Source organism: Sesamum indicum, linkage group LG5 (assembly GCF_026168435.1).
Source record: "Sesamum indicum cultivar Baizhima isolate 11 linkage group LG5, ASM2616843v1, whole genome shotgun sequence".
In the NCBI taxonomy this organism is placed as follows: domain Eukaryota; kingdom Viridiplantae; phylum Streptophyta; class Magnoliopsida; order Lamiales; family Pedaliaceae; genus Sesamum; species Sesamum indicum.
In genome coordinates this window covers 3,510,579-3,757,037 of record NC_142661.1, presented here as the reverse complement: position 1 = coordinate 3,757,037, position 246,459 = coordinate 3,510,579, and the positions used below count along the sequence as shown (strand labels likewise).

The 246,459-nt window shown below is 35.9% G+C and overlaps 42 protein-coding genes and 1 long non-coding RNA gene across 60 annotated transcripts; 26 read left to right on the top strand and 17 right to left on the bottom strand.

Moving 5' to 3' along the window:
• The first annotated feature begins 8,396 nt into the window (after nucleotides 1-8,396).
• On the top strand, nucleotides 8,397-11,712 carry LOC105162487 (protein trichome birefringence). Its single transcript, XM_011080516.3, has 6 exons — nucleotides 8,397-9,553; nucleotides 9,958-10,150; nucleotides 10,234-10,427; nucleotides 10,522-10,680; nucleotides 10,875-11,229; nucleotides 11,412-11,712. Exons 1-5 carry the CDS (start codon nucleotides 8,550-8,552, stop codon nucleotides 11,227-11,229), a joined length of 1,905 nt encoding a protein of 634 aa, XP_011078818.2. The 5' UTR covers nucleotides 8,397-8,549; the 3' UTR covers nucleotides 11,412-11,712.
• Nucleotides 11,713-14,692: 2,980 nt separating this feature from the next.
• LOC105162488 (uncharacterized) lies at nucleotides 14,693-17,070 on the bottom strand. The gene has a single exon (XM_011080517.3). It carries the CDS (start codon nucleotides 16,239-16,241, stop codon nucleotides 14,949-14,951), a length of 1,293 nt encoding a protein of 430 aa, XP_011078819.1. The 5' UTR covers nucleotides 16,242-17,070; the 3' UTR covers nucleotides 14,693-14,948.
• A 537-nt stretch (nucleotides 17,071-17,607) lies between these two features.
• Nucleotides 17,608-19,425, bottom strand: LOC105162609 (peroxidase 15). The gene is made up of 4 exons (XM_011080683.3): nucleotides 19,174-19,425; nucleotides 18,868-19,062; nucleotides 18,356-18,521; nucleotides 17,608-18,162 (listed from the first exon to the last, which is right to left on the bottom strand). The coding sequence occupies exons 1-4, from the start codon at nucleotides 19,390-19,392 to the stop codon at nucleotides 17,744-17,746; spliced, it is 999 nt and encodes a 332-aa protein (XP_011078985.1). The 5' UTR covers nucleotides 19,393-19,425; the 3' UTR covers nucleotides 17,608-17,743.
• Nucleotides 19,426-23,803: 4,378 nt separating this feature from the next.
• LOC148788024 (uncharacterized) lies at nucleotides 23,804-25,467 on the bottom strand. The gene is made up of 3 exons (XR_016065589.1): nucleotides 25,402-25,467; nucleotides 24,822-24,888; nucleotides 23,804-24,058 (listed from the first exon to the last, which is right to left on the bottom strand). It is a non-coding gene; the product is annotated as an uncharacterized LOC148788024 (long non-coding RNA).
• Nucleotides 25,468-29,161: 3,694 nt separating this feature from the next.
• LOC105162489 (putative protein phosphatase 2C 43) lies at nucleotides 29,162-34,010 on the top strand. The gene is made up of 5 exons (XM_011080518.3): nucleotides 29,162-29,629; nucleotides 30,383-30,779; nucleotides 31,907-32,271; nucleotides 33,311-33,547; nucleotides 33,633-34,010. The coding sequence occupies exons 2-5, from the start codon at nucleotides 30,476-30,478 to the stop codon at nucleotides 33,867-33,869; spliced, it is 1,143 nt and encodes a 380-aa protein (XP_011078820.1). The 5' UTR covers nucleotides 29,162-29,629; nucleotides 30,383-30,475; the 3' UTR covers nucleotides 33,870-34,010.
• Nucleotides 34,011-34,998: 988 nt separating this feature from the next.
• LOC105162490 (actin) lies at nucleotides 34,999-38,666 on the bottom strand. 2 transcript variants are annotated; one of them, XM_011080519.3, is made up of 5 exons: nucleotides 38,509-38,666; nucleotides 37,395-37,467; nucleotides 36,865-37,258; nucleotides 35,598-36,211; nucleotides 34,999-35,298 (listed from the first exon to the last, which is right to left on the bottom strand). In XM_011080519.3, exons 2-5 carry the CDS (start codon nucleotides 37,452-37,454, stop codon nucleotides 35,233-35,235), a joined length of 1,134 nt encoding a protein of 377 aa, XP_011078821.1. In that variant the 5' UTR covers nucleotides 37,455-37,467; nucleotides 38,509-38,666; the 3' UTR covers nucleotides 34,999-35,232. The 2 variants fall into 2 exon arrangements, with proteins under 2 accessions (XP_011078821.1, XP_011078822.1); XM_011080520.3 differs by lacking the exon at nucleotides 38,509-38,666 and adding an exon at nucleotides 38,387-38,489.
• A 3,124-nt stretch (nucleotides 38,667-41,790) lies between these two features.
• NUDX23 (nudix hydrolase homolog 23) lies at nucleotides 41,791-45,957 on the top strand. Its single transcript, XM_011080521.3, has 7 exons — nucleotides 41,791-42,374; nucleotides 43,618-43,749; nucleotides 44,498-44,574; nucleotides 44,736-44,871; nucleotides 44,951-45,091; nucleotides 45,187-45,245; nucleotides 45,672-45,957. Exons 1-7 carry the CDS (start codon nucleotides 42,093-42,095, stop codon nucleotides 45,730-45,732), a joined length of 888 nt encoding a protein of 295 aa, XP_011078823.1. The 5' UTR covers nucleotides 41,791-42,092; the 3' UTR covers nucleotides 45,733-45,957.
• A 641-nt stretch (nucleotides 45,958-46,598) lies between these two features.
• On the top strand, nucleotides 46,599-50,864 carry LOC105162492 (putative plastid-lipid-associated protein 13, chloroplastic). The gene is made up of 7 exons (XM_011080522.3): nucleotides 46,599-46,970; nucleotides 47,644-47,765; nucleotides 47,842-47,925; nucleotides 48,948-49,044; nucleotides 49,374-49,590; nucleotides 50,300-50,352; nucleotides 50,568-50,864. Exons 1-7 carry the CDS (start codon nucleotides 46,710-46,712, stop codon nucleotides 50,661-50,663), a joined length of 930 nt encoding a protein of 309 aa, XP_011078824.1. The 5' UTR covers nucleotides 46,599-46,709; the 3' UTR covers nucleotides 50,664-50,864.
• Nucleotides 50,865-52,531: 1,667 nt separating this feature from the next.
• Nucleotides 52,532-52,972, bottom strand: LOC105162610 (VQ motif-containing protein 17). The gene has a single exon (XM_011080684.3). The coding sequence runs from the start codon at nucleotides 52,970-52,972 to the stop codon at nucleotides 52,532-52,534; it is 441 nt and encodes a 146-aa protein (XP_011078986.1).
• Nucleotides 52,973-56,200: 3,228 nt separating this feature from the next.
• On the top strand, nucleotides 56,201-57,083 carry LOC105162494 (11 kDa late embryogenesis abundant protein). Its single transcript, XM_011080523.3, has 2 exons — nucleotides 56,201-56,361; nucleotides 56,451-57,083. The coding sequence occupies exons 1-2, from the start codon at nucleotides 56,275-56,277 to the stop codon at nucleotides 56,838-56,840; spliced, it is 477 nt and encodes a 158-aa protein (XP_011078825.1). The 5' UTR covers nucleotides 56,201-56,274; the 3' UTR covers nucleotides 56,841-57,083.
• Nucleotides 57,084-58,051: 968 nt separating this feature from the next.
• On the top strand, nucleotides 58,052-58,967 carry LOC105162495 (late embryogenesis abundant protein 46). Its single transcript, XM_011080524.3, has 2 exons — nucleotides 58,052-58,270; nucleotides 58,373-58,967. The coding sequence occupies exons 1-2, from the start codon at nucleotides 58,184-58,186 to the stop codon at nucleotides 58,739-58,741; spliced, it is 456 nt and encodes a 151-aa protein (XP_011078826.1). The 5' UTR covers nucleotides 58,052-58,183; the 3' UTR covers nucleotides 58,742-58,967.
• A 206-nt stretch (nucleotides 58,968-59,173) lies between these two features.
• Nucleotides 59,174-63,199, bottom strand: LOC105162496 (zinc finger CCCH domain-containing protein 14). The gene is made up of 3 exons (XM_011080525.3): nucleotides 62,838-63,199; nucleotides 62,083-62,143; nucleotides 59,174-60,137 (listed from the first exon to the last, which is right to left on the bottom strand). Exons 1-3 carry the CDS (start codon nucleotides 62,899-62,901, stop codon nucleotides 59,384-59,386), a joined length of 879 nt encoding a protein of 292 aa, XP_011078827.1. The 5' UTR covers nucleotides 62,902-63,199; the 3' UTR covers nucleotides 59,174-59,383.
• Nucleotides 63,200-63,752: 553 nt separating this feature from the next.
• LOC105162497 (enoyl-[acyl-carrier-protein] reductase [NADH] 2, chloroplastic) lies at nucleotides 63,753-67,469 on the top strand. The gene is made up of 13 exons (XM_011080527.3): nucleotides 63,753-63,914; nucleotides 64,604-64,901; nucleotides 65,043-65,152; nucleotides 65,249-65,304; nucleotides 65,391-65,475; nucleotides 65,557-65,604; nucleotides 66,008-66,082; nucleotides 66,182-66,293; nucleotides 66,379-66,430; nucleotides 66,509-66,560; nucleotides 66,647-66,704; nucleotides 66,823-66,921; nucleotides 67,068-67,469. The coding sequence occupies exons 2-13, from the start codon at nucleotides 64,625-64,627 to the stop codon at nucleotides 67,223-67,225; spliced, it is 1,182 nt and encodes a 393-aa protein (XP_011078829.1). The 5' UTR covers nucleotides 63,753-63,914; nucleotides 64,604-64,624; the 3' UTR covers nucleotides 67,226-67,469.
• A 2,809-nt stretch (nucleotides 67,470-70,278) lies between these two features.
• On the top strand, nucleotides 70,279-71,689 carry LOC105162498 (uncharacterized). Its single transcript, XM_011080528.3, has one exon. The coding sequence runs from the start codon at nucleotides 70,434-70,436 to the stop codon at nucleotides 71,463-71,465; it is 1,032 nt and encodes a 343-aa protein (XP_011078830.1). The 5' UTR covers nucleotides 70,279-70,433; the 3' UTR covers nucleotides 71,466-71,689.
• Nucleotides 71,690-74,004: 2,315 nt separating this feature from the next.
• On the top strand, nucleotides 74,005-77,449 carry LOC105162499 (uncharacterized). 3 transcript variants are annotated; one of them, XM_088880801.1, is made up of 3 exons: nucleotides 74,005-74,698; nucleotides 74,791-75,504; nucleotides 76,278-77,449. In XM_088880801.1, the coding sequence occupies exons 1-3, from the start codon at nucleotides 74,285-74,287 to the stop codon at nucleotides 77,361-77,363; spliced, it is 2,214 nt and encodes a 737-aa protein (XP_088736927.1). In that variant the 5' UTR covers nucleotides 74,005-74,284; the 3' UTR covers nucleotides 77,364-77,449. The 3 variants fall into 3 exon arrangements, with proteins under 3 accessions (XP_088736927.1, XP_011078831.2, XP_011078832.2); XM_011080529.3 differs by having other exon boundaries at nucleotides 74,009-74,667; nucleotides 74,802-75,504; XM_011080530.3 differs by having other exon boundaries at nucleotides 74,510-74,648; nucleotides 74,802-75,504.
• A 1,346-nt stretch (nucleotides 77,450-78,795) lies between these two features.
• Nucleotides 78,796-80,717, top strand: LOC105162500 (uncharacterized). Its single transcript, XM_011080531.3, has 2 exons — nucleotides 78,796-79,292; nucleotides 80,092-80,717. Exons 1-2 carry the CDS (start codon nucleotides 78,926-78,928, stop codon nucleotides 80,412-80,414), a joined length of 690 nt encoding a protein of 229 aa, XP_011078833.2. The 5' UTR covers nucleotides 78,796-78,925; the 3' UTR covers nucleotides 80,415-80,717.
• A 91-nt stretch (nucleotides 80,718-80,808) lies between these two features.
• On the bottom strand, nucleotides 80,809-85,510 carry LOC105162501 (protein EMSY-LIKE 3). Of its 3 annotated transcripts, none has more exons than XM_011080534.3 (9): nucleotides 85,352-85,510; nucleotides 84,286-84,488; nucleotides 83,817-84,173; nucleotides 83,537-83,725; nucleotides 82,579-82,647; nucleotides 81,944-82,144; nucleotides 81,793-81,861; nucleotides 81,652-81,709; nucleotides 80,809-81,200 (listed from the first exon to the last, which is right to left on the bottom strand). In XM_011080534.3, exons 2-9 carry the CDS (start codon nucleotides 84,382-84,384, stop codon nucleotides 81,058-81,060), a joined length of 1,185 nt encoding a protein of 394 aa, XP_011078836.2. In that variant the 5' UTR covers nucleotides 84,385-84,488; nucleotides 85,352-85,510; the 3' UTR covers nucleotides 80,809-81,057. The 3 variants fall into 3 exon arrangements, with proteins under 3 accessions (XP_011078836.2, XP_011078834.2, XP_011078835.2); XM_011080532.3 differs by having other exon boundaries at nucleotides 85,281-85,496; XM_011080533.3 differs by having other exon boundaries at nucleotides 80,809-81,182; nucleotides 85,281-85,495.
• Nucleotides 85,511-86,403: 893 nt separating this feature from the next.
• Nucleotides 86,404-87,213, bottom strand: LOC105162611 (uncharacterized). The gene has a single exon (XM_011080685.3). It carries the CDS (start codon nucleotides 87,186-87,188, stop codon nucleotides 86,580-86,582), a length of 609 nt encoding a protein of 202 aa, XP_011078987.2. The 5' UTR covers nucleotides 87,189-87,213; the 3' UTR covers nucleotides 86,404-86,579.
• Nucleotides 87,214-91,007: 3,794 nt separating this feature from the next.
• Nucleotides 91,008-91,619, top strand: LOC148788023 (uncharacterized). Its single transcript, XM_088880709.1, has one exon. It carries the CDS (start codon nucleotides 91,008-91,010, stop codon nucleotides 91,617-91,619), a length of 612 nt encoding a protein of 203 aa, XP_088736835.1.
• Nucleotides 91,620-91,745: 126 nt separating this feature from the next.
• On the top strand, nucleotides 91,746-92,480 carry LOC148788022 (uncharacterized). Its single transcript, XM_088880708.1, has one exon. It carries the CDS (start codon nucleotides 91,746-91,748, stop codon nucleotides 92,478-92,480), a length of 735 nt encoding a protein of 244 aa, XP_088736834.1.
• An 8,059-nt stretch (nucleotides 92,481-100,539) lies between these two features.
• LOC105162502 (myb family transcription factor RLI1) lies at nucleotides 100,540-103,192 on the top strand. Of its 3 annotated transcripts, XM_088880413.1 has the most exons (8): nucleotides 100,540-100,681; nucleotides 100,763-101,545; nucleotides 101,634-101,829; nucleotides 101,911-101,987; nucleotides 102,087-102,132; nucleotides 102,251-102,305; nucleotides 102,486-102,555; nucleotides 102,694-103,192. In XM_088880413.1, the coding sequence occupies exons 2-8, from the start codon at nucleotides 100,967-100,969 to the stop codon at nucleotides 102,904-102,906; spliced, it is 1,236 nt and encodes a 411-aa protein (XP_088736539.1). In that variant the 5' UTR covers nucleotides 100,540-100,681; nucleotides 100,763-100,966; the 3' UTR covers nucleotides 102,907-103,192. The 3 variants fall into 3 exon arrangements, with proteins under 3 accessions (XP_088736539.1, XP_011078839.2, XP_011078838.2); XM_011080537.3 differs by having other exon boundaries at nucleotides 100,540-101,545; nucleotides 102,087-102,126; XM_011080536.3 differs by having other exon boundaries at nucleotides 100,540-101,545.
• Nucleotides 103,193-103,970: 778 nt separating this feature from the next.
• LOC105162503 (UBP1-associated protein 2C) lies at nucleotides 103,971-107,068 on the top strand. Of its 2 annotated transcripts, XM_011080538.3 has the most exons (7): nucleotides 103,971-104,309; nucleotides 105,278-105,398; nucleotides 105,605-105,748; nucleotides 105,879-106,075; nucleotides 106,159-106,234; nucleotides 106,389-106,729; nucleotides 106,891-107,068. In XM_011080538.3, the coding sequence occupies exons 1-6, from the start codon at nucleotides 104,155-104,157 to the stop codon at nucleotides 106,704-106,706; spliced, it is 1,011 nt and encodes a 336-aa protein (XP_011078840.2). In that variant the 5' UTR covers nucleotides 103,971-104,154; the 3' UTR covers nucleotides 106,707-106,729; nucleotides 106,891-107,068. The 2 variants fall into 2 exon arrangements, with proteins under 2 accessions (XP_011078840.2, XP_011078841.2); XM_011080539.3 differs by lacking the exons at nucleotides 103,971-104,309; nucleotides 105,278-105,398 and adding an exon at nucleotides 104,401-104,838.
• Nucleotides 107,069-108,150: 1,082 nt separating this feature from the next.
• On the top strand, nucleotides 108,151-112,235 carry LOC105162504 (transcription termination factor MTEF18, mitochondrial). Of its 4 annotated transcripts, none has more exons than XM_020693657.2 (3): nucleotides 108,151-110,339; nucleotides 110,699-110,866; nucleotides 111,820-112,235. In XM_020693657.2, the coding sequence occupies exon 1, from the start codon at nucleotides 108,426-108,428 to the stop codon at nucleotides 110,166-110,168; it is 1,743 nt and encodes a 580-aa protein (XP_020549316.2). In that variant the 5' UTR covers nucleotides 108,151-108,425; the 3' UTR covers nucleotides 110,169-110,339; nucleotides 110,699-110,866; nucleotides 111,820-112,235. The 4 variants fall into 4 exon arrangements, with proteins under 4 accessions (XP_020549316.2, XP_020549315.2, XP_011078843.2 ...); XM_020693656.2 differs by having other exon boundaries at nucleotides 110,693-110,866; XM_011080541.3 differs by lacking the exon at nucleotides 110,699-110,866 and having other exon boundaries at nucleotides 108,151-110,329.
• Nucleotides 112,236-113,422: 1,187 nt separating this feature from the next.
• Nucleotides 113,423-115,115, top strand: LOC105162505 (uncharacterized). Its single transcript, XM_011080542.3, has 2 exons — nucleotides 113,423-113,852; nucleotides 114,370-115,115. Exon 2 carries the CDS (start codon nucleotides 114,408-114,410, stop codon nucleotides 114,828-114,830), a length of 423 nt encoding a protein of 140 aa, XP_011078844.2. The 5' UTR covers nucleotides 113,423-113,852; nucleotides 114,370-114,407; the 3' UTR covers nucleotides 114,831-115,115.
• A 9,630-nt stretch (nucleotides 115,116-124,745) lies between these two features.
• On the top strand, nucleotides 124,746-127,958 carry LOC105162507 (squamosa promoter-binding-like protein 17). 2 transcript variants are annotated; one of them, XM_020693848.2, is made up of 4 exons: nucleotides 124,746-124,917; nucleotides 125,330-125,645; nucleotides 126,916-127,055; nucleotides 127,149-127,958. In XM_020693848.2, the coding sequence occupies exons 1-4, from the start codon at nucleotides 124,902-124,904 to the stop codon at nucleotides 127,727-127,729; spliced, it is 1,053 nt and encodes a 350-aa protein (XP_020549507.1). In that variant the 5' UTR covers nucleotides 124,746-124,901; the 3' UTR covers nucleotides 127,730-127,958. The 2 variants fall into 2 exon arrangements, with proteins under 2 accessions (XP_020549507.1, XP_011078846.1); XM_011080544.3 differs by having other exon boundaries at nucleotides 124,768-124,917; nucleotides 125,232-125,645.
• Nucleotides 127,959-128,846: 888 nt separating this feature from the next.
• Nucleotides 128,847-131,673, top strand: LOC105162508 (outer envelope pore protein 16-3, chloroplastic/mitochondrial). 2 transcript variants are annotated; one of them, XM_011080546.3, is made up of 3 exons: nucleotides 128,847-129,002; nucleotides 130,068-130,430; nucleotides 131,290-131,673. In XM_011080546.3, exons 2-3 carry the CDS (start codon nucleotides 130,100-130,102, stop codon nucleotides 131,433-131,435), a joined length of 477 nt encoding a protein of 158 aa, XP_011078848.1. In that variant the 5' UTR covers nucleotides 128,847-129,002; nucleotides 130,068-130,099; the 3' UTR covers nucleotides 131,436-131,673. The 2 variants fall into 2 exon arrangements, with proteins under 2 accessions (XP_011078848.1, XP_011078847.1); XM_011080545.3 differs by lacking the exon at nucleotides 128,847-129,002 and adding an exon at nucleotides 129,066-129,192.
• A 392-nt stretch (nucleotides 131,674-132,065) lies between these two features.
• LOC105162509 (uncharacterized) lies at nucleotides 132,066-136,957 on the bottom strand. The gene is made up of 9 exons (XM_011080548.3): nucleotides 136,347-136,957; nucleotides 136,070-136,210; nucleotides 135,463-135,843; nucleotides 134,788-134,892; nucleotides 134,366-134,506; nucleotides 133,743-133,946; nucleotides 133,420-133,512; nucleotides 133,199-133,310; nucleotides 132,066-132,415 (listed from the first exon to the last, which is right to left on the bottom strand). The coding sequence occupies exons 1-9, from the start codon at nucleotides 136,845-136,847 to the stop codon at nucleotides 132,372-132,374; spliced, it is 1,722 nt and encodes a 573-aa protein (XP_011078850.1). The 5' UTR covers nucleotides 136,848-136,957; the 3' UTR covers nucleotides 132,066-132,371.
• A 5,009-nt stretch (nucleotides 136,958-141,966) lies between these two features.
• Nucleotides 141,967-146,279, top strand: LOC105162510 (FT-interacting protein 3). 2 transcript variants are annotated; one of them, XM_011080549.3, is made up of 4 exons: nucleotides 141,967-142,302; nucleotides 142,827-142,891; nucleotides 143,327-143,391; nucleotides 143,649-146,279. In XM_011080549.3, the coding sequence occupies exon 4, from the start codon at nucleotides 143,678-143,680 to the stop codon at nucleotides 145,994-145,996; it is 2,319 nt and encodes a 772-aa protein (XP_011078851.2). In that variant the 5' UTR covers nucleotides 141,967-142,302; nucleotides 142,827-142,891; nucleotides 143,327-143,391; nucleotides 143,649-143,677; the 3' UTR covers nucleotides 145,997-146,279. The 2 variants fall into 2 exon arrangements, with proteins under 2 accessions (XP_011078851.2, XP_020549568.2); XM_020693909.2 differs by lacking the exon at nucleotides 141,967-142,302 and adding an exon at nucleotides 142,339-142,467.
• A 766-nt stretch (nucleotides 146,280-147,045) lies between these two features.
• On the bottom strand, nucleotides 147,046-149,745 carry FTIP1 (C2 calcium/lipid-binding plant phosphoribosyltransferase family protein). The gene has a single exon (XM_011080550.3). It carries the CDS (start codon nucleotides 149,481-149,483, stop codon nucleotides 147,114-147,116), a length of 2,370 nt encoding a protein of 789 aa, XP_011078852.1. The 5' UTR covers nucleotides 149,484-149,745; the 3' UTR covers nucleotides 147,046-147,113.
• Nucleotides 149,746-157,980: 8,235 nt separating this feature from the next.
• On the top strand, nucleotides 157,981-163,238 carry LOC105162512 (bZIP transcription factor TGA10). Its single transcript, XM_011080551.3, has 11 exons — nucleotides 157,981-158,628; nucleotides 158,713-158,810; nucleotides 159,165-159,253; nucleotides 159,380-159,514; nucleotides 159,672-159,737; nucleotides 159,875-159,934; nucleotides 160,087-160,164; nucleotides 160,245-160,320; nucleotides 160,441-160,715; nucleotides 161,263-161,502; nucleotides 162,830-163,238. Exons 1-11 carry the CDS (start codon nucleotides 158,309-158,311, stop codon nucleotides 162,977-162,979), a joined length of 1,587 nt encoding a protein of 528 aa, XP_011078853.1. The 5' UTR covers nucleotides 157,981-158,308; the 3' UTR covers nucleotides 162,980-163,238.
• Nucleotides 163,239-166,378: 3,140 nt separating this feature from the next.
• LOC105162513 (polygalacturonase inhibitor) lies at nucleotides 166,379-167,538 on the bottom strand. The gene has a single exon (XM_011080552.3). It carries the CDS (start codon nucleotides 167,497-167,499, stop codon nucleotides 166,507-166,509), a length of 993 nt encoding a protein of 330 aa, XP_011078854.1. The 5' UTR covers nucleotides 167,500-167,538; the 3' UTR covers nucleotides 166,379-166,506.
• A 3,353-nt stretch (nucleotides 167,539-170,891) lies between these two features.
• Nucleotides 170,892-175,188, bottom strand: LOC105162514 (alpha/beta hydrolase family protein). The gene is made up of 5 exons (XM_011080553.3): nucleotides 174,317-175,188; nucleotides 173,454-173,538; nucleotides 173,211-173,380; nucleotides 172,088-172,362; nucleotides 170,892-171,259 (listed from the first exon to the last, which is right to left on the bottom strand). The coding sequence occupies exons 1-5, from the start codon at nucleotides 174,690-174,692 to the stop codon at nucleotides 171,083-171,085; spliced, it is 1,083 nt and encodes a 360-aa protein (XP_011078855.1). The 5' UTR covers nucleotides 174,693-175,188; the 3' UTR covers nucleotides 170,892-171,082.
• Nucleotides 175,189-178,500: 3,312 nt separating this feature from the next.
• Nucleotides 178,501-181,302, bottom strand: UVI4 (uv-b-insensitive 4). Its single transcript, XM_011080554.3, has 3 exons — nucleotides 181,044-181,302; nucleotides 180,151-180,558; nucleotides 178,501-179,213 (listed from the first exon to the last, which is right to left on the bottom strand). Exons 2-3 carry the CDS (start codon nucleotides 180,544-180,546, stop codon nucleotides 178,827-178,829), a joined length of 783 nt encoding a protein of 260 aa, XP_011078856.1. The 5' UTR covers nucleotides 180,547-180,558; nucleotides 181,044-181,302; the 3' UTR covers nucleotides 178,501-178,826.
• A 1,836-nt stretch (nucleotides 181,303-183,138) lies between these two features.
• On the bottom strand, nucleotides 183,139-185,062 carry RABA4D (RAB GTPase homolog A4D). The gene is made up of 2 exons (XM_011080556.3): nucleotides 184,479-185,062; nucleotides 183,139-183,864 (listed from the first exon to the last, which is right to left on the bottom strand). Exons 1-2 carry the CDS (start codon nucleotides 184,706-184,708, stop codon nucleotides 183,432-183,434), a joined length of 663 nt encoding a protein of 220 aa, XP_011078858.1. The 5' UTR covers nucleotides 184,709-185,062; the 3' UTR covers nucleotides 183,139-183,431.
• A 1,672-nt stretch (nucleotides 185,063-186,734) lies between these two features.
• LOC105162517 (receptor protein kinase-like protein ZAR1) lies at nucleotides 186,735-190,316 on the bottom strand. The gene is made up of 2 exons (XM_088880819.1): nucleotides 188,502-190,316; nucleotides 186,735-187,505 (listed from the first exon to the last, which is right to left on the bottom strand). The coding sequence occupies exons 1-2, from the start codon at nucleotides 189,742-189,744 to the stop codon at nucleotides 186,886-186,888; spliced, it is 1,863 nt and encodes a 620-aa protein (XP_088736945.1). The 5' UTR covers nucleotides 189,745-190,316; the 3' UTR covers nucleotides 186,735-186,885.
• Nucleotides 190,317-191,449: 1,133 nt separating this feature from the next.
• Nucleotides 191,450-194,886, bottom strand: LOC105162518 (OVARIAN TUMOR DOMAIN-containing deubiquitinating enzyme 4). Of its 2 annotated transcripts, none has more exons than XM_011080557.3 (6): nucleotides 194,733-194,886; nucleotides 193,354-193,984; nucleotides 193,027-193,148; nucleotides 192,619-192,659; nucleotides 192,112-192,210; nucleotides 191,450-191,872 (listed from the first exon to the last, which is right to left on the bottom strand). In XM_011080557.3, exons 2-6 carry the CDS (start codon nucleotides 193,943-193,945, stop codon nucleotides 191,701-191,703), a joined length of 1,026 nt encoding a protein of 341 aa, XP_011078859.1. In that variant the 5' UTR covers nucleotides 193,946-193,984; nucleotides 194,733-194,886; the 3' UTR covers nucleotides 191,450-191,700. The 2 variants fall into 2 exon arrangements, with proteins under 2 accessions (XP_011078859.1, XP_088736382.1); XM_088880256.1 differs by having other exon boundaries at nucleotides 193,354-193,956; nucleotides 194,733-194,883.
• Nucleotides 194,887-196,030: 1,144 nt separating this feature from the next.
• Nucleotides 196,031-199,942, top strand: LOC105162519 (Cornichon family protein). Of its 2 annotated transcripts, none has more exons than XM_088880234.1 (4): nucleotides 196,031-196,341; nucleotides 197,761-197,942; nucleotides 198,570-198,692; nucleotides 198,795-199,489. In XM_088880234.1, exons 1-4 carry the CDS (start codon nucleotides 196,267-196,269, stop codon nucleotides 198,886-198,888), a joined length of 474 nt encoding a protein of 157 aa, XP_088736360.1. In that variant the 5' UTR covers nucleotides 196,031-196,266; the 3' UTR covers nucleotides 198,889-199,489. The 2 variants fall into 2 exon arrangements, with proteins under 2 accessions (XP_088736360.1, XP_011078860.1); XM_011080558.3 differs by lacking the exon at nucleotides 198,795-199,489 and adding an exon at nucleotides 199,496-199,942 and having other exon boundaries at nucleotides 196,041-196,341.
• A 6,212-nt stretch (nucleotides 199,943-206,154) lies between these two features.
• LOC105162520 (transcription factor bHLH48) lies at nucleotides 206,155-212,918 on the top strand. Its single transcript, XM_011080561.3, has 7 exons — nucleotides 206,155-207,407; nucleotides 207,807-207,941; nucleotides 208,045-208,110; nucleotides 209,004-209,072; nucleotides 209,650-209,721; nucleotides 212,268-212,478; nucleotides 212,592-212,918. The coding sequence occupies exons 1-7, from the start codon at nucleotides 206,958-206,960 to the stop codon at nucleotides 212,627-212,629; spliced, it is 1,041 nt and encodes a 346-aa protein (XP_011078863.1). The 5' UTR covers nucleotides 206,155-206,957; the 3' UTR covers nucleotides 212,630-212,918.
• A 778-nt stretch (nucleotides 212,919-213,696) lies between these two features.
• Nucleotides 213,697-216,502, top strand: LOC105162522 (Pentatricopeptide repeat (PPR) superfamily protein). The gene is made up of 2 exons (XM_011080564.3): nucleotides 213,697-214,247; nucleotides 215,030-216,502. Exons 1-2 carry the CDS (start codon nucleotides 213,773-213,775, stop codon nucleotides 216,469-216,471), a joined length of 1,917 nt encoding a protein of 638 aa, XP_011078866.1. The 5' UTR covers nucleotides 213,697-213,772; the 3' UTR covers nucleotides 216,472-216,502.
• A 509-nt stretch (nucleotides 216,503-217,011) lies between these two features.
• Nucleotides 217,012-217,559, top strand: LOC105162521 (uncharacterized). The gene has a single exon (XM_020693851.2). It carries the CDS (start codon nucleotides 217,043-217,045, stop codon nucleotides 217,388-217,390), a length of 348 nt encoding a protein of 115 aa, XP_020549510.1. The 5' UTR covers nucleotides 217,012-217,042; the 3' UTR covers nucleotides 217,391-217,559.
• Nucleotides 217,560-219,463: 1,904 nt separating this feature from the next.
• On the bottom strand, nucleotides 219,464-222,008 carry LOC105162523 (zinc finger A20 and AN1 domain-containing stress-associated protein 8). Of its 2 annotated transcripts, none has more exons than XM_011080565.3 (2): nucleotides 221,852-222,008; nucleotides 219,464-220,285 (listed from the first exon to the last, which is right to left on the bottom strand). In XM_011080565.3, exon 2 carries the CDS (start codon nucleotides 220,270-220,272, stop codon nucleotides 219,754-219,756), a length of 519 nt encoding a protein of 172 aa, XP_011078867.1. In that variant the 5' UTR covers nucleotides 220,273-220,285; nucleotides 221,852-222,008; the 3' UTR covers nucleotides 219,464-219,753. The 2 variants fall into 2 exon arrangements, with proteins under 2 accessions (XP_011078867.1, XP_088736562.1); XM_088880436.1 differs by lacking the exon at nucleotides 221,852-222,008 and adding an exon at nucleotides 221,085-221,767.
• A 3,150-nt stretch (nucleotides 222,009-225,158) lies between these two features.
• On the top strand, nucleotides 225,159-228,571 carry LOC105162524 (chaperone protein dnaJ 6). The gene is made up of 8 exons (XM_011080566.3): nucleotides 225,159-225,429; nucleotides 225,953-226,051; nucleotides 226,153-226,254; nucleotides 227,112-227,171; nucleotides 227,260-227,366; nucleotides 227,436-227,518; nucleotides 227,937-228,027; nucleotides 228,123-228,571. Exons 1-8 carry the CDS (start codon nucleotides 225,307-225,309, stop codon nucleotides 228,313-228,315), a joined length of 858 nt encoding a protein of 285 aa, XP_011078868.2. The 5' UTR covers nucleotides 225,159-225,306; the 3' UTR covers nucleotides 228,316-228,571.
• Nucleotides 228,572-232,416: 3,845 nt separating this feature from the next.
• LOC105162525 (serine/threonine-protein kinase Nek6) lies at nucleotides 232,417-237,096 on the top strand. The gene is made up of 14 exons (XM_011080567.3): nucleotides 232,417-232,696; nucleotides 232,790-232,914; nucleotides 233,372-233,438; nucleotides 233,959-234,024; nucleotides 234,156-234,202; nucleotides 234,329-234,374; nucleotides 234,463-234,543; nucleotides 234,628-234,670; nucleotides 234,760-234,809; nucleotides 235,038-235,119; nucleotides 235,212-235,261; nucleotides 235,377-235,450; nucleotides 235,558-235,609; nucleotides 235,696-237,096. The coding sequence occupies exons 2-14, from the start codon at nucleotides 232,796-232,798 to the stop codon at nucleotides 236,878-236,880; spliced, it is 1,962 nt and encodes a 653-aa protein (XP_011078869.2). The 5' UTR covers nucleotides 232,417-232,696; nucleotides 232,790-232,795; the 3' UTR covers nucleotides 236,881-237,096.
• The last annotated feature ends 9,363 nt before the right edge of the window (nucleotides 237,097-246,459 follow it).

Here is a 246,459-nt window from a genome sequence, read left to right as displayed (position 1 = left end):
TTTGGTGTGACCGGGGGAAAGTTTCTGGGATATATGATCAGTGAACGAGGGATAGAAGCGAACCCAGAAAAGATACAAGCCATTATGGGCCTGAGATCGCCGAGTTCGATCAAGGAAATGCAGAAGCTTACCGAAAAGATCGCATCTTTGGGCAGGTTTATATCGCGATCGGCAGATAGAAGCTTACCATTTTTCAAAGCCTTGAGGAAACCCAAGAGTTTTCCGTGGACTCAAGAATGCGAACAGGCTTTGCAAGAACTGAAGGAGTATCTCACCAAACCCCCGTTGCTCGCAAATCCTAAAGATGGGGAGACGTTATTCTTGTACCTTGGAGTGTCCGAGAACGCGGTCAACTCCGTGCTGGTGAGAGAGGAGGCGAACAATCAGAACCCAGTCTACTACGTCAGTAAAATGCTCCAAGGGGCTGAATTGCGGTACTCAGAGATGGAGAAACTCGCCCTCGCATTGGTAGTAACTGCCCGAAAACTACGGCCATATTTCCAGTCGCATAAAGTGGTGGTGCTGACGAACCACCCCCTTAAGCATGTGATGTCGCGACCGGAAGCCTCCGGAAGATTAATCAAATGGGCGGTCGAATTGGGGCAACATGATATCGAGTACCAGCCCAGGACGGCCCAGAAGGCACAGGTGCTCGCAGACTTCATCACAGAGTTGTCCAGCGATCTGAAAGAGCCCGATGCCCCCGACCACACCTGTTCGAAATGGATGCTGCATGTAGATGGATCTTCCAATGCGAACAACGGAGGAGCAGGCGTGCTGATCCAAGGACCCAAAGGAGTCGAGATAGAAGTCGCAGCTCGCCTATCATTCCCAGTGACAAATAATGAAGCGGAATACGAGGCGTTGGTACTGGGGTTGGAGCTAGCATATGAGGCAGGAGCTCGTGACCTGGAGGTTTTTACTGATTCACAGCTGATCGCTATGCAGATTGAGGGGGCGTACGAGACGAGAGAGAGAACCATGACACGGTATAAGGAGATCGTGCAGCAATTGATGGGAAAGTTTAACGGATGTTCCGTTTTACAAGTTCCCCGAGCAGAAAATGACAAAGCAGATGCCCTGTCAAAATTCGGTGCAGCAATGGATGGAATTCGAGATCGCAAAATCACTGCCTTAGTGCGCGATCAGTCGGTGCTCGCGAGTGGAACAGAAATTCAGGTCGTCTCAGAGGCAGAATCGTGGATGAGCGAGATCATACGGTATCTTGGAGAGGGCATCCTGCCCAACGACCCACAGGCAGCAAAAAGAGTCAAATTTCGCGCCACCCGATTCACGTTGTTAGATGGTCAGCTCTACAAACGAACAGCGGATGGCCCACTCCTGAAATGCTTGGATGGAGAAAGAGCCTTGTACGTGATGCGGGAGATACACGAAGGAAGCTGCGGTAATCATTCGGGAGCGAGATCGCTAGCTCAGAAGGTGATGCGGCAAGGGTATTTCTGGCCCACCTTGGTCGAAGATTCCAAGAACTTGGTGAGGAAATGCGAGAGTTACCAGAAGTACGCTTCTTTGATACATCAGCCGGCAACACCGATGGAACCGATCAAGATAGCATGCCCGTTCGACCAATGGGGAATTGACATCATGGGACCTTTTCCGCCCGCACAAGCCCAAAAGAAATTCATCATCGTAGCGGTCGAATATTTCTCCAAGTGGGTCGAAGCAGAAGCAGTAGCCAAAATCTCGGAGAGGGAAGTCACCAACTTCATTTGGAAGAATATTATATGCAGATTTGGTATACCCCGGATATTAATATCTGATAACGGCACGCAGTTCCAGGGTAGGAAAATTACAGAATGGTGCAAGGAGCTGAAGATCGCACAACACTTCACAGCAGTTGCGAACCCTCAAGCGAACGGGCAGACCGAAGTGACGAACCGAACGATCTTGCAACATTTGAAGACTCGCCTCGAGAGCAAGGGGTCGTGGGTTGACGAACTGCCCGGGGTCTTGTGGGCTTACCGAACAACGCCACGAACCGCTACGGGTGAAACCCCTTTCTGCCTGGTGTATGGAACCGAAGCCATCATTCCTGCTGAAATAGGAGAGGAATCGCAAAGAGTTATGCAGTATGAGCCCGAGGCGAACCGAGCCGAACGAAGCTTCGACCTAACCGTCATCGAAGAAAAAAGGGAGTCCGCATATGCTAGAATCTTACATCACAAGGGCCTAATGATGAAGAGCCACAATCGCAGAATTCGACCCCGCCAGCTGCAGGTGGGAGACCTCGTGCTGAAGAAGGTGGAGGCGTCAAAACACGTGGGAAAGCTGGAGCCGCCTTGGGAGGGCCCTTACAAGGTGATCGAGATTAGAAAGAAAGGTACATACAGGTTACAAGATATGCAGGGTCGCGATCTACCACGCCCTTGGAACATACAAAACCTGAAGAAATTTTATGCCTGAAGGAGCCTGTGAAAGGCCATCAACGGACTGATCGAACAAGGAGCCTGTGAAAGGCCATCAACGGACTAATCGAACAAGGAGCCTGTGAAAGGCCATCAACGGACTGATCGAACAAGGAGCCTGTGAAAGGCCATCAACTGAAGGATCGAACAAGGAGCCTGTGAAAGGCCATCAACTGAAAGATCGAACAAGGAGCCTGTGAAAGGCCATCAACCGAAGAAGCGAACAAGAGGCCGGCAAAGGGCCATCAACAGGAAGACCGAACAAAAAACTACACGGGGAGAGTTCTAACAGATTACTAATTGTATATTCCCAAGGTTAGGAAGATCGCATCCATGTTAAGCATTGTATTATCAAGTATTTACAACTCCTGTAATTTACCCAGCGAGATTTATCAAAGTTTCTTTGTTTTGTGCTTATATTCGTGCGTACATTACTATCATTATTCGCTTTTGAAGCGTCCAATATGCGATCTGAAAAAGACGCGCCCAAGCAAAACGCGAACTGAAAAAGACGCGTCCAATATGCGATCTGAAAAAGACGCACTCAAGCAAAACGCGAACTGAAAAAGACGCGTCCAATATGCGATCTGAAAAAGACGCGCCCAAGCAAAACGCGAACTGAAAAAGACGCGTCCAATATGCGATCTGAAAAAGATGCACACAAGCAAAACGCGAACTGAAAAAGACGCGTCCAATATGCGATCTGAAAAAGACGCACCCAAGCAAAACGCGAACTGAAAAAGACGCGTCCAACATGCAATCTGAAAAAGACGCACCCGAGCAAAATGCAACTGAAAGAACGCAATGCGCAAATGTAGCAAAATAAGCGAGCTGACAAAAGTTCATTTTCATTCAACAAAATGTCATATACAGGGGTTGTCAAAAATTCCACCCCGCCCTCCTGTTTACAAAAAATGATGTCCTAACAATCTCTAGGATGTACATTTGGATCAATCAGCTCAAAATCCTACCACAAAAATAGAAGAATCGGGACTGATCAGGCGTCAGCTTCCGCCTCCAGTTCGTCCCTCAGGACCATAAATTCATCGTCTTTCAGCTCAGGATCTGGAGGAAGAGGTTGAAGGTCGCCATCAAGCGAGATGTCAAGTTTGCTGCGGTCAAAAGACTCACGAAAGCCACCGAGCTTTTCGACTTGAGACAGGCAGATCTCATAGCCCTTGGTGAATGAGTCCGCAGACTTGATCTCAAGAGCGGTCGTGAAGGTGTCAGTCTTCAAAAAATCACGAACCGCGGACATCCGGGAATCGGCCAAGGCTCGCTGATGCTCTTCAACTAGAATGCGACCGGCTTGGCCTTCCTCCACCCCACGCTTGTGGCCCTCCACGAGGCCGACCTCACGCCCGGCATCGAACGCCTCTTTCTTGGCCTCCGCCAGAGCCACCTCTTGCTCAGAACGAAGAATCTCCCTCTCCTTCTTGGCAACATCGAGCTCGGCTCGCAACTTTTGCACCTCATCTCCCAAGGCCAGCAGGTTATCCTCCTGCTTGCGTTCTGTCTCGTCCCGTTCGGCCAGTTGAGACCTAAGGTCTTGCACCTTCTGATCAGTCTGAATATAACTCTTCCGATAATGGGTGCATTTGAGGCTTAAGCTTCGAAGAAAGGTCATGGCCTGCAAAATCAAATGCAATGAATGGCACAAAAGAGGGGAGGTCGAAGGAAACCAGCCGATGAAATACCTGGACTAGGGAGTGGGATGCGAACTCCTCGAGCCGAATAGGGTTATTCGGTACAAGTGCTCCCTGATCGCGAACGGAGACGAATGAGTTGTAGATTGCAAAAGTATCCCCTCCAGCCTCGCCATACAGCGACGAGCTCGACATATCCTGCCATTCGGGAGGCGGCACATTGCCTCGAAGAGCTGCCCGGCTGTCCTCCCAACATGTGGCGAGCTGCGCCACCCTCAAAAATTTGTCTCGATCTTCATCAACACTAGTCTTATCCGCGGCTTCCTTAGCCATCCTGCTCAGCACGCTCGGGCTATGCGATTTTGAAGGAGGTGGGTGAGAGGCCTCAGCGGGCTCCTTCACCTTGCCCTTATCGCTAGGCCCTAACTTGGACTTGGGCCCTTGTCCTTTCTTCGGGGGAGATCGCCTCCTTTTCTTAGATCGCTCCTCAGGCGGACCTGGGCTTCCCTGGTCGATCCCATGGCCCCCGCTAGCCTCGTCCAAACCCAGTTCTAACTCCGAGGAGTTGTAGCCGAGATGATCATCATGGGCGAAAGGTGTACCCTCGCTATCAACTGCAATGGGCTGTTGCCCATCAGGAGTGGCAATTGCGAGCGTTTTGGAGGGAACCGAGGGAGGTGGGATCGAAGATAAATCTTGAGCACTAGCAACTGCCTTGCCCTTCCCTTTCGGATCCGAGGAACTTGCGATCTCACCCCCCTTCCTTGATTTGTTCTGGGCCGCGATCCTCCGCATAGCTGTGCGCGTGCTCATGATGATACTGTCTGCGAGCAGGGAAAAGTTTAGGGTACGCGAACACTACAGCGATGAAAGCAAGTGAGACCGAAAGAAGAAAATCACCTAAATACTCTTCGATGTGAAGGGACGCTGGAGAGAGCCCAGATAATTGCAAAACTTTCTCATTGAGAAGCTTCTTGGGATCATACTTATAAAATGTCAGACTCCTTATTTGGTCACCCTCCAGCCCCCCACCACAGATTTTCGGAAGGGGTTTATACTTAGTCCACTCGTTCTTGAAAGGCCAGACACCACTAGGAGATCGAATGAAAATGTAGCGATCTAACCAAGCTCCTACATTCGACTTCAGGGCGCTCAGATACCCGCAATCTGGTTTGGCCGAAAGATAGAAAAAACCTCGACTACCAGATCGCTTCGAGGTGGTGAAGGAATATAAACTCCAAAAATTATCGAAACTGGGGTCTAAACCTACATATCGCATCATTACGACGAAAAGGATTATATGGGTAATGGAATTCGGGGAAAGCTGCATAGGGCATAACCCCAACTTATTCAAAATCGCGGCCACCGGGGGAGCCAGAGGAAATCTCAACCCAGCATCGAGGTGTTTGATAGAAAAAGCAGTAAACCCCTCGGGAGGACGATGCATACGATCGAAGGTGGCAGGGATGAGAACGTCAAAATCGGAGGGGATGTGGTACTTTTCCCTAATCTTATTTACAGGAACCCTAACTTTACTGACCACAGCCTCCCAAGGGTTTTTGGCGAGCCGATCCTGGAACTTGGCGAGGACCGAAGGCCCAGCCTGTTCATCCTTAAGTTTGGTGACCGGAAACTTCTTATTCCTCTTGGGAGAGGTAGAATACGACCCATGCGAAGACCTAGAGACAGACCTAGACCCGGACCCTAAGGACGAACCAGAACCAGACTCGGGAGAGGACCCAGAAGCAGATTCAGAATGAGATGAAGATGACCCTGAACTAGATCGTGGCTTAGGGCCAGATCGCGACTCAGAATTCGAGCTAGAGCTGGAAGGCATCGTACCTTAAAGCAGGATGACTCTGGAAGCCGCAGATCGAATACGAACTCGTGGTTGAGAGTCTTGGTCGCTGGAAGTCTTTGCGTGAGGTGGGCCGAGAAGTCAAATGAGGGGGTATTTATAGGAGATCCGCTCTGGAACAACGCGCCCGGACGAACCGAGGGGATCTTGCCACGTGTACGCAATCAACGGACGCGACGGTTCGACTTCCTCAAAGGCAACGAACTTGCACTTTGAAAAAGTGGGGGAGTAATGATGGGTATATGTATAATCCCCCTGCAAAAAGACTGAAAAGCCCTTCATTAAGGGTAGGATGGTCATTTCCGCGACCGGATCTGCGTACCTCGCAGCGGGCGGGTCGCAGAGGACCCGACCCGGGTCGTAGGAACCGATAGAAGACCCGGACAATGACGACCATTCGATCAGAATGGGAATCAACCAGATGAGGCCACGTGGCCCAGTACTTGCCGTACAACTGTATACTATAAATAGACCCCGATACGCCGTAAATGAGGTAACTGATATACATTAATTGTGATCGAACTTTGAGATAGAATACATTTCTCTCGATCAACCTAACTTGAGCGTCGGAGGGTCATTGTCGGGGACATACCCGACGAGCTCACGGTTCGTGTTTTATTCTCAGGGGATCCAAAACCTGTTTCGGAAGAGTTAGTCGATCAGCGGTGAGATCGTCTCAGGAGATCGCATAATTCGACCCGGATCAGTATTTATCTAAAATTTTATCTTCAAAATTATAATGAAAATTTTTAATTGACAAGATAAAAATTTATTTTGTTGGAAATATCATATATTAAATATTTTTTTTGTACTTATCTTAAATTTTATTTTGTTCTTTTATGGCCACTAATAATATTGCTATATTTGCGATTTAATTGAACTTAGCCATCTTATTTCTTTTTCATTTCATGATAATGTACTTCTTTTTTTATTTAAATTGTTGAAATGATATGTGTAGAAAAATATATTTTTTAATAATAATCAAGATAGATTAAAAAATTAAAACTATTATATTTTCCCTTAAAAATGATAAAAAGAATTATTTTACAAAATCGATCCTTATATTAAGTGATATATTATAAAAAAGATTTATTTAATTAAAAAAAAGAAAAAGATTATTTAATTATGCATAGCATGGATTTAACGCTAGTGTATTAATGCTTGAAGACGTATAAGTATAAATTAATTATAAAAAAAAATTATTTAATTTATAATAAATTAATTAAAAATAAATATAATTTTTTTATTAATATTAATAAATTTGATAATTTTTAACTAATAAATAAATTTATTTATTAAATAAAAACAAATCTCAAAAATAGAATTATATTAGAATTTTGTCTTCACATTCACACCACCGACGCGCAATCACTACTTTAATGATAATAGAAAAAAAAAATAATAAAAAAATGGTAAGACGAGGGTGAGGTTGACACCAGTAGTCCAGAGGTACGGATGATGAGAGAGAGGGGGAGGGCTAATACGTACGCGTCTTCACGCAATTACTTTACAGCCGCCCTCCTTTTGTTATTATACCAAATTTTAATTCCCATCTCAAATTTCAATTAATTACATATTTACATTTTTTTTATATAATTATACTTAAACATCTTGTGATTTAATTATTATATCTAATACCTTTAAAATTTATTTATATCTAATAAATAAGTCTCTCAATTAGTTAAAATTTATTGAATTTGCTGATTTATGTGGTTGTAATTTTAATTAATGGATGAGATAAAAACTCTACCCTCCTCAAGATCAATGAATAGTAATTTTTATTAAATTTTTTTGGTTAATATTAATAAATTTAGTAAATTTTAACTATCGAAGGGATTAATTGTTAGGGGAAAGCGAACCTCAAAAATATTAATTAATTGAATATTTTAATTATTAAAAGGTGTAATTATATATATAAATTTAATAAAAAAAGTTAATATAATAATTAAAGAAATATACGGGGTTATATTACTTATCTTTATAAATATTATTTTAACACCCGTTCTATATTTTGATAATTATAGAAACATCTTAATGGCATCTTTGTTTTTGAAAAATTATTTTAAAGGTTAACCTAGTCAATATGGGTTTTAAAACTATTAGGGGTGGTTTTTATAATTTTTCAAAAGATAAAGATAAATTGTGTAAAAAAAGAATAGGTGAGAAGTGTAAATATATTATTATTATTGAAAGTTAATAAGTAATAATCTTATCTAATAACAACCAACAAAATTAGTTATAAAAATGTTATTCAAATAGAAGCTGCCTTCCCTCCTCATCATTTTGTCTTTAAATCAAATTTGATATAAACAGGAGAGAGGATTTATAAATAAACATTCTTTTACTTATATTACAAATAGCCCTATATTTTGTGATGAAATTACAATTTCCCCCATAAACGTAAGTTTAAAGTTCAAAACCACATCATCAAATGTAAATCTCTGCATGTAATCATTACTTTCCAGACACTACCTTGTGTTTTCCAGTATACACATATTTCACACCCCACACCAACTCCACCTCTGGATTTACAACACACCTTACCTTATCTCTCTCTCTCTCTCCAAGAAATTCTCTTCTCACTCATTTCTGTAGATTTCCCACTCTCTACTTCTCTACATGGCAGATATAGCAAAGTATGCACCCATCAATGGCGGCACTTTGATCTCAGACTTCAAAGCCCACTTCTCCATCTTCAGAACCAAGAGGACCGTCGCTCTTGCTTATGCCTTCGTCTTTGTCTTCATCGCCATCACCATTTTTCTTGCCTTCTCCCCCTCTTCTAACTCTTCTTCTCCCTGGTTTACCAACATATTCAGCACCACCACTGCAACCACTTCTCCCATAGATGACTCTTACAGATCTCATTTTTCTTCTATTTTCTCTTATTTTTTCCCCAACCCATCATCCTCCACTTCACAATCCCACAATTCCTCCACCACCGACACTTCTCGATCTCAAAACATTGATTTTTTCCCACCCAATTTGAGTAAACCCCCTTCTGTTCTTGAAAATCAGACTAATACTCATAAAGTTGAAGCCTTGAACCCCCTTGTAAACCAAACTGCGAGCAACAACACCAACCCCTCTCCTGAGTTGAGCAAAGGATCCCCTGACGTCAGTAACCAGACTCAAAACAAGCAGTTGGATCCTAAAGGTGAAGTCTTGCAGCAAAATCAGACTCAGACTGAAGAGTTTCAGGGTAGAGTTCAAGTGTTGAAGGCAAATCAGAGCACAAATGCGGCCACGAACTCTCCAGAAACTACGAATACGACTGTGGCTTCATCACCAAAGTCTGCCTCCGAGATGAAAAATGTTACTGCAAATGGAGACAAGGGAATAGCAGAGAATGGTGCAGTTAAGAATTTAACTTCTTCTCTGATGAAGAAACAGAACAATGGCACTGATACTGCCAAGGCGAAACAAGGGATTGATGACCTGATAAAGTCCCTGATGAACTGTAATCTGTTTGATGGGAATTGGGTGAGAGATCATTCTTACCCACTGTATAAACCCGGTTCTTGTTCTCTGATAGATGAGCAATTCAACTGTTTCCTCAATGGTAGGCCTGATAATGGCTACTACAAACTTAAATGGAAGCCAAAGGGTTGCACTTTACCAAGGTATGTTGCAGAATGTTTGTCTCCTTCGTCTCAATTATTGAAAAAGCACTCTGGATTCCGTGATTAATAATTCTTTTTTGAAAAATAGAAAGTGGGTTCTTTAATGCTGAATCCATATGCGTAGGCATTGATTGAGATGGCAATTTAACTGATCCAGCAGTTTGATAATCACTGGCAAATGTTTGAACGATCTTATATATGTTCATTTCGAGTGATTTTACTCTTTGTTTATGCAAGTGGATGATGACTGCCCAAATCTCATTTAGTTATTTCCAAGGAGATCAGTTTTTTATTTCATGCAATCCGGTTGCTAATACTTGATATTATATCCAATCCTGTGAGATATTATCAGTTTATTATTAGGCCATACGCCATATAATTAGTTATTCGTCTTGGATATTCAGGTTGGATGGAAGTCATATGTTGGAATTGTTGAGAGGAAAAAGACTGGTTTTCGTGGGGGATTCACTGAACAGGAATATGTGGGAATCCCTTATTTGCATCCTCAGGAACTCTGTGAAAGATCAGAAGAAGGTGTATGAAGAATTTGGGAGGCACCATTTTCGGACAGAAGCTTCTTATTCCTTTATATTTGAAGTAAGTCATTGAGTTAGTCCTAGTTCGTCATCATGTAATTTTATTGTTGTATTTATCTTGATGACTTCTTTTGGTCTTTACAGGACTACAAGTGCACAGTGGAGTTCTTTGTATCTCCTTTCCTGGTTCAAGAATGGGAACTTGCCGACAGAAATGGAACAAAGAAGGAAACACTTCGGCTAGATCTAGTCAGTCGGTCTGCTGATAAATATAAAAATGCAGACATCATTGTGTTCAACACTGGACATTGGTGGACTCATGAAAAGACTTCCAAAGGGTAAAAATCATGGCTTTAAATATATGGGATGAATGCGATGATCGTATTGCTGAGGGATACTTACTAACTGTATGTAATTGTCTGACTTTTTCAGGAAGGACTATTATCAAGAAGGCAGCCATGTCTATGGTGAGTTGAATGTCCTCGAGGCATTTCGGAAAGCTATTACAACATGGGGAAGATGGGTCGACGCCAATATCAATCAAACGAAAACACTTGTGTTCTTCAGAGGCTATTCAGCATCTCATTTCAGGTAATCTTACGTAATGAGGAATGACTAAATAATGTTTCTTTGTGGCTTGAGTGTTGAATACTTCTCTTCGTAGATTTGGTATCTTCATCATTATGAAACATCATGAAACCGAAAAATTTATAGCATGGAGCGTTAAGATAAAGATCAAAACATTGAATGAAATTGCTTCATTTATCAATTGCTTTTGACGGCAGCGGCGGGCAGTGGAATTCTGGTGGGCAGTGCGACCATGAAACGGAGCCAATAAAGAACGAAACATATCTCTCACAATATCCCCCCAAGATGACTGTCGTGGAGAAAGTCCTGAAAGGAATCAAGACCCCGGTAACTTATCTCAACATCACAAGGATGACAGATTATCGCAAGGACGGCCATCCATCAATGTATAGGAAGCAACATATGTCCGATGAAGAAAGGAGATCGCCCTTAAGTTTCCAAGACTGCAGCCATTGGTGCCTCCCGGGGGTACCCGATGCATGGAACGAAATCCTCTATGCAGAACTCTTGGTAAAACTAAACCAGAAGCAACAATCACAGAAGAGACCATAGGTAAGTGTTGGACCATATGTGGCTGCTTTGGCAGGTTCACGGTCCCGTGACCACCGAGGGCCGCCCATTTCCCATATTTCGAAAGGCGCCCCGTGAGACATGGGGAGATGGAAAGCATTGAACAGTGAGCTAGCTGAAACTTCTTCAATGTGCATTAATTTATTTTTTCTTTCATTTTTCAGTCTGATCGAATATAGACAGATACAACCAACCTGGAGAAGATCCAAGAATTAGTACCTTTTTTGAATAATGGTAGTATACATAAATTATGACAGGAGGGAGAGAGAGAGAGAGAGAGAGAGAGAGAGAGAGATTATTGAAGTTAATAGATGTGGAGAAAGAGATTTGTACTGAAATGAAAGAGATGAATGTTATTTTTATTACTTGGTACAAGAGTTTGGTGCTCGAAAAATGTAAAAATGTTAATTATGTTGTTTGGTGTTGTCGATAATAAACTAATGCATGTCTGTATTCTTTGCCTTATATTAATACTATATGATTACCTCAAATGTTGTGGATCTGCTTTCTTTACACCTAAGCTTCTCTTGCATTTAATTAATTTAGTATTAGTAATAGTTTGTACTGAAAAAGCATCTGGTAATTGTTGTTTAGTATATTGTTTGACGCTTTTAGTCTCATTTGCCTCCTCCTCACATGGGATGTTTTTGACTATTGGGTGCGCTGATCTGCAATATTTAAGTGCACTAATAATGCTCTTCAGGTTGTCCAAATTGTCGGTGTTGTCCCACTGTAAGTTTTAATTTAAATCGAATTTGGTCCGATTTTAACAAATTAGATGGTAAGTGCATGTATTATAGTTTCCTTCTCTTTTGCCAGGTTGAATAAAAATAAAATGAATAATTGATCACAATTAATAAAATAAATTAATTTTGAATATATATAAATAAATAAATATAGTTATGCATATTTGGGCACCAATGTTTTGCAACTATGGTAGTTTTCGTGAGCAGGAAAATATTATAATTAGTTAATTAAGATGTTTTAGAGTAAAAAGGAATGTAAAAGGCAGCAAGAGAATGAGCAACTTTGTTCTTCCACCTCCTCAGGATAATCAACCTCTCATGCTCTTTGCTGCATCCCCAACCTCAACACTCAACACACATCCCACTTTTTTTTTTTTTTTAGTCAGAACACCCGAAGGTGGGGATGCTTATCGAAGTCCCCATCCCATCTTCATTAAAAATAAAGCACAGTCAGAATTACAACATAAACGCAACAAAAGATAAATGGAGGAGTACTACTCCTTTACATTGTGATACGACATCAAGTTTTTTGTTTCTTCCATTTTTTCTTGATTCTATCTGTCTTAATTCTTGGACCGCACGAGCCACTCCTCTGTTTCATAACTCGGGTTTTCAACACACATCCCACTTACTTAATAAGATGTTCATCATTTCATTTAGTGCATATAAAACATGCATTTCATTGAGTAATGTTGACAAAAAGCATTCAAGGGAATGATGACTTCCATTTTCTTTAGCATGATGACAATTTTTTTTTTGCTAAAAATAGGTCTCAAATACCCTTCTCTTTTTATTTTAAATTCAATGATTAAATTCAATTCAAATTCAAGTTGAGTTAGGCCTTCATATACTCAACCCAATATATCCAAATCTTACTGACTCACCGCACAATTAATAGACAATAAGGGTAACATACCATTCAACCCAGTCTTACTAACCTATTGACAAGACAATTCCCAGTTACAAGATCCTACCCATACAACACAACTGTCACGCCTGTCATACTCTATACATCCTAGAGTACATCGCCCTAAAGGGTACTAGTAAGCACATTGTTGCCGGGTGGATTAGTTGATGGAAGGTACATAAGTTAGTAACCTCTATATTCTCGATTGACCTGATAGAATTCTTTTCGTTGGCAAATCTCTTAGAGGATAACTCCGACCTAGATTAGCATCACCTCACCGACTCCTGAATCTCTCAAAACTTGCTCATAAATAGGAATTTTGGTAAGTCAACAAGGTAACTAAGCTCACTCACACATCAAGACTACTATTTTCTCTCATTTTTCTGCACTCTATACATCAATTTCAGCATTCTTTTCTATACTTTAGCACTCCATATTTGGAATAGATAATTTATCTTATCCAATCTCACATACTTGCTTGGGTTTCTTGTAATATTTTTTGAATTTCTTACTGACTTAAGTATCAAAAAGGTTAACCCCTATTTTATAGGGTAGTCTTTTAATAACTTCAAAATTATCAAGAAAATTGTTTTAATTCTTATGGTGTTGTTGGACTCTGATATGCATCACTTTTATTTTTTTTATTAATATTTATGCTAATCATTATTAACTATATATAGTAGCACAATAAGAAGTAGTAGTTAATCTACTCCCAATAATTTTTTTAAAAGAAACAATTAACTATAGTAGTACCTGTATATAGAAAAGGAATAGACTAAAAAATTCAAATAATTTGAAGCCATAAATATTAGTTTAAATACTTAAAAATAAGGGATAATTACACTCCCCTCCTTGGTGGTTTGATAAAATTATATGTAAAGCCACTGTAATTTGAAAAATTACATTTAATATTTTAAAGTTTGCTTACGTCTAACAATCAGATCCCTCAATTAGTCAAAATTCACTAAATTTATTGATATTAATAAAAATAAATAAATAAAAATTGATATACATGACTTATTATCGACTTATAAAGGTAAAATAAATCTTTTATGACTAAACTATCCTTATAATGATGAATGTATAGGTCCTCACATATATTAATGAAAATGTATAAGGGTAATTTAGTTATAAAAAATTATTTAATCAGCATTAAATTAGTAGTAAGTTAATCGGGGGTAAATATAAACTTTTATTCAATTTTTTTGTTAAAATTATCAAGTTTAGTGAATTTTGACTAACGAATGAGCTTATTTATTGGATAAAAGTAAATTTTAAAGCTAAATGTAATTTTCCAAATCAGATGAGATCTACATATAATTATACTAAATTTTAGGAAAAGGGAGTGTAATTATCTCTTAAAATAATTGAATCATGAAAAGTCCATGGCCGGCTGGGAGAGTTTTCCAGGGAAACATACTTTGAGCGAAGTAAGAGGCTGGACCCTGACCCATATAGTCAGCAGCAACAATTCTACCTCACAAATTTGGCCCACTAATAATAGGTGGGGCATTTAGTCACATCCATTTTCACATTTCTTGGGCTTTGAAACAATGAATGCAATTCAATTGGATCCGGCACATATGAAGTCGAATATACAGAACAACCTAGGAACGATGATTTTCAAATTTTTAACAGGCTTCGTCTGACTCTGAAGTTGGTTATCTTGTTCTGCTTCTTGGTAAAAGCATCCAATACAAACATACAATTATTTGTTAGAAACATACATAAAGAAAAGGAATTTGCAAAGGTTATTTACAGGCTAGGTAGGAGTAGGAGTAGGAGGAGCAGCTGCTAAACCAATCTCGGTTGCTTCATTACAAATTTGATATCCCACATTAAGATTCAACCACATTCAATTACAAGGAACGGAAAAACAATATCTTAAACTACAAACTCTAGTGAACAAAACTTGAAACATGTTCTTAGATACTACTAACTGTAGGAAAAAGTTCCACTCTTGCTGGAAGAATGCAACTGAATGAGTACTTAACTGTGCTCGACTCCTACGGGTATCGATGTTTTTTGGTGTTGTGAACTCTTGATTATCAGTTTAGTCTCCTCCTCCTAGGAGCACGCGAGTCTCCGCTGTCGACGTCTGAAATTCTTGACGCGTCGTTTCTTCTTCTGGAAGATGAAGTAGAAAGGGAAACTGTGGAGTCGATTTCAACAGCGTTATCCACTGTCTGGCTCTCTGAATGTATAACAGCGGCGATGCTGGACACAGAGTCCCTGTCATCAACCGGTGGAGGCAGTTCCTGATTTCTTTCTACCGGATTGCTGTGGAAGTACGATTCCACCAACCTCTCGGCGGCTAGACTCTCAGCAGAGTTTATTGCAGAAGTTAGGTTAGACAATGTGGCCGCCCGATGAGAATTCGATCTGCGAAGCAACAGTGATGAAAGCCGGCGGGTATCTCTGGCCTCGTAGTTTGGAGGGCTGCTCTCTGTTAAGTCGATCACATCATCGGACGGTACAACAGGAGTCCGTTCCCTACGCATCCCTCTAGAAGTCAGAATTCGGTTGAGCAGTGGGGTGTTTCTCTCTGGTGATTCCCGAGGGCCATCGGAATTTCGAGATTGTATTTGGGCCAACTCCCGACTCAAATCAAATGTACTTCCAAGGCGCCTAATCATTTCCTCCATCGGAATAGTGAATGCAGTCCTCTGAATAGTTTGCCTCCAGCTCTCAATCCGACGCGCTTGGGGCCTAAGAGGGATCTTTAGGCTAGAATCCAAATCTGGATCCCTTGTATTATTACCACGACCATAAATTGGGGTGACATTTTTTGTCGTTACCTCACCCTTGCAAACAGGACATTCCTTGGCATCCGAATGATGATGTAACCACTTATAAAGACAGGGCCAGCAGAATAAGTGACCGCAGCAAGTGACGACTGGATCCTTGGCCAAATCTAAGCATATATTGCAATCAAAGAAACTCCCTTCATCACCGTTATTTTTTCCACCATCTTTCTTCTTACCCAGGGTTTCGTCTTCCACATGACCAGTGCCGTTCTCACAGATTTTAGCCGCCTCGTTTGGTCTTTCCTCAGACGCAACACTGCCCTCACCAGTCTGTGGGTCGTTCCCACCAATTAATTCCAGTGCAAGGTTCCGAGTTTCTGGGGGAATTGGAAGCTGCCTCCACAGAGAACGCCACCTTTGATTCCTGTGCCTGACTACTTCCCGAACCCTATGAACTGGACTATCTAACCAATCCTCCAAGTTCATAGCAACATTAGGATAAGATCCTGATGCAGGCTCACTATCAGCACTTGAATTATCCACAGGTCCTAAATTGAGATCAAGGTTCATTGTACTAGTGTTCTCTTCCGCCATTGAAACTTCACCTGTCCCAAACTTTCCTTACAGATAAACCCCAATCTTCATATACCAAATACTTGACAAATCCCAACTTGCACCTCTACTAAATAAAATTGGTCTGCAACCCTAGTTGCGCTCACAAGAAACACAATTTGCTACTGTTATATTAACCCAATCTTTCAACTCGTTATTGAAACAAAACTGAAAGAACGCCAAGAGAAACTCTAATTGCTAAAGAATTAAAACCAAATTCAATTGTCAAAGGAAATCAAAACCCAGAATTGATTCTGGTCAACAGATAAGAGGAAAAAACCCTAACTTTTTCAGGTGAGTCAACCAAATCAAAAACCCACAAATTCAACTCCGGAAAGGGGCAAAAAGAAACAAGAGGGCAGCTGAAGTTAAAACCAAAGCATAAAATCTTTTCAATAATAAACACGAAAGACGTATAAATCAACACTCTCCGCCCACAAACAATACCGAATAGATGAAGGGCTCCACATCCTCGCTGAGAGAAAAGCTGCAAGATTCAAACTTTATGCGGCAAAGAAACAGTAAGCTAAGAAAGATTGAGATAGAGGGAGTGACCTCAGAGAAAAAGATTGAATTTTCGACGAGTTGACAAAGAGAATGATTGAGGCTTTAGGTCATGAACATGAGTGGGAAATGGTGGGGTGAGATTCTTGGAATGGGATTTTCCATTAATTAAATTACCCCACTTCTTTCAGTGAAGCCTGAGAGAATAGGGATCTGAGGTTTGTGGTTTTTGGGGGTTTGGGAGGGATGAGATAATTGTGTGAATTGGGTTCAACTCTGCACGAAGCTGGGAAGAGAGAGAGAGGGAAATATTCTCTGCAAGTAGTAATTCTGGTGCAGCTGGACACCAGTGCTGGTGGGCCAGCATTACCGCCATGTAAGCATGCTAGTAAGATATGGGCCCACCTATGCCATTTCACCAGATAGTCTGGACCAATATTAGCCCAATACAAAAATGTCTGATTTTGGGTTCATCAACCCAAGTCCATTCAATAAATTTTATACTTATTTTGGGCTGGGCTGAAAATGAGGAAACCCACAAATTAATACTCACCACAGGATAGGAATTAGAGAAAATTGTCTGCAAGCCTAAATTTTGACCAAGTCCTAGTCTCCTACATAATACAGCTCAAACTTCCAACCCAAACGTGTAGAATATTCTTCAATATATGATACGATTTCAGGGTGAAAAATTCTAATTTAATTGGATTTAAATTAATTATATGACAGATATAATATATTTACAGTGTGATTCATGAAAAATTTAATGGATCATATATAACGAGTGTATGTTTGATTGGTTTGATTCGATAAAACTTTTGTAAACTAAGGTTGAAGCTCAATGTAGTTAATTATGGGCATGATCATACTTCATCATTTCATTTTTATCAAATATAAAATTGGACCAAAGTACAAAAAGATTACAATTATTAATTTCCAAGCTTTTGAAAACTCAAAAAATAATAAATGTATGTATATAGCTAGCTTCCATTGACCCTCCTACAATTTGCTCTGATCTCCCCATTTGAACCCGTCAACGGAGTAATGTTTCCCATTTTGATCATCGACTGCACGAAGCTCTCAAAAAATGCACTCTGATTACTGCTGAACAGGTTCACGATCGGTATCGTCGGTGCTCCCGAACTGGAAAACAGTTCTTGATCCGACTGAAGAAGCCCTTCATTGCTCTGCAGATTTGAGTAGTAGTTGTTGTCAAACGTGTCAGGCGTCCTCAGATCGAGATTCGCCACCACGAATCCGCTCCCGTTCTGCGGGCAAATCTGGCGGAGCGTAGCTAAATATGTTGTGTTCAGAGTCGGGTCAGGGCCGCCGCTGCCGCTGAAGTTGTACAACCTGTTGATGAATAGTCTGCATTGTGCACGTCCAAATGTGTGTGCACCTGTTGAGAAAAATGTAACAGAATTTACCCAAAAAATATAACACAAGTGTGATGATATAAACAAGTGTCCAACATTGATTGCAAAAAAGGTGTTTGAGTGGTTTATAGACCTTCTTCTGAGCGAGATGAATTTTCAGGACAAGCCCGTAATAAGATCATGAAGGAGAAAATTGGAAAGAGAAGGAATGTATACCTGACAATGCAACCAGATCAGTAACATTGAGACCTACAGCAGAAAACTTGGCAGTAAGATTGGTTAAGGGCTCGAAGGGTGCAGGAATGGAAGTATTAGCTCCTGCCTGGTTTGCAGTGCGACTATCTCTTCTTCCTAACAATACATTCCATGACGGCCCTCCTGCCTGCAATTACATGCCAAATCAATTAATCTTGTGACGCATTTTTTGTGTAAAACGTCTATGTTATTTACTTGTTATAATACTCCACGAAAATGAGTTGATCATCTAATATAGTACGAATTTCAACTTATAGAAAAATAAATAAATTCATATGCCAGATTTTAGATAAAAGATATCGTGGATATGTATACATATATATATATATATGCAAAGATGTATTAGATATATTACATATTGAATATTTTTATTCTCTAATGATTAATTTATATAAACTTTTAGGTGAAGTGATGAATTTTCAAGAAATGGAAACTCTAAATAAAGAAATTTGGTTAAGTAATTAGGTACCCACCAAAGAAACAGCGGATTGAGCAGCAAGTGCCAAAATGTCGGCACATGACACAACACCGGGGCACGAATTCTCGACAGCAGTCTTGATGTTGTCCACAACATCAAACCCCCTGGTCGAATTCGTGTTTGGAGCTGCATCCTTCTCACTTTGTATACTTCCATTGTTGTCATCTAACAAAATCGATCCATCACACCCCTGTAATTAACAAATAACAATAATTAGATTTAAAGAAAAAAAAATATGAAATTTTGATTTCTCATCCATTAATGCATGTTCAAGAAATTAACCATCAATGATTGTCGAGACCTGAACGAAGCAATCGTGGAAATGGAGGCGAATGAGGCTTGCGCCAATCCGTGGATCGGACTGTAAAGCCTGCTGGATTACAGTAGTAACAATGTTGGAGACGTTCGGGCACGTAGAAGAGTAAAACGTTGAATTCAATTGAGCTTGAGATGGACGAGGAAGCAAAAGAAAGGAGGTGATTGTGAAAATTAGCAAGAACGAGTAAGGAAAACAAAGCATCTTGCTTTATGTTTATGTTATTGATTAGGGACTGTGAATAATTTGCATATATATAGTGAAAAAAAGGAAAGGAACCCGCGTTTCTTGCATGGTTGAATATGCAAGCAAGCTAGCTAGCTGCTGCAGGCATCATTTGATGATCAGACAAGACAGGATTTAATTAAGATTATTTGTTACTTTAGTCAATGAAGGAAATTGAAAATCATGTCGGATGGTACTGTTGTTTTCATGGAAAATATTATCAAATAGCATGTAAAATTGTAAATTTAGTCCTATAGAATATGTTTATTTCATATTTGATAACTCGCTTTACAAAATTTTAAAAATGGCCCATGTTATGTATATTTTTGGTTTCTAATTGTGTCTTAACTGACAGTATTGATGATTGTTTGAATTAATGAACTAAAACCTTTTGAATATGAATGTGAATAAATCCGCAATCAGGGCAAAATTATTTGACTTTGGAGAAAAGGGCTCGGAGTGATCAAATGAAACAATTAGTATTGGAAGAATCTTCTTATGTAAATGGACATAATTATTTGATCAAAACAAATTTCAATTCAAACCCTTAACTTCTTTATAATGTAACATCACACTCCCAAATCATAACGCGTTCCGACAATTAAAATTAGTTAATTCTCAAGATTTCTTGTTTATAAAAAAAAAAAATAAAGGAGGATAGACATACATATATATATATATAGAGAGAGAGAGAGAGGGAGAGTAATTATCTTTTAGAAAATGACATGCATGGGTTGGTAAGAGTGGTTGAATGTTGACCATATATAATGCTTGAAAATCAAGCCTCCATTACAACTAAAAAATAATATTAAATCAATAGTATTTATCATCATCAAATAAAATTTATATGAAAATTTAAATTTTCATCACTATTAATTATTTGTTATAATTTTGTCTATGATTAAAATATTTATTATAATTTTTTTTATAGGCTAATATTTTGATCTTACTTATAGAAATAACGATTAATACCCATTACGGAGTAGTGGTTAATTAGTATTTTTTACGATTTTTAATTTTGAACTATGATAATAGATCATAACGAAAATTCATATTTGTTCTACTATGATAAGAAAAGATTAGTTCTCTGACATGGTGGCTTTGTCCAATAGGATTCAGACCCTTGTTTGCCCATACAAGTTACCAAGTGCTTACCCTCTTTAGGCCTCATATATAATAGGATAGGTGGGTGCAATCACCCCATCATATCTTATAGTGGGCCGCTCACACAAAATATAGGCCCTCCCCAATGCTGAGTATCTCCCACTGAAAAATTCAAAGACCCATCCATGCTCTACCAACACACATGCAGGAACAAGAATCAGAAAACACACAAGCTTGTCTGGAGTTGATCGTCCACAACACTCCTGCACGATTTTTGCTGCTCAATTCATCTACAATTTAATAAAATTGATCAATCCCTTGATATTTATTATATAATAATTTGATTTAATCTAACCTAATTTGAGTAAAAAAATTTATTGTCAGGGTGTAAGGTCATATACATATAACAATAATTTTGAGATTGACAAATATTGAAATTTAACTAAGGGTAAATTACAATGGGCTCTCATAAAATTTATCATAATTATAAATATCCTAGCAAATAATCCATTGTGACAGCTTATTGTAGGAGGATAATTGTTAGGATATTTGTAATTTTAGGGGGTATTTATAATTTTTTTTAGAAATAAAAATGTATATATCATTAATACAAACCTTGTAATTTACCCTTTAATTAATTGTGAAAACTATTATATATATGTTTTTTTTCAGTGATTTATACATTTCTGCTCAGCAAATACGTACTTCAGAATTTATCGACCCTTTAATCATACAATATTATTGTTATTATTTCATTTCCATGAATTAGAATGTCTCTTTCTAGCAAATATTCGTAATCGTTAATTTAGGCCGCCCTTGCAGTACTATATTTGTTGCAAAATTTTGAATAAGACAATTGGTTTTGGATGAGATTTAATCAATAAACATATATATATATATAGTATATATTTTTAGTTTGAGTTTTAATTACAGGTACTCAAAGAAATACACAATGGATATTGTAGGATGCATGTTTAGAACTTGGATACTGGCCAACTAGGCTTTACGAGTCGGGTATTTTTAATCCACCATGAGATAGGACGCATGACAGTTGAACAAGTGCGAACTATGCCAAAGGCATTCCCCTCTTATACGCCAACCTACAGAGCCTCTTACCACCATGCTGTTACCATGCATTTTCTCCGAATGAGGCATAGACATAATGAGTCCTTTACGCTGCCCCTGGTCAAAGAGAGTTCCTCCTAGTGGCTATCGACGATTTCACAAAATGAGTTGAGGCGGAACCCCTCGCTCGAATCACTAAGGGCGAGGTGATGAAGTTTGTATGGAAAAATATCATTTGTCGCTCTGGGCTCCCTCAAGGGATAATCTCTGACCATGGTCAGAAAATTTCAAGGCCATAATATACAGGAATGGTGCAAGGGTTTGCACATCAAGTAGAGATTTACTTCAATGGCACATCCTCAAGCTAATGAGCAGCTCGAGGTCACTAATCGCATATTAGTATAGGAGATCTAAAGGAGGTTTGACCGAGCAGGAGGAAGTTGGACAGAAGAATTGATTAGTATTTTGTGGGCATATCAAACAATCCTAAGGGATTCCACAAGGGAGAGTCCTTTCACCTTGGTATATGGAACAAAAGTCATCATTCCTGTAGAACTAGGAGTGCCATCTTATAAGATTCTACATTTTTTAGAAGAAAATAATACAGAACTTCTTAAAGAAAATCTAAACCTAATTGAGGAACTAACGGAGAAAGCATTTATCCGCGTACAACGATATAAGAACATAGTGATCAGTACCCATAATAGAAAGATACAAGCACGAGGGTTCCAAGTTGAAGATTTAGTCTTGCGAAGGGTCAGTACCCTGAAACCAATGGGGAAACTGGACCTCAATTGGAAAGAATCATACAAGGTCATGGGAAATATAAGTTGGGGGGCCTACAAATTAGAGGATGGAGAAGGATGCCCCCTGACTCTGTCGTGGAACGTACACAATCTTAAAAAATTTTATGTATAATGAGATGGATCATTTTTAAAAATCAGTTCCCCTCAGAGGGATATCCTTATCAAAAAAATAAATGCCCCCCAATGGGGCATCCTTATAAAAATTAGTGCACCCAAGAGGGCCATCCTTATAAAAAATCAATGCCTCCTCCCCCCCTCCCCACCCAAGAAGGGCACCCTTCTAAAAAATCAGCGCCCCCCAAAGGGGCATCCTTTTCAAAAATTAGTGCTTCCTAGAGGGGCATCCTTCTCAAATACCGAAACCTCCAAAAGAGCATCCCTTTCAAAAGGTAAGTAAAGCATCCCCCATGAAAGGAGTTAAAAGTCAGGTTCAAGGGAGCAAAAAACATCAAGGGGGGATGTGTTGTCTCCAAAACAACGGGTGCACAGCTCGCATGTTGGCACAAGACCCACGCCAAGTCAGCTCGCATGTTGGCACAAGACCCGCTCCAAGTTAGTGCTCAATCGGTGCTGACTCAGCAGTCGGTGCCAACGACCTTTTCTGGGGACTTTGTTGGCCAAATTACAGCAAATGTGTGTTTTCAAGCTAAAATTTTAAAAATTCATATCTCATTCATTATAAAACCATTTCTGGTGATTCATATAACGTTTCGAACCTCTTTTCATACTCTACAACATAGTAGAAAAATATTTTGATAAAAAAATACAGAATCAGGTTCGTTTTTCTGGTAAAAAATAAATTTAAAAACTAGAATTTGATTTTACTCACAAACCACTCATCCAATTTAACCACATGATCTACATATAGTAAAAAATCAACGAAAAACTCCATGCTTTCATATTAGGGTAAATAACAATTTACCCCCCGTGATATTGAAAAATAACACATTATCCCCCTATGAAAAAAATATAGCAATTTATCCCCTTATACTTTTTAAAATGAAGCAATTTACCTTGCTTCATTTTAAAAATCATAAGAAGATAAATTATTGTATTTTAAAAATATAGGGAAGTAAATCGCTATTTATTTTTTCATAACAGGGTAATTTACTTATTGCGATATCACAAGGGAGTTGCTTGCATTTTTCTCCTTTCATATTTAAAACGAATTTTGCCAAAAAAAAATCTAGCATAAAAAATTCCATGATCAGTCAGGCAATTCTAGCGAGACTAAGCCACAATAGCTCTAATATCACTATTGAAGAATAAAAATAGATAATTCATATATTATCTCATAAATAAATCTCGCATGTAATTAAGCGATTATGTAACACCCCCTTTGCTACAAGGGCTACACCTACCCTAAACGTCATACTTATTGTAATCCCTGTGTTTATATATATAAATGCACATAATAATTTAATCCATGTGTATACGTAACCCCAACGTCATAATAGGTATTATCAACCCACAACATTATATATATATACATATCACACACCACAAGGTGATTCGTCACAAGTAATCTGTACGCTTATATTCTCTCTGTACAAACAAAATGTGCTTTGTACTCTAACTGACAAAGAGGAGAAAACTGCATACTGGCCCGACCTGCCTGGATATAGCGCGTGGACCTATTCTTCAACAGTCAGACACCTCAAAGTCTATTCCTGAAAGAAAATGTCAGCAGGGGAATGAGCCTGCCACTCAGTAAGCAAATAACCAGTCCTATCTATATATGCATGTCAACCATAGCCCAAACAAGATAAAGAAGCAACACGAGTGGAATACAATCAATTTAATTCCAACATAATCAACTTTATTACACCACATGACTATCTCATAATGAGACAACTAACCAAACTCCATTTTTTCTAGTTTGCTTACCAGAAGGTGATATTGTGTTTTTCCCGCCAACTCAATCTCACCGTTATATAAATTCAAGTGAACCCCCTTGACAGCCGGCTCATCAATCTCGCACATAGCTGTTTCATTTCGCACATAGAATTTTCTTTGCGCACATAGCATCGCATCAAAGCTCTTTTCATTGCGCACATAGCATTTTCTTTTCGCACATAGCACTTTCTTTTCGCACATAGCATTTTCAACACGTCAAGGGGTATTCACGCCACAATTATATTCAATTTCCACCACTCCCTCATTTCCACATATCACCATTCTTGTAAGCAACTAGTAACGTAAAACAATATATCATTACATTCTCATTCTCAGACACCCACAACACATCAAACAACACACATAGTATTTCAACGTATTTCCTCATTCCACGCACATAATATCGACAATCTAATCAAATCATTCATCACTTATATAATTTCAGACAAATCAATGACAACATTAACCACAAATTCATATAACAATAAAACCACAAATACAAAAAGCATATATAGATAATACTAATTATTTACTTACCTCGACCTTACAACGTTTCTTTCTACTCTGTCACTAATTGTCAGTCCTTTTACTTCACCCCCGTATCCTATAATAAGTTATATCATACACAATTAATATATCGAGAATATCGTAATTTCTTTAAAATATAATATTGAATATCATTTGTACAATTTCTAATAATTCTTTAATATTCCATTTCTATCGAAATACAAATCTTTGTTTTTCCTCTTTATTAACATACCATTTATTAAATATAATTTTTGGAATATTTCCATGAATTTTCTACCAATTTCTCGCTATTATATAATTTAATTAAGCAATAATACATAGAATTGCGTATTTGGTTAATCATTCCGATGGAATTACATAAATTGGCTATAGCAACATTCAAATCTAATAAATTTAATAATCTAATTAACCAACGATATCATTTTTATATCCGCTTTGGTATTTAAGTCGGTACTAATTTAAATAGTTAAAATCATAAAGTACTCCGATTAAATAGTATATCACTTAATATAATCAACATTTAATAAATGAACTAATTAAATAATATAATTACACAAATTAATAAAAATTAAAATAGCAATTTTCTTACCTCCGTCTGTTTTTCTTCTCTCGCCAAAAAAATTGCAATTTGCTGTGTGTGTTGTATGTGCATATGTTTGTGTGTATATTAAAAACAACATACAAACTAAAATAAAAAAAAAGGCAAAGAGGGAGTGAGGCGGTGAGAATTGGGCCCCACCTCCACTCTCAACTCTCTCTCTCTCTACTTATATATATATATACATATTATTTTTATATATATAATATTATTATTATTTTATTTATTTAATTAAACTTTTCTTAAAATACCATTTACGTCCTTCCTAATTTTCTTAATTAATATAAATTGTCCCAAAATATTATAACGAACTCCAATTTAATCCATTCAAGTGTTATTATATTCAATTATGGCCCATAATTTATTTACTAATTAACTAAGTTTCATAAAAATTTACCAATTGATCCCCCAATTATATATTATAATTTTTGGGCGTCACAATTATGTGCAAAGAGATGTTAATCATATAGGCACATAATTATGGATCAAATTAACCTTAAGTAGCGAAACCATATCGATTGACGCATGAGGATCAGCATCGTCTACAAGTCTATGGCTTTTATGGATCATGAACGCATCATCTTTTTCGTTGATTCGAAGTCACCCCACAAACATTTTCAAGATCTACCCTATGTTGGATCTTACTCCAAATCTTGTGCACACTGCGAAACATGCTTTACTCGCCTTGGTGGATTACTATTAGAGTAACATTTACACACCACAAATTCAAGGAATTTATGGTGAGGTTCCAAGGAAGAATGTAAAGAGAAAGAGAGGGGGAGAATTGAAGAGAGTATTGCGATCATCTCATTTTTTATCACATTTGTGTTTCTGTGTTGTAATTTGATCACAACCATGTACCATATTTATAAGTGTACATAACCCTATTTCTAAAAGAAGTCCATATTCCAATATATAATTTGAATACTACAAACTCTATCGTAGATAGGGTTTTTATCCCATAGGAGTCATTATCTCAACATGTATTTGGAAGACTCAAACTCTATATCAAATATAATGCATATTTGGTCACAATCCCACTAACCCAACCCAATATCCAACACACACAAACACACAGTATACTATATTTTTGGTTTCTAATTGTGTCTTAACTAACAGGATTGATGATTACTTGAATTAATGAACTTAACCTTTTGAATTTTAATGGGAATAAATCCGCAATCAGGGCAAACTTATTTGACTTTGGAGAAAAGGGATGGGAGTGATGAAATGAAACAATTAATATTGGAAGAATCTTCTTATGTAAAATTATTTGATCAAAAGAAATTTCAATTCAAACCCTTAGCTTCTAAGCTTGTGTTTAAAATGTAACATCACACTCCTAAATCAAAACGCGTTCGCACAATAGAAATTAGTTAATTCGCAAGATTTCTTGTTTATAGGATATGCATAGAGTGATCATATCTTAGAAAATGACATGCATGGGTTGCTTATAAAAATAACGACTAATAGCCATTATGGAGTAGTGGTTAATTAGTATTTTGTACGATTTTTAATTTTTTAACTATGATAATGAATTATAACGAAAAATTATATTTCTTCTAACGTGACAAGAAAATATTAGTTCTCTCCTACTGTGGCTCGACCCAATAGGATTCCAACCCATGTTTCCCTATAGAAGTTACGAAGTGCTTACCCTCTTTAGGTATCATCTACTTTATTTGATGGAATCAAGGGGTTAGAAAATTTCATAATTAATATTGGAATATTTGGTGAGATAATAATTTAATATATTTTATTTATGTTGTATGAAAGTATTGAATAATTATTGCGTGATAATTTTATTTTGTAATCATTTTTGCAGTTACTATAAAGAATAAAATATAAAATCGACAAAATCACTCCAACACTGTCACCCCTCTCTGCCCCCACCATCTTTTTCCACCAAAACCCCTCCCCTAGTTCCGCCATCTTCTTCCACCAAAAAATCTCTCTACCGTCATCTTCCTCCCTTCTCGCCGCCCCCAATGCCACTTCCTTAAACACCCTTTCTGCTCGCCAGCTCGTGGCCACGACCCCATTAATCACACAGCAAATATTAATAATAATCATTAATTTAGGGCGCCCTTGCAGTACTACATTTGTTGCAAAAATTTGAATAAGACAATTGGTTTTGGATGAGATTTAATTAGTAAACATTGAATGTATTTTTAGTTTGAGTCATAATCATGCGTGGTCCAAAATATCACAATTCTCAATTAATATATATATATAGGTATAGACCATTTGGGACCTTATTTCTGTTTGTTTCAGGTGGACTGAATTTGAATGTCTGCAGCTGCCATATGACAATTTGTCGGATATGTACCTACTTTACGTATATTGTCAAAATATATCCAAAAACTAATATAATAATACAACGTTTGTTGTCTTAAATCCAAAATGATATTGCACATGGACCCTTCAATTGCCAAATCCATCTTAAACAATTATCTTTCTGTCTTTAATATCCTTTAATCACAACAAATTTGACATAATCACAAATACTATTGATTATTTGAAAAATTATAAATACTCTTCAAATAAAAAATAATTATATAACTATAGACAGTGAGGTAGACATTACTATTTTATTCTTGTTGGTTTTTTTCAAAAACATTTTGAAAGTATATATATATAATTGTATAATTTTTAATTCAACAGTGTATTTTGGTCAGTTCAGCACAAAAGTTAAATAAAAACTTAATGAAAGCTAATAAAATGAACCCGTTATTAAACAGATATTAAAATTAATAGAGATATTTATAATTTTTCATTTTCTACAGTAAAATACACACGTACAAAAACTACGAGTTCAAGAGTTGTACGTACATATGTATGTATATGTGTATTTATTTATGAAGAAGAGGAAGAAGAAGTTGGTATGAAATGATTAATAATTGCATTTTGCAATCCTAAAAAGAAAATATGGTCACGAGTTGTGTGTGTAATTGGTGGATCTTGAAAACAACATTACCTCTACCACATCTTCCCTCATTCATTTGCGTAAAAATAAATAAAAATTATAATTCGTAATTTATTAAAGTATTGTTGTTCGTCCATTATTAAAAATGAATAATAATCTAATTACTAATTATTAAACAGACGTTAAAATTAGGAAAATATTACTAATTTACGATAAATATTTAAAATTACACCAAATATAAAAAAAAAAAATTGATGTAAATTAGGGTATAAACAATGTATGCACTTTATGAGCTTTAATGAAATTGTATCATAAGTTGCTTGCCAATAGTAACCAAAAAGAAGAGCAGCCTTCACATGAATGCATCATCAATCAACATTTTTCACTTTCTTCACATCTACCATCTATCTACATTACACATTACACATTCCACACCAATTTTAATTATTATTTTTTACCATTAAAAAAATAAGAATTAATTTGTACGTGAAGGAGACGTGATAGAGTAATATTACACAAACTCTGGTAGAAACTTAATGATTATTTATGGGATATCGTATGATAAATTGATATTATTTTTTTTATTTTTATTGTAGAATATGATTATTATTATTATTATAAGATTTATATATATGAGTGGTATCAGCAACTCCACTTATCAATCATTACCCACAAAAATAGATATTATTGATTTTGATTGAAATCAAACTCAAAATAGATTTTAAGGGAAAAAAGAAAAAAGAAAAATCATTTAATAAACTGTATTTTTAATTATTTATTTAATAAAAGTGAAATGAGAAGCCGCCCTCGTCAACTTTTTTCCCTTCCTTTCTTCTCTCTTCATTCAACAACCCTTTCTGCAAGTCCACACACTTTCTTTCTCTCTCTACATCTATACGTACATACATACATACATACATACCACCACAGAACTACAATGTATAATACCTCAATGAATTCCCTTATTCTAATTCAAGAGCCCAGATCCATTTTCTCTCGTCTTCTCTTCCTTCTTGTTCGCTGTTGCAAAATATCTTTGTTTTTTTCATAAAATTTTCAACGCCCTTATGCAAATCTTGTTCCATCTTTTCACTATTTTTCCTGAAGAAAAATATCTTCTCCACGACATAATCTGTTAAATTTCTTGCCGGATATTCTTTTCTTATTCTTTGTTTTACTGAGAAAACGGAGTTTTTCCGTTGTTTTTGCTGCGCATTGATCAATTATTTTCTGGGTTCTTGATATCTTGATCTCCAAGATACTTGTATGCGGTAGCGCAGATTTGCTGTTTTGGTAAGTTGTCCAAGTTGAATTTTGACTCTTTGCTTAATTCTTGATATCTCCCTCGTACAATCTGGAAGAGAAGAAGTCTATGTTTAATTTCTCTTCAATTATGGTGATTATTACAACTTATGTTGCACGCATGTTTTTCACTTTCTTAGTTCTATCTACAATTTCTGAATGATCACAGCTTCCTTTCTTTTGTTTCCTTTTCTCTTTCTGGTTTTTACAGATTTCTTTGTCTTGGAAATTGAAATTAAAAGGAAAGATTTTTATCTCAGTAATAAAATGCCAATTCCTTTTCTTTCAACCATTTCTGTACTTTTTTATTTCCTTCTCCTGTCTCTGCCAATTAAAATTGAATTGTATGCGCAGCACTCATGACCAGCTGTATCTTCTACAGATTTTGTTGATAAACTGAACACTCCTCTTTGTAATACCTTTATCTCAAGATTCTTATGCTTATTGAGAATCTGTCTTTGGTGTCTTGTTATTTTCATTTGAACCCCTTGATCATTGGTCTTCAAGTTTGTGCCTCGCATATTTATTATCAGTTCTAGCCTTGATTAACTTTTTACTCTGAGGCCACTGTGTTTGAATTTTTATAATACCTTCAATGTTCGAGTGCATATTGTCTTAGATTCACTGGATCCATATGGTCTTACTTTCTCCAATTTGCAGCAAGCTTTACTTAATTGACAGTTTAGTATTTATAGTTTTCTAATGAACATGAAGTCGTGATTGTCTTTCTGTTGTCTTATTCAGCTTCAGTGTATTGCACACAATTGGTTTCGTGGGGTTTATTCTTCCGCATCGACCTCAGAACCTTCTTCGTGCTGAACTAGAGGGAGATGAGGGATGTGTTCTTGGCTGGGAAGAGCAGTGTCCTCATGCTTCCGCCCTTTAAGTCAATATGCCCGTATGAACAAGGATGATTGTGAGGGTTTAGGAAGTGAGGATGATGTATTCCTCTGGTCCAGAGACCTTGAGAAACATTCCCATGGCGAGTTTTCTTTTGCAGTGGTCCAGGCAAATCAAGTCCTTGAGGATCAGAGCCAGGTAGAGACTGGTCGACATGCCACCTTTGTCGGAGTCTATGATGGCCATGGTGGGCCTGAAGCCTCAAGATACATCTGTGACCACCTATTTCATCACTTACTTAGTGAGGCTTGTTTCCCATGCCCTTTCCTATCATTTAATTGTAGTTGCCGTGCATATCATTGTTGCTCTCCTCTAAGTGTTTTGTGAATGTGATTGTTGAACCGGGAAATGAAGATAATACCAGAGAAAGCAGCTATGTTTTCATTTTATCCTGTATGCGGGGATTCTTACATTCTGAATGATAATGTTCTTTTCCTGAGTCTGGTATATAGTTGCCATGGCTGGTTTCTCAGAAAATGGCTTATGACTCATTAGAATGATGATATACAAATGTAGAAGTAGTTCCATATAAATTGTACATAAATAGTATCGATAAGTCATGATATGACTGTCACCCTGCATTTATAGGTTGACTAGTTGATAATTATAAGGTGGCAGTAAAAGGACAACCCTACATACGCAAATGTTGTGGTGATCATGATGAAAATCTTTCCTGTAATTGTGTTATCAATATCATGTTTTAGCCGTACATCTGAACTGTTGTTGGAATAAAAAAAAGCCCTCAAGGGATGGTGGGTCAATTCTTCAAGTTAGTTGGAAGTGATTGTTATTTGGGTTATTCAGTCCATCATTTGCAGATTGCTTCACTTTTGTAACAATTGGGACATTATTTCTGCAGTATTATGAGATTTTCCGGTTTCCAATGCTGCCTGAGATGCCATAGAAAATGTAATGAAGGAGTAAACGAAAAACCCAGTTGGATGGTAGTCTTGCTTCTGGAGAACTAGTTTCTTGAGATTTTTGGGGAGAAAAAGTTTTGACAATTGAGATGGGTTGGATATGTTGGCCTGAAGGCCTTGATGTTTATTGAATTTGCCTGACATGATGTGTCAACTAATTCGTATTGTCAACATTGTCTTCCTTGCCTTTTGTTACTTATGAACACGAGTACAAATGTATATACATGTTTGATGTGTGTGTGTGTGCGCATATTACATATTTATATATGTATGTATGTCTGTATCTATGTATTGACAGGTCTTTGTGCTTCTCTTTTCCATCTCTGCATGGATCAAGTCTTATTGTACACTGTAGGAACTTTGGTCTGCATGATGCATCTGTAGTTTTATTATTCCAATTTGTTGATGAATTTGGTGTTGCACAACATGACCCTTCCTTTTCTTACAGGACTTGCACGAGAAAATGGGATAATGTCTGAAGATATTCTCAGAAATGCATTATCTGAAACAGAAAATGGTTTTCTAACTCTTGTTAGGAGAGCTTACGAAATTAGACCAGTAATAGCTGCAATTGGGTCTTGTTGTCTGGTTGGAATTATCTGGAAAAGGACATTATATATTGCTAATCTAGGGGATTCTAGAGCTGTAATTGGTTATTTAGACCAATCAAAAAAAATTATTGCTGAGCAGCTAACCAAAGATCACAATGCCAGCATGGAGGAGGTTAGGAAAGAATTAAAGGCTTTACATCCAGAAGATTCGCAAATCCTAGTTTTGAAGCAAGGGGTTTGGCGCATCAAAGGCATTATACAGGTTTGCCAACTGCAAAATGTTTCTGATAATCTGTGTTTTGACCTATATCCCTTTACATTTCCTCCACGTAATTCAAAGCTCACACTTGAAATATTGCATATATCTTAACTTAAACTTGCTCCTCGACCAGAAATTTATTTCTTGCATAAAATACATTTGGTAGCTGGACTCACTGTAGTACACAAATAGGAGGCCTAAATCTAAAAACATCACCTTTTATGGTTGTTGATTAATTATTTGATGCACATACTGCTCAGTGATCAAACTACCGCATCTTATAAAAAAATGTTGTGTTTTGCATATAGCTGATGTCTTTGTCCAATTGAGAACTTTTTCTGTTTCGCCATGATTGTGTTGGTTACATATAAAATGGTTCTTTAGTTCTTCCCTTTGTTCTCCTTTTTTTTCATCCTTTTTTTTTTTTGGGTTTCTACGCTTCCTTTTTGGCATAAGCCAATTTTGGTAGGCTATTCCCTGTGGTTTAATCTCTGGAAGTACGAGAACAACGTGAACAAAGTCTCTGGTTTAGTGCTTCATCAGGTCTTTTGTAAAAAGCAATCTTTCTCTTGTTGGATATTGATGAAGATTTTGCTGCTGCATGTTGGCTTAGCTCTCCATGCAGCAAATAGTGCAATTCCTTGTAATACTGGAACTCTGGTTTACTCCCTCAGCAGCAGAGAGCTTATGGTCTTTTTTCCTTTCCCGAATGAGAATTTCTGTGTGCTTTTTCTTATTGTTAACTCCTTGGATCATCATCATTCTGATAAATCCTCAAGAAAAAACGAGCATACTTCTTCCCCAACTTGTTTAAAGCTGCATTTTTGTATCAGTCACTTGTTCTTTAGTTTGATGCTCTGTGCAATTTATGTTTAGGTTTTTAAGAAGTTTTCATGCTTCGTTAACCTCGAAACATTATGGTAATGGTGCTGTGTGTGGCTCCTGATAAACTTTAAGTATTTGCTTTACCTTACATCTGAACAATCCATTTCCAAATGTTTTATCTCTTCTGTACTGTTTATACTTAAATCGTGATTTCCAGGTATCTAGATCCATAGGTGATGCTTACCTAAAGAGGCCGGAATTCGCTCTTGATCCATCTTTTCCTAGATTTCACCTTCCTGAACCTATTCGTCAACCAGTTTTAAGATCTGATCCAGCCATATGCACCAGAGACTTAGAAGCAAATGACAAATTCCTCATTTTTGCATCTGATGGTCTTTGGGAACACTTGACAAATCAAGAGGCTGTTGAGATAGTTCACAACAACCCAAGAGTGGTGCGTCCTAGGCTGTATTCTCGTTCTCTTGCTTAACATTGTTTATCGTATGCAATTCTGTTTATGTTTTTTCCTTGCATAGCAGGGCATAGCTAAAAGACTTCTAGTATCAGCCATGATGAAAGCGGCCAAGACAAGACAGATACCATATACTGAAATAAAGAAACTTGATTCGGGGGTGAGGAGACATGTTCATGATGATATTACTGTTGTCGTTGTCTACATAGATCATGGAATGTTGGATGATAAAACCTCTACACCTGAAATATCCGTACGAGGATTTGTGGATACCGCTGGACCATCAAATTTTAATTTTTCGTAGATTACGCTTGAAAGAAGGTCCAGTGTAGCCAATTTTGAGCCATGTTTTGTATCCTTAACTTTGATACTTTTTATCTGAATTTATCAAATTCTGTACACAGCCAATTAGTTTATGCTAATATTTCCGTTTATTTTCTGACAACCTCGTAGTTCCACAACTGTGTTGGCATATGTAACTTACACCGGATGTGGGATGTATGCCCACCAAATTGGATGGAGATGATGAAGATCAGTGTTTCAAAACCCAGTCCAGCAGGAAGCTTCAACCATCGATCGGGCCACAAAACAGGCCGATTGAGCCAAAAAAACTGCCTTTTTTTTTTTTAATGAAAATTGTCTGATTCAAAGATTCAACCGATGAATTGTGTGACCCAATACTAGGTTGATCAATCTAACATCCTACTGGAGACGAATGCATTGCTTCTTATAAACATTAGAATTCCTTGATTTCCAGATAGCCTCAACATTCATAATGGCAAAAAATAATGAATTCTTCTTGATTCAGAACTTTTTGGATCAAGAATTTGAGAGGACTACTGTGAAACGGAGATGTTTCCCGCGAGATTCACATTAAGCTTCGTTCGGAGCCACCAAGATTGAATTGCAAATGGACAATGGAAAAAAGTATGATCGCAAACTCGCGGACAGCCACCAAGATTGAATACCGAATGGACAAAGGAAAAACGTATGATCACATGTTTCAAACTGGTGGTTACACATTGCGCGGACAGTTCTCCAGAGGACTCTGCCTATGCCTAACACAAATCTTGTAGCTTTCCTGATTTTTCTTAAATAATTCAAGATTTTGTGAGACTCTACCCCAAATGTCTGTAGGCAGTACCATTGTGGTTTCTTTGACATATAATTCCATACAATATCCGATTCTGTAGAACCCATTTGTTCATTGAGTTGGAGGTTTTATCGATGTTTCTAACAGTTTCACAAACTCAGAAAAAACCCAAGAAGAAAAACATTGTTTCAACTGTCAAATGCTTCGAGCAAGGAGACGTGGCATAAACTTCACATGATTTTAATCTAGTGGTGCAAATCCATACTATTATTAACTAAATCTATGTAATTATGGACTCAAACAAGCTATAGAACTTCTAACATACAAGTCACAAGTAGCCTTCATCAAAACTCAAATCATAACACCATGTAAAATACACAACTCTTACTACAAATTAAAATAAATGGGAAAAATGAATACTGTTTCCTTGTCCAATGTCGCAAATCTTTAAAAGTGAAAGACCCAACGAGCAGAAAGAAGAAAGTACCAAAAAAAAGCAAATGAGAAACAGCATCCTCCACAATCATATGATCTGCATAAATCTCTTCACTCACCCTTTTAGGCAAGTCTTGACTTAGAAGCATTTCCTGTGAACAATCGATGGCCCAGATTCATCGTACTCTGCCTTAGCTATCCACATCTGCAGTTAAATGCGAAAATAATCAATCAGCAGAAATTCTTGAGTCTACCCAACAGATTCTCTTTCCCTTCAATCTCAATAGTCATTCCAGGCTACCCAAATTATTTGGCTGCATGCCTTATCTTTGGAATAATCAAACTTAAAACTATTGCTCAGTGATAGTTTTGACCTTAATCATTCATTTTATAAAAGCCACCAGCTTCACACATTACACCAACCAAATGTGTATCCTAATTTAAGCTTTGTTCTTGGAGGTGTAGACAAAAGACTATAGAGTTTCTTGACAAAATTAAATGTACCTGCTGGAATGTGCTGAGAGAGGCCAAAATGGAACCTCCAATCCAGACACTGTATTTCCTCTCGGGAGGAGCCACCACCTTAATCTTCATGCTGCTTGGTGCCAGAGCTGTGATCTCCTTGCTCATCCTGTCAGCAATACCGGGGAACATGGTTGAGCCACCACTGAGAACAATATTGCCGTAAAGATCCTTCCTGATATCGACATCACACTTCATGATAGAATTATAGGTGGTTTCATGAATTCCAGCAGCTTCCATCCCGATCATTGATGGCTGGAAGAGAACCTCAGGACAGCGGAATCTTTCAGCGCCAATAGTGATCACCTGTCCGTCGGGCAGTTCATAGTTCTTCTCCACTGCAGAGCTGGTTTTTGCAGTTTCCAGCTCTTGCTCATAATCAAGAGCAATGTAAGACAGCTTCTCCTTTATGTCCCTCACAATTTCCCGCTCAGCAGTTGTAGTGAATGAGTAGCCTCGCTCAGTCAATATCTTCATGAGGTGGTCAGTGAGATCACGCCCAGCCAGGTCGAGACGAAGGATAGCGTGGGGGAGTGCATAACCTTCGTAGATGGGAACTGTGTGGCTGACACCATCCCCAGAGTCAAGAACAATACCTACCAACAAAGAGAAGAAGCAGACAAGTAATTTGACATAGGATCTTAGTCCTCTGAATATTACAGCAGAGAGTACAAGCTTCTTGTGCAATTCCAAGAATAAGTTACATCATCTGCTGCTGGTGCTTAGGCTAATGGCAGTTTCTAGAGCATGGAATGCAATCATGATATTTGGTTAATATTCAAGCCACAATATAGTTACAGTTACTCCATTAATCATTACATGAATTGCCAAAGGCTTTTGATTATACGGTCATGTTTTCCCATCAAGAAACAAAAAACAATATGAGAGACTAGCATCAGTGCTCTGCCATGGCAATCACTAGTAAAGTACCTATGGGCAATCAATCATATCAAAATCTATTCTGCAGTATGCACATAAAATGAGGTAAATTTCAGCTGATATTTTCAAGACATAGTTTAACTTCTGATTAAAGATTTTTGTCTTAGCAGTGACATTGAATAGCGTTTATATTTTATACAGGTCAAAAACACGTCCTTTTCTTTGTTTATGACAAACAACTGGTTGCTCTTATCTAACATCATGTAGCATCATTGTTAAAGCAGTGTCAAAGAAAAGAAGGGACCCTCAGTGATTTCCTGCATAAGTAAATACAAAAATGATGAAATAAAATAGTCTAGTGTTTCCTTACCGGTTGTACGACCACTGGCGTAAAGTGAGAGAACAGCCTGAATTGCAACATACATGGCAGGGGCGTTAAATGTCTCAAACATGATTTGAGTCATTTTTTCACGGTTAGCCTTGGGGTTGAGAGGAGCTTCTGTCAACAGAATTGGGTGCTCTTCTGGAGCCACACGAAGTTCATTGTAGAATGTGTGATGCCATATTTTCTCCATATCATCCCAATTGCTGACAATTCCATGCTCAATTGGGTACTTCAGTGTCAAAATACCTCTCTTGGATTGAGCCTCATCACCAACATAAGCATCCTTTTGTCCCATGCCAACCATCACACCAGTGTGACGAGGGCGCCCCACTATGCTGGGAAAGACAGCTCTTGGAGCATCATCTCCAGCAAATCCAGCCTGAAAATTCCAGATGACATAAAGTTAAGCCTCTAAACTTATAAAAGTGATGAAAACTCTCATTTCGACAAGCAGTTGAATTACAATCATTACAGGTACAATAATGAGTTTTACAAAGAATTGGAAGATATTTTACCTTGACCATTCCGGTTCCATTGTCGCAAACAAGAGGCTGAATATCCTCAGCATCTGCCATCTCTTAATGTGATCTGGAGAGAAAACAATGATCTTCAGTTTTCAGCAGAAACTACAAAGGCAATTTCATAAAGCATCTACGGCATCTGAAGTCAAAATAATTGTTCATGAACAACAATGTGTCACCCTCAGAAAATAATAGGAAACTAACAATGACAAATCAAATCAGATTGCTATGAAGACTGACTACATACTTGTCATGCAGAATCAATCCAGGAAGGTACATTGGCACCACCGGCATTACAAATTTTCCACAAAAAGAAAATTTAACCAATGACCCCGTGCAAAAGGAATCTCATCATATTGCTGCTAAATCTCATTATTGTTCTCCCCATAGAAATAATAACTGACTTCAATATTCAGAAACTGAAACGGGCTACCTCTCGAATATTTCCAATCATTACAAACAAGTTAAGGAATTTTTCCATATGCTTCGCAGATCAGTTCAGAAAAACGACCTTTAAGCACAAAAGCAGAAAAACAAAGACACCGGTGAAAATTCTTCCTCACTCCTAGAAGTTTACATACATCTTTGGTCAGAGTCAATAATTCCTAATTGAGTTTGGTTGTTGTTTCAATTTTAGAACTTAAACACCCAAATCTCGGAAATTTCAATATGATTAACATCAGAAATCACAGGGAGATGTAATTAATCAAACAAAAGCAAGTCACTGTATCCGTGTTTCACCTCTAAATCATTAACAGCCCTAAAAAAAGTCTGTAAAAATTCTTAAGTAATCTTGAAATCCCAAAATAACTTGGGTACAACAGAACATAAACCCTCCACCAATAATTCAGAAAACTCATTCGCAGATCCATGAATCCAGAATCAGAAGAAGCAGAAACAAACAGATCTCACAACAAAAACCAAACAAGAAACAATTCTTTCCACAGATCAAGAGAATCAGAACCGGTAAATGACAGAGACATTACACGATCCAGTCTTTTCTCTTCAAAATGGAGATACAAGACTAAATCTATCCTCCAAAAAAAACTGAACACAGAAACCGAGTCTTTAGTGAATGCGTAGAAATGTTTGATGACTAAGATCGTACCTTTGAGGCTTCGTAGGAAATGGGTCTCTCTGTTTTTCTACTCTGGTGTTCAACTCTCTTTCTCTCTCAGTCCCACTCTCTCTCTCTAAAGAGACCTCTGTTTTTCCTTTTGTCTGAGGTACCGCCCTCGTGTTTAAAGAAGCGGAAATGAAGCTCAGCCTCAGATGAAATTCAGCTTAAATGCACCTCAAATTCATAGATTACAAGATCACAGCCGTTGATGTTGTCATGATTAGCAACCCCGTGGTGTGTGGGGCCCATGACAGCATCACGTTCCTGGCAGATTTAGCTGGCTGGCTTGTGCCTTATGTGCAGTCGTGCTGTGAGGACATATTTGGCCCTCACTCCCCCATATGTCCTGATGCATCTTCGGAGGTCAATTTGGGACTTTTGTATTTTCACAATATATATATATATATAAGTTGAGTCGAGTTCTCATGACAAGAAAAATGAAGAATGTTATCTACTCAATTTGGTCCATCTTCTTTTCTCATCCACATCATTTCCTTTTTTTATATAACCAGTAATATTAATATCAGACAAAAATATAATTAAAAATTCCAGAATGACACAAGGGACATGGTTTGTCCAAGAGTACACACTTAAGGGCAAAACAGACATATCAATAGGAAAAGGAAATATTTAATGTTTTTTCTTTTTATAATTAAATAATAGTTCGTGCGGGGTTAGTGGGTGGGTGGTGGGTGGGTAGGTGGATGGGCAATGATAAAACCCTACGTGGGTTTACGGAAATGTGGGGCACTGTCTACTCAGCAACACTTGCCAAATCATGTGCCCCTACCTTTTCTTTTAAACTACTTCCACATAAATAGTTGACTATATAATATACATAAATGAGTAGAATTAAAGTTTCCAATAACTTGTTTTGATGTAAAAATATTGTAGAGAAGATATACTAATTATTGCCATTTCATCTTTCAATCTCTTAATTTGAGAATTGCAACCGTATCTTGTTCTGTAAGATTTGGATATTCCACTGTTTTAAATCATTCAAACTTGGATTCCAATTCATTTCATTACGTTAATTACAAGGATAATATTTATAAATAACATAATTAGTCAATCTCCATATCAATAGTAAATATTACAAATCTAATAAGTCAACTTGACAAAAATTACAATCTCCCAACCCTGAGATGTACAAATTACGCGTAACTATATAATTGTACAAAATTAAAAAAAATAACTATAGCCGCCTATAATTATTTAGACATTAATTCATGGCAGCTATAAAGAGTTTGATGAGTATATATGGCGTAGATGGCATCCTTGAGTCTTCCCATTAAACCTAGTGAGAAACACATATTTCTTGTACAATTCAGTATGTTTATTTAAATAGTATTGAAAAACTCTCCCAAAGAGTTATATCATCATGTGCTTAGAAGGTATATTAATGACTATCCACCAAGCCCCATACCATTTCAAGAGGTGGGACACCCCAATCCCATCTCTTACTACTAATTTTAGTCCAATCCACATTAATCCAAGATGTAAACATGCCCTAACTAAGCAATGGAGCTGATAGGGGTAATAACCCCTTTTGAACATAATAATGGAAACGCCCCTTGAATGCATACAAATAACAAAAACGGCACAAAATCCGCGCAACTATTAGCGGGTTGAGAATTGAATTATCAACCGTTGGATCTTTTGGCAGTAATTTTTTCAGATGTTGCCACGTGGAACTACCTAATATGGGTATTGAAATCTATAAATACGACTAATCATGAGCATTTATGGTATGTTTCATTTAATGTTCTTTCCATTGCATTCAAGCCTTCCAGTTTCGATCTCACTTATTCTAACTTAGTTGGGGACTTTCGAACAAGCCCAACGTACTTCTTATTCTCAAGATCCACATCTCAAGAAGCTTTGGATCACGCGTAACCCGACCTACAACCATAAAAGGTCATAAACCAACCCGTATAAGCGACCTGAATCAGGAGCAAACGAAAAAGCTTGCAAGGAAAATAGCACAATAGAGAAGACATGAAGCCTTGATGGAAGTGCACATTTGTAAAACTTGATCAAATAAAATTTAATGGCAATATTCGATAACAAACAATGTAGCATTCTCATAAAAAGATTGAAAATTAACAATTTCAAATTAAATCAGATTGCTTCCAACATTGACAACATATCATGATTATATAAATGGAGTTGGGTCAGATTGGCCCGATCGAATTGTCAAATAAAAAAAATAGATTGATTTGATTCAGGTTTTTTTGAGATTAGGCCGGTCTCAAGTATTGATATTCAAGATTGACTTAACCCAATGGCTTAGGACCACCTAGATCTGGGATTGGTTCTATTGGCCATTTTTTTCTTTTAGCACATATAATTTTTATTTTATTCTTTTAAGTTGATTATTCTAGTAGATTTTCTATAATTTTGAAACTTTATTTTTTTTTTATTTTTTATTGTTCTGATTTTAAAATTTTAGTGTATTAACTCATTAATACTTTTTGTTTATTTTTTTAATATTTTTTTTAAGTTCTTTTTGTATTTGTTTCTCGGGTAAATTATAATAACCTCTCATGAAGTTTGATATAATAAAATATCCCCTTATTGTTTGAAAAATTATCAATACCCCCTTGATTTTAATGGTTGTCTAACAATTAGTCCAATCCGTTAGGTTTCATTTTATTTTTTATGCTAAACTGATCAAAATTGCCTTGTGGGTTAAAAATTATAATTTTATTTATTTTTAATTTATTTTTTCATCCACCCCATTTGTCTTCTTTTTATAAGTTTTTAATTTTATACATCCATCCAACGATTACATAATTTTATTAAACATGAGGGGGCATTTATAATTTTTCAAACAATAAGGGGATTATTCATAGTTATGACAGATCTCAGTGGAGCTCATTGTCATTTACCCTTATTTTTATCTAAATTTTTTATTAATAAAATATTATTTAAATTGAATATATAGTCAGGAGAACACCTCAATTTTATCAAATAAATGAAACAAGGGCTTTCGAACTTGGTCGGAACTTGGACTAGGGCTGATTCGAGTCTCAATTGAATGTTTTCATGTCTTAGGTCGAAATTTGAAAAAAAAGCCCAATTATAACCTATTTATTAAAGACATAATATCACCCCAAGATTGGTTATAAACAGTGGTGAAGCGATTTCAGACCCAGCTAGAAAGTCAACAGCATAAAGAATTGCAAGATGAATAAAGTCAACATCATAGTGGCCAAGAATCAATCCTCGAAAGCGAAAACCATTTTCACCTCTCAAAATGCTCATGGTTAAAAGTAGTGAGGAAGAATCCAACGCCGTGGGACAGGTAAAATGGTAAATTTCTTTCCGGCTCCAAGCAGCCTCCGACTGAAAAATTACACCAATAATTTAGCAACAAGCACACAGTAAATCTTCAGGCTGGCCCATTCTTTTGGGGATTCCGGGCCCAGAATTGCTTCATCACATTTTTCATTTTTTTCACAATTTTCATCTTTTGATTTCGAACCTCCAAAAAAATCTTGCCCAATTTCTGTATAGCTACGTCGCCCGCTGGAAAAGTAGGAATCGCAATTTAATTAACTACTAGTATAATGCTAAGAGCTATACAGATTCTTGGTTCTTCTCCTTCCTCTTCCGGGTGTTTTTCCCTTCCCCACAAATTAAAGAAGCCCCATTCGAATTTTTCTCTAATATCAAGAAAACCCATAGAAGCAACAGTTCCAAATTTGTCAAGAGCACATTCTTTGGCTTTTCAATTTCGCCAAGGTTGTTTCTTTCGAGCTTTCCAAATGTCATATCATCATTCTGAGTCAACCCTTGATGGAGGTTCACCTTCTTCATCATCATCAACATCTATTGCAATTCAGTCAGCTGTGAGTGCTTCTTCTTGATTTTGTTTTTGTTGGTACTGTTACTCAGTGTTTTGTTTTGAGTTAATTGAATTTTTCTTATCAAGAACCCTCTTCTGGATTGACATTAGGTGCGTTCTGGTGGTTTTTGGGCTTTGTAGTTATATGGGTATTTTTATTGTACTAAATTGCAGGATCAGATATTGATTATTTCTTGTTTCTCTGTGCTTCACAGGATTTACTGTAGGACGGTTTTGTTTGATTTGTTTCCAGCATGCAGTGCATTAAATTCTCTATCGTTAGTTGGGTGTAGTTGCTCTATGTTTGCCTCTAAGTTAGTTTTAGTCTATTTGTTTCTCACATTTCACGGTATTGTGTTGACTGAACTTAAACTGGGTAAACTTAGTTTTTAGGCCAACAATTTATGTGTATCTCTATTTTGAATATGTACAAGAAACATCTAGGGAGAATGATAGGTTTATTCTCTGAATTTCTCTTGTAGAATCCCTTACCAATTTGATAAGAGAGATTTTAAACACTTATTGTATTTTACCTATTACTTGGACACCTTTTGGCAATTGCCTCTAACGGGTGCTTGAACCGATGTTAGTTGCTTCTTATGGGGATCAACTCAAGCCAATTATGCTAATTTGCTTAAAAGAGAAGTCCGTGTTTTCAACCTCTGAGTGGTTCTTCTTTTGAAGTGACCTCCCTGTTATGCGAGAACCACGGATGGAATAAAGTAAGTTATATGAATGTTCGGTTCATGAAGTGACTGGAGCTACTTTTTCATATGTGATCACTCAGGAAACTTTGTGCAAGGAGATATCTTCCTCTCTAGTATCAGGAGGTTGTCAGTTGAGGGATGTCTTACGTACTTAAAGAACTTTAACTGAAGTTATAGAAAGAGATGAATAGGTGCTCTTTTATTGTCGGAGTCTCATATCCGCAAGATAAAACTTTTTACTAAGTGCTTGCTGCAGTTATAATGCATCTTTGGAATTTGGAGAATTCTGGTTCTTTTGACTGTAATTCTGACATATTGCAGCACATATGTTGTAAGTTTGTCGACTGCAGTCTTTGTGTTAATAGGATATTTCTTGTCTCTTCATTAGTGGCTTTATCTGTCACTTATCATGGTTTTATGAATATACCTTGAGCTTACAACAAACTTCATGTCTGGGCTTGTGTTTTACATTTACAGTCATTCCTGTCTTTTCGTTTCGCTTGTTATTTTAAATTAGCCCTAGTTTCTGACAATTTTCAGGGTAGTACTCGGAAAATCAATTTCTGCCAGTGGTGTGGTGGCCCAACAAAGCATGAGATACCCGACGGGGAGGAAAAGGCAAGAGCTATTTGCACACACTGTGGGAAAATTACTTATGAGAATCCAAAAATGGTGAGTTTTAAGGGATGGTTGAAATAACAAGAGAATTACAAGGTTCTGTTTGTGAGTCATTTCCGTCGTCATTTGGATTGCAACAGTTGCTACAACAATGCTTTACATATTTGCTGCAGATCACATTGCATGCAGTGCAAGATTGAGTATCGAAAGAACTCGTTCATGAGAGAAAACAAGAAAGGGTGGACACAGAGATTGCATGCTTTAGGATAGTACAGAATTTTCAAGGGAAACATGTTAACGAAAGATTTTGATTTGAAACTTGAATTTTATCTACTCATAGAAATTTATAAAATAACATTGAGAAATTATGTGGGCTTTAATAGATAAACTTGGTTGGCTCTAATTATTGAAGGGTTATCCTAATTTGTTTCACTGAAACAAATTTTCAATCTAGGCCTGTCATCAGGGAAAGTTTGTGTTGAAGCTGCTTGCACGTTTCTACTGTTTGCATGACTGTCGTGGAAATTGTTGTGTGCTCTTTGCGCACTGAGTCTTTATTCTAGCGAAATCAATAGCAGCAAGGATTAAAAAAGGTTCAATTTTTTTTCCACTTTGTAAATGGAATTGAAAACTCATTCTCTCAGAAATAATGAGACTAAAGTGGTTATTCAAGCCAGACTTAAGAGACTTCAAGAAGTTTCAGTAACTCTATAGCTCTGGTGTCTAAAATGAAACCTAAGATCTTCTTACACTGGTTACTACTAGTATCTATGATTTGATGTTGGGTAACTTGGGTTAATAGGTGGTCGGCTGCCTCATCGAGCATGAGAACAAGATACTGCTGTGTAAACGGAAGATTCAACCGTCATATGGCCTTTGGTAAGCATTGCTAGTAGAAGTATCTCTTGGAAAAGAGAACCTCTGCTCCTGGCAACACCTTTTTATTCCAGATAAGCATAGATTTTGAGGAAAGTTCTATCTTCCGACATTTCATTTATTGTTATTATTATTCTTTATCTTATCATCCACTGCATGAGTAGGACGCTTCCTGCTGGTTACATGGAGATTGGGGAATCTGCAGCTGAAGGGGCGATTCGGGAAACATGGGAGGAAGCAAATGCAGAAGTTGAAGTCCAGTCACCATTTGCTCAGTTGGATATCCCTCTTATTGGCCAAGTAGGAGAATTTCTTATTTGAATTACATTATTTATCTGCATTCTGGACCTCCTCTTATATTCTGCTTCTATGTTAACAGACTTACATTATTTTCCTGGCAAAGTTGAAGAGACCTCACTTTTCGCCGGGCCCAGAATCATTGGAATGCCGGCTTTTTGCACTTGAGGATATTCCTTTTGATTCTTTGGCATTTTCGTCCATGCTCGTCACTTTAAAATTGGTGGGTTCGCTTCTCAAATTCTCAGACCATTATCTCTGTTGATAATTTATCCGTCTAATACTTATTTATATTTGATGTATATATTGTGGGCATAGTACTTTGAAGATAAAAAGGTTGGAAGACCCAAGTTTCACTATGGCATCATAAACAAAAGGTGATTCTTCATACCAATCTACTCAATAGATCTATAGTGCTTACCATTATCTGAAGTTCTGTTGAGAGACAGCTGTGAGTTTCAAAGGATTTCGAAACATGTATATGATTAAAAAAATTGATGATATTCTACTATAACGCTAACATAAATGAAACAAAGTGTTAGGTTTGTCTTTCCAGTACTGTTTTTAAAGCTGAGGAAGAGCTTGGGTACGAGTAAACATCCAGAAAAAAGGGAACAGATGATAGATTGCCGGCTTAGATTTAGGGAAAATAGAGTCATGTAAATGCTTGCATCAGAACTGTATGCAACCTGCCGTGTGGTGGTTCAATCAATCAAGTTTCTTCACGATTTTTATCAGCTTTCTTACATTTTTCTGACATGTACTAGAAATAGTCGTATCCTCTCCTAACAGAATGTTGACAGGCCTGGTACGAGCCCATCGGAGATTCACGCCTACACTCTGGATCATCACTTGAAGTGTTGACAACAGGTTGATTTCCCCTCCCGTTTCTTCAGCCATTCAGACAAATGAAATTGTAGATTGAGTTGATCCGTCTGTCCTAGACAGACACATTATCGTCCCTGTACAAGTCTTTGCTTTTCGTTTTATGATAATCCCCGTCATGGTCGATATTTTCTGTTCCCAGGACTGAAATGCATGAATTATGACCGGCATTATCTCAATTATGCAATCTTATTCGTATTCAAATTCAATCTATTTATATATGAATTGAGCCTGAAAATATCAAACAATATGGATACAGAACGAAGAGGAGCAAGCTTGATGTAGAGTTGATGGTGAGAATGGACAGAAAACACTTCCCGACCAACGAAACAATCAGATAAATTTTAGAAAACAGCAAAAATATTGAAAATTCTTACTCAATTTCAGTTTGTCATAATTAAATCAATTGCATAATAAATGAGAAATGTATATTTATATTTGTTTTGATTGCTTATTTTTCTTGAATTTTATATGAACAAAAGCTGATAATTAAATGTCTACTTTAATAGGAAAAATTATTAAATGATTATTACTTATATAATAATGGCTGTCATTGACGAGCCCATTTCAAAAACCAAGTTTTTATGTTATTATTATTAAGTTATATAAAAGGTGATGCTATTAAATTAAATAGTTCTTGGAAAGATAAAGTCTTATCCTCGTCATTTTTATTTTTATTTTTTTTACCAAAAAATAATTTAAAAAGAAAAAGAAAAAATGGGCCCCGTATTTGCATAATTGTACCCGCCATGGCAATTCTTATATTTAATTTATATTTGTTTTAAACAGTAAAAGATGTAAGACTTGGACGAAAATGCCCCTACCATCTCTCCTCAAGAAATCAGCAATCAACTCTCCGTCTGGTACCCACAACAAGCCGCTGACCACACAACATTTTCAAGAAGAAAACTTGCAAGTTTGTCAAATCGTTTTCACCCGCTTCTGGAAACTCAACAATGGCCTGCTCGATTTCAGTTCACAGGCCGGTGATCTACTCTAAGTTGCATTCTCCCCCTGCACCCTCTTTCCCACCATCGACCTCGCTATTCTTTCTTGAAAATGTTTACAGAAATGAGAGTTGCACGAATTTTAGTAGTGGTAGGAGAAAATTTAGCAGAAATTTTAGAGCAATGGTGCAGCAAACCGTGCAAGGGCCTTCAGCTGCTTATGCCAAAGAAATGGAAAGACTCTCTGCTAAAGAATCTCTGCTTCTTGCTGTAAGATTCTCAATTTGTTTTAAGAAATTTCACTTCTTTTTACTTAACCCATTTCACTGTTTAATTGGTTCTGTAATTTTCTTGGGGGTATTGGACTATGGGTTCGATTTGTTTACTTCAAATTTTTAATCTTAGTTTGCTTGAAGTTTTCACTATTATAATAAAATAAGAAAGTGGTTTGCTTTCTGAAAGAGATTATACGTTTCTGTGGCTATTTTCAGTCACAATTTATTCAAAGCTTTTTCCTTTAACTTAAATGTTTCCAGTTTTTCTGATTCCCCCCTTCCGATTTAGTGAATAAAAACTCAGGTTTTCTGAAAGATTTTAGCTTGATGTGACTAATGTGTATATGCTAATAATTCTTACCGTTAATCCCCCATGGCCGCCCCCCCCCCCCCCCGGGTTTGTATGTTTTCAAACTTTTGGTGTTGTTACTTTGAGGAATATCATAATTTAGGTACAGGAAAGCTCAAAGACAGGGATATAATATCAAGCATGTTATTTACTTATGCTGCATTCCTAATCTTATGTTTGAATGGAAGCAAAATTTGCCTTTTGTTTTGCATTTTGCAAGAATGAAATCATTTTGAGGCTAAGCAATAACCATTGAAGTTCTATCATTTGTGCTTGAATGTGCTTGAAGTTCTATCATTTGTGCTTGAATGTGTTTCAGTTCAAGGATGCTGGGGGATTTGAGGCATTGGTAACTGGGAAACCAACGGATGTGCAACGGATAGATGTGAATGAGAGAATAGTTAGTCTTGAGCGGTTGAATCCTACGCCGCGACCAACGACGTAAGTTTTTATTCTGTCAGTGTGGGTGTAGGAGAGTTTAGTATGAGATGTTAATTTTGTGTTTTCGGTTATTCAGGTCTCCTTATCTGGAAGGCCGATGGAATTTCGAGTGGTTTGGACCAGGGAGCCCAGGGCTCTTTGCTGCTCGGTTTTTATTTGAGTAAGTTATATTTCATATCATGCTAATTTACGGTGTGCTATAGAGAAAGACATTATGTTAGATTAAGCAGGTAAATAATTCTATGGGTCTCCTCCTACAACAAGGGAAACCGTCTCTTTTATAAACTTATTCGGGTGGGGGGGGGGGGTTAGGATTAGTTTCATAAAAATTAAAATGAAAAGAAAATTTCAACTACCTAGTATGCTATATTGAAGACTGAGATGAAATAATCCATTCACTGTCTGAATACTTACTGAAATGTTTTAGCACACAGAAATGGAAGACAATCAGGAAGGATCGTATCATCAGAGCTGAAATTCCGAATGTCTTTGACGCCAAATAAATGATCGACATTACTGTAACTAGAATTGTCACGACCCCTCCAACTATGAATGTTTTTAGCCCTACCTTTTCTATTCAGATCTTCACTTTCACTAGTAGGATGGTGACGAGAAATAAAGTAATCCATATAGCTGCTCTTATTACATAATGCATGTAACCCCAACCAAAACAACATAGAGCATATTCTTGCATAAAGTGGGTATGGCATAGTCGGACAATTGAGATGTCCTTCTGACATAAATTGCCCCAGCTGAAACCAAGAATGAACCAGAAGAGCAACAAGACATGTTGCACCCAAATTGAATTCCCACTTGCTCACTTTTGACACTAGTGCTAAAACTGAAAACCCTGCTCAAGTACATGACAGTGTCTAAAGTGCTATCAGGTTAAGGTAACAACCTCGAATAGATATTTGGGCTAGAGCAGAAATGGCTCCAACAATTATGTCTTAGCCTCTCTTCTCCAGCAGTGATGGCCTATGGTGTGATTTGCTGTCATCTTCTACAATTTTATATGTGTGAGATGCATGCATAGACACTTTGTATTTTTGTTACTTGCAAATATTTTCATTACTCTAATAGTTCTCAGCAGAAACAGGAATTCAGTTTAAAAAAGGGGGGGAAAAAGGAATTCGATTTCAAGGAAGTAATAGTCTGATGTGAATTACATTGTTTCGGCAGGAGGTTTCCTCGAGAATTGGCAAATTTATCAAAATTGGATGTGGTGATCAAGGATGGATATGCAAAAGTTGCAGCAAGTGTGAAACTATTGAATTCGGTGATTGACTTCTTTTTAATTAATTTTTATCTTTGTTACATGTTGGAATATGATGTTCCTCCTGATTATGGAACTTCTCAATAAGTTTGGTCCTCTTTAGCTGACGAGCGGCTATGGAACTTAGAAATTTATGGAAATAAATCATTCAACTGAATTCCTGAAAGTATTTGAACAATGGAGATTCTTAATCATTTTTGTTCAACACACTAAGAATAGAAATTAGTGAACTGAAGTCATTAGTTGACTGCAGCTCTTCTTCTCCTCCTATTCCTTCATCATGTTTTCTTATTCTTATACATGCGCTAACAGATATTCCTGATGAAGTGCAGATAGAAAGCAACTTTATCATCTCCAGCAAGTTATCTGTTGAGGGGCCACTTCGAATGAAAGAAGAGTACCTTGAAGGATTATTAGAATCCCCAAAAGTTGATGAAGAATCCATACCACAGCAGCTAAAAGGTGCTTTTGGTCAGGCAGCTAGTACACTGCAGCAGCTCCCCGTTCCTATTAAGGATGCTGTGGCTGGTGGAGTGAAGGTCCCTCTTGGTGAGCATTTCTAAATACCTATAGCACTGGAATTGCCAACTGTCTTATGCGAGAAAAAGTATCAAATTTTCACCTTTCACTAGTGTATCATCAAGCAGAACAAATATTAGTTCCTTTCGGGTTGTACGTGATTTTTCTTGGGTATTTATAACTTTGATTTCTTTTCGAATGGTGCTAATTTTCTTTTGAAACATTGATAGGTTTCTTTTAGGTTCCTTATTCTTTTGGAATTAGTACTTCTCGTCACTTCTCGACTAGCTTTGGTAATTATATTGCTTCATTACGAACTCAGCATACCCTCAAATGTTTTAAACTGGCAGAAGACTTTGCGTATGCCTTAGCACTTGTAAAGCCAAGTCACGCCTGATAAGTTGGCACATAGAACACTGCTAGTTCAAACGACTTACAATTTTGGCTTCGGCTGAATGTACATAGTAGTTCTCTAGTTCTGGGAGTTCTCACGTCAGCAGTTGCTGATCAGGTTCATCTGGAAATATCTCTGCTATTGTACTATTAGATTCTTATGGAGGAAATCGTAACTACATCAACCTGATTGTTTCATCCAATTCCGTCCTATTTAATTGCTTTTTTATTTTCTTTCAGACAGTTTCTTGCAATGTGACTGATAAAAATTTAGAAATTCGAGAAGTTTTATTTATCGACTTATATATATATTGCTTATTTCATACTCGCCTTTCTATGACCCCAGGTGGGACATTCGAGAGGTGGTTTATGATTTCTTATCTCGACGACGAGATCCTGGTAAGTTCTTCCATCATTCCCTTTGCTCTTACTTTACAAGAAAGAATGGTATTAGTGCTGCGACTTGGCAGTCATTATAAATGCATATACGGGTTGCTCCCAATGGTAGCCTTTTCTTTAAATTTGTGGTAAAGTTTCTTGGACATAGATTAAATAAACTGTGTTGGAACAATGTCATCATGTATTACGGCTCAAATTTGATGCACTGGATGCAGATATTAAGAGATACAGCTGGAGTGCCTGAAGTTCTTACAAGACTGGATCCAGGACCATCACCTGCGTTCGAACCAATAACCGAGTATGAAAGTTGAAGACAATTAAAAAATGGCGTAGTCGTACATTGTAAATTCTTACAGAAATGACACGTATACTTCTCACCGTTGCCATCCCAAATAAAGCAAACTTCATTTCTCTCCTTCCTTTGTTGTTCCGTTTTATTACTCAATTGGCAGTTGTATTTTTACAAATTTGACAAGTTAATAGTAATGTTAACTGAGGAGAAGTGGTTGATATGATGCAGGTAACAACTGGTAAAGGGTTGTTTCTGGAAAGTAGATATGAGTTGGGGTGCTGATGTCTGTCTGCTTCACTTTTGTGAATGATGTTTACATGTTATGATCCTCACACCACTTTTTCTAATATTATTGTCAAAAACTCAGACTTTGGTTTACAATACTTAAAGCTACCTAAAGAATCCGTTGTTGCAAATTGTTACTCATTAATTAATTGAAAATGATGTACGTAAGACTTTGATATTTATAAGTCAATATATCAGTGGATATATATATTATATATATATGCATTATTGAAATACTTACGCTGTCTCCTTGAAATTTACTTAGTCATAAATTTTTTATAATTTGAAAAATTATACTTAGTACTTTATAACGTTTGTTTCATTTCAATAAATAGATCCATCTATCAATTAGATTTACGAAATTTGTTGGCATCAATAACAAAAGTTGAATGGATATTCATATCTACAGTCGATTGATTTATCACAAACTTATTGCAGCTCAAATATATATTTTCTGACCAAATTATTCTTATATGTCTTTGCATTCTAATGCAAGCGATCAAGAGGTACATCTTCATCTTTATAAGATAGTTTGTTCAGAAACGATTGGTATGACGTATAATAAGTTTATAATAAGTCAATTAGAAATATATATAAATTTTTATTCAACTTTTTTATTGATGTTAGCAAAATTCGTGAATTTTACCGAATCAATATACTTATTTTTTAAATAGAAACAAATTTTTGGGGTACAGGTATAATTATTCCTTAATAATTTGCTCCACATTTCGTCATTCACATTCTAGAACAAATGAACAAATACATATATATATATATATATATATATATATAAGGAAGTTATCTTGCACGCAAAGAAACAACAATATTTATTAATTAGATGTATAGGATTAAAAAAAATTAGTTGGTTTGCCAAACCAATTTATCTTCTTGCATCGAATTTCATGACCTATTCAGTGCTACATTTTCATACATTTTCTTTTTAAATAACATTATAAATATTTTCATATTTTTTGAAAATTTATAAATACTTTCATAATATTTGATAAAATTATGTAATTATTGGATGGAGATATAAAATTGTCAAGTTTGTCTTTACTGTATTTTTTTAAAAAAAGAATTAAAAACTTATAAAAAATTGAACGGGATGAATGAAAAAAGTTTTAAAATTATAAAAAAAGTATCACTTAGTCCATAAAATTATAATTTTCATCCACAAGTGCATCTTGGTCAATTCACCATAAAAAATAGATGAAAATATAACAGATTGGGTTAATTGTTAGACGACCGTCAAAATCAGGGGGTATTAATATTTTTTCAAATAACAAGTAGGTATTCGTAATTATACCGAACCTCAAAAGCGGTGGTCGTAATTTATTCTTTTTCTTTTGTATTTTCATGTGTGTATGTGAGAGAGAGAGAGAGAGATATGAAAATTATTTGAGATTGAGGATATAAATTGAAAAATTGATCATATATAACAATATATGTATTAGTACAAGTAGAATCAATAATTAGAAACTCACTAAACTAATAATTAAGAGCAAATTAAGCACAAGATGACATACTTAGAAGAAGGAAGAAAATATGATTAAACCTCCACATGCAGCATGTTGTCTCATTAATATTTAAGCACGTTGTGCATCAGACCAGTTGTAGATCCATAAATGGAAACTCATCATCATGATGATCACCAATCTCCTTCATCAAACCATCAAACTCTGCAAAAACTGTATTCCCACCCCCACAAACCTCTTCTTGATCATCTCCCTTTATGTTCCTCATCTCCCTCACACCCAATTCCCGTTTCCTGTCTGAGACAAAGATTCTTGGCTCCTGTCTTGTTGGAACCCTTCTTGATGTTGACCTAATTTTCTTCGTGCTGCAAATGTTATGATGAGATTTAATTGGGTTTCCAGTTAGTCTTTGGACAAGTTCTCTGAAGTTTGCAGCGTCTGTTTTGATGATCTCTGGTGCAAATATGTGGATTATTCGGATTTTCGGCTTCCGTCGACTCCTTTGGGAGTTGTTGTGCATGTCTGGTGATACTGCTGCTGCTGTTTCCTGGGCAGATAATCTTTTCATCGTAACCAGCTTTGGAGAAATTCACAGAGAGCAGTTGATGGCGTAATTGTTTGGAAAGAATTGTGAATGTTTGTAAATATGTATATCATGTTATATATATAGGCGGATCCGGAGAGTGGAGAGGGAAAAGACTTGTTTCATAATCATGGGAAGGAACAATAAAATACACATTAAAATATTACACCTCAAGTTTTCTACATATATTTACATTATTCATGAATATGGACATATATATGAATTTTAATTAATAAAAGAGTAAATTACAATCGACTCTCTTAAATTTGTTATAATTATAAATACTCTTTCGTTATTTGAAAAATTATAAATATCTCCTAAAAATAATTACTATTTAACAAATCCCCCTATAAATAAAGGCCGTCTAACAAAATACTCCTTATAATGGGTTGGCTGCATCTCAACTGAAAACCTATTTTAATCCGTTTCTTTTTCTTTTAATTAGTTAACACACTCAAGTGTCAAACCACATATCATTTGTAGTAGCTAACCTCCGAATTCCATTCCAAAGCGGCTTATACATAAAAATTTATAATACAGTCATAACAGTAACTTTATTCACTTAAACTTTTACACTTTTTGCTCTCAATCAACAACAAGGCTACGAGTTCATTGCTCACTTTTTGCACCCTACAAGCATTCTTTATCTTATATTCCAGGGTTTTTATCGCTCCATTACCATTATTACGTCATATCTTTACGTTTTTTCAAGTATTCTCTTTTTCATTGTCGATAAATCAATTTTACCGATTTAAGTATCAAAATTTTATAAAAGTCACAAATAAATATAAAATATCATAATTTAATTATTAGAACTTGTCAAATTAAAAAAATTATAAGAGATTATAAATATATTTTGAAATATAGCATAAAATTTATATGTGTCATATTAAATAATTATTTAAAAAAAATATTATATATATATATATAATAAAATAACAATAAAAATAATTAAAATTATTCAACCATCATAATCATCATTATCATTATTATTATTATTATTATGATCTTTAGATTAATTCATGGGAATCGTCAAATTTTGACATAAATTTATAAGTAGTATATAAAATAGATAGCATAATGCATACTATGTATTTTGATATAAATATAAATTCACAAATAGATATGATCCGGGTCCCTTAGTATCTTCTCTCGAGGTGAGGTTGAGTGCATCCTAAACCACCCAGAGAAGCGATTTTTGAGAACAAAGTGAGATTGTTAGGCTAAGTCAGTAAAGATTGAGGTCGAAAGCGATCTAGAAGAGTTAATATTATCGAAAATATAATTGATGTAACATTGAAGGTGCTTAGTTGCCAGTTGGGACCCCAAAAGGTGCTTCCATGTCGAAATCACTAGAGGTGGGAGTTGGGACTTTTGCTGCTCCCGGAGAACCCAACAAAGCTAAGAAGAGGAAGACGAAGAGCAAAAGTAAAAGCACAAGCCACAGTAAGAGTTCCCATCCGACTAAATCTAGTAAGCACAAACGTCAGAAAGCTCGCGAAGTTGCTGATCTAGCCAGTGAAGATTAGAACAGGAATACCCTAGGAGACTAAGAAGGAGTTTGGTTGGAGGCCAGGGAGACCTTGAAGTCCCCAATAACAGCAGGATTGTCGAGATGGCAGGAGAGAATATTGTCCCCGATTGGGCCATCTCCAACTCCAGCACTGTCTTAAGGTCATGCGTCAGCCAAGATTCCTGAGAGTTATACAAAGCTTCCTGTCTAGAACATGACCAGGTGATCCTAGTTCAAACTTCTTATACCGATATCAAGGAGCACCTAGCTCATAACCTTGAACAGGTACGACCTTATTTCAAACTTCTTTTTATTGTACCTTTTCCTTCACGCACTCTTTTCTTTTCATGCAACTTTCCAAGTCACTGTCTTTGGGCACAACCTCTCCCTGAAATGCTCAATGTGGCATCATGAGAAGATGGCGATGGATGCCAAGATACTAGATCTTGAACAAACTTAAAGACTTCAAAAATCAAAACAATGAGTTGGCCGATTTGAAAGCGAGCTTGGAGACGAAAGCACGCGACTTGGAACATAAGGCTTATTTGAACTAAAACTGCAACAATTTATGGCAGAGTCAGAGAGGGCCTGTAAGGCTTCTTTTGAGAAGGGCAAGAAAGAAGATTTTCCCGCTGGCCAAGAAATTGGGCTCACTGAGGGTCGCATTCATATCTCCAATCAGATGAATGTAAGAGAGCTATCTGAGGCTCGTTTGAGAGGAGCTCGCAACTTTATCAAGGCTATGCCTTCAGAATTGTTGTCGAGACATATGTTTAGATTAAATATACATGAATGAATCAATTCAGGGTCGCCGTGACATATAAGAATTATAGAATAAAAATAAAAGGACCTTTCTCAGTTGATTCATTAAAAGTGACTTGTCAAAGATCCCTCTATTTACATGACTTTTCTCATGCTAAAGCTCTTTAGGCCCTCCCTCCGACGGAAGAAGAGAGTGGGGGGAGCTTAGAACTAAATAATAAGGAAATAATGAGGAATAGACACAAGGGGACTACTACAAAAGCTGTAGGTTTGATCAAATCTTTTGATCACTTAAATTTTTGATCAATTTTCACTGTACTTGATGAAAGAAAGGGGGAGCTTAGCTCGAGCTCGAGCTCGAGCTCACTAAAAATAGTCGAGTTCAATTCATTTACACTCCGACATCAGATATATTAATGGATCAAGGAAATGATTTTCAAACAATTTTTCAATTCCCTTTCCTATAATTGTTGGTATTTTTACTTACGCCGTGAGAGAATGCAAATAAAAGAGATCATCTGGCGGTGGAGAAGACGATCACAAGTTCACAACCATAAAATCTGCACATGGATGTCAGAGTATCATCTCATCATCCAGATCCGTTTCCATATCAGAAAGCCCAAAGAGGGATCTTCTGACTGGCCTCCTATGCTCACTGGGCCACCAAAGTAGGAGCTCTTTTGGGCCAAGTTTTCTACACAAGCATCAAACTACAAATATTTCTTTCTTGGTGGTTTATCAGCCCAACTCATCTGCAATTACTTCCTCGGCCGCCAAAAACTACAGCTGCTGCAAGAGAATATCAAAACAGCGTCATCCCAACCATCTATTGACAGCTGACACCTGTTGGACACGCGTCAAGAGCCCACCAACCTTCCCCTCTTATCTCCACCTGTACATTACTCAACTCCCCTCAAACCCCCCTATTTATACCACGCAAATCCTCCCTTTTCTTCTCACAGAACAAGTTCAAACTAAAGTAAAACGTCTCATTAAGTTTTCTGATAAAAAAATGCAGTCTGCTAAGGAAACAGCGTCCAATGTGGCAGCCTCAGCCAAGGCTGGCATGGAGAAAACGAAGGCCACCGTTCAAGAAAAGGTTTCTTTCTTAATCTTCCCATCATCATCTACTACTGGATTCTTCTTGTTAATTGATTTCATCAGTTTAATTTTTGATGAACTTAACAGGCTGAGAGGATGACGACCCGCGACCCTATCCAGAAGGACATGGCTACACAGAAGAAAGAGGACAGAATCTACGAGGCTGAGCGCCAGAAGCAGGAGGCCCGCGAGCATAACGCCGCCGCTAGGCAGACTGGCGGCGGGGCTTATGGTGAGGGCTACACCACTGGCACTACTGGCGGGGTTCTTGGACATGACTACACCACTGGCACCGGGGGAACTGGAGCAGGTGGCTACACCGCAGAGGGGGGACTGGGGTCTGATTACCCGCAGGAGACCATGGGCGGGATGACCGGGACGGGCGCCACCACGGGTGGAGGCGGGCGGGTGAGGCATCAGCACCCGAGCACCGGTGGTGGTGCGAGGACAGGACATGGGACGGGCAGTACATATTAGTGTGTGAGTGTGTGTGGAAGGGAGGGGTGAATAAATAAGAGGCGTGGCTGTGTATGCATTTGTGTGGTCATCATAGCCAGTCTTATGTGGTGTTTTTCTTCCCTGAGACAGCCTCATTAGTATGTTGTGTTTCGAGGCTTTCCACTTTCTATGCATGTGTTCTCTGTTTCGGTTTTCTTTAGCTATAGATTTGGTTTGTTCGGGTAAATGTTAATTTTCTTCAATAAAATAATTCTTAACATAGGTACATAATCTACTACCATGTTAATTTCCATAAGAAAATATGAAAAATGAATGACAACGATCTCTCGTTACAATTACGATTCTTTTGTTGTTTTTATAATTTTTACATCTACCTGTTTGATTTTTTATAAATTTTTTTAATTAAAAAAATACAGCTCAGAGTTGATAATACTCTCATTCAAAAATTAATATAATTTTAATTATATTAAATTTGAGGAGAGTTACACCAATACAAGAGGGAACATGAAACGTGATGCACAATCAATTTGTATCCATATCCAGCGGAGTCTTCTTTGTAGTCCCTGATCAATTTACCATGCAATTAAATGAATCACAAATCTGCTCAATTGTCTAATGCAGTGAGCAAGAGTAGGGAAATGGAAAGAATAAAGGAGCACGACTGTAATTAAGGTAGGTATTGGATGAGTACACATAAGGGTGAAGGTGTTGTAGTTCATGGTGGAAAGCCTCTCTAATATATATAAGCTAAGCACAGGTGCAGCATGAAATCATATCAATGCACAGATGGTGTTGAAGCTGCTGCTGCCGCCTGTCGCTGTAATGAATGTCCCTAACCAACACAAAAAGATGCACATATCAGATGCATCATCTTCTTCACAATCCTGTAATTAATACAGAGAATGCATAATTATACAGTACCATTCTTCCCTAAACCCCTTTGAGCCAACTGATGGATCCCACGGCCACCCCAGCCCAACAGGAGCTTTACACTCTTATCAACTTGAAACGCGGAGCATGCATGTACAACCACCCCACTCGTTCTACACTTAACGGATAACAAGAGAACTTGTACGACTATTCAAATCTTAATTTTTACAGTTAACCAGCTCGTTTCCTTTCCCCACGTCCAAACAACAGACACCTGTCGGACACGTGTCTCAACCCAAGAGTGAAGTGGTCGTCCTTGCTCCACCACGGCGCCGCCCACCATTTTAGGCGGTCCCAGATCTATATTAGTCCCTCTCCCTCTTCATCTTGCTGCACATTGTCCACTCCTACCATCGAGATCGTCTCCGCGCTGTGTCTCAGGACAGAAAGAACACTGTTAGTTCCATTTGCAGTAACAGAAGAGTTTGGAGATGCAAACAATGAAGGAAACTGCTGCTAACGTCGCCGCCGCAGCAAAATCAGGCATGGAAAAGACCAGGGCCACCGTTCAAGAAAAGGTTTGTTTTCTCTCTTACATTACTCTACATCTACAAATTAAACCCCTTGTTCCAATCTTTTCTGCTTGATTATATACGTTTGATTTCTCTTGTGTTTAACAGATGGAGAGAATGACTGCCGACAGCCCTCAAGAAAAAGAAATGGCAACTGCAACAAAGGAAGACATATTCCACAACGCAGACCTCAAAAAGCAAGACGCCTTCGAGCAGAACGCCGCCGCCAAGGAGTCTGGCGGGTCGTATTCCTACTCCACCACTGGGGATGTGGGGCAGCCCACCGGCGGTCACCAGATGTCGGCGTTGCCTGGCCACGGCAGTGGAGAGCCGGCGGGGCAGGTGGTTGAGGGAACCATCAAGTCCCATCCTATAGGAAAGGCCACCGGCACAGGGAGGCCGACCACCGCGCATAACACACATGTGGGGGCTGGAGCAAATCAGGGTTATGGCACCGGTGGTGCTTATAGTGGTTAATAAAATTAAAAAGATCAGACTAATGGGATCCAGCCGTATGAAATCTGCTCACGGAAGTGTTTGTTTTTAGTAGGCTTTCATGAGAATGAGTTTGTGTTGGGGTTTGTTGTTTCAGTTTTCACATTTTTTATTTTATCGTGCACTTAAAATTTCATGTGTTGTATGATATTAGCCTCAGATTTTTTTTCAGTTCTGAAGAAATTTATAATTGAGGCTGAATTCGATCTGATTTGAATTAAGAACTATAATATATATTTAATTTTTTAGTGCATAGTTCCTAAAACGCAATCAATCGTGACAAGTACATTACATATTCTCTGTGTTTCCAACTAAACTATAGCAATGCATCAATTCTGCAGCCATCAGAGAAACAGGGCATCACTTTTTTCCACGAAAAGGATTAACCAGTGACGAATCAACATGAAACAGGACTGGAGAGAAAAAAAGCACAAGCCAAGAAATGATCACTCATGATACAAGCAGCAAACCTGCAACAACTGATTCTGTACTAGTCCAAAATACTATGAATAACTGAGTAACCACACGAGTATTGGTTCTTCCAACTACTAAACTTAGACGGAAAAGTTCACCATGAAACCAAAGAAAACACCAATTGCGTCGTGCTAAAACGAGAGGTACTACTCATATCCCGCTTTTCCGTAGCTCAGCTGCCCCATGTGCAAAATGGCACCTGTCGCCAAAAGTGCAGGAGCCTTTGGAGAAATTCTCACATAACTTGGTCTTGAAGTTGCTCCCTGGGGCAGGAGGGCCGCCAGTAGCTCCCATTGGTTTCCCTGGGCCGGCTGCTGAGCCAACGCTAACAATAAGTTCTCTCACCATTGCACTTGCTTGCTGAATCTGTTCAAACGAACCCTCGAGCTCTATGTTTCTAAGATTTGGATCTGATTCGTGGTCTCGGATGGCCAGCTTGGCTCCTGTTTGCCTGCAGATCTGTTTGGAATTCACCCCTCCTTTCCCAATGACGGCTCCAGCTAGAGAAGCATCCACACTGATCTTGGCCGTGGCTGATGCGCCAAAACTGGCTGCTGGGCCTGGTATAGGTGCCTCCGGTCTACCACCAAAACGGTTAGGAATAGCTCCCATGGAGTGTGGATCTTCATGAGAAGGTGCAATAGGCTTGCCGAGCTCCCATTCACCATGAGCAAAGTGGCATTTGTCACCGAATTTGCAACCTTCTGCCGTTTTGTATTTGTTGCATATTTTGGTTTTAACAGCAGCTGCAGAGGAACCATTCTGGACAGCTAGCGGACCTGTTAACATTCTAGAGGTAGGGGCAGGGGCAGGGGCCAAGTTCATCATCTGGGCAACCGCATTATAGCCACCAGGAACATAGTGAAGGAAGTGGCAATTCTCACCAAATGGACAACCAGCAGTGCTGCAAAAAGTGGAGAAATAAGTTATATACTGCAGCATGAAAAAATTGGACTCCAGTTTAGGGAACCGACAGGTTGTCAGCAACCAAAGTTTGTCGGAAGAGTTCATATCCAACAATTGCATGGAGAAATAACCCTTAGCACCAGGAAATAAAATACTAACTATGAAGAAATTAACTACTAGTGCACTGGGACAACGGCAAAGAGTTGTTTGTATGCTAACTACCCATTACCAGCGCAACATAACTGCCTGTGGGATCGACAGGGGTTCTAGTTGGCTCATGTAAACTACAACAATCAATTCCCTATTCTCATAATCTAATTCTTATAGAATACCTAATTGATAAATGGCAACACTTGCAGCACGGAAAAGCACTCGGGATCAGACAGAAGTATATGGAATGTGGCACTCTCAACCTTTTACCAAAAGCAAGTATGCCTTCCAAATTCCTTGCGAGTGTATTCTCATATCCATTTTTAAGTTGTGCATTTCACATAAAACATGCATAGTACAGCTTTAGTTCTTCTTCTAATGGGACATTACAGGATTGTTTGCTCTCCTTATCTTTCTGGTAAATTTATCAGATATGTACCAGAAATCAGATGGATTTAATCTAAGGATAAAGGAATTATCAATGCCTTCGGGGGTGAAAAAACGTAGATGTTTTCCTATTGGGATTCACCTTCAAAACTTCAGAATATGAAAGGACTAACTTATTATTCAAAACTCCCATGAAAACTTCTATAACAATACTGCAATGTAGCCCATTATACAACTTTCCTTCAAGATTTAAATCAATTGGTGATTTAATCAAACTTTTTTACTAATGCCATCAGTTCAAGCTCGCCTGTTGCCATATTTAACTGATTGAGTAAGCAAAATGACATTTTCAAAGCAATAGAGGAAAAATGCTTCAACTGTAAACAAAAGAGATTTAGGTCCATTTTTGTTGTAAATGTCAAAAACCAAAAGACCAGCTGGATAGATCATAACAGCTTCAAGAAGCAGCTAAAATTTCTGTTACTTAGCTTTAGAACATAATTTGCAGGTAAGACCATTATTCAATTACCTAATTTCTTAAAAAAAACTGCTCCCTTATATTCCCTTCAAATTTCTCCAAGCCATGGATAGCATAGAAAGCGTAATAGCATTACATAAGAGCTTCTGTTGGTTTGACATGGAGAACTAAGAAGAATTTAAAATGTGATGTCATTTTATAGATCTCCTCACGAAGTGTCAGTAAATGTTAACCAAAAAGGCCAATAGTTTTAGGTTTACATTCGTTTCTTACATGGAAACCAAAGTAAAGCGAAAGTTTTTAAGTGTCTATACCTAGATCTTCTAATCACGAACACAGAAACATAACCTTTAAGTAACAAGTCAGCTGTAGTAGGATGAGATACGCACAATGTGCATAAATCTGAGGTGATGCGATAATTAGATACTGAAAAACTGATCATATACTTGCAAAATTAGAAACTGAAGACTCTCATGCAATAAATGATGTTTTTAATTACCCATGTGCTAGATCTGCTAGACAGATAAGGTAACTAACAGCAATTCTGCCATACTATAAGAATGAAGACTCTAAAGAATTTTTACGAAATACAAATACAGTCAGTTCATACCCAAAGTGCACATTAAAAGTTTATAAGCATAAGTAACGATTCCCATTGAGACCTATAAGTTAAAACACTAAAGTGATTAACTTTTTCCTCTATGCACATCAAATTGGAAAATTGTCGATGATAAAATTTGTTAGCGTTCAGAAGGAAATTGATTATCAATGAACTTCCAGTATTGCATAACTCATGTTTCCACAAGTTAACCTGGTCAACAAGTTCCACTTATTCATGAAAAATACTAGAAACTTTTACCACAAATAACACTAGTGCATTTGAACATTTGAATTTCAAATATTATATTAGGTAAGTTGAGATTTGAACCTGAAAAACTTCGTGCATGGCTTCGATTTGCTTCCTATACCACTTGAAAAGGAGTCGATTTCTGTTGCAGAACATTAATTACTTTTTCTCAGTTAGACTTTCTGCTGATTCTTACCATTACTTTGAGAGGTACTATTTTTACTCACTGCAGCAAAAATTTTAAAAAGCAGCCTTAAACATGAATTAACAAGTCTTAACAGCTACATGCTAAGACAATTTATTCAACTAAGATGTCCCTTTTGTAAGAACTAACCAGAAATTCCATATAAGTTCCATATACACATAAAATCCACAATTATTTCTTAACTGAGCAATTGGTAAAGTTAATAAATACGTATAAAACCAACTTCTTATTGGGATAACTATCTCCACAATTAAGTACTTCAATAAAATTTCCAGGAAAAGCTTAATAATTAATACAAATCCACAAATTTCTTTATTAACCCATTTTTCCATCACATCCCGGCAGGGCAAAAGACAAAATTCTTTTTGAACTTCTCTAAACGTTACAATCCAATAGAATTAGCACTTGAAAGCAATAAAAATATGAAAATTCCAAAATAGGAATAATAAACAAGAGCTTTTAACCTCAGCTTCACATGCCAATTCAGGCAAGTAATTGAGAGCAAAAAGATAAATAAAAGCTCATAACTAAGATTAAAAAAAAAAAGAAAAAACTTCCATTCCCTCTACAAATATCATGTAACTAAACACAGTTCAAGCAAGAACTGAAACCTAACTCGTAGAAATATAACCTGACTTAGATTTCTTCGCACCGCCGTTAGCAAATTCGCCTCTGCCTCTCTTACGCGTGTCCATAGCTCACAGATCAAGATTTAAATCGATTAAAGAAAAATAAAAGTAGAACGATACTGAAACGACAAAATTATCGGTCAACAGAAAACCTCAATTCCACGAAAGTTGAAAATTTTAAGAACAGCAGCTACTAAGCTAGAAGGTAAAAGAGCAAACGAAAGCACAAATGAACCAGTCGAATCCTAATCCTACTCTACAACTAGGGTTTTTACTCGGAGCTAGAGAGAGCGAAGAATCAAGAAGCTGAGCTTATAAATACTGAGGCCTACACGAATGGCAATACTGATAAGATTGGGGAGTTTATTTGTATATTCCCTTTTTATTGGGCAAGTTTCGAAATCTGGCGAGAAAATATCGAAGGGCGTTTGGAATGTCACGTGCTCTCGGATGCAGACTTTGTTCAGATCTGTCCCTGAGTCACGTGCATCTAAATGGGCTGTCATGGGCTTCATATATTATAATTGAAAATTAAATTAAATTATTCGATATTTGATTTATTAAATTTAATAAATAAAAAAATTGAATAATTTTTTTCATTGGATAAGGTTTTAAACTTGACTTTTTTTTATTTAATTAAAATTTATTTGAATCGAATTAGGTTAATAATTAAATTAAATTTAAATATAAATTTTTAAATTAATTATTAATTTAAACAAATTTGAACAATGCTAGATGTGACTCGACTTGAATAATTTATAGCCCCAATAGGACTCCAGCTTTGGACTCGCAAAAAACATTTGGGCCCATTTTCAGAAATGGCCCAATCTAGGCCCAGAATCCACAGCCCACAAACAAGGGGTAAAACCGTCATTGTAGGAGAAAAGAGCAGCTGCCAAAAGGGAACTCCCACTTCTCACTCTCTGAACGGCACTTTCAAAGCTCCCCAACAGTCCGAACCAACCAACCAAACACATACATACATTGTTTTCATCGAAACCCACTTATTTACAGACAGGAGAAGGCCGTCTTCAGTTCAGCAAAACCTTTGCACTCTCTCAGAAATCCTTTCAAGAAAGGTGAGTTCTCAATCTCATTGTTTGTAACTAAAAATGGGGTGGTTGAATGTGGCCTCGGATGAGTGATTGATCCGTTCTTGTTAGAATGTATCTGCATTTCAGTATTTTCCTTCTGTTTTTATGGTATTTATCCTTCACGGGAATCTGTTTTCCTTGCTGTATGGGATTTAAATGGCTGTTGTTCTTTGGACTTTGTGTTCTTGGGCTTCTGCATTTTAGCATCGACCTTCTTGTGGAGGTAATCTTGTTTTTCTAACTCTGTAGTTTTGATGCTGTGGGCCTCTACTTGGAGGTTGATTGAGATATACAGACTAATTTGCAGTCAATGAACAAGTATTTATTTACTTTTCGTAGAAAATTCATTTGTTGCCTTAAAAATGAAAATAATGAAATGAAGAATTCCAAACTTTTGCTGGCTTTGTCTATCTCAGAATGAGCATCTGCAGATTTTTTGTCTGGAACCCTACACTGAGTTGGATCTCCTAATGTCTGATTGCTATTGTTAGTCAAAATGAGTTTCTATGCAGAACATATTTAGTTTCTGTACTTCAAAAACATAAATGATCAACGGGATTTGGTGTAATTGTTTCTTCTGATGCATTTGTCGTTAGACTCTCGGCTTTAATTAGTTACATAGTTTCTTGTTTAATTCCACAATCTGTTGATATCTCTCGGAAAACTATTTGCAGCGTCCTCTAACTTAACAAGAGATGGCTGCAACAGCAACTCCAAGCACACAGATTGCGACGCCAAAACCATGCATTTCTGCATCCTGTAAAACCTCCAGATCAAGAATTGCATGTTTTGGTAGTGAAACCAAAGGCACATCTTGGACAAAGCTTCGGAGCTCGTCTCTCATATCTGCAACACAGTCTCTTTCCAAAAGCTACGACTGTAAACCATTTAAATCTGAAAGGCATGTTGTGAAAGCAATGTCAGGAGCAAGTGATAAACAGCCTTTGCCCGGATTGCCCATTGATCTTAGAGGTTGGACTTTCCCATGTTTTGCCTACATTGTTTTCCTTTTTGTAATTGTAACATTCAAATTTTTTGCTCATCAAGTATAAGGACGAATTTATTGCTTGTATCTGATAAAATCTATTTGTTTTTATATTGCGTTATCTGCAGGAAAGAGGGCATTTATTGCTGGTGTAGCTGATGATAATGGGTATGGGTGGGCAATTGCAAAATCTCTTGCAGCTGCTGGTGCTGAAATTCTCGTGGGCACATGGGTTCCTGTATGTATTTGAATTCTATATTTTTCCTCACTGCATCAATAGTATTTTAACTGTCTGGAATTATGTTCTTTTTCTAATGACATTCTAATCTTCTAGGCACTAAATATCTTCGAGACCAGCCTAAGGCGAGGAAAGTTTGATGAATCCCGCGTGTAAGAATTGATCGTCTGCATCTGCTAACTGCAATTATTTTGCTGTGCTTTGTTTATGAATCACCATTTTTGGCATTGGTGCCTAGGTTGCCAGATGGTTCTTTGATGGAAATTACAAAAGTCTACCCGTTAGATGCAGTTTATGACAGTCCCGAGGATGTCCCTGAAGATGTAAGAAAAAAAAAATCCATGATATTCCCAAGTTAAAAATATGTTTTTTCTATGCACAAACTTATTTTTAACATGATACAGGTCAAAGCAAATAAACGCTATTCAGGATCCACAAAGTGGACTGTGAAGGTCTTGTCTTCTACACACTTTCTTCTTCCTTAGTTATCTTTTTCAATTTCCCTGCCAGGGGTTTCTTATTGTCATTGTATCTCATTTGAGCTTAAGCATGGTCCAAAACGTAGCCTAGCATTGCCATTACTTTCTCACCTCAAAAGGGATAACACAGTCACATAAGTTGAATCATCTGAATCTGTCAGCCTATAAATCAATATAACTAAATAGTTGTAATGGCTATCCTCTTGCTCTTTTAAGACTCTTTGGCTTCTATCTTTCTGGCACAAGTTATGTCTTTCCTACTCTAATCACATTTCCACTCACACAAAATCTTCACGTCATTTATTTTTATCCTTAATTCCTCAGCATATGCAGATAGTCAATAATTTCACATGCTGAAAGCTGTCCTGTCCTGCAGGAAGTTGCTGAAACAGTGAAACAGGATTTCGGCACAATTGATATTCTTGTGCATTCACTTGCCAATGGACCAGAGGTGTGTATTTGTATATATTTGGCTCTCTCTTTCTTTTCTTACCATTGTGGTGTTTTCTTGAAATCACGATTTTTCTTAAATTTCGTGGCATTCATGTAGGTTAGCAAGCCGCTTCTGGAGACATCCAGAAACGGTTATCTTGCAGCCATCTCGGCATCAAGTTATTCCTTTGTTTCCCTTCTCAAACATTTTCTCCCCGTCATGAATCCAGGTACAGTGTACTTTCTCTAATCTTGCTTTTTGTAATCCTGTGAATGAAAATCAGTTTAAACTAGTCTTTTCCCTCTTGTCGGCAGGTGGTGCCACAATTTCCCTGACATACATTGCATCTGAGAAGATAATACCAGGGTACATATTCTCTTCATCTTTTTAGTGGAATATGATGTCTTAACTTCCCATGTTGAGTCTCCATTGTCCCTTCTGCAGATACGGTGGTGGCATGAGTTCTGCAAAGGCTGCTCTTGAGAGCGACACAAAGGTTAGTCCTCCCTATTCATGGTTTTATCTCCTTTTCCCTGTTCTTACATTTACCATGATGTCTTAAGAATTATCCTATCGGTTCAGGTGCTTGCATTCGAAGCTGGAAGAAAACACAACATCAGAGTCAACACCATATCTGCAGGTACATCAAATTATAGTGTTTGCTGATAAGTTTGTACCTCAGGGTGATGAGGTAATAAACAATTTAACTTAGTGATGTTGCAATCTCTACATCTTATATATGGATGATCACATTCCAGGCCCGTTAAGAAGCCGAGCTGCAAAAGCTATTGGTTTTATTGACATGATGATCGACTACTCGTTGGAGAACGCACCCTTGCAGAAGGAGCTAACTGCTGGTGAGTCATCTTCTCCTCCAAGTCAATCCCATTTCTTTACAATTACTGCAATTTGCAGACACTCCACAGATCATTCGAATGTCGACTTATTTCTCAATGTAAAGTATTTGTTCTGAACTACTAAACCTGAGAAATGAATGAAACAGATGAGGTGGGCAACGCTGCTGCATTTCTGGCATCCCCATTGGCATCGGCTATCACCGGTGCGGTTGTTTATGTCGACAACGGTCTCAATGCAATGGGAGTCGGAGTCGACAGCCCAGTTTTTAAGGATCTTGATATTCCAAAAGCCCAGAAAAGTTAGAGTCACACAGTTCAGCAGTGTGACAACAACACTTCAGTGAAAATTTTGATCATCACTCATCAGACATCAAATAAATGTTGGGTTTTCGTTTTCTTGATTTGATGTATTCTCAGAGACAGATGAGCATGTCATTTTCAGTCGGGAAAAAAACTTTTTTTGTTTTCTAGGAACAGTTTAAGACTGCTGAAGTTCTATGTTGTATTACTATGAATTTATGATTGAGTTCTGCATATTATAGACTGCAGCAAGTTAGTATGTGTTTTATTGCAGCTCCTACAGAGATATATAATTTACTAGTTAGTACTCAGTGCCAAGACAAGGGAGGATCGTATTTCTATATAAATAAATAACTTATAAATAATCTACAAAATATAAATTTAAAGTAATTAAAAAGTATAAAAACATAAACATACATTGAAAATTTAAATTTGTTATTTTACTACCTATATTTATTTAGAAAAATAAGTGATTTTTTTAATAAATATAATAAATAGTAAACTTATCTAAATTTAAACAAAAAACTTAAAAATAATCTTTTAAGTATCAATATGATAAAAAATGATTGCTCCAATCCACGGTCCACATACAACAGCCTAACACGAATCAAAGAAACCCAACGAAGTAGAAGGCCCAAAGAGGGCCTCGAGAGCTCCCACTCAACTAGGGCCCAAGGAGGATAAAGCCTAAGGAGGTAGTTTGTCAGTCCAAGGGGGCAAAGGGTCCAATGCCAACCTGTCCGCCAAAATAACACTCGACCATGTGGTGGGAAATTCTTCGGGCAAAGGTGATGAGGACGCACACATAGAATGTAACAAGGAACTGGCAAAGCCTCACACGTGGCCAACCACCTCTAGAAAATTGGGATGTGACTAGCAAGACTCTTATCCTACTTCGATATGCACCAGTCATGTGGGGATCTCTTGGATCTCTCCAACTAATATTGAATTCTTAGGAGGTCTGTGGAAACACAAAATTAAGTCGTGAGGATTAATGGAAACCCTAAACAACGATCTAAGCAAGCAAAAGATTGTAAAAGCATTTGGGAGCACTCAAGCCCTCCGTGGTGGTAGGGACACCTTTGACCCCTCCTCCAACGATAGCAGGATCTTCCAAGCTCACCAAGCCCTTGGCGAATCCCCCACGTAATAGCATTTCATTAGATACCTCATTCGAAAGGTTGCTACAAAGCTATTGGAGACTACGAAGTAGATATTGCCTCAACAGTGTAGGTGCAATTTATGGTTGTAACTCAAGTACCTGTGGTGGCTCTCGAAGCCGTTGAAGCACCAGGTGGCAAGGAGGCGCCCCCGGCTCAAGGTCCAAACAGCTCTCCTAGGGGAGTAGGGCAGGCCCCCACAGCCCCTAGAGGGGGTCCCTCCTTAGTAGATTACTCATCTAGAGTGCTTGCAGAAGGGGCTTCAAGACGTTCAATACCAAGTGGGGAGTATTGATGAAGGAACAATGTGGCATCCCCTTCACTGAGCGAGTCATGATGGATGAGTTTAACTTAAACTGTCGGACCCAACCATCACAGAGTATGATGGCACCATGGAGCCCTAGGGGCATTTGTTTCATTCCGAGAATGCAACCCTCTTGCACCATTACATTGACATAATCAAGTGTCAAGTCTTCATCACCACTTTTGCTAGGGCTGACTAGCAATGATTCAATCAATTGTCAGCTGGCGTGATTGGGAGCTTTCAAGAATTTCAATCCTTGTTCTTGCATCGATTTGCCAGCAACATGAAGCATAAGAAGACAAAATTCAAGCTTTTTGTGATTCGTCAAAAAGAGGGGGAGTCCTTGAAGGATTACCTCCACCATTTCAACACGGCCGCTCTAGAAGTGCCTTTAGCCACTCAGAAGGTCAAGGTTAGTGTCTTCTCCCAATGACTACTGAATGGAGATTTCTTCAAGTCTTGGGCTAAGAAGCCATCTCAAGATTTTGACGGCCTCTTGGCCAAAGCAATAAAGTTGGAGTACCCTATCCCGCTTCGATCTCTCCCAAGTAAGTCGGATTCTCTTGAACCTCTCCAACTAATATTGGATTCTAAGGAGGCCCATCCACAGCAACCACCTCCCCGACTCGTTGAGGGACGAGACTCCTCACCCAATGGGGGACTTCAACTATAAAAGTAGGTTTGACCTCCCCAATTAAGAGTAACTCTTTTCTTACTTACACAAGCACTCTTTCTAGCACAAACTTCTTGATCATCTTAGCATCATAGCTTGTCATTCATTACTATATTTTTCTTTTCAAATTTTATTATTCTAAACCTGTGTATTGATTAAAGCGTCGGAGTAGCTAAATATTTCTTTTGCTAGGATTTGCTTTTGGCTTATGAAGAAATTTGTCCAATAAGATCTGAAGTTCACAAATCTCATCATATATGCTGCTTTGCATGCATCAAATATTATTAGATATCAAAATAAATTTAAATTATATTACTAACTGACTTATCAAAAATAAAAATTGATAATCTTTTGGATAAAAATAAATATTATATACTTATTTAAATTTAAATAGAAATAAAAAGTATCTCGATTAATATCCTTAGATAAGGATTTAAATTTGTCTCTCTTATTTATTTATATTTTAGGAAATGATCCATTTGGAAGATATAATATCATAAAATAAGGATTTAATTTTTCCAATTATTATTTAATTGATCCATTTAAAGTCTTATTATATCATCATAAATCATTTAAAAATAGTTCATTATTTTTAAATATAAAATTATTTAACTAATTTTATTATAGTGTGAGAATTTTTTGAATTTTGATTTTCCGCCAATAATTATTTTGGTGCTAAGGAGAAAAGAGTCAGCAAAATTTGATTAGATCCAAATCCAAAATATTTGAATTTCAAATAAACTTAGAGCTGCCTCCCACATTTCAATTTATTTCTTAATTTGTTACTGTTGTACTCTTCTCAACCCCTGGAAATCCCAATTTCACCCCTACCATTCATTCAGATTATCAAGAACAAACACTTTTTCACATGAAGTTCCTCAACAGCAAAATTGTCATTTCAGCAGTTTCAGATATGCCAAAACTTCAAGACTCCAGATCAGCCCCAAATCTCTGATTCGCCTCCTCCGCCACCTTCTCCACCAAAATTTCCGCCTACTCTTTACCCTATATATCACACACAAATTCTACACTCTGAGCAGCTGAGCCCACTTCAGAAATCAATCACTCCATCAATATGAAGGCTTCAATCAAGTTCAGGGATGAGCAGAAGCCATTGCTCAGAGCTAAAATCCCGTTGAACATTCTTAACTTCCCGTTTCAGTCTGGGGTTTCCGCCGGAGAATCCAAAGAATTGTCTCTTAATCTCAGCACCTTTTTTGATTCCGGGCCTTCGCTCAAGTTCTCTTACCGCCCCAATGATTCACAAAACCCCTTCAGCTTCATTTTCAAAACCGGGATTGGGCATTTCGGATCGCCCATCAAGAGCCCTTTAACCATGAGTGCTGAATTTAACCTCATCGGCAATCAGAACCCCAGCTTTTTCATCCACTTCAAGCCCGATTTCGGCGATTTTTCCCTCAAGAAATCGCATTCCTCTGTTTTTGTCAAGAATTCTGGGGAGAAATCAAACGGAGAGGTCGTCGATGAGGAAAGCTTTGTGAATAATGGGTATTTTAAGGGGAGAGGTTTCCTCCCGGCGACGGTCGAATCGAAGGCCGCGGCGGGGCTGGTGTTGAATGGGCTGGTTAAAGGTGCAGAGCTGAGCGCCAGGACGGCCATGCCTGTAAGGGATTTTGCGATGGTGAACTTTCGGTGGGGGCTTAGGGTTCCGCCGCAGGAGGCGGCGGCGGATGAAGTGGACGCGGTCGTGGTGGGGAGGAGGGATGACCGGACGGGTGGGATTAGGCTGCCCCTGTTGGTGATGAACAAAATAGCAATCGAACACGTGTCAAAAGATAACTCGAAGAGTGAGAAAGCAGGGCCCAGTGAGAAGTATGACAAACTGGCAGAGGCGTGTTTGGAAGTCAAGAAACAGCTTGATGTAATTCAAGCTGAGAATGGGCTTTTGAGCAAGGCTTTGAGCGAGTTAAGATCAGACATAGCTGCCGGAAAAATGGACTTCTTATCCGAACACCAGCGCAACAAATACTCGGGCAGTGGTGGAATCGACCGAAGGGGCGGTACCGACAAGAAATACTCGGGTGGTGGAGCTGATCGGAGGGGCAACAGTGACAAGAAATCATCGGATGGTGGGGAAAGCAAATGATGGATTAAAGATGGCTTAATCTATCGATTCTTGTTGTTGCACTTGATTCATATACGAGTATGAGTGAAAGATATTAGTTTTGTTTAAGGTTGCTTGGATGTTTATGAATGGTGTTTTTGGAGTTGTAAGGATATGGAGTGGTGGTCTGTTTTGGTGTAGTGTTGAATTATAATATGATGGTGTAAATTGCATAGTTATGAGAAATATTGTGAATGTTGTTGTGAGTTTTCATGTGCCCATGAATGCCAATCTTGATTCTTCATTACTACTTATGGTCTCAATTTGATGTTTCCTCAAATTTGATTGCAAGTATACTAAAGCAGGTTGTTTTCTTTTTGAATTATTAGGACAAATGGAGTAGATGACAACAATCCCACATTTCTCCTTTTCAATTTGCTTAATCATTGCCCAACATTAAATTTGTGGGAAATTCAAAAAGTGATGCCCTTTCAAACTTTTTTTTAAACAACAATAATTCAGTTAATTTAATTAATGAAATCATCTATTATTAATAGAAAAAAAAGGTCATAGGTACTAAACATAATTTTTTAATACCTCACTCGGTAATAAAAATAACTGTTTTTAATGTTATTCGTATTCTTTTTTTAAAAAAAAATAAAATAAGAAATCAATTCAATATAAGTATTGCAATCTCATTCCAATTTTAATACCACTGTATAGTGTAAATTACATTGATATTTTTTTAATATATATATTTAATTATAAGAATATTGATTGTCTTTCATAAATTAAAAGCTTAATAAAATTTCTTTGTATTTTAAAAAGTTCGTTAAAAACTCATCTTTATTTAAAAAAAAAAAAGGTAAAAAGCTCCTTCATATTTTTTAAACGTAGCTCAGTCGCCTCTTTTCGTTAAATTTAACAACAACGTTAACTTTCTTGTAAAATGATGGTTATACCTTACTTAATATATATTATTTTTTATCTTAATGATCGTTGAATCTCTTTTTATCGTGTTAGATCTAATCAATTAATTTCAATCATTAGATTTTAAAAAAATAAATGATCTAAATTCAATAAATTATTTAAAAAATTATTATTATATAAAAAAGTTAAGAAAAAAAAAAAAAACACTAACTAACCCCCACCCCTGTTGCCTACCCTCCTCCCCAATCACCGCCAGCCCCATCCTACTGCTTCCTCGACCCACGTCACCCTTCTATGCAGGAGCCGCGGCTGTTGTCCCTATTTTTTTTTTTTTTAACTTTATAATTAATTTAATTATTTAATTTAAGATTTTTTATTTAATTAAAAATAAATTTAGAAAATTAAATATATATTTAAATTAATTAAGAATATTTTTAAATAATTATTGTACTTAAATTAATCTATAACTTATAATTATTATAATTGCTTAATATTTATATTCATGTACATATCTGAATTTAAAAAATAAAAATTTAGTATATTTGTCTTTGTAATGTAATTTTTTGTATTTTGATATTTATTTAGACGCGTGCATCCCATTTTTCATTAATTTCCAATGGAGGGGTTGGTTGAATTTAGTAAAACACATGTGGTTTTTAGTCTATTTTTAAAACACTGAGGGACTTTTAGCTATTTCAAGAAAATACAAGGGGTAAAATGAAATTTAGCCTAAATTAAAAGTACACTCACTAGTGTTGTTATTGTAATTTACATCGACATCATTTTAAGAAAAGAACCTTAAAATATCTATATAATTCGGCATAATTTTTCATCAATCCTTAAAAAAAATATAGGGTGAATTACATTGACACCTCATGAGGTGAGGCTAAATTACACGAATACTCTCTATATTTTGTAAAATTACAGCTATACCCCTTGATGGGTGTTAGTATAATATTTTTTCGAAGATATTTGTGTAAGTTTTGCATTTGAATATAGGATGTAATTGTAATTATAAATATAACTTTAAAGGGTATAACTATAATTTTATAAAAAAAATGAAGAAATATTTATATATTTGAATTTAATTTGAGAAAGTGACAATGTAAATTACATAAATATCGGGCGAACATGAAATGATTGGGACTGGATGTTTGTGTGGCTAAGGTTAATGAATGTAGTTTTTAAGAGTGAGGTATGGCCTCAAAATGATCCATTCAAATAAGCCCAAATTTCAAAATGAATTATTATAAGTTTGGAATTTACGTATTTCACAACCATACATAAATGAACCCTAATACTCCATAACAATACCATCCTTGTTCAAATTAAGGAAAAGTGAACTTGAGATATCAAATCTATTGCATCCAATCTAATCGAAAATCTAAAATTTAAGTAATAAACCCTAAAAAATACAAAACGAACCAAGAAAGAAAACCGTATGTTTAGTTTGAACGACAATTATAAGATTCAAACAAAATAAGCTCGACCCATATGATCGTATCTGATGATGAAGGATCCAAATTCAGTTATTAAATCAACATAATCATATTCATTAAACAGACAATCTTGAAATTAAGAATTGGTGGTTGGTTTTCATATGATTGTAGGAAATGGGGTTGATTAAGTGGAAGAGGGAGGGGAGTGAAATTGGGTGTAGGAGAGAAGGGTCCATAAGTGGAGAGTGAGTATAAAAGGGAAAGAGGGAGGGAGGGAGGAGTGGAAGGGTAATATTATGCAATTTCATTTGAGAAGAGAAAGGGTCTGAAGGTCTCTCCTACAAAAACACAACCCTAGAGTTGAGTTAGACCTCTGATAACACACCACCTCTTAACCATCCCTTAAATATACAAAATATTTCTTCCAATACAAAAAACTATAAAAACACATTTCCAACTCTACGCACCGCATCCTTAAAACTCTTTTCTCCCATGACCAAACCGGACGGAATCGCGCCCCCCACTGGTGCTCCTAAGGACCACCTTTCCCTCCCTTCCTGGGGCACCTGGGAGGAGCTTCTCCTTGCCTTCGCCGTCAACCGCCACGGTACCGCCTCCGCCGCTTGGGACTCTATTGCCTCTGAACTCCGCAAACGCACCTCTGACCCTAACCTCTCCCTCACCCCACACAACTGTCGCTTGAAGTATCTTGACCTAAAACGCCGCTTCGTCGCTCCCAATGATGATTTCGACGACGATGAGCCTCGCGACGATAAATCCAACGTTGAGGAGTCCGTGCCCTTGCTGGAGGAGCTCAGGAAATTGAGAGTCGCGGAACTCCGTCGCGAAGTCCAACGTTACGATCTCAACATCGAGTACTCTTTTACGATGTGTATATATTTAATTGTTGGAGATCTGAACGTTGAAAATTTGTTGGAATGGGGATCATTTTTCTTTTTCTTTTTCCCTTTTTCAAAATTTCCCGTTTTCTGATTTAGTGTTTGTATAGGTCGCTGGAGTTAAAGATGAAGAGAATGGAAGAAGAGCGAGAAAAAAGCCTGAGGAGAGAGAAACACGAGTCGGATCTAGAGAAGATGAGTGAAGAGAAGAGATATATTGAACCGGAGTCTGAACCGGCGACGGCCAGAGAACCGGCCGCCGGCGAAGAATTGGCAAAGGATCAATTATCGGTGAATGAATCAAACTCCACAGATCCCGGGGCGGAGAAGTTGACAACTGGCGAGAAAGAATCAGAACCGGCTCAAACGGGAGGCGGAGAGCTAAGGGAGGATCGAACCGGTCAGACGAGCGAAGAGCCGGCTGAGCTGAAGTCCGAACCGGATCAGAAGTCGGTCCGGGAGGACTCCTGCAACGGGAGTTCCAATAGCATAGAGGAGTCGGAACGGAAGGCAAAAGCCGAGCCTGTTAGTGACTCGGCAGATTTAGTTGAATCGGAGGCCGAGTCAGATGGCGCGGGAGCGGAGGCGACGAAGGAAAACTCGGATGTGCAGAGTACAGCTAGTAGATCGCGGAAGGAGGAGGGAAGTGATAAGGGACGGCGCGGGAGTACGAATGGCGATGAGCGTGAACACGAGGATCAATCTCGTGCCGTAAAAGAATTGTCTGCCGAATCGCAGCCGTTGGTTGACTTTCTGCAGGGCATCCGGGCTCATAAGCTCGGCTCCACGTTCCAGCGGCGGCTCCGGAGCCAGGTGAATATTTATATTTATTAATTTCTGTATATGCAAAATTTGTATTTTGGTTTATTAGCTAAGCGTTAATAGTAATAATAATTCCATGGTTTAATGATTGTGCCCTATACTAAAATAGACGTGTTTTGATTTTTTATTGTAGCTTTTTAAGGGCAGAGATTTATTTTTTCCGCTGATGATTGACCAGTCAACTATAGTACTCTGCATTAATTAATTAATTTTATCAGCGATTTATTCATTTCATTGATGTAAAATAAAAAACGTCTTTACTCAATTATGATAAATACTAGACTGGTGCTGTTTTCTTGGTCCATTAGAAATTTTGGAAGTGCAGTTTAAGAAAGATGGCCATTCATATTACAAACTCAATTTAGTGCATTAAACTTCATCATTCTAATAATATAGTAATAGCTGTCAGGTTGTGTTTTGCCGTCAGACAGCTTGGTAAGAAGCAACTTTTGGGCAGCCAAACAATGTGTGCGCCTTAAATGGTGACACTTTTTGGGCTGCCTAACACTGTGTTTTACGATGATCAGTTAATATGGCTGTATTTCTATCGGCAGAAATGTTAAACCTATGAGTCACTAGAATTTGACTTGAATGGCCCAAGGCTTATTGTATGAGACCGTGGATGGGACTAAGTTGGTGTGTATCCGTTTCTGAAGATGCTTTTTCCCCTTCCATCTTATGCTACTTGATACTGTAGATTATGATCATCAAATAAGTGTGATATCTACTAATCTTTGGCCTATGACATGATGGCTCTTTTACAGGAATCCTCGAAATATCACAAGTTGATCCTCCAGCACATAGATCTTGAGACAGTTGAAACAAGGTTGAAAGAAGGATGGTATTCAGGCTCCAAGAGCAAGTTTTTTCGCGATCTTTTGTTGCTTGTTAACAATGCTCTTGTCTTCTTTAGCAAAAACTCCCCCGAGGCCAATGCTGCTGCTGAGATTCGACGGCTCATTTCGAAAGAGTTCTCGCAGATATATGCCAAGTCAGATTCTTCATCTGGCAAACAAGTTTCTCTACAGTCCCTGTCATTGCCCAAGAAAGAAGATCTTGAGTCTTCACATTCTTTGATGCTAAAGCCTCGAATATCAGGCTCCTTGATAGTCTGTCGTAAACGCAGTTCGATTGCAGCAAAGGCATCGGCATCGTCTTCAGGAGCTGATAAGAAGAAAGAGCAAACTTCATTGCTTGCGGAGGAGAAGGAGGCCAAACTGCAGCGTTCCCAGCCGTCTGAGGAGCCTAAAATCACGAAGAAGAGGACGAGGGATAGATTTTCCTCAGCTTCGGCCAACTCAAAGAAAAACAAGAATCAAACCAACAGCAGCAGCAATAAAAACTCGGTGGTCGAATCAGGGAAACAACCGGTAAAGGGAGGATCATCGTCACAGCAAGCAGAGCCCAAGGGCGAGAACAAGAAGAACCAGCCAATATCAGACTCGAAAAAAAGAGGGGCAGCTAACTTCTTGAATAGAATGAAGCAAGGCTCATCCTCAAACAACGGTGTCTTGCTCGATGCATTGAAGAACACACCGTTGACTAGTGAAAGCACAACCAGCAAAGGAGGATCTGAATCAAAGAAAAACGAAAATGCAAAACGTGGCGAGAAGAAAGAACAGGTTACTCGGAGAAGTTCAGAAATGAGGCAGGCGAAGGAGAAAGAGAAAGAGAAAGAGAAAGAGAAGGAGAAGGAGAAGGAGAAGGGGAGTCCAGCAAAGAGGAACGTTGGAAGACCGCCAAAGAGAGGGGCTGCGCCGCCTCCTACACTTGGGAAGCGGGGTAAGGAAAGAGCGGAAACGGAGGCTGCAGCTTCAAAACAGCCAAAGAAAAGATCAAGGAAGTTATAGCAATGGTGAAAGAAAAAGGGGTAGACACATTTGTACTTAGTGTATGGATTCATGTTCCTTCTTTATAGATTTGCTTTTGTTTTTCACTTTGAGTTAAAGCTGGTTTTAACATAAAAATTGAAGATATCCTTTCCAACTTCTTATAAACTAACATCTCTTTATTAAAACTAAAACAAAAGCTATATTATTATTTAATGAAACAAAAATCATTATCACCACTTATTCATACACAACAAAAATTATGGGTTAATTATATTTGAAATCTTTTTAAAAATGTAAACTTATATTTTTTTTTTCAAAAAAAATTTGAAATTATATTTACACCCTTCCAAAAAAAAATTTGTTTATAACTAATCCCCTTTAGTTAGAGATTGTATGAAAAATATTGATGTTCGAAAAAAAAATCACATTTAATTTTTCAATTTTGTCTTTTATTTGATATCTCCTTGTATATTTTTGTACTTATAAAGAAATAAATGTATAAATATATAAAGTGAGGTTAACATCGTTACATTTTTTTGCCTTTATAAGTACAAAATTATTACATGAGTAAAATTAAAAATTTATTTAATTTTTTTTTCCTATGTCATCATTTTCTTTCAAAACCCTAACCAAAGGGAATTATGGGCGAAAATAGTGTATTTTTTAAGGTTGTATAATTTTAAAATTCTAGTGGAAAAAGTATAATTTCACATATAATTAACGCTAAAAAATTATCTATAAAATTAGGGATAATTGCACTCCTCTCTCCGAAAATTTAGTATAGTTACACGTAACCCTCCGTAATTTGAGAAATTACAATTTTCTGGAATTCTAAAAAAATTTGAGATATTACATCTACCACCTCTGAGTTTTGTTTTCGTCTAACAAATAAGTCCCCCCGTTGTCAAAATTCATTGAATTTGCTGATACTAATAAAAAAAAGAACTGAATGAAAATTTATATTTACCATTGATTGATTTATTACTGTCATTGATTTATTGCAGGTCAAATAATATTTTTCGGACTAAACTACCTTTATAATATTGAAGATATACCTCCTCACATGCATGAATTCGTGAAGACGTATGAGGATAATTTTGTCATAAAAAGATTTATTTGACGTGCAGTAAGTCAGTAATAAGTCAATCGAGGGTAAATATAAATTTTTTTTGTTAATATAAACAAATTTGGTGAATTTTATAACTAACAGACGGACTTATTTTTTAGATGGAAGCAAATTTAAAGAATACTTGATGTAATTTAATGACAAGAAATTTACTTTTAATTATACTAAATATTAGAGAATAGAAGTGTAATTATCTCGTAAAATAAACGATGTAGTGAAAACAAATTAATGTACGGTGGTGCTCCAAATATGAGATATTGCATATATAGGTCGTATATATATATTCTTTCAATCTCAATTGGCACAGGGGAAAAAAAGCCCTTAAAAATTTTCCCAACTAACAATTAAAGCTTTTCAACTACTCACAACAAATTACACATATATACGGTAATGATAATGGTATCAACGATGTCGTCCTTCAATCCCATTACCCTCCCCAAGAAACAAGGAAAAGATGAGCAGCAGAAGTTCCACCAGCAGAGAGACTTGTGCAATCGAGTCAGCCGGGGGCGTAACCCTGGACGCCAGAATCTACAGGCCCGCCGCCGGTCACTCGGAGCATCAAAACTCCAATTTGGTTGTGGTTTTGGTGCACCCGTACTCTGTTCTTGGGGGATTCCAGGGATTGATGAAGGGTATTGCACGAGGGCTGGCCGACAGGGGGCTAGTAGCTGTCACCTTCGACATGCGGGGCGTCGGAAAGTCCACTGGCCGGGCATCGCTCACGGGTTTTGCCGAGGTTGACGATGTCGTTTCGGTGTGCAAATGGGCCTGCTTGAATCTCTCCGCCCAACGCATTCTCCTAGTCGGATCTTCAGCTGGTACTTCTCTGTTTTCTTTTTTGGTGAAGGAGCGAGCTAATCGCATATAATCTTGGTTTGAATCTATTGTCAATTAAAATGTGCTTGATTTTGATTTTGTTTATCAAAAGATTTTGCTTAAAAATCCAGTATGGTTGACTCTTGAGTAGTTTGATACCTTGATATGCTTAATATCATTTCGTTTGTCGTATCTATTCAAGCTTTATGAGAAAATATCAAGTGGGCAAGTTCAAATTCAACTCTTTTGAACTGAATCCTATTGAAATGAAGTTATTTGAACTTTTGAAGCACATAAATGACACGCAACACTTAAGTTTGATGGGTATGATCTGCAACTCCTGTTAGCAGCATGCTTTTCATACTTCATAGCTGGCCACTTTTGTTACTTTTCGAGTCCTGTATCAAATTATGATGAATTCTTGAGCATAGTATTACGAAAACTTCATCAAACTAAGATGCTCAATGAAGTATGGTGCAGTTCCAGCTTCCAGTTGATGCCAAAATGCTAGCATCTGCTGTTCTTTGCTTCTTCAATCAATATGCTATTCTTGAACTGAAATTGAAATGACAATTAGAAGTGTTTCCTCTTGTCAGCTTGTATTTTCAGATATTTCAACACGCTAAGAGTTTGTTTTCTTTTCTGTTATGCAATGGACTGATGACTACATGTTTTTGAATTTTGAGCTAGACATATTGGACTTGGTATTTGCATTAAACTTCTGCCCTCAGAGGGTGGAACTCGTTTGGATTAGAATTCTTGTTTGTGTCTAAATATAGTGTCTGTAACTTTGGCTCCCAGGTGCACCAATTGCCGGCTCTGCAGTTGATCGGATTGATGGAGTTGTTGGCTATGTTAGCTTAGGTTATCCTTTTGGATTAACTGCCTCTATTCTCTTCGGTAGGCACCATAAAGCTATACTACAATCTCCAAAACCTAAACTCTTTGTAATGGGTACAAGGGATGGTTTCACAAGCGTGTCACAGCTCGAGAACAAGTTGAAGACTGCAGCTGGCCGCACACAAACGCATTTAATTGAAGGAGTAAGCCATTTTCAAATGGAAGGGCCAGCTTATGATGGGCAGATGGTGAATCTAATCATAGAATTTATTTCATCATTGTGAGGTTTATAAATGGTTCGCCTGCTGCTGATGCAAATTTATTTCTACATCATCCTCCTAAATGATGGTAATGTATTGCTTCTATATGCACTGTGTTCCAGCTGTTTGCTGCATTGTATGAAGTAAGAGGTGTAACCTCATTTTCTTGTGTCGAGAGTTGAGCAGGGATTCACTTGGCAGAATACCTTTCAAATTTGGAAACCCATCTTGCCAAATATTACTGGAGTCCTGGCATCAATTCTGCAGATTCTAAACTGTAATGCACAGACCCTGTATTTTATAGAAACTTTGGTGCTTCGTCTTGTATTTCAAGTTACATATAATGCCAATTATGGGGGGAAAAAAAGCACCAACGAATCATATACGCTTACTGTGCATATGTGAAGTGAACACAAGATTAAACAATAAATTGGAATACAGCCTGAGAAGCGACATCAGGAAGAATGCAACCTAAAATTACAGTTACTTCTGAATCACACAGAAGGTAAAATGTAGACGCACATGATTCTTAATGTGTAGTATACAGGAAACATCTATGTTATTAACTCCATTAAACTACAGTTAGGAATCTGTCTCTACCGGGAAAGGGGAGGGGGGAATTTAAGCTATAGACAATGGTAACATCTTGCTTGAAGTCTGCAGCGCCTCAACCTCTTGCCAATTCATAACTACTGGCCCTTCCAGTAATCTCAGGCTCATGGCTTGGGCCACGATGGTCAACATTATGTTGTGTGCCTGTTGAATGTCCAGGTGCGGATGGACGCTCATCATCTGATGCAAAAATCAAAACTGAAAGGTGAAGAAGAATCAGATAAAACCAAAACACTAGATTATAGCTCTTGCAAGCAGACAAAACTGTGCTACAGTTTTACTGTTGCCTAGACAAGGCATGTATTTGTAAGTGCAAGCAATAAAAATGCAGACTCCTATTGAGGGCTAGAGAATCAGTGCATCAATAAAGCAACACATGGGCACATTTTTATACGGCTAGATTTCAGTTGCTATACATATCAAATTTTCGCATTATTGAACATCAAGATGTTTCTCGCTAGTTACACCCAAAGGACAGGTTGCAGCCAATTGAGAAATGAGGAAGAGAGCCAAATTGGTGGGGAAACTTTATTACGAGTCCATGTCTGATAACGTGCGATTCATGCAGTAAAAATAGTCAAGGAACATATACTTAAATTGCATGATATAATCAAACTGACATATCAGATTTTGGAAGTATGCTTAATACCGCTATCACAGGCATCAGCAAGTTTCTGAATGACTTCAATCAATGTTTGTTCATGTTCCTGCATCACCAATTATAACCAAAGTTTTAGGGCAAACGGGTTAAGACATAAGCTAATAATTTTGTATTAAAATTGATGATAACCTTAAGCATTTTTTTAGCCTTGTCAATCTCTAAGATATCAGGATTACTTGCATCAAGCACCTTCTCCACCTACCACAACAAAGGCATGGAAAATAATAGGTAAACTTGCAAAGGTCCACGAGATCTCAACAAGGTCGACATATAGAAGTACCTTCTTAATTAATGTGTCAGTGTGCAATATTTCAATTTCCTCATAATCATCCTTCGTAACCCCGTTTCGTGAAGGCCGAATTTCATTAGCAAATTGATTCATTGAGGATGCTCTCCCTCTTCCAAGGTTAGGTGCACCTGCCTCACCTAGTCGAGATATAACAGGTTCATCACCCACCCACCGGATATCCTCTGGGGGAACCTGTATTAAGGGTCAATTTATAAAAAAAGCTCCAAATCTGTTCGCATACAAAACAATAGAGCAAAAGTACCAAAATATAACTTGAGATCAATTAGGAAGTTAATAATAATGGTCGCGAACACACATAGGGGACGGAATTATGAGAATGAAAGCGGCTGTCTTAGCCTTGATATTCAATCACCTTGGTGATTGGACTTCTCAAAAGCTCATATTTTCAGGACAGGAGAAAAAATCACTATGTTAATCAGGTTCAGCATGTGTCAACCATTGGGTTATCGGCAGTTAATGTCATTTGAATAGTTTCAAACAAAACACGCAAATTTGATGTGGTTTGAATCTATGATTTGTACAAACTATAAAACAAATGTCAAGATCCCATGAGGCACTGCATCCATAAAAGAAATATTCGAGCTACAGAAATGAGAGATGGCCACCTCTTTGATGTTAACCCATTCCACGGTCGCATTCGGCGTATTGCTATCATAAACCAAAGAATGGCGGCCCTGAAAATACAAGGAAAAGTAGCTAAAATTAGAAAGATTTTGGGGGGGTTCTGATAGATTAATGATCCGATGATTACATTAGATGTCAAAGAAAGGTGACAAGTCCTACAATAATATGTACTAGCAACTTCCTATTCAAAATCCAAAATCATAGAAAGGGAAGATGTATAATTTCAAATCTCTTTAGACGGTTTTAACAGACACTACAACTGTGACAAACAAACAGCTATAGCGTATAGATTTAAACCTGTCATGAAAGAGAAAAGAATCGAGCGCCATCAGAGATGACCTACCTCAACATGCCATTTTCTATTATACTAGCAATTGTGATTCATATATTAAACGACGCCGTTTAAACTTGAACATGCAAAATGGCAACATCACACATTCTCAGTTACGGAAAGTTGAGCATACATGCCAACAGTAGATTTGAGAAAAATCTTAGTTTTCTTCTTATTGCCATAGAACAATGCGTTGCAAAACACATAATCCAACAGAAGCACTGTCAATCAAAATAAAAGGTCAAAAATCAAACAAAAACATGAGATCGACGAGCAAGAATAAATGAAAATCAATTGCTACACTTTATGTTACGCTTGAGAATTCTGAGTAGATCTTGAACTAGTTTGGCACAAGAAAAGTCAAAAAAAGAAACAAAGTTCCAGCACCAAGGTTCTAAAGTTTCCTTCTTGATTTACCACACTTTAGTGAATAGGTCTTAGATTCTGTATGTATCATTCTTCATTTCTATACTTCCCATACATGTCAGGAAGGTACACATAAATTCACGTAGATCTATATCATGCCATGAAAAATCCTAGTAAACACACTTCAAAGAGATTCTCCAAACCACAGGGCCACAAAGATAACGAAAAGGAAAAGAACATACATCTACAGGATTGTATTCATTTATGACAGCCTCATAGAAGTTATTGTCTGCAGGCCATCTTATCATCACTCTCCTACCAATTAACGGGTCGCGCAAGCTTTCAGAAGGGTCATCCATTGGAGCCCCAGAAGAAACATGATCAGTAAACTGATATTGCATGGGTTTCGATGGGGTGAATGCTGGCTGACCCTATGAAACAACCGAAATATAGATAAATTAATCACAAAGTTAATGTTTGATGTCCATCTCTCTATTTCTTATTATAATTGTTCGAACGTACGGCATTAGGCCTTCGGCCACCAATCCCTGAAGTAGGGACCCATTTCCCAGCTGAAGATAATGTCTGTGTGGTACCAGCCACGGACGGGGGGTGTAGAGATTGAGATGCAGAGCCGAATGGATTTCCTGACATGGATGTCTTCTGCCTTTTACGAGATGCTGAAACTGTTGGACTTGGTAACTGATTGTTAACATGCTGGGGAACACTGGGTGCTACATTCCGGTTTCCACCTGCCTCTCTCCACTCCCTAATCCTGCGAATGAGGTCATCAGCATTGACCTCAGTGAGTAGCTCTCGGTGCTCATCATCTGACACCCTTAGTTCCTTCCTTAGTTCTGTTATTAGACCTTCTTTCTCCTGGGTAACATTCATATAATGAAGCATTATGCAACTGAGCAAGAGGCATACTTCTAACATCAGAACTAAGAACCCAAAGCAAAATAATTTAAATAAACGCAAAACAATATACCCATGTAAGTGCATCAGATTGAGCTTTGAAAGCTCGTAGAACTGCTCCATAAGCTATTTGCTCCAGATTGTGGATTTCAGATTCAATATCAGTCTGCATCTTCTGATACGGGGCTGAGGCTACAAATGATCTTCCGTTCCCTGCGACGCGACTTCCTACTGGGATTCTATTATATAGTGGTTGGGGATTATCATCATCAGTACCTGCACTTGTTTCAACCAACAGATGAAGTACCCAAAGAATCCAAACAGGTAACTGCAACTAGATCTAAGCATTTGGATGCAATAGCTGATAGAAATAAACAAAGTTTACTTAGATAGCTTCTAAACAATATGTTAACCGACAATGGCATGGCTACAGTCTCATTAAACAATTGAACCGCTTTCAGATGGCACTCAGCACAGCGTGTCAACTAAATTATTCAACAAGAATTAAATCCATTACGGATTATATATGTTGCCTCTCTCGTGAAGCAGAATGGAAATAATAGAAAGGAACTTATGCCAAGTATTGGCCAAACCCCAATTTATATTTGTTCTTATCATTCACACTCCAACTCTATTAAGGGTGAAAAGAAACCTAAGTTTTTGAAATAAACGGAATCGGAGCACTTAATTCATGAAAACTGGGGAAAAAATTGTGGCACCACAACCCCAGGTAAAAAAATTCAATTCTCATCCGAATTTCAAGCACAAATTTAGTTTAATTCTCAAAACCCTAAACCTTAAACATGCAAACCCAATTTCTCGACCGTACCTCTGACAAAATCAACGAACCATAAACTTTTTCGGAAAAATTGCTCACAAAACCCTACAAGATTAACAAAGAAACACCAAAAACACATCCAAGATCTGAAAATTCTAAAGCATCCGCACGCCCACACATCCATGAGAAACATCAGTTAATGAATAGAACACAAAATTCAGCCTCAGAAACGACATAAAGATGTTCTTTCCGTTGCATGCAAATAATTCAAACAAGAGAAATGTACTCACCGCTGCTGTCTACAACTCCATATTCCATAGAAAGACAATGTCAATCCAACTGCAAATATATCGTACAATACCTTCAGAAATTTTCTTTTGCTCTTTTTCCCCTTCTTCTGTCTTCCCAGAATGCCAACAATCTCCTCACACAAACACAGACACACAGAGAGAAAGAGAGAGAGAGAGAGAGAGAGAGAGAGATTTTGATAGAAAGAAAGATGATTTATGAGGACGGACAGATGCGAAAAAGCAATCTTTAACCCCTGGCAGGTGGCAAAGAGGGAATGCAAACGGAAATTGAAAGAAATTGGGCCGGATCGGTGCCCCCTATGGGCCCATCTTCAAGCATTTTGGGCCTACTAAATCTCTTACAGTGGCCGAAAACATTTGAGAGCCCATAACCAAAATTGTCTGAAATATTTTGTTTTCCTAAATTAGAAGACAAATTAAGAAAAAAAGAAATACTACAAGTCATTTAATTAATATTTATTGAGTCTCATCCTCTGCCCTTTCTTTTCCAATTTTTTCGTAATTAATTATTTCATATACATACATATATATATATATATATACAAGTTGTGGCCATGATGGGCTCAAAATCTAACAATTTAATTTTTAGATGAATAGATATTTAATAGATATAGAATAGACTTAATTACAAATCACCACCTATTATTTGTGTTTCAATATTTATTAATATATAGTCTAATACTTCACTTCTTAGATGGTAACCTTATAATTACAGCATTACCAAAATAAAATAAATCGCTTTACCCCCCGTTATGTAGTTGCATTTTTTATGTAATATTTTAATTATGTTTAGACCCCATTTGTAAATACGAGGTTATCTTTTTCTATAAAAAATTTTTAAAATTATATCTATATTTTTTCTTAAAGTTCACTGTTTATACATTACCCTCTTTTATTTGGACAAAAAAATATTGACATCAGGAAAAAAAAAACTTATATAAATTTTTAATTTTAACACTTATCAATTTAATATTTTCATATATATTTTTGTACTTAGAAAGCGATAAATATAAAAAAAAGAAGTAATTAATTATTATATTTATTTTATTATTAATTTAATTTAGACAAATTTAATTTGAATAAAAAATTTCATAGTCCTATTCAAGAGCTAGCTAGCAAATTAATTTATATATAAAGCTCAGCACTGAATTTGCACAAATCCCACAAAGCTTTCACCAAAACCCCAATTACAAAAAAAAAAAAAAAAGAAAACCCCATATGATCAAAGGCAAAGCAAAAGCTATAGCTAGAGACCCTCAACTTGTACATACTCACTCATCATACACTTCTAGCCATCATTTCTTGAAACCTTCTATAAGACTCCTGTTTTTCCAACCTGAACTTCTCATGGCAGTTTGCAATGAACAAATCAGCAAGTTTGTCAATCTCATTGCAGCTCCAAGCTTCTTCACACTGATGATCACCCTTGTCCTCAAGCCACTCCAAGTACCTCGAAAGCTCGTCCTCATCATTGCCATGCTGATCTTGCATCCGCTGAGAGTCGGACGGGTTGATCACAGTGTTCCAACTGGAATCATAGTACACATGATCATGGGAACAGCTTTCCGCGCCTGCTAGAGGCATCACATGGGACGAGCACCAGTTGTAGTGCAACCTAAACGACCCGAAAACGATCGTCTTCTTCTTCTTACTCTTGTTCTTGTTTTTCTTCATCAATGGGAATGTTTCCATAATTTGCAGCAAGTGTTTGAAGTGTATTTGTCTGATGAGTTTGAGTAGAAGTGAGTTGGCGTTGGCGACGGCACGTGCAATGGGGTAGATGTGGGAGAAGATGAAGGTTTGGAAGAGGGTTTTGAGCTTGATGGAGGTGAAAGAAGAGAAAAGATTGAGGGAATTGTGAGGTTTGAGGGATGAGGGGGCAGCCATTTTTGCGTTTGGAGTAGAAAATATGATATGTGTTTGGACTATATAGAGGTGAGGGAGGGGGGTGGTGGTGTTGGGGTTTCCATATTGTGACTAGTTAGTAGGTGATTTTGAATAAAGTGGAAACTACTTTGCAGATTGTGAAGTCGGACTTTTTCTTTCTTGGGTTTACACTTCACTACCCACACCTAAATTATATTTTTTATTTTATAATTATATATTATTAATTTTTTTATTTTATAACTTATTTTATTTATATATTTAGTTTTTTTTTAATGAAATTTAGTCCGCATATCTCACATTTCATCATTTTTTTTTGACAAAATTAGTGTTGACAATTTGTGAATTAGATTTCATTTTTTGTCATACAATTATAGGTCGTTAGCACTAACACTATCAACACATAACTAAATTTGTTAAAATAGGACCAAATATAAGATATTCAAAACCAAAAGTGCTACCAACCTATAATTACAGAACCAAAAATATAATTTCGACTTTATTTTTGGTGTGGAGATTTCTTATCTCGTGTATATGTATATCACACTATTATACTATTAATATGAGTATTTTTTAAAAAATTAAAAAATATAATAAAATTGAGCTTAATTCAAAATGAGTCTACATACAATACATCCATAAATAAAAATATCAATATAAAGATTTAAAGTCACCTGTTTGGTGGGCCAATTTGAAACTGATCCAGAGGATGAATTTGTCCACAAATATTAAGATACCTAGACAGTAAAAAACAAGAAAATTGCCCATCACCAAACAATCCCCAAGAAATGATTTCAATTCTTCAGACAGCCCGCTTTTTATCTTTGAACTTGAGGCGATTGTGAGTGTAAGCTTATAAGACAAAAGGTGCTTCGGGTTAGCAAGAAAAAAAAATATAGAAAAAAGAAAAAGTGGTCCATGACAGATTTTAATTTCAGTAAAATAGAGGGTGCAAAAAGCAACTGTACAGTAATATTTGGGTTTCTTGCTGGGCTTTTAGCAGTCAAGCCAGAGTGTGAACACAAACCCCATTCTCGAAAATCAATCATATTTGTCTCACTTTACGTGAATATTTATTTTATTTTATGTGAATATTTTAATATTTATTTATATCACAAAACAAATCATAAAAGCCATAAATTTAATTATGTATCATTTATGAATACGGCTCTCATATTTACAGAAAAAATCGAGCACATGTACGTATACTAACAGAGACATAATAATTAATTTTAAAAAATAAAATAGATTAGATATGATGATCAACAAATTATGAGCAGAATGATGTGGAAGTAGAAGATAAAATTAATATATATTATTAGTGTTGATAAGGAGTTAATTAGGGAAATTTATATATAATTTATGTAAAAAAATAGTGGATGAAGCACTTTAGTTCACTACTAAAAGTTGAATTCAATGTGAAATACAAGATTGGGATACAAATACATACATATATATATATAAATATCACCTTTCCTTTATTGTATTCCCTGGAATCATTAGTCACAATCAGCCACAGTTCCGTGCAACTTCAACAATTTAAACTTTAATTTGAAATTTCTCCATTTAATTTATTTTAAATTACATCCGTGTTTTCGTCCAACTTATTTTCGAAATATTTAGTCTAAGTAATCACTATTTCCAGGGAATTCATGCTCGATTTGATCGAATTTAAATCAATTATATAATAAGTATAATATACTTATCGTGTGATTATTGTACATTCAGAAAAAATACTCAATCATATAATTGATTTGATTCAACAAATCTAATTTGAATAAGAATTTTTCTTATTTGCCGAGCATAATATTCCCGTCTAAATATTTACTAACTCTAACATGACAAGTAAAAAATGGAAATTTACCAATCATGAAAATTTGAATATTTTTTTTCTCTTTTTATCATCTATCACTAATTTCCTACCAAATATAAGCATCATTCCTAATTTTTCTTATATTCTTTAAGACTATAAGAAAAAAAGATAATTATATAAATTAATTATTTTTAATCCAAAGTTATAATCATCTTCTTTATTATTGTTTTCCTTTAAAACCAAACAAAGACTTATTTTTTTTTTCCTATAACTTTTTTCTTAAAACGGTAAGTTGCATGATTCTATTAATATATCAATAAACGGATCACCAAAACATACATTCAGTGGAATTCAAACCCATGACATCAAATTTATTCGTTGGCTCATTCTTAATCACTAGCCTCAATTTGTAGTAAACTGATCAAGATTCGAACATAGTTTATTATTATTTTCATCTAGAATCAACCAACAATCCTGAGATGAATATTTATTGTCAATATATATATATATATATATATGTTTTGGGTGCACCTAAACATTAATACAAAATGTATGACCATGATTTGACATCATGAAGATCTTCAAATTGCTTGGCTAAGAATTTACAAATATTGAATGAGATCAAGATTATGACAAAGCAAAATATTTGGCTTTAGGAGTGCAGAGCTGTCAAGATCCACTGAATCTCAACTCTTTCACAATTAGCTGCACCAAATATTACAAGAATGAGCTGCCAAACAGCCCTTTTGTTACTTACCTTATGCAATGCTACCAATTATGGGAGAAAGTGAAACAATCATGGGAGAGGGAGACCTATCTATCTAACTCACTTCATGTCTACTTACATTATCATCAATAATTGGTGCATCCTAATGTTTTCAAGATGCATGTCTTGCGTACATACCAAGATTTCTGTTCAATCTATGTACGTATGATGTAGTTGTATACGTATTCTGGATTTATACATCATAGCATGTACTTTGATGAATCATCATTTTACTTGTATTCCGTGTTCATTTTCAATAATTAAAGAGTCAAATATGATTCTACATAATTTGCATTGTCTTTTCAATTACATTCAACAACTACATATTGTGAATCTATTTGATACGTCCTCAATTATTTTTCTTCAAGTTTGATGAGTATACACATGTTACCCCTGCAGAAAAGACTAGATTAACCTTCATTAAGGGTATCTTAGTCATTACGCGATCAGGATCCGCGTGTTTTGTAGCAGGCGGGTCGCGGAGGACCCGACCCGGATCGCACAGACTGGCCGAAGACCCGGACGATGACAGCCGTTCGATCGGAACACACGCCGATAAGATACGGCCACGTGGCCCAGTACTTGACGTACAACTGTGTTCTATAAATAGACCCAGATACGCCATAAATGAGGTAACTGTTATGCATTAATTGAGATCGAACTCTGAGATCGCATACATTTCACTCGATCAACCTAACTTGAGCGTCGGAGGGTCATTGTCGGGGACGTGCCCGATGAGCTCACGGTTCGTGTTTTATTCTCAGGGGACCCAAAACCTGATTCGGAAGAGTTAATCAATCTGCAGTGAGATCGTCTCAGGAGATCGAATAATTCGACCTGGATCAGTTGGCGCCGTCTGTGGGAACATCTGAGAATTCTTTATCATTATGGAAGGTTCATCGAGGAGAAATGCTGCGGAAGAGGAAACACCCAGGAAAGGAACAGGAACCACCATCCAACTAACTCCTGACGAGTTACAGAAAATGATAGAGGAGGCGAGTCGAAAAGCAATTGTAGAATATGAAAGGAGAATAGCGACCCCCTAGCCAAGGAAACGGCTAGGAGGCAGTTATTCGAAAATGTTGAACCACTGAGGGAATCAAGGGTGCAAGGTGAACAAGAACGTCGCAGCAAGCGACCAGCGTCGTCCGACGTAGGCTCTAGCAGTCATGGACGTGCGAAGAGAAGGGAGCCCGCGATATCCCGGGCCGAAGTAGAAAGCGTGGGCAAACAGATACACAGCATGACCAAACAGATCGACGAACTGAAGAAGCGAGGGGAGATTGTCTCGCAAAACAAGAATTTCCCTTTCTGTAACGACATCCTCATCCAAACAGTCGAGCCGGGGTTCAGGATACCCGATCTCAGGAGATACGATGGGATGAGAGACCCGCAGGAGCATGTGGCTGCGTTCGAAATGGTGATGAATCTTTATGGACAGTCACCCCCGATAATGGCGAAATTGTTTGCGACCACACTCACAGGGAAAGCTCAGGAGTGGTTTACCAATCTGCCTCGGGGAAGTATTGAATCTTATGAACAGCTCGTGCACAAATTCAATTTTCATTTCGCGAGTAAGAAGAAGCAGAAGAGATCCGCCACCCATCTATTCAACATCCGGCAGAGGGAGGACGAAACTCTGAAAAATTTCATTGGCCGGTTCAACAACGAAACTTTGGAGGTGCAAGAGCTGAGGATCGATATGCTCGGGAGTATCCTCATTCACGGGCTTAGAAAGAGCTCCTTCGCATCAGCCCTCGCACGCGACCCGCCCACAGATGTCGAGCAACTGATGGCGTTAGCACAGAAGTACATCGACGAAGATGAGATGAACGCGATGAAAGATTCTGAATGAAGGGAACGAGATTACGTACCCAGGCGAGCCCAGGAGAACAGGGAAGGAGGGCACAAGCAACCAAAAACAGAGAAGCGGAAGGAGCCCAAATACATCCCAAAATACCACAATTACACTCCCTTGGCTATGTCGCGAGAGAAAGCCCTGATGATGGTTGAAAATGCCGACCTACTGAAATGGCCCAGGCATACGAGGTACACCCCCTCCAAGAAAACTTCCAACAAATACTGCCGATTCCATCGGGAGAGGGGGCACAACACCGAGGAGTGCTATCAGTTGAGAGATGAGATCGAAAGGCTCGTCCGACAGGGATACTTTAGGGATCGCGTGCCCCCAAATTGCAAAATCGACGGAGAAGGAAGGAGAAGCAGATCGAGAAGCCACGATCGAGACAGAAATCCGAGGCCATCAAAACCCGATAGGGCCCCGATGGGCGGAAACAACGCACCTACCAAGGGTGTCATATACACGATCGCAGGAGGACCGACCGCGGGAGATTCGAGCCGAACACGAAAGAGATGCGCTCGAGCGGCCGGCTCCATCCGGGAAAAAGAATTTGTGCTGAAGGTTGAGGATGAAGAGGCTATCTCGTTTAATAGTTCGGACAGACTGGAAGAGGGTGGAGAACAGAACGACCCGATGGTCGTCAAGCTAGATATTGCGAACTTCACTGTTCACAAGGTGTTGATTGATAGTGGGAGCTCAGCTGACATCATCTTCAAAAACGTGGTGGATCGGATGGGGCTGGAGAACGCGAGGCTCGAACCCGTGAAAACCCCATTAGTCGGCTTCGGGCGAAGCGAAGTGGCCTCACTGGGAAGCGGAGTGCCCCCATCTATTGGGGGTCTATCCCCCACCTGAGATTCTTGTGGAAGTTGGTTGGGAATGGTTGGGGATAAGGGATAAATCATCCTTATTTGTAGTTGGATGTGCATTAGTAGGAGTCCTCTTCAGTTGGGGGATACCGCTCATCCATAGTGAGTCCTAGCAACTAGGGAGGTCCTCCCCGCTCGGGCTGATGCGGTCCAAGGTGGTTGATACTTGGGTTGATGACATGTCATGCGGAGGAGTGGACTGCCACATGTGTGGCCCTTTTAGGCCGAATGTTTTGTTGGGCTTTAATTATGGTCCGAGCCGGGGGATGTCCTAGGCATCCTCCCTTCTTTCTGGGCTACTTAGGTTGTCTGAACCTTCCTTTGCCAATCTGTTCTCTGGAAGATACTCGCCAGGGCCGTTTGCCAGATCCCTTTGTGCCTTCTAGGGTATTACGGGCCTCTCATGACTTGGGCCTCTTAGGGGGTATCATGGGTCTTCTATTTCTTCTTTTTGGGCCGCTTGAGTCTCTTTAGGCAGCCAATCCATTTTTATGTATATAAGTAGCCCCCCACTCTAATAAGTAAAGATTTCGACACTTATTAGAGTAAATGTCTTTAAAGGTGAGGCTAGAGGAGGAGGTTTTTTCTTTTTCTTATTTTTTTGAATTCTTTCAAAAAAATGTTAGTAGCATAAACATGTTTAGAAAAATAATAGCTTACTTCGTGCTTGTACGGAGCAGGGTTTTTTTATGAAGGTGTCTCCACAGGAGAGCTTAATAGTGTGCCTTTTTTTTCCCTACTTGCATGTAGGTCTTTATTTTTTATAATGGAATGTTAGATAAGAAAGACATTTTTATATTATAAATAGGTCTGGCACGAAGCAAAATTATTGTGCTTTCTCGGAGGAGGGTCGTGTCCTTCTTGGAACAGGAACTAAGAACCTCTCCAGAGGAAGAATAAGATGTCTGCAGGAAGTAGGACTTAGATGTCTCCGCAAAGAAGAGTTTAGGTGTCTGCACGGGACAGAGCTTATAAGTCCCATAGAGAAGGACCCAAGTGCCTGCCGGAAAAAGGGCTGGGGTGCCTCCATGAAAGAGGACCTTTGAAAGGGATCCCTTGCTGCTCTTCCGAGGGCGCTCCCGCAATCTGATACTGGACGTCTTGAAGGCCTTTCTGTAAGCGCTTTAGGCGTGCAAGCTATTGAGGAGGGACGTCCTTTTGAGTTTGTGAGCAGGTCCCTGGTTTTCTGCGACCGGCGTTGTAGGGGGTACCCTTTTACCTTTCTCTTTTGAAATGTCCACGTCAGGATGGGGTTGCTGCACTAGTTGGGGCTAGTATCGCCATTTGCTCTCATATGGTCGCCATTATCATCTGTTGTATGGTGCATAGGAGTCTTGGGGGGAGCCCCCCAGAAGATGTATGAGGATGTACTATGGCATGGAGGTTCAGTCAGTATGCCGGCAATTCTAGGGGTCCTGGGACCATCACCCCACTAGCGAAGGTTGCCCCACTGGTGGGAGCTAGGGGTGTCCCTGGCACAACTTGCAGGGCTTGGGTGCTACCAGCTATATCCGCGATCTTCTCGAGATTATATGACTAATATGACTAAAAACAGTACCTAATCATAATAATCAATATAAAGTAAAATAAATACATACATATTTAACAGTGGTTACAATTTGAAGTTGGTTTGATTTACGTGATGAAGTTGTCACCAACGTGCGTACCATGATTTGGGTTGCGGGTCTGATTTAAATTACTTGCATAAAATTAATCTCCTTCTCGAGAATTATTGGTAGTCCAAATAAATTGCATTTACATTATTAAATTAAAATGTCAAAGTAAAACTTTCTTTATAAAAATAATAATAATAATTACATTATTATAATAAAATATCAATTGATAATTAAGTATTCTAGTAAGTTAGGATTCTTTCTTGTCCTATCATCCCTAAACATGTCTGCACTGTGCAAGCAACCAACTTTTTTAATTAATTCGATTAATTAATTAAAGGGTCAATTACAACCACTCTTTCAGAAATTTATCATAACTATAAATACTTCCTCATTATTTAAAAAATTATAAATATCTCTTGATGTTTGATGAAATTATGTAATCTAAAAGTATGAAATTGTCAACTTCGCGCTTATTATATTTTTTATTTTTTCATAACAATTTTTCAAAACGATGAGGAGGTATTAGTAATTATACCAAATCTCAAAGGAGATAATTGTAATTTACTCTTAATTAAAATACTTAATTCAGATGTTCATTAGCACTTTTCTTTTATATTTATTTATGCTTTTATTTTCAATTCTTAATTTTTGAAACAGTAATTAAAGTGAAAACATATTTGATTATATGTATTTTTATTGAAAATATATTGATTTAACACTACAGTTCAATATAAAATATAATTTAATTAACTAATTTAATTAACTAAAAACTCAATTAAAATCCGAGGGAAGGAAGAGAAAATTATATGTTTTGGAAAAGAAATGAAGAGATAAAAAAAGAAAAATTTCGATGGAATTAATTTAGAGCGTGTTTGGTTAAATTTATTTAAAACACCTTATAAGTGCATCCATCTTATAAGATGTGTTTTGAACTAGCTTATAAGATGTTAAATATCTTATTTTAAAAATAAATTATTTAAGTCTTCGAATAAAATAAAATAATGTAATTTATAAGATGTTAGTAAATGACAAATTTGTAATTAATTTAATAAAGTTTTAAAAATGAGTTTGAACACTCAGACATCTTATAAGATATTTAAAGCTGCTTATAAGCTCACCCAAACACCCTCTTACATTAATGAACCATCATTGATGGACGTTGCACATGACACGAGAAATTCGACTCAAGGTCCGGTGCTAATAGGAGTTGCTTACTTTCCTAGTAGCAAGGAAAAGGGCATGGCTTTTTTCGTAGTAATAGTGGGCGGGTCTCATGAGATCTATGCTGGCCGTCTCCATCAAACGAAGGTCAAAGGACCATCCAATTCATTAAGGGGCGTAGCGGCGACCTCGCCTGGCGCCATTCCCGGACTACAATTTACTTTTTATTATTAAGTTGTATAAGCATCTCAATATATCCAAATAAGGTGTTTACTTTTCATTATGCAGACCCGTCTCTAATCCAAGAGTCTGGTCTTGTTTGGATTGAATGATTCAAACTACTTATTTAGATAGGTTGAGTTGACTCAATCAAAACAACCTAAGTAAACATAGTATATTTAAGGGTAATTTACAACGAATTCTTCTAAGTTTTGACATAATTATAAATATCACCTCGTTGTTTGAAAAGTTACAAATATCCCTTAATGTTTGAAGAAAATATGTAATCCTTCAACAGAGGCCTAAATTACCAGCTTTGCCCTTGTTGTATTTAAAAAAAATTATAAAAAATCAAACGAGGTAAAAGGAAAAAAAATTTGAAATTTTTCAAAAAGTAAATAAAATTATAATTCATAAATTATTATGGTATTTTGGTCAGTTCACCATAAAAAATAATAAAAACCTGACAAAAGTTAAAGGATTGAGTTAGTTGTTGGGCGATATTTAAAATGAGGGGGTATTGATAATTTTCAAACAACAAGAGAGAATTTATAATTGTGACAAACTTGAAAGATGACCGTTGTAATTTACTCATAATTAATACAATAAACTTCTTTTATCTTGTCATCCAAATAACTCATATTACAAAATAAACGAGGCCTACAAGTGTACAAAAATTTAGTTTTTGTAATCCGTCTTCCTTAATTAATTTATATTTATCGTACGACAACAATTATTCTTACGGTAAGGTTACATTGGAAATGTAGTAATTGAGCTACTGAGTACGATTAAAAATTTGAGTGGCATCCTTGCTAACAGTTATAAGTAAAAGTTACTCGTAATTAATACAATAAACTATTTCGTGTTTTTGGAATGATTTTGGGACCTGAGAAAAGAATATATTGTTAAGTTTGTTGGGAGGTTCTCAACTAAAATTCTCGAATGCAAAGGAGTTCGAGTTAGAGGAAAGCAATCTCAATATATTTAATGAGTTTTGGTGTAATAAATGTCTTACTATAAATAAACTGTACATGAGGTATTTATGATTTTGGTATAGGTTCACTTACCTTATGCCACGTGTCGTAATCCTATTTTGTAGGGTATCAAGCGAATCAACGGCCCTAAGCAATAGGTCTTCTGATTCGGGTCGCGGGTCCGAGTCAGATTGCGAATTGAGAGGGCACGGGTCTTTGGACTAACCCTGTAATAATTAAATGCCTATTTTGAGGGCATTTGTGTTATTTTATTGCTAATTGCATTAATCCCCATAAAAAACAAATTAATTGTATTTATACCCTCAGTCTATGGTCTATTTATATACATTATTCTCATTTCTTGAAAAAATTATATATACACCTATCAGAAACATCAACATCATTTGCATAAAACTACCTTTGTTTTTTGAAAAATTACACATCACCCTCAAAACATGAATATCATCACATAAGCTACTTTTACTTTTTGGTTATTGCAGGAATAGTTTCTCTACGCAAATAATAAGAATAATTTATATAAATAAATTATAAATTAAAGGGCGTAAACATAATTATCCTAAAAAAAGAGAGGGAGAAAAAAATATGCTTAAGCAAGAAAAATTACAAGTTCTTTCAAAGTTCTTACAAGTTACAACGTAATTACCAAGAGAACTATGTTTGGGTCCAACTTACCAGCTCTACCCAAAATGACAAAGTATAAGAGATTCCTTCATAACATGGTCACTAATTCGAGTGATTTTAATTCATTTTAAGTAGAAATAATTATATTTACGTCCTGTGATTTATAATCTATTTATGTAAATAATTATTGATTTTTGCATAACTATAAAAACCACCTCGAAGTGAAAAAAATATAGGAGTAGTTTGTGTAATGATATTGATATTTTTAGGGGGGTGTATATAAATTTTCAAAAAAAAGGGATAGTTTGTGTAAACAATGTTGACATTATTGATGAGTGTATGTGTAATTATTCGAAAGGTATGAATGATTTATAAAACAAACCATAGGCCAGAGGGTGTTAATATAATTATCTCATTTAAATATAATTATCTTGACAAAAATTATATTGTAGAATTTCCAACAATTAAAATTGAGTATTTATAACGATAAAACTAAAACAAAATATTTGTATAATCATTCTCAGTATAGAAATGGATGTGTAAGAATCAGATTCGAAAATAACCACTATGTTTGTTTTCATTTCCAACTTATTTTCGAGACAAGTCAAAACAAACCCAATGTTTGTCATCATTCAAAAACACCTTATTTAAGTGTTTTTAACTGTTTTAGCATAAAAACATACATATATATATACACACATATCTACATAAATATATATAAAAAAGGCATGATTTGACAATGAATAGTAATTTTTGTCTCCCAAAATACAACATTAAATATATAATACTTATTTTAAATTATCTCCAAAGACATGATTTGACAATGAATAGTAATTTTTGTCTTCCAAAACACAACATTAAATATATAATACTTATTTTAAATTATCTCCAAAAACAAATCCAAACATACATACTATCTCTAACACACACTTATTTATCTTTGTTTTTCTCTCTCTATTTCCACAAAACACAACAAAACACTCAAAAAACGAATCCAAACATTATGAACATGTTTTGTCTGTTTAGCATGAATCTTTTCAGTTGTCATTCTCAGTGCTCTAAGTTCAGCAAAATTCGGATCATAGACTGAGATTTGAACAGTTTCCGTGTAAGTAGGGAACCTGCGATGATCACGAATAACAAAATCTTATCGTACATTTGCTGTCCTTGAATGTGGTGTCCGTATTCACCTTGGTCCACCCCAGTGGTGGGGGCAATTTAGGGATGCAAACGAGCCTAACTCGGCGAACTCAGGAAATAAAGGCTTGAGCTCGATTGACACGAGTCGAGCTCGAGCAGCTTGTGAGCTAGAACTCATTAGTGAATAAGTGCATTTAGTTGTAATGCATTGAAATTATAACGATAAAATATATGCATTATATTAAATATTTATTTACAAAAAAAAATAATAATTATCTAAAGGTACTAAACTGTTGATTAAGCTTGTTTTTAGATAATATAAACTAAAATATTATATTTTAATATCATTTAAAACCAAAATATGATGTATTGACTAGCAATTCAAATATATGATGAATTTTTAAAATAAATGTATTTTGTTGTAGTGGATATTGAAATTATAACGATAAAACTCATATGCATTATATTAAATATTTATTTAAAAAAATTATGAAAATGTACTAAATTATTGTTTAAACTTCTTTTTAGATAATATAAACTATTATACTATATTTTAATATCATCTAAAACTAAAATATGAGATATGGACTAATAATTATAATATATAGCGAATAAATGCATTTTGTTATAATGGATTGAAATCATAATAATAAAATTTATATGCATTATACTAATATTTATTTACAAAAAATTATCAAAACATACTAAATAGTCTAATAAGTTTGTTTTTAGATAATATAATATAAAATATCATATTTTAATATCATCTAAACTAAAATATGAGATATTAACTAATAATTCTAATTGATAATGAATTTTAAATATTTATTTACAAAAAAGGATCAAAACTCACAAAATTGTTGCTTAAGCTTATTTTTAAATAATATAAATAAAAATATCATATTTTATTATATGAAATTAAAATAAGAAATATATTGACCAATAATTTTAATATACGATGAATTTTGAATATAAATTTGATATAATATTAAATATACACATATATAATATATATATATATATATAAATTAAAAAGAGGGGTGAGCGAGCTTACGAACACAACGTATAGAGCTCGAGTTCGAGCAAGCACGCTAGCTCGAGGGCTGGCTTGACTGACCTTGCACCCTTAGGGGGCATCCACTCACAATTAGTTTGGGTCTTGATCCCCTTAGTCTTTCTTGCATTGAGGTATTCGATTGCGTTTTTGGCAATGAATCTTGCCACCTCCTCTACTGTTCGGGCATTCTTCCCATGAATTCCACCATTACGTGCTCTCTAAATAGCCCAATCCTCTGTTTTTTGGTTGGCAGATGGAATGCCAAGATTTAAAGGCCAGGAAGTGCTTGTTGCTTTGAGATGTTTCGGGGTTTCTAACATTTCAAAGTTTGAATTATAAAATTATCATTTAATATAGGATAAATTTCAAAAGACTCATTTGATATTTGTCATAATTACAAATACCCTCTATAAAAAATTACAAATATTTTTTTATTATTCAAAAAATTACAAATACATTCTGACAGTCTATTAATGAACGTCTAACAATTAGGGGGTATTTGTTAGCAAGTACTTAATTTAAAGAGATTATTTATAATTTTTTAAATAATAAAAACTATCTATAATTAAGATAAATATCGAGAAAATTCTTTATAATTTACTCTTTAATATATTTATGAAAAAGAATTGCAGATTTCAAATCATGAGATGTCCATTTGATGATTGATATGACCATCGTACCGAACCAAAGAGTATGACAACGTAGTTGTTAAAAGGATATTTGGCTAAATTTATTGAAAATTTCTTACAAGCCGCCGCATAACATATGAAATGAGCTACTACACATTAAGATTATTTTATTTTATCTTTTAATTGTTTGTTTGGTAACCTTCGTCCTATAGCCTCATTGGATGTTACAAGAATCGGTTTGGATTCATTTCTTCGTCCTTTCAACTTGTTTTTGTAGATAATAATCAGATCAAAAGAAGCTGCCATTTCCAGCAGCTTTCTATGACAATGACAACGTATTAGAGTTGCAAGAATCCAGCCATCACCATTATGACAAATATATATCGACAAACCTTAGTTTAGTATGATGAAATTAGGACGGATAAACCATCATATCATCGATATATTTATTGAGTGATCAGTGTACAATTTAAAAAAATAACTCTTCGAGCATAGGCTTGGAAACAATATTCCTCAATTATTGCCAAGTAAACAAGAAATTGGAGAATCATATATACACACATATATAAAGAGAGGGGGAGGGTGGGTGGGGGAGGGGGGGTGAGGGGGTTGACAGGAGAGCTTTTACATGTCTTGATGGGAAAAACAAAGTGCTATTAACGTTAATCGTTTACTAAGCATGATGTTTGATTTTTATATACTAAATTTGGCTTTGGTTTTGTCAACAAGTCACTGTTCATTCATATCCAGTTGAGTTGTTGACATATTCATATTTATATTGCAAGACTTGCAGCATAAGTATAATTAATAAAGAGATAATTTTATCACAGATTCTTGATAATGAACATTGCTGCCGCTGCGGCTATTCATATATCCTGTCTCCATTCCGATCACCACGTGTTTGATGCGGGCTCCTTGAGAAGGTAGCCAACAAACAAGAAGCATAGATTCTGCTGCTGATGCGTTTTCTTGTATGATTCTTCAAGATTGAATAGGTCCCGTTTCTGCAAAAGCTTTTCAGTTGCTCGATATAAATGAAGGGAATGCAAGATAGTGATGGGTTCGGCTGCAATTACGCATTAGAATTTCCTGATTGTTTTCCACAGAGTTATGCTGCTCAGCAGGGATCAGTACCTATGGGACTATTTGATCAGTCAGCAGCAAGAGAAGGCGGCTTGCAACGGCACAACTTTTGGCTGAGTAATCCGTCCAGCCCCATGATCAGCAGGATAGCATCACCGGCACCTGCTTTTTATGCTACCGAAGTTTACATGGGCTTATCTCAGTTTGATTTCCAAGGAAATAAGACCACTTGTTGCTCTCAAGAATTCAGGAATCATAATCTAAGTGTACCGCCGTACCAACAAAATCCAACGGGTTTCTATGGAGATTTGTCGCCAGAGACTGAACCAGATACCCACCTATCATCAGTTATGGAGACTCAAACATCAAGCGGCAGTGAATATATCAGGCCAGAAGGATCCTATGGGAATCTGTTCTGCAACATTGAGAGTGATCAGATACTACACCTGAAAAAAAGGCTACTTGGTGATCTTGATGATGAAAATATGGGAAGCCCTTCAATTCCTTTGGATGCAAATCAGGATCTGGGAGTAAGTCTTTCAAGATTTCACTTCCTTTTGCCATTTGATGCAATGACCGTTTCAGTTAATTTGATCATTCTTCATGGCGTTCACACAGGTGTCCCAGAGTTTATACACATCTCATTTAACTAATGCGCAGCAGCTTGGAACGCCGCCTGGATGCCTTCCAACTACATCAAGTAATAATTCTGGATCCCCTGGAGCAGTTCCATCGAGCAAGACTCGGATCAGGTGGACTCAGGATCTTCACGATCGGTTTGTTGAGAGTGTGAATCGACTTGGTGGCCCTGACAGTAAGTCATCTCTGATATCAGCCTCTGTTTTTCAATCCAAGACCATTACAAATGCTGATTAGTTGTCACATCATAACATAGAGGCAACTCCCAAGGCAATACTAAAGCTGATGGAGACCGATGGACTTACCATTTTACATGTCAAAAGCCATTTGCAGGTACTGAACAAAAACCATAACCTTTTTCGATTTCTGTTTTTGTTTATTCTTAGAATTCTGAGTCAGTAGTTTCCTTCTTGTTGTTATTTTTCTCTGTAGAAATATCGGAATGTGAAGTCCGGGCCAGAATCAGTGGAAGGTACAGGTACACTTTCTGAAACTTTTGGCAATTCATGTAAAAAATTACTAAATGTTTTTCCTCTCAAAATTTCTAGCCACCTGGAGAGTTGCATCTCATTTATTTCCTATTTCTGCTGCTGCAGGAAGATCTGAGAAGAAGACTAGCACAAATAACGTAGCACAGATGGACATTGAAACGTAAATTACTATTCCGCTTGCTTCCTGAATTGTAGTATGATATACAATCATGATGGAGTTTTGGCTCAAACCTCGCTTTTAACAATAATCCTTTGCAGTTTACAAACTTAATTTCCGTTGCACTTAAAATTTTTCAGATACATTTATTTGACCATGTACTTAATTTGTTTCCTTTTGCAGTGGGATGCAACTGAAGGAGGCACTGCAAATGCAACTAGATGTCCAAAGGCATCTCTGCGAGCAACTGGAGGTATCTCTAATGTTTTTCTAACACAAATCCTTCTTGTCTGATTAAAATGGAGTGACAACATTGTAAAATTGATGGAAGTTTCTCCTAGAAGTGGAAAAGAGTGCATTGATCTTTTCATCATTTTTGTTTCTGCTCTAGATTCAACGGAACTTACAGATGAGGATTGAGGAACAAGCGAAGCAGCTGAAAGAGATGTTTGATCAGCAGCAAAGAAGGATACGGAATCTAAAGGAATCAGCAGATTCTAAGAGCACATGTCCTAATAATTTTTCCTCTACTGTTGAAGATCCAGAGGTTTTGGTCTCAGAAGGGTCTGATGATGACATGCTATTTCCCATCAAGATAAACTAGCAGGTTCCGTCAGCCCAGCCCGGAACAAGATTTTTGGTTTCCCTTAATTCAGCACCATGAGCAGCCATGCATTCTGTCCACTTGTTACATAGTCAAGAATTATATGCAATCTGATGAATCTGAGTGAATCATACATCACATTTAGAACATAGGCATACAACATATACTTCCATGTCCGGTCATCTTCTTGTCTGCATATACAGTACAGAGTACACTATTTGACAGTGTTCCAAGAAACAGAAGTTTTTCATCATCACCTTGAGTATATGTCTCGTGCCCACGGGTATGTTAGCGGGTTTTGTTTTGACTTCTGAAATTTTCATTGTTGATTAGCATAGCAATATAATACCACATATTTAACCAATTCACTTAAAAAAACACACAGAATGCCATAAAATATTCAAACAGTCATATATCTATTGAATTCAAATTTATGCGAATTTTAGATCCTTCTCCTCCGATCCTAATCCTCATAAATGAAATTGAATCTTTAGCGAAATTGCTAAATTCAACTCGAACTCTACTCCATGATAACATGGCAAGAGAGTTCAAAGGGTCTCTATGCCGCTGCCCCCCCACCCCCCCCCCCCCCCCCCCAAAAAAAAATTTAAATGGATCCATTTCGAAAAAATTGTAATTTACATCCCATAATAGTACTTTTTGCAATTTTGGTTCCCATCATTTTATATGCACCAAATTTGATCTCATAAGTAAAAAAAAAATTATAATTTTAATTCCAATCATAAATTCCGTTAAATGTTTAATAGAGCACGTGTAACTCACGTGTTCTCTCTTAAATGAGCAGATGATTTACTCCGTTAAGTATTTAACATAATTGTCTTGTCTCGTGGGACTAAATGTTTTTAGAAGTAAAATAATGAGATTAAAATCACAAAAGAGGGAAAATCGTGGGATGTAAATTGCAAATTTTCAAATCCATCTACAACAATCCTACAAGCCCATAAATAAATCTTGGCCCAACTTTAATTACTTGGACATTCATTTCGGCCCAACTCACCAAAGAGTAGCGTTTTAACAGATGTAATGCGACTTTAACTCGTACAAGAGGAACATCGGAATCCGGATAATTCTGCGACAGGAAGGGTTTCAGTTTCAGCCAGCGAGCGGCCAGACGAACGCTTGCACAGCCGCGTCCTTCCTTTCAAGGTTTCAAGAGGGAAGAGGTAGAGGAGACGGAGAGGGGCTTCTACAGGAGAAAAGGAAAGAGATACCTATAAGCTTGGAAATATGGAGGATTTGAAGAAGAGGAAGCTTGAAGAAGTTGGAAACGGCCAATTGCTACCCAACTTGAACGAGTCGGAGGCGTCTTCAACCGTGGAAGAATTGCGTGGGCTCCTTGACCCGCTTTCTAAGCCGCAGCTCGTCGATCTTCTTGCTCGAGCGTAATTCCTAACCCTATTCCCACCTTGTATATACATTTTCAGGCGTATTTACTATTTAAGTTATCTGCTCTCTCTCTCTCTCTCTCTCTCTCCCCCCCCCCCTCTTCAAAGCTTCTGGGTTTGGTTAAGGTTTTAGTTCTTTGCGAGGGATTCATAAAGTTGGGCTCTCGTTGAGGGATTTTGTTGGAAAGTTGGGTGCTTTCGAAGTTGATAGGCAGTAAATTTTTTAATTAATTTTTAGTCGTTGTACTTGTTGCTTTTGTGTATTCGGGGTTGTTTAAATGAAAATATAGGCTTGCTGCATAAATATTTTTTGGGTAGAATGGGGTAATTTTGTGAAATATATCGCAGTTTGGGAGTTGCTAAGTAGTGAAATTGGTCTTGGTTTTCTACGTGAGCACTGAGCAGATATAATTGGTGTTTGCTAATATGTCCCATTTCTATCATGCGTAGTTACTGGCTTTTAACTGCGGACTTGCATGCAGGGATTTCCAAGTGCAATGAGCTTCTGGATCAGTTTATTACCATAGTATGTGGACTCCTCAAAGAAATTAACATTGATGTTCTTTTAGATGAGAAAATTAAAGAGTAGCTCACAGCATAGCGAGCACTTATAAATTGTGAGATATACTTGGGTTGTTGAAGGTATTGGTGCGATGTCATTTTGTATGCTGTTTCTTTTCTTCTCAAGGGTTGAGGGTTCTTAGTAATTTTAGAATCTCTCTGCTACAACTTAAAGTTACAGGTTGCAAGCCTCTATAACATTTGTTGTGTGATGGCTTAATCTTTCTCTCCGTGTACATTTAGACACACGGATATTTGGTTGTGCTTGTGTGTGATATGTGAGTGGATGCTGCTTGTGCATCTCAATGTTTTTACAGTTGAAGGCCATTTCTTGTTCATCCTTGCTGCGTGCTGTGTGGATTGACATTGAATGTGTGTGCTTGTTTGCATGTTCTGGCGTGAAGAGGGTCCCAATATCCTTCTATTGCTGAAGAAATTAAAAGTGTTGCAAGTGCTGATCCTGCCCTTCGAAAGCTTTTTGTTCGTGGTTTAGCATGGAATACTTCTTCAGAAACTTTGTGTGCTGTGAGTGAATTGCTGCTTGCGGACTGTATTTTGTGTTCTCATGGTGACTGTACCCTGTGATACAACTATTGGTTACTGAATTGAAATATCTACAGTTTCCATGGGCTTTTCTTCAACTTCCTATTTTTTCATGGCATGTTATTCTTGGTAATGGTAGGATAATAATGTGAACATTTTAACTTTGTTGAGTGGATGATTGAATGCAGGCCTTTCAAGAGCATGGTGAAATTGAAGAGGGTGCTGTAATCTATGACAAAGCAACAGGAAAGTCACGTGGTTATGGTTTTGTCACTTATAAAGATATGGAGTCAGCTCAGAGAGCTCTAAAAGCACCCAGCAAAATGATAGATGTGAGTATTCTGGTTTGTTTCGCACCAAGAAAATCAGCAATTGTGTAATGAATGTGTTATAAAAGACCTCGGAACAAACCCCACCCCTGCATTCTTCATTCTCAATTATTCTCCCGCATATTTGCTTCAGGGTCGTATGGCTGTTTGTAACCTTGCAAGTGAAGGCTTAAGCAGCACCAGTGTTACACCTGATCAAGCCCAACGCAAACTATACGTTGGAGGTCTGTCACCTGAGACAAACAGTGAGATGCTGCTCTCCTTTTTTTCAAGGCATGGGGAGATTGAAGAGGGATCTGTTGCCTATGACAAGGAGACTAACAAATCTCGGTAAAAGAGTCAATTCACATTTTACTCTTTCATGTATGGAGCAGATCTTTGTGCATCTTCTGATGAATTTGGTTACTGTGCAGTGGCTTTGGCTTTGTTACCTATAGGACGGTGGAGGCAGCAAAAAAAGCTATAGACGATCCCCAAAAGATGCTTGGAGTAAGTAGTCTAATATCTTTCTAGTGAAAAACTGAACTTTAATAAACTTAGCTGGCGTCATAGTCTTCTGCTTCCCTCGATGTAAAGGATGGAGTAAGTCAAGGTCAGGTTCGTTAAGTTGTATGCTAAATGTTTTCTTTTTGAGCAACTGCAGGGAAGAAATATCACAGTGAAGCTTGCTGATAACTACAAAGGAAAAGTCCCCCAATCACAGCTACCTGCTTCTGTGGTTCCAGTACCAGTACACATGACAGCCGGATATCAACAGACTGGAGGTGGAGCCCCTATTGGATATACGTATCCCCAACCGATGGCATCATACCCTACTGCTTCTTATACAAGTCCACCAACAGGAGCTGCTCCATACTCGGCACAGCCGCAATATTCTTATCCACAGTACGGTGTTAAGAAGGAAACTCCACAGCCACAAACAGCTCTTGGGGGATACCCTTATTACATGCCAAAGCAATAGACCCTGGACACAATCACAGCATGGTATATTGCAAAACTGCATTTACGGAAGATACATTGTATTATTCAAATACGCCAACCTCCTTGTTATTTTTCTGGCTATCTGAATCTCTATTTTTCTTTGCCCGATTTTTCATTTGTACCCCTCATCTTGCTAGTGTTTTTCATGCACATGAAATATGCAGGTTGTAGCAGGAGGAAGAAATGCTGTTGAGCAGCTATTGGAAATTCCAAGTTGAAAATGAACTACAAACTCCATGTTTAAGTTCTTGCCAACGCTGATGTCAATTAGTGTATAACTGTTGACTTAACTAGCTTTTACCACTCCCATTTATAATACTATCAATTAATGACTTCTCTGTATTATCATTTCTTCAGTCTATATTTTTCTGTCTCATTCTTTACTTGATTTTTGGAGGGTGTGGCTGAGGGCAACGAATCGATCCTCCCACCATTTATGCTTGTCTTGCTCCTCCATGACGACCAGATTGCGATTGCTTATGCATTTCTTGGATGAGTATAGATAAATTGTCAAGTTAATGCTGATTCAATTTCATGCGGATGGCATTTAAGATATTATAGTAGCAAGTTTGGTTGGCTGTTTTCACGTCAATGACTATTTTGAAGACATTTACAGCAGTGAAGGGCTCTAAATCTGAGTCTCATACTGTTGAAAGTTTCTGGCTTTGTGGATCCAACCGTCCATCCTTGTGCACTACTCCGTACCAACTTTATGTAGAATAATTGTAGCTCTTTTATGGAACTCCTCTCCGAGCTAAGAAATTATCGTTCCATATATTTGTCTCTGAAACTTCACCAAAATCCTACCTACTAAAATATAAGGGGTTGAAATTTTAACGTTTAGTCCGATTTCCTTTCCCCTCCAAAGTTAGAACAAATAGCCACCAAATTACCAACAATATACGAATTATAGATGTACAAATGAAGGGTCAAGTAAACTTATATATTTTTTTAAAAATGTGAGGTTATATTTTTTTAAAATAAATTAAAACTCCCCTTTACACTCTTGTTATGGTTCAAACAAAATGCTTTTGGTAGCAAAAAAATTATATAAATTATTAATTTTATCATTTATATAACATTCTCATGTAATAATTTGTACTTATAAATAAAAAAATATAATACTGTCAATCTCAATTTATACATATATGTATTATATTTATTTCTTTATAAGTATAAAAATATACATGTAAACATTGAATTAGGGATAAAATTAAAATTTTATATAATTCTTTTTATTGATGTTAGCATTTTTTCTCTAAATCCTTATAGAAGAGGGTCTAGTGTAAATGAAAAAAATTTAAAGAGGGTGCAATTGTAATTTTATTATTTTTTTCAAGAAAAGAGTTTCTAATTTTAAGTGAGGTTTAGTTGTAATTAACCCAACAACTGAAATGCCCATTTCGGTCCATTATCTGCATGCCCATATTCCGTCCTCTGCCCCCTCTCTCTCCTCTTGTCGTGGGTTTTACAAAACCCAATCGTCAAAACTGACCCTGGAAGTCCCTCTTAACCTTAACCTTTCCGAGAGAGTGTACAAGAAAAAGCAGAGAAAACCCTTGTCTGGGAAGCTGCTCCTGCAGTAGCCTAGCACCAATTTCCCTGGGCAACCTTCACAAATCTCATGAAGGCGAGAAACCCATTTCACGCACCTCAAATATAGTCAATCTTTTACCCTTCTGCGCCCTTTGCGTTATCCATGACCAGTTTACTGAAACTTAGGAAGCCTCATTTCCTCAAATGTGTTTCTTTATATTGCTCAGGAAACAACTCTTCATCACCAAAATCGAATCTTTATGTTAATGGGTCACTCCACATTTTACAACTCTTTAGATTTTGTAGAGTAGAAAGGGCTGTGAATTTGAGAAACGGCGGAGATCTTGGTGAACTAGCTAAGAAGTCCCGTGTTGTTAGAAGGGAAGCTCAAGCTGCTTTGTTAGACTATTTGCATTCCACTAGGAGTTTGCAGTTTATGGATGCTGAGAATATGAGCAAGAACACCCCCGAGTTTCTGGATAGGTTGTTGAAGAAGGTGGATATTAATGATGGTGACGTTAGCCGGTCGTTGACACGGTTCTTGAGGTACCATCCTATTAATGAATTCGAACCCTTCTTTGAAAGCATAGGCTTGGATCCTTCTGAGTATTCATCATTTCTTCCCCGCGATTTGATGTTTTTAAGTGATGATCAGTTGTTGTTGCAGAACTACTGTGTGCTGTGTAATTATGGAATTGCGAGGAATAGGATTGGAAAGATTTATAAGGAAGCTATGGAGGTTTTTAGGTATGATTATGGGATTTTGCAATCAAAGCTTCAGTCTTTTCAGAATTTGGGGTTAAATCAGTCTCTTGTTGTTAAGATAATTGCTTCAAGTCCTTACCTTTTGATGGGAGATGTCAACCCGGAGTTTCTTAAGGTCTTAGAAAAGTTAAAGAAATCAGGGATTGGGTACAAATGGCTTGAGGAGCATTTATCTGAAGGGAATTCGTATAATTGGAAATGTATGCTTGAGCTCATCTGTTTATTCGGTGAGTTGGGCTTGACTGGAGATATATTAGGAGAAGTAATTACACACCATCCTGACCTTGTGCTTGAGCTCTCTGGACGTATTACCTTTTGCTTATTTGTGTTCTTGTTGAAATTCGGATCCACACCGAGTGATATACAAAATCTGTTTCTTCAGTTTCCACATATATCAGTTGTGAAGTTCACAAATAATTTATGTCAGTGCTATAAGTTTCTAGTTGAAATAAAAATGTCTGTTCAAGATATTGGTTGGATGGTTCGTTCATACCCACTACTGCTGGGTACATGTGAACTCAAAAAAGTTACAAGCTTATTGGGTACATTGAACTGTGGACTGAACCAGCTCTGTCAAATGGTCAAGGATGATCCGTATGTGTTAAAGAAATGGGTCCTTGGAGTGAGAGTTGATCGGCTACCAGGGCCAAAGAGGGTTTTAAAAGTAAGAATGTTGAAGACTAAGTTTCTATTAAGCCTAGGCTTTGTTGAAAAATCAAAGCAAATGGAAAGGGCCCTGAAAGTGTTTCGAGGAAAGGGGGTTGAACTCCAAGAGAGATTTGATTGTTTAGTGAACAATGGTTTGAGTCGTGAAGATGTCATAGAGATGCTGAAAGTATCTCCCCAAATTCTTAACCAGTCAAAGGATGTCATTGCAAAAAAAGTTGAGTTTTTTGTAAAAGACATGGGATACCCAGTGTCTGCTCTGGTTGCTCATCCAGCACTTGTCTCTTATAAAATTCAGAGGGTAAAGCTTAGGCTTCTGACTTATAAATGGCTCAAAGATCAAGGAGCAGTACACCCGAAGTTGGCCTTAAGCACTCTCTTCTCATGCTCAGAGGAAATATTTGTCAGGAGTTATGTAAACTCTCATCCTAGAGGGCTTGAATTTTGGGAGAGCCTGAAGAAAAAGATATATTAACAGTGAGTGGAAAAATCAGTGTTTACTAGCTTTGTTACTAGAGCCTCCATGGAAATGCAGGGTTTTCCTAAAGCTAAGTCTTCTGCAAATGAACTGTCATGCTTTTCCGTAGCTCCAAATTTTGAGTTCAATGAACATAATCTGGAGAAGGCAAACCAAATGTAAGATCAGGTAACTGCATTTTGATTACTCATATATGCTTAGCCGGGCATAATAGTTATGAGTCAATTGAAGTTAATGCGAGTTGGAAATTGTTTGATTTAGTTCCTCTGGGACATTTATTTGCTCACTTGTTTGGCTTCCGTCTTTGCTATGCTGTTGTTCTTTGTTGTCAGTGATGTGACTTAGAAAATCCTACTGGCTGTTTGTGTGTTATAGGACTTATTTTTCAGTTGTAACCGCATGCTTGCATTTGTTACCCTTCTCTTCTGTATGGTCCCTACAGTTGTTTGAATGTTCAGTCTCCTATTCTTCTGGTCATATTTCTGATCAAGTTTGTTTCCATCCTTACCATACTGAATAAGTTCCAGTTTGAGGTCAATGGATGCAGCACAAGAAACAACCTTATCCTCAAGGATGTAAAATAATGGCTGTATCAGGACATAGTTGACAATGTTTTCACATTATAATAATTATTCGCAACTAATAAGGAGCACTAAATCGAGACACACCACAGAATCCCTGAGAGACAACCTAAGGTATGTGTAAACCAAATCGTTGATATATTTGAATATTGTATTAAAATATTTTGTCCTTTATTTTACTACCATATAACTGCATTCAGAGATCAAGAGCATTCATGTGCTATAGTTAAATAGTCATGGTCTCGGAATTAATAGTCAAATTGAAAACTAATGAAAAATTATCTTTATCTTTTTTTCTTTTTGAAGTGGAAAGTTAATAGTTGGCATCATTTGAGATCATTCTCTTTGCATCACCAGGCTTTCCGAGCTACATATAACAGATGAACTTCATGTGCTCCACTTTACACGTTTAACAGTTATGCATTAAGGTGCTGGACCAAAGGACTCATAGAAGTTTTGGGAAGAAATGCTTAGGAAATAGACTGCAGAACTGATAAAAAGGAAGAGTTGGCCAATGCTTTATTTTAGCAATAATTTTTTACTCGATCTTTCATGACTCGATGGTTGTGTCTTTTTTTGGCATCTTTGGACAGCATATGCCCTTATCCATTACTACTGTAGGAAATTGCAGTGGTAAGTAAACCAAAACTCCAATTTAGTGCAATAAGGATATTGAATTCGCCTCTGTAACGGCTTTTTTCCCGTTACAAGTAGTTCCTCTTTCCTTCTTCCCCTTGCATTTATGTTCTCTTTTCTTTTCTCATTGAGAGGAGCCTAAGGCTGCTTAAATATGTTTTGTGGTTTTGCAGTTAATTCTCCTGAAGTTGTCTCGGATGTAATGACTATTTCCATTTTCCTTGGACATGTTCTTATTTTACCTTTGCTTGTTCACACAAAGTTCTCTATCACATGATTTACCTTCTAAACATTCAGCAATTATGCCATAGATGTCCCTGAAATATCACTTAGTACTGAAGTATTTCTGTCCTATTATTGTGCATGCCCGTCCATTAAACCGTACATATATTATCTTCGTTCTGACATTATCTTTTTTAACACCGTGGCAGGGAATCGACCAACGTTGTTGCTGACTCATTTAAAAGACAACGCTGTGGTTGCAAAGATAAAATCTCATTCTCCGTTGCGCAGAAGAGCGCTTGTGATTAGGAAATGGAGGAACACATTACCTCGGCATTCATCAAGCTAGGACGGGGATGATTCTTTCGGTCATGAAACATCCTTGTACAGAATGATAATTGAATCAACAGCTACCAAAATCTTATCAAGAATATATGATTGTCTGAAGAACAAAGGGGGGAATAGAGTTGTACAGTCTTCCCTCTGTTTCATTCTGATAACTCTTCCTCTTTCTGCTTCACAGGAGAATACAAATCTGGTCGTGAACTATATTTACAGTTTTGACAGGCCAAGAATGTCCATACTAGAATTCCCCCATTCTTGAATTCAAGATTCATTCTCTCTCCATGTTGTCCAATTCATGATGAAATTTGGGCTTTTATAGAACAGTTGTACTAAAAGAGTTGGACAAGCTCAACATTGTAGGAACAGACAGACAATGGCCCAATGAGAGGGTCCAAATCCAATCATGAGTTTGTGGCAACCAGCTGCTTAAAACGTGTGGTCCCCTTTCAAGAAAAAGATTGAGACAGCCCAACAAAGCGATAGGGGCTTTTCGGTCATTTACCCACAAATTTTATATCTATATATATAGATTGGAAAATTTTCAACTATATAAAGCAAGGAATATGATTGTCATAATTATTTTTCATCATCATCTAATAAAAACCATGGCCACACCGACCTAGTACCACAACATACCCCAAAGTTTGAAAGAACAAATCTTTTTATAAAATTTTGACTCTAATCAAATTCAATCGTATAGAAATTATTATATATTTTATAATAAAATAATCTTTTACATTATAATTTGTGATTTGAATTATGCTATACCATACAGGCAACAATTTAAAAAGAAATTTAGTAATATAAAAAGAAGATAATATTACTGTAAAGAATGGAGAAAAAATTGAATTTTGGGATAAAATTGTCAAGGACTTAAACACTCATGGCCTTATCCATATGTTTTTGCCAAAAGAGTCAAATTTGTGAAAATAACTTTGTGGCGGTGGGGTGTTATTTTTTTAGTGATAAGTATATAATTACCTTAAATTTAAGAATATGTCGAGTCCATCTACGCATATATAATTAAGAACAACAGACTAAATTTATATAAAATGAGATAAATAGTACCAGAAAATCTATTACTTTTCGCCTCAAAAAATGTAGTATATGTAAAGAATCATAACAAAGAGAAATTTCTTCAAATATACAAAGATTAATTTTTCGGGTCATTTGAAATTATATAAAATAATTTCCATTTTCATTCTTCAACCAAATAAAATTACTAGACATAAATAGAAATAAATAAATAAAAAGCAGTTTGACATGCGCGAATGATCACCTTCGAATTTTATTTCATTTTAATTAGCCAAATTTTTTATTTATTATCTGAAATTATTAATTTTCTTTAAAGAAAAAAAAATAATTATATTGAATAGTTATTTTACCTTCATTTATAGTTCACCCTAACTTCCCAAATAGCCCATCAAAAATAAAATAAATAAATATCCTTTCACCACTTCCCACTTAACTACACACGTTTTCTCTCTTCTCCTTTTGCAGTCTTTGCCTCCTTCCCTCAGCACCTCATTGGCTTAGTTTCTTCAACCTTTGAACACACAAAAAAAAAATCAATCTTTTCAAATCTGAATTCATTTCCAAATCTCCAATCCATTACCCTCTTGTTTATTTGATCTGGGCCTTCATTTTTTCCTGCAGCAGATCAAACCCTTGTCTGTTTTTTGTTCATAGTACACCAAGACTTCACCTTTTTCTTTACTTATCTTTGTTTAAATTTCCATTACTATTGGAACTGTTCTCATGCAGGTAGAAAAACTCATCTCAATACTGGGTCTTTATTTGGTTCTTGATTGGTGAAGCTGTTCTCTTGATAAAAATGGTTGCTTCGATTTTGGATGCAAATCGATGTTGTTTGAAGTTGTGAAGTCAGCTCCACTTGGTATGTAACTCGCTTGCTTTTGCTGTAATCTAATTTACCACCAGAAGTGACAGTTTGATCATAGTTTTAATGTTGTTTTATTGCAATCTCATGTTTTTAATTTATATGGGATGTTTGTTTCTCCGTTAGTTTTCAGAAAGAAAGCTCATTTTAGATTCCTAGTTATGTTATACATGAATTGGATTTGTACTTTTTGGCTTTACTCAAGTTTTCGCTAAGTAGAGCATCCTCATTTAGCATAGTGTTAGTAATCCATGAAGTTCATTTTGATGTTGCAGTACTATTTTGTAGGTAATTTCTGTTTAGATGTTTGCTAAATCTCAACATCTGGATTTCAGCTGGATGAGAATAGATGGGCTTTAGATTTATTTAGTCGTAGAGTTTGCTTTTATCGGTTTACCTCTCCATAGTTTGTGTTACTGTTTTAGGTTTCTTGCCTCGTTTTTCTTGAAATTTGTCAACAAAACTTGATACGGGCTACTCTATGAGTCTTATGTATCCATATTTGTTATTGCAGAATAGTTTTTGTTTTGCTCGAATTGCTGATTTAGAAAGATGGGTAGAGGGAGAGGGAAAGGGAAGAAAAAGTCTGCTACTGCTGCTCGCGATGATACTGGAAGTGGTGAGGATGAGAAGTTGCCTATAAGGAGAAGAGGGAGGCCACAAAAACCAATGAAAGATGAAATTGAGGAGGAAGATGGAGTTGATAAGATAGAGGATGAAGACAATGACGTTGAGGATAACAAAAGTTCAGTTTTGAGTAAAAGTGGCAAGAATCAAGCTGTCATGGAAAACGGCAGGAAGAGAAAGAGGCCTTCAATGACCAAGGACAGTACAGATTCAGTAACAGAGGAAAATGGCATGGGAACCAAAACTAATGCCTCTGTCCTGATCAAGTCGGTTGGCTATAGGCAAAACGGAAGCAGAAGGAAGAACAAGCCCAGGCGGGCTGCTGAAGTTGGCGTTGAATGCAAATGAATTTTGTACTGCACACTGGGAGCAAAAGCCTCGTCAAATTATATTGGCCTTTTAGTAATTGTTTTTTGAGTTTATGTCCTTGATAATGCCTTTGAGAAATTCGTTTTCACTAGTGGAGAAGATGGCAACAAGTTTCTTGCACTTCTTGTTGTTAGATGTCTGAAACTAGTTTATTTAGACAAGTACTTCGTGTCAAGTAGCTAGAACCTTTGCTCCACTAACACTATAATGTTTCCATTCTATTCTGTACTATGGTTCAAGATTCATATAGTAATTTTAAGTGAAGGTGTCGTTGTCCATTTCTGCTATAACTTGAGACTGGCATTACAAAGAGAAGCCGGATAGAACGCGGATTAGCTCCTCCAGAGTCGTCTTCTCATGAGATTCAGGTAAATTTTGAGCTTTCGTCATTCCCTCAACCACAATGAGTTGATTTCCCTTTGTGTAGTGTATTTCAAATCTTTGGCCTTTCTGTTATACATTGCAGTCATGCTTACTGTGATGGATAAGTGAAGGTTCATTACTGGGATTTGTGTTGTGAAATTCTTGATTAGGTTTGATTCAGATTCCTTCTCTCCCACCCATCAACCATTCTGACCAAGTAGTTACAAGAAATTCTTGTCTGAACATGGTGCTGTTGAACAAATTATATGGCAAATGAATTACACTTTATCGTATGATTGGCGTACGAGGTTAGAAAAATAATGAATCACATCAAAAGTAGTATAAAACATGTTGTATGATTCATTGGATACGGCAGAATATAGTTTGGACAAGAATTTTATAAAGGTTTATGATGTGGAAGTTGAGAGACAACTCTTCTTAAATGTGTTTGTTTTGAATGTTATCATGTCAGTACAAGAAACAATCAGAAAGGAGGATTCAGAACTACTTAGTACACTCGCCAAGAAGGGCTTCTTTTGTCTAAAACGGATTCGTGCAACATTGGGTACTCTTGTGAGGTCTTCGACTTTGGACAATCAATCACACCCACACGTACGGTTTGTCACTCTGAGAGTTAATTATACACGAATTACTGTAGTTACATAGAAGATGGCAGTTCTCTCAACGACTGTACTTGTGATGTTGTAATAATCATTACACTAATGATTGTGATTGCTTTCAACTCAAAATCTTGATGCCTTGTAAAAATAGTGAAAACGGTGGCACGAAAGGGAAATGAAGCAACTGTTATACATGTTAATTTTTGAATGCGTGAGAGCCAGTTGAAGATATTAACAACAGTTAGCCCACCAAGCCCAGATGTACAGAAGTGGTGGCAGTTTGTTCTTACTTTTCACAACTATTGGGAAACAAATGTACTGAGTCAGGGTTTAGGAGAAGTAACAGCCCAACACCCCTCATGCCTTTCTTGCTCTCAAACTCAACCACTCATTTCCAGAAACTAGTACGGCTCTTTACCCACATTTTTAATTTAGTGTAAAATTGAAAAAAGTTGGATATTTTATCAATTAAACAACATTTTTGGCATAGTAAAAGGAGTTAAAATCCCCACTTTGTGTTTACAATTACAATTAAAAAAAAATTAATCACATAATAATTACAATAATACTTGAAATCTGATTAAATTGAGATGTGCAGGCTGAGAATCTTGTGCACTGAACATCCAACATCAGGAATATCTAATATATTTTTATGCTTAAAATAATAATTTGTCTGAAGAAAAGTGTGTCTGAATATATTATAATAATTTGGTTAAAGCGCAGCAAGTTGCGAATATCTTCGATGACTCACTACTTTTGACTTCTCTAATCATTTCTTGGAATTAATCCTCCTCCCAGAATTTTTTTTTTTTTTTTGAATAAAATCAAATGTGGGTTATATCATATCAGCGTATGCATCCTTTATAATATTTTATATTTTCATATTCGATTCACACTAATTAAAAAAGAAAAATAATAATCGACCACCATTTGAAAAGAGTGATATTAGTGTTAGGAAATGGATCGGGTTAAGATGGATAACAGGTGGAATATGAAGGCGATAAAAGACACACGAATTTGTTAACCCAGTTTGGATATAAATCCTACGTCTGGGGGCGATACCAAGCCAGGAGAAAACACTCAAAGAGGAGGAAAATTGAGGAGTACAACACACACACACTTGTATGCAAGTCTTCACCACACGTGAAAGACAACACTCACCCTCGTCTCAACTCTTTCTTTTCTCTCTACTCTATTCTACTTTGCTCTATAAAACAATGCTAATAAGAGTAGTATATATATAGCCATGACTTATCCTTTTTCCAACTCAACTTGGGATTTCTAAGTTGAATCGGGTTATCCTTCTCCAACTCAACTTTGAATCGGGTTATCCTTCTCCAACTCAACTTGGGATTTCTAAGTTGAATCAGGTTATCCTTTTCTTCTTCAAATCAATCTTCACAACTTAACAATCTCCCACTTGAAGATTGATTAGCTTTTCTCCACTTCTTTCTTGGTACCGCCGGGTTTGTCCACTCTAGTCATCAAGGCCAGTCGAAGCCGTACACAGCTTCAACTTCTCCATCGCAACCGCCTTGGTCAGCATGTCCGCAGGATTCTTTTCTCCTTGGATCTTCTCCAGCTGCAGTGCCTTCTTCTCCAGAAGTTGTCGGATGAAATGGTACTTGATCTCGATGTGCTTTGTCCGCGAATGGAACGCGGGATTCTTTGCCAGATGGATCGCACTCTGGCTATCGCTATGAAGAATCACATCTGTCTGAGGTTTCCCTAATTCACCCAAGAAGTGTTGCAGCCAAATGAGCTCCTTAGCCGCCTCAGTAACTGCCACGTACTCAGCTTCCGTCGTGGACAGTGTGACAACCTTCTGCAGCTTTGAGACCCAGGATACGGCTGTACCGCCATATGTGAACACGTACCCTGTAGTGCTCCTCCTTTTGTCATAGTCACTCCCTGCAAAATCAGCGTCAACAAACCCAAACAAGGTAAGCTTGCCCTTACCAAACACCAATGCTCGGTCCTTAGTACCCCTTAGGTACCTAAGAATCCATTTCACAGCTTCCCAGTGCATCACTCCTGGATTGCTCATAAAACGGCTAACTACTCCCACTGCATGTGCTATATCCGGCCGAGTACAGATCATAGCATACATCAGGCTCCCAATTGCTGAGGCATACGGTGTGACTCTCATCTTTGCACGTTCGGAGTCAGTCTGGGGCGAATCACTGTTGGATAGTTTGAACTGATTTCCCAATGGCGTTCCAACCAGTTTTGCATTTTCCATCTTGAATCTGCATAATACTTTCTCAATATAATCAGATTGAGATAACCATAATTTACCAATACCTTTGTCCCTTGTGATTTTCATGCCCAATATCTGCCTTGCTTCGCCAAGATCTTTCATGTCAAACTTCCTCGATAACTGATCCTTGAGCCTATTGATCTCCTTGACATTTGATCCTGCTATCAACATGTCATCAACATACAGGAGTAGAATGATAAAAAACTCATCGAACCTCTTCACGTAGCAGCAATGATCAACATTGCATCTAGAGAAACCTATCTCTAGCATGAAGTTGTCAAACTTCCTGTACCACTGCCGCGGAGCCTGTTTCAATCCATACAGGCTTTTCTTCAGGCGACACACCTGCTGATCATCTCCATTATACCCCTCTGGTTGTACCATGTATATCTCCTCCTCAAGATCCCCGTGTAGGAAGGCTGTCTTTACATCCATCTGTTGTAACTCCAAGTTCTCTGCCGCTACCATGCTCAACACAAGACGAATAGTAGTTAACTTGACAACAGGTGTAAAAACATCAGTAAAGTCAATACCGTATCTTTGTTGGAATCCCTTTACTACGAGTCTTGCCTTGTACCGCTTCTTCCCGTCTGATTCTTCCTTAACCCGATAGACCCATCTGTTCTGTAGGGCCTTCTTTCCTTTTGGGAGCTGACACAATTCCCATGTGTTGTTTTTCTTCAACGAGTTCATCTCGTCGTTCATCGCAAGCTCCCACTTGCTCTTGTGGACATCATTGACTGCCTCTGCGTAACATTCGGGTTCTCCACAATCAGACAAAAGCAAGTAATAAAGAGAGGGGGAGTACCTATCTGGGGCCCTTCTCAGCCTCGGTTCTCGACCCAGTGCCAAGGGTGTGCTGCTTTCAGTAATCGGTTCCTCCGATACTGGTTCTGGCTCTATCTCCGTCTGTTCGGTTTCGTCCGTCTGAACTCGCACTAAATCCGTATCTGCTGGTCTCATGATCCCGGAATTTGAAATATCGAGATCAACAAATTCCCTTTCCTTCTTGTCATCGTCCGGGCTTACCTTCCTGTCGTTGTACATTACATCCTCATTGAATATAGCATTCCTGCTACGAATTATTTTTCGGTTTTGATCATCCCAGAATCTATACCCAAATTCGTCAGTCCCATACCCAATGAATGTACATTTAATCGACTTAGCATCCAGCTTAGTCCGATCATCGTTCAAAATATAGGCTGAACAACCAAACGTACGTAAGAAAGAAAGATCCACTTTCTTACCACTCCATACCTCTTCTGGTATCCTGTTGTTCAACGGGACAGAAGGCCCTCGATTGATCAAGAAAGCAGCCGTGTTGACTGCATCTGCCCAAAAGATCTTTGGTAGTCCGCTCTTCAATCGCATGCATCTCGCACGCTCATTCAGTGTTCTGTTCATCCTCTCAGCAACGCCATTTTGCTAAGGTGTCCCCGGGATTGTTTTCTCCATTCGGATTCCATGGTCGGCGCAGTAATTCTTGATACCTTCACTGCTGTACTCGCCACCATTATCCGATCTGAGACATTTCACTTGTAGACCTGTCTCATTTTCCACTAGTGCCCTCCATTTCCTGAATGTATCAAAGGCATCAGATTTTCTTTTTAAGAAATACACCCATACCTTTCTAGTGGAGTCATCGACGAATGTCATGTAGTACGTTGATCCACCAAGAGATGACACTGGTGCTGGTCCCCACAAATCGGTGTGAACAAGCTCCAACTTTTCTTTCCTTGGAGTTCTTCCTGTGGTCAAGAAGCTCACCCGCTTCTGCTTTCCGAACACGCAGTGTTCACAATGACCCACCTCCACCGATTTTAACTCAGGCAACCGTCCTTTTGACTTCAGCACGTTCATTCCTTTTTCGCTCATGTGGCCCAAGCGATTGTGCCACAGGTTAGCCTGCGATACAGTTCCTGCAAAGGGGATGTTTGAACTGGATCCTCCCGCCATGTAGAGCGTTCCCGACTTTAGTCCTCGAGCCAAAGTCATTGCTCCCCGACTGATCTTCCACTTCGCGTCTCCAAACGTCGTGTGGAATCCATCACTATCCAGCTGTCCGACTGAGATCAAGTTCCTTTTCAGTCCTGGTATGTGTCTCACATCATGTAGGGTCCAGCATGACCCATTCGTTGATTTGATCCGCACATCTCCCTTTCCTACAATCTTGAGGGGTTTGTTATCTGCAAGATAAACTAAGCCAAAATCACCTGAGGTGTATGGCTCCATGATGTCTTTGTTGCTGCATGAGGAATGAGGCCCCTGAATCCACAACCCAATCATCGGAAGAACTGCTCACACTCAACAAGAGTGCATCCATGACCTCTTCCGTCGCGGCATTCGCTGTCCGGCCCTCCTTTTCCTTCTTTGGCACCCGACATTCGCTTTTCATGTGTCCGGGCTTCTCGCAGTTCCAGCACACCATCTCCTTCTTGCCCTTGTTCTTCCCCCTGGACCTTGACCTTGACCTTCCACGGTATTTACCCCGTGTGTCAGGTCTCCCTCTGGACTCTGTATGTAGTGCAGAGCCAGATGATCCACCCGTTTGCTTTCTACGGGTTTCCTCGTTCAACATCATGTCCCTGATGTTGTCGAACTTCATCTTCTCCTTCCCAGACGAAGTGCTCACCGAAGTAACAACCACATCCCAACTGTCAGGTAAAGATGAAAGCAAAATTAACGCTTTTACCTCATCGTCAAACACGATATCCACAGACGCCAGCTGTGTCGTGAGTTGGTTGAAGTCATTGAGGTGATCGGCCACCGACTTCCTCTCCTCCATCTGCAACCTGAATAGTTTTTTCATCAGCATAACCTTGTTCATTGCTGAGGGTTCTCGTACATATCGGCAAGAGTCTGTAGGACTTCCTTCGTGCTCTTTGCTCCCTTCACATGATAGGCGACATTCCGAGAGAGCGACAGGATTATTGCGCTCATTGCCTTTCGATCGAGCACCTTCCATTCTTCATCACTCGTCTTCTCGGACTTCTCTGCAAGTGGTTCGTACAGGTCCTTCCCGTACAGGTAGGCCTCCATCTGCATACGCCAAAATCCAAAGTCGGAACCATTGAACCGTTCGACTGGAAACTTTCCCTCCATCTTAACTCCTTGAACCAGGCTCTTGATACCAGTTGTTAGGAAATGGATCGGGTTAAGATGGATAACAGGTGGAATATGAAGGCGATAAAAGACACACGAATTTGTTAACCCAGTTTGGATATAAATCCTACGTCTGGGGGCGATACCAAGCCAGGAGAAAACACTCAAAGAGGAGGAAAATTGAGGAGTACAACACACACACACTTGTATGCAAGTCTTCACCACACGTGAAAGACAACACTCACCCTCGTCTCAACTCTTTCTTTTCTCTCTACTCTATTCTACTTTGCTCTATAAAACAATGCTAATAAGAGTAGTATATATATAGCCATGACTTATCCTTTTTCCAACTCAACTTGGGATTTCTAAGTTGAATCGGGTTATCCTTCTCCAACTCAACTTTGAATCGGGTTATCCTTCTCCAACTCAACTTGGGATTTCTAAATTGAATTAGGTTATCCTTTTCTTCTTCAAATCAATCTTCACAACTTAACAATTAGTTCATTTAAAAATTGAAAACAAGATAGGAAAAGTCTGTTAGGAAATGGATCGGGTCAAGATGGACAACAGCGGAATATGAAGGCGATAAAAGACACACGAATTTGTTAACCCAATTTGGATATAAATCCTACATCTGGGGGCGATACCAAGCCGGGAGAAAACACTCAAAGAGGAGGAAAATTGTAGAGTACAACACACACACACACACACTAGTATGTAAGTCTTCACCACACATGAAAGACAACACTCACTCTCGTCTCAACTCTTTCTTTTATCTCTCGATTATACAGAGAACTTATATGTTTTTCTCTCTACTCTACTCTACTCTACGAAACAATGCTAATAAGAGTAGTATTTATAGCCATGACTTATCCTTTTCCAACTCAACTTGGGAATTCTAAGTTGAATCGGGTTATCCTTCTCCAACTCAACTTGAGATTTCTAAGTTGAATCGGGTCATCCTTGACTTCTTCAAATCAATCTTCACAACTTAACAAAGTCATCATCAAGAACGACGTTTGTCTCGTACGAAACTCTAGCAGACAATACCTCACACAATGGGACGGACACCGGTCAAGTGGTAAGCCACATCATTTGTTGTTGTATGTGGAAACAAGGCTACGTGCCTCTCATCTGGGGACTAATATAAGCAAGTATCCCACATTAGTTGCAGATAAGAAGCTTGAGTGTCTTATAAGTCTCACATATTAATTGCAAACGAGAAGTTTGAGTGGCTTATAAGCCCCAAAATTTCATCTCCCTAGTAAGACGACTCATATGAAGTCAAAAACTGACAATATCTCATACAACGAGATTCCGTTTGAATTCGAAGTAGGAAGAATAATCCTACAAGGAGAGATGCATGGGATGAAGAAGGGGTCCCTTCCCTTCTCACTTTGTTTGTTTAGGTAGATTGTTTTGAATGAGGTCTGACAGTACAGAACAGTACTGCTTCCTCCACAGACACAAACTGCCACGAAATATTGAATGAGGTATGGACCAAAAACATAACATGATGGATGGGCAATTGGGGATGGACCAAACCCCTTTCACTACAAATTAAGACAGCTTGGCTTTGGCTTTTGTATCAACCAACCAATTTCTTCTTGGTCGGTGTTTCAAATCATCTCCTTTTTTTAAATTTTTCGGTAATTAGCATCATTTGATTACTGGCATGAAAAAGTGGTTGTGGTGATGGAATTTTACTTCCACATTTGCACAATTTTTCACATTGTTACTGCACCACACTTTTCACATGCATAACTACTGCTTCAATATAACATCATATGCTTTTGTCACATCAATTTCTGCTCAAATCTTTATACCAACAAAGACCGAACATACAAATTTCATTTTAGTCTCATAATTCAATGTTGTATAATTTTCATGTCTTTTTCCTGAAACTTAAGCACCACATAGAATACGTGGGATGACACGTGTCAATGCGACCGTTATTAGCCCAAAATATGTGGAGGGTTTTTTTGTGATTTGGTTAAACGAAATCTGATTTGATTTCAAATTTTACGAGTCAAGATTCATATAAGTATATAATCTTGAATTTTCAGATCTTATAACTAGTTTGAATATCATTCTTTATATATTGACTTTTATGTTATTATTTTGAATATTTAAATTTACAAATTAATCGACCCGCATCTTGAACTTTATATTAATTAAAGATTATTGTGTTAAAAAAATAAAATATTTACCGTTACGATGAATTGATTATATGAAGCTACGAACAGAAAAAATTTATTACTCATCAATACTAATGTTTTTTTGCATGGTATTTAAAATTCCAATCATCATAGAAACAAGTCAAAATAACCCATAATAGGTAAATTACTTTCTCTTCTTTTAATGCACCCAAAATTGTTGCAAACCAAAATACCCCCCCGCAGTTAGCAGCAAATAGTTCACTTTATGAAGCAACCACATCATTTAGACCCCCCCCCCCCCCCAATAAAATAAATAAAAAAAAAACTAATAAGGGTAAAAAATTATGTCTCTAGAAGAGGGAGTTGTTGTACCTAAGAAATATGAAGGATAATGATTGGTTCATGACCACATAAAAGTACAAGTTTCATTTAAACTGCCTTTTTACAGCTTACCACGTCTAGAACAGGATGGAATTATCCTGCGTAACAACAAAGACTCTATCCTTAAGGTAAAATTCAATATGATTGGTTCTATATTTTTCTGTTTTTTTCAAAATAATCTTAAAATTGAGAGAAAACTTGATACTTTTAGTCCTCTGCTTTACGATATTTATAGGACTAAATGTCTCGAGTTTTTTCAATATTCCTGATCATTTTGAGCATCCTTTAAGTATAGGATTAAATGTGTCGAATTTTTCAATTTTTAGGATTATTTTGAAAATATTGAAAAATAGAGGTCTAAAAATAATTTAAAAAATAAAAAATTATATTTTTTTCCATTCTGATTTTTTTTTTGTTTCCCTCCACTTATTGTCGACAGTTGCATCCGGCCACCACAAGTCAGGGCGACACACTATCGTCTGGATTTGAGTGACTGTCGCACAAAAAAAGAAAAGAGTATCGCGTCGCCCAAACCATCGCCGTCGCTGTCTTTTGGGCGATGTAGATCGTGGTCGGCCTGTTTGTGGTTGGGCGACGTAGAGAGGTATGCGATGACAGTCATCCATCATTACTTCATACATTATATACGTTATTTATATATATAAATTATATTTATATATTGATACAATATAAATTTTTTTATTTTTTACTATTGAAAATCAATGACTATTAAAATAAGAATATAACGAATAAAATACCCAAAATATTAATGTCATTCAGGGGAACAAACAATAGGAAAAAGCGTGCATTATTTTACAAAACACAAAAAGTTTTTCTTTTTCTTTTTGGTCTATTTCATTAACAAAATCGATTTTAAGCAAATTTTTGTATAAACGGGGTTTTATATAACTATCCCTAGCTAGAATTGAATTTTCATGCACAGAGGGGGGGGGGGGGGGGGGGATAATAAACGACAGTTGAGTTAGTGAGCGGAAAAAGTAGTGAACGTTATAAAAGCTGCCAAGAACTCCCAAAAAAGCAATGGGAAACTCACAAAACACTGTCTCCTTCATTTGCTTTGCTTCTCCATTATTTGTGTTTTGACACAAGTCAAGTTTCACTGCTTCACAAATACTTCTCTCAGCACACACCCCAAGCTGGCATTATGGCCCATATGTCAGGTCTCTACTTTACACCACTACTCTCCCACCACACACACACACACACTTGCAAACTCCCATGTCAAGAATTCCCACAAACCAAAAATTTTAAAAATATATACAAACAAGCAAGTATTGTTTTGATATATAGTCTCCAGTGATTCACATGAAGTACTCAACAGAAACTTTTTATTGTTTTGAGAGTCTAAAGGGGTTTTCTGCTTTTTGAAGTAATTTTGGAGCTGGGATAAAGAACCAATTTTTCTTTTAGTTATAGCCCCATATTTTTGTTGGTTTGTTTGAATATATGTTTCTTTTCCTTTTCGTGTTCCTAGAGATGATGCATGTGGCTTTCATCTGATTCATAAATCAGCAATGAGTGGTTTGTAGACATCAAGAATGGAAAAGGGTTCATCCTCTTCTTCTTCGTCAGGTGCTGTGGCTGACTCAATCAATGGCTTGAAGTTTGGGAAGAAAATCTACTTCGAGGGTGTGGGTTCTGGATTGCGGCCCAAAAACGGTGGTGGGCTGTTGCCGGATGCGGCGCCTCCGCCGTCTCCGGCCAAGAAAGGGAGGACGGGCCTGGTGCAGGGAGGCCAGCCGCCTCGGTGCCAGGTGGAGGGTTGTAAGGTAGATCTGAGTGATGCTAAGGCTTATTATTGTAGGCACAAAGTTTGTGGTATGCATTCCAAGTCCCCAAGGGTCATTGTTGCAGGCCTTGAGCAAAGGTTTTGCCAACAGTGCAGCAGGTCAGCCTTTTTCCTCCTTTTTTTTTTTTCTTTTTAAAAAAAAATTACATTATCTTTTCTCTTTATCCATTATTAAGAAGATTGAATCTTTGGATTTATGTTGATTAACTTCAAGCATAATGTCACATTAACTGTTACTACAGATGAGGTTAGGGCTATCTTTTCTTGGTCCATTGTGGATTATGCTTCTTGTTTTTTGTTGGTTTGGTGTAGTTGATTGTTATATATGTGTTATATGCATTGTTCTATGATTGTTTTTTGTTCTGATGTGGTTTTCATCTTCATATCCTTTGTCTGGAGGGCTTTGTAAATTCATTTATGACATTGACTGTGATGTTATTGGACTTCTAATGTTGTTTTGTGAATTAAGAAAAAACAACACTGTTGTGCTGGAATAGAAAATGATACGTTTGGCATGTTGCTTTTGGGCTATAGTATTCTCATCAAGTGTCCGATGAAGTCATATTCGAGTTTGCTGAGTAGAGACATTTGAGGTAGGTGGTTGAGCTTGAACGAAAAGAAAGTGCAAGAAGAGGATAGTTTCTTTGAGAAATCTTGGTAATAATTGAGTTTTTATAGCATTTGAGAGAGGACGAAAGTCGAAAGGAGTGAAAATTTACTTGTAATTTTTTCGACCATGAACAGAGTAAAGAAGAGGATTCTTGCAACACTAAAGCCAAGTCGACTCTAACTTGTGGCAATAATAATAATTCTTATCTGGGAAATACTTGAACAACATAATAACGAATATCTGTTTTCTGGGAATTTATATCGGGTCATAGTTCAGTACTATGTTTGAACTGATTAAGAGAATTTCAGAATGTTATACTATGAAGCCATAGAAACCACTGGTTCCTGGTTTGCCATCAGACATCTGGTGGTATTTCTTGATGTACCAGTCGTCTTTTTTTTTTCTAATTGTTCATTCGCATAAAGTTTATTCTTGAGTATATAGGGGAGTTCATGGTTTTGTGAATTGAGTGTCAATGCAAGAATATTTTTGACAAGAATACAAGTAAAAGTGTGTTTCAGCTGTTTGTTAAGCTTTGAAACTTTTTATTACATGAAGTCGACAGCTGTCGGAAAATATCTTGTTCCTATTCTTCCAACATCAGGAATAGTATTTTTGTGAAATTAATCACATTTGGACTGAGAACTGAGGATGATATATTTTTCTGAGTATCACTGATAAAACTCAAATAAGACAATAGATTGGTAGAATTGAAGTTTTGTTGTTCGAATTATAACTCCCTGGTTAGCCTCTCTCCAGGTTTCATCAATTGCCCGAATTTGACCAAGGAAAGCGGAGTTGCCGCAGACGCCTTGCCGGCCACAACCAGCGCAGGAGGAAGCCACAGCCAGGACCTTTACTATCCTCCCGCTACGGAAGTCTTTCTCCATCCACATTTGGTTAGACATTATTTGTTTAATTTTTAAGAATACTTCACTTGTGTTACCATTAGCTGAGATTACTTAACCGCGATGTCGTGTTGTGGCTTGCAGATAACCATAGCAAAAGTGGAGGTTTTGTGATGGACTTCAGTGCTTACACGACCTCCCTCACTGGAAGAGATTCATGGACAAACACAAACGCAACATCTGAACGAGGATCGGGCAATCAAGCTACTATTGGAGGGAAGTATCAGCTTCCATGGCAGAGCAGCTTACAAACTCCTCTACCTGATCTTCTGCAAGGTTCACCAACTCGGCCAAGTTATACCGGCCTTGGAGTATCCTCAGATGAATGTTTCAGCGGAGTCTCTGACACAAGCAGTGCTCTCTCTCTTCTGTCAAATCAGCCCTGGGGCTCAACATGCCAATCCTTGAGCCTTGGGGTAAACAGTTTTCTTGGTCCTGACGGGACGGCCATTGTTCAGCCGCCTTCGGCCAGCAGCTCATGGGGCTTTAAGGGCAATCAAGCTAGTAACACTCTTCAGGAGATGCCTCCTGATATGGGCTTAGCCCAAATTTCTCAGTACAACGGAGATCTCGGGTTGGCTCAACCAAACGACGGGCAATACCATGAAATCGAGCCATCGAGGGGCTATGATTCTTCGGTCCAGCACATGCACTGGTCGCTTTGAATTGTTCCGGTTTTCAACTTCTTGTATCTGATGTATTTCTTCAACTTAGCACGTTTGTTTGTTTCACTCAACACTGAGGTTTCTGTGATGTTTTCTTTGTGCTTACTGTTAGTAGAGACGACGATACCTTCGGACTAAACAGGCATGAACATTGAATTGCTGTTATTGATGTATCAGTTGTATTATGATTGAAAACTCATTTGCTCAGTTGCTCCAATGACATTCAGGACAGTGATGCACAAGTTAGAATAGTAAGATGTTAATGACCAGCACATCAATTTAGTAGTCATTTCACTTGGTTTTTTTTTTTTTTTATAAATGTCACGAGTTCAAGTATCACTGAATCCTTAAGATTATGCAACCTATGTTTTGAACTGACAAGGGTTCATTCGTATGCAATAAAGTAATATCTGAACGAGTTTTAGCGAAAAGAATATCACATCACGGTTAGGGTCTTTTAGTAGACAGCACGAATTTTCACTTAAAAACAAAATGTAACACAATACCAAATCTTCTGAATTGTTTAATTTATATCGAATTTTTTGAATTATTTGCAAAACTTTATGGATTTTCACATGATTTTTTTTTATTTTATTTTATTTTATTTTCACATGATTTTTTTTTAACCTCTTTCTTCCATTTTTATGGATTTAAAGGAAATCTAATAATCACCCACATAAAATGGTTATGCAATTGAGTTTGTACAAACACTTCAAACTAACACGTGAGAGCACCTTGAAAAGTAGGGAAAATTTACATTTTGGTTCCACACCATAAAGAGTGTTGTATTTTTTATTTCACAGTTTATGAACTTAGTATATTTAGTCTCATGAGATAAAAGATTTGTAGTATTTTTGGTTCTATATAAAAATAAATGTTATAACACATTTGATTCCATTGGATAAAAATATAATAGCAATTTTTTGTCTTCAAATGCTATCATTTTTTAAGCTCGTGAGACTAAATGTTCTAAACCTGAAAATCGTGAGATCGAAGATGCAACACTCATATTGTGTGGGATCAAAAGTGTTATTTCTCCCTATTTGAAAGATGGTAGTTAAAAATGTAGTCCAAAGAATTTGATGGGCCAATATGTATAAGTCCAAGCCCACTTGACAGCCCATCAGAGAAGCAACCCAGATCCATTTTTGGAAATAGGCCCAGAAAATTGTTTAGCTTCAGTCTGTTAAGCTACTCTCTCTCTCTCTCTTTCTGCAGTCTGAACTCTGCGTGGAACTGTCAATCAGGCGAAGACAGATCACTCTCATTTCAGGTGAACTCCCTCTCTCTATCTGTGTTTTTCTATATTCTTAAATGGATTATATGGGAATGTGTACGTATGAGCTAGATTTGGTTTTTCTTGTGTTTCTTTGATTCATTGCGGAAAACTGTGTGAAGTTTCGGTTCTAGGGCTCGAAGCTTTAGGAGTATGGAGTTTGTCTGTCCGAAGCTTGAATTTTTTGGTGATTATTAATTTTAGCCAACGTAATTAGCATTGAAGGGTTTGTGCATTTGATTATTTTATACATTTTGATCAGATTTTTTAAATTGTGGGCCGATATGCTCTTACTCGTTAGCATACTGCTGGGGGAAAAGACATTCTTGATTTTTTGGAGTAAAAGATTGAATTTTAATAATTGCAAGTTCAGGTTGGAAAATTGTTTCTAGAAAATTCTATGCCATTTCGGCTAACTGACTATTTGGTCCAGAACCTTTGAAGGAAGGACGATGGAGAACATAAGGCATTGGAATCAAATTTCCATCACATTTTCCTTTAGGACAGAAGATTGCTCATTTTTTTAGCCTTCCTGAATGTGATTGAGAAGCATGAAAGAAAGGGATGCAGTAGTTTTGTAAAATATTAAATGTCTCTCGTAATTATTTTTGTACAAGCATTTGCTTTGTGGTGTCCTTTAAACCAATATATGAGAAAAGTTACAGACATTTTAAATATAAAGGAAATGGTACCAGCCCAGGAACCTGGCATGTCAAGTCTTAAGTTGGACAGAGATGATTACTTATTGGATATGCGCTGCTACGTGGATTTTGAATGTTATCACATTTCTTTTTCTACTGAGTCTCTTTATTCTTGTGAATCAGTGAATGGACGTTTATTAAATATTTCCTTTTCTTGCATCCCTTTCCATCACTTTAGGTTTCTCTATTCCTACTGGACTGGCTGATTGAGCATTTTTATACATTTTCTTCTTTTGTAGTTTGCTTTCTTGGAGTTTCACTTTATTTAATAGCATGCTTGCAGTAATTATTCTACTTTCTTCTTTCTTTTTTTTTTTTAATAATTATTCTACTTTCTTCTGATCCACCTTATGTTCTACAGCATTTGCTATTATACTAGTTGAAAAAAGTAAAATGGATACTGAGGAGCTAAGACAAATGGAAGATGAAGAAACTCCAATGATGAAAACAATAAAAGGTGCAACCACAGGTCTAGTTGCTGGCACTATTTGGGGTACTATTGTTGCTACTTGGCATGATGTACCTCGTGTTGAGAGAAGAGTCGCACTTCCCGGTCTGGTCCGGACCCTGAAGATGATGGGTAACTATGGAGTTACATTTGCTGCAATTGGTGGAGTCTACATTGGGGTAGAGCAGGTGGTGCAGAACTACAGGATGAAAAGAGACTTTGTTAATGGAGCTGTTGGTGGATTTGTTGCTGGTGCTTCTATTTTGGGTTATAAGGGTAAACATGTTTCCCTCTTGTTGATATTTAGTGTTATTGTATGATAATAAACAATGTGAGTATGAGTTCATCTTCTCTGCATGGCTGAATGCAGATGAGGTATTCTTAGTGTTTTCTTTATCTCTGCAATTTCATTGTCTATGCAGTTTTGTGAATTCTAAGTTTCCGTTTCATTATTTAGGTTAGAGGTCGTACACAGTCAAAACTTGATGGCTCCACTCATTTTTATATTGATGGTGGATTTTATATGCTATTCGTAGTGGAATACTCCTTGTTCATTCTAGTGTGTGGAAGCATTCCAAATATCTTGGGACCATTGCAAATTTATTTTTTTTTTTAAAGCACATTTGACAAATGAGCATCTTGTTGATTGACTCTTTTCCAGAGCTAATAATTGTCAGGTGTTTGATATGTAATGGCATGCACTTATTTATTTGGTATAGTTGCATGTATTGTTTATTCATATCAACAGTGAAAAAGCTTTCATGCTGTTGACTTAAATGCTTCTGGTTAGGCCTGATAGCAACCGTAAAGATGCATTTCTTTGTATTTCCTTTTGCTGTTGCTTATGATGTTATTTGACATTGGATAACCACTTCTGAAAACAAATTTGAGATTGGCTTTCTTCTTAAGGTTGCTAATTTCTCTACTCATTAATTGGCTGATAATATGTCAGCTAGTTTCTTAAGTATGGGGGCCCTCGTCCTGTCTTCTTAATATGTCAGTTTTGATTCCTCTTTACCATTTTTTGCACTCTCTTACAATGAACGAGTCTATGTTTTGGGTGTATTATCTGTGCTCCTTCTTTCTGGAAGATTAGAAAATGTTTGGAATTTAGCCAATATTCATCAATATGCAGGGAAGAGCATTTCAACAGCAATCTCTGCTGGAGCTGCCCTTGCAGCCACATCTTCCTTCATTGATGTGGGAGGTCAAACCACACGAGTTGACACTGGCAAAGAATATTATCCTTACACCACCAAGAAAAGGCCCAATATTAATTAGTTCATCAAGTCGCACCAGTCTTTGCTGCACGCTTGTTTCAGAAATGTATGTATTCGGGCTGGTTTTTCTCTTTGCTCACCTTTTTGCTGTTAGAGATTTCCAATTGTTGTTTTAATAATTTTGTGTCAATGAGATGCCAATCCTGTTTGGACAGAAATGATCATAACCGTTGACATTTAAAGTCATCGGGCATTGTTAAGAATTTCTGGAAATTGCAACATGATACCAATTTTCTTTACATGAGATATTGTTTGCTTATGATTGATTTACTTAGTATTGTCCTCTCATTTGTAACTACGTTCCTGCATTCCCAGTTGAGGCCACATTTTTCTTCAAATGGTTGTTGGATTCTGATGCATCTCTTGTGCAAAATTTGCCTCCAATCTATGACTAAGAACTGCAGGAGTATCTTTATGACGTTTGGAAGAGCTATCCATTTGTACATTTTGGTTGCGCGTAGTGAGTTCTAACAAGTAAACTATTTGATGCATTAATCAGAATCACGCCAAGAGATCCTGTTTCAAATAGTCCTAACCTAAGCAGTTGGAAGAGTTCCAAAACAAACAATTAGTTGAAAATTTCAATGCTCAAATGGCAGGCAAAATTCAAAAGAAAAAACAACTCAAACCCTGTAAAAAGTTTTCAACTCATATTTTGATCCTTTGAGACCCTGTACTTGAATCTAACAACATTATTCCGGAATTAATATATAATTCACAAATTGGATTTACAAGTTAGCATATTCGTGTTAACTGGAATCTACATGAGTTTGACCCTGTGAAGTAATTTCAAGTAGCTAACTTGACAGCATTCAAGTCCCAGCAGCCTCTTCGACAAAAATGGTAAGAAAAGACCAAACCGGTCAGGTACTAATCAATTGAACCCCAAAAAAATAATCCGTTCTCACTTGCTCTGCTCCAGCTACAGCATATGCACTCATTCACCCTGTAAGCAGTAAAGCTGCCGGATATTTCCTGATGCTGTTCATAGAAACATGGGAGTTAAAAGACATCACTTTTCCTAGACAGTAATTCAGAAACAATAATGGCCAAACCTGTTTGCATAACATCCATTAGGTGCAAGAGATTGAAGTTTTGGTGCACACATTAGGCAACATGTAATGTGTTATAGTGGAGAGGAACTTGAGGTTAAGTGTATGAGACAAAAATCTAGCTTTTTAACTCATCAAGTATACATTCAAATCTGTATTGCTGATGGAAATGCCGGCTACCGCTCAATGAACATTTAATTACAGAAAGATCATAACATAGGTTACCTATAGAAAACTTGGGCATGGTCATAATCATCTGGTGTTAGATTTGGCATAATAGTCCAAAGAAAAGAGAAAACATAAACCAAAGACATCTCCTCAAGCCTAGTATTGAACTTAAGATTAGAATCAAGAAGAACCCACAATTTTACAGCTAAAATCAAAATCATTTTGCTTTGTTCAATTTAGACCAAAACATAGGCCCATCCACAGTCACTCGAGGATAAAAAAGAAAGGAAAACATATCCATGAACCTGAAATGGCAAAAAGATTCCAAGCTCTTTAACAAGTAAAATTATTCATTTCCAACCCATTGCCATACATATAGATTATAGGGTTAAATTATTCTTGGAGAAAAACTGCATGCAGATGTGTCAACATCATAGAAAAAGTACTAACATAAAGACAGACTTCATCGCATCTCTATGCATACATACTTCATACATTAATCTACATGGGAAAAACTTATATTGCTTTAAGCAACAGACATTACCATATAACCAGTCCTTAAAACAAGCATGGAGAGCACTTGACAATTGTCTTTTCCGGCTCTCTTCAAGTTGAGTGTCTTTCAGAACTTGCTTAACCTCCCCCAAGCTTTTCGTCTAAAAGCTCAATCAAAAAACAAAATCAACCAATTAATGCAAAATTTCAGCCAGAAAACAAAACCAAGCGAACCATTTAGAGGCCCAAAACAGATGGTACTCGACATACTTTCTTCTGCTGTGACGCAAGGTAAGCATCAGGTAAAGGAAAGGGATTATCTTTTGTTGAACCAGCTTGTTCACTTTCCAACCAATTTGGAATCTGAGCATGATCAAAATGAATATTGTTATGAACCAGAAATTTATATGAATGAAAAGAGGCAAGATAAATAGAGCAAAAAAACGAACCTCATTGGGACATATGTTAACAAATAAACCATAGTTTTATGAGCCATTGTGTGCACTAGGATATTGGAAAATGAGTTTTGCACATACAAGGACAATCATCTACAACATTTCACCACCTCGATAGTCCTTCAATAAAACACGTACCACAAAATCAGTATAATGATCTGGGTCTAGGCGTGCAGCAGATTCAGCTTGAACATCTGAAACACCAGCAGGATGGGATAATGAATCATGTGGATCAACCAGTCCAAGTGCCACGGGTTCATCCCACCTGTTGATGTTAGGGACAATGCCAACTTGATTCATGTGCTCCTCCAGTTGCTTGTAGAATGTATTATATGGAGCCACCTATTGAATATCAAATTCAACAGCAAGAACAGAATATTAAATGCCAAAGCTCATCGAAATACGATCAGAAAATGTGAACCAATAAATTATTTGGGAAGGTTAAGTATACCAGAGCCCTACCATTTTATTTTTTAAAAAATTTTATGCATTCTATGAAATGCTAAGTTTAACACCCACCTAATTTTCTTTCAAAAAGTTTGTTTTTCTTCTTCATATGGTATTGAATTGGGTTGTTTGGATGAAAATCATTAGCCCATACACATTGAAAACCACAAATCTATAAAAACTTTACATATTTTAATGTATCTTGGCTGCTCGCAACCAATTTAAATAACCAGTACGACTATTAATTTATAGCAGTACTAGGTAATGTTAGCATGAAACAGCGATGTAGGCACCAAATGAAGAACGAGACTGACCTGCAACTTATGATTATCACCAACAATGATGGGTTGCTGGTTAACCCCCAAGAAGAACAGACATTCACGACAGTTTGCTATGCAGATACGTCTTGCTGCAGTTATTAGATGAACGCGTTCACAATGTTCAACTCTAATGGCCTGTAAGAGATTTTTGTAGACATGTACAGCTCTAGTCTTATTACATCAATGTTATGTCATACTAAAGAAATCAAGCAATGTACTGGTTGGGAATTTATATTTGCAATCCTGGTGCAGAGTTGACCATTAGCATATCTACTATAATCGCAGACCATCACAATGGAATTGCTAGTATAGTCATCATAATTTGCATGCGTCTTCCATAATGTCACTCTGTCAAGTCATATATAATCCACATACTTACAAAGGGAATAATGTATCAACTGTAACCAAATGACTACCTTGCCAACAGCTCCAATGACAATAGTTGCATCAGAGCATCCATAGACTGTTGCATAGTTCAGTGGTGCCAAAACGTAAATGACTGATTCATGGCAATTTACAACCTAAACAAACAAATAAATCACGTAAGAGATAATCTCTGGAAAGCATGAGATACAGTGAAAGAAGGCCATTACATCACACATCAGAAAGTATGCTTGTGACTGTTGGCATAGCAACCCAATCAGAGAGTTGAAATGATGTTAAATTAAAAGCAAGCTTCTACAATTTGTATCAAAACATTGGCTATGCATCGAAGCCACCCCTAATGCCAAGTTCAATGTTTGTTTCTCTCCTCTGTTATGTCAGGTTTAGTTGGGAGATATGGAATAGGCAGAAAAATAAATAAATGTTGCTCTTCACATTCGTTCTCATGGTAAAGTAAGAAAGAGATCATTTTGACTACCTGTGTTGTTACAGAAAACAGTATATTTCAGCTAAGCTCACAGAGTAGACCTTAACACTCCAAAGAAATCTGTGCCTTTACAGTTCACATAAATTAATCAATACATGTGAAGCACCTCAATCTCAATCTCCCCCTACAGCGAATTCAACTTATGAGATTGATGCAAACTAGATTTCATAAAGGAAAAGTAACCATAGGATACAAGATCTACATAGTAAAATACGTTCACCTTTACAGATGTACCCTTAAGATCAGATGCTTGTTTCACATATGATGATTTAGAGATCCCCTCGATGAAACTCGGACCTTTAGTACTGCTTAAGGGTTTCAATGAACTTGCAGCAGCATCACCCATTTGAACATCCTGATCAGAAGAAGTAACTGGGCCACTTTCTTTCTGAGAAACTCTATCAGCAATATATTCCATTGTCGAGGATATATTATCTAGAAGCCAGTCAATAACTTGTGATGCAGGAACAGGAGCAGCAGGCATATCAGGATCGGAGTTTGCAAAAAATGGTGCAATCTGGCTCATGGGGATTTTAGATGATCCTTTCTCCACAAAATAAATCAGAAAACCAAGATGCTCAAATTTATCCATCGACAGAATCTGGCAGGAAAAATTACACCGCACTTCAGTACAAGCTCAAGGACAAGCGGCATTTAAAGCTTATAATTAAAATATAAACATCATCAAATGTAAAATTAACACTCTCTAGGGAAATTTAGCAAGACGCTTTATCAATATAAGCACATATAGGAGCATGCACTTCCTGTTGAATTAAAGAACAAATCTTGCACAGATAAATGCTGATAAGCCAATAAAATGTGCATACCATAGAGTCATCAACTTCCCCTTCCGTGGAGTCTGCCAAGAGCGAAAGAATATTCCCGATGTGTCTCTGCAAATAGGATAGCTGGTGAGCCTGTTCATCGGCTTGAGATGGCATAAACTTACGGCTGTTGCTGCGGACCAACTGCAAAGGATAGTAGAATGCTTATTGGCAATGATAATACTCTAACAACTGATCCCGATAAGCACACAATTCATCGACATTTCCAAACCAACCCCAAGAAACTCCAAAAAATCCAAAATTTAGCAAAGGTGATCACCTGCAACGGAGAAAGGGCAGACAAAAACCCGTCAAAAGCCGAGGTTGAAGGCCAAACATCAGCGACAGCTGCAGAATCCTTATGCCCTTTAGGCAGCAACCTCTTGTAACTCTGTATATACAAGAAGACAAGCAAATCAAACACATTGACCCCAATTTCATCGATCTCGTCCGGAACACAAGCCTTGACTAAAGGATCAGAATCATCATGCAAAACAGAGGATATGGTTTCGATTAGAAGCCGGGCATGTCCAATGGGGATTTGAAGGACCCGGGCAAGGGTATCCGAGTTGACCCGCTGATTGGAACTGGATGAGAGAAGCATGGATTTCAGGTGGGACAGAGTTTGCGTGCCATCCGTGAAGATGAGCTTGGGAATGGGGAGAAGGCCATGGTCGAAGGGCTCGCGGCGGGGGTAGAGGTGGTATGTCGCAGCCACGGAGGTGGGAGTGGATGTTGGTGGTGGCTCCGTCGATTGCTCGGCGGTGGTGGATTCTGTCATTGCGGTGGCGCTAGATCGCTGGGGCAGAAATGGAATTTCAGAGAAGTGAGAGTGTATTTTTGGAAACAGAGAATTGAATTAGTGCAGTTGTAATGAATTAACTTCAATGAACATAGTAATAAATTAATATGAGTTGGATCCGACCCATATCATTTTTACCCGCTTCCCCCTTCCATCTCATTTTTATCAAATTTGTAATAATTATCAATATTTTATTTTTATTTAAAAATTATTAATAACTTCTAATATTTAATAAAATTACATAAACCCTTAAATGAGATGTTTGGAATTATTAATTTTATTTTATTGTATTCATTTTTTAAAAGATAAAATTATAAGAAAAAGTTGAACAAGATAGATATTTTTTTTAAACTATAAAAAAGAATTATCGTCCTGAAATAAATAAAATTATAATATATAATCTATAAAGTCATTCTGATTAGTCCAACACAAAAAAAATGGATAAAAACTTAACATAAACTAACAAATTTGGGTAGTTGTTGAACGATTGTTAAAATTAGAGAGATATTGACATTTCTTCAAACAACAACGAATTATTTGTAATTATGACAAATTTCAAGAGAACCCGTTGTACTTTACCATAAATTTAATACCATTATCTCGATAATAACTTTTTCAATTCAAACCAATTTTATCTCGATGGGTTTAAAATATCGGTTGTAAAAACATTTTAGGGTTGGTAAAAAATTTATTTGTTTAGAAAAATAAGTTATGTTATAAATAAATAATCTTTGTAACTTTACAAGTTCTCAATTTCATTATTTCTAGAGGTATTTATAGGGTTACATATATATATATATATATAAATACAATATAGAAAGAAAAGGACCACTCCACCCACAAACGACGGTTAATAACACCGTCACACTAATTTTTGTAAAGTTAAAAATATCTTTCAACCAATAAGATGATTAACTTATTCAACTTTTTAAGTTTTATATTAATCGATACATAAGTTTTTTTTTAATTTATATATTTTACTCTGATTTAAAATATATTTTAAAATTTAAAAGATGATTTATTACGCTGCCCCACTAATTTTTTGACATGGCGACACTGTTTTTTTATTATGTCTATAATAACTCTAAATTAATTTTTTTTATTTCTTATTTTTTAAAAATATTACATATTAATTTATATATTTATTTTTATATATGATATGTTTGAAATTTTAAAAATTTATTTATGGTGTACACAGAGACTTGGTATATAATGAAAAGAGAAAATGGTGCATTATTGAGGCAGAATCCGTAGAGAAAGGGTTTGGGCCCCGAAAAAGAGTAAGTACGTGAAAGTGACGTATTAATGGGCCCAATCCAATTCCCCATTTAATACATTTTGGGTCCATATTTGATATGCACTCATATATCTTTTTAATTGATTTTTTTTAAAATAAGAACGATAACTATTATTAATTAAAATAAATAAAAATATTACTATAATCATAACATTTACTATGACAGTAGACAATAACTCCTATTATGCAGTATACAACATCTCATGTATATAACGGTGTTTAAACCCATGACTTCTAAAATCATGGAACCACAATCTCACCAATTGAATCAGGTCTCATTTATTTCAATTGACTAATTTGTACATCTCAATTTCATGGAATAAATTAGAGGAGTTTTTTTAGTTGTAGGGTAAGAAAGAGCCATTCTTCTGTAAATTTTAGTATAATTAAAAATATCTTTTTATTATATAAAAAATTATAAATATTCTTAAATTTTAGTATCCGTCTAATAACGAGTCCATTTAATTAGAATTGGACAATTTTTATCTAATTTTTCTAATGAAGTGTCGAAAATGCCATTTTAAATTATTAATTATAATTTTATGCACTTTTTTAAAAAGATTAAAATATTTTTATGGACTAATATGATGTTTGAATTATTTATTTTATCCGTCCTTATAATTTTTTTTATATTTTTCAAATATTTTTTTAAAATCATAAAATAGGTCATTTCCATCTCAATGTGTCTGAGCCACATACTTATTTTATATTTAAGAAATGTATTAGTAATTTTTTAAATTAAAAGAGAAGTAGTTGTAATTTACCATCATTGCATAAAAGTTAGATTTTTCGCAGCAATAAATTAGCAATTAACGTGACATGCAATGTAATTAGTGTCAATTTTCCTAGGCATGGTGCATTTTAACTTAATATTCTTAATATTTACGTCTCATCTCAAAAAAATCTCGCTATTTTGAGTTTGATCGGATAAAAAATAATCAAATTAGAAATGTTATTGCACCTATCATGCTTTATTTTTAGCTTTTTTTTAAAAAAAATAATACATCAATAATTGAAAAATACAAGAGAAATTGCATTTTCATTTTGTAACTTATGCACAATATATTTTTAACACCACATCCTACCAAATTTCGTTAGAAACGCAACATAAAAAATTACATACAGATCACATAACCATTAGTTTCCCAAAATGAAAGAAAACGATTGTGTGACATATATCGGTTGATCTTTTGATAGGATTATTGAAATTGAAACTTGATCTTACTCGAATTCCACGACCTCGAGGGTTGACCTCTTGGTTAAATGCTAACTCCACTAAGATCGTGTATTGGGTTCCTGAGAATGAAACAAGAACGTGAAGCTCGTCAAATGCGTCCCCGACAACGACCCTACGACTCTCAAATTAGTATGATCGAGGTAAAAAAGTGCGATTAGAAATAAGTAGGTCAAAAAGTCTATGAATCAGTTACCTCAAAATGTAGCATCTTGGGGTATTTATAAGGCCCATATGGATACTATTGTATGGGCCACGTGTCATTATCCTGTTAGCCATAGTCCTCAATTGGACGGTTCTCGTATCGGGATCTTCATGTAGGATTCGGGTCCGGGTCCGGGTCTGGGTTTTTCTGACTCTTCTTAGAAGCACAGGGATATGAGGTGCGTAATAACTATCATTGTCCTTCATTAAGGGTAATTTAGGTATTTTAAAATGGGTTTTATCCATCAAAACTTTTTTTTTTAATGTTATAAGACTATTTGTGAGAATCCCATAAGTGAAAATACTTAAAATATACAAAATCTAAGTCACGAAAAAAAAAAAAAGTAATTGCATATTTTGCTTAGCAATGAAGGCAACGACGTCGTTGCTGCATTGGATTCCATTCCATGTGTGTTGTGGGGGTCCAATTGCAAAGGCATATTAGCATCTTCTTCTTTACGACACCTGTAAAAACCACACCACCAACATACGCTTTTGTCCTGTGTGCGGACATGCTATTATCCCCTCTCGTTCCATACACCTTCCATATTACCCTTCCTCCATTATTCACTATATTAATTCATTTTTGTCATAAATTAATAATTTAATAAATCTTGATTTTATTTTAAATATTTAAATAAGATTTTGGGTTCGATTTTCATCACTAAAATATTCTCTAGTTTTATATTTTGCAATGTATCAATAAGGTTACTTTGATCTTTTAATATACAATAATTAAAGAAAAAACAAATATCGGGGAATCTAATTTGGATTACGAGTTACATAACCTATTAGATTATTAAAATATTAATATTATATGATTCTTTTTTAAATAATTTAAATGATATAATTATTTATATAGGTATTAAAATTAAGTTAAACAAGAAGTCATGAGTTCGATTTTTATTAGCACTCATTTGTAAAATAAATATTTGACGTGCAGAATTTGTATTTGATGAAAGCATATTAAAGTACTAATATTAAATGTTTCTTATATTTAATAGTTTAAATTTTTACAATAAGTGGTATTTTTACATGGATTCACATACCATTACTAATAGGGTAAAATACACTTTGCACTTATAAACTATTTTTGATGTAATATTTATTCTGTTAAATTAATAAATATAATACTTACCTCTTGATTGGACAAAAATACCCTTCATGTCCTGAACAATTATATTATTCTCAATATTTAGATTATTTTTTAATAATAAGTGAAGAATTTAAATTAAAAGTGGAGTATAAATTAATATATGATACACAATAAATATAATACAATCCAACAACTCATATATGCTTTTTAAAAAATTACTAAATATATATATATATATGCTTAACCAAAGGTTGAATATTTTTTAATAAATAAATAAACATGTTTATCATATTTTTTTAAAGTATAGTAAAAATATAATATGTAATTATATATTTTTATCTAAAAGAATAAATAGTTAATAACTTAATTTTATTACTAAATTAATAAAATCTTTTTATTTTTTTTGTGTATTTATTGTACTTATTCATTATTTAACTTTGAGTTTGTAAAATATAATAATATTTAAACTATTTAACTCACTACTTATATTTGATTTTATTATAATTAAAAGATATTTTTCCAATTAATTTTTTAATTAAACTAAAAATGAGAAATTTTTTGAACTAAATATATGCACAATATAAGGCCAATATTGTTCAATAGTTCAATAGTGTATAAATAATTGATATTTATAAAAAAATAATCTATGTATAAATCGTGTAACTAATTGGTATTTTGCAGGTCATGAGGTCTCAATCTTATCATTTTTAAATTTATTTTAAATGGTAGTTGATTTACATACCAAAAAGGGCTATTTTTATAAAAAATAAAAGAATTAGATATAGGTTAAGATTATAATTATTTTAATGAATACAAAATATATATTATTGTATAATTTACTATAAAGTGTGATGTTATGTGTGAATGGTCAATAATTTTGAAATCTAATTCTGGTAATATAATATAATAAATATATATGATTAAGACATAATTGGATTATTATGAGTGTATTAAGGCAACTCTAAATATTGTTGCATATATTTATTTATTAATTATTATTATTATTAAGAAAAATTTAAGGAAAATAAAAGGGATAAGCCTGGGAGCGAGATACACGGAGGCGGCACGTGCAGTGTTCCGACCAGAGTCCCTGCACGCGTGACGTTGGGTCCTATGGTCAAAAAACAGAGACAATAAAGGGGGGAGAGAGAGAAAGAGAGAACACAGTACACACACTAAGACAATACATACATACATACATACATACTTCCTACATTCATTCATACTACTAATGTTCTGTACATACCCCAAAAAAATATTCACACGCAGTACACACACACTTGGGTTCGGTGGCAATTGATAAAGCAGATTCATCAGATCTCTCCCAGTGTCCCCCACCACCCTTTTCCTTTTCCTCTCTCTCTCTCTCTCTCTCTCTGCGTCTGTGAGAGAAGAAATAAAGTAGAAAATTGAAAACGAAAAAGAAAAACCTCTCTGTTTTTAGCTCTCCGGTTTGTGTATTCACTTTTTCTTTTTTCCTTGATTCAAAAAAGGCAGCAAGAACAAAAACCCTTCTCTCCTTTTTACTCTCTCTCTTTTCTTTTTTTTCTTCTCTCAGTTGTTTCAATCTCTCCGCAGAAGAACCTTATCATGAACCTCCAAGGTATATTCATATATATCTCTCTTTATTCGTATCTTTATTTAAAGCCCTTTAGTTATTTGACTGTAAAAACACGAAACACTGATGGTGTGAAGCGAAGAAAAAAAAAGACTGAGTTTTGGCTGTTGTAGAACTTCGTGTTTTTTTCTTTTTAAGTGCATTTTTCGGGTATGATGTTCTACGTGGTGTTTGGGTTTTTTTATTTCTGTGTGTTTTTACATTCAAAGATCTGGGTTTTATGATTCATGTGTTTTTCACTTCTTTATTTAATTTTTTCTTGGGAATGTTTCTGTTTATATAAGGAAAGGAAAGGAAAGATATGAACTAACAAGACTGAATTTTTATGGGGTTTAATGGTATACACGCTATTAGTTACCGTGTTGTAATGTGGTCACCGATGTTCGCGTTATGGTTGTTCTTGCTTTCTTTTTTTTTTTTTTTTTGGTTTAAGTTGGTTATGAACTTGTGTTTTCTGCTAATTGTTAGATTCTTTATGTGATCTCATGTATATCGCTTTTGTCCCACAGGTTTTATGCGCTCAGATCTGAAGCTTTGATTGAGGTTCTGGGCTTAGCAGATTCTTCTTCATAAGGTTCTTTACTATAAAGAAAAAGATCTCATTTTTTTGGTTTGCTGTGTTTGAGGGTATAACTTTATCTGTTCAATTTGCTAATCTGCTGCCTTGTTCAGAACTGTGCTTTCCTCTGGGGAACTCTTGATTATGTAGGCAGTTCAAAAGTGCCGATAAATAGTTTCCAGTTGAGATCTAAGTGGGTTTTTAGTGTAGACGTGTTTTTTTTATATTTAAAGATCTTAGTTTTAGATGTGGCTGTTTCTTTTTTTATTTCCTCCCCAATGTTCCTGCGTAAGCAGAGTTGGATTGGAAAGACTGTAATCCTTTATGGGTTATTGTTAAATAGCTTATAATGCATTGTACAATGTATTACTAATGTTTGCCAAATGCTTAGTTACACACTAATTATTTGTGTCGATATATGATCTCATGTTCCTTGCTTTTGTTCCACAGGTTTTGGGCACTCAAAACTGAAGCTTTCGATTAAGGTTTTGAGCTTACACGATTTTCTTCACCAGGTTCAATGCAAAATAGCTAATGTTTTTGGTGTGCTGTGTTTTGAGTTCATCGTCTTATCGTTTCAGTTTGCCCTCCTGTTTTACACTAATGCTGTCTACTTCAAGGCTCTGTCGGCATATAAGAAAAATTTTGAATACTTGGGCAGTCCAATAGCTTTCTTTTGGATACGAAGGGCTAATCAGTTCGTTTTACTTAGATCTGTTAGGTTTTTACAATATCATTAATTCATTGCTTGTATTGGTTTTGGATTTTGTAGGTTTTACAGGTTTAAAGGAAGTCGAGGAAATGCAGAGGCCCCCGCAAGAAGATTTTTCATTGAAGGAGACTAACCCCCACCTCGGTGGAGGGAAGGTCACCGGAGATAAGCTCACGAGCACCTATGACCTCGTGGAGCAAATGCAATACCTTTATGTCCGGGTTGTGAAGGCGAAAGATCTACCTGGAAAGGATGTGACTGGTAGTTGTGACCCTTATGTTGAAGTTAGGCTTGGAAACTATAAGGGCACAACCCGCCATTTTGAGAAGAAGTCAAACCCTGAATGGAATCAGGTCTTTGCATTCTCTAAGGAGCGGATTCAGGCCTCGGTGCTTGAGGTTACTGTGAAAGATAAGGATGTTGTGAAGGATGATTTTATTGGTAGAGTATTGTTTGATTTGAATGAGATTCCAAAACGGGTTCCCCCAGATAGTCCCCTGGCCCCACAGTGGTACCGATTGGAGGACAGAAAGAATGAGAAGGCAAAAGGAGAGCTAATGTTGGCTGTTTGGATGGGTACTCAAGCTGACGAGGCATTTCCAGAGGCATGGCATTCGGACGCTGCAGCAGTCAGTGGTGCTGATGGTCTTGCAAATATCCGGTCAAAGGTCTATCTTTCCCCTAAGCTTTGGTATCTAAGAGTAAATGTAATTGAAGCTCAGGACTTGCAGCCAAGTGATAAGAGTCGGTTTCCAGAAGTTTTTGTGAAGGCCATCCTGGGAAATCAGGCATTAAGGACAAGGGTATCTATGAGCAAAAGTATCAATCCTATGTGGAATGAGGATTTGATGTTTGTGGCTGCTGAACCATTTGAGGAGCCGCTAATTTTGAGTGTAGAAGACCGTGTTGCTCCCAACAAAGATGAAGTTCTGGGAAGATGTGCTATTCCTCTGCAGTACGTAGACCGGAGATTGGATCATAAACCTGTGAGCACTAGGTGGTATAATCTTGAGAAACATGTTATAGTTGAAGGTGAAAAGAAAAAGGAAGTGAAGTTTGCCAGCAAGATTCATATGAGAATTTGTTTGGAAGGTGGTTACCATGTTCTGGATGAATCAACTCACTACAGCAGTGATCTTAGACCGACAGCAAAGCAATTGTGGAAGTCAAGCATTGGGGTCCTGGAGTTGGGTATTTTAAATGCTCAAGGGCTTTCTCCTATGAAAACGAAAGATGGCCGGGCCACAACTGATGCTTATTGTGTTGCCAAATATGGTCAGAAGTGGGTCAGGACGAGGACAATCATCGACAGTTTTGCTCCTAAATGGAATGAGCAGTATACTTGGGAAGTTTTTGATCCTTGCACTGTTGTCACCATTGGTGTATTCGATAATTGTCATCTGCAAGGTGGAGATAAAGCTGGAAGGGATTCAAGAATTGGGAAGGTAAGAATTCGCCTTTCAACTCTGGAAACAGACCGTGTGTACACTCATTCTTATCCTCTTCTAGTTTTGCATCCTTCTGGGGTAAAAAAGATGGGTGAAATTCATTTAGCCGTGCGGTTTACCTGTTCATCCTTGGTAAATATGATGCATATGTACTCCCAACCGTTGTTGCCCAAAATGCACTACATTCATCCCTTAACTGTCAGCCAGCTGGACAGCCTTAGGCATCAGGCCACTCAGATTGTCTCCATAAGGCTGAGTCGTGCCGAGCCACCTTTGAGAAAGGAGGTGGTGGAATATATGCTGGACGTGGGTTCTCACATGTGGAGCATGAGGAGAAGCAAAGCAAACTTCTTCAGAATCATGGGGGTTTTGAGCGGTCTAATTGCTGTTGGAAAATGGTTTGATCAAATTTGCAATTGGAAGAACCCCATCACCACAGTTCTCATTCACATCTTGTTCTTGATACTGGTTATGTATCCGGAACTTATTTTGCCGACTATTTTCCTGTACTTGTTCTTGATTGGAGTATGGTACTATAGATGGAGGCCAAGACATCCACCTCACATGGATACTCGTCTTTCTTGTGCTGACAATGCTCATCCGGATGAACTGGATGAGGAGTTCGATACGTTCCCAACTTCTCGTCCTGCAGATATTGTAAGAATGAGGTATGATCGTCTAAGAAGCATTGCCGGGAGGATTCAAACTGTGGTTGGCGACTTGGCAACACAAGGGGAGAGGCTACAGTCTCTACTAAGCTGGCGAGACCCTAGAGCTACAGCTCTCTTTGTTATTTTCTGTTTGGTAGCCGCCATTGTTCTCTACGTAACACCTTTTCAAGTGGTGGCTCTTCTTACAGGATTTTATGTGTTGAGACATCCTAGGTTCCGGTACAAGCTTCCATCGGTGCCACTGAACTTCTTCAGAAGGTTGCCTGCAAGAACAGACTGTATGTTGTAAGAAACTAGAGTTTTGACTGTTTCAACCCTGTTTCCTTCCAGTCAGTGCAGAATATGCCGACAAAATCTTGTTTGCTATGTCTCACCAAGTGGTGAGGTGGAGTTCGTGTTGTGGTTATGTAAGCTAAGCTGTCTCATGAAACTTGCATATCTTGTGGATTTTTAGGTTCTTTATTTGTTAGGATCTATTTTGGAGTTGGTTCTGTAAAGACAGATATGTGGTAATCTGTACTTTTGTAGGTTGTCATTTAATTCAATCTTGTCTGGACCATCCTTATCTTTCATCTTTACTGGTAGTTTATCTACATCAATTCAAGTGATATAATGTGTCTTTTACAAGGGACGATACTTGTAGTGAATTACCATGCTAAGTTGTTAATTATTTCTTGTTTTTGTGAGCTATATTCGTATAATTTGTGCTTCCAGACAGCTTTGTTTTCCTTTTGCTTCTATCTTGCTGGTTTAGGTTGGTCTATGAGATGTAACAGTTGGTTACTAAATGAAGGAAACATGTTTTCAGACAAATCGAAACAAGCCTATATTCTATCTCCCTTTCCATCTGGGCTATATATATAGTTGTAATAACACAAGTTGACATTTGTTTAGTTGCTAAGTATAAAAGAAAACAGGGGTGGTGCAATGAATGCTTCCTGGAATCATGGCACCAAGACTTTGTTTGAGACGCATGTTTTCAAACATTCCTTGAATATCAACTACTCCCCAACGCACATTTATATATAAAAAGAACTGAAATGTAAAAATTATTCAAGTGTTGGTGTATTGCCATACTTTGAATAGTATCTTTGAATTTTATTTTTAGCACGTAGTAAAATATTATTTATTTATTTTTTAATTTAAATTTTGGTTAAGTGTACGATTGTTTATGTTTATCGAGAAGAAGCACTAACTTGTTATATAATAGTATGAATTAAGTATTGAATATGATCTTGTAACAACCAATTAAAGAGGTTGAGAAGTACTTCAGAGCAAGATGAAATTGTCGGCAAGAAAGGAAAACAAAAGAAAAAAAATCTTGAAGAACTATGCGAATTTCATAGAAACTTAATTATATAGATAGGAGAAGATAATTCACACCAAGAATTGCAAGCGCGAACTGTTTACAGCATGCTATCAGCTCGGGCCGGCAGTCGTCTGAAGAAACTGCTGGGGGCTGAAGGCATCTTGCTTCTGAATCTTGGGTGCCTGAGAAAGAACAAGCCTGCTAAAAGAGTTACAATCTTGAATGGAGTTATATACAGAGCAACGGCTGCGAAAAGGCAGAAAACTATGAAAATGCTGGTTGCTCTGGGGTCCCTCCAACTGAGGAGTGATTGAAATCTTTCTCCTTGTGTTGCCATATCCCCCACAACTGTTTGTATTCTCCCAGCAACGCTCCTCAGCCTGTCGTACCTCATACGAACAATATCTTGAGGTTTAGAGGTGGGGAAAGTGTCAAATTCCTCGTCTAGTTCGTCTGGATGAACTGCTTCTGCCCAAGAAAGTTTGGTATCCATATGTGGAGGGTGCCTTGGCCTGGACCTGAAATTCCATATGCCTATCAGAAACATATAGAGGAATGCAGTTGGGAGGATTAGTTCTGGATAGCAGATCAGTATGCAGAAGAGGATGTGGACTAATATGGTGGTTATTGGATTCTTCCATTGGCAGACTTCACCCAACCACTTGCTCATACTGATGAGGCCGGAAAACAGGGAAACGATACGGAAGAAGTTGGCTTTGCTTCTCCTCATGCTCCACATGTGGGAGTCGACATCCAGCATGTATTCGACGACTTCTTTTCTCAGTGGAGGCTCAGCTCTACCAAGTCTTGATGCCACAATGTTCATGGCCTGATATCTGAGGTTGTCTAGTTGGCTGATTGTGAAAGGATGCAGATAATGCATTTTTGGCAGCAGCGGCCGGCTGTATAGGTATATCATGTGCGCTAAGGACAGGCAAGTGAATCGAAATGCTAGTTGGAGTTCGCCTGTCTTCTTCAGTCCAGATGGTTGCAGGACAAGAAGGGGGTAAGACTGAGTGTAAATCCTGTCTGTTTCTAGAGTCGAAAGACGTATTCTTACTTTCCCGATTCTTGAATCCTTTCCAGGGCCGGGTTTGTCATTCCCTCCCAAGTGAGAGTTATCGAAAACTCCCAACGTGATCACAGTGCAAGGATCGTATACCTCCCACGTATACTGCTCGTTCCATTTGGGGTTCAAGCTTTGAACTATTGTTCGGGTTCTCACCCACTTCTGCCCATATTTTGCCACGCAATAAGCATCCGTGCTGCCTCTTCCGTCCTTGTTTTTCATCGGCATAAGCCCTTGTGCACTCAGGATTCCCACTTCAAGAATCCCAATTGGCTGCTTCCACAACTGCCTAGCAGTTGGCCTCTGATCACTGATATACATAGTGGATTCATCTAGTACATGGTATCCACCCTCAAGACAGGCTCTGAGGTGAATCCTAGTCGAAAACTTGTGCTCCTTCCTCCTGTCTCCTTCCAGAACTCCAAACCCAAACTTCTGAAGGTTGAACCAACGAGAATGGACCGGACGGTGATCCAAACGCCTCTCAAAGATGTGCAGCGGCAGGCTTATCCTCCCAACAAGCTCATCCTTTGATGGGGTCACCTTATTTTCAACAGTGAGGACTAACTGCTCTTCAAAAGGCTCAGCAGCTACAAAGACCAAGTCCTCATTCCAAAATGGATTAGCCGTCCGAGTTGGGCACAGCTTAGTCTTCAGTATCTGATTCCCAACTTGAGCTTTCACCAACACCTGTGGCAGCTGGCTCTTGTCTTCAGATTCCACATCCTGTGCCTCGATTACATTCACCCGAAGGTACCACAGTTTAGGCGAGACGTAAACCTTCGACCTGACGCTGAACACACCTTCTCCATGAACTGTAGCAGCATCTGAGTGCCAAGCCTCAGGAAAAGCCTCATCAGCCTGTGTTCCCATCCAAACTGCAAGCATAACTTCCCCTTTCAACTTACTTTCGCCCCGACGATCCTCTAGCCTATACCACTGAGGGGCTAAAGGGCTATCCGGTGGAACTCTTGTAGGCACTTCATTCATATCAAACACAACTTTTCCAAGATAATCATCCCTTCCAACCATCTCTCTGTCTCTAACAAAGACTTCAAGATCCGTGGACTGAATCTTGTCTTTCGCAAATGCAAACACTTGATTCCACTCAGGGTTCATTTTCTTCTCAAAATGCTGCGTTTTCCCTTTGTAGTTCCCGAGCTTCACCTCAACATATGGATCACAGCTCCCCGTGACAGGGTTCGTTGGGAGGTCCCGAGCTTTCACAACACGAACATACAAGTAATACATCTGCTCCACAAGGTCATAAGTGCTCGTGACTCTGTCACTGCTGATCCACCCTCCACCACCACGAACTCCACCATGCGGCCACCGTTCTCCAAGCTGTGGCTTCGTGTCCTTGATCTTGTAGTCATCTTGAGGGTGGGAAGGGTTCATATTCGCCTAAAAAAAGTTTTCTTTTGAGCGATGGAGGAAACACAAGCCTAGAACTATGCCAAAATAGATATAAATCTTTACATAAACCCCATCTCCATTTCTTTTAAGAAAATGTGAGTATTTGAGCTCTGAAATGTTATCCTTAACTCCTTTTCTACACTGCCTCTTCTGCCACCTTATGCACCAACTCTTTTCTTACACCCTAGACTAGCAAGAAACTTGTGTATATTAAAAAGATGCCTTTATCTAAAGCCATGATTTCTAGTTGGCCACTAAGCTAATATATGCTTTGCTGCTAACTTAGAAAAAGATGCGAAAAAAATATGTCTGAAATATATTCCATTACCCAAAAGGCGTTGTCATGGCCCCATCCATGATGACAAAGGTTGTCTTTAAGACTTGTAAATTTTATTGCAGTCTTTGCTTTTCTTGAGATTCTTGATCAAAGCTTGGTCTCCCTCCTCTGTAAAACTTTGGATATTGTTTAAGGACTCCGTCGCACAGGATTACTGCAGTCCCACCCCCATCAGCCTAGCCCAAACTTAAATTTATCACATCATAAATGCAGTACACTTGTCTGTGATTAGTGTACAATTCTGAAAAAATGAGCAAACATATTTTGTAATTGATTTGATTCGACCCAAACAAAAATTTTTCGAACTTGATGCATGAAATCTAGGATTTAAACCCATAACAAAACCATTAATTAAAGGGAAAATTACAAATATACTCCTGTGATTTAAGGGTGTTGGAATTTCTAGTCTTTCATGAATTTTCGCAATTTGGTCCTATGCTTTCTAAATTTTGGTAATTTTACTCCTTTTTTTTGGTCAATTTAACCGAAAATTTTAATGTGACCCAATTAATTGCAATTTTAGTTTTATAAATAAATTAGTGCAGGACAAAAAATATCAACTCTTCATAAGTTACATAACTAAAATAACATTATAATTTGATCGTGTGATAATCACATATAATTTTCCAATCAAAATTTGCCGGAAACAGGACCAAAATTACCAGAAGTAAGATTCTTGTTGTTAGATTTAAAGAAATGCAGAAATAGTAAAGACGAAGGGTGATATATATATATATATATATATATATATAGGGCGAGTAGCAATTTATCCCTATGATATTGAGCACATTACCACTTATGAAAAAAATATAGCAATTCACTCTCTTGTACTTTTTAAATTGTTTCATTTTAAAATCATAAAGGGGTAAATTATTGTATTTTAAAAATTACAGAGAGGTAAATCGCTGTTTATTTTTTTATAAAGGTTAATTTGCTCATTTACAATATCATAAGAGTGTTGTTTGTATTTTTCCATATATACATATATATAGCATGAACATGAGCATGCGTATAATTTATAAAGATGCTTTTAAGCTTTATTCTTCCATCTTTATTCTGCTTATTAATTTAGAGCTGTCCACAATAATTTCTTCATCAGAACCCAAAAGTGATTCTATCGTTCATCTTTTTTAAATTTACTTATATCTTCACATAATATAAAATATAATTAATTTCTTTCTATCCTATGAGTTATTTATTTATACTTTTTTTTAATTTTATTATATTTATTTATACTTTTTTTTTAATTTTATTATATTTATTTATACTTTTTTTTAATTTTATTATATTTATGAGTATATATGCTATAATTAATATATAATATAATTTATAATTTCATATAATTGACAATAATTTCTGGTATATTTTTTCTAACACACACACACACACACATATATATATATATATGTCTTTGTCCAATTTATTTATATTTAAAAATTGTTTGTCTTTTTTACATATTGGGTAAATTTTATTCTTAATATTTTAAATTACATATTTAGAATTAATGTATTTAAAACTACTTTTGCTAGTCTATTTTTTTTCTCTTAAATATAGAATAAAATTTATAATTCATTTGAAATTCATGTTGATATAATTGCAGTGCCATCTTAATTTATTTTCTAATGTAGATTGGATAAAGAAATTTTATATTTTAATACATTACTTAGAAAATATAGGAAAATAATTTTTATGATAATATAAATTAAAATTAATAAACAGGACTCATTAAAATGATGATAACAATTGATATAAAATTAAGTTCAAATAATTTCAATGGGTTCAGATTTTTATAGAAATAAATATATCTCATTTGAAATTCAAGTTGACATTTATAATAATTTTTAAACATAATTTTTTTTGATAATATAAAATAAAATTAATAATATGAATCAAATTAATTTTATACAAAAAAGTTTGTCATTGCATGAGGCAAATGTTAGTCTTTTGTAACTAAATTACCCTTATGAGAATGAAGATATACTTTCTCATCTATATTAACATGTAAAAATGTATAAGCGTTGTTTGGTTGTAAAAAAAATTTGATTTGCAATAAATCAGTAACAAGTCATAAACCGTTATAAACGTTCTAATATTTACAATTATTTTAAAAATTTTAATATTTCAATGCGTGAAATATGTACATATAATTTTTTTTTAAAAAAAATACCTTCCAATACTATGATTGTCTCATATTTATAAAGTTATGATAGTATTACTTTTAAAATATATATTTTTTCTATTTTATAAATATTAACTGAATTTATCGAATATAATTCGATAGGTCTCGAGTTCAAGATGAGTCTATGTCCATGTTCAAAATTGTCTTAACAAAATGAGTCCTAATTTCGACAAATTGATCGAAAACCTACGTGATTGGCATCCCTAGGATGGACAACCAACCTACATATAAGTTAAAAATCTCCTCTCTTGGACAAGAGTTGTTCCAACAAAATCAACACTTTCCAATTTCCCTAAATAGGAATTAGGTATGGGAAAAAAGAGGGACGATTCGGAAATAAAATTGGACCATGAAGCATAAAAAAATCAAGGTTTTCTTTATCCCCCACCAAAAGTAAGTATCATAAATCAAGAATATTTATGTAGAATTCCACCATAAATCCAAGAATTAATTCTCTTGTCAAATCTTTTTATTTTTCTTTTCCTTCTATGTATTGGGCACATTTGATTCATAAATCGAGTTTAAATAAATACAATAATATAAGTATAATTGATTCTTGCAAATTATTATACCGCGAAAATTTACAAGATGAATTTGGGTAAGAAATATATATAATTTGAAGTTGAGAAAATTACATTTTTCTTCTAAATAAGTCGAACTATGTCGTTCTAATCAGTAGAAAAAGATTAAAAAAGAGAATATCGAAAAAATTATTTTTAATATAAACTTTGATTATTATTTTTATTGATAGACAAAATATATTTAAACATATAATACAATGGGTTAATAGACCCAAGTCGAAGCCAAGCTCTGTCGGCCGCTAAAGCTCGACGGGACTTGGCTTCGCCCCTGAATGTACACCCCAAGAATACAAAATACTCTACCTAAACATATATAGAATCTAAAATTACTAAAATGTTGTCGAATATTGTGATTGCTCTTGAAATTTAGGGTTTTGTTCATATTGCTCTATTTCTGTTAATATTTTTGTCTTTTAATTTTTTAGGATAACATTTTAATCCTACATTCTTTTAATTTTCACAATTTCAGTCGTTTTCTTTTATTGGAGTTCATCCTTCTTACTGGTGGAGTTGAACTCCAACGAAAAGGATTGGAATCGCAAAAAATTTTAAAAAAATATAGGACTAACATATATCCTAAAATTTTAAAGGAAAAAAATACCAAATAACTTAAATTACAGTATCCAAAATGCATATAATCCTTTCTTTTATTAAATGAAATTAAGTTATTATTTATTTCTACTTTTGGGTGGACTAAGTTTATATATAATTAGGAAAAAAGTTTTTACCACACATTTATTTTTTAGGCTTAATTATTTTTTTATTCCAAAAAAAATTATAATAAAAATTTCATTTTTTTAAAATTATATAACACTTGTGTGGACATTGTCCACGACTTGAAGAAATTCTTCTTTTTTAAAGAAAAGGGCCGAGGATTCGAAATTTCCTTTTTTTAAAAATATTATTATTATTATATATTATGATTATTTAATTATAAATTTAATTTTTTTAATTATAATCAATTTTAAAAATTTATAATTAAAAAAATTACAAGAAATTATTACAAATATTACAATAAGTACAAATATTATTTATGATTCGCAATATCGCACTGACACATTTGAAGGATCTTGGCATTGTTGGTATTTTTGCCTTTGATGCGTTTGTGGCCAGTCCATCTCATTATGAATACGTGAAGTTTGGTTTCGACCAAAGTTTTTTTATATATATATGATCTAGATATTGACATGAATGTTTCGCGAATACTTTCAATATGTATTCGTTGGTATTAACACTATTTTTTGATAAATCCTCGTTAAAATTGAGAGTAAATTGATGAACGAAGTATTCTCATCATTAGAGTAGGCACCCAATATCAATATATACTTAATCAATAAAAAATAAGTATCCACGACTTGAATTTTTTTAATTTTTTTTATTCAAGCGTGGGAATTGTCCACGACTTGTTGCAATAATATTTTTATTATAAATTTTTTTTTGTAATAAAAATATGAATAAGCCTTTATTTTTATATGGTCGAGGCCTCACGATCAGAAGATTGTAACATTGAGTTATACAATGTGGATGTATGTTTATATTTATAATAATTTGTTGTTTCGATCTTTGTCTTATTTGAATATATATATTTATTTTGACGTATTGAATAGATATTTGAATTTGAATGTGTTATTAAACGATGTAGTTATTCGAGTACATACTAATATATATATATATATACATACATATATGTATATATCTAATCTCATCTTATTAATTAATCACAGAGCCACATTTTAAATTAATTTATATATTAATCAAACTTTGAACTACACATGTTTGTTAAACAGCAGATGAGTGTGTGCTTAATTGATGATAGGCTGTTGTCCTAAATTAAGGAGAGACGATGAAAAGTCTATTCATAATTAATTATTGTAATTTGTTAACCAAAATTAAGTTGACCGCATGCAAATGATTATGGATTGTCAACATATATACTTAATTAATAAAATAATATATTACAATTAATTAAATTGATGGTAGCTCACAGTGAAAGGGTTATACAAACTAACTATATATATAGGGCAAAGCAATACCCATGGTTAGAGTACGAGGGTTAATCCGTTGAATCTGTATTTGGTTGTTGCCAAACAAGTCGTTAACAAGAACTCATATTAATTAAACCTTGCTACATTTGAATAAACTTTTTTTTTTTTTTAATTCTTTTACCTTTGAGTCAACTCCATCTAAAATTTTCAAGTAATTAAAATGGCATATAGATAAGTTCTGTTTGGATCTTGCACTTTTTTGGAAGGCAAACTCTAAAGAAATTAGTTTTTGGCTAAATTGCAAAATTAGTCCTGTATGTATAGACGGTGGCAAACTTAGTCCCATAAATATTTGACTTTACTGGTAATTTTAGTTCTTTCAATCAAAAATTGGCAGATTTTAGTCGGACAAATTGGGGCTTAGAATTCCGATTGCCAACCTAGCTCGAAGGCATCATCATAGGATGCTAACATAAAATAAGAGTATAAAGAAAAAGAAAAAGAACCACAAAAGTAAACCTTGCCCCTTTGTTGCAGCCCAACACCCTACCTCAGCCACTATTGCGGGCAACCCCTGCCTGTGGCAGCTCCCCCTCCCCCGGCAACCCTTGCCATCCGATCAGAACACCATTCCGACCAATAATGCTCCCTCACACGCCACTGGCCGTTAGCCCACCCTTTCACCTTTCTCTCTCTCTCTCGCTACCCCTTCCTCGCCGTCCGACCTCTATTGTTGGAAACCATTGTCGGCAATAAATTTGCCTCTTCACTGCGCACCTTCCCATACCCTTTTCTCTGACATTCCCATCTCCAGCTAGCTACTTCACTACACCTCTTTGTTTGTTGTTTTCGACTCTTTTCTCCCTCCTCGTTCCTTGCTCCGGCTAATACCAACCGGTATCAGACTTTTATAACAGTTTCTCCTCACCTTCTTCAGCTTTCCCCCTTATGATCAATTTGCATTTCATCCAATCCACTTCAAATTGGGCTCATTTTTTATTTTTTTTAATCCCCTCGCTCATCTGAACCCAAACATTTCATCCCTCAATTTCTCTCTTCGGAAAATGACCCCGGTGCCAACCTTTTGACCAACAACTTCGCCTTTGCCAACCCATCATTTTCTCCCAATCAATTTTTATTTTCATTCACTCCCCCTCATGGGTTTCAGAATTTAACTTCTGTTGCTGAAACCTTTAGTCCCATTATTGATCCTCACATTCTTCAAACCTCATCTTCTGCTAACCTTTTTTTCGCCGTATCTTTGTCATCAACAATCATCTCGCCGAAAGACCACCACCTCTGTGTTTGTCTCCCTACAGCACACACATCCCGCCGATCAGTTTCTGTCAACAGCACCATCCATGTCAAGGCCTCCGATTAGTTTCCGTCAACATCCCGCCACTTCCCCTCATTTCTTCTTTGTTTGCCATGTCAACATTCACGTAGGATCGATGCTGACTGTGTACGTAAAATCCATTTGGATGCCAACCTAAAGCCCCAATTGGATTTGTTAATTTGGTATGGAAGGACTAAAATTACTACAAATTTAAAATATAAAGGATTAAAATTGACAGTCCCATATTACGGGACTAATTTTACCATTCCTCATATACACTTATAGGACTAATTTTATAATTTTATCTTAGCTATACAGAGTTTCCCATTTAATCTTTTTATTTTTTATTTATTTTTTAAAAAAAGGGAAATACATGCCTGGGTTACTAGATTAAATTAATTAATGGATACCTTTTTTCTTTCTATTTGAATGCCTTAGATATTAAAGTAGAAACCTAAATTGTTGTTGAGTGTGTTAATTTGACTACTACCATCGCAAGTAGTAAAACAAATGAATTGACTCTGCATGCTGCGGGTTGGCATTTTCTTCTTTTCTTTTTTGAAAAAAATTAAATCCTGTCCTGATATTAATTTATGTTAAAATCGCATTTTTATTCCTATATATTAGCATCATTTTAAATAATCTTATTTATTACAATTTTATCATATTACATCCTATAAGTTAGAGGATTTTTCATTTTCTGTCCTCGTGTTTTTCTATACAATAATTAATGGAGAAGTCACGAGGTCGTTAATCCAAACACATGCTAGACTAACAGTCCCATGACTTTTCTGTGAATTATTGGATGGAAAAAAGTCGTGTGAGGATTAAAAATGAAAAAAGTTTCAACTTATATGTAATGTGAAAAATTATAATAAATAAGACTAAATTAAAAAAATCATAACATATGGTACTAAAAATATAATTTTTTTTAATCTATTATTATGAACTTAATTAGAATCTTTAACTAATTTGAATTCTTTAATCCAAAACATAATAAAAAAAAATCACATGAATAATCAAGTGAAAATTAGGGATTCATTTTAGATTATTTTGGGTCAGAAATATCGTCTACCTGTATATAACCGATATTTTTTTAGCACAATAACTAATATTGAGATCCCATAATAAGTTCGAATCATACTAGAAGTATGGAATTTATTTATTGTTAACTTTTATTTATATCAATGTATTGTTGAATATATTAAAATATTAATATAATTATGAGATTTCAATTTTATGGTTTGATCAAAATAAAGAGCCTTGAGGGCTTGACCAATATATATAGAAAGAGTAGTTGGAAAGTATTAGATTTGCAATTTGCTCTAAGAAGACCTTATTAAATATATTATACTCATGCTATATATATAATTAATTAATTAAAATAATTAATGATGGGCATTGGAAGATAGTTGCTGACTTAATTACCTAATCCAAATTATTCCAATTTCTTTTTAATATATTTATTCAACACAAAGTCTACTTGGAAAGAGGGAGAGGGAGCTGCTTAGAAGAATGGGACTAGCCAAGAACAACAATTTTAGTTAAATAATTACATACTCAGATATTTTTTGCACTTTTCTCTTCTTTTTCTACACTTTCCACCTGAATATACTATTACATACATATATATATGTCTTAAAATTTCTTTGAAAATGACTCCAATTCTATTAGATTTTTGGACACAACAGTAATCATATTCTATTCATCAATATCAGATAATATAATTAATCAACAGTTATTGTGATGCTTCTGGAGTTGGTAACCACGAGAATTAAAGAAGGGGTTAATAGAGTGAATTAATTGGAAGAAGGGGATGAATGGAGAGGTGGGATGGTCGGACAAGGAACCCAGAAGCGGTTTCCACCTAAAAGGAAATGAAGACCACCTCGTATATGCAGTGGTAGTGTGCAGTGTGGTAGTAGTGTTTGTTAATTTGTTTCTGGGATTTCAACATATTAATAATATATATAGAAAAACACAACACCGCTTTAATTATTATGAAGATTATGATTTGTGATATGTTTTAATTGAATTTCTTACCGGAACCGAAAGTCGTCGTCTTCTTGCGCGGAGAAGAGATAGAAACCTTAAAATAGCATTTGTCTTTTGCCTCTAATTTCTCTTTGGCATTCAATTCTCTCTCACTTGTTTTCCTCTCATCAAATCCCTTCTCCTTCATTTACTACTACTCCACACAACCGACTCAAACCCCTCTTTCTCTCTCTACACTTTTATACACACTACTTTTGGATGTACATACATATGTGTGTATGTATCGATTTTGGTGGTCTTGGAATATTTCTCTATAAAGTCAGGAGAAATGGGTAGGCAGACTCCATCAGTTTCAGAGGAATTGTGAGAGAGAAACAAGAGAGAGAAAGAAAGAATGGATTCAGGTGGAATGAGTGATGATGAGCATGGTGGTGTACATGTAAAGAGCAGTATTTCTGAGAAAGAAAAGAAGGTGTTTGAATACCCTCTCATGGCGTCAGGCAGCAATAACAACAACAATGATCATCATCATCATCATCATCATCATCACATGATCACTAGTACTACTGAAATAGCTTTGCAGCAACAACATCATCACCATCAGATGGACCACATGATCAGCCCATTTCATCATCAGACGTCCACATCGACCTTCCCCATGATGCAATCATCCCCCTCGTCATCCTCAGCACCCCTTCCTGGAACTTTCAATATGTAAGAATTTCCACCTTTTTTCAGTCGCTCAATATATATTTCATCTGTATGATTCTTGATGTGGGGTTATAATATATATTGCAGAAGCAAAGATGGCACCGCTTACGACTTGGGCGAATTGGATCAAGCTCTTTTCCTCTACCTCGACGGCCAAGATCATCACTCAGCTCAAGAACAACGACGTAACTACAACCTTTAATTTCTTCTCCGGGGGGGTGGGTAAGGGTGGGGTGGGGGGTGTATTGGTTTTCCAAAGCAAATTCATCAGTTGAAACCATAGATTGTACTTTCTTTGACCAGATCCTCTCATGGGGAAAAAAAGATTTTCACTAAGGAAGACAAAACCAAAGACATATGGCTGTCTTTATTTCTTTTTCTTTATCAATTCTTGTAATATTTGGACAAAAAATCTCTAACAAACTCAAACCAAAGTTTTGTTTTTCTTAATTTTTCTTTTTGTTGTTTTTTTAATAATATAAGCTTAATTTTTTCCTTGGTTTGCTGTTTTTAAGGTTTTTTCTTGTCTATGCGTGCAGAGGGTTCTGGGGTGAGGCCACACACACTCAACATTTTCCCTTCTCAGCCCATGCATGTAGAGCCATCCGCAGCAGCAGCAGCCCCAAAGGTATAGATACATGTCATCAAAGCCGTTGCAGATTTCTGATTTTCTTGATCTCATGATCATCATCAATTTTCTTGTCTTAATCATAATTTGAAACTAATGGGGTTTGTTGGATTTTGTGTTTGGTAGGGAAGTAGTAGTAGTACTGGATTAGTTTCTCCCTCAGCCAGTGGTTCCCAGCAGAGATCATCTCAGCCATCCATGCCCTCATCTAACCCTAGAAATGATGTTGCTTCTGCTCCCGAAACAACCAAAGTGGTTAAGGTTAGAACATATGTAAAATACTAATTAAATTAAACATTTGATTAGTACAAGAGTTAGTTTGTTATACTTTTAATAATTTTGTATTAATTAAGTGAGATTTTGTAGTTAAGTCTTTTTTAATTGAAAAAAAAGTATAATAATTTTGCGTTGTTGACAGCGTGAGGGCAACCGCAAAGGGCCTACCTCAAGTTCAGAACAAGGATCAAAAACACCTGACCCAAAGGTTCTTTCTCTTACAAGCAAATAATTAGACAGTCTTCCATACCCTGCATGTCTCTCTCTCACACACACGTGCGGGTGTCTGTGTGTGTTCTTGGAGTAATTACTATAATTAATCTAACATTTTTCAATTAATTGCAGACACTGAGGAGGCTTGCTCAGAATAGAGAGGCAGCTAGGAAAAGCAGGCTTAGGAAGAAGGCAAGTTCAAGAATTGGGTTTTTTTTTCTTGTTGGGGATAATTATCGAGCCGGAATAATTTAATTTAATTTTAATCTCGTAAATAATCGAATTATCTCTCTCTAATTAATTAATCTTGAATTGAATTAAGGAATTTTGGGTTTTAATTGCAGGCTTATGTTCAGCAGCTTGAGACATGTCGGATGAGGCTTACCCAGCTAGAACAAGAAATACAAAGAGCTAGATCCCAAGTGAGATTAATTAATTAATTACTCTTTTTCTTAATTATCATTCGTTAACTATTAATTAATTACGCTTAATTTTCTGCCAGGGATTTCACTTGGGAGGATCTGCACTTTTAGCAGGGGAACAAGGCCTTCAAGTTGCAATGGGCAACGGAAATTCCGGTCCGTATTAATTAATTATAATATATTCTCATAATAATTTTAATTAAATCAACTACTAAAATTTATTTATTTATTTCCATAAGCTTAATTAATTAGTGTATTAATTTTACGCGGTCCCAGATGCTGCTAATTTGTTTGACATGGAGTATGCTCGGTGGTTGGAGGAGCACCACCGCTTGATGGCGGAGCTGCGCCATGCAATGGAGGACCATTTGTCGGAAAACGAGCTACGAGTCTTGGTGGACAGCTGCTTGGCACTCTATGACCAAGTGATGAACCTCAAGAACATGATCGCCAAATCCGATGTTTTCCACCTCTTGTCCGGCATGTGGAAGACTCCGGCCGAGCGCTGCTTCATGTGGATCGGCGGTTTCCGCCCATCTGAGCTCATTAAGGTTTGTCAATACATAAATAGCAGAACCCTAATTTGGACAGAACTATTCTTAATGAAAGCAAAATAATGACAGCCCATAATGTATAAATTATAAGTATTTGAATTGAGATTTTTTCCTAAAGCCCTTACAATTAAAATAGCCATAGAATTAGGGTAAACCCAGCAAGAAAACTTTCAAAATTTCTCAAAGAAAGGCAAATTTCATGCAAATTAACATGGTGTTTGTACTAATGTTCCATTCTAAATTTTTAGATAAAACATGTATAGTTAAGCATGAACGTACGTATATACAATGACGAAATGGTATGATGATGGTTTTCCGTATTAGGTTGTTAGTTTGATTTTATTCCCAACCCTCTCATAAAGCCCATGTCTCTTACTACCAGTTCTTACACATGCGTCTTGATTCTTGCACGTCTTGCTTTCTTTACCTGCTTGATACAAATAATATTCGAAAGATAATTTAAATTGAACTACCTAAATCTTGTCAAATTATTTCAACTAAATCTTAATTTTGAATACGATAGATGATGTACAATATATTGCAGGTAATAGTGACCCAAATAGAGCCATTGACAGAGCAACAAGTTGTGGGAGTATGTGGGTTGCAGCAGTCAACAAGGGAAGCTGAAGAAGCCCTCTCTCAGGGTCTGGAAGCTCTGAATCAGTCACTTACCCACACCATCACCTCTGATTCACTCATTATCCCACCAAACATGAATACCTACATGGCTCAGATGGCTCTAGCCATCAACAAACTCTCCACCCTTGAAGGTTTTCTTCACCAGGTACCATTCTTATTACATCATTAACTGATCTTAAACAAATAATTAGGTGCAAGAATTAGTTCCACAAGGTGTCTATAGTACGTGTTTGGTATGTGCTCCAACTCCAAAAGGGTTGTAATGATAGTCCGGAATTAGGGGTACTGAGACAAGATATCTCCATCATGAAGATATTAAGCCCATATTCTGAATGATGTCATTTTCACAACCCTTTGACTTGTACCACATTAATTCAACACACACTATTCCTTATAACCTTAATTATTGATTTTTGAGTTTGGTAATGAATGAATATATACAGTGACAACATAAGTATTAATGTCTCCCATAATATGTTGAGTAGAATTATATCAGTTTACTTCATAAATTGTCTGATAGCTTTCTCACTTTGTTTGAGTGCACAAACCTCTTTAGAGCCTTATTCATGAACAATCTCTTTGTCATATTGTCAAATTCAAAATTTTCTTTTGTCAGATCTATGTAATAATAGAATATAATAAATAACTTGTCATTTTATGCGGGTTTTACGTGCCGTTCGGTGGGCGAATTTATTTTTTTAGGTGATTGGTGGGCACTGATTCATATGTTAGACGCATCTTCAACAATAAATTTATTCGTAACGGACGTAGACCGAGTCAAATCGAGTCGAGTCGAGTCGTTCGCTAGCTTACCTACTGTTCGGTGGATGAATTTAATTTTTGTTAGTTGTTTGGTGCGCGTTACTTTGCATGTCAGACGCGTGTTGGAATATAAATTTACTGGTGAACAGACGTGGACGTCTCAGTCACGTCGAGTTTTTTGTTTACATAACGTTAGGTGGATGCATTTAACTTTTTTTTTAATTGATCGGTGCGCACTGATTTACATGCCAGACACGTGTTATAAAAAAAAAATTTATTTATAGTGGACGTGGACTGAATAAAGTCGAGTGAATTTTTCTAGCATGCAATTTATTTATTTTCACTTATTGTACCTTCTCATATTTTTCTAATTGGTACTCAAATTTCTAGAAACTAAAAGGTTTAAAAAGACATTTGAACCACCCTTTGACAAGCTTAAATCACCATTCTTTATGACTAGACAATCAAATCAAATCAAGAATGAATACAAGAGTCGGATACTAATCATGTCAATGCAGAAATATGGAGATAATTAATTAATCAAATTCCTTAATCAACCCAAAGTCATATATATATATATATATATATATATACATATATGCATGAGGATGAGTTATATACATATAGACTGCAAATATCTAAACCCTCATATATACGTCCTTCTTGAAATCTTTAGATAATAATATTTAAATTAATCTGTATATATACAGGCTGACAATCTGAGGCAGCAAACGCTTCACCGGCTGGATCAGATCCTGACGACCCGGCAGGCGGCGCGGTGTTTCCTGGCCATCGGAGAGTACTTCCACCGCCTCCGTGCTCTCAGCTCCCTGTGGGTGGCGCGGCCCCGCCAGGAGTAATGGACAATGGAGTAGAAGACGACGAAACCCTATCTATAGCTATAGCTACTCTTTTCCTTCTTTTAGTTTTTATTTTCTAAAGAGTATTTATATATAGCTAATTAATTTGCTATCGTTTATGTATATATTTTTTTGTAATTGTCTGTGTTTTCTTTTTTTTTTTTTTCCTTTTTTTGGTGAAGATATATAGATAGAGGACAGTGCTGTCCAGACATTAAGATGCTATTATAAGATATAATTATAATTAGTTAGTTAAAAATTTCTTTCTTTTTATTTTTTGGTTGTGTGTGTGTCAGTGTGTGTGTGTGGTTCTTCATTTTTCTGCTTTGGTATATTGTCAGGTGGCTAATGGTTTTCCACCCATTTCTGACTGAGAAACAAACACACAAATACATACACAAAATCCATAACCCCCCCCCCCCCCCCCCAAAAAAAAAAAAGAAAAGAAAAGGGGAAGTGGAAGATGGGGTATTGATGAATTTGAATTTGATGAGAAAAGAATTCAGAAAAGTATTTCAATTGATTCATATTACAAGATTTGAAGTTTATTTATATTTGATAATTCATAGTTCAAATTTGGAGGTAAAGGGTTTAAAATTTTTTGAATTTATAATTATGACCAAATTACATTTGAACCCCTGTTATTTTTAAAAATAATTGAAAATATATTTATATTTTATAAATATATAAAATTATATTTTTTATCTTATAACTTCAAGTCATTCGTTCCTTTGGACCTATAACTTACCCTATTTATATATTTAGTTTTTTTAATATAAATTTAGTTCTTAATATCTCATATTTAAACTTTTTTTGACAAATTCAGTCATACATTGACAATTTTGGTCCTAACGATTTATAATTAAAGGATAAAAAAAGATCTATTACAGTGTAAAGGGGACTAAAATTATCAATACGAGACTAACTTTGCCAAAAAAAAAGACCAAATATGAGATGTTCAGAATTGAATTTGCCAAAAAATGACTAAATGTGCGAGTAGAGTAAGTTATAGGACCAAAAGTGCTAACGACCTAAAGTTACAGGATAAAAAATGTAATTTTGCCTTATAAACATTTGAATTGGTTAAAATTCAAATTCTTATTATCTTACAGATTCAAGATCTAACGGTTATGATGGATTGATCTAATCATACAACTTTGATGTAATTTGATGCGTATCGAATTTTAGCAGTACCACAATATATGGCTGAAGAACTTTCACAAAAATTCTAAGATTATTGGAGGACTGACTCTACAAAATAATGATCAATACTCTCGTACGTCAATAATGTTCTTACTAAAAATAAACAAAACTATAATCGAAGTGAGAATAGAAGTGAAGAAAATCGTTTGGAGTGCTAAAAGTATATTGAAAATAGCTTAAAAATGAGAAAAAATGAAAGTTTGAGTGTGATAACTCGTGTTACCAAAATGACTGCATCATCCCTCAATTTATAAACATTCGTAGAAAAGCTGATCCGAGAGTTATTGGCGGAAAATTTGATGCCCTTAGATGGCTACGTGTGTTAGCTTTGTAACAAAAAAAAGAATCGTGAGACTTTGACTTATTTGGACAAAAATATGACCATTCGACCTAGCATTGCCAATCTGCCTAGGTATATAGGGATCAATTCCAGTCGGGCCTCTTGGAGTTATCTGAAGATTTTTTATTATAGCGTGTCTTAAGGTGTTAGTCACCTGTATGACATGATTGCCCTACTGTATGATGATTCGACTTGTTATATTGGGCTTACTTAGGTCTTGGCCCGTTGGGCTTATTCGGAAGGGGCCCATTTCTTTTATTCTTGGGCTCAAAAAATATTTGAGAAGGTATCACAATCAATAAAAATTCAATGAACAATTAAATAAGAAATAATATATAACATTTAAGAGCATAATGGTCTTTTGATATAATAAAAAAAATAAAAATTAACACCATTAGCTTTAATTAACAATGAGGATATATATGCTATATTTGAGAAAATAGAAGGAATTTTTTGTCTATTTTTAAAATATAGAAAAATTATTAATTGAGTTTTAAAAACACATAAGAAGCTTTATGCAATTTAACCTAAAATTATTCAAACAAATTCCAAGAATTTATATAACTAGTGATTTCAATTCCGGAGCCTAATAGAATCAAGAAAAGCTATAGCTTAAGTTGTGTACAAAAAGTTGTTCCGTTTATTATTATTATTATTATTTTATTAATAAATGGATATTTGTATATATATGTGCATAATTTCTTTGTAATATATATATATATATATATATTTTCAATATATGAAGTAGCTGCGTACCCACAATCTAAAGTATTTGATATTAAAAGAAAAATCAAAAGTCGAAACCATTAATTAATATGTGGTTGGTATATAGTAGGTGGACTAAAATCAACACCTATTGGTTTCGTTTATTATTTTTCTTCCTCTTTTACAATTATATATATATATATATATATGCTCTCTCTTGAATTTGATGTACATGAATACTCCTTCACTTTTAATTATATAAATTAAACATAGGTGTCATATTATTGCACACACGTGTCCAAAAAGACTAGATTTTAAGAAACTAATAAGTGTCATATCATGCATGTGTTTTTAAGTTACGTTGATTCATTAATTGGGCTTCAACTAAAAATAAAGACATAATGTCAGATGGGCTATTCAACAACAACTGTATTGCAAGAGGTTCCTGCCCAATTCTGCTTCTCTCTTTCTTACAACCTTTTTCATTCATAGGTTGACATATTTCGGTTTTGAACCCAACTTCTATCTTCAAAATGTTCATCATGTCCCCTTTTTTCTTTTTTGTTTTTGTTTTTACCTATTGAGCCTAGCAATTTTGGCTAGTAAACAAAGCGTTGTAATTACAATCATGGCTAACAATCTTCCTCCATCTCCTCCTAATCTATTCTAATTAGGCGTAATTTCTTTTTTATTCTTGGATATGACGTGTGAGTACACATTCATATGAACAATATCAAATTTCCTGAAAAAAGTTACATACACAGCCGCCGACAACAAAAACATATTTTTAACTTTTTTTTTTCTTTCTTCTTTGGTCCTTACTCGGTTGAAAATATTAAGGGGTGTTTGTTTATATCTAAATGTTAATTTTTATTTTTTTATGAAAGCTTGTTTGTTTAGGCCAATTATTCCATTGGAAAGATCCATTTTCAATAAAAGTTTGCAGCCTAGATCTACCGAAAACACACTTCTCAAACCGTTCTTCTAAATTCCATCGTTGCCTATGTTTTCAGCTATACATAGGATATGACATGACATATTATCATGTCATATTGACTTTTTAATAAATAAAAATAATATTGTACTATATATATTAAAAAATACCAATATATTCTCATTTCTAATCCTATAAATCTAGGTATGTAAACATATCCTCCAAATATATTTTTATTTCTCATGAAAAAATAAAGTATTTTTATCCCAATAGAAATACTGGAAATTAAAGATAAAGATGGAAACAAAGGTAAACGGGCCGTAAGGTTTCCATACTGTCCAAATCTTAGTTGCAGGGTGGTAATGGAGCACCACACAAGCACTTATTATGCACATATGAACTAGCATCAAAGCTCTGCAGCTGCCCACCAACTGGAATCTGCCCACACAGCCTGTTGTAGCTCACATTCAAATACTGCAAATTCAGCTGACTCAACCCCTCCGGCAGATTCCCCATGATCCTGTTGTGATTCAAGTCCAACGACGTCAAGCTCTCCGGAAACTCCACCTTTGTCAGATCAAACTCCAACATGTTCCTCGAAAAGTCCAGGATTTGTATTGTCTTGTTTGTGCCAAACAAGAATGATATGTCCCCTTCAAGCTGGTTTCTTGAAAAATCCAGCACGGTGAAGTTTAGGTCGCCTAATGATCGGGGAACGCTTCCAGTCAGATGGTTGTGGGAAAGATATAGATCGGGAACTTTCTCGGTGAACTTCCCGAGGGAGTCGGGGATGCTGCCGGTGAGCTTGTTCCGGTCTAAGTGGAGAGCGTCGAGGTTCGGGAGGTTGGAGATGGACGGAGGGATGGATCCGGATAAGTCGTTGAACGATAGGTCGAGGAAAGTGAGGTTCTTGAGCTGGCTAAGGAATGTAGGAATAGGGCCGGAGAGGTTGGTGTAACTTAGTCTAAGTAGCTTAAGGTTAGTGAGTTTGGATATGGCTTCTGGGATTTGTCCGGTGAGGTTGGTGAGCTTTCGGAAGACTAAGGTTTCGAGGAAGGGGAGGTCAGCGATGGCGGCCGGAATCTGGCCGGAGATGTTGGCGGAGAAGAGGTTGAATTGGACGATGCGGTTGGTGTTGGGGTCGCATTGGACGACATACCAATCACAGCAATCAGTGCTGGGATCCCATGAGGCCAATTGATAAGGGTTGTTGAGGGATTTCTTGATTTGTAGGAGGGCTTTCTTGTCATTTGGGTTGCATCTCTCTTTGGCTGAGAGAGCAGGGATTGTTTGGGAGAGAAAGATGAGAGAGAGAATGGAAATCTTTAAGGGCATCATGTTTTGTTTTTGAGATATAGTTTGGATGTGGAGTAGAGTATACTGTATATATAGTTTGGATTGTCCAACATTTGACTATTATGTGTTTAATGAAGGTAGTTTATTATAAAGATAATTATAATAATTAAGATGATAGTTTTTTCTTTCGTCAAGTAATTAACATATTAATTCTCCTTTTGACTAGGTCTGCTTTTTATATGATCTTCCACGTGTCGCTTGAATGTGAAATTCTAATTTAAACCAGGCTCGATCAAATTTACATCAATTATTTGACAAGTGCAATACACTTACCATGTGTTTGGTGTACAATTTAAAAAAAATGATCAATCACGTAACAAGTGGAATATAATTGTTTTGTGATTGGATTGATTCGGTTCAACTCAACCTGATCTGGACAAGAATTTTCCCACTTGAACTTGTGAGATGATTTATTCCCTCTAATCACATCGGATTCTGAGTATGAAAAATATATTTAAAGTCGATTTTATTTAGGGAATATTTCAAAAGTGCTTAGGTAAGCTGAAGATTTAATAGCCGTGTTCTACAAGAAAGGAGTGTGAGAACAACACTGGAAATGTCCCGATTATAATCATTTGATACTTAAGTTAGGAATGCTAAAAAAAGAAAATATGAAAATCGTAAGAATATTTAGGGTAACAAAAGTTATACCTAGGGCATAGAGGAGTAGTATTTATATGTATTCTCGAATTATATGCTTACACGTAAACTATTAATTTAAAAAAGGTAAATTACAACAGACTCTCCTAAAATTTATCATAATTATAAATACCTCATTTTTATTTGAAAAATTACAAATATCTCGTTGTGACAGCTAAAGTACTTGTAATTTTAGGAGATACTGTATTGTAATTTTCAAATAACGATGAGGTTTTTGTAAACAAATCTTAGGGGAGCTCCTTTGTAATTTACCCATGTAAAAAAAATTGTATGATCATTAGAGGTCCGACATACCCAAATTCAAGTTAAGTCGAAATCAAATCAGTATTGATCCAAATCGAAATATGCGACCTCCCTTAATCAGTCCAAGCTCTCAACATAGCCGCTCCAGATTGTTAGGTTTGTCTAGTTCGTCCCCAACTAAGATCATTCGAAACTCAAGTTAGTTTTGATTGAGACAAACATATACGATATAAGAGTTCGAATGAATATAATAAATGTATGTTATCTTAAATGACTTAGATCTGAAATATTTATAGGCCCTAAATGTGCATTATGGATTGCATCAAGCAGTTCAAACAAACGATTTTTTCGAGTCTTCGCACAGGTCGAGCCCCCGATTGGCTCATATCTCAGCTAAGTTTAACATTACCAAGAAATTTGGGGGATTTTTGTAAATTTTTTATACCATTACGTAGCCCCACATTATAGTTATGTTTTTTTATTCATATAAAAAATAAAATTAATGAAATTATCAATTTTAAAATATTATTTCAAAATGTTTTTGTAAAACGAATTCGATTAAATTGAGTTAATTTGATATATTTGGAGAAAAGAAAAAAATCTTTGAGAAAATAAAGTCGCGAGACGAGAAAAACAAGAATAATTGGAAAAGAATAGCACGACTCTACAACTCTAATGATTAAATTCGTTAGCACCTTCACTGGACAAGTATAGTCGTGTTAGATCATTTCTCCAAAATCTCTGACCCTGACCATTGACCGCGAGAGCGACATCTCAAACTTTTCATACGAAAAGGATAAAATGAAAATTTCCATCCTATAATTTTGATTTGAATTTATTTTGGTCCTTTATTTTTTATAATTTAAATTTATTTTTTATCTATTAATTTTGCTTAGATTTAGTTTTTAACCTAATTAATTTATGAGTCTTTTCTCCTTTTGATGATAAAAGGCTAATAATTCATTCTAATACTCTTATATCATTTTAGACGAGTTGATGGGTATACATATATCATCCCTACAAAAAGACTGAAACGCCCTTCATTAAGGGCATTATGGTCATTTCCACGATCAGGATCCGCGTGTTTTATAGCGGGCGGGTCGCAGATGACCCGACCCGGATCGCATAGACTAACGGAAGACCCGGACAATGACGACCGTTCGATCAGAATGTGAATCAGCAAGATAAGGCCACGTGGCCCAGTATTTGCCGTACAACTGTGTACTATAAATAGACCCCGATACGCCATAAATGAGATAACTGTTATGCGTTAATTGAGATCGAACTTTGAGATCACATACATTTCACTCGATCAACCTAACTTGAGCGTCAGAGGGTCATTGTCGGGGACGTGCCCGACGAGCTCACGGTTCGTGTTTTATTCTCAAGGGATCCAAAATCAGCTTCGGAAGAATTAGTCGACCCGCAGTGAGATCATCACAGAAGCTCGAATAATTCGACCCGGATCACGAGTATTAGCTATGAGATATAAAATGAATGGATATATGGACCAAAATTGCTCTTGAAAAGTTGTGTAGGAGTAAAATTGTACGAAATTATATCAAAGGACTAAAATTAAGCAATTTTGAAACTTACCGGACTAAAACTAAAATATATAAATTTAAAGGATTAAAATTAATAGCATGCAAACTTAAAGGACTAAACAAATTATTTTTTCTGAAAAAATTACAACTAGCTTCCTCACAAGAATAACCACGATTACAATATTTTTTTATTATTCAAAAAATTATAAATAATTTTTAAAATTAGCAGTCGTCTAATAATTACCCACGCAATAGGCAAGCACGATGGAATATACAATGAATGATTGATGAATTTAGATAGAAACCCAAAGCCAAGGATGATCCAAATTTTGCATGAATAATTGTGATTATCTCAATATCATCTGCCGGATACACCTAGAAATTATGATTGTGATTTGAGTGGTGAAATAGGGAGGGATGGTCAATGATTTCGCCTATGAATCACACAGAAATGGCCAATGTGAATGAAAAGAGCTTGAGGCTGGTCAAGTTTTGAGGCATTGGCATATGCGCCTACCTTCACCTATCACCACATAAAACCTAAAAAATGGCTGATTAGTGTGTGATTCATCAATCCCAGAAATCAACCTAAGCATTACAAACATCAAACAATTTCCCCACTTGATTCATCAGCTATTTTCAAGAAAATGAGAGAGAGAGAGAGAGAGAGAATATGTGCAATAAACGCCTCTAAGTCAGAAGCCACGAATGTATGTATTGTCTACTTGCCGACCTGCAGTTGAGGTCCTTGAGTCTCCAAAGGGACTTGTTGGACACGCCCTCACAGCGGAGGAGCCATGTTGGCAAACCTTGAAGTACAAGGTTTGAAGTTCATATTACAATATCATAAGGTGCAATATTAGAATCAAACTTGAAGTTTAGGCAATAAATTGTTGCAAGATACACTCAAATTCGAAGGAGAACAGATTTATAGCATATGAACAATTTCAGAATTTTATTGATTTTCCAAACGAAGACTGTATCCTTTCTTAACAACCAAATTGGTCCGGGAATTGTACAAACCACCCGTTCTTTTCATTCAATCTGTTGGGTGGCTACATATTTAACTACTGTCACAGAAGGTGAAGGTCCTCTTTTACGTTTTGTACATACGTTAATCATAAAGGAGACTCTTTCCACTGTAATCTATTAAGACCATCAACAATTGCCCGGCGGAACTCACCGTTGTGAAGAAGGAAAGACGATACGTGGCCACCAGAAACCCACCTCACCTCCGAACCTGGCCAGGCTTTTTGGAGCTCCAATACCGAGTGTTTCGGGATATAGCCATCATCCTGAAAACAATAGGGGACATATTACTTCAGAAGAAAATTTCACTCAAATGCTCGATAAACCTGGGAAAATTGATAAAGGTTTCTGCAAAACATGAGTCATTTGACTTCAGAGTTTGGAACCATACAAGTGGAGAACAGTCTTAGGCAAAAGCATGCTTTATTGTCAACTTCACGAATGTAATGCTTAAACATACCATAATTCATTTCTTTTGAACAACAGGCCTCCTAAAAGTTTTACAACTCTGATTTATTGTGAGAGTCTTTTCATCTCTCCTTTTTTTTTTTTTTGGTTTCTTTGTTTCAGATTTGACGGCCAGGGTAGTGGGAGGGACCATGATCTTCTAGCTAAAGTAGGAAAATCGAGAGTACTCTCGTACAGGGTTTCAGTTCTAGAGGGAAAACAAGGGCATTAGCCAGGGCTACTTTAGAATGAAAACAAATGACAAGAAAGTCCAATTGTGCACAAACTTGAATTTGTGCAGTATATTTGTTTAAATGCAAAAAATTTAAACACGACAAGCAGAGTTCAAGAACAATGGTTAAACCTTTGCTTGAATGAACTTAATTTGACCCTGATATATGAGCTGCCTCAGAGGGAATCGATTCAATAAAGTACTATGTTTAAACATTAGAAAATAAATAGATAAGCGTTACTGCATGGAAATTTAATTTTATTTGCCCAATGCTAACCTCATAGCACATGTTCAAGTTTTTTAATTAAACAAGATTTAAGATCTTGAGAAGATTTACGCTAACGAAAGAAAAATATGGAAAAACTCAAACTAGGTGCAGTGAATATGCAAGAAGGGTCATAGCTATGTGACTTACAGTAGCAGCAACAAATATAACAGCATTGGGGTTTTTGGGGATAGGAAACCGTGTGACATCAGTTAGCGACAACACATTTCGCATGCGCTCCCGCACTTCCTCAAGTGTCATGGTAACCTTCTGCATGGCAAGATCTTCTCTAAGAGCTTCCCATGCAGTGGCATGTTTTAGTACCCCTTCACAGAATGCCACAACAGCAGAATGTGGAGAAAGAAACGGGAGCGTAGCAATAGGGGTGGGATGCAGGGATCCAACCATAGCAGCATGTACTCCTCCTATATTCAAAAGATACAAAGTTCTCAAAAGCAGAGAGAACTAAGTAAACTACTTACAACATATTCTCGAATGTTTACATGCATGCAGTTGATCCAAGAAAAAAACATTTGATGCAAAAAAATCAGAGGTAAAGTTCTCAAGTTCTCTTATTATTTGTTCTTTCAGATAAGGATCTGAAAGCGCAAAATAACTTCAAGAAATTGAAAATTATATTGTTTTACATGCGTGCAATTGTTCCCGAGAAAAACGAAACTAATGCATCAAATAAGATCAGAGGTGAAAGCTTTAGGATTCTCTTGTTTAGCTTTCTTTGAGATAAATCTGAAAGTGCAAAATAACCACAAGAATTAAAAAGTGAAAACAGATAAGCTACTTTGCTTGAGCAAAACTACCAACAATCAGGAAGCATATGATTGATACAAGCTTCTAACAAATCAGCATAGTTTCACCCAGGTAATGATGATATATTATACATCAGCGATGACTAAAACAGAACTTTTTTCTATGTCTGCATGCACAAATTTCTGCCACAACTTGTTTATGCACTCTTTTCTTTACATAATTGTCTAGGTGCTTGTTTTCCGATACAGTGTCCCAATACAAGTGTAAAGATTTGGACTTTTTGTTTTTAGCTTTGACAAAGTAATGTATGTTGAATTTCATGCAAATTTTTGGTCCAGGACCAGCTGAGCAAATTTAGCTAAGGATTTCAGTATTTTCAAGTTCTATTAATAAGTTCAGTGAGAAAAAAATAAATAAAAAAAGAAATCCACTCAACATTTCAAGAAATGAAATCCTGCTGTTTTAAGTCTTTTATGCCATAACCAAACAATGGTTCAAGTCTTACCCATGCTAAGTCCACATACACCCATTTTTCCGAAACCTGCTTCAGAGTCTAACCAATGTAAAAGACTACGGGCCTCCTCAATGGTAGCTCTTCCTAATAAGAGCAAATCACTGACACGCAAGAGTTTTGCCCCCCGCTGCAGCATAGGACGTCTTCTTCCATAGAAAGGGCTGTAGAAAGAAAAGCTGGATATTAAAATCTGATGTTTACCGGAGCTAATAGTTAACAGATATTCAATTGGACCTCTCAAGCACCATTGTTGCTATGTTTTCCTTCAGCAGAGGCTCACCGAGACGCAGCCTCCGCTCAAATGCATGGTCCCCTGTGCCTGAAAGAAACGACATGTGCCTTGCATCATTATCATGACAAACAAATCTACACTACAGTCATATTAGTTATCAAAAGGACAAAAGAGTAACTCATTAATTAAATATTTGGAATTTCCTTAATTTAAAAGATATCTTCCAGTTTTTGAGGCAGTCTACAACGGTACATGAATGCACTTGTGTGCACACAAAGTTGAAATCAACTGCTTGCAGTATCACGACGACATTGCATTGTTATTGAATAATGAAAAACAGAATAATTTCTTAAAACAATGTTGAAAACACACATAAGAAGTTTTAAATCTAATCAAACTCTTTCACCATCACTATCCTCGGACCACAATCTGCATCAACTCAGACAAAATTCTAACAACAAAGGCCCTCCAAGTCACTAAAATAAATCTAGGTCTGTCAAAAGTTCTTATCACTGATCACCACTGTGTAGACAGATAATGAATTTCCATGGTGAAATTTCGTAGACGTGTAACCTTAGCAAACAACTCAAAATCTAATTTATTTTTTCTCAATGGAACTACATGAAAGATACCCCTACAGTAATCAATGTACAGACTAGAACATAGGAATACCAAACTATAAGCCAAACATGTACTGAGATTGTTAACAAATTATTCTTCGTTAACAAATTATGCTTAAAGAAACTAAGAACATAAACACATTCTAGCTCAAATCCAAGTCCATATACCGCTCTTTAGCAAGACAGTCCATAATGTTAAAAACATACCAAAACAAACAATATCAGGATCGAATAAGATAAGATACCAGCAAGGTGAACAACACAAGCCATCTTTTGCGGCGGGACGGATTTCGGGCAAAGGAAAGCAACTCTTGCAATGTGACTCTCAGGGGGCAATGCATTGAGAAGCTGCTCATCACAAGGGGTCCTAAAGACCCCTTCTCTAAGACTAGCGGTCTTTGATTCCCAAACTGTCTTCCAAGTGGGCCGCACCAAAGTAGGAGGCCAGTTTTGACCTTCTACTTCAGGAAACAATTGCTTTATCATTCTCTCCAAAAGCTCAAGCTTTGTTCCACCCCACCCCCTAGAAAAGAATGGTGGGCTTAACTTTGTTCTATGCAGCAATGCGCCATACACATGATCCAGTACATAGTAAAGGGTGCCCAGATTTACAGTAACCATTTCTTTTACAAAAACTTTAAGAAAACAGGTTTTAATTTGTATAATACCAATAAAATCAAACAAAGATTAGATTTTTTGATCAATTCAATCAAGATGAAAGAAGCCCACATCAGAAGAGAACAGTGGCAACTCAAAAAGGAATTAGATTTGATGAAAATCCACCAAGAAATTTCAATTTATGGACAAGAAACAAAGATTTCGGCCCCCTGCGAGGGAACTTAGTTTCAAGAATACAGTAAATTGCGAGCAAAACCGAACTAGATCCCGGTGACCTGAAAACAAGTTGAATAAATAATGATGATAAGAATCCAAAACCAATTGGGAAAAGGCAAAAAGAATTTATTGGCACTCAGAAACCAAAACTTATCAATATATTCTAGAAAGAATGGCCTGTGGATATATGACGAGAAAAGGATAGGATTTTGTGTGTCTGTGTGTGTGTGTGTGTGTGTGTGTGAGAGAGAGAGAGAGAGAGAGAGAGAGAGAATTCGGATTCTCCGAAATGAAACTGGGGGCGGAGACGGTGGTGGTTTGACACACGGCGGAATTGGGGATGAGGGCCCACGTGCCACCTCACTATATCCAAAAAAAACAATTGATGGATATGTAAATAAATAGATCGTTTCAAAGATTTTTTTTATTTTTTTTAAAATAAGAACAATCAAATATTATTTGTTTATATAAATTAATAAAATTATTAACATTAAATTATTTATATCTAATAATATATTGATTCATTAAAAAAAATACATGGGTCCAATAGATCTGAACAATTATTCAAAGCTTTGGTCGAAGCGAATGCAAATTTTGAAGGAGGACCTGCAAAAAAGACGTTAGCAATACGGCCCCCAAATTAGTATTAGATTTGATATTGAATAAAGCCAAAAGGTAAACAAATATAATTAAAATTGATATATGGTGAATAAAATCGGTAAAAAGTGTAAGAACACTTAATAATGCACTTGTAGAATGCTTAGAAAATATTTAAAAAGTGTTTAGAGAGTGAAAAAGATGATTTAGAGAATAAAAAATGTGAGAGAGACATTAGAAGGTCTCATGAATGTGTCCTCCGTATGGGGGAGTAAACATGTACTTATAGAGGGTGTCCCTCTACGATATTCTCGGGAAGAAGGGAAAAAGTTTGTTTAGATAAGTCATAATATGTTCTTATCTTAGGTTACGTGTGCCTTTGGATGTTTATCTCCAAGTTGGGGGAATCTTCATCAACGAGAACTCCTAACCGCTAGAAAGTCCTAGCAGCCAAGGAGTCCAAGGCTTTGGGGGACCTCCCTCGTCTGTAGGGAGTTTCAGTCGTCAGGAATGTCCTTGCTAGTGCTGATGTCGTTCCAAGGTGGCTACTGACACTTATGCCAACTGGATACGGTGGAGTATGAGCTGCAACGTGGGCCTTTTGAACGAATATTTTATTGGGCTTTAATCATGGTGCGAGTAGGGGGATGCTCTGAGCCTCCTCCCTTTGCCAATTTATTTTTTGGGGGGCAACCATCAAAGCCACGTGCTAGGTCCTTTTGGGGCTCCTACAATGTTACATGTCTCTCGTTTCATTTTTCTTTTAGGATCGCTTGAATCTATTTGGGCCAACTTATTTTTATGCACATCACATATTAATTATGAATATTAAATAATTATATTTAATTAATGATTATTATTAAAATAAAATAATAACTTTAAATAGAATAAAATAATATTATATATAATTACGAGCCTTCATTTGAACAATTGTTTCAATGATGTGAGGGGGACCATCGTATGCCATTGCCAACTAGAAAAAAGAGGGATGATTACAACATTTGAGGTGTCATTGTCATTGCAACCTAATACAAAAGATATTGGGTTGATTAAGACGATTAAATTTTTCGAATTAAAATAAAATATTGAAATTTGGGACTATGAGAATGTATGTTGGAATTTGGTGTCAAACAGTATGATTAAATAAAATTAAATGTCATTTAATTTTAAACTGCAATTGCAATCATAATCTCACCTAAACCGAAAGTAAAGTCTTACCTTTAATAATCGTTAAGCATAAGCGAAATGTAGTGTAAAATTGAAATCCTCGTGGTACGGTTAATATCTTATTATTTTTACATTAACACCAACTAATGTGTTAAAAAAATGCACGAAATTAGTGAATTTGAAAAATTGTTTAAGGTTTAGGTCGAAGTGAATACAAATTCTGAAGGAGGACTTATAAAAGAGGTGTTAGCACTTCGAAGCTCAAATTAGTATTGAATTTGAAATTGAATAAAGTTAAAAAGTAAATATAATGTAATTGAAATCGGATATGGTGAATAGAGCCGGTGAAAAGCGTAAGAACATGCGATAATGTTCTTGTAGAGTGTTTAGAAAATATTTAGAGTTAGTGAAGTGATTTAGAGAGTAAGAAAAGTGCAAGGGACGTGAGGGATGTCCAGAGAGAGAAATGTAACAGGAAAGTCTCAGGATTGTGTGAAAGACGTTGAAGAGTGTCCACATATAGAGGATTAAACCTATATTTATAAGAGGGTGTCCCCCTGCGATGGGGCTCTACACGTTTTCTTCATTCTCAAAAATAAATAGATAAGGACAGTCTGGATAAGCCATAATATATTCTATATAAAGTTTACTGATTTAAAAAAAAATAGTTAAAATTTCTGTAAAAGATCATTCTCAGATTCTTCTTTCCAAATTTTTTGGATACAATTCTTGGAAGCGAATGTGTAATCTCTTCTAAATTTATGGAGTAAATTATGTGTCACCTTAAATTTTGGTATCAATATTTGAAGAGACGTGGAACCTTCGTGGGTGCAGTGTTTTGTTGTGGCGGAGAGTTTTGGACCTAGGCTCTTTGACTTGTTGTAATTTCTTATCTTGTGTGTTGCATGTAATGTAGACATTGTATATCCTCCCTTGTTGTGTGGAATGTTTTCCTCTTTAACTTGAGTGGTGATGACCCTTTTTATAGGCGTGAGTACATCAACAGTTGCTTGGGCTCACGTCTGTTGAGCTTGAACACCATAAACTTGGACTTAATTCAGTTTTCTAGCGGGTTGTATTTGAATATGCTTTAACTCAATCAATCGATAAAAAATTAAAAAAAAAATTAAATTTATCTTGGATTGACCCATGAAACTACATATGACTCAAATTTAATATGGACGCTTATGCAAATTTGCTTTGTATGCATTTAAAATCCACATTTATTCTGGACTTTTATTTAGAACTCAATTGTTAGCCAATTTATTTGAACTTTTAATTGATAATTTATTTTAAAATTTCGGTGTCAACAATAAGATTAATGAAGAAAAAACTCTCTATATATAATTCTGAACTTGAAACTACAAGAACTTTTCACAAAAATGAAGGACGTTGAGAGATATGAATTATAAAAAAAACATCATTTTCTGAATGCTAAAAGTATTACAAAGAACTTGCTACAATGTTTTAGAGGTGAAAAATGTGTGAAAGATACTCGGAGGTGAATTTTGTTTTTTATCTTGTGATCGTGCCTATTTATAGAACTTTCAATAACTTATATGGATTTGATGGTCTTTGAGTACATTGTTGCGTTTGCTAAAATCTGTTGATAGTCAATTTATGCTCTTTTGTAACATTCGATCAGTTGGTGGAATATACTGTCGACAACGCTACCATATCAGTAGAGTGTAAAGGCCTCAAATGTATTGGTAGCATGGCGATTATATCAGTATAATGCAAGGTTATATAAACTATTAGAACCATAGGCTGAAGAACCACTAGAGTAAAAGCCAACTGAGTTCTTGCACAAACTGTAAGATTCAAGCAAAAATGAAACTCAAGAGTCTTTATTTACAGCTGCTTTAAGATCAGATTCATATGTAATGAGTAGACTGGAGTAAACAATTGTACTAAAACAACACTATCAATCAAATGTCATCAACTCTACTTCTGCCCACTCATCCTTACTAGAAAATATGCAGGCAGACGATTTGTCATCAAGAGATGATCAATATAAGTGAGAGTTCGATCATCAATAGATGATCATCCATACAACCTCAGATCAGAAATGTTCAAAATCCTTCAGCATCCCAGAAATTCTATAATCTCAACCTTGATTGAGGACAAGATGCACATTACCAACAGAGACAATCAAGATTAGCGCATTGACTTCAATGTACGTACCCTTTTTTCCCTTTCTGCCTTTCTTGCAGAGGGGGTCCTCTTCAGCTTCCGAAGCTCCTCCATCACCACCTTTTCTACTGTGTCAATGTTGTCTAGGAGCTTCTTCTGCGGTGTCAAACAAGCTGAATCTCCATCGCTATGATGGGTGATATTAAGCAATATCTTTGGCACTTTACCAATGGTTGGTGGACAGCGCCTGTTTAAGATTGTGGGACGTGGGGAAATCATAGAAATATCGTGCTCAAGCTGAGCACCTGATGTTGATACAGAAGGATTATGAAATGTCTGGTCCTGGAGAATAGGACTCTCTGTTTGTAGGCCTTCACCGCCTCTCCGACGCTCTCTTCTTCTTTCAATTGCCTATGGAGGGAATCATCTCATGATGAGTTCAAAGACATTATATATTAGAAGATCCGTTGGCATTCATAACCTTCTTGGCTGAACCTCAGTAAGATAGTGAAAATCAATTTCATACAAGAAATGACAAGAAAATAAAGAACAAACTTGAGTATCAGATAGATTATGTACATAGTATAACCTAATTTAGATCACTAATCACAAAAACAAACCTAGCAAAACATAACATGAATATACCACCATGCATCTAAAAGTTCAAGCAATCATTGCTGCCATGTAATAAACTACAATTATTGCCCCAAATCATCCCCTTCCCCTAACACAGAATAAAACTGTGTTAGCTTCTAGTTAATAGCTGTGCAACTCGGTTGATTACTATATAGGTATAACTATCCTGCTTTCCTACTTTCCTACAGATTACTCACCGTTGAGACCCCTTAGCTCTAGCGCCTGTCGTTCCTGCCTCTCACCAGCAAGGCAATGAAAATAAAGACTACTAACATACATTTACCAAAAGAAGAGCATTAAGAATGATCAAACAAGTCTGCTATATGATTATCATTCAATGCTCCAAACATACCCAACTGAGGTTCTACCCAAAATACATCATTTTACATAAATACATATAAACTAGCAACCACCTACCTAACACTAAAGAACGAACAGATCTGCATAAGCAAAACTAGCATTTGAAACTGTATTATTGAGATCCGAGTATGCCACATCATTCAATATGAATAAGATACTAAATAAGATCCCTGCATCACCAATTAAGAAGGGCACATATGCCAAGTTTCCAAACAAATCAAATAAAACCTGTCAACTATACAACAAAGTTATTCAAGATTCTGGGCCATAATTACCAAATAAATTTAACATCAAAGAGCAAACAAACACAAGATAAATCAATTTCAGGACAGAAAAAGCAAGCAAGCATTACCCTTACTACAGCAGTAATCTCATTGAGAGGCCTTCTTGGATACCAAGTGGGTAGCGCACTTCCACGGCCATTGCCACTACCACGACCCCGGCCACTTCCCACCAAAGGTGACAAGTTTTCACGGCCTATAATTCGTGCAGTGAGCCCAGTTCTTGGAGTTCCAACAGCAACTCTTCCTGCAGCCACTCCCATTGGTCCAGGTGTACCCACCATCGCTGCACCCCTCCACCGGAATGGAGTTCCAGCAACCTGACCCTCTTCATTTTCATCATCTAGAACAAACATTATCGAACTACCCCTCCCAGTATTCCTACTGCCAGTGCTTGAAATTCGCCTCCGACTATAAGCTGCCACAATGTCATCTTGCCTCAACAACCGATCTCTTGCCTCAGGCATTGTATTGAATACCTTAAGCAGTATGTCAATTAGTAAAATGAAATAACTAGAAATGTAGAAGAGAATGTATCAAGAAAATCCAGATTATTCAGGTTTTCATCCTCCCAAAATATATACTAATTCACTTCAGTACTTCAAATATTTTACAATTATTTACACTTCTCATCAATTAACAACATATAATGTCAAAGGAAATGAAACAATCAACAGACAACATCTTAAGACCCAATTCCTTCATACTAAGCTCATAACCACTCAAAGTACATTCTGGGAGAGAAGTTCGTGTTTGTATGTGTTAATTGATGCAAGATAAAGAATGAAAAAAACCCACAAACGAACAAAGATCCAGTACCACTTTCACAACATTCTTCCAGGAAATGACGATTTGACCCAATTGTAATGACATCATTTCCCGGCTAAGAACCGTCAGTTTCTTCATTGAAACTGAACTTAGAAAACCCATCAAAAAGCAAAAATGAAGCAGAATTTCTTGGTACCTTAGAATAACTTTCTGGGGGGGGGGGGGCGGTTACACTTCGTGGAATTAAAAGGGTCTCCGGCAACGGCGATGCTGACTAGAATAACAATGGGGAATGGCTTTTTTCTACTCTGTGGTGTGTGTGTGGATCTGTGAGTTCAGATGAAGAAGGAGCTCCGGAGAGAAAAGGTGAATGGGCAAATTTTTGAAATGGAAATCGGGCGGTATTTTATACAAATTGGTTTTCGTTAGCAGAAATGAAAATTTTTTTGGGAAAATTGAAAATTATTCCAAAATGAAATGAGAGCGGGATGGGAGTCGGAATTCAAATTTGCTTTGAAAGCGGTAGGTCGAACAAAGCCGTTTGATACTTGTAATTACCCTTTTGCCCAATCTATACTTATATGATGAGTTTTCAGTCCATTACAAGAAAAGTCCCCCATCTTTTCTTTAATCAACTTTTGTAACTGTATCTATACTAATATAAAAAAAAAAGGTCATTCATACTCACAAATAGCAGTTAGTGACACAATCGCACAAATTTTTGTGAAAACAAAAATACCCCTTCAACTAATAAGATAACTAACTTTTCAAAATTTACATGAATTGATAGATTATTTTTTTATTTGTTTCTTTCTTTCTATTTTTTAATAAAATGTATTAGTTTATATATCTTACTCTTACTTATAATATATTTTAAATTGTGAAAAAATATTTATTATATGTACACAGAAACAACGTGCCACATCTGTTGGTTTTCAAAATGCAAACCACCAAAAATAAAAAGGGAATATATAAAATAAAATATTCTCCTATGTTAAAGATGCTAATTTTAAAAATATTTGGTTAGCATGATTAGCTCATATGTCAATTCAATAAATATCTTATGATACCTATGCATTAATGATAAATGAATTGAAGGCTTTCTTTACTTTTTTGGATGTGATTGCACGGGGTTAGATAATTTTATAATTAGTATTAGGATATTTGGAAAAATAATAATTTAATAGCTTATTTATTTTGTATGAATTATTGGATAGTTATTATGTGATAATTTAACCATGATTTATTTTTGTAGTTGTTTTAAAACTAAAATAATAAATAATTGACAAAATTATAGAACAAAAATATTAATGTCACGTGATCTCATCATAAAATATTTTAAAAATATTTAAACTTTTTATATCTACATCATTTTTCCTCACCACCATATTCATCTTCATAATTCACCTACAATAATGTTGGATAAAAATGCTGAATTATAAAGATATTTCGGGACAATAAATAAATTAATGAGGACAACAAAGATCTACAAAAAATTTATATCAACTTATGTGGGCAAAGGCTAAATTTAATACCAGTCCTATTAACTTGTATATATATAAAGGAGGCCTAAATGATTGAGAAACGGGATAAGTGACCCCACCTTAGATGGGATACTAACAAGGGATTTATTCACGTCTAGATGAGGGGAAATTCTTGTTTGGAGCCGACTTGATCAAATTTGAACTAATTATATATAAAATGCAATACACTTATAGTGTGATTGATGTACAGTTCAACAAAAGTGACCAATCATATAGTAAATGCAATACACTTGCTCTGTAATTGATTTGGTTCGATCAAATTTGATCCGGACAAGAATTTTCCATGTAGACTGTGGCTAGTGGGATTATCAAGTGTTGATCTATTTCTGCGAAGTAAATGAGGTCATATTGGATTCCTTACAATTCATGTTGGCTAAAGATAATTTAGTAGTTGTTTAACTTCCAAGCCAACTAATGAAGATCATGCTCAGTGCAATGGGGTGAAAAGTTTGCTAGTTTAAAATCAAAATTCACCAGAGGGAATGTGTAGCAGTTGACAACAAGGGAAATTAGAAAAATACAAATATAGTTATGGTCCTACTTATGTTTTAATAGGTCTGTGCATCATGAACAGAATCAATTCCATAATATAAAGAAAGATTCATGTCATTTATTGACTCTAAATAAAACTAAAGTTAGTAACAAATGTTTGTCCCCTTTCTTGTATAGGATGATACAAAATTCATATGAACATACCCTATTATGATGTAAGAATCAATATCTTTTTATTCAAAACAAATACCTCCATCACCTCCATAGCTAAACAAGGAGAAGAAAGCCAAAAGGGTCTTCATCGAACACCAACAATCTAATAAAATTTTACATGCTCACCAAGAGCAACTGGAAGACTACGGTTTGCTACTTGGTATTACCCCAGAAGGAGTGTAAGAATCATCTGACTGATTCACATTTCACTCTAAAAATGCAATCATCTAAAGCATTCTCACCAGAAAAAGAAGACTACTCTAAACAAAAAGGTGTATACATTAACTGTTAAGGCGAAACGGGGAGAACAAAAGAGTCGTTGGGAAATTGCATAGCTACATGCAACAACCAGACTTTGAAGAGGTATCTGCTTCCCGACTAGGAAGAATGATAGCAGTACCCTTAAGAGATGCCGTTTTAAAGTCAGAACCGTCGGCAGCTAACGTCTTCTTACTTACAATCCGATATATTTCTGTCAGAATAGTCATGAATGCGCTCTCAACATTTGTTGCTTCAAGCGCCGATGTCTCCATGAAGTATAGATTCTCTCTCTCAGCAAACTCTTGAGCATCCTCTGTTGGAACCGCTCGAAGAGTCCCCAAATCACATTTGTTGCCGATAAGCATTATAACAATGTTTTTATCAGCATGCCCTCGTAGTTCCTCAAGCCACCTGGCAATGTGATCAAAAGATTGACGTTTTGACATATCATAAACCAACATTGCACCAACTGCGCCTCGATAATAAGCACTTGTCACTGCACGATACCTATGAAAAGAGAAAAAGTATAAGGCCCAACAAGTTTATAGCTAGAAGCATAGTTCTAAACATTATCGTAAGCAACTCTTAGCAATCAGTAAGCACAGAAGAACTATACATGCAGGTGTTCTCCAATAGCATGAAATGCTAAGTTCACAACTGGTAAATGTTTATGCTTTTCCTAGAACTAATTCTTGCAGATAAACTAGTCACAGCGGAGCATGATTGCAGGAGTTATACATGTCTTAGAAAGCCGAACCATGATTTCCAATGAAGTCTGCTCTGGCTTTACCTATTAATAGCTTTAGATTATCATGAAACGGCTAAGGTGAAATTCTCCCTGTTACTCCAAACAGCTCTACTAGTCCAAGGACCACCCCTTTACATCACATATAAATAAATATTAGTCCAATCCTCAAAGAATCACACAAATAAACATTATACTCCGCCATAATCGCTAGCATATCCATTTGATGATGTAACTCCTCACTCAGCTAAAACATTCATCAATAATCTTCAAAACAACATGCAACAGCTGCTACAACCAACAAATTCGAAATGTAAAATCAAGATTCACCAGATCAAAAACTAATTGATTCAAGAACTAGAACCAGAATTAACACCTTTCTTGACCAGCAGTATCCCAAATCTGTGCCTTGACAGTCTTTTGATCAATGATAAGAGTCTTGGTCTGAAACTCAACCCCAATTGTGGCCTTTGATTCCAAAGTGAACTCATTCCTAGCAAACCTAGCCAGCAACTGGGATTTCCCAACCGCAGAATCTCCAATCAACACAACCTTAAACACATAATCAATCTTCTGACTAAAATCCCCTCCATATAGATTTGACATTTTCGCAAACCCTCTAAGCCTAATCCCACTCTTGATCCCCCCACTCTGATCAAATCCCCCAAATACCAAAATTTCAGCATAAAACCTCTGCAACACCACAATCTCAGACAAGATTCACTTTCTGTTTCCCCTTCCTATGAATCATACACAGATCGGGAAACTGACCCTTGCTACAATTTCTCATTCAAATCCCAGCAAAAAAAAAAAAAAAAAAAAAAATTACAATGAATGAGAAACTCTTGTGAGGATAGCTGGGATCGATCTCAAGCAGAAACAAGGGAAATCAAAAGATTCGGCATTAGGGTTCGCAAGAGATTATCAATCTGAAGATTTGTGAAGGTTGAGAAACTGGGAGATTTGTGCTTCCATACAAGGAACAGCATTTTGGAAACATAGGAAATAAAACAAACGGCAACTGCGGGACCCGGTAACGGTTTTTCAGTGCCAAATTACTATTTTGCCATGTCTTGGGGAGGGAAAATTTATATCGACAAAATAAATTCAATCAATAATTTTTAAATTCCTTATTTCAAAATCTTCATATGTTTTTTTCTTTGTGTAAATTACACTATCTCCCCTAAAATTTTACAAAATTACAAATACTTCATTATTATTTAAAAAAAATTTCAAATAAAAAGTAATAATGTAGCTCATAGAGTTCTAGACAGCGAAACGGACATAGGGGTAGCAGATGAGTTGAGCTGGCTCGCGAGCTTCATGAGTCTGTTTGATTTGAAGCTCAATTTGAGCTCAAAATATTTTGTTTCATAAGTTCAAAAATTGAAAAAAATATTTTGTTCATAAGTTCAAATTTTTGTCTTTTAATTTTTTTAATATATAATAAAATCGACCACTTTTAAAAAATAACTTATGTTTGTTTCTTTTATTAATATTAATAATTATACAAAATTATGTATAATAAATTAAAAGATTGTACGGCATGTTTAATATTATTTATAATTAATATCATAATCTTTAATATTATTTATTTATAGTAATATAATTTTATTAACAAATTTGCTGAAAACTAGAGCTCTGGCCCGAGCTCGATGGAAACCAAGTTGACAAGCTCGAGCTCATTATATATGATTCAAGCTCGACTTCGGGCTCGCACATTAGAGCTTACTCATTATATATGATTCGCACTCGAGCCATAAAAAGAAAATTAGAACTCGAGCTCAGCTTTAGCTCGACTGATTTACTACCTTACTACTTTACACTTGTTGAATTTTTTTTAAAAAAATAAAAAAGTATTTGAAATTTTTTAAAAATTTATGGGGGTGTAAAATAAATAATCCATATGAAATATCAGTTCATAAAAAAATTTAAAAAGTATATAAAACTATATTTCATAATTCAAAAGGTCATTTTGATCAGCTCACCTAAAAATTGAATGAAAACCCAATAGAGGCAAAGGGAATGGACGCGTTGTAGGCAGAAGTTAAAATCAGAAATGGGTTATTTGTAATTTCTTAAATAATAGAGTTAGTATTTATAATTATATCAAACTTAAAGGAGTAGGTTGTAATTGACCCTTTTTCTTTTCTTTTTTCACATGTTCCTACAATCTTTTGAAATTCTTAATTATAAATCATTTCAATTTATTTTGGCATTACATGTATTAAATTATTTCAAATTTTTAACTCTCATTTTAAATTATATTTTGTGAACGATTGATGGATTTTAATACGATTCTCTCCACACAAATTTCAAATCTACAAAAAAAAATAATTATCATATTGGAAAAATATGGACTAACAATTTTGTATAAATTTAAATTGAGATAGTTACAATATCTGAAGCAGATTATCCCTTAAATCTTTTGAATGTTGATTCAAGGGATAAAGTTTATTCTTAAATCGAATGCGTAATCTCTTTCAGTTTTATGGAGCAATCTATATGGCACGTCGAAATATGCCTAACTTCATGGAGATCAAATTCTACCAACTCACGTTATAAATTTATAATTGTTGTCCTGTAACTGATGTATAATTTAAAAAAAAAAAAAAAGTCATCAATAACAGTGTTGATGCAATATGTCCAAATTTTGTCCCATTAAAATTCTTCCATCTTCACAATTTAGGTACTTGAATTCTTTGGAGTACTCTAAAAAACCTACATCATAAGATGCTAAAACAAAAATCTATACAACATATAATAAGGTGTTAACTTCTTCACTACAATTTGATGCAATCAAGATTGTCACAAACCGTTCTCATCCTCGGCCGGAGCTCCGGATCCAGTTCAGTACAACTAAGCGCAACGTGAAACGTCGCCACAACTTGCTTCTTTGCGTGAACCTCGTGTAAAAGAGCAGGGTCTATAACTTCCGACAATGGTCTCTCTTCACGAAAGACCTTTCTCACGACCCCCTCAAGCCCCTTGCCATCATTGTCCGGCCCGCCATCCGGTAGTCGACCCGTAAGGATCTCCAGAAGCACGATCCCGAATGAGTACACATCGCATTTCTGAGTGAACCGGCTGCCTGCCTCTCGGGCCTCGGGTGCCACATACATAACAGTTGATGAGGTCGAACTCTTGGAGCCGACTATGGTTTCGCTTGGCTTTTGCTTTCTGGAAGCTGAATTTGCAGACTTTGAAGTACCTGGCACGAGCCGGGACAGACCAAATCCAGAGATGTAGGGTTTTAGGTCATCCTCTAGGAGGATTTTTGATGATCTTATGTTTCCATGGGTGTACTTTCTGTTGCTGCACTCATGGATGTGCATTAGACCCGTTGCAGCTTCTTGGGCGATTCTAAGTCGAACAGCCCACGACAATGGGGGCGAGTTTAGTCCTGCAACATTTGAAGAACATAATCAAAGAATGTTAACCTCGGAAAGGGATTTAGACAACTTCTTTAATTCCTTTGTGTATGAAGAAATTGTTGTAATGAACCCAGAGTACGATGACAAAGATATTCACATGTCAATGGTGCGCATTTAAGTTCATTGAAGCAACCAAACAAGAAACATATAAGTTCTTCTTTTGTCTTTAACGTTTCTTGTTCGGTTGTTTATGTTCAGCCAATTGTCTACTCAATTCTGCAGGAGAGAAGAACCTTATATTTCTAAGCTGGAACCATCACTCGTTTCAAAAGAGTTATCAGTTCAGACAAATGAGATAGAACATCGAGAACGTAGCTGACAAATTTTACATTAAATGCAAATCAACAACTACACCAAGAGCTTCCAAGATGCCAGCTTTGTGGACGATAATTTCTGAGATATGATCCTAGTTATTCACAAGACAATTGACGACTATGCAAAGACTTTACACCTCCAAGATTGTTGCCTTCCACTTTCACCCGGATCGAACAACTATGCTAAAGACTACCTAGTCACAACGACCTCCACACAATATTAGCACATTGAAACAATACAATGATGTCCTAAAGCAGAGGAAGATGAAGATCAAAGTTTACCTCACGTTAAACTTCTGACAACAGACAGTTTCTACTTTTAACACCCCTAAAAAGAGGATGAACGTCAACCTTAATACGTTGTAATCTTAGGATATAACTCCAAGAATCAACCTTAGCTATTGCTAGTCCCCAAAATCTTGTTACCGACCTCTAACACAGTAAGCCTTTCTGATACAATGACTACTTATTCCTCAGCATTCCACATTTCATCATCACAACCAATGCAATGTTCAAGAGTAGTTAGCTCAAACAACAACAGTACATCGATCATTCCAAATCAAAATTCATATTGCAAGAAAACCACATTTAAAATCACAGAAAATGCAGATAAAAATTCAGAACAATGAAAGGAGATCGAATAACTCTTACCATGCAGTGCATTGTGCAAGCTCCCATTGGGGATAAAATCAGAAACCAGCAATTTTTCATCACTAGCATAGTAACATGCTCTCAGCCTCACAATGTTGGGATGCTGCACCCTACCAATGGCCTCCACCTCAGCCTCAAACTCCTTAAACCTCCACGTGGCATTGCCCTCGGCCTCGCTCAGCCGTCTCACCGCCACCACCTCCGGACCACCAACACCCTTTCCTCCAGAAACCACCACCTTGTAAACTATGCCACTCCTACTCTTTCCCAAAACATATGCTGATGCTCTCAGCAAATCCTCTAATTCCAGACCAAAGCTCTCATCCACAACAACAAATTTACCCTTCTGCCCCTCCTCGCCGCCGGCCGCCTCCGTCACTGCATTTTCTCTTCCCATTTTGCCCTGCTCCATCTTCCATTTTCTCTTAACCACCCATAGTGAAGCAAACACAATTCCTACCACCAGAGAAACCCCAAAAACTACAGAAACTGCCATCAACCCACTCTTTATCTTTCTATTTTCCAGAAGCCCTTTTGAGGAAATACCAGAATTCTCAGGGTTGTTCAAGAATCTTGGATTCTGAGCTTCAGTTGGGACTGTACATGGAGTGCTTAATGGAAACCCACAAAGATAAGGATTCCCTGAAAATGCAGTGGGCCCTTGGTTTAACAGTGACCCCACCTGAGGTATTTTTCCAGTGAGGTTGTTGTGCCGGAGGTCAAGGCTAACCATCACCGGAAACTGGCCAAAACTCGCCGGTACCTCACCGGAAAATGCATTATAGGAAAGGTTTAGAGTCCCTGTCAAATGTGTCAAATTGCTTAGATTTTCAGGGAGTGAACCATTGAAGTTATTGGAAGAGATATCAAGATGAACGAGGTTTTGAAGGGTGGTGATATCATGAGGCAAAGGCCCACCGAAAGAGTTCTGTGAAAGATCAAGAAAAGTGAGAAATGAGAGAGCACCGATTTCTGATGGAATGTAGCCTGTGAGATTCTTGCTGGAGAGTGAAATGGAGGTCACTTTGTGGTAGGTTGGATCACAGGTGATCCCAGCCCACTTACATGGAGTTGAATCCGAACCGGACCAAGAAACAAGAGCATGTTTTGGGTCTCCTGCAATGGCTGCTTTGAGAGCTAAGAGTGAGAGACCATCTGAGTTCACTGAAGAAGTGAAAGAAATGCAGACAGTGAAGAAGCAAAGAAAGTTGAGTACAACAACATAAGTACTAGAATGCTTCATCTTCTGTCTTCGTTTTCAGTAAAGATTTTCAGTGCATGCTTGCGCAAGAAATTTCATGGGTTCAACAGAAATTGATGTTAAAAATGAATGAAGATTCAATCTTGACAAATGTTTCTGCTACCACGAGTTGCAAAAAGGATATATGATGCAAGTTGGTGAGTGTGTGTAGTTGGGGGGGCGGGGGGGGGGGGGGGGGAACAAGGCTGGTTGGAGAAAGAGGATGAAAGATTTGTTTCAATTTGAAAGAAGTGAGATTAGATGGATTTTCGAGGTGGAGTAATGCTCATGTTCTTTGACTAAAAAATTGATATGATTTTTCCTTTTGCAGTTGTGATTTGTTCTTAATGTGTAGTCTTGGAATTCATTAATGTTGTCAGGATGTGGCTTTTGTTTCGGATATTAATATTTGTCTCCGATTTATGCAGCTGTTGTTTGAATGTAGCCTTTACCTTAAACGCAATGTGAGTCATTACTCAATTAGTTTTGTTTCTTGCTTCCTTGAAATTTGTATTGTATCCAAAGTGTTGTTAACCTTTCCTTCCTTCCATCTTTCACATCAGACAAATAATATCAATTATTCAGTTCCCAAATTTGTTTTGTTTTTCTCTGGGATATGAATTATATCACTTTGGATTTATTATTAAAAAAATTACATTATATGTCATACTATTTATATATGTATATAACAAAATATATGATATATGTACAAAATATTACACTAAATTGCATGGGGACTGAGTAGTTGGGGAGGAAAGAAATGAGAAGGTGAGTTGTTTGGCAATAGAAAAGAAAAGTGTATAATAGATTGGCTTTCATGAGAAGAGTGGGGTGTTTGTGTATATGTCAGTCAGGAAATCATGCAGCATTCAGCACATGCTCCATATTCCCTTTCTGAGATAATCAAATTTGCACTTATAGGGGTGTTTTCGTGAATTCACTAAAGAAAGATTCAAATTTCAGTGGAGAGGACAACCAGAAGCACCAAAGAAAACCAGTGGATGAGAGGCCCAGGCACTCGACAAAGGGGAACTTGTTCAAGCAAGAAACTAAAAAATGAAAAACAAAATGATTTTATATATATATATATAAGTTTAAGGGTTAGATCAGGTTAAACTTTTCATGACCACCCCAACTAAAGAATCTAAACAACACAAGAAGGTCTGTTCATCAAAATTCATTGACTCGTAACCTTAAAGTTAAGTCCAATTTTTACTAAATTAAGTATATACGCCGGCCACCACCATCCTTTAGACACCCACACAAAGTGGCAACTTTATGTTTTCAATGAGACTCAAACTAGTGACGTTCAGATATAGGAGTAGAGAAAATTCATTTGATAGAATATAAAATTACCATTCAGCCCTTGGAGTCGTACATAGTATGACCTTTTGCCATGCTTAGCAGGAGAAACACAAGATGGGAATGGGACATAGGGACTAAAGACAACTGCTACTGGTGGCAAATGTATGATAAAAGTTTTGAAAGTAAACCTTTATATCCCAAACACAAGAAATACTTTAGACAAGTGAATATGCAAGAAAATGCACTTTCATGACAAGTGTGGTCCATGAAACTTGGCTACTGCTTCTTTTCATCATAGAAAGTGAGAACAGGCCATGCCCAATTCACCTTTACAAAAATGGGGACAAGATTTTGGTGCAACTCTTGATTTGTAAGTTTTCAGAGGAAATAAATCCAGCAGAAGTTTCAGTAATTCAGAATCATATGTCATTACTACGTCATGCACGCGTTTTCCAACTTATAATTAAGATCAACATATTCAATGACATGAAATATACAGTTGATTCACAGAAAGTTCTCAGCTACTGATGTTCTCGGGCTAACCATAGTTACGTAGAACCGCTCTATTTATACTCTGAAGTTGCTTGGAGTCAGCTGCTGCATAGTGCATAATTCCTTAAAAACTCAGCCGTTTATCGTTTATGGAATGGCATCTCAAAGTCTTGGCCTTGCCCCTCCTTTACCAGGAATGTGAAGTGCATCATAATGACCATAACCATGGTAGAGGACTAGAATAGGATTGTCCTTACCATACTCTTGCCCATACTCAGCAATAGATATCAAACCACCAGACTCTTGGTCGAGCATGTAGACTGTGATTGGCATCCTGCCAGTTGGAATTTATTAGTTCTTGCATCACAATTTCTTTATTTAGGAAAATTCTTACGGGAGGAGCCAATCACGTCAATCAGCACCCAACAACTAGTCATAGGAAGTATTTGGTAAGGTAACAGGGCCAAGGTGATTGTTCTAACTCGACCAAAATTAGTCACTTAAGAAGACTAAACAGATAAATGCGGACAACTACCACTACCAGCTGCTATTTAACTCTAGATGTAGACTTACTGGAGAACATGAGAAGCCATCAATAATTCAGGTTCACCTCCCCATACATGAGGCTTCCTTATTTGTGAAACGTATGTATCAAAATCGCCTTCTATGAACCTGAGAGATTAGTGAAAATCATAAACTACATATCATCAGCCAAGCAGAAGAAATCGTTGTAACATATTTGATACAGAATTAGATGAATCTGTGAATTGAAGCAAGATCAAAGATATAAAGGAAAGGAATTTGTTGGATAAAGCTGGTTACTGAAAGCATCTCTATGTTGTTTCCAGAAGTCATAAATGATAAACTTTGCACATGCCATGGAAAGACACTGTATGGTCGGTATTAAATAAATGCATGCAGAAGTTTATAATTAGTTTAACATCTTCTAAAAAGATGGAACAACATAAGGTATCACGAGGAGAAAAACCAGAAAATATAGTAAATAAAACGCTGTCGGCAAGCTATGAACAAAGAGGTCAAACAGAAAGGTCACAAACAATGAAATTTGAGTAGACTGACCATTCTGTTTCTTTCCGTCTCTTGATAAATTCATCAGCCACCTAATAAGATTGGCAGATTCACTATTAGAGGACTAACGTTTCAGATATTATCAGAACAATTGACAACAGTTGGAACATTCAGATTCACTGGAATTCCAGGAACTTTCTTAATTTAAATTGTCAAGTGAGGCGTCTTAATTTGTTGGCCGAATACAGGAACTTCATTCAGATCAAATTTTATCTTTCCCAAAGTAACGTTTATCTTCATTCTCATGTCGATCTTTTCCAGCTTACCATTAAACATAATCTTCTCCCAAATAGTAAATTAAACAACAGATTTTGGGGCATGATACCTCTTCAGTCTAACTTTTCATACAAGTGGCGTTGCAGTTTAGCAAAAGTAGGAAAATAGAAATCTCAGACATACTCTAGCCCGTAATTCATCTGCTAGTTCCCTTTGAAGGTTCTCATTTGGAACAGGCTTTCCTGATCGTATGCAAGCTCCATGAGCAACCGAACGGAACAAGCATCTCCCATCTCCAGGTATTCCTGTGAAGTATGGAGCATAACTATCAATCAAAGAAAGCTGATGCATATTAACAACATTTATTAAACTGGGAAAGCATACTACCACCAGGTTAAGGCATTGCAATAATGACTAACATTGTGATCTTTAAGATCCTAATTGATTTAGAATTCCATTAGCAGATGCCTGGAGAAACTACAGGGAATCAAGTAATCAGATTCTACTAACCAATCACAGCGTAGTCTGTCAAGAGTTTCTTCTTGTGAGAATAGTCAGCAGAAGAAGCATCACAATAACCTTCTTTCTTTTCATTTCCCTCCGGCGCTTCAGCATAAGAAGGTTGAGAAGTAGAAAAACAAACTAACAAACTGATAAAAAGGCCAGCAGATACACTTTGCTGTTTCCAAGAAAAAGGTCCTAGACTACATTTTATTTTGGAAGTTTGTGTTTGTTTAGGCACCAAAAGTCTCAGACTTATGTCTGGGTTTCCAGTTGAAATGTTGACTTGTGTCTTTCGACGACGTCTGGGACTTAGATTGCTTTTTACCGTCAATGAATGGCAACTAGTATTACGTTTGGCTGTCATAGATCCAAAGCAGTTCCTTTGAAATGCTTGAAGGCCATTTACAAGTGAACAAGAATTTGCTTTCGATGCAAAGGTGGTAGAATAATGCAATCTTGGATGCTTGCTCAAGGTATAGTAATAGCATGTGGATTGCACAACGGCATCAGAAACACGAACAATCATATGTCTTTGTACATTTCCAATTAAGCAGACTGCATTTTTGGTGCACGTGCTGATGGGAGTACAGAGAGTCATCTTGGCATAGCCTTAGAGCAAAGACACAGAGAAAGGAACCTTACGGACAAAAAGAATCAATCAGAACATAACATAATAAAACTTGCACTTACACAAACCAACTTAAAAACATAAATCAGCCATCTTGAAGTCTAAAAACTGGGACAGAATTCACATATTTCTCCTACTGTTAATTAATCTTAACCCTTTTAACTATAACGATAAACAAATGCATACATATGTGAATGCACAAACACACTATCGCCAATACAAGAAAAACTGAAGCTTTCTAGTGCAAATTGCCACAGTACTGGCAATATACACACAGAAAAACTCAGGAATAAAATGTATAAGCTAACCAAATTCATGTCCTGTGTGCAATAAGTAAAACACACAAATAATGCAACAAGAAATATAAACACATTGACCTGCAGCCTCATGAACTATATATACACAAACGACAGCTGCATCAACAAGATTTTTCACAACTCCAACAAACTACAAAATCGAGGTTCAAATATGTAATGCATACAAATATAATCAAATAAATACATAAAATTAAACATAATAACCTGCCTTCGATGCCACACACACACAAGAAATTGGCACTTTAATATTATTCAGAAGAAGGAAAAAAAAAAAAAAAGGCTTGAATATCCAAATTAAAGATTTCAGTGTCAACTGTCAAATACAAAAGCAGACAATAAAAAAAAGGGTGCAATAAACTCAACCAAAAAACAATAAGCAAATGAAGCTGCTGCTGAATAAAAGCAAAGAACAAATTGAGCGTACGGAAAGAACAAATTACCAGCGAATCTTCTGAGGGAATGAAAAATTAAACTGGAAATGAAAATGGGTTTCACGTTCTTGCTTTGTCTGGATGATTTGTGTTCAAAGCTCTCCCCGGTGAAGTTTCTCCAGCCGAGAGGAAGCTCCAGACGACAAAAAGACGCCGTCCGTCGTTGGGCCGAATCTTGGGCTTCGGAGTATTAGTATGGGCCATGGGCTCAATCAAAATTCTATCTAATAAAAGCATTAATATTGGGTTGGGTAATTATATCTATATATATGTATTCAATAAGATTGTATTCATAATTACATAATTTAATACATTCAAAAATTCAAACATTAATCCAATAAATTAATATTTTTAATATATTAAAAAATAATAAAATAATATATTATTATTAAAAGTAGACTATATATCTGCATTCGTTCACCGAACTTAAACTCACAAACTCTTAATTGTTACGTCAACAAACAAATATATTTAACGAGAATCAAATTGACAAATATACTTCTCGAGCGTTATAACTTTGAGGCTTTGAACTTGTAATTTCAAATATTTTTTTGTCTGTGCACCTATTAATTTTTAAATGTGATTGAATTTATAATAAGAAAAAGTTTATTATATAACCTTTAATTTAAATCTATTGATATATTTAATCAGTATTTAATATCTGACATTTATTTTTAAAAATAATATCGAAGATGTTTGTATCTTCTTATTGGAAAATCTGACAAGAAATTTTAAATTTAAATTATCCATAGCACTATATTTTTTCAAATTATTTGTTATTTTACTCACTAGTTATATCTTGGCAAAACATGTATTTTGATTAAATATAAGGGATAATTATATCGTATTTGTCAAAATTTTGTATTATTATACGTAAATCTTTTATAATTTAAGAAAATATATTTAGTATTTTAATATTTATTTTCATCTAACAAATAAATTTATTTATTAATAAAAAACCATCAAATTTATTGATATTAACATATAAATTAAATAAAAATTAGTATTTATTTCCGATTGATTTATTATTAATTTATTGTATGTCAAATATTTTTTCAATCCAAATTACCTTTATAAGAGTAACGATATTCGGTAAATTTTGACTAACAGAATAATTTATTTTTTATGAAAATAAATATTAGAATATTAAATGTAATCTTTCAAGTTATAAAAAATTTACGTATAATTATATCAAAATTGAAAAGAGGACAGCATAGTTACCGGTAAGTTTAATAAACTCAACAAATAATATTTAATGATTGTTTTTCATAATAATAATAATATGCAAACACATAAATAGCTTTGTGAGAGTCGTTCTCTCACCAGACCACCTTTGCCCATTACTTTATAGACTGCGCAGTCTGTAAAGCGTGTTAAACTCAATTAATAATTGCTATGATTTCAGACCACCTCTGCCCCAATTACCTTGATAGTTGATCCTCTGTTTGAATGATCAAAGGATCCAAGAATCTTGCAACTGTGCGACAGTAAATTGTAGTGTTCTTCCCCTCAGAGAGACAGAGAGAGAAGAAGAAGAACACGTATGGCTTGGGAACCTATTATCTGGATAATCTTTTCAGTACTTAACCTTGCACTCTTAGGATTAAACTTTTACCAGGTATATTCCTTGCTTTTGAGGGTTTCTTTTCCCCCTTTGTTAAAGCCCTTTTGATAGTGTGCTTTATACTCGCAATGCGGTGTTGGGTTGGTGAGAAATTTGAAATCTTGATAGCAAAGAGCAGTAATAAAGCATGTTGTGCCCGGACAAGCAAAGCCCAGTTGGCTTTGAGTTCTCTTTGATTACTTGGAGCAATAAAGATGTGATTTTGTTGGGGGGTTTCTTGTCTATTTGCTAATCAGATTCGTCGCTGTCCATGAATCGTTGGACCTTCCTTTTACGGAGCTAATGACTGAGTAGAAGAGAGAACTTGGATGAAATATTAAGTGATTTGTAAAGAAAAATCCTGAATCGTTGCCCTGGTTAACGCTTTTATGGGTATATTGTTTTCACATTATATTAGGCATTGGAATTTCGAGCTTCATTAGTTGCAAGAAAATTTATGCTTTAAATTTGTAAGAATTTTTTATTGTTTTTGTAAAGAGTTGAGTTCCTAATTTGCATCTTATGAAGAAGCAACTAAGGCAGCGTCCTGCCCTGGTTTTCGTTCTTGATTTAAGTTGAGTAGTAGATGTAGTTTGGAGTAAGGATTACAGACCTACTCTGGTTCATAAGAAACCCTTGAAGTGAATCCAGTTGTTCTAACTTCTACGTCCTACAGAACCATGGGCCATGTAACGGAATACTGTTCAATGGATCTCGTGATGAATTAAGAAGAGATGAATCAAAAGCTTTTTGTTTATTATTATTTTCCCGAAGTTGACATTAGTTCACAGAATTTACAGGCTCGTAGGTTTAGATATGTTTTCTTGAATGCTGAACCATAGCAATTTGAAGACTCGTTTAGATTTTATTTTTGGGTCTGCCTGCAGGACACACAAGTTGTCTGCTATGACTTGCATCTTAGAGCCACAGAAATATATTATCTTGCTAATGTTGATGGATCTTAAACCTCACGAGGTTTCTATTAAAAGCAAAATAGCAGAAGGAAGATGAGACAAGAAATACTTTAGGGTATAAAGACATAAAAAAGTGATAGTTAGGGACCGTTTGGATTTCATGGGACATTTAAAACAAACAACTATTTTGGTTTTTCTATTTGATTTCTATATGTGGTGATTCCCACGTACTTGGCAAACTTCTCGAGTTTGGATATCCCCGAAGCGTTTACAACATTCTTGTTCTAGTAGATTGATATATTAACTTGAGTCTGTGGCTGTGCTATGATACGATCTCTTTATCTGGATTTATAGTTGCACATTTTGAAGTAACTAGAGGGCTTCCTAACTAAGATTTCCTACACGTGCATTAATTTCCTGATGATTTTCTTAAATGCATCTATGTAGTTGTCAAAGAATTTGTGCTCCAGACATGGTTCGACATCTATATGCATCTGAAAATATGATATGTTTTCTGTAGTTCCTAGGCTTCTCGGATTTGGAGGCTGACTATTTGAATCCCTATGAATTATCATCGCGCATCAACTCTGTGATTGTTCTTGAGTATTTATTGCATGGGGTATTCTGCATTATGTTTCTCGTGACAGGGCATTGGGTCATGTTCCTAGTTTCACTGCCTCCAGCATACTATAATCTGAAGCAGTAAGTTTTCATCTAATCATATTTTCATGCAGAACTTCACATGCAGCATTTCCTTATTCTTGATCGTGCTATCTGTGATATACTATTCTTTGACTGTTGCTGTTAGTTTTCAATTGAGCTATTTATCTCCGTTGCATAACCGATTTGTTAATTCCCTAAGGAAAGAACATTGCACTAGCAAAAATAGCTCGACATAGAACGTAATACAGTGGAACAAAGAGGTTATAATGGTGTGACACAGTATTTGGAAGCAGATCGGCAAAGAAAAAAGAAAAACAAAAGATGCTTTTATTTAAATAATCACGTGTCGTCATGTGACTAAAGAAGTTAGAATGACTATATGGGAGAGGCAAAAAGAAGCTTATAGATTGTCCCACATCATCATGTGAATTGTGAATGATGTTTTTGACGAGAAAAATAAAAAACTTTGAATAGATTCCTCATATGTTTGTACGATCCATATGACCTGACTTTCTGGGTATACTGATCATGAAGGAATAAAAGAATCATGAAAATTTGATGCTGTTGAATCTGTCCATGTGTTGTACTACTCTTTTGTAGTTTCTGTATTACTTGAGCTTGAAATGTTAACTTTTTTCCTGCTCAACTCTTTGTTTTTGTATTCAGGTATCTATCAAAGCAGCATCTTGTTGATGTCACCGAGGTTTTTAGAGTACTTAATGCTGAGAAGAAAGTTCGGTTGGTCAAGCTTGGCTTTTACGTGGTGTTCTTTGGTCTAGTCATTACCAGGTTTGCAGAATACTTTTTTTCCTCTTTAATGCTTTTATTTAACAAAGAGTGCACGCAATTCTTACTTTATCATTCTCATTAAACTATGTTGTTAGGATATAGAACTGTTGCTGCAGGGACATTCTCTGCCGTTCCTTTAGTCCTCTACTCCAGTAACAAAGAATTAGATTTTCGTTCCTGGATACATGAATTTTAGAATATAGTTACTGCTAGCCAAAAATAGACAGTCATCTTTTGTAGTATATGGTTCGAGTTTTGAATGTAGAACATCCTCGTTGACTCCTTCTCGGCCTAATACATTTTTGCTTGGTTTTGCATGGAAAATTCTGTAAAATACTGTCATAATTTTCTTTTACAAGCTGTTGCGAAGCAACAATACTGTTTCATCACTTGTTAGATACTTGGAACCTGGAAATACATTCCGTTTGGCATTCTTTCACCTTTTCCACTTCTTCCTTTTTCTAGCACTTGCAGCCCGTCTTTTTATACGTGCGGATACGAGTATCAAGCAATTAGGCTGATTAGTTCTAGTGAGACAAGACATCTCAAATCAACAGAATCCCCGATTTTATCTATATAACACGGCCTGAATCTTCATAGTGTCTATGTTAGGTTAGAGTCAAGTCGGTTCCGCCAAATGTCCTTAGGCTTATCCCAACGTTAACTATGTAATCATCTAGTTCTATTTTAAATAATTCTGTCCATTACTGAGAGGATAACACCTAGTCTAATCTACTAGAGATTTTTCTGCTCTATACCCTGTGACGAATCGTCTATTTATGACTACAAATGCTAACTTGCAGGCTCGCTTTATCTGTCGTATTTGTTGTGTTCGGTGACGACGACGAAGCCATACACTGGTTTGGTTGACACGCTGAATTTCATAACCCGTCAGGTTGATTCTTCACACGTTCATAGCACTGTAGCAGTCTGAGATGAAGTTTCTGATCAGCTAATATGAACAGTGTGTCAAACTCGGTCAACACGGTTAGGCCTTTCGTCGTCTCTAGCTAACTCAGCCATCGAACGTTCCATCTCCCCAAAACCGGCTAATTTTGGTGCCTCCGGAGTTACATCTTAAGGCAAGAATTGGTTTCTTGAATCTTTAATGTCTTCAGATGGCTTATACTTGTAGATCTTGACACAGATTTTTTGCACTTTGATCATTCTAACCTGCTGTTTTCTCCAAACAACTTGTAAATTTGATTGTGATTTATGTTGGAAAATTGAAGTGTTTGATTGTGAAAGAAGCTTTTCAGAAGGACGAAAGGGTGGAGTTTGGGTCATTTATTTCGGACGTGCTTTTGAAAGGTCGCGTCGACAAAATATTCTCTTACGCCACATTTGAAATATGGATTTCAAATTTTCGGTAACAAATGATTTGTTTCGAATATTGATGAATTTTGAATTCTTTTAATACGAAGTTATATGCAATTTCTTATACTATCAAATCCTTTTGTCAAATTCAAATACTATCTTAAATAATATGTTAATTACACTTAAATTATTTCTTAAAATATAAAATTCACTTTTTCGACTAAAACTTTTAAAATTATACTTACATCCTCTAAAAATTTTCATTTACTATTGTCCAATTTCTATTAGAGTTTTGACGTAAAATGATGATATCAACAAAAATAATTACGTAACTTTCAATTTTACCTTTTATTCAGCACTCTCTTAGTAGTAGTTTTACACTTATAAGGGATAAATATAATATATATATATATAAGGCATAATTATACTTCTCCCTCCTGAGGTTTGGTGTATTTACATGTAAATATACTATGGTTTGGAAAATTACATCAAGCACTCATGAAATTTGCTTTCGTCTAACAAATAAATCTCTCCGTCAGTCGAAATTTACCAAATTAACAAAAAAAATTGAATAAAAATTTATATTTATCCTTAATTGACTTATTAATGAGTTATTGTAGGTCATATAATTTTATTCTGATTACACTAGCCTTATAATGGTGAAGATGTACCTCCTTACATGCATTAACACGTAAAGACGTATGGGTAATTTGATCATAAAAAAATTATTTATTTAACCTGCAATAAATCAATAATAAGTCAATCGGGATAAATGTAGGTTTTTTTTATTCTTTTTATTAGTTTCAAATAAATTCGATAAATTTTGACTAACGAATGGACTTATTTGTCGTACGGAAACAAAGCTCATGGGTGCTAGATGTAAAGACGTATGAAAGTAATTTGGTCAAAAAAAAAATTTATCTAACATGCTATAAGTTAATAATAAGTCAATCGAAGGTAAATATAGATTTTTTTTTCTAATTTTTTGTTAATATAAGCAAATTCATTGGATTTTGACTAACGAATGAACTTATTTGTCAAACGAAAACAAACCTCAAGGGTATTAGGTGTAATTTCCTAAACAACAGAAAATTTACGTGTAATAATATCAAATCTCAAGAGAGGGGAATGTAATTATTCCTAAATATAATTAAACCTAATCAACAAGTCATATCATATTTTACACACGAAGAGTAAAACAAAAATTTTATTACAAAATGCAAAATAAAGAATCTATAGGGTTTTTTCACATGAAACTAATTGAGAACCAAACTAAAATTTAAAAAATAAATAAAAATTCAATTTAATTTACAGCTCTGTGTAAACAACGATGTTATGTGGGCCTACTCTTATTCCAGCCTGTAAAGTTACAGTAAACTGGGCCCGACATTTGATGGGCTGCAAGTCAGAAGGTTTCGGCTCTCTCTGTTAAATCAAATTATTGAAGCGAGGCCCCTTGGGCCCATTTCAAATAGTGGGCCTATAGCCCTATTACTTGTCCCCTATCCTCATTCTACAATAATATTAATTATTGCTAGTAATTAAAAGATAATAATTTAAATTTATGAAAATTAATAATAAGTCCCATAAAACTTAATAGAACTGTTTTCTTATTATTATTTTTCATTTTCTCCTAGTAATTTTCTCATAAAAAATGAAATAAATATATCTCGTTAGTCGAACGATGTGGGCCAGCTCATGATGGGCCCAAATATTGGAAGATTTCACCCACTTGTTGTATTTACTCCGTGAAGGTTGGGTCGTTTTCGGGGGCACGGGCTGGGCCCAAGTTGTCTTCTTGTTTCCCATGTGGGCCTACATGGGCTCACATAGTCCAATCTGTAATTTGGTTGAATTCGACCTAATCTTTTAATAATTAATTTATATAAAAAATAATTTTCAGCCTGATTAATTATTACAATAACATTCATATATTTGGTATTATTTTTAAAAGTCAATAATTCAAATATATTTTTATTTCGCGCACAAAATCCAATAAAGTATTTTCATCCCATTAAAAATATTCAAAAACTAAAACTAAAAATAAAATCAAACGGCCCATAACGTAGCACACGTCATCATAACTCGATCAACAACAAATACAAATCTGTATACACTGATTTCACTATCGGAGTCCTCACCCCACATGAGAGATGAAACTAAATAGTAAATACATCGAAACGAAAATAAAAAATTAATCTTTCCCAATAAATATAATTCTAAAATTTTAAATTAATTTTAAAAGGGAGCAAGAAGTCACGGTTGTAATCACAGTAACGCAATCGTGTTTGGAATTTCCACATTGTGAATGAGTACTACGGACTTAAAGTCTTGATTATGGAATAATTTGAGAGTGGGCCCTCAGATGCAAGCCCAATGGATTTTGGGCTAATAGAGCTCATGTTCACGTGCCTGGCACGCCACTGGAGGCCCACTTGACCCAAGTGGGCCCTATCTAATAATGATTTATGATGACTGATGAGGCATACATATATATATATATATTATTTTTCTAAAAGAAAGAATATTTACGAATATGATAGGCAAACGATTTGGTGGTCCCAAGAGCAAAAATTAGTAGTCAATATTTATTTTTTTTAGTGAATAAGTTATAATCATATAATAAATTTAATTATTAATTATTAATATTAAATATATATAATTAATTAAAAATTATTATTGAAATAAATCAACATCACACATTAACAAAATTCGAACCCATACCCCCCAATGAATTTTGTAAGGTCCCTCTTGCTCTCTCGGTATACATACAGAAATATATATTAATATTGTAAAAAATTAAAATTTGTATTGGTCTATGGAATTCATGGTAAATTATAAAAAAAAATATTTATTTAATATGTTTTCAACTATGCAAGTTAACATCTAATCCAAAATAAATAAATGAAAGTACAGCAAAAACTCCATCACACGAATAATTTGGATTAAATTATTATAAATTAGATGAATTTTGAATCTATTACCTAAAAAAAATTATAATTTATTTTTGAGTTGTCGTGCACGAATAAAAACTCGAATTAAATTTTCGCATCGACCAATGATACTGCGGAAAAAAATATTTTTATGAGTATAGATAAATTATTACTTAGAAAGAAAAAAAAATAGAAAAATATGCCAAAACTATTTCAGCCATCAACTTGATTAATTTGCAAAGTTAAGTATAGAAATAAGAATTGACCATAATTAATTACTTCAAAAAATAGTAAAAGTAGTTGATTAATGGTGTAGGTAGGTCTTCTTGTTGTGTGCATTCATAGACATAGGATTTTAATTATACTTTGTCTTAATTGCGATTGTCGATTCATAAAAATAACGTGTTATTATTGAGCTGCTTGATCGTTTTTATGATTGACAATTCTTTTGGTAGATTAATCGTGCATCTTTTCTCATTTTTTTAAATTTAAATATAATTTTTTAAAAAATAAACTATATTATTTAATATTCATAAATAAAATTTACTTCGAGTGTAGTTCACCAAGCATAATAAATATAAGACGAATCGGATATCGGATTATCATAATATACTTTATTTATAAATTTGGAAAAGTGTTAATACATGTTTAACACTTTTATATTTATTTTATAAAAATAATTGGTCTCTTAAAATTTTACGTTTCGTTCGATACAATAAATCAAGCGCATACCCTTATAAGGACTAAACACAATAAATGTAAGATTCTTTTGAAAAATATTTTAAGATGTGTTTGGTCATATTCCTTATTTATTTGGAAAAATGATTCAAAAAATTAAAAAATGTAAATAGTTTGGGGAAATTTCTATATATAGGTTTTTGGTATAGTAAATGCCAAGAAAATGACGGGTCATCCGTCGGGCTGGGTCATGGCCCGGTCCCCACACTACGCCCCAACCCGTTTCGTTATTGCGGCTGTTTGCCTACAGTTGCTATCCTCACACTAGTAGACTCCCCCCAAACTATCTCTTCTTTGAAAATATACATTTTAAATTATTATTATTTAAATATAAAAATTTATTTAAAGAAATTATTAACTAAATTTAAAGTTTTATGAACAAGTTTGGAATCATGAGTTCGAATCCAATTAAATAATACTTGTGTCATTTTTAAGTGAGTGTTTTTCTCATTTTATGTGTATTATTTTAATTTATCTATCGTTGTTACCTATAATGTACGGATACTCCAAAAAATTATTCGATGTAGTGTCAGACATGAATACGGCAGTGGAGTGTCCGAGAATAAAAAAAGCCGACACGACGTTGGATAAGCCATGGACACCGGTGTTGGCGTGTTTGATACATTTTGAACACGTTTTGAATTTCTTTTTATAATTTAAAAAAAAAAATTGGGTTGTCTTAAAGAAAAAAAAATAATTATAGCTTCTTAAACTATAAGTATTAAAATGAAAATACTAAAAATTTGAAATATGTTCACGATTATTTAACTAATTTAAAAATTAAAAAATTTTCATTGCGTTCTTTTTAAAATAAGCTGATTATATATTTTTTAAGCCATAATTGATTAAAATTATAGATATAAGACATGCTTACTTTATATTTTTTAAGTTAATATTTTTATATTATATATTTTAATTTTATGAAAAATTGAGAATATATGTAATAAAAATATATACTATATTATATATAGCCGTGTCGTATCTTAATTTTTTTATACTTTTTCTGTCGCCGTGTTTGTTTTGTATTGTGTCCGTATTCATGCATCATAAATTGTTCGTCATATTGATATAATGATTTAATTGAGATTTTGATCAATGTATTGAGACGTGTTATTGTAATTTATATATATAAAAAAAGACCCAATTTCAAAATGTGAAGGTTAGCGATATTTTTCAATATATACTAACTGTATTTTCTTTTTCGACGAATTTTTTACAGTTAAATTTTGAATTTCAATCATCAATCCTCAATATACGTCTGATTATTAGTTTCAAATATAAATAACTAATCAATAACTATTATTATAATAAATCAAAATTATTATAAATAAAAAACAAAATTATATTTATTTTTTATTAATTTATTATTAATTTATTGCATGACAAATTTTTTCTAGCTAAATTAGCCTTAAATTAAGATATAACTCCTCACATACATTAAAAAGTAAAGATGTATAAGAATGATATGATCATAAAAAGATTGATTTGACCTGTAATAAATTAATAATAAGTCAATTTGGAGTAAATATTTTTTTATCTATTTTTTTGTTAGGGATAATTACACTTTTCTTCTCTGAAATTGGGTGTAATTACACATACATTCTTTGTGGTTTAAAAAATTACATTTAATAAATCTGGAGTTTTGCTTTTGTCTAATAATTAAGTCACCCGTTAGTTAAAATTCACTGAATGTGCTGATATTAAAATAATAGTATATATATATATATATATATTTACCCCAATTGATTTATTGCTGACTTAATGCAGGTCAAATAATTTTTTTTATAATCAAATTACCTTCATACTTTATTACGCATTAATATATGTGAGGAGATATATCTTCATAGTTACAAGGGTACTTTAGTTGGAAGTGAATTGTTTGACATGAAATAAGTTGATGCGGGTACAACTCAATTTTCATTTAATTTTTTTTGAATATCAGTAAATTCAATGAATTTTGATTATTGGAGGGACTTATTTGTTAGACAAAAACAAACATCAAGAGTGCTAGATGTGATTTTTCAAATCAAAACGGATCTACGTGTAATTATATCAAACATTAGGGAAGGAGAATGTGATTATCCCTTTTTATTAATATATAAATTTTGACTAATAAAGGGAGTTATTTGTTACATAAAAATAAACTTTAAAGATACTATATGTAATTTTAAAAATCACATAAAATTTAGGTGTAATTACAAAAAAAATTCAAAAAAAGGAGAATATAGTTATCCTGTATTATAGAAATTTATGCAAAACTCATGTGGAAATTACCTAATAAAACCACAACCTACGAAAAATTATTGTACGAATTTCACCGCCACTTATTATTAAATTATAATTTGAATGAGTAGATGATTAATTTGGGATTAAATTAAGAAATAATAAGAGGAAAGAAGGTGGCATTGAATGGAAAAGGATATTATGAAGAAGAATTATTGGTGTGGAGAGGGGAGAGGGGGAGAGTGGAGAGTAGTGTAGGGACCAAACAGCAAACGTAGCTTTCGGGCTACTGTTTCTGTTCGGGGTTTCTGATAATAAACTGAGATAAGGAAAGGGGAAAAAGGCAAATCCATTTTACACTCAACAGTCACTCCCCCACCCACACACCACTGTAGAGAGAGAAAGAGAGCAGAGCAGAGCCAGAGGAATAGGCTTTGCCTTTGACCGGACCACCATTAAAATTGAAGCTTTCTCCTCGGGAATTTGAAACAAAAAGCTTCCCTCTGCACTACTCTACTGCCACAACCTTTCATGTGGTCTTTGGACTTCATCTTGCTCGGATTTTCTCTGAGTTTGTTCGAATATTTTCTGGGTAAATCAAGCTGAAACTGACCGGAAATTTGTTCGTTGCAGCAGTTGTTGCTGTTGTTTTCTTGTTTCATTCACCTATTTCTTTCTTTCTTTTTTTTTTCCGAATTCTGGAAGTTTACTTCGTTTATTAAGCCTCCAGATGTACTTGTAAATAATGCTGAAATTTTGTTCGGGTTATTAATTTTGGTATCGTTTTGCACTGATTGAGCTTCTTTTTCGTCGGGTTCGGGTTTATTATTTCAGAACGGCGATCTGAAATTCGTTTGGGAAGTCGTAGTGTCATAACATTGAGTTCAAGTTCTTCGAGTTTCAGTTCATTGAGTTGTTTTTCTCTCCATTTCTCGGCAATTTTATTCACTTGAACTTCTCTCTCAGAATTAAATTTTCATTTTCCGGACTTGGAATTCCAGAAGAAACTTCAGTATCACAATTGACTAATAAAATCGGTGGTTATCCTCAGTAGATGGAACCAAAAGTTGAAGCAACTCAACCGCAGTTTAGATCCGGAATATCCGGAGCCAACCCCGTAGAAATGGGGTTGGGATTTGACGAAATCCACGGCCTAATTTCTGCTGCACCGGGAACTGGCGGCAGCTCATTCACGGCGCTTCTCGAACTCCCTCCGCCGCAAGCTGTGGAGCTCTTGGTCAAAGAGGATTTTCCGGTTAAACCTATGCCGCCGCCAATTTTCCCTTCCAACATTGCCCTTATCGACCGTGCGTCAAAGTTCTCTGTCTTCGCTTCGGCCGATAATTCGCCGGAGAGTACAAATATTTTGTCGGCTTCAAGCTCGATGAAGCTTGATTTAGTGAAGCAAGAGCCGTTGGAGTCGGACTCCCACCCGAATTCTTCTTCACCGGCTGTCTCAAATCAGAGTTTAAAGTCCAACAAGCGAAAGGAGAGGGAGAAAAAGGTAATTTAATTTTCAATGTCTTCTTAGATAGAATCGAACCGATATAGCATTAGGCAAACTTGTTCGATCGTTGTCAGGTTCATAATCATGCTTACTTCAATTCTTCAAAATTACGAAATGAGATAACTAAGGAAAGAGAAAGGTGTTCAAGGTCAAACAAGCTAGCAGTTTGTATGCCCGAGCTCGATTTCTTCAATTTATTTTTCAGTTCAATTTATTAAGTAGAACCTAGGAGATTTTTTTCGTATTCCTAGATCCCGTTGAAGTTCTTTTTGGAACCCAGTAAGAAAAAACTGATTATCAACACTGTTTCTTTTCGGGATATATTTGAAGAAATTCATGGAGTTGTTAAATCATCCCGTAATATTTGATTGTGGATCCCTTCTCTCGTGTTTTCAGGTTAAAGAATCGAATAAAAAGAGTAAAAAAGTGGTAGCAAATGAAGCGTCTGAAGATAGCGGCGAGAAGCTGCCATATGTTCATGTCAGAGCTCGCCGTGGCCAAGCCACTGATAGCCATAGCTTAGCTGAAAGAGTAATTATCCAGAATCTCATGACTAGTCTCTAAATCATGTCCTTGATCTTGATTACCAGCAATAAATTACTCTGTTTGCAATTACTGAGCTGTCTTTATACAGGCCAGAAGAGAAAAGATCAATGCCAGGATGAAGCTATTACAGGAGCTGGTCCCAGGATGTAACAAGGTCAGCCATTAAATGTTGTCGCTCCTCAAATACTAAATTATGTACGGACATTGTTGTCAATAGCTTTTATTGTGAAGTTAGTGGGTGATTGGATTTTGATTATGCGGGTTGGAAGATCTTTTTGTTTTCTTGATTATACTGCCTTATTTTTTTTTTCTCGTGATGATTAGATTCTGCTTTTTGTTTGTAAAAATATTGGTACTATAAGTGGTCGCTGTCGACTTTGTAATTGAGGAAAAGAAAGAAAAAGCTGATGGCTTTTGCACCAAGAAAAGTGGCGGGCCGCGCTGAAGTGTCCCTCTCGTAATTCTTGCACTTCGTCTCACCTTTTGGCCTCTTGCATTGGTTTGTTACATGTCCTTTCTAAGGATATTGTTGTCAATTACTAAACCACATAATCTTTTTCTCCTCTTCAATGAAAGGTTTTATTTGCAGCAAGTGCATATTGAAACTTTTTGAAGATTGAATGTTGGTTTCTGATATGAGACTGGATAGTTTTTCATAGATGCAATATCTTCGATTCTTTACAATAAATGCCACATAAGTCTGAGACTACTTTTTCATCAATTTCGTGGAATATGGCAGCTGCCGAAGGCATAAGGTTGGAACTTGTTTAACATTTAGTTAAAATAAGTTGTGTTGATGACCAAAATGAGAAATGGGAGAGTAAATATTGAGGAAACAATCTGTCATCAGAAATATTTATGAGGTTAAGGATAGTGGAATGCTGGATTCTAGAGATGGTTAAAATGTGTAAGCTGTAGGAAGTCATTTCGTGGTACTCAATACAGGAAATTCCGCCATTTCCTTTTTCCTTTGTTGGATAACTTTCTGCCTGTTAAAGAAGTCGGTGGGAATTTGTATGATTATAGTAACATTTTCTCCCCTTACAGATTTCAGGTACTGCAATGGTGCTGGATGAGATAATAAATCACGTTCAAGCACTTCAACGTCAAGTGGAGGTCAGATTAGGCACTTCCTTGCCTCTTATATAATATGATAGACTCATATTTTGGTCAATGATTGAGTTTGACCAGGATAAAGCAGCAATTGAGTACATGATACGTTTGAACAACTAAAACAATTGAAATGTGTTTGTCCTGCATCTGCTTGAATTTTAGATTGAAATGATTAAATTAAAATTCTCGTTTGATTGATAAATGAGAAGTCGGTATGTCGAAGTGCTTATTTAAGAGTTTCTTTTCAGTTTGCAAAAGAATGAACTGACAAGAACCCGAGGTTCTGCTTTCAGGAATCAGAAGTATAAATGAAGTGCTCAGTTTGTACCACTTGTACTAGAGGATAATGAAATGACAAGAAAAGAGAATATCTTAAGATTTGAAACCAAATATTTTTTAGCCACTATACAGACCATAGATCTCTGAACTGAAACGGGATATAGATCAATAATATTGAGTCAACATTTCAAATCCTGATACTCCTCAACGTCTAACCAAAATGAATAAGAAGATCTTTGTCTTGTACCCTTGCTGTTTGCTTTTCATCCATCAGCTGATTGGAACTGTTGCTTGGTTTCAGTTTTTATCTATGAGACTTGCTGCTGTTAACCCAAGAATCGATTTCAACCTTGATGCCCTCTTGGCTGGAGAAGTAAGTATTTCTTAGCTTACAAATTCTAACAACTATTTTGGTTTAAACAAAGCTAATAAACATAATTACTGCAATTATGCGCATCACATGAAGTGCAAATTATCACTTGGTTTAAGTGGTGACCTTGAATTTGTTTCTCAAGTTTTCTAGCATTTTTCTTGCCATTTTGAACTATGACCTATTACAGATTTCCTATATTTTCTTCTTTATTTGTGGCTTCAAATTATGGTTGTTGGGAGAGGTGGGGAATCATTTATCTGTATGTGGTTTAATTATTTTAATATTACAAAAAAAATAAAAAATAAAAAAATAACTAAAATCAACTAACTCACTGTTTTATACCAAGTCATTGACAGTGGCCACGACTTGAAGATTCTTTTTTTTTTTTTAAGAAAATGCTGGAGTCATGGATGCTGTCCACAACTTGAAAATTTATAATTATAATCAAGGTTAAAAATTTATATATTAAAAAAGTTACAATCATTTGTTACAAATATTACAATAAATACTGATGTGCGACCCCCCAATTGATATATTGATGTAAGTTAATTCTTATTGTTATATCGATGTATTTCTTTTTTTAAATATTATATATATTATTATTAATGTTATATGTTATAATTATTTAATTGTAAATTATATATTTTTCTAATTATAAAATCAATTTTAAAAATTTATTAATTAAAAAAATTATAAAAAATTGTTTCAAATATTACAATGAATACAAATATTATAATATAGGTAAATTGTGGGGGTTAATTATTTTTTTTATTACCAAAAAAAATATATTAATATAATTTTTTTAAATATTATAATATTATTATTATGAGTCGCGGTTCGATTAAAAAAATATTTTTTTAAAATTTAACCAAGTCGTGATTCAAAATTGCTACTTGGTGTCAATTGCAATTGCAATTCACATTTGTGAATTGGGCCAATTCATAAATTATTTATATTTTTTATTTTTTTTTATAAATTAATTATATTTAATTAATTTAAAAATTGTATTAATTTTAGAAATACAATTAAGCATACAAATGTAATAGTATATATTTTTCTATATAATTTTAAAAAACTACAATGAACTATATTGATAAGTTTGCAACAGTGTTGGAACCCCTTTGATTGAAACTCGAGGGCAAATTTAGAATTTAGAAAAAAAATGCAAGCAATTCTAGTGATACTACAAAAGTATAAATTATTATATTATATAAAAAATTAGCAATTTACTTTCATTTTATTTTTTAAAATATAATAATAAATAAAGTAATTTATTTTATATTTAAAAAATAATTTATTTTAAATATAAAATAAATTGCTTCATGAATTGTTGTATTTTAAAAAATAAATGAAAGTAAGTTGCTAATTTTTTTATAAGATAATAATTTATACATTTATAGTATCACAAGAGTTGTATTTTTTTCTGAATTCTGAATTTGGCCTCAGGAATCGAAGGGTTCCAACACTGTCGCAAATTTATCAATATGGTTCATTGTATTTTTTTAGAATTGTATAGAAAAATATACACTATTACATTTATATGTTTCATTGTATTTTTAAAATTAATACAATTTTAAAAATTAATTAAATATAATTAATTTATAAAAAAATATAATTTGTGAATTGCAATTCACACCAAGTCGCAATTTTGTATTGCAACTTGGTCAAATTTTTTTAAAAAAATATTTTTTAATCGAGTTGTGGTTAGAAACCGCAACTCATAATAATAATAATATTATAATGTTTAAAAAATTATATTAATATAAATTTTTTTTAATAAAAAAATAATTAACCCTAAATTGTGGACAATGTCCACGACTTGTCATTTTTAACATTGATTATAATTAAAAAAATATTTTAATTTAAAATATATATAATATTTTAAGGAAAGAAAATGAAAAAATCACAAAGGCTGACACGTTTTGATGCCTGATTTAAATACTTCTTTTTTTTATTTTTAAATTTTTGAGTTGTGGATGCTGCCCACGACTCCGACCTTTTTTTTTTTAAAAGAAAAATCTTGGAAATGAAGGCAAAGGCTTATAATTGCTTGATACAGACCACGTTTTTACCCAAGTTGATTAGGTTATAGAGCTGGTAACAGTTATTTTCCACTTCTTTGGGAATTATTGCCTTTTTGTCGTGGTCCTATTTAAATTTGTAAAAGGTGGTGTGTCACTTTCTCCTGCGCAAGATGGCAAAACAATGGTTGGAGTTGGGCGTCCCATGCTATATTCAGCCTGTGCTCATTTGGATCTTCATTTGATAAGAATGTGAATCAGTTGTAAAATATATTATAGCCTTACTATACAGTTATTTATTGTTGGATCTACCTTTACAAGACTCTTCTCGAATAGATTCTTTTTCACTTCTCTCCTTTATGTCTCACTTTACTTTAGACTGATGATCATATATGGAATTTAATATCCCTCAACTACTAGTAAAACTTAAGTTGTTAACAAGGTTGTGGGAATTAAAATTTTAAAATGCCAAAACACGTAATGAACCATTTGATCATTCTTCCTTACATTCTAATGTTCTTGTAGGGTGGATCCTCAATTGATAATAGCTACCCCGGCACATTTGCTCCATCCATCTGGTCTGAAGGACAAATCAACGGGAGCAGACAACACCAATATCAGCAGCCATGGCATTTCGAAGGTCTTCATCAGCCTTCCTGGGGCAGAGAAGAAGACACGTCTAACTTCATTACCCCAGAGACCTCACTGTTAAGCTACGACTCTCCAGCAAATTCTGGTAAATCGCAATTCATTGATGAATCACTTTCTCTTCTCTGAATTTTGCATCCCGCTTCATCTGTAAAGATAACTTTACGGGGCAACTCATATAACCATGTTGTGACGGCACAGCTTCTCTGCACTCAAGCCACCTCAAAATGGAGCTGTGAAGGAGGGCAGGAGGTTTCCCAGTAGCTAGGCTTGTACATATCGGATATATTAGCAAGTACTTAGTGGAAATTTTAGAGAGATTACCTCAGCATTGTGCTTGGATTTCCATTCATGCAATTGCTGTCACATGGAAATCCTCATTGATTTATCCAGAGGAAGAAGCAGACTTAGTTTGCCAATATATAGATAGTTATATATATATATATATATATATATCAGGGACGACTTGATGTGTAAAACCACTGGATATATTGTTAATCTAGATTTATTTATGCTTTTGCGATTTTCTCTGACATTCTTTTTTTATTTTTTTGGGTTAATTAGACTTTGGCCCAAAAATACGAAATTAAATTTTTCCTCAAAAACAAAATTCTAGAATTATACTTATACCCTTCTTAGAAAATTCACCATTTACATCATACTCTTTTCGTAAGAACTTGAATGAAAAATATTAATATTAGTAAATATATATATATATATATATATTTAATTTTGCTATTTATTTAACATTCTCATTTAATAATTTGGTACTTATAATGGGAGACATAATGATGTTAACTTTATTTTATATATATACATCATTATTTATTTTCTTATAAATATAAATATATATAAATATTATAAAATAAAATAAATATCATAGACAAATTATCCAATATCATCTATACTAATATAAAAAGAAAAGTTTTTTTACACTCACAAACGACGATAAATAACATTGTCGCATTAATTTTTTGTGAAACAAAAAATATCATTCATCTATACTAATATAGAAAAAAATGTTCATTTACACTCACAAATGGCGGTTAATAACACTGACGCACCAATTTTTGTGAAATAAAAAATACCATTTATGATAAATAACTAACTTATTCAAACTTTTCAAAATTTATATTAATTGATAAGTTATTATTTTTTTTTCTTTTTATTAATATAATATGTTGGTTTATATATTTTACTTTTATTTATAATATATTTTAAAATATGAAAAATTATTTATTATGTGTATGTAGAATGACGTGCTACAATGATTAGTATATATATATATATATGTATAAAGTAATATTAATTTAAAATGGAGGAGTCGAACGGACTTACGCAGACCATGTGAACCCTCTCTTAAGGTCATACGAGCCTGGAATATGCTGCGACGAATCCCTCAATTTTCTCATCACCTAATATACCTTCAAACAAACAGACCCTTCACAACCCTCCAACTGACATTTAATTCCTTCCCTCCCAATTCCTCTGATTCAAACACTCCGCGATGCAACGTTCACCTACATCATGCATTACAAGAAATGTGCGTACAGGGCCTTAACATGAAATTCAAACACTATGATGCCGTGTTAAACGAGTGCGTGAATCATAAGTCTTTGAGGGGAGGCCAAAGGGTGCAAGCCCACATGATGAAAACCCATTATCTGCCCCCTGTGTACCTTAGGACGAGGCTGATTGTGCTGTACGTGAAGTGTGAGGTTCTGAGTGATGCGAGAATGGTGTTTGATGAAATGCCAGTGAGGAATGTAGTGTCTTGGACTGCGATGATTTCCGGGTATACCAAATCTGGGCTTTACTCGGAGGCCCTGAGCCTCTTTGTTGAGATGCTAAGATCAGGTATTTTTCTGGAAATTTGTCTGATGCGTATTGACATGTTTTATAGTATGTGGAAAATGATGAAGGACCACTGTTGTTCTGGTACTTGGTACGCTGGAATTCCAGCATGCTAGAATCGCGAAGGGATGTAATATGAAGTGTGTTATCTGCCCATTGCTTGATGTGGAAACTGGGCAATGTTCTGCTAGAATTGTTGTTGAGATTGTTGTCCCGAGTGGTTTTCGTATCCAAAAGTTTCAGCCTCAATACTTCACCACAAACTTGTTCTTAGTTCCATCCTTATTCCTTGAGACTTATTACGAAAAAACAGTGGACTAAATTGGATTACATTGGTATAAGTTACAGTCAATATAGCCTGGTCTTTATCCATGGAGGGGTGCGGTAATCCACAGCCATATATAAAGAAGCTAAATGCTATGGTCATTGTTAGAGTGACCACCTGAATTTGTTCAAGTTATTGGAAAAATCTCAAATAACTTATTATAGGACCACACCCCCTATCCCTTTGTTAGTTGACTCAGTTCCTACTGATGCTGGTAGGACTTAACACTAGGCATTTGGTTTCTGAAATCCTTGTTTTGTTTGCCATCTCATAGAAAAATTTAATTGTTCAATTCATTCTAAAACTATCTCAAAGCCATTGTTCTACTCTGTCATATTCATGCGTAACAGATTATCAGCTGTGACAGTCTTCGTTTTATGTAAATATAAATTTACCTTTCCCCTTTGTTTCAAAGATTAAGAAGTTTTATGGTTGCTGTTGTAACATGAAAAGGTTACAGGTACCTGTCCCAATGAGTTCACTTTTGCCACGGTACTTACCTCTTGTATGGGCGCTTTTGGCTTTGAATATGGGAGGCAAATTCACTCACTTATAGTTAAGAGCCCCTTTGAACTCCACATGTATGTCGGTAGCTCACTTCTTGATTTGTATGCTAAATCTGGAAGAATCCATGAAGCACGGATCATATTTGAAGGTTTGCCAGAGAGAGATGTTGTTTCTTGCACTGCTATTATTTCAGGCTATGCTCAATTGGGACACGACAGAGAGGCACTCGATCTATTTTGTACATTGCAGAGAGAAGGAATGGCTTCAAACTATGTCACTTATGCTTGTGTTGTAACCGCACTTTCTGGTCTTGCTGCTTTTGAATATGGAAGGCAAGTGCACGGCCATGTTCTTCGATCTGAACTATCCTTCTGTACTGTCCTTCAGAATTCGTTGATTGATATGTACTCAAAATGTGGAAACCTCAATTATGCTAGGAGTATATTTGATAAGATGCAAGAAAGAACTGTTATCTCTTGGAATGCAATGCTAGCAGGGTATAGCAAACATGGGATGGGAAAAGCTGTAGTCGATTTATATAACATGATGAGGGAAGAAAACAAAATCAGTCCTGACAGCACCACTCTCTTAGCTGTATTATCTGGCTGCAGCCATGGAGGAATGGAAAACAAAGGCCTGAAATATTTTGATGAGATGGCTGGAAAATATGCAACGAAGCTTGGTATTGAGCACTATGGCTGTGTCATTGACTTACTTGGACGTGCTGGGCAATTAGAGAGGGCCTTGCAATTCATAGAAGAGATACCTTTTAAACCAAATGCTGCTATCTGGGGTTCACTTTTGGGGGCTTGTAGGGTTCACCAAAATATTGGAGTTGGAAAAATTGCTGGCAACCGACTTCTTGAATTGGAGCCTGAAAATGCTGGGAATTATGTGATCCTTTGTAATTTATATGCATCCAATGGAAAATGGGATGAAGTAAGAAAAGTGAGAGAGTTGATGAAGGAACAAGCCGTGATGAAGGAGCCAGGAAAGAGCTGGATAGAGTTTGGTCGAACCCTTCATACCTTTTATGCAAGTGATCGATCACATCCAAGAAAGGAAGAGGTGTTATCTAAGGTAAGACAATTATCGGATAGAATAAAGGAAGTTGGTTATAAACCTGAACTGAGTTCTGTTTTGTATGATGTGGATGAGGAGCAGAAAGAAAAAATGCTGCTAGGCCACAGTGAAAAGCTAGCTTTGGCTTTCGCAATGATGAATGTTTCTGAAGCAAAGCCTATACGTATAATGAAGAATCTACGAATTTGTGTCGATTGCCATAACTTTGCAAGATTTGTATCTCAGGTGTATGTCAGGGAAATACTCATAAGAGATAAGAGTAGGTTTCATCATATTGTAAATGGAGTATGTTCTTGCGGAGATTATTGGTAAATTCTTACTCATACCGAGTTTTTTTTCTCGATTCTTTTTGAAGTTCACTAATAAAGAATCGTTTGTCGTAAAACGCCATTGTGAATATGAATCATATCAAAAGATATCAACATGTTCTATAGTAATGAAACATGATATGAAGATCAAAGAAGTTTAGAATCGTCTCCAACATCTATAACCTAGCAAAAAATACACCAAAACAAAATAGGAGTAAATTGCACAAAAAGTAATAGGCAAAATATGAGGGGCAATACTACAATTTTTCTAAAATCCAGCGGTCTAATTGCCATTTCCCTAAATCCCATGGGCAAATCATAAAAATCCCACTCTTGCCACAACGTCGTCGGCACCTTCCCTCAATACAAAATGAACACAAATAAATAAGAATAAATTATAACGGAGTCTTTAAAATTTATATAAGTATAAATACTTATTAATTATTTAAAGAATATTTACAATAGTTTCTAAAATTATATAATTTTAATTATAATAAATTAAATATTTATAATTATATGAAATGGTATAAATTAGGGACGGGTAACCCGATCGGTTTCGTCAATCAAAAATCAAGATGCCGTCCTTCAAACCTTTCGCTAACGCAGGGAGCACTCTTCGGGGCCGGTTAAGCCCGTCTCTTCGGACCCGTAGCGGCGGGGGTGACGGGCCAAGCAGATGGCTAAGTCCAGGACACGAGGATCGGCCCAAAGGCTTCGCCTTCAGCCGCACTCCGCCGCCTCCTGGAGAGTCTCGAAAGTGGGAAGACTGGGAGTTACCGTGCTATATCACCAGCTTCCTCACTGTAGTTATTCTCGGAGTGGGACTTAATGCAAAGCCCGATCTGACAATTGAGACCTGGGCACACCAGAAAGCCCTCGAAAGGCTCGAATTGGAGGCGGCGCAGCCCGTCGAGTCTGATTGAAGAAAGGTCATATGTTTCTTCGTGGAGTTATTAACTTGTGCAGGCTGCTGTTTCAAGCAATAAATGTAATTTCAGTTGTTTATCAACTTGAAATTTGCGAACCGTTTTCTGTTTGGAATGCTCTTGATCAAGTTTCATGACGTCTGATTTATAAATGATTTTCTATCAATTTTTCTTTTCTGTTTTCGTAATTCATTGATGCATTACATTGGCTTGAAGTGTAAGCAGCGCAGCAAGCTCCTAGCTGATAGAAATCCGACTTTCCAGGCATGGTCTCTAAGTTCCCAAGCCGGTGTCTGATTTTCTGATGAATTGCTCTCCCTCCCCGTTGGAGCTTGCATATTTAAAAACATATGTTGGGCCGATTTTCTGGTTAAAACGCTGTATGTTCGGTTTCCTGCAAGTTTCAACATTACCTGTAATGTGTATGTGCATGTTGCTTTGTCGGTGATCAAGGGATTTACCTGGTTTTATTGTTTGGATGGACGTTTTCTTAATTCAGTTCGACCTTTCCCATAAATTCACAATTCTGGGATAGCTGATGGATTCTTATATATGTAATTGCCTGATAAAATTGTTAGGTACTCATCCTTCAAACTTCCAAGAAGATGGTTGCCCAGTTACCATTGTTCTCTGATGGATTCTTATCCTTGTATGGTTTCCACATTTCTGCTTGGTTGTCTCAATTATTTTCTTCTTCAATGAATGTTTGGCGATCCTTGTTTTCTTATCAAGGCATAAAATGGAAGGGAGATCGGAATGAGAACATCATTCTTTTGCATATTTTGGGTCTTAACCTAACCACGAATGCTATTGCAAAGAGCCTTATTTCGTTGAATGAGCTCTTTAAATTTCTAAGCAGACAAAATGGCATGGCAAGAGGCACCTTGTCTCCTTCAGGCATGAAACATTCTTGCTGGGAACTCATCACTGTCACTCTATTTGATTGCAAGGCACACTTAGGGCACAAGTTAGGAAATACTTTTCGAGTTGGGCTTGAACTTTTGATGATTGTTCTTATATTCTGGATCCTCTATAACTGCTTCACAGTCTGTATCACTTGTTGGATCTTTTTTTCGTGATTTCGTACTCCATATACCGAGGCCAACTACATCTCTTATAGCGTTTCTTGTTTGGAGTGGTGCTTCTTGGTTCCTTGCCTCATATAATTGATTGGGGGAAATTGTTAATGTTGCTATTTATCACACAATTACTGCTTACTAACAGGGTGGTGTTGTTAACAGATTCGTTGCATTGGATTATATGGATTTTAAGATTAAATGTTCTTTTGTGGCGTGCTTAGCTAAGGTAGATCATGGACGAGATGGACCACTGGTGTTTACATTTGTCTTCTTGTTCAATATGTTGTTTTGTAGCATGCTAAGGTAACATGGACCTGTGGTGTTCCCATTTGTCCTCTGGCTGTGGCTGCCGTCGCCCCAATTTACCTTAATGTTCAGCTAAGTCGGATTGGAGCAAGAATGGTCGAGAACATATTACCCAACTTAGGGGACAAGGGGCGGAACGACCTCTCGATCTACTTACTGCAGCCCAGGAATAAAAACGTCGTCTAGGCGTTCCCTCTTGCTCCGATCTCCCCTAAGCCTAGTACGTTGTCTGGGAAGGCATTTGGTTAAGTTGAGATGACTCCCCGTCATTCAAGTTGCATTTCGTACAGAAAATCTGCTGTATCAAATGTATCTTCTACCGAGTAAGAAAGGTAGAAAATCAAGTCATTCAGACTATTTTCAGCATTTTGAAAGTCAAAAACAGATTTATGGGATCTTGTATGCTTTATCAACTTCTCGTCTCCGATGCGTAAAGGCACCTTTTTGGTTAATATCTTCAGAATAATATCTGAGAAGGATAAGGATATTTGAAGGATGTGCCTTTTTCAAGTCTCTGTCACATCATCAACTAATCCAGTGAATTTAAGGCCTTGATGGACGTATGAGTATGACGGCCTTCACACTAAATGGTCTGCAAATCAAAACCCAACATCCTCATTTTTTAAGGGCAAATACACTGCACACCATGAGAGATGCAACAATACAAGAAAAAAAGATGGGCGAGTAATAAATTCCACAACAATGTCATTCAAGCCAGCAAATAACAACTTACACACTGGAGCAAACCAAAGTAACCCAAGCCAACTGATAAGGACTCTCGAGTTCATAGAACGCAACACATCTCGATCCCACATCCCATCCCGTCCCCTCCCCTCCCCTCCCCCTTTTATCTTGCCTCTACTCCACCAAAACATCATCATTAGTTGCAAGACCTATTATGGCAGCTGGCCCACTTATACAAGGAAGCAAGGATATATAACAATAAATATCATACTTCGACCCATAACCATGCTTCTAGATCTTATCAAGCTTGTCGGCTTTAACAAGAGGATTTGCTTTTGCTATGGCATCTCGACCGGCAGTTCGGTAGTCAAACGGGCACTCATGTTTGTCAGAGTAGCGATGCACAGAACAGAAGAGGTTCCCACACTTGCAATTGAATCCGGTCAGCCCCACACGTTTGCGGCAAGTAGTGCACCTATTTGGTACCTCCTTTGGCTTCGGCTCTGAACTCGGGACTGACAGCAAATCAGAGGATTGTTGAAGTGCATCAGTCTTCAATTCAACTGATCCAGCTTCTACTTTCACAGCTTCAGCTAAAACAGGCTCTTTCTGGTTGCTACTTGAGCTGCCATTGACAATGTTCTCAATTGATGTAGCTGCAAGCTTGGCCTGTTGCTGTTTCAGTATCATGTCCTTATGGCACTTGGAGCACATATTCATGGTAGCAGCACTTCCAAAGAAGCCGCAGTTGTTGACACAAAGAATGGGGCCCTCTGGAGCTTGGCAGCCAGTCTCTTTGGAAGACTCCATTTGTACAAGTTCCCTATCATGTTCCAACGAACGCACCAAAATGTGAAAGGATAATCCAGAAAAGTAGCTGTAGTAGCAAGAATACGCACTTGAGACAAGAAAAACTACTGCAGAGCAATTCTATACTAAGAGAACAAAAAAACACTAGTGACAGCATGCATTATAAACATCCCCCTTCAAATCCAAATTCATATAAGGGTTCATTCTCAGTTTTTCTGTAGACAATTCCACCATCCCCCTTCTCTAATGTTCTTTCAGCTTTTCCATTCAGAAGGGAGGGTGGGAAGAGGTTGTTGATGTGTAAAGCTGAAATATTTCAAAGGCTTCCTCTATAAGAAGCATATAGTGGAGCCAAATCCATACTACAGAAAATAAAGCACCCTCCATGACCAGAAAGCAGCGTCAATATCCTAAACCAGCAGATTACATCTCGACAATAATAATATGAAAAAGAACTACAAGTTCATTGCCAAAAGGGGATGAAAGTGACTGCATTTCACCGTCTCTTATCGACAGAATGCAGATGCTAGAGCAATTACTCCCTAAAAGACTGTGGCAGATATTTCCAGGGGTATCTACTAGAGCCCTTTATCTTATTCCACGATAAGAGTATGACAAGAGAATAAATTCTTTTCTATGAAGCCAGAGTCCTTTAAAAAATGACTTATTAGCTGATAAGATAAAGTCTGGCATTGGAAAACTTATCTAGACGGCAACAAAAAATAATCAGACTAAAGTCACTAGAAACAATAGCACTGACTCTTTGATACTAAATTATATCAAATAAACTAGAGATACTCTCATCCACATACATGAATAACAACTTCAATAACTTGCTACATTCATCCTTGTACAGTTGTACTCCATATGCTCCCAAACTTTGTCATCATTTCATATCATATATGTGATCATCTATTAAGAACAATTGAAATGCAGAAACACATGAATAAATGATTGTTTTTCCCCATTTTATCCCAAATATGATGACACCACTAAGAATTCACACAGAAAACACTCTTCCTAATAAACAAATGGCAAAGATTCAAAAAGGTTATTATTTTCATAACTGAAAGTAGGAAATCAGAAAACTTCACAAAATCAAGTACCAAAAAATCAAAACTTTCCTTTACTCAAAATCCCTTCTTGTCAAACACCAAAAGAACACAGTCCCATAACTAAAGCCCAAAATTTGTAATACCATTCAAAAAAAAAAAAAAATCCACTATCCTCGAAATACTCTTTAATCCAAAAACCAAGTACTACAACCCCACAATTGAAACCACAAATAAACTGAAATAAAAACAAAACCACGAACCCTAACCGAAATAGCCAAATTCGACCTCCACATTAATAATCAAATACGCTCTTGGACAGTTTCAACTTGGAAAAATCGATCAATAGTTTCTACACTATTTCTCTGACCCACAAGAAAAAAAAACCCAACCCAAAAAGATTCAATCTTTTCACCAAATTCATCTTCTTTTTCTCTAAAGAAGAAAACCCTATGCAGATCACTGAATCTGAGTCAAATACTATGAAGAAAACTAAGAATCAAACTGCAAATAAGCGTAAATAATACCTTTATCTAAGAGATAATTGAAGCAAATTGAGCGGTGAAGAGAGAAAAAGAAGAGAGAGGTGGGGGGTGGGGGAGGGGGGAGGGGAAAGGTGCTTGATTTATCTGATTTTATATTTTCTTTTTCTGCTATGTATCTGTATTTATAGCAGAAGGGTATCTCTTTTTGGCTACCAACACAAAAAGAAAAAAGTGACAGTGAGGAATTGAAAAAGAGAGAGTCGGTGTAATTTACTCATAATGCCCTCACCAAACTCTCTTTTTACCGTTTTGCCATTGGGGTTGGACTAATAATTAATTAGTTTTATTCAAATGTATATATATATATATATATATATATATTCTCTTAATTGGTTAATTTATTGTCATAATTGCAGACTGCATGAGTATTGATGGTGAATTGGTCATAATATTGGGGTAGGGGTAAAGTAGTAAATGCATCTTAATGATAAGTCAAGAGTCATATAGAGCAATATAGATACGATACGAATAAATCATCAGATAAATCCATCTATTATAAATAAATCGACTCGAGCAAAATAATTTTATTTACTAAAGTTATTAAATTTGAAATATCGTGTTTTGTATTAAATTGAACAGATCATAAACGATATTTGTTGAACCAAACACATATTGAAATTAAGTAGTTTGGCTTTTTTGAAAAATATATTTTATCACTTTTTTTTTCACTAATTCAATTAAATTTGAACCTAAATCGGATGATTATCAATTGGGTTTCATTAGTTTATTATGTTTGGTGAAACAAATTTAAATGAGTTTCTTGGATTCACTAAGAGGGTGTTTGGCTAACCTTACTTAAAATATCTTATAAATTCATATATCTTATAATACATTCTAAGGTCTTGTTTACTCACCTGGAATACACGGGATATCCGCTTTAATTGGAAAATGCCCACCGTTTACTTTCAACTTGTGTAGCTCGGGATGAAAGGGCAAAGCCCGGTACCGGGCTGGACAACACCCCTCTTCTCAATCCGGGGTTGAGGGCTGGGATTCGAATCCCGTCGATTTTATAACACGTTGTAATTGCTCTGAATGAGGTGAGGCGGTAGGGGTGATGGCGCACCACCTGCCACATTCTCTCTCTCTCTCTCTCTCTTAAATTACAATATTTTCGATATATTACTTATATATAGTACAACTCATATAGGATACGGAGATAAAGTGAAAAAACTGAACAATAGTCTATTTGATAATTAAAGCGTTGTAAGGTCGATATAAATAAATGATTAGTACGTCTATATGTGTCTCTTTTATCTTGTTATTACGTTTATTGTAAAACTTCGATTTGTGTTGCTATTAATCTATGAGAAGAATATGGTGCGATATAAAAAAGAGCTATAATGCGATGTGAAAATAGCTATGATACGATATAAAAAGAGCTATGATGTGAATAGAAATAACTACGATGCGAATTGAAATTGATGAGCCGGCGTGTCATGTGGGTTCATTTGGACGTTATATAATAAATAGTGAGATTGAATTGGTGGATATAAACATCATACCACCTTCTGGTAAGCAGGTTAGGAAAAAAGAAGTTTAATTGATTGTCTTGTTATGAATGGACTGTGTTATGTAATAAAGTTAGTGATATTAAGAAATTAAATTTATTATATTCTACATATGATGCTCATTTTGACTTGTTTGGATTATTTGATATATGTGTAGATAACGCTGGTTATTTGCTTATTGATTGCAAGCTCACTCATCTGCTAACATTTTCAGGTATAGATCTTTACCCACATAAGTCTAAGTCAAAACTTTGTATTTCAGTCAGGTCAGGCCAGTATGCAGTTTTTCCTTCACCCTTTACAACAATAGAAGTTACATTTTGGAAATATTTAAATACGAGTTAAGATTATGGATAAACTGTGAATTAATTATAATAATTTACTTTATGGTGCTTATTATGCATATTTAGCAAAGATTGGATTAAGTGCATTGACATGTATGAGTGGGGTTTACTTTAAGTATTATGTTTGGGAGAGACATAGTCATAGTGCCGTTAGGTGATGCTACATTTGGTGGATGTGATATAAACATTGAACCTTGATCAATTGTATTTTCGTCTGAGGAAAATTTATAAGTTGAGATAGAGATGTTGTCATTGTGTAGGTGGATCAGCAATGCCACATGGCCCACATCTTAAGTCTGGAGCTCTAACTTCATAGATACAATAATGTTATACCAAAAATTTAATGTAGTACTTTATTCATATGAAGTTTATATAAATATTGATGAAAGATGAGTTATCTTAGAGGAATAAATATGAGTTTGTTAGGATAATTGAATTTAATTACAGAGGGGGTGTTGCATTTGGGTGCCCTGAGGAAGGGTTAGGAAGGGGGAATTTGTCTTTATTCCTAATGGTCAGTTAATCTTTCTGGACGAATCGCAATAGAAAAACTTTCAAAGAACATAGCTTGGATAATGAAACCCTTATCTTCCACTCTTTCCAGCTAGCAGAAGGCGAACGTGTTTTGCCGTTTGAGCAGTTGTCGAACGTTATGACTTTGATTTATTTGGTATAATACCATTCATGTTTTTTTTTAAAAGAAAAATAAAAAATTATTCTTTGAATCACTCAAAATTTGTATTCCAGGATTAATCTTCTTTAATTTTTGTACATATTCATAATTAATCAAAAACAATTTCTAGCACTATTTATGCTTTGAGAGGATGTCAAATTTAATTAATTAAAATTAGTGCAATCTTAAAAAGAAAAAAGACATAGCAAATGGACTAAAAAGCCCATGGGCCATGTGAGTCATTTCAACCTGGGCCAGATAGCTAACATTCATATTGATTTAAGCAAAAGTGAAATTTCTTTTATAAATAAAATGGTAAGTAGCAGTAAAAATTGAGAATATTTCAAAATAAAAAGACAAAAATGGAAAAAGAAATTGAAGAGAGAGTGCTTGAAAAAATAGTTTAAATTTTCATCAATTAATTTATAATTTTTAATTTAAATAATTTAAAACAGAACCTGTAAATGAAAAAATAATGCCAAAAGCTTATTTTAAGTATTTGCGGACACCCCATTAATGTTAATTCTCATTTTATAAATTTAATTATACTAATTAAAAATTTATCATTATTGACATCTAAACCATTTCAAATTTTTAAAAATATCTGCGCAAAAAACTTTATTTTACAATCGTATAAATTTAATAATAATGAAACTAAATTTAATTTTTGAGTTTAGTGAAATTGGAATTTATACCGAATTTTAAAATCCAATGGTGGGAAAAGGGAAAATTAGGGGCGAAATGGCGGGAAGGAATCGGTCCAATTATCTCGCCTATAAATACGATAGCCGGCTCTCACTCTCTTGCTTGTTTACTCTTTCTTAGACGCATTTTCTCAAGCAGCTTGCGTGCACAAGTTCATTACACACCTCTCCAATTTTTCTTTCGAACAGAACTAGGGTTGCGAGAATGGGGAAGAGGAAGAAGACTAGGGTATCAGAGGAAGATTTAGAGAATGAAGACGAAGAGAAGAGGGAGAATCAGGAATATCGTGTTGGGTCTTCGTCGGCAAATGAGAAGAGCTTGTACGAGGTATATGATCGGCATTTTCATTTCCCCAGGAATTCGTACATGCTTTTAGTTTTATATGAATTGGGCATGCAGAATTCGTAAATCTTATGTGTAAATTGTACACTTTTCAATATTGTTTTGGTATACGAAGATTGTAGTGAATTCCAAATTTGCGGAGGTTTTCCTGGATTATGGGGTTTCCGAGAATTTGCTAAAACCTATGCATCAAAATTCCAATTGAGGAATTGATCATGTAGTATTTAGACCAAGTTCACGCTTAAAAATAACCCAGAGGTGGTTACATATGGCGTACATCTTGGAGCGGTGCTATGAACAATGGAGTTCCCCAAAACTTAAACGTGGTCATTTCCCCCTTAAGTTTTTGGATTCATCCCTATTCATGATTTGAGCCATTAATACTTTGTGTTTGAGCTGGATAATTTGGCATGTTAAAGATTCTTGTGGCTATATTGATATGTTTGTTTGGTTGTTGCTTAAATGATATTTTAATCTGTAAGTTATGATTGAATGGGTGCGTTTTTAGATTCTTGGGGTGGACAAAGCTGCATCTCAACAGGAAATAAAGAAAGCTTATTACAAATTGGCTTTACGGCTGCATCCTGATAAAAATCCAGATGATGAGGTAAATATTGTAGTTTCAGATGTTCAATTGTGTGGTTCTCTTACTACAAAGTCATCCGTGGTCTTTTACAAAAATTTAATGATTCAAGTTTTGTTCTGTAGGAGGCCAAGGAAAAATTTCAGCAGCTGCAAAAGGTTATATCTATTCTTGGAGATGAAGAGAAACGTGCAGTGTATGATCAAACAGGCTGTGTTGATGATGCTGTAAGTCATGACCTGACCACCTCTTTTCAATTATTTGTCGAACCTTTTAATAAGGGTATCTCTTATAGAACTGAATCATAATGTTTGTATTCGTTTTTTGAGATAGAAAGAGAAAAATAAAGATAAATAAGTTTGTGTTAGAGATAGTATGTATGTTTGAATTTATTTTTGTAGATAATTTAAAATAAGTATTATATATTTAATGTTGTGTTTTGGGAGATAAAAATTACTATTCATTGTCAAATCATGTCTTTTTTATATATATATTTATGTATGTCTGTGTATATATATGTATGTATTTATGCTAAAACACTTAAAAACACCTAAATGAAAATATTGGGTATGTTTTGACTTGTCTTGAAAATAATTTAAAAATGAAAACAAACATAGTGAATGAGTTATGGATGTATGGACACACTATCCTATTTTATGTTGGGTGTGAAATGATTAAATTTCACTGGTAGAATGGTTTGTTTGCAGCAATTTGGTGAAGTTAATAATTATGATGATAATGTCAAGATAAAATCATTTCCTGCATTAGATACTGTAATTGGGTTGCTACTGGTCAAAGAATTGAAACTTGAAGCTCCTCTGCTTTTGCTTATTCTTATTGGTTGTACTTCTAAATGTTCGTATGCACATCTTGCATTTTTTATATACACTACCATGTTATTGGGAAATGACTCATTATCTGTTGAAGCCCTTTTTGCAAAACCATAAAACTTAGTTTGATTAGCTGATTTGCCTGGTTATTAGCTCCGGAAAATCTAGCTTGAAAGGGCTTCACTGAATCCTTTCCTTAGAGGAAATACCTCCTTCAGTCTCTAAACCCACTCTTTTCTTGACTGATTTAACAGGATCTAGCTGGAGATGCCATCCAAAATTTGAGAACATTCTTCCGCACCATGTATAAAAAGGTTACTGTATTCAGATATTTGGCAGAATTCTGTATAAATAGTTAATTTACTTATTTCATCATGTAAAGTACATTGGAATCACTTGCAGATCTCTGAAGCTGATATTGAAGAGTTTGAAGCAAACTACAGAGGCTCTGATTCAGAGAAAAAGGATTTGCTTGAGCTATATAAAAAATGCAAGGGCAACATGGACAGGTACACCTCAGTAGGCCTTATGTGGCTATTTACTTACACATTGATTTTCTTTCTGGAATTCTTTTTCAGGCTTTTCTGCTGCATGCTTTGCTCTGATCCCATGCTGGATTCCCATCGATTCAAGGATATCATTGATGAGGCTATCTCTGCAGGTGAGGTGTCTACTACTGTTTATGTACCTTTTGCATTTGATATTGCAAACAAGTATAGCTTCGATGTCAGCTTAGCTGAACACCCTAAGCTCTTTGTGATATACCTTCAGACATTAAAATGATAAAAGATGCTTGAATGTATGTATGTTTCTGAATTGGTCGAATTGTGTTGCCCGTCATATCATGTTGCACACTAGTTGGTTTCATTTTGTTAATGTTTTTTACTGAAATTGCTGATGTTTTGGAGCTGCTGTTGTTTTATCTTTATATTCTTGTCTGGCCTGCTCATGTTCTCTGGGTGTATGGGTCTAAATTTATGTTTTAATTAGAGGTTTTTTTTTTTTCCTTTTCTTTTCTTATTTTATATGCGCACCAGTTGCTCTCTCACTTGTTCTTTCATGTGTATGTGGATTTGTAGGAGAATTGAAGTCAACCAAAGTGTATGAGAAATGGGCTAAAAAAGTGTCCAAAACAAAGCCTCCCACAAGTCCATTAAGACAAAGAAAGAAGTCAGTGGTTTTACTTCTCTTCCACAAATCTTTACTAAAATTTCCAACTTCGGGAGTAAGTTAGAATATTCAATGCTTGTAAAAACCCATTGCAGATCAAAGAAAAACTCAGATCTGTATGCTATCATTGCTCAGCGACAAAACGAGAGGAGAGGCAAGATTGATGCAATGTTTTCATCACTTGTTCAAAAATATGGTGGAGGTGAAGCAGCTCTGGAGCCAAGTGAAGAAGAATTCCAAGCTACTAGAAGAAAACTAGAGAAAAGACGGGCTTCCAAACGAAAGTAACTGCAGTCTACAACCTTTTACATTACTGAACTGTCTCTGTTGGCGCATGCAAATGTGAAATTTCTCTCATACAAAGTTCTATTCTATTCATGGCTGGACTTTCTAAACTAGATCAGATATCTGTAAAGATGGCTGCCTCTAACTCGTTTGAATATTCAAGTTTTGTCTATATTGATTCTTGTTTTAGAACTTGTATGTCAGTCCTAGATGTCGTACCGTTCTGTCTGTAAACATTTATATAATTTGCATTATGTCATAGCACTGACTGCATTTAGCATAAGTTTTAAAACGCTAACATATAAATTATTAGATTGTACTGACATGACATAATTTATATGGTAGGATTTGTATAATTTTATGTTTTATGCGTCTAGCAACTTTATTTGAATGTAGACGTCTAGAGTTATGTTTGGAAAGAAGAAAAGAGAGTAGGAGAATATATTGTTAATAATTTGCTGAGGGGGAAAAGGTTTTTTCTCTTGGAATATTCCTATGGCTATGCTTGGACTCAGGAGGAGGAGGGACCCACCAAAAAAAAAATTAAAAAAGATACAAATATGTAGTTTAGTAAAAATGAGACAATATTGTCTCTGGTATTTCTTTACTAAATTACAAATTCCAAATATTGGAGGCAATATTTATTTGCACAATAATCATAACACATACTTTTTCTTGATGGGCTATAAAAAGTGTAGCGAGTGATGTGTGGACCATTTGGTCGGCTACCAATTTCCTCTTTTGTCTTTCATACGAAGCAACAAACTAATACATCAAACTTTATATAATTCATTCCCTATTTTAAATTCTTACTCAAATTAAATTTTTACGGTATTTAAAGAACTATTCAAAGTATTATTGTGTTAGTGAATTTAATTACTTTTAAAAATTGTACATTCATTATACGTTCATTTGATTAATTTAATTTTGGTAGTAAAATATTGATCACATTCTTCTCTCCAAATCAAATTGTAGTTTATGAAATGATTGGTTGGTTGATTGATTGTAAGTTTTAATAGAAAGAATCCAAATCATAAATTCTAAACAAATAAAAATGAGGGGCAACTACTTTTTGTAATGGCGCTGAGCGTTTTAGATTAGATAAGGTTAGTAAATAATATAATCATTTATATATCAACTTTTCATTTCTTTATTCATTTATCAATAAATTCCTCAACAACAATCAACTTAATATAAAATTAAATAAATATTTATGCATCTGCTTTTTTTTCACCTATAATCTCTTACTTATTCATGTAATATTAATTTTATTGGATTATTATATTTTCTTCCGTTAAGGTTTGGTGTAATTACATGTAAATTGAATAATTACATTTAATACTTCTAAAGTTTTCTTTGGTCTAACAAATAAGTTTTCTCATTAGATAAAATTTACTAATTTTTTTGATATTAAATAAAAATTCATATAACCTCTAATTGATTTATTGCAGGTCAAGTAAATTTTTTTGTGACCAAACTACCCTTATACATCTTCACATGTTAATGCATATGAAAAGATATATTTAATTGTTATAAGGGTGATTTAGTCAGAAAAAATTTATTTGATCTGAAATATGTCAATCGAGAATGTATACCAATTTTTATTCAACTTTTTTTTAGTTGATATTAATAGATTTGGTGAATTTTGTCTAGCAAACAGATTTATTTATTAGACGGAATTTCAATAGTATAAATGTAATTTTTTAAATTATAAAAAATTTAAGTGTAATTACATTAAAAAAATCAAGATAATGGAGACTTATATTATTTCCACTTTGATTTTCTTTAAAAAAAAACCTGGAAAATTGGAAATAGAGACTTTCCAACTGTTCTACCGACAAAGCTTGAACTTCAACTTCCATTTTTCTTTGTAAAAAAAAATAAAAATATAAAAAATAATAAGTTCACCGACACTCATTTCAGGGCCACTTTTTTTGTGTCACACCAACACAAATTAACCCATTTTTTCCTTCCCCAAATTTAACATTTTATCTCAATTATGGCTGACATTATATGAACAATTCAAGTCCTTGCAGATATTCATTTCAATTGATTTAAAAATAGGATTAATTATATTTTGTCATCGAACTATGATTATTTTTACACTTTGGTATCTAACTTTTTCTTTTGTATCAATTTATCATTTCAATTTTATAAAATTTTGCACTTTATCATTTATAATTATTTTTCAGCCAAGTTTTTTGTTGAGAAAAATCACATGTAGCACAAATGTGATATTTAAGGATTATGTGATGTGATATTTTTTACCAATACATAACATATGGTGTTTTTCCAACAAAAAAATCATCGTATATGTCAAAGTGAAAAATTCCACAAAGTTGAAATAGTAAGTTGACAAAAAAAATTTTTTTTCGACGACAAAATATAAAAGCAGATATAGTTTGGATGCCAAAATGTAACTATCCATAAATTTATGTAATTTAAGCCTTATTGATCAAATTGATCGATATATTACTCAATTTATTAATATTGATAATTATATAGTCACTGTTTTTGAATAGACATATTTATTGAATAGACACCAACACTCTACAAATAATTGCAACATTTATCAATCGGTCAACATAGAATTTTCTACAAATGGCCAATTAAGGCATTTGTCTTTTTTTCATTTATTTAATTATGCAACCAAATTCCCACATCAAATTATTTTGGCAACACCCACAATTAATACTATATAAATATATATACACAAACACCTTCCCCTTTATTGAGTTTTATTTATAGGGTTTTTTAGTGGTGGGGTTTGCTTGATTAGCCCTAAAGTGCCTTTGCCAAAATTATAATACTCTCATTAAGCTTTTATTTTCACTATTTAATTCAGCCCCATGGGTGAAATGTTCCAAAAAGGGGGAAATGTTACTTAGAACTGTTGTTTTAACATTATATAATTAAAATAATGTCATATTAAAAGTATTATATATATATATTAATATATTATTGGGTATGGATCATTTTGGACTTCGATCACCGTATAAATTTTGAATAAGTTTTAAGGATGATAAGTGGCTTAAATGGCTGCTATTTGTAAATTACTTATCAACACAATTCTCAGTAAGAGTCGTATAGATAATTTTCTAACCGTTTTTATTAATTGAGCCAGTAATTATGTACTGTCAAAAATAATATGACTCTCATCTTCTTTTCAATGACATTAAATGTAAGGAAACATCTAAAAAAAAAGGATAAAAATGAAATATTAAAAAAAAGAGAGTATGAGATGATTAAAAACTGTGCAAAATTGCTTTTCTTGGAATCCCACTTTGTTTCTTGAATAGAAATGCACCTTTTTTGGGGGGTAAAATTGAAAAACTTTTGACAATCATAAGCCATTATGACACAAATGGAGAATGAATTAGAACCAGATAATGAGCATAAGTTGGGTAAGGGCTAAAATTGTGAATTTTGGTGAAGGATGGTGACATTATAACTGTATTAGATTTGCAGAAATTTTCACTCACTGTGTGAGATTCATCATTCTGTAAATACAAGCAAAACTTTCTTGGCCCTCCTCATTGTTCTTATGTACCTCTCATCCAACACTCCTCCCCCACCCCACCCCCCTTCCTCTCTCTCTCTCTCTCTCTCTCACACACACACACACGCACACACTACATTTTAGTAATATGATATTTGGTAATCTTTTGTATCTATAATGTGACTTGAATCTAGAATGTTCCCATGGATGTACTAGAATAAATTTTTGTAGCACTCAATTCTATGATCTTTTGTGCCAAATATTTGAACATGATGAGGTGGATTGTCTGTGTAAGACTTCATACATTTGTGTAGGAACGGTAAGTAAAGATTCAACAAGATTATTAAAATAAATTAATGATGGTCAAGAATTCTAACAACACTCAAACTGTTTTACCTTTTCCTATTCAAAGTTTTTACTATTTATCCTGTTACTTTACTGTGTGATTGCCCTCTTTCCTCTCTCACTCATAATTTTCTTTTATGTTCTTTAATTAGGTACATAAACTTTTTACACATGACCACAATAGGCTTTTGTAGCTTTTGTTAAGACTGGTTTTGTAATAATCAACCCCTTTAATTGTTTAGTATATATAATTGTACCTCTTTGCTGCTTGAGTGTCTCTTCCCCCCTCTAACCAAACACTACCAACCTCCCCATCCTCCACACACACACACACACTGTTGCTTGTTGCCATAATTGTATCTTTTTACAACTTCATTTGTCAAAGGGTCAGAGAGTTATAATTACTTGCAATAAATTCAAGAACCAGAGTTTGAAGGGGTCTTGTGGTTGAAGCTGCTGTGGAAACTTCAAGATTTGCTCTTCTTGGTTTGCTTGCAGAGCCCAAAAGCGTAGAATCTAGAGTTTCTTGCTGGATTGGAGGTGGGTGAGTTCAGTAACAGTTTAAATTTTTGCCTTAAGATTGAATCTTTAGCTGAAGGTGGATTGACCCATCTGAAATTCTTGGCTTTGAAGGGCTTGATGGAGATGGAAAATGGGGATTCCAAGCCCAAGATGGAAGATTACGAAATAGTGGAGCAGATTGGGAGAGGTGCTTTTGGAGCTGCATTTCTTGTGCTCCACAAAGCTGAGAATAAGAAGTAAGAATTTCTTCTGTTCCTAACCTTCTCCAATGGCTGTGCATGCATAAAAATGTAGCTTTTGACTTTCTGTGGTTGTTGCTCTTCTTCTCTGTGGGTGTGTGTGTGCGTGATCTCTAGTTGGTGAATTTAGTTGACAAGTTATTGCACCAACGGAGAAGTTAAATTTTGTGCAAAGTCACTTGTATATCTCAAGTAGAAAGACAGATGCAAGAAACTGGGAAATTATATGTACTATTGCCCAAATTTACTGTAATGTTTTGACTAGTGAGACAAATGCAAGAAGGCTAAACAAGAAGCATCCTGCAACTCTTTTCAAGTATTAACCAAGTGAATCAAAGTCTTTTTGTCTAACCTTTTTATTAAATTTTAAGAAAAGAGCATTTTAAGAAATTGAGAGAGGTCTAAGCCTATTAAAAATGGAGGTTCTGTATTTCTCTTTTATCATCTCTGGCAGGTACGTTCTAAAGAAAATTCGTCTCTCTAAGCAGACGGAGAAGTTCAAGCGTACGGCACATCAGGAGGTATTCTCAGTACTCGTTTTGTTGGTTTTATCAGCAGAATTTGATGTTTTTGTTGGATGTATGATTTGTTTAAGGATCAAGACTTATTTCAACTGTCTTCCCTGTTGGTAAAGAATTTAGCACCCGTGAATTGTTAAAGCAAAAGAAGTCAGTTGAGTGTTTGTTCAGGAAAAAACAGAGAGAGAAAGAAAAAAAGTGAGAGAATAGGCATTTATTGGATGTACTTAAGTTCTTTATTCATGCAGAAGGATACTCTGGCCCTTGACATGGAGCAGGCAAATCTCGATTGCTTAAAATTACACGAATGGGTTTTCTATAATTTTGTTATTTAGGGAAACGAGTAGGCCACATAACACGTGGATATTTTTACTTTCATTCTAACTTCTTTGTCCAATAATGGGTATATCTCAGCTAGATTTACTTGTTCCTTTTCGTTGGGTGGGGGGTTGAGATGGCTTACAAGAAATGACTGCAACTTTGTTCTTCTATCTTGTGTAACGTGTGGTCGTCTCTGTTGCAGATGGACTTAATTGCTAAACTAAAACATCCATATATAGTCGAATATAAAGATGCTTGGGTGGACAAGGTATTACGTGGATTCTTAGTCTTTTATGTTGACTCAAAGCTACCTCAATAGTTTTTAGTTTGTGTAGAGTGTTGGTGTAGCTTGCCTGAATCTGATTCTAAATGAAACCATTCGCGTTTGGTGCTCTGTAGGGAAGTTGTATATGCATCGTTACCAACTATTGTGAAGGAGGAGACATGTGAGTTCTCTAGACAAACTCAAAATGTGTGTGTATTTATATATGAGGGACAAAGGAGAAAGGGAAAGAGTAGTTGAGTTTTAGTGATTATTCCTTTTATTACATTCATATTTTCCAATTATACAGATCTGAGCTTATAAGGAAGGCCAGAGGAGCATATTTCCCAGAGGAGGTGATCTGGTTGATATTCTTGTCAAACAATTCGCTCTTACCACATTAGCTAACTTATTGGACGTTCAATGTTGTTGTGTTTGCTACAGAAAATATGCAAGTGGTTGACTCAGTTGCTATTAGCTATCGACTACCTTCATTCCAACCGTGTCCTTCATAGGGATCTAAAGGTTCGACCTTTTTCTCGACATAAAGTGAAGACGCCATCTATTGATTTCATCATTTCTTACATTACTCTTTTCTTTTTCCTCCAGTTGTCCAACATCTTTCTCACAAAGGAAAATGATATCCGTCTGGGTGAGAATGTCAAACCTATGTTTGGAACAACTTGTGTCTTACATTTATTCCTACTATTTACCAGGTTGTTCACTACATTGACTTTTCAGGTGATTTTGGATTGGCAAAACTTCTTGATGAGGGAGGTCTTGCTTCTTCGGTACGGACCATGCAATAATGTTAGCCGTCTATAGCTAGTAATTGTACATTCAGGTGCACCGTTTATAGTTGACTAATAAAACTTTCCAACTGTCCATGTAGACTACTTAAGGTGTTTTAATGTTGGATATCTGTTTTTAGTGCTTGAAAAGTCAATAGGTACTTGTTCTAAAGATTATCTCACTCTTATATATGCAATTGGTGAGATAACTTATATGCTCCGTGCTAGGTTGTTGGGACCCCCAATTATATGTGCCCAGAGCTTCTCGCAGATATCCCATATGGCTATAAATCGGATATATGGTCACTAGGTAAGAAGTAAAATCATGGATATATGTACATTCACTTCGTCATGTTTTTATTAGTTATTACAGAAGTGTCACCTTTTCCTTTTTATTTCTAGGCTGTTGTATGTTTGAGATTGCTGCACACCAACAAGCATTTAGAGCATCTGTAAGTTCATTCTTTTCCTTTACATAGAGAGAATTGACACAAATCAAAACATTAAAATTCATGAAAATTTACACTACAATGTTGTTGCTAAAACTTGAAAAATGAAATGATATAGGATATGGCTGGACTGATCAACAAGATAAACAGATCTTTGATCTCTCCACTTCCGATTATGTACTCCTCCACTCTGTAAGTCTTCTCCCTATTGCCGACAGATTAGCCGTACTGTTTTTTATGTAACCGTATTTAAGAATATGAAGTTATGAAATGACATGTAATGTTTTTGATAATCTTAGAAAACAGATCATTAAGAGCATGCTAAGAAAAAGCCCGGAACACAGGCCGACAGTGAGTTCATGCTCTTTTTTCTTTATTCTTCTCATCATGCGTCAAAAGTGTTATTACCCCTAATCCCGGATATTTGGACATCATAGGCTGCAGAGTTGTTAAGACACCCTCATTTGCAACCGTTCCTTCTGCGTTGCCAAAATCCATCTACCGTTTTTCTTCCTGTGAAGTCTCCCTCCCCCAACAAGACCAAGGAGAAAACGAGAAAGCCGTCGCCTGGCAGTTCTGGTGCTAGGAAAGTCTACCAGGAGAGAGATGTGAAACTAAAACAGAAGGAACTGCTCCCGTTGTTTGAGGAAAATACGGATATGCAGTATCCCAATTTACTGGACAGTGATTTCTTGATATTAGACAAACTTGAGACGAAAAGGGTTGATCCCACAAGCTATTCTGGAAAGATTTCTCATGACAGCGAAGACTCAAAAAGTGGGGGCACGAGTTGTGAGACGACTGCTTGCAATGGAGACGACCACGACAATTCTGACTCTTCGTCACTTAAAGGGAGCATCAACATAGTGGATGCTCTAATGGCACCACCTAACGAATTGTCAGAAGAACAAGAGGAATATTCAGCCATGAAAATGGCAAAGTTGGAACATACTGATGTTGATAGTGAAGAAATAACGGATGCGGAGCCTCCGTGCAGTCCCCACGTTGCTGAGGGAACGGAAAAGAAGGCTGAGGATGCCGTTCTTGAGATATGCAATAACATGACTAATCCCGATACAGTGTGTAGTGACAAAGTTGTGTCTCCTGTTGAAGAAAACATTCCACTAACTGAAGAAACTGTAGATGATGATGCAGAATTAAGCAGCTCTTCGAGTCGACACGAAAACGGCGGTGCATGTTCAGATGTAACTCTTGACAGCGAGATAGCTCTTGGTGACAAGCCAGCTGAAAATGACAAAACTGATCTGGGTAACGAAATGGCGGAAATCAAAGCAGATACTCCAACCAAAACAAAGCAACCTGAGAAGGAAGATACACAGCTAATAAACCGAGCAACAGTTGATGATTTGTTGTTGTTTTCACCAGCTGCCACAGGCAACTACGATGAAAGTAAGGGTGCATGGGGAAATCCAGGGCTGCAACGGGCGGATGCTTTGGAGTCATTGCTTGAGTTATGCGCACGATTGCTCAAACAGGACAAATTTGACGAGCTCTCCGGTGTGCTGAAACCGTTCGGCGAAGACACCGTCTCCTCTAGAGAAACAGCAATCTGGCTGACAAAAAGCTTGATTAATGCACAAAAATTGGATAAGGAATCCTAGTTTCAAGAATTGGAGATATTTGATCACAAGAAATGTTCAAGTTAACAGTTCTGATTATTTATTTTGGGAAAGTGTTTGGTCTTTTCTTGGGTTTGAATGTGTATGATTTTGTCTGTGAGAAGAGTGAAGTTGTAAGATTGATGTTTGAGGATTGGATTTTCAGGAAACATGTCTGAGTTCTCATGGTAATATTAGAGTTTCTTTCGAGTTGCTAAATATTGAAAAGTCTCAAACATCATTATAAAATAATAAACTGTAAATTACCACCGATTATTTGAGATTTATTATAATTATAAATATTTTTTTATTATTTAAAAAATTACAAATAATTCCTTGAAATTAATAACTGTTTAATAAACATCTCTTACAATGAGATGTTATAAGGGATATTTGTTAGATCATTGTTAATATCTCACTTTCTTTCCATTAAAAGGGTATTTATAATAACTTTTACTTTTTATAGTGAAAATAAATTTTAAGAAAAATGTACATTAAACAGTAATAAAAAATTGAAATATTCAAAAATAAAAGTTAAAGTTAGAGTGCTTAGAAAAAACAATTTAATACTTCCAAATTTACTATTAAATTGTAAAAGTTTTATTCGGAATTAATTGTTTACAATTTATTTATATATATCCAAAGTAATTTTTCTTAACTTATTTTTTAAAATAAATTGATAATCAATTAAAATAAAATAAAGGTTTGCACACACTTCCAATTGGTACCATAATTTCAACAGCCCTACCAAATTATTGAAGTACAAATTTGTTCTTGATTAAGTGGTACATTTAGGCAACTCTACTACCTATACTAGAGAAACTTCTAGACGCGTGCCGGTTTTTTTGTTATTCTTTTGATTTGAAATATAAATTTCATCATAATAAATAAGTCGTACAACATGCAACAACCCGATCAACAATTGCAAGTTTCTTTTGAGTTTTGATCATTATTGTCTTAATTGATGAGTAAAGTATGTATTGGACCACCAGACATCTACCCTATTGTTCTTCCTATGTACAAATTGATGTAAATATATGATAGTTATAAGTTAATTTTGTCTACTTAAAGTATAATCTTTTAGGTCATGACATTATACAAATGTAGGAAAATTCTGTTGCGAAAAATTCTAATTTAATGTTAAAATATCTTTGAATAAATTAAAATAAATAATGCATGTGATATAAGTATATAAAATTCTAATCAAATCTTTGCGTGCATTAAAATTATTCTTCATTTTTGCTTTATGTCCATCACGGCGTCGAATATATTGTCAAAGATATTTTTCTCAATGTTCATGACATCAAGGTTGTGTCGGATTAGATGCGTTGCCCAATACGGAAGATCTCAAAAGATGCTTTTTTTCGTCCATTTGTGGTCGTTACTATAGCCGGAAGAGAGTCTCAACGACATTTCAACTACAGGACTAATGTCTGCTACCCAATGAGAGATTGTACGGTGTAATGATAACAAGCCAACATCAATAAGTACGACCGTACTGCCCATAAACCGTCTGTGCAAAGTCCCAGCTGAACATTACGCGGCTCTTCTGCAAAATCGGGATACGTCCGGTCAAAATGCTTCCAAGCCTTTGCATTAGATGGATGACACATTGACCCTTCCTCCATATGATGTGTGGCATGCCACGTCATGTGCTCCACAGTTGCTCTCAAAGAATACAACCTTTGCTAATGGGGAGTAAGCGGCAAGTACTTAAGGACGGCATACGGGGATTTCTTGCGGCGTGGGTCTCGCTCTTAGGTCAGCTTGTACCTAGCGTCTCCACGAAACTTGCAGTATTCCAAATCAATGTTGTCCTTCCAGTACAATATGCAGCCAATTTGACACACATTATCTTCTCAATAGGTAAACTCAAATCCTTTATCAACTTGTTTATGTTATAGTAATCTCTCGGTAAGGTATGATTGGGGGCAATATTTTATTAGCCCACTGGGATATTCGATCATATGATCGCTAAAAAATATGGTCGTCCGCCTTGATATCCACAAACTCAACAATAGATGCCAATTGAGATTAGGTTCAACCGTTCGACAATGGTTGGTCGGCAGCATGCACTATATTGCAAAAACAACCTGTCAACCTTGACTCGTAATCATAGGGCCACCACCGCCATAATAATATGAACTAGGACCGACATCGAAGGGCAGGATTTTGTACCATCATCAGGCACACTATTGTGAAAAGAAGAAAATAACACGGTCCGATTGTATAAAAAATCATCCTCTAAATCTATTTATTGTTCATCACCCCAGTGTGAATAAATACCCTCAACATGAGCAGTTAGGGTTTGCTCATCCGGCACTGGAGGGGCAGTCACAGCATTAATGTACTCCTGCACCTTTTCCACTCCATGAGAAGTTCAATTATAATATTTTGGCATAACCCTCGCATACACAAGTGACAATTGACATTGTCGGGTGTTAAGAACTTTGTGTTTTTGCATTTTCGGCAAGGGCACCTAATTTTCTCTCCATCTATATGTCTACGCTGACACTTAGCCCATTCTATGAAAGTCTTAACCCCATCCTAAAACTCTGGTGTAAGATTTGCCCTCCTCGGGAGGTTCTTATGATACATCCATCTTTTCAGTTCTCGTAACATGATGATATATATGTCACCACATATTCGCACATATATAATTATATAATTCGACAACCTATAAATTTATAAATATTACATTACACTATTTAGAAATATATAACATATAAGATAAAAAATTATAAAACTAAAATAAGTCAACTACAATTAATTTAATTAAATACAAAAAAATTAAATTAGTCATTGTTACATAGTTAACCAACTTAAGAATTAAGTAATAATCTATCTATCAAATGTATATTCACAAAAATCAGAATATTGAGAGTGTGTGTGGTTAATAAGAATTTTTACAATAAATGAAATAAAATGAAAACAACTTACAACACAATTATATATAATCTATTTTGTAACTGTCTTTCTAACGGCTTTTGGATTGATTAATGTAGCCGTTGAAAACTAGTCGCTAAAAAAATACAGTTGTTATCATATCCGCCTTTGGAACAGCTTTTGTAATACCATCTATAATAAAAAAGGCGTTCCTAATGACGTGGTTTTTGTGAGACTTTCTTATTGTACATTTTCTCACGATTTTTTTCACGGTAATTGTAATGGCTTTTAATTTTTTTAAAAACCGTTACAAATATTTCACACCATTACAAAAATCATAGGAAAATAGTAGCGGCCAAGTATATGTAATGTGTTTTGTAATGACTGGTATAATGCGAAAAGTTGGTCGTCCTAATTTCAAAAACCATTACAAAAACCGCTACAAGTTGTAATGGCTATAATTTTGTAGGTACTTTATGGATACAAAGAAATTGTAATAGATTTTTCAACGATTTTGGTCGTTACAAAAAAAGTAAACTTTTATCAGGTTTTTCATGATGTCATCACATCCAATCCGTTACAAATACGTAAAAAAAAATAAAATAGTGCGCTTTTATTAGTGGATAAATGTGATTTGACCAAATCTGAATTCAGATTTCTCTTTCTTTCTATTTTGATTATAATGTTATTACCTCATCACAAACAAACAATCCACTTCAACTATGACGAGTTGGAAAACCAAAATTCTATAAAATTTTCATTTATAAGCCTTAGAATTAGTCCCGGAAAAACTTAAATATGATCTCATTATTTCACTATTACTTTTAGTTAAAAGGGTACAAGCAATAAAAGTATGTTGACTAAAAAAAATTCAATTTTATTATAGATATTTTTGAAAATTTGAGTGTAATAAATTATTGAAATAATTATATTTATATTCTCGATATATATCTATTTATACATATTATTTTTATGTTTTGAATTAATACAACTTTAGAAGCATGAACACCAACAAAGATTGGACATAGTAAGTCGAGTTTTACACGCCCCACCAATCACGTGGAGTGGTCCACCATGCGTACAGCACCAGCCAGCAACGTGTCCACCACCCATACGACGCCGTCGCCGACACGTCCAATCATTCCATCCTTTCACACTCCCGAAAGATCTCAGCCCTGATTTGCCATCCTAACCACTTTTCTCTGTCACCAGCTGTCACCCTAGTCCACCCCCCCCTCCCCCGCCCTCTATAAATTCGTACAGCATCCTGAACACCCTCATTGTACCTCCTCTACCTCACAACTTCTCTACTCCGATCTTGTACGGTACAATCCCGGCCGTTCTTCCCTCTATTCTCTGCTCAGCAATGGCGCAAATTAGCACCGTGAAGGCCGCTTTGATGCTGGCGTACGCCATTGTTGCGATCTCTGCATACGCCACCACGGTGTCGGCTCAGGCTCCGTCTCCGGCACCTTCGCCCGATACAGGAGATGCATTCTCTTTGCCGGTCTCCGCCGCCGTCGTTGGGATGTCGCTCCTCGTCTCCGGTTTTGCTCTGTTGAGGCATTGAATAGAGTACTGAAGTTGTTGTTGTTATTATTGTTGTTTATTCTCGTTGTTGGTGTTTTTGGCGTGATTTTGATATATATTATTAGAGGATGGTTATGGTAGGGATTGTATTCTTTTGTATGATTATACATTTGTGAGGATAATAAATTGAAAAAGATTGATTTATTCACTTGGTCGGTGGTTTTTTTTCTTTAAAATTATAATCATGGTTCTATCATTATTGCAAGCTGAAACAAATTTTGTTATTCTGGAATTCCTTTTGTATGAGAATTTGATGGAATTGCTCAGCAAAAAGCATCTGATGTTCTCGAAACCTTCACCAAAAATCCCAAATTAACCGTTTTTTTCAGTTTTGGAACACTTTACAGGCATGAATGCTTCCGTTTGTCACTTTCACGAATCCCCACAACACAAATCGGGGGTGACTAGAATTTCAATTTGAAAATCAAAGCATTACGAGGGACATGATTACCAGATTCCTATAATAATTTTGGACTTTTCAAAGTGTAAGAAAAAAATATACTTGGATCTTCCCTTGTCAATGGTGAAATCGACGTACATAATTAACATTAAAATCATGAATGAATATATGTGTAACCCAACAGATCAGACATAATTAAATACATCCTACAAAAGGCCAAAGATTGATGGTAAAAAGAACCACTTTATGCATCAATTTTAGTAGCCCAAAAAGTGGACCAGATACATTTCACCTAACTCGTTAGGGTAAAACCAATCCGGGCTTCTTGATTATGAATATTCTCTTAATATTTTTTTAATTTTAACAGTCGAACAATTAATTCAAATCGTTACTTTTTGTTAGATTTTTATTTATTTTTTATGGTGAACTAATTAAAAAATTCTAATGAACTATAAATTATAATTTTATTTATTTCTTAAATTTTTTAATTTATTTTTACAGACTAAGTAGATAATTATTTTTTATATTTTGAAATTTTTTCATCCACCATATCTATTTTCTTTTTTAAATTTATATATTTTTTAAAAAAAAATACAACAAGGGCAAAATTGACAAGTTCATACATTCATTCAAAAGTTACATAATTTCAACATAATCAAATAGTATTTATAATTTCTCAAATAATGAAATAATACTTGTAATTATGTCAAAATTCAGAAGAGCTCGTTTGATCCGATTTGCAATTGGAATGAGCTTTTTAAGGTCTTTTAGGTCGAGCTTGTATCCAATCACCCAAAAATGGTCTGAGAAATGAGTAGATCATTAGGCTAGGTAGAAGGTCTCCAGCTAAAACCTTCTAATACTTAAGTTAATATAGGATTTGAGATGGTCCCAAGCGATCTAAAGTAGTAAATGCGGCTGAAATTTGATTAAATGTGCCTTACCATAAATGCGTGCGGATTGTGATATTTATAGGCTTAGATATTCGTACACAACTGGTCCACATGGCGACATCTCACACTCAGTGTTGTAAGAGGATCTACGGTTCAAGCATCGAATTCCCAAAGTTGGGTCAAATTTGACCGGATCGGGTCGATGACTTGACCCAAGCAAAATACGCGAATCTTCAGGGTTTTATTTGTTTTCTTCTTATTTGAAGGGCATTTCAATCCATTTCTTTAGTTGGGGTAGTACACCCCATCATTACTCCCCCACTTCTTCTAGTATTACCACTACTACACTAGAGAAAGTTGAACAGTCATCCCATGAGTTATCGTATCCTCAACCGTCCATTTCTGCTGAGGTGTCGTCATGCAATTAATCATTAAAAGGCACGTCTTGACTTGCTGTTTTTTATAAATAGGTGCCCATTTGACTTACTCGACCGCCTCAAACCAAAATCGCTTTGGAGTTGGCATCAATTCCTTTCTTCTACAAGCTCAATCGTCATTCTCTGGGTACTTGTTCTCTCCTCATGGCTTCCTACTCTAATTCAAATTCTAGCTCAAGTTCTTGGGTTGTTAGCAACCTCAGCTCAATCTAAAGAATTAGAAGTAGGCGTGTCTGATGTTCCCCTTCCCCTTTTAGTTGATCCTCCTCCAACGATCACTTCATCCCGTATGGTCACTGATGTCTAACAGTCTATAGAATTAGTAAATTAATTTTATTCATTTTAAAAAAATATTTATTTTTATAGACTAAATAGATAAAAAAAGATTTATATTTTTCAAAAATTTTCCATCACTGTATCCAATTTTTTTAAAAAAAATACAACAAGGGCAAAATTGACAAGTTCATACACCCATTCAAAAGTTACATAATTTCAATAAAATCAAATAGTATTTATAATTTTTCAATCAATAAAATGATACTTGTAATTATATCAAATCTAAAAAAAGCTTATCATACTTTACACAATTTATAAATGGCCCCATATAACATGGCTTAACCAACAGCCCCACAAGGCCAAGGAATCACATGCCCGCCGACCACGTTCGTCTGTATTTGTTGGCGCCCAACAAGGATGACCAAGAATCAGCCCCACCATTGTTGTTATTATGTTAATATTTCTAAAAGACAAATAAGATCACAGAAGATTCGAAGAATTTGCATATTGTGAAACCATTAGATGATTCTTTCAGTTCAACTCATAGAAAGGCCATTTTTCTGCAGTTAGGCAGCTAATATACATAGTGTGGAAACTTTTAACCATTGAAGTGACAACTTTTAAAAGCCAAAGGAAACCCGAAAAAGAAAACCAAAAACAAACCAATTGACACCACCATTGAAGTGTATGACTGTGCATACAGGTATGTATCAAGTGCTAAGAGAAGGGGCCGAAAACCATATTCCCATTGCCAACGGTACTTTTTTCCCCACCAAATTCTAGTTCACTCTTCCTGACCACCTGCGTAAATGCCTATATGCTCAGCACTGTACATTGTTTTTGCTTTTTTTCATTAGACAAATGGGGAAGCAGGGGGTTGGGCACCCCACCAACTTGCCAGGGAGGATTGCACTTAAGCCAATGTATGCTGGCTAGGGGTCCCTCTAGCGGACCCTTCTCTCTGAAGTTAACGTTCAAGCATCAAATGACTCAGAAGCTTCCTTCATGGGAATCAATTTTTTGTTCGTATTTTTTCCCTCAAGAGAGATTCATACTGTCATCCTAAGCAATTAAGAGATTATATGAGTTGAACTGATGACAGCTACAAGAAACTAACCACGTTAGGTCTTTACAAATTGCTTCTTCATAGTAGCTAACCTAATAACATTCTTGGATAGCCAAACATCTAGAAGAACTTGAACACTTTCCCCACTTCATCTCCAAAAATATTTCGCATCATATTAGCACAGTTCTGGACCCAGACTAACACTCAAGTGATGCATGCGAACTGCTATATAATTAAACGTGAAAGACATTTGCAATGAATTCTACAGAGAAAAGAGGTCCAAATTCATAAAGAACTCCCACTAATTCCCGCTGAAGCATTTCATCAAACGTTCTCTTGCCTACCAATCAAGCACCGAAAACACAGACCAAGAAATTAGCTGCAAAAATGGTAGAAAGCACCAATCCCATAACAATCAGAAGCCAATATAAGAAAAAATCTTTTACTAATAATCTTTACTACCTCGTTGTTAAAAACTGGACCGAGTCAAAATGGACAACAACTGGAATATGAAAGAGATAAAAGACACACAAATTTGTTAACCCAGTTCGGATATAAATCCTACGTTTGGGGGCGATACCAAGCCAGGAGAAAACACTCAAAGAGGAGGAAAATTGAGGAGTACAACACACACACACACCTGTATGTAAGTCTTCACCACACGTGAAAGACAACACTCACTCTCGTCTCAACTCTTTCTTTTATCTCTCGACTACACAGAAAACTTATATGTTTTTCTCACTACTCTGCACTACAAAACAATGCCAACAAGAGTATTTATATCCACAACATGAAGTCACCCTTGACTTCTTCAACATGAAGTCATCCTTAACTTCTTCAACATGAATCATCATGAAGTCATCCTTGACTTCTTCAACATGAAGTCATCCTTGACTTCTTCAATATGAAGCAATCTTCACACCTTAACAATCTCCCACTTGAAGATTGATTAGCTTTTCTTCACTTCTTTCTTGGTACCGCCGGGTTTGTTCACTCTAGTCATCAAGACCAGTCGAAGCCGTACAAAGCTTCAACTTCTCCATCGCAACTGCCTTGGTCAGCATGTCCGCAGGGTTCTTTTCTCCTTGGATCTTCTCCAGCTGCAGTGCCTTCTTCTCCAGAAGTTGTCGGATGAAATGGTACTTGATCTCGATGTGTTTTGTCCGCGAATGGAACGCGGGATTCTTTGCCAGATGGATCGCACTCTGGCTATTGCTATGAAGAATCACATCTGCTTGAGGTTTTCCTAATTCACCCAAGAAGTGTTGCAACCAAATGAGCTCCTTAGCCGCCTCAGTAACTGCCACGTACTCAGCTTCCATCGTGGACAGTGTGACGATCTTCTGCAGCTTTGATACCCAGGATATGGCTGTACCGCCATATGTGAACACGTACCCCGTAGTGCTCCTCCTTCTGTCATAGTCACTCCCTGCAAAGTCAGCGTCAACAAACCCAAACAAGGTAAGCTTGCCCTTACTAAACACCAATGTTCGGTCCTTAGTACCCCTCAGGTACCTAAGAATCCACTTCACAGCTTCCCAATGCATCACTCCTGGATTGCTAATAAAACGGCTAATTACTCCCACTGCATGTGCTATATCTAATCGAGTACAGATCATAGTATACATCATGCTCCCAATTGCTGAGGCATATGGTGTGACTCTCATCTTTGCACGTTCGGAGTCAGTCTATGGCGAATCACTGTTGGATAGTTTGAACTGATTTCCCAATGGCATTCCAACCGATTTTGCATTTTCCATCTTGAATCTGCATAATACCTTCTCAATATAATCAGATTGAGATAGCCACAATTTCATGCCCAATATCTGCCTTGCTTCGCCAAGATCCTTCATGTCAAACTTCCTCGACAACTGATCCTTGAGTCTATTGATCTCCTTGACATTTGATCCTGCTATCAACATGTCATCAACATACAGGAGCAAAATGATAAAAAAGTCATCGAACCTCTTCACGTAGCAGCAATGATCAGCATTGCATCTAGAGAAACCTATCTCTAGCATGAAGTTGTCAAAC

Coding starts and splice junctions, on each gene's coding strand:
- LOC105162507 (XM_011080544.3), top strand. CDS start 125,296: ATGGAAAAGGGTTCATCCTCTTCTTCTTCGTCAGGTGCTGTGGCTGAC. Junction 125,646..126,915: donor TTTTGCCAACAGTGCAGCAG/GTCAGCCTTTTT, acceptor GCCTCTCTCCAG/GTTTCATCAATTGCCCGAAT. Junction 127,056..127,148: donor TCTTTCTCCATCCACATTTG/GTTAGACATTAT, acceptor TGTGGCTTGCAG/ATAACCATAGCAAAAGTGGA.
- LOC105162500 (XM_011080531.3), top strand. CDS start 78,926: ATGAGCAGCAGAAGTTCCACCAGCAGAGAGACTTGTGCAATCGAGTCA. Junction 79,293..80,091: donor CCTAGTCGGATCTTCAGCTG/GTACTTCTCTGT, acceptor TTTGGCTCCCAG/GTGCACCAATTGCCGGCTCT.
- LOC105162490 (XM_011080519.3), bottom strand. CDS start 37,454: ATGGCAGATGCTGAGGATATTCAGCCTCTTGTTTGCGACAATGGAACC. Junction 37,259..37,394: donor ATGGAACCGGAATGGTCAAG/GTAAAATATCTT, acceptor TGGAATTTTCAG/GCTGGATTTGCTGGAGATGA. Junction 36,212..36,864: donor CGCCAGTGGTCGTACAACCG/GTAAGGAAACAC, acceptor CTTTGTTGGTAG/GTATTGTTCTTGACTCTGGG.
- LOC105162496 (XM_011080525.3), bottom strand. CDS start 62,901: ATGGACACGCGTAAGAGAGGCAGAGGCGAATTTGCTAACGGCGGTGCG. Junction 62,144..62,837: donor TGCGAAGAAATCTAAGTCAG/GTTATATTTCTA, acceptor GTTCTGCAACAG/AAATCGACTCCTTTTCAAGT. Junction 60,138..62,082: donor CCATGCACGAAGTTTTTCAG/GTTCAAATCTCA, acceptor CACTTTTTGCAG/CACTGCTGGTTGTCCATTTG.
- LOC105162517 (XM_088880819.1), bottom strand. CDS start 189,744: ATGAAGCATTCTAGTACTTATGTTGTTGTACTCAACTTTCTTTGCTTC. Junction 187,506..188,501: donor CTTGCACAATGCACTGCATG/GTAAGAGTTATT, acceptor CAAATGTTGCAG/GACTAAACTCGCCCCCATTG.
- LOC105162501 (XM_011080532.3), bottom strand. CDS start 85,308: ATGGAATATGGAGTTGTAGACAGCAGCG. Junction 84,489..85,280: donor TGGAGTTGTAGACAGCAGCG/GTGAGTACATTT, acceptor AAACAAGTGCAG/GTACTGATGATGATAATCCC. Junction 81,862..81,943: donor CTGACACATTAATTAAGAAG/GTACTTCTATAT, acceptor TTGTTGTGGTAG/GTGGAGAAGGTGCTTGATGC.
- LOC105162497 (XM_011080527.3), top strand. CDS start 64,625: ATGGCTGCAACAGCAACTCCAAGCACACAGATTGCGACGCCAAAACCA. Junction 65,305..65,390: donor AAGTTTGATGAATCCCGCGT/GTAAGAATTGAT, acceptor ATTGGTGCCTAG/GTTGCCAGATGGTTCTTTGA. Junction 66,705..66,822: donor AGTCAACACCATATCTGCAG/GTACATCAAATT, acceptor ATCACATTCCAG/GCCCGTTAAGAAGCCGAGCT.
- RABA4D (XM_011080556.3), bottom strand. CDS start 184,708: ATGTCAAATCTATATGGAGGGGATTTTAGTCAGAAGATTGATTATGTG. Junction 183,865..184,478: donor GATACTGCTGGTCAAGAAAG/GTGTTAATTCTG, acceptor CTCTTTTCATAG/GTATCGTGCAGTGACAAGTG.
- LOC105162503 (XM_011080538.3), top strand. CDS start 104,155: ATGGAGGATTTGAAGAAGAGGAAGCTTGAAGAAGTTGGAAACGGCCAA. Junction 105,399..105,604: donor CTTCAGAAACTTTGTGTGCT/GTGAGTGAATTG, acceptor GATTGAATGCAG/GCCTTTCAAGAGCATGGTGA. Junction 106,076..106,158: donor AAGGAGACTAACAAATCTCG/GTAAAAGAGTCA, acceptor GTTACTGTGCAG/TGGCTTTGGCTTTGTTACCT.
- LOC105162505 (XM_011080542.3), top strand. CDS start 114,408: ATGGGTAGAGGGAGAGGGAAAGGGAAGAAAAAGTCTGCTACTGCTGCT.
- LOC148788023 (XM_088880709.1), top strand. CDS start 91,008: ATGACCAAACAGATCGACGAACTGAAGAAGCGAGGGGAGATTGTCTCG.
- LOC105162510 (XM_011080549.3), top strand. CDS start 143,678: ATGCAGAGGCCCCCGCAAGAAGATTTTTCATTGAAGGAGACTAACCCC.
- LOC105162522 (XM_011080564.3), top strand. CDS start 213,773: ATGCTGCGACGAATCCCTCAATTTTCTCATCACCTAATATACCTTCAA. Junction 214,248..215,029: donor TGTTGAGATGCTAAGATCAG/GTATTTTTCTGG, acceptor AAAAGGTTACAG/GTACCTGTCCCAATGAGTTC.
- LOC105162504 (XM_011080541.3), top strand. CDS start 108,426: ATGACCAGTTTACTGAAACTTAGGAAGCCTCATTTCCTCAAATGTGTT.
- LOC105162513 (XM_011080552.3), bottom strand. CDS start 167,499: ATGATGCCCTTAAAGATTTCCATTCTCTCTCTCATCTTTCTCTCCCAA.
- LOC105162502 (XM_088880413.1), top strand. CDS start 100,967: ATGAAGGGAATGCAAGATAGTGATGGGTTCGGCTGCAATTACGCATTA. Junction 101,546..101,633: donor ATGCAAATCAGGATCTGGGA/GTAAGTCTTTCA, acceptor GCGTTCACACAG/GTGTCCCAGAGTTTATACAC. Junction 102,133..102,250: donor AGAATCAGTGGAAGGTACAG/GTACACTTTCTG, acceptor CTGCTGCTGCAG/GAAGATCTGAGAAGAAGACT.
- LOC105162495 (XM_011080524.3), top strand. CDS start 58,184: ATGCAAACAATGAAGGAAACTGCTGCTAACGTCGCCGCCGCAGCAAAA. Junction 58,271..58,372: donor GGGCCACCGTTCAAGAAAAG/GTTTGTTTTCTC, acceptor TGTGTTTAACAG/ATGGAGAGAATGACTGCCGA.
- LOC148788022 (XM_088880708.1), top strand. CDS start 91,746: ATGTCGCGAGAGAAAGCCCTGATGATGGTTGAAAATGCCGACCTACTG.
- NUDX23 (XM_011080521.3), top strand. CDS start 42,093: ATGCTAAGAGCTATACAGATTCTTGGTTCTTCTCCTTCCTCTTCCGGG. Junction 42,375..43,617: donor CTATTGCAATTCAGTCAGCT/GTGAGTGCTTCT, acceptor GACAATTTTCAG/GGTAGTACTCGGAAAATCAA. Junction 45,246..45,671: donor TATGGCATCATAAACAAAAG/GTGATTCTTCAT, acceptor GAATGTTGACAG/GCCTGGTACGAGCCCATCGG.
- LOC105162520 (XM_011080561.3), top strand. CDS start 206,958: ATGGAACCAAAAGTTGAAGCAACTCAACCGCAGTTTAGATCCGGAATA. Junction 207,942..208,044: donor GCCATAGCTTAGCTGAAAGA/GTAATTATCCAG, acceptor GTCTTTATACAG/GCCAGAAGAGAAAAGATCAA. Junction 208,111..209,003: donor TGGTCCCAGGATGTAACAAG/GTCAGCCATTAA, acceptor CTCCCCTTACAG/ATTTCAGGTACTGCAATGGT.
- LOC105162519 (XM_088880234.1), top strand. CDS start 196,267: ATGGCTTGGGAACCTATTATCTGGATAATCTTTTCAGTACTTAACCTT. Junction 197,943..198,569: donor GCATACTATAATCTGAAGCA/GTAAGTTTTCAT, acceptor TTTTGTATTCAG/GTATCTATCAAAGCAGCATC. Junction 198,693..198,794: donor TTTGGTCTAGTCATTACCAG/GTTTGCAGAATA, acceptor GTTAGGATATAG/AACTGTTGCTGCAGGGACAT.
- LOC105162489 (XM_011080518.3), top strand. CDS start 30,476: ATGTGTTCTTGGCTGGGAAGAGCAGTGTCCTCATGCTTCCGCCCTTTA. Junction 30,780..31,906: donor CCTATTTCATCACTTACTTA/GTGAGGCTTGTT, acceptor CTTTTCTTACAG/GACTTGCACGAGAAAATGGG. Junction 32,272..33,310: donor GCATCAAAGGCATTATACAG/GTTTGCCAACTG, acceptor CGTGATTTCCAG/GTATCTAGATCCATAGGTGA.
- LOC105162492 (XM_011080522.3), top strand. CDS start 46,710: ATGGCCTGCTCGATTTCAGTTCACAGGCCGGTGATCTACTCTAAGTTG. Junction 46,971..47,643: donor AAGAATCTCTGCTTCTTGCT/GTAAGATTCTCA, acceptor AATGTGTTTCAG/TTCAAGGATGCTGGGGGATT. Junction 47,926..48,947: donor GCTGCTCGGTTTTTATTTGA/GTAAGTTATATT, acceptor TTGTTTCGGCAG/GAGGTTTCCTCGAGAATTGG.
- LOC105162514 (XM_011080553.3), bottom strand. CDS start 174,692: ATGGTTACTGTAAATCTGGGCACCCTTTACTATGTACTGGATCATGTG. Junction 172,363..173,210: donor TGTATGTGGACTTAGCATGG/GTAAGACTTGAA, acceptor TTTTGAATATAG/GAGGAGTACATGCTGCTATG. Junction 171,260..172,087: donor TTATATTTGTTGCTGCTACT/GTAAGTCACATA, acceptor TATTGTTTTCAG/GATGATGGCTATATCCCGAA.
- LOC105162611 (XM_011080685.3), bottom strand. CDS start 87,188: ATGGCTGCCCCCTCATCCCTCAAACCTCACAATTCCCTCAATCTTTTC.
- LOC105162509 (XM_011080548.3), bottom strand. CDS start 136,847: ATGACAGAATCCACCACCGCCGAGCAATCGACGGAGCCACCACCAACA. Junction 133,311..133,419: donor TTGCGTCACAGCAGAAGAAA/GTATGTCGAGTA, acceptor TTGAGCTTTTAG/ACGAAAAGCTTGGGGGAGGT. Junction 132,416..133,198: donor TTTTAAGGACTGGTTATATG/GTAATGTCTGTT, acceptor TTCTATGAACAG/CATCAGGAAATATCCGGCAG.
- UVI4 (XM_011080554.3), bottom strand. CDS start 180,546: ATGCCTGAGGCAAGAGATCGGTTGTTGAGGCAAGATGACATTGTGGCA. Junction 179,214..180,150: donor AGATTACTGCTGTAGTAAGG/GTAATGCTTGCT, acceptor TTCCCTCCATAG/GCAATTGAAAGAAGAAGAGA.
- LOC105162610 (XM_011080684.3), bottom strand. CDS start 52,972: ATGAAAAGATTATCTGCCCAGGAAACAGCAGCAGCAGTATCACCAGAC.
- LOC105162512 (XM_011080551.3), top strand. CDS start 158,309: ATGGATTCAGGTGGAATGAGTGATGATGAGCATGGTGGTGTACATGTA. Junction 158,629..158,712: donor CTTCCTGGAACTTTCAATAT/GTAAGAATTTCC, acceptor TATATATTGCAG/AAGCAAAGATGGCACCGCTT. Junction 159,738..159,874: donor CAAAAACACCTGACCCAAAG/GTTCTTTCTCTT, acceptor AATTAATTGCAG/ACACTGAGGAGGCTTGCTCA.
- LOC105162499 (XM_088880801.1), top strand. CDS start 74,285: ATGACCAAACCGGACGGAATCGCGCCCCCCACTGGTGCTCCTAAGGAC. Junction 74,699..74,790: donor CGATGTGTATATATTTAATT/GTTGGAGATCTG, acceptor TTTCTGATTTAG/TGTTTGTATAGGTCGCTGGA. Junction 75,505..76,277: donor AGCGGCGGCTCCGGAGCCAG/GTGAATATTTAT, acceptor GCTCTTTTACAG/GAATCCTCGAAATATCACAA.
- LOC105162494 (XM_011080523.3), top strand. CDS start 56,275: ATGCAGTCTGCTAAGGAAACAGCGTCCAATGTGGCAGCCTCAGCCAAG. Junction 56,362..56,450: donor AGGCCACCGTTCAAGAAAAG/GTTTCTTTCTTA, acceptor TGAACTTAACAG/GCTGAGAGGATGACGACCCG.
- LOC105162508 (XM_011080545.3), top strand. CDS start 129,159: ATGGAGTTTGTCTGTCCGAAGCTTGAATTTTTTG. Junction 129,193..130,067: donor TCCGAAGCTTGAATTTTTTG/GTGATTATTAAT, acceptor TATGTTCTACAG/CATTTGCTATTATACTAGTT. Junction 130,431..131,289: donor TTCTATTTTGGGTTATAAGG/GTAAACATGTTT, acceptor ATCAATATGCAG/GGAAGAGCATTTCAACAGCA.
- LOC105162487 (XM_011080516.3), top strand. CDS start 8,550: ATGGCAGATATAGCAAAGTATGCACCCATCAATGGCGGCACTTTGATC. Junction 9,554..9,957: donor AAGGGTTGCACTTTACCAAG/GTATGTTGCAGA, acceptor TTGGATATTCAG/GTTGGATGGAAGTCATATGT. Junction 10,428..10,521: donor CATGAAAAGACTTCCAAAGG/GTAAAAATCATG, acceptor TGACTTTTTCAG/GAAGGACTATTATCAAGAAG.
- LOC105162498 (XM_011080528.3), top strand. CDS start 70,434: ATGAAGGCTTCAATCAAGTTCAGGGATGAGCAGAAGCCATTGCTCAGA.
- LOC105162524 (XM_011080566.3), top strand. CDS start 225,307: ATGGGGAAGAGGAAGAAGACTAGGGTATCAGAGGAAGATTTAGAGAAT. Junction 225,430..225,952: donor ATGAGAAGAGCTTGTACGAG/GTATATGATCGG, acceptor GTGCGTTTTTAG/ATTCTTGGGGTGGACAAAGC. Junction 227,367..227,435: donor TGCAAGGGCAACATGGACAG/GTACACCTCAGT, acceptor ATTCTTTTTCAG/GCTTTTCTGCTGCATGCTTT.
- LOC105162521 (XM_020693851.2), top strand. CDS start 217,043: ATGCCGTCCTTCAAACCTTTCGCTAACGCAGGGAGCACTCTTCGGGGC.
- FTIP1 (XM_011080550.3), bottom strand. CDS start 149,483: ATGAACCCTTCCCACCCTCAAGATGACTACAAGATCAAGGACACGAAG.
- LOC105162488 (XM_011080517.3), bottom strand. CDS start 16,241: ATGGCGGAAGAGAACACTAGTACAATGAACCTTGATCTCAATTTAGGA.
- LOC105162609 (XM_011080683.3), bottom strand. CDS start 19,392: ATGCTTTGTTTTCCTTACTCGTTCTTGCTAATTTTCACAATCACCTCC. Junction 19,063..19,173: donor TCCACGATTGCTTCGTTCAG/GTCTCGACAATC, acceptor TGTTAATTACAG/GGGTGTGATGGATCGATTTT. Junction 18,522..18,867: donor CTCAATCCGCTGTTTCTTTG/GTGGGTACCTAA, acceptor ATGTAATTGCAG/GCAGGAGGGCCGTCATGGAA.
- LOC105162518 (XM_011080557.3), bottom strand. CDS start 193,945: ATGACTCTCTGTACTCCCATCAGCACGTGCACCAAAAATGCAGTCTGC. Junction 192,211..192,618: donor AGACGGAAAGAAACAGAATG/GTCAGTCTACTC, acceptor CTAATCTCTCAG/GTTCATAGAAGGCGATTTTG. Junction 191,873..192,111: donor ATGGCTTCTCATGTTCTCCA/GTAAGTCTACAT, acceptor TCCAACTGGCAG/GATGCCAATCACAGTCTACA.
- LOC105162525 (XM_011080567.3), top strand. CDS start 232,796: ATGGAGATGGAAAATGGGGATTCCAAGCCCAAGATGGAAGATTACGAA. Junction 234,375..234,462: donor GAGCATATTTCCCAGAGGAG/GTGATCTGGTTG, acceptor TGTTTGCTACAG/AAAATATGCAAGTGGTTGAC. Junction 235,610..235,695: donor GCCCGGAACACAGGCCGACA/GTGAGTTCATGC, acceptor TGGACATCATAG/GCTGCAGAGTTGTTAAGACA.